This window comes from Pelobates fuscus, chromosome 9, assembly GCF_036172605.1.
Source record: "Pelobates fuscus isolate aPelFus1 chromosome 9, aPelFus1.pri, whole genome shotgun sequence".
Taxonomy (NCBI): Eukaryota; Metazoa; Chordata; class Amphibia; order Anura; family Pelobatidae; genus Pelobates; species Pelobates fuscus.
The window spans coordinates 162,154,830-162,375,950 of NC_086325.1; the positions used below are offsets into that span (position 1 = coordinate 162,154,830).

Sequence of the window (221,121 nt, forward strand, 5' to 3'; positions counted from 1 at the left end):
GAGGACTGCCTCACTTTCCACCACCGCAACCAGAGTATATCTGGATACGTTTCGAACGTTAAGTTGCCTTGATTACCTGATGTTTGCCCGCTAATTATAATTTAGCTTTTACATATATCTGGAGCCATGCAACCCAGCACTAGCAGAGTGAGAGGATAAACCCCCCACTTGTAGCTTCTATGGATTTCATACGGCCCAGTTAGTAGGACATAGTCGTGCAAACTGTGCGAGATGTCCCATCCTAGGCTGGCTCCACTATTCCCCCCCCCCCCCCCCCCACCTCCATACTCACGTTTAACTTCACCCCAAGAGTTTCGCCCTGGAGGGGGTGACATCTCTAGAGGCGCATAAGCCCAGCAGAATAAAGCACCCCTAGATTGGGATTACCAGAAGTGCCCCATAGGGACATTAATGTTGCATCCCACCAACTGTACTATCTTGCTTTTCTCTAAAAATAAAAACCTTAATCTGCTTCTTGCTCCCTAATCCGCCAGGAACGTTACATAAAATGTCTGCTTAACTGACATGGCGGTAGATCATTTGATATGTTTCTTCCAAGCAGAGTGAATATATGCAATGCTTAAATTTTGACAAACCTTAGTCTGACATACAGCTATGAACTCCTCTAATAGCCTACATAGCTAAGGATATATTACTATATTGTGTTCAGTTCACACTGAACAGCGGCGATTGCCACTAAGCTACTCTACTACCTACATACTGTATAACTGTATGTTATTTCCTCTGGTTACACACTACACCTTTAAAAAAAAAAAAAATGTGCAAGTTTTACCTGTCAACCATTTCATATGTCGACTATGTATTAAGCTGTTTGTGTCAACTGCTGTCGTGGCATGACATATGTTTGTTCATCCCTGCGCAACAAAAATAAAGAATTAAAAAAAAACAAAAAAACGAACATCATATACTAATCCATATTCGGTTACATCCTATTCAAAACATACAGGCATTGCACTAAGTTCATTTACACGAATTCTACGATATTAAATGTATATTCCCTGTTCGGTCAGTTAACTAATGATACTTATACTATTTTTCTTAATATACACCAGACACATTTTAAACTCGACATACAGATATTACGCCATTAAATACTACGTGCTACAATATCGGTTACATTAACATCTGTACTATTCCTTGTCCATATAATCACGCGGTCACATATTTTGGCTTTACAGATTGCATCGGTTTCTCGTTTTTCTGAGCTAAAGTTGTCATTTCAAGGTCTTTTATTACAGGAACAGGTATTGTATTTTATCACTTTGAGTCATCAAGGTTTAGGCCTCAAATCTAATTAAAATATTGGGTTTTATTACATACAATCAAATCGGTTGTTAACTATGAAAATTTTCTTTGGTTAAACCCAGTATTTACCTAGGCTTCCACCGGTTCAACACAGTTAAACCTGTTACGCTTAACGTAATTTCTGTACGTCTAACCAAGGTATAGTTCACTACTCTTTTTACTACTTTTCATACCAGACCTCACGCGGTCTCATTTTCATTACTACTTTCTCACAGGCTTACGCCCACGGTACGTTAATTCTGTATCATTTTCTACCCAGACATACGGTCATACGGCTTTCAGGCCCTGAAAAAACACCAAAACCTGACCCGGTACTCATCCATACCTTCAGGTACTTACGTCCTTACCCAAATACGTCCATTCTCTGACCCAAGGCCTCATTCAGCCTTCTCAAAAAATATCTAAACCATCCCATTCATACACCCAAACCTTACAGATCCCTCAATGCAAGATCTCACGTTGCGCCCCTAACAAACCAACTCCCAATACAAATCATACGCCACCACGATACGCATAAATACATCAACATCTGTCTTAATCCCCAGGATTCTTCCTCAAGGACAGCAAAAAGACAAGACTCAATACATTTAATACTACCAGAAGGTTCCAGATACCATTTGCTACCAGTCAAGGTTCGTATCCACACACCACTCCAGTCCTCTCACTCTACCCTTAAGTATACAATCGAACTGGCTACAGGGTCTAGGCTAATGCCTTAGCTCACCCTATCAGGAAATCCGATCCTGCGAGGCCTTCCTCCCTCAACCCACCTCAACACGGAGGTACGGCCCCACGCCCAAATCATAGTTATAAGCCTCGCATGCCCTACTACAGGGCTCTAGTCAGGGCCTCACCTGTCACGGCCACACGTTTTGATCTCTCTTTACTGTCACCGAGAGGCCAACATCCTGCCACCATGTCTGTGGCAACTACGTCATAAGCCAAATCATAGGTAGAGCCTCTCACCGCCACTTGGCATTAGCAGGGCCTCACTTACCCAAACATTCAACAGTTACGTTTTTCGCTTTGGCATCTAGCATTACAGTACAGTTCTTCCATATAAACCACCCTCCATACCCCTCCAACTCACCTTACTCCCCTTCTAATATATCTTCACGTAATCATTCCTTTTTAGAATGTCCCAAGAACCAATTCCAACAGAAGAATTGACAGAAGAGACACCATTCACGCCAACCAGACCCGAGTCTCCAGGCGAATCACTCACTCTTTCAACCCCCACGTCCTTGAGAGCATGGACTATTCCCAAAATTACGGCCGAGCTTAGGCTCAGGGGAATCCCCTTTCCGGCCACAGCTAGGAAGGCAGAACTCTATAAGCTGCTTACCCACCAAGCCCCCGAGCCTAGGCCAGGCTCAAGCTCTCAAGGACAACCACCAGGCAACAGCACGGCCACCCAGGATACCCTGGCAGCTATCTTGGCCAATCTGCAGACCCTCAATAGCAGGCTATCTAAGGTGGAGAGCGCCATCTCCTCCCCAGGTACTACCACGGAAGTCCCGATCTCTACCACGGCTGTACCCGCTATTCCAACATGCCCTCCTATACTCCCCCCTCCAGCACCAGGCACAGCCATTACACCCTTTGAGTCACCAGCACACTCCGTCCCAGACTCTATCAGGAAAGATATCCTAGAAGGGAAGGACGTGTGTCTGGTGTCTCTGCTCATAGCCTCTCAGGATATACTCGAGAACAAGGCATACAACTATGGTGACATCTCAGTTGAGCTCAAGACAAGGCTCAATAAAAAAATTGTCTATTCCCCAGTTTGTGATAGCTTTCGGAATATACCGCGATGTCATTTGCACGGTGTATCCCCACAGGAGAGAAGAGTTAGACCTCTATCTCCACAAGGTGGTGGATCTAGGCATCAAGTACGGGGGCTCTTCTTTCTATGAATATCACAAGTCAGTTTCAGCGAAGGCGGCGACCCATCTGAAGCAGTTCAATATAAGAATGAACTGGGGTCAGATGGACACAGAACTTTTTTGTCGCCACTTCGCTGGACTCAGGCCCCCGGCTTGTGCCATATGCAATTCAACATCCCACATGGCGGACTTATGTCCCGTCGAAGCAGATGCCACCACCTCCACTCCCACCCCTCACGCCACCTTCACACCTCACTCTACTTTCACCCCTCACAACAAACCAGCGGGTGGTCTACGGGATAAGCTGGGTAGGCCCATCTCCTTTTTAGGTAAAGCGCAGGTGTGCAATAATTTCAACACAGGCTCCTGCAGTTTCAGCGCCTGTAGATTATTGCACATCTGCTCCATATGTTTCAGGGCACATACCAAGACCATGTGTCCGGCCAGGTTGTCACCAAACAAATGACTAACCGACATAAACATCGACAACCTAGCAGGCTGCATTCTCCGGGCACTCCTTTCGCATAGGAGCCGCCACAGCAGCCACCGGTCCACATCATCAAGAGACTGGGTCGATGGAAATCCTCCATATATAACGCATATATTCCACAACCGGAGAAAGAACTTCACCAAGCTTTCAGGAACTTGGTCTTGTAAAAATGCAATAAAGTGTGTATTTTCTCGAATTTATCTTTTGCCCTCTTTTATTTACAGGCCCACTCGTACGTTGGTTTCGGCACAACACAACCAACTTTGCTCACAGATACTATCCATTACGTATTAAAATTCCGAGCACAAGTAGAAAGGCCATTAGGCCTGAATTTGTGGGAGGAGTAAGTCCCCTACTTAAACTCCCAGGCCCTACTCACCTCTGCCGTTCAGCTGATTGTCCCCACCCACCTACACCCAGTTATAAATACATTCTCCTTGGTGGGCCCTCTTTTATTTACAGGCCCACTCGTACGTTGGTTTCGGCACACCACAACCAACTTTGCTCACAGATACTATCCATTACGTATCAAAATTCCGAGCACAAATATATATATACCAGCTAGGTATTGTCATCCCCTCCTATTATTAACTAAGGATAACTGTTGAATTTCACAGATAAAAATAATGAGAAAAAGTAAAAATTGAAAAAAACTTGGTAAACATTTTAAGGCTTAGGTTGGTCAAGAGTCCCTTAGGGATCCCGGTGTGACCCATTGGGCTTCAGCTAAACTAGCTCTCCACTGGACGAAAAGATCTATGTTGGGTTCGGCAGTCGCGCCTTCCTTTTCGCTATCTCCGCCTCACAGATTTGTCTTTGTTCAAGGTTGGTGTCATCAGCAGCTCGGACTGTGTCAGCATTCGGTGCAATGCATGTTCACTGCAGCAGGTAAAGTGCCGTAAAAATTTAATGGGATCTTCTTCGTCTTAGGAAGGTGCTTGTCTCTATATGTTTTTTTCCCCTTTGAGGGTCTGGCATATCGAGAGTACCCTTGCTTGCCTCGCAGGATTCTTTTAAAGAGAGACAAGCACCTTTCTAAGACACCCCGCAAGAAAGGGGAGATAAACGCAGATCATCAGTGGCTCTTGTAAGTTCTCTACCTCCGGGATTGAGTCACTTTTTTCTCTGCATACTTCACTATTGTGTGTATTTTTTTTTTTTTTATTCCTCCAAGATCACTCACTGTTATATACAGGTTGTATTTTCTTTATATTTGTATGCTACCCCCATTTTAAGCTATACTCCTACTTCTTTGGCGTATAGATATTTTTTTTTTGTGTGTATATTGTATTGGTGTAAGTGAGGTACACTTTGGGGTGTTAGCATTATTTTCTGGTCTTTTGGGGTTCTATACAGTAATTTATTTTTTATATAGTACCAGACATGTTTTATACATCAGTTATCCTCTATAGTAAGTCAGTTTGTTATTACAGACAGTAGGCGTTATTACATAATTATGGTTTTACAGCTGTGTATAGTAATAGAGTGAAGTACATTTTATTTCTGTTACACTATGTCTCTTTAACTAACTGGCTGTGAGGTTCTGACTATTTAGTTGTTCTTTGATCTGAGCCTTTTTTACTTTTTTTTTATTTTTATCGGTAAAGTTTGAGGACTTGTTTTATTGATTCATGTTCAAGTATTTTTTTGTAAACATAAATAACAGAAAAATTAAAATAGCCACTGAATTCAAACACTCCTTCACTTTGTAGTAGTTTCTGTGTGAGCTAATCATTGCTGCCACTGGTTGTGTGCTGTGTATTTTATGGAATGGATGCTGCGCATGACATTCTATGTACAGAGCTTCTTAAATGACATAATGCCCCTGGCTGCCAGTCTGCTCCTCTGCCCAAACCAACTATAAATATAAGTAGAAGCAGTGAATATATTTATATAGAGGAGAAGCCTTCTAACCCAAATTAAAAGATCAGAGAGCAAACTCCGCCATCAGTCTGGGCTCCAGGAGACCGAGAGCAGCACATCGCACAATAGATATATCTATAGATCACCTGTATCACTGAGACCGAGATCAGCACATTGCACAATAGATATATCTATAGATCAACTGTATCACTGAGACCAGGAGCAGCACATCGCACAATAGATATATCTATAGATCACCTGTATCACTGAGACCAGGAGCAGCACATCGCAGAATAGATATATCTATAAATCAACTGTATCACTGAGACCAGGAGCAGCACATCACACAATAGATATATCTATAGATCACCTGTATCACTGGGACCGAGCGCAGCACATCGCACAATAGATATATCTACAGATCACCTGTATCACTGGTACCGAGAGCAGCACATCGCACAATAGATATATCTATAGATCACCTGTATCACTGGGACTGAGAGCAGCACATCGCATAATAGATATATCTATAGATAACCTGTATCACTGAGACCAGGAGCAGCACATCGCACAATAGATATATCTATAGATAACCTGTATCCATGATGGATAATGCAGAACAACCGTGTAACGGATCGTTTCAGCAGACAAGGGGTAAAAATCTGTTTAGGCGATATGCCCCTTTCTGAGACAGGCACAGCTGCTGCAGAACACCAAACTCCCGAACTGGATACAAAATAGCACTCAAAACTGGAACCTCACGAATAGCTGCTAGCAGACGGACAGGAAAAGCTCCCAAGCGGCTTACACTCCTGGCAATCAGTCTCTAACAGCATACAGTGAATCCCCCCAATAACGAGACAAGGCTCCGTGCTGAGGGTCAAGCAGTGGTCTGTTTATTGAGGGCTACCTGTCCCTGTATTTATGCAGGTCTCCCACCTGGGACCAGATGGAAGACTGTGACAAAAGACAGACATGTATCATTTTAGGACATACAGTCACAATACTTTCCCACAATGCATCCTGGCTTCCTCCCCTCTGCCCTGGAGATAATTGAGAAGTAATTCAATTATCTCCGAGGACAGAGGCACAACTCCATTATGCACGTGGTGAACACAAGATACAATATTACTTTAAAATACATAAAGACACATTTTATACATAAAACACAGACACGTCACATATCCCCAGATAGCTGGGATCTGAGCGCACAAAACTACCGAATAGCGCTCAGATCCGATTCACACAGTTCAATTGCCATGGAGCCAAAGTCTTTAATTACACGAATTGGCTCCATGGCTGTGCTATCTGGGTTAACATTCACATATACAAACTACCGAATTAACATGTATTCGGTTAAATATGCACGAATAAGAACCAGGGGCTGGAGGCTCAGCGGTGCCTGCACATAAAAGTGTCCGCTTTTAGTGCACCTATTCTGGGTGGCCGTCCAGGGAGCTCCATAACACCGCCACCTAGCGGCCGCTAAGTGTAACCGCGGCCACCCAGTAACAATCAATTAAGCTGCGGTTAACCGCAGCTTCAGGGAGGTAAATGGAGGGCACACGCCAGCTTCTGGGTGGCCAATTAACGGTGCCTGCCGGCTCCCCACGGCTCTGGGGAGGCTAAGAAAGGGCTGTTTGTTCGGTAGATAGAATCTACCGAACGGCTGTGCAAAAAGGAATGAATAACTCTTTCTGCACAGTAAAATTAACTGTTTAACTGCCGGTCCATAATCCAAAGGCAGCAGGCGGGCAACCAGGCTCCTTCAAGACAATGTGGCGAGATCGGTCTCCTCACAAACCGCTTCTCAGTAAATCCAATAAACCTCACTATCAGTCTATGGGCAAAACTCTGCGAGAAGCCATGCAGGGCCAGACTGGGAATAAGAGTAAGAAAATTGTGGTGCAGTATTGTGTAAACTGACCGGTTTCAGTTGTGTTGTGTTTGTGGTGTAAGTATGTAGTAAGTGTATAGGGGGGCATAGTGTATATAAAGGATGTAGGGAATATGTGCAGAGGGGCTGTAGTTTATGTGTGTATAGGTGATGTTGTGTGTGTAGAGTAGAGTGTGTTTAAGGCATGTAGTTTGTGTTTGCTTACTGGGGATCTAGTGTGTGCGTAGGTGGTGCAGTGTCCATGGGCCAGTGGGGAAATCAAAGATCTCCCTCACCGGCCCATATGCAGTGTATTACGGCCGCCGGCTGTGGAGGGAGACAGCCAGGAGAGGACCCGGAGGAGCTCTATCTTGCAGCTTTGCCGTGTTCACTCATTTTGAGCTTTAGCACCACCAGGGATGGCAGCACGGTCCTCTCCCAGGATAAAGGTAAGAAGTGAGGGGGGGTACAATGCCTGTTTTTTTTCTTTTTGTTTATTTGCACACCTCACACACAGCACCCTCACACACACACAACACCCTCACACACACACTGCACACCTCACACACACTGCACACCTCACACACAGCACCCTCACTCACACACAGCACCCTCACACACACACACACACACACACATCACCTTCACATACACTGCACACCTTACACACAGCACCCTCACACACGCACTGCAGAACTGACACACAGACTGCACAACTCACACACACACACTGCACTTCTCACACACTATACTCCTCAGAAATACATAGATCTATAGATCACCTGTATCACCTGAGACCGAGAGCAGCACATCGTACAATAGATATATCTATAGATAATCTGTATCATTGAGACCGAGAGCAGCACATCGTACAATAGATATATCTATAGATAATCTGTATCATTGAGACCGAGAGCAGCACATCGCACAATAGATATATCTATAGATCACCTGTATCACTGAGACCAAGTGAAGCACATCACTCACACACACTGGACACCACACACACTCACTGTACACATCACCCTCCCACACACACTGCACACCTCGCAGACAGCACACTCCTCACACACAGCACCCTCACACATACACACTACACCCTTCACACACACACTGCACACATCATACATACACACAGCAGCCCCCAAACACACTACACCACACACACACACACACACACAATACTTCCAAAAATATATTTATATATACTACAGAACCCCTCACACACATACTGCACCCCTAAACACATTACATTACGGACACACACTAGATCCCGTACCCAACTCTGGATCATCTATACACACTAGATCCCTATATACACTGAATCCTCTGCACATACACACTCACTTGATCTCCTATACACACTCTGGGTCCTTCAAACACACACTAGATCCGCTACACACACACTGCACCACCTACACACACACACTACATTTCTGACATACACACTCTGGATCCCCTATGCACACACTAGATTCCTTGTAAGCAAACACATACTACATTCCCTAAACACACACTCTCTACAACCCCTACACACACTACATCACCTACACACACACACACTACAGCCCATATGCACACGCTTACTACATCCCAGATACACACACTCTACAGCACCTAGACACACATACATTGCATTACACCACAAACACAACATGACTGAAACCAACCTTTTAAAACAAAACCACACCACAATCAGCTCACTCTACACACACGCAATCCCATAAACAGGCTCCAAACACATGCACAGTACTCTTTCCTGGCATTTCTGTCTCCTGGTATCCCATTTATGGAGACACCAGAGACAAGTTTCAAGCAAACACAATGCAAGCATGTTATTAAATTTGCTTGCACTGTGCAAGAACAAATACTGGGTCTTTTTCTCATGCTAGAGCTCTTCAGCAGAGCTCTGTGCATGGACTGCCCTAGAAGAGCATGGAACCAACATGCTCACTTTGAGATGGGGCATGCTTGTCATTGGGGATGACAAAACACCTTATATGGCCCCACCCCCTTTTCAGTGGGCCGCTGTGATGAAAAAATGCCTGAATTTCTTTTCCCAGTCTAGCCCTGTTTGCAGGGGATCTATTATGTGTGTAGGGGATCTAGTGTGTGTTTGGAGGACCCAGAGTGTGTATAGAGCAGCGTTTCCCAATTGGTGTTCCACCAAAAGTTTAAAAAATAAAATGGCCGCGGGCGGCGAGGGAGTAGTGAGCAGTTATCTCCCTGCTCACCTCCCTCACGCGCACAGCAGTGATGCTGGAGCCGGAATATGACGTCACTCCGGCTCCAGCATCCCTAAAAGGGCGTGCGAGCTGAGCAGAGAGATCACTGCTCCCTCGCCGCCCGCATGCCAGCTGCTCAGCAGCTTCACTGGACCCCAGAAATTGCACGCCCAGCATGCCAGGTGCTCAGCAGCCCCATTGGACCCCAGGGACTCCATGCCAGCACTCCTAAAGGTAGGGGGGCTGGGTGGAGTAAAATGTGTGTATCTGTGTGTCAAGGTGGGTGTCAGTGTGTATCTGTGTGTCAGATACAAACACGCACACACACACACACACACACACAGATACACACTGACACAGAGATACACACACTGGTGCATACAAACACAGATATACACACCTCGACACACTGGCATGTACAAACACAGATATACACACTTTGAAACATAGATACACACACCTTGACACACAGATACATACACACACATAGATACACACTGTTTGTATCTGTGTCAGTGTGTGTATCTGTGTACCACTATCTGCCAGTGTGTGTGTATCTGTGTGTAAGGTTCATACACACTAAGAAAATAAATAGTTGCGGCGCACTCAGACTACAAAAAATATAACACAAAGAAGGCTACTAAAATGCCTATCTAAGAATAAATATGGGAATTTGGTTCCACCATATGGCCATATGTTGTTAAGCCCACCACTACTTTCAAAGTACCCCAATATTGGTGGGTCCTACGCTAAAATGTGGGGGACAAATTAAATAGTACTAGTGTTAAAAATAAAAGGTGTTAAATTAAATCCTGGTAAGAGCATAGTGAGTATACAAAAATAAGTGATTACAGCAATTAAAAACAGTGTTAAAACTAAACAATTAATGTGTTAGTGCTAAAATGATTATACTCACTATTGCAGATGATATCTGTGCTGACTGGAGAAAATAATAAAAGTGACCTGACTATTGAAAAACTCCTCCGCTCCTATATATACACACCTGTGGCCACCTCTAAAGGAGCCTCTGAAGCTGGGGGGCTTGGGCGGGGTGCTTAACCCCAAAGGAATCCAGTCTGGATTCCAACTATAATGTGTACAGAGAAAGGATCGGGGGCACACCCGAGACCTGCATTTTGCAGTGACCAAACTTCATAATAAGAAAATAAATGGTTGCGGCGCACTCAGACTACAAAAAATATAATACAAAGAAGGCTACTAAAATGCCTATCTAAGAATAAATATGGGGATTTGGGTCCACCATATGGCCATATGTTGTTAAGCCCACCACTACTTTCAAAGTACCACCAATATTGGGGCACTTGGATCCTGTCCACAGATAATGGCAGTTATTGGGGCTCTCGTTCTTTATGCATTTGGTATGTATAATATTTGACCTTTATAAAGTGTGATTTGGCACATAGTTGGGCACACTGGCAGAAAGTGACTATAGTGGATCTAGTAACGTAGGAAATTAGAGACGTATTGAAATTAAGAAAATTAAGTCTGTATTGAATGGGATTTGCAAATACCCACATTATTTACTGCTAGAATTGACACCTTGGCCAAGTTAGCCTTGGCAGTTATAAGTTCTAAATGTAGTTTTAAGGTACATAAGTACTGTGAAGTAGAATGTATCATTCACATATTTCTATAGCACCCGCCACAGTCATGTTTATTGATCTTTATCATGACATTGTTTTGTCACTATAGGGAATATCTTGTCATGGCGGTGGTTGGCAGTGGTTGCAGAGGTTCCTGTATTCACTATGCTTGTCCTTATGTACTTTATGTCTGATTCACATCGCTTCCTGGTCTCTAAAGGAAAAGATCAGTAAGCTCTCAAGGTCCTGCTGTGGTTTCGGGGAGCTGGCAGTGTGTACCGTGGAGAATTTGAGAAAATTAAGAACATGACATACATGGTATTGTATTTTGGAGATAAATGGACATAATGTAACAAAGTAAGAGACCGGAAACTAGAGAAAGATGGACAGTTTTTGTATAGGATGCTCCTCTGTAAAGAAGAATAAATTGGATTGTCATGCTCTATATTCAAAAAGAAGAAAGTAAGACGACTGCTCCTTAGTTGAGATAAAGAGGTTGAAAGACTGGATGGATGCTTTTCTGTTTAGAGAGAGTGGAAAAAGTGTGGATGATGTTTGCAGTTGTGTAGGAGAGCAAGACAGCAGCTATAAGGTAGGGCTCTTGTGCATAGGTAGAGGGTAACGATGTATAGGCATAAAACCATTACCATTGATAATCCGAACCACTTATTCCCGAAATGAACCACAACAGACTTGCTTTGGAGTAAATAGGCCAATATATAAATATTAAAACTTCAACTTTAACATAAACACTATATACATAATTACTCCGTAAATAGACACGTCATTGAGTACCACCTTGACAACCAAACATAACTTAAGGCAGCTGCCCCTCCCCCCTCGTTTCAACCAGTACAAGGCTTTTTCTTGGGCCTTCCATTTCGTAATGCCAACAACTAGCCGCTTATTAGCTCAGTGGGCCCCGTCCGTTACCCATAACTGTACCTGAAGTTAGTGGAGGGACAGCCCTACCCACCCACTTTCCCCAGACCACTGGTCCAACCCCCAGTTGACAAGGGCCATATACCGCCACAAGACCTGCTAGTTTACCCCATAAATCAGTGGGGCCGCCCCAACACCAAAGCCATCACCTCCTCCAGTGCATCCTGCAATGCTAAATTAAACAGATCCAGTCCAATATCCGTCAGGTGGACTCCATCACTCCTAAAATAAATTTCCATTACGCTCAAAGATGCAGTGACGCACCGTGAGCCCCCCATTCCCTTCACAAACCTCAAAACCCACTTATTAAGTTTTATTCTGCTCAATCCAAGAGCCTTGGGGTTACTTGTCCCCTCCCCCCCCCCCCCCTGCTCTAATAGTTCCGAGAGAGCACCTCGGACCACACCAGACACACCCTTGGGAACCTGAGCCAGAGCTCAGCCAATCTTTCTGGATCAACTCCCCCAGATCACTCACCAGAATAGTGCCAAGATCGTTCCCCCCAGCATGAATCAGGATAATATCAGGAACACCGAGCAGGCCGGACTAAAGGACCAGTTCGGGCAACAGGTGCTCCCGCCGCATCCCCCAGGTACCGAACCAACGGACTTCTTGTAGTACCCCGGGACGAACTGCAGCTCGCTGTTGCGCCTAATGTATGTACGATTGGCCAATAACCCATACTAGCTTTCCGGCACCTACAATGACAAAAGGGGGAACTGAATCAGTCCAGTTGGATGCACATATGATCGGAACCTCCCAGATTCCCATCTCCCAATCCTTTGGATAACTTCCTCAACCAACCCCAGGCAAAAGGCCTCAGTGGCAGCCCCTTTCTCGAAAGGAGTGCCCCCCAAACTCTGCACTAGGCAGCCCCAAAACTTCCAAAGCCACAAGGAAAACCCTGATAAATTGGAACTGGGATAAGAAACTGGCATCCCCGTAAACAAACAAAGGACCCACGCCCGCTGGTCGAACCTTCCAGAAAGCATGAAGCCATGCCAAAGGACAGACCATAGAGCCAGGGATGCTACTTAACGTGACCCACATACCTCATCCTAGAACGTCCATCTTGGACTTCTGAATCAAAAACCTCACTGCATCCACTTCGCCAAAGACTTCCCCAAATAACAAACCCCCAGGGACTGATTTGGGTGGGCTCTGTCAGGATCGGGACAGGGATCCAACACGCAGAGTACAAACAGGTACAGGGTACGTATACCGGACCTTAGAATGGCCGGACTAACGTAAGTAGTAAGTAAAGAATGGTCTAGAGACAAGCCGAGGTCGAGGGAACGAGAGAGCAGGTAAGCGAGGGACAAGCCGAGTCCAAGGGTAATAAAGGTAAACGAGGTAGAACAGACAAGCCGGGTCAAAACCAAAGAAACTAACAGAATACAAGAGCACTGAGTGACTAGACAAGCTAGAACCACGACAGGGCAATGAACAAACGTAGAAAGCCCTATTTTATACCCTGATTCTAAACAGGTAATCACGCCCCCGACGAATCCTCATTCGTGCTTGGGACTTGATTGACAGATCGGGTTGGGTTGTCGTCATGACGTCGGCTACTGAACGCCGCGTCATAAAAGGAAGTGGATCCCTCGCGGCCGGCGTGTAAACGACCGGGGGAACCGCGAGGAACGAGTGATTCAACCCTTTTGCGAGGAAGAACGTCCAAGTGTCTCACCTCCACAGAGTTAGAGACAGCAGGTACCCTGACAGGCTCAAGAGCTCGTCTACCCGCATGGCCCTGAAAAAGGCGAAGAACGCCAATCAAAATAACACCACCTCGAATGGAGAGAAACAAAGCTGTGGCAGAACAGTGAACAAGCCCACCATAAGAGCGCCTGAAAGCGGCCTCGAGAAACCGAAAGCTTGGCCCCTTAGGCCATCCCCTCATAACCAATGAAACCAGAACATCCTTTGTGATGTCCGAAACCCTGGTGAGCTTAAACTAAAAGCTCAGCCCAGACAACTTCCCAGACACAGCCGAGGAGTAACATCCCGAGGTTTTCCAGAACCAAATTAGCTGTAACAAACCTTGCACACACTCACCAAACTACCAAACCGCCTCTCGAATTCTACCAACTCGCTCCATTCCGTACCATAATGCTGCCAAGTAGACTCCGAGACCAAACCCCGGATCCAAGACATTATTCGGTCCACCCTGGGCGCCTCCGCCCTGAATTCCTGTTACTGAAAACGAGAGAGCATCTGCTGTAACATTAGTAACTCCCGGGCAGAGGCGCAGCCCTACAATACACATTTAGAAGCAAACAGCGCAGCACCAGGCGCCACAGAAGATGAACCACTGGAGGGGAGGAAGCAGACAAATTGTTGATGGCCTGCACAACCCCCATATTATAAGAGTTGAAGACCACCTATGATCCCTGAGGAGATCACCCCAGATCTCCACTGCCACCATGATAGTAAAAAGCTCCTAGAAAGCAAGGTTCTTAGCCGAATGCCAAGATTCCGACCACACTAGTGGGCCCCACAGATGGCCCCGAAACCGAATGCACCTGCCAATACGACGGACCACACCAAGAGATCCTCGCGCAATGGGCGAGTGATACGCACATAATGATGAGGGTGTTCCACCCCCGCGGTCGCCGCTGCCAAGCGACGATTAAACATCATTCCCATAAGGATAATCCGGCACGCAAATTGCAGCTTACCCAAGAGCGACTGCAGGTGTCGCAATTAAATCATCCTGAGGGAGCCGGCGACAGAGACCAAGCTGTGCAGTTCCAAAACCGTATCCTCTGGCAAATTACATTCCCCAGCAACCTAATCAATTTCAATCCCCAAGAAGCTCAGACAAGTAGAAGGGCCCACCGTCTTGTCCGGGGCAAGCGGGACCCAGAAGAACCAAGCAACCGATTCCAGTGTTCGGAGGAGGTGTGAACAAACATTCAACCAGCAGGAATAACACACAAGAAGTCATCATCAACAGTTACACGATGCCTCTTCCTACAACACCCATTCCTGGAATGTACTAAAGCATTTGAAATAGAAGCAGGAAATCGAACAACCTATGGGCAAGCACAGGTCCATATAATAACAGTCCTGGAAGAAACAACCCAATAGATGATGGCAATCCGGGTGGACTGGAAACAGTCAAAAGGCAACCTCTATATCCGCTTTTGCCATAAGAGCCCCTGGGCCTGCCATCCGAACCACCGCATCAAATGACGAGTATGACACCCTACACAGCTCCTTATCAACATTACTATTCACCGAACCCCCAAAAGGGGTAAGATAAATGGTGAATTAGCTGAAACTTACCCAGCTCCTTCTTAGGTACCACACCCAATGGGGAGACATGTAGGTTAGGGATTGGCGGGGCCGAGAACGGGCCAGCCATCTGTCCAAGAGAACAGCTCCTTACTGATGCTTGTCAGCCACCACCTCGGGGTGATCCCGAACCGCCTGAAGACGAGCCAGCTGAGCCTGCAGGTGCAAACCATCATGTAAGTTCTCAGCCCTGAGAGCAGAGAGGACAGCTTCGATATCCATACGCTGGCCGAAAACAGCACTTGGAAAGCAGGGATAACGAGTGCAACAACCAACAATTACCAAGCTGTTACCAACTGATAATTAAGATGACTGCTATCCTGTAAGATTAAAGACAAAGATAGCCCCGAAAGGTCAGGGCTATAGAGTGTGTCCTGAAAATATTCAGTAAAAGGGGATAACCCTATATATATATACTTGAAAAAAAGAAAGGGAAGGAGATCCTGAGACACAGTGTCCAGGATACACCAATTGGATATATCAGAGTTAATAGTTACTAATAAAAATCATAATTTTATTGAATCATCATAGACATGAAAAAATAATAAAAAAACAATAAACACACACATCCAAATTCCCAAAAAGGGGAAAGAAAATAAAGCTCAATAATTGGAAAAGGAGAGCCAAAATATATAGTTGGAAAAAGGAAGAAGAAGTAAATAACTCTTATGTATAGTATGGAACTAGAGCATAAAAGGCAGATCTAAAGTCTAAACGACCTATAAATAGATCTCCTTAATAAACTAGAACCTTACATAAACCCATTTCTGCATAAGAGTAATATAATAAGAATATTTAGAACCTCTAATTCCTATACAATTATAATAAAGCTCAAGAGTTAACAGAGTAAAAGATGGCAATAGGTACTAATGCACAGCTGACAGGACACAAGTCCCTATTATCCTGTAACATCCATAGATAAAGGACTAACCATAGCTAATCTGATTGATATTTTAAGAGCTCTTGGAGCAAGCTACATCCCTAGCTAAATAGCTTAGAAATAATTTCTAAGATTCCCCATGAAAGAAATAAATAAACACCCCAAAAGAAACAAAGTGCTTAAATCAAATAGTGAAGTGATTAAAAAAAAAAAATCATAATCAGCCTTTTTCATGTCTATGATGATTCAATAAAATTATGATTTTTATTAGTAACTATTAACTCTGATATATCCAATTGGTGTATCCTGGACACTGTGTCTCAGGATCTCCTTCCCTTTCTTTTTTTTTCTTTATCCTGTAAGATGGCAACCTATTTATACTACCCAACCCATCTACCCCTTACTACACGACCCACTGCCCCTGGACCACATTCCTCTGTATACGCTACCCTCACACTCACATGTCCCTGTTCAGCCTAGGCCTTGCCTGGCTCCTCATGGTCTTAATCACTGATGTCTCATGAAGTCCATTTCCATCCTCTAGACTCACTCTTTGTCGTGGGCTGAAATCAAACTCCCATACTACTACAAGCCCATTCTCATTGCCATCCTTATGCGATTCCTGCAACAGCTCTCTGGCATCACACCTATATTAACATATCTGGAGTCCATCTTTGAGAGGACCTCTGTGATGGTGAGTATCTTAAAAGTTGTCCAGTGCTTAACTGCAGTATGTGGACTGTTTAGCAGAATATGTCATATCAGACTGTGTTTGGCTATTTATTAGTGAATCATAAACCTCTGGACAGGGAATTATTTGGAGTGAAAAATCTCAATCTCTGGAGAATTAACTTTAGTAATGCATTACCCCATCCTCTCCCAAGCCCCTTGTGCTTAATTTGGGGAACAGTCACTTCCCAAGATTTTTAATAGTATGTTTGCTTCTTCCTATATTGTGTGAAAAATAAAATTAAATGTAGAAATCTACACCTCATATTCATGTGTTCTCCATGGTCACTCCCTGTCAGTCGCCGTTACAAGCTCTGACCTTTGCAACCCGAGAAGAGGGATTCAAATTAAACATTGGTTCTGTTTCTTCCGTTCGTTTGCAATTGCTTTGCCATGCTAGAACTGGGTTATGATGCATTTGCAAAAGCATTAATATAAATGTTAAAAAAAAACGAGTATCCCATGAAAAACAGGTCATAGCAATTTCACTGTTTTATTCAATGGTGTAAATTCCAGAGGAGTGACCGCTCCCCTTTTGCTATTTTTCTGCCAGCTGCTCTTGTAGCCATCAGATCTTTATTTTATGCCATTGCAGGGCCGTCTTTAACGCAGGGCAAACGGGGCAGCTGCCTGGGCCCAGTAACTCCTGGGGGGGGGCCCAAGAGCAGCTGCCCTGTGAACCTCGCTGCACTCCACTTTTAATTTATTTTCCCCATGGCCCGCCAATGCATTTGTGCCCCCACTAAGGGCCACCCGGTGGGCCTTTGTAAGCAAAGGCCCAGTTGTGTGCTGTGGTGCTTTAACAGCGCGACCGGGCCCCTTGTTTTTCGCCATCCTGGGAGGAAGTAACGGAGAGTGGGTTTAAAAGTGTAAGTTTGTATCAGTGTGTCTGTCTGTTAGTGTGTGTGTGTGTGTGTGTGTGTGTCACTATGTCTGCCAGTGTATGTGTCTGTCTGTGTGAGTATGTCTGTCAGTGTATGTGTATGCCAGTATGTCTATCAGTGTATGTCTGTGTGTGTCATTATGTCTGTCAGTGTATATGTCAGTGTGTGTGTCAATATGTCTGTCAGTGTATGTGTATGCCAGTATGTCTGTCAATGTATGTGTGTGTGTGTGTCACTCTGCTTGCCAGAGTATGTGTCTGTCTGTGTCAGTATGTCTGTCAGTGTACTTGTCTATGTGTGTCACTATGTCTGCAAGTGCATATGTCTGTGTTAGTATTTCTGTCAGTGTATGTGTATGCCAGTATGTCTGTCAGTGTATGTCTGTGTGTGTGCCAGTACATCTGTCAGTGTATATGTCTGTGTGTGGGTCAGTATGTCTGTAATTGTATGTGTCTATGTGAGCGTGTCACTATGTCTGGCAGTGTATGTGTCTGTCTGTGTCAGTATGTATGTCATTATGTCTGCCATTGTATGTGTCTATCTGTGTCCGAATGTCTGTCAGTGTATGTGTGTGTGTGTGTCACTATGCCTGCCAGTGTATGTGTCTTTCTGTGTTAGTATGTCTGTCAGTGTATGTCAGTATTTCTGTCACTGCATGTGTCTGTGTGTAACTATGTCTGACAGTATATGTGTGTGTGTATCTGTGTGTCTGAATAACTGCATGTGTGTCAGTGTTTGTATCTGTGTGTCTGTGTATCTGCATCTGTGTCAGGTTGTGTATCTGTTTGTCAGTATGTGTATGTTTGTCAGTATGTGTATTGGTGTGTCTGTATCTGCATATATGCCACTGTGTATATCCGTGTGCCTGCATGTGTTTCAGTGTGTGTGTATCTGTGTGTGTATGGGTATCACAGTGTGTGTGTGACAGGGTATGTGTAAATGTGCATACATCTCAACATTGAAACACCAACACTACACACAAATACACCCCTGCATTCAAACTTCAATGCTACATATAAACACACTCCTGCATTGAAACATCAACACTACATACAAACACACTTCTTTATTTTACACCAAAATAAAATGTCAATACACCCCTGCATTCGAAAACCAACACTAGACATAAATGCATACTTACATTCAAACACCCCCTACATTCAAACAAACATACTCCATACAAAAACATGCTTACAGTCAAACACTGCTGAACACAACCCTGGGAAAATGGTAAAGCCCAGCTGTCAAAGAATTGTTGCACAACAGATAGTAAACTACCTTTTAGCCACTGTTGCGGTAGGGGAGCCCAAACAATTTCTTGCGTTAGGGCCCTTTTGTCAGGGTTCTCACAGACGGCCAGGCGTGGCCTCTGCATAGGTGTCCAACAGGGGATTTGAACCTGGGTACTTTGCTGTCAGGGACCTGCTATCCGCTTTTGAGCCACAGCAGTTCTGTTTATTTTGTGCTGTTCTAGCCCTATTATTACTGGCTATGTTTGCAGCACTGGGGGCTGGACTTCGTCTGTGGTCATTGCAAGTGTTTCACCTGACTCAGATAAGCCATCAGCATGGTATACAAACACAGCCTCGCCCTGGGAACTTTATCAAGTCTTTGATCCTGCTGTGTGTGTTCAGTTCCTGTGTTCCAGTCTCTTGAACTTTTACTCTATATTGACCCCGGCTTCTGTCTTCATTTATCCTGATCTCTGACATTCCTTGACTTTGGCTATACCTTGACTATCCTGCTGTTTGTGTCCTTGTCGTTACTGCATTGGAATCACCTTACCTGCACAGCCCCCGTGCATAGATTCACAGTCCAGGTGACTTCTTATCTGGTCACCTTGGACTGTGTCTATCTGCAAGGGTGAGCAAACATATCTGCGCTAAAGACTCCCATCTCCGGTAAGAACCCGGACACCTTTCTACTTTAGTTCTTCGCCTGCATTGGGGTGGATGGCGTGATTGCATTGCAGGGAGTGGGAGGGGACAGGGTCCAGGGGGTCCCAAAACAATGGTTGCCCAGGGTCTGGTCAATATTAAAGATGGCCCTGTGCCATTGCATTTGTAAAAATCTCTGACTGTAAAATTCAGGAGGATAATTTGGTGCTAGCCAAATTCATATATACTTTTGTATGGTATTTAAACTAGTTATGTCTAAATTTTAGCTGACACAAAATGACTCTAAAATGCAGTTTTGTGGGATTTTTGCAGTGTGGCTCCATTAGTAGCTTTATAAAGTAATGTAAATATATATTCTATTACTTAGCATATCTCACTCAAAGGTGTAATATCTTATTTTTCCTGCACAGTTTTGCTAATATGCCCCTACTGGTTAAATTGCACTACTCTTAAGAAATGATCACAATTAAACAGGTACATATTTGAAATACAGTAGATTGTACTGATCTCTGTGCAGCTTTTTATAAATGAAAAAATAAGGTGTTGGTAGTGGGGTGAGGTTATTTTCCAAGTTTATTGAACTTTATACAGTTAATCATTTCAAAAAAACGTAAATTGCTCAGAATGCAACATGCCATCAGCCCTCCTCTTGTAATTGTAAATCATGACATATAGAATTGAACGTGTTGCTGTTAAAATTGCTCTCCAGAAGAGTTGGAAGCAGCTTAATATGGAACAGAAGTCAAAGGATGCTATTCTACAACGAAGAAAGAAACTTGAGCTTGAGATGTAGTTGGAGATTGGGCCACTAGGTGGCATATTTTTTTCTTCTGCGCTATCAAAGCTTCTTGCTATGCCCATCTGGTGTCTGTGTTCAGAAAATTTGGATTTGTCCCGTAAACTGTTATACAATTAGGGCAATATAAAAAGATCTGAAGTATATGCACCATTCTCTGACCTTTTTTTCTTATGCTTTGTCTTTCCATCAGAAAAGTAGGCTTGATGCTACCCTAGTGGGATTTGTAAGGTTATTCACGGTGCTCATTTCCGCAATCATTATGGATAAAGCTGGCAGGAGAAAATTACTCTTCATATCCAGTGAGTGGTCATGATGTGGTGTTTGAATGGTTTGCCAAGTTGAGCTAGTTTAATGTGGAGTTTCCTGTGTAATTGTGATCTAAAAAAACAATGCGTTTTATTTTATAAAAAAAAAAAACATAGATCAGAATAGTTCACATCACAATAATTAACATTTTATACACGTTAGGAACCAAAAATGTAAATGGTCTGTTGGTTTATCAAGTCATGATGGGGCGCTCCTTGTAGGAATGGTTAGTTAGTTATTACCAAGTTGAGTAAGTTAATCTGTGACTATAATTGGCTTTGTAAAATAAGATGCATTGTTTTATAGATCAGAAAGCACAAAATAAGTGGATATCAATATACATGTTAATTAGAAGAAAAAAAATAATAGTTCTGTTGGGCTAGAGCCCTTGAAGGATGAAATTAACACTCCGGGTGCATAGGAACACCGCACTGTGATGGAATCAGTCCACTCCTCATGCTCCTGTCATGGGACTCGATAGGAATACATGGCCATATTTGTTTGCATTATGACACAGACTCTGTTTTCTTTCAGGTTCATTAATGTTGGCCTCTTCTCTTGCCATGGGACTATACATCCATTTCACGAAGGACATAGACCTTCATCACAATTCCACCAATCTCACTATCATCACAGCTAACCAAGGCTCATCTACAGATCACATCAACTATCTGTCTTACATCCCACTGGTCTATGTTATGTTATACATTATAGGTGAGCACCAAAGAGGACACTACTGGAAACAACAAACTCCCAATCCTTGCACTGCACAGAGGTTGTATCAGCATTCTTCTCTTTATTAGCAACACATGGTAAACAAATATAACATAATGGCAGGTCTGAAGCACAAAATATTACTCATATTAACTGAACATAGAGTGAAAAGAGTGATGTGCCCTGTAGAGCTAGACACGTTTTGTGTCTTCTGCGGATGCCTTATCACAGCTACGTGATACATTTGTAGCAAAATGTATCAATACCCGATTATCGCTGGTACATCATCCAAAGAAATGCTCATTTTAAATATCAGTGGTATGGATGGGTAATTAGCTAATTTCTGCCCTCATACCCAATTATTATAACTTACAACTTGTCCTACACAGAGAGGTTCAGCTGATCAAACTGTAATTTGGATCATCGTGGTTACAACATTTGGATGTATTGCTGATTCTATGCAATGTAAGCACACACGCTTACACACATTAGAATGTGATAGCTTTCTTTAGAATGCACAGGGTAAACAATCCTCTGGTCTCCATATTCTGCCTTATATCTACTCTATCATGCTTGTTCCACGAGAAGGAAAACTGATCTTCTGTAGACTTTATCTCTCACTCTCTATTTTCCAGGCCTTTGGCTGGGGGCCCATTACTTGGCTGCTCATATCAGAGATCCTACCCTTGAAATCACGAGGACTGGCTACTGGCCTCTGTGTCTTGGTCATTTGGATCACTGGGTTCATCCTCACAGAGGCCTTTTTTCCATTTGCTGTAAGTAATAGCTGCTCATTGATACCCCATGGCTGTGCCGAGAGGTTGTGGTTTAGAGGTTGTTTGGTGTGAGTGTATGGGGTAAGGGATGAAGGAGATGATTGTAGTCAGGCTGCTGTAATAAGGGGTGCCCTGGTGCATGGCTTTTAATGCTGGTAATTGTTCTGCTCCTGGCTTTCACAACCTGTTAAAACATTGTCTAAAAAGAAACGTAGTCATTGTTCTCCCTTTAGAATGCCCTGGGACTAGAGACACTTGTCTTTTTCTTTACGGTTGTCTGCTGTTGTGGTCTGTTCTTTTCCTTTTGCTGTGTTCCGGGACCAAAGGACAGACCTTGGAACAAATAGAATCCTTCTTTAGAACAGGATGTCATTCATTCATGAAATAGGAGAACAACCGTCCATCACTTCCACTGACCATTTTACATAAATACATTATTAATGCACTAAAGGAAGTCATCCATCCAATTCTAAAAACCCAAACATCTAAGTATGTGATCACAGACTTATCCATAGGGGGTAGTTGAGTTTATCTCCCAGTAGCCATACTGAGTGAAGGCTGCATTCTGCTCTTCATTACACTCTGATGAAACACTGGGTGTAAAATCCTGATATATAGTCTTGTATTAGTGTCTCTTTAATGAAATGAAACCTTTGAAATTCTGAATTCCTGGGAAGGAGTTAAATAGTATTAATGGTAACCTTTGAAAGCTCTTTACAAGGAGTAAATTTGAATTCAATGTGGGTTTACATATTAATCAGTTGTTGAATCTAAAAAAAACACCAAAACCAATAAGATATGTTCAACTTGCATAATGGATACACACAATAACCATACCATTTGGAAGAGCTGGTAAGGGGCGCACTGGGGGCAATCACCCTTTGGACACAAGTATACAGGGTTTTTAAACTGCAGCCTCCTAGCACCATTCATCAGCAACTGGAGGTGCGCTGGGATGTATGTTGGCACAATACTGAGAGTGTGAGGCAGTAGACATGAATTATACAGCACAGTGTGAGTTTGTACAATCTCAGTGCTGTCCTTGTCTGTACTGGAACACTGTGATATTTCTAAGTTTATTGTAGAAAATTGAGAAGACCTGTCTGCCAGATGTATGTGTTTGGAAGAGCCAGGTGAGAGGAGACTTTGGTGCCAACTGCATTATGGGAAAGAGTCTGCATCACTTAGGCATATACAGATCTCCGTTAAAGATCCCTTATACATCACAGGTCATAATGATGGCGCTTGATGGAAGAAAGAAATGTTACACTTTATGACTCCAGCAACCTCCATCTGACAAACCCATATAATGTCCGCATAAGTTTTCTGTGGAAAAAAAAACACTTTTATTTGTACTTGCCTCCCAAGCCAAAAGTAGTAAGCCCTTGTCCGTATACCATGAATTTACCGGGTACAGCAGGTAAGAGATTACCTGTGCTTACAAGTGAAACTGTTATTACTTATTTTAATATTTTGTTTATCAAACCACTTTTATTTCAGAAATATGTGATTTGTGAGCTCTGAAAAATTAAATTCTCTCTCCATGGGGTTGGTTGCAGTAATGAGGACGGAGCATATATCTGTATTATAGGATTTGTTCAGAGATTTCTCAGGGCTTTTAAACAAACAGATCGGCTCATTTTGAATTCACTTGGGTGGGCTCAAATTTGATAAATATTTTAGCAGTTCAGAAGGGTATTTGTAACATTTAGGGGATAGTAAATTTAATGAATATTAATATGCCCTGGGTTTTGCATATAAATTGCTGTAACGTTTTTCAATTTTCTTACAAAAAAATATATTATGAATGCAATATTGGAGTTTTACAAATTTCAAAAGTAGTGCTGTCATATCTGTTGCTCTATTCCCACTGAGCATAAACTTCAAGTATACATTTTAAACATATTCAAATATTAAAGTGGAAACGTTGTATCACAAAAAGATTTTTATTTTGCATAGAAAGTGTGCATCTTCATTTTATATATAATATATACAGTTAAAATACATTGCGTATCATCACATCATCGGCTGAAAATGGTCCACAATTAGGCCCAAACATAGCGAGTACTTAAAAAGATGCCCAATGGATTGTTTAACCCCTTAAGGACCAAACTTCTGGAATAAAAGGGAATCATGACATGTCACACATGTCATGTGTCCTTAAGGGGTTAAGCATCAAACCAGTAAGCAGAATTTTATTGTTAAATCCACAAATTATTGCAGTAGAACATACCAGACACTGGCGGGACAGCCATGGTACAGGGCAGCACTTAGGGAAGACAGAAGAGTCAAGGTTTGGAGAATAAACAAGGAACAGTGTAGATAAAAAACAAAAACTAAAGTCACCTGTACACCATACTAAACACCTATGCCCAACAATAGAGGTTTTAAGTACCATTGCATGGCCATTAAAGAGTAACCCCACCTGCCCTTTTAAGGCACATCTCTTAGGCAGTCGTGTGGCTGGGGGCCACAGGAGCTGTTGCCCTTGTTGCAAATTTCTTTGGGGTGCAAAATTTCAAAAGTAAAAATAAAAGAAAGTAGTAATAATAAATAAAAAAAAATGGCACCCCACACAGAACATCTTCCAATGTTTGAACATTCTACACAGTTTTTTAACATGACAGGGCAAATAAACGTTGCCACGTAACATTTTACAATAATTTTCTTGCTAATTACAGCCATATTTTCCTTATATTATCCTATTAATAGCGTGATTTCCATTTGAAGATACCACCATTAAATCATGCTATTAATAGGCATTGCATAAATGCCTATTAAATAGTATCATGCCGGTAACAGTGCTTAGATAGCTTCGCTCCTGATTATTGCGTAATTTTTAAAATCCACTTCACAACTAATGAAAGGTGTATAGACTATGCACATTATTTTAGGCATGAGGTGGATTTGAAAGTTTACGCAACGCAATTATCAGCATCACATAAATCATGGAGACGAGGCGGTGGGGAAGGAGGAGCGAGGCTATCTAGGGGCTCATTAAGGGACTTGGGGAGTCTTAACTGTCCACGAGTTAGGGGGTGCATTACTTGCCTTGCCCTGGGTGCGTGCAATGCTAACAATTCACCTCAGCTTAAAGGAAAAATTTGTCATGAGACAGAAAGGTGTATTTTCATATATTTCTACAAACTAATTAACCCTTAACAGGACATAGACTCATGGGGTGGGGCAGCAGCGATTTAACATGGCTGCATAATACAAAAGCTAATAAAACACAGAAATGATCCCTGAACACAAACTACTACTGCTCTTGTGTAGTAGAATAGAGCAGTGGCTATATCATACCTTGATGTTGGCAAATAAGCTTACATTTTAATGACCATTTTAGTGTTACTAAAAATCTCTTATTTTAGTGTATATTGTGACTTTGTATAGAATGCAGGTAACTTTATTGGATTTTTTTTTTTGGTTTATATATATATTAAAGCATTAGCTATTGCTGCTGCCCAAGAGTAGTTGGCGTTTGAGCGCATGACTAATATATTCATTTTTAACATGTTATTACTTAATTGTAATTGCTTGGACAATGCAGAGTGGGTTTTGGACATTACAGGGTGGACTATGGACCACAGAAGGCACAGCCTTTCATTGTACAACAAAATCTCCCAAAATACAAAAAGAGATCCAGTGCATTCCTCACGTTCTTGCTTAGAGCTCCCCTCTTTCCACTAGTCTTCCTTTTCATGTTTATATCATTCCTTGCACGTTGTATCTGTATTATACATTTTATGTGCGCATCATGTTAGATTCGATTCTGGTATCTAGAGTTCTATTTACACCTCTGGTATAACACCTAGTTTCAAAGCATAGGCAGGGGAGAGTCTTGTGAAAGTCAGTCCAATTGTGTTACGCTTGGGATTTTCATTCTTCAACAAATTACCCAATAACAATACAATTGCAAGCAATTCATTTATATGCTTATCAGTGTTACAAGCTAAAACCATTTGGTCTATGTGTTTAAAATGATTAGACATTAGGCTCATAGTCTGCCCTGGAATGACTGGATAAGTACTTCTTAAGAGATTGGTTCCTCTACGCTGTGGTACCATTGATATTAGTTGACCTTGAAATGTTCTTCTTACTTGGTAGATATTAATTCCAAATAAGACATGTTGTAATCACCATTTATCTTGTGTGTCTTAAAAAAAAAATCATGAAATGAAACACATATTAAGTGCATTTAAGGTTTCACGTAGAAGGGAAGTCTTGAGGTGTAGCAAGTGGTTCCCATTTTATTGATGGGATATCTTGAGGGACACAGATGGTTCTTGCTGTATTGGATGGAACTCTTGAGGCACACAGATAGTTCCTGCCATATTGAGGAAAGTTTTGTCCCACTGCGAGGAAATCTTGAGGTGTAACGGAAGTTCCTGCCTTGTTGGGAGAAAGTCTTGAGGTGTAATGGAGGTTCTCGCCAGGAGATTTAGCAGAAGTTTAGCTTCTGAGCACCAGTAGCTTCACTGTAAACAATATATGGTCTCCCTTCCAGAGAGAGGAGGTTAAAGAGGCAAGATCACAGGACCCATGCGATAATATCCTATATAAATAACACAGGTCTTCCATTTTTACTTTTGTATGCCCTTGGGGACGAAATTTTAAAAGTTGACTTTTGCTCTCAGCTGAAGCACACTTGCCCAATGAAGAAGCCAAATAGGTGGTCTGTGTCGCCATCGTGAAACAAAGCCAAGTCCCGTAGTGGCAACAGAGATGTGTCCAAAGGAGCAAAGTGGAGAAGAGTTTCTGTTCGATTGTATTGTTCTTCATACTGTTGAAAGAATACATAATTTGTTTAGATTTCATCACAGTACCCACTGTAGCCAACATAATTTAGAATAAGTATTGGTTGGGCCTACATGATAATTACATTGTTTAAAAGAACAGTGCAGAGATTTTGGGACGTTGTAAGGAGATCGATGAAGATACAGTCTTACAAATAATAATGAACAATACCTATTTTTTTTTCCCCCTGGACCAGTAAGGAGAAAATCCAGATGTACAAATTTATGAATTATAGTGGATACATTTTACCCAGACATATATTAATATTGCCTCTCAAATGGCTTGCTGTCTGCAATAAGTTCAAGTTGGAACCTTTAATAATATAAAATAAGGCATGTTCGGTATGGAAAAGAGGGAGCAGTGCCTTGCAGTTAGTCTCAAATCCAGGAGATGGATTTTTCAAAAACACTTTGAAAAAGCCTATACTTTGGTGGAACGCGCTAGTGTATTTAATTTTTTTTTTATAAATACAAATATTAAATCTCTTTTAACACTATTCAGGACCCTCCTGGAAGTTTTTTTTAAAGATTTTATCAAGAGGAAAACTCCAGCAATATCCTTAGTGGGGCTGTACTACCTATGTGAGTACCTCTTATTTTATTTATTTTTAAGTTTGATTTTATAGCAGTGTGCACTATTTGCTGTTTTATTTTCTGCACACAAATCTACAACGGTGACCCACTGCTTTCAAGTTTGGAGTTACACACAATTTCTACTATGATCCAGATCCAGATACAACATCTGCCAAGGCCCTACAGGACCACCACATCCATAGGCAGGGATTGTACTGCCCAGGCCAGGGATTGTACTGCCATTTGGAGCTGATCTATAGCTCCTGAAAAATGTGTGGTTTTATACTCCTTTCACCTTTCATGCTGCGCTATATTGGTTTCTCTTGGTTGTTTTCTCTCCACATATCCACTGTCCATCTCCCGGATTCAAGACTATCTACAAGGCGCTGCTCCCTCATTTCCATATCGAACTGTACTTTTTACTAGAAGGAAGAGACTCTGGTTTGGGTTACTGTAGCTGCATACTAATACTCTCATTAGCACTAGAAATCCTTTATTTGTTTTATTGATAATATAAGGCATGCCTACTGTATGGTATATTTATCCCACAGTATCAGGACCCTGTGATTAACAATGGTCTGCTGTAATACAAAGACAAAGACAGGGGCAGCATCTGCTGTATAACCACAAATCAACATCACGCTCTACTATCTGACATAAAAATGTCAGAGCAACAGCGCTTGAATATCAGTGTACACTGTGAATATCAGTGTACAATACTGTATCTAAAGCTAGAGTCTGCTATGAAACTACAACATGTTGTGAAAACATTCTGTCTGTTTCAAAACTATAAGTCAGTGTCAGCACAGGCTGTCTGCTTTTAATACTTAAATATCAGGGCTGGTGGTTTGCTTTAAATGGACCCTCTACTCACCAAATAGAACATAAATAAAAAGCACTGTTTAGTAGATATACCCCAAATGAAAACTTGCACACATTTAATTCTGCATTTTTACATTTGGGGTATATAAAAACAGCTTGCAATAACTGCAGTTCTCCAGTCTGCAGCCTTTACAAGACCATTGCTAACCCCATCAAAACTTTCTGTGGCTGTCTAATCACAGACTCCCCATTACAGTTCAATGAGAAGCCTTTGCAAGGCAGGTGTTCTTGAGTTTAGTTCAACTGAGCTAACCAAACCAGGAAGTAACAGGACCGTGTGTCTGATTGACAGCCAGGAGGGATGTAACCAGGTTAATTTATAAAAGTGTACATTTCTATTGAAATATGCACTTTTTTCAAAATGAAAACAATAGGACACACTCTTCAGAAATAAAGCTTTTCAGCAAGCTAAACTGAGTGATCATTTAATACATAGGCCAGTATCATCACAGGGTGTCTGCTATAAAAGGAATGTAATTTGAAATAAAACTATTCATATGTAAGTTCAAAAATGAATCCCCCATGTCAGTAAAAAAATTTTACAGAATGAATAACTTTTCGTTATATATTTATTGATACGTGATGATAAATCTCACATATGTTAATCCTGCAAACCCCAGCATCTGTACCTCACAGCCCTGCAGAGTAACGAGGAAACTCTGATCCCGGGTATCAGTGAGGAACTTGACATCCTTGTCCCGAGCAGCGATACCTTGGCTAGCCTGGCACAAATACCGCATCTTCTGGTATACCTGGATGCTCTGCAACCTCAGAAAACGCAGCTGGACGACACCTAAACCTCTGTATGTGAACTGAGAAGCAGAAGCAGTGAAAAGAGAGCAGAGGACTGCGTGAACACCTCAATCAAAACAAAATGGCAACAATATGACACAACCACAAATCACCCCGACACCGGCACACAGTGTTACTCTGGCATCGGCAAGTCTGAAATAGTGTTAATAATAATGGTTTGCCTGTGATATAAGATCATTACATTGAGCAATGGAGGCTGAAATAAAACTGTGTTTCTACCCCCTGTCATTCACTAAAGTCAGAATTGTTGGGAATCCAACATGATTCCCAGCAACGTGAATTTAGGCCAAATTAGAGAAATTCTCCTATTAATTCTGTTTTCACTTTGACTATGTTGGCCATAAATGTGAAATTCACTTTGAAGTAAATCTCAATTTCATGAATAACGCTGTGTATTTCACCTCTTGTACATCACTGCGTAATATGTTGGCACATTATAAATAACAGAACATCCTGGTTTAGAGAAGCCACTTTTATCTTACTGTAAAACCCTCGGGTAGAGTGCTGAACCACTGGAATCCATCTTGTTTCTGATAGCTCTGAAGCCACGCTTTAACAGGGATCTAGGGGACAATAATTAAAACATCTGTCACAGAATACTTGTTAGTTTGTCGCAAATTAAAAAACAACAACTTAGGAACATGTAGCTTTCATATGAGTATTGGAATACTTCGCCCACTTACCTGGCCCTCCTCGGGAGGTACACATGTCTCACCTCCTGCTGTGAAATTACAGAAAACGAGTAGAGAATCTCCTGGACTCCCCTGGTTAGGATCAATGTAATAATAACCTGACGGAAACATATTACAGCATATTATACGAGGATGTGCCCACAGAGCAAAATACCATCTAACCTTAAATATTAAAAGAACACTCAACACACATAACACATTTTAGCTTGCTGAGGTGCTTTATGTGTGAAGAGTGTGTCTTTGTTTGGTATTTTATGAAAAGTGCAGATTTCAATAGAAAGTGACACTTTTATAAATGAACCTTGTTACACCCACCTGGCTGTCAGACAAGCGGTCCTGTTACTTCCTGGTTTGGTTAGCTCAGTGAAGCTAAACTCAAAAGGCAGCAATTGCCCAGACCACCTGCCTTGCAAAGACTTCTCATTGAACTGCATTCTGTGATTGGATAGCCACAGGCAGTCTGGGCGGGTTAGAATGGGAGGATTTGCAAAAGGTACAGACAAGAGATCTTGTTTATAGGTATACCCTAATGAAAAAAAAGCATAATTCATGCATATATGTTTTCATTGGGGCACATATACTAAATAGTGATTTAAAAAAAAATGTTTTATTTGGCAGTTAAGTTTGCTTTAATTTTAAAAATTAGGTAAAAGGTAGTACAGGGACAAGGAGGAAAAGGAATCTTGGCATTAGGGTACATCTGGATATAGCTGGCACGTCTCTTGCCCATGCCTATGATTGTCAAAATAATCATAAACCAACCAGTTAGAAATACAGGTGCAGAAAAATCTGTTCATCAGAGAACAGGGGTAAGCTACCTGCAGAACTCCAAATGTTGTGGACTACATCTCCCCTGATGCTTTGTGGGAGTTGTAGTCGACAACTACTAGTTGGAGTGCTGAAGGCTGCCTACCCATGTTTCAGGGTTTGTTGGGGATCTTAGTAGTCTTAGAGAGACATATCACCTAACCTAATGAAAGTATTTTATAGATCAGGGAGCGTTGAAAATGTAACCCCTTAAGGACACAACTTCTGGAATAAAAGGGAATCGTGATGGAATATTTCCGTCATGTGTCATTAAGGGGTTAAGAGATTTATTTATAAAACGTATCATTTGTGTGTAGATTACCCTATTTCCTAATTCATTGTTCAACAAGATTTTTTTTTTCTTCCATTAGTGTTAGATTTGGGGTTGGAATCATTACTTCTATAATGGAGTCATGTTAAAAATTAGGAAGAAACAACCCTTAGCATAACGTTCTGCCTCCTTCAGAAAAAAAAAGAAAGAAGAACAGTAGGCCCCATTAAAAAGTGGCACTGTGAGTCCAACGAAAAAAGTAAGTGATGGAGTGAGTGACTGGGAAGATGCAGACCTACCATCAGTGAGCTGAGGCTGTACTAGCTGTAACTCTTTGCAGGTACTCGCTGGGTTTTCCTTAGTGCCATCTGGTGGAGCAGCCAAGAGCTTCAACTCTTGCTCCAGGCTCTGCAGGAGACTCAATGGCCCTTCTCTACTCCAGGTCTCATTGTGTGGAGGCAAATGCTGGGAGGAAAAGGAAGGGATGTATCCTGTTGAAAGTGGCTTATTGTCATTGTGATAACGTCTTACAATATTATGTTTGTACACTCTTCCTAGCAGTGCTGGTGAATCCTTTACTCTGTTTGGAATCATGCAGTTCTCGCACTCTCAGTAATATAAATATATCCATAATGCAAGATTAAGGCGACACCCAACCATGGGAAATTCCTCATGTTATTCAAAAGACTGTATTATTAGTGTAAGGTTCCCTTTCATGCGCTTCTCTACACTCTGTGTCTAAGACAACGTCAATCCAGCGTTGTACCATCAAACCACCAAAGTCACTTACCTGTAAGCTTAGAGCACTTATGTTTAGATTAGGCCCTGGGGGACCAGGCGGACCGGGAAGGCCCTGCAAAAAGACAGAAACAACAGACGTGTGAGAATAATTTTAAAGTAACTATGCGTTCATGGGATTGTCCAGTTGTTAATTTGACATTTACATTGTATATTAAATGATTGTACTTCTAATTATAAATGTATATGTATATATGCCTAGTTTGGTCTTAGCTGACGAGCTAGCACATGGATACTGCATATGTACAATTATATCCAATCACATGACTTCACACACAGAGCTGCCACCGGCATGTTGTGCAACCAGACATAGCTACATAGCTAAGACTTGGAAGCTCCATTCACATTTCTAGGTTCATATTAATTTTTCTACACTGAGTTCATCAGCTAATTACAGTTGTTATTAATTATGCTGCGATTAATGTTATAAGATCTGTGCGCTTCGTCCTTACAGGTGATCCAGTTGGTCCTTTCTGACCTTCTGGTCCTTCTACTCCTTTCAGTCCCTGAAAATAAAGTAACACATAATAATGAAATAGGGCAGGCAAATAAAATTAGTAAAACACAGTAACGCTTCTGGCAGAGATCTCACCTTCAGTCCTTCTGGTCCCTGGAAAAGAAATATTTACAATGAGCCATAGTCGGTATGTAAAATGCATCGGTAAAAGAACATCTTTAGGTACATGACCTAAAATGTGAATGATCTGGTAATAATTCACAAGTAAATTAGTGGATAATAATTTGTATGTAAAATGCATAGGTATGAGATTCCTTATTGAAGGTTTGTTTCATCTGATCATGTGTCTATCTATCACACTTACTGGTTCTCCCCGTGGACCAGGAAATCCTCGTGGCCCAAGAAGGCCGATGAAACCCTGGTAAAAACAGAGTTACACTGGTCAATATTCTCCAATATCCTAGCTAAACTCAGAATGACATCTGTGGCTTATCAGTGACTCTTGCTTGAAATAAATTAGGATTTCTAAGATTTGCAGTGTAGTACCTGATCCCCTTTCTCTCCTTGAAGACCTTGATGTCCTGGAGGTCCTTGTTTTCCCTAAAAAAAAATAAAAAAGCCGAACGTCTGAAAAGGAAACTGGTTAAAGCAATGGTGTTAATGCTGTGGAGCACAGTTAAGAGCAGATCTTTCAGACCTTCATTCCATCTTCTCCTTTGACTCCAATTGGTCCATCCATGCCAAGTTCACCCTGAAGAAGAGCTAACATGGTCACAGTCCGGAAATCAGCTTGATGCATTAATAATACAGTGTGACAAATACTCCAATTCAACCAATAAAGAGCTAGAAGTTACAAATTGCAGTAGACACCTGTAGGCATAGGGTCTGGATTCACTAAATCTAATGTTACTTCACTGGTCACTGTAACAGGTTATGTCAAGAAAAATAAAAGATCCATTTCTGCATTAGTTAGTGTAGTCAGGATAAAAAGGTGACATAGATTCTGAAGAACTTGCTACAGCTCAGAATCTTGTGCTAAAATATATTGCAGTATTTGATCTTCGATGCCCTCTGTTCCATTGACCTATGATTGAAGTGAAGATCACAAACATTCATTCACTATGACTAAGTGCTTACAGCATGACAATTGTATGGCAGAGATCTTGGACCATTTGTGGTGCATGATCCTCACTAATGCTTTGATTATTGGCCAATAAAGTTGCGTTTTTATACAATTTGTCTATTGATGTTTATACTTCATAATGTATCTCTCAGGAGACTCCTAAATATGCATTCACATTTATGAATAATTTGTGAGCCAGCATGATAATTGTATGTTTGCTCCAATCATTGATTCTTCATATCATGAATCAGTCAAGCCAACTGGACACCTACTTTCATACCGCTGAAGCCTGGATCTCCTTCTTGTCCTCTGAGTCCTGGAATACCCTGAAATAAAAGCAAATACATTGCTATCTGTAGTGTGTGCAAATTCCCACATACCACCACAAGGGTTGTTACTTACATAAGGTCCTCTGGGTCCTGGTGGTCCTTGTGGTCCCTGGTTTCCTTTAGCCCCCTATAACATGAAGTTCATCAGATCATTAAATTAGATCAAATCTTCAGGATGTCCCATATGCATATGACAACACTGGCAATCTTACCTTAGGACCGAGCAGCCCCCTTGGTGGCCTTGGGCCCGCTCTTCCTCTTTTACCCTAAGTAAAGGACAATATTAAAGTTCATAATTTTGAGGGCAGATAGGCCTGTCTTCAGAACACAGTGCATGCATGAATTAAGGAATACTGATTAAAAGTCTTTATAGAGGTATGTTTTACTTTAAAAAAAACACAAAAAAAACATGGCTTTAAACCTTTAGTGGCCAGACCTGTGGTTTTCAATAGTTCTGTACCTTTCTGCCAGGACTTCCTGGAGTGCCAGGGCGGCCATCCTTTCCTTGATAACCCTTCAAATGACACACAAACAATGGTTATTGCAATTTAGAACTTCGCTCTATCAAGATTATGTATAAGAAGCAAGACAAAAAAAAAAGACAGTAACCTACATCGATCGTTGCATATAGCTCACATTCCATTCATAATGTTGCCAAACTATTGCAGGGGGTGGAGTGGAAATGTGAGAGGAAGAAGATAAATTAAATTAGGGTGGGTTTTGGTGTATATAGAAGTATATCAAGCTTGTCTAAAATGTATAAATTTTATTTTAATTAAAAAAGGAAGAAAAACAAATTATATGAGATATGGTATTTAATTAAAATCAGCACCTTCTCTCCTTTCTGTCCCATTCTTCCTTCTTGCCCAGGGTTTCCAGCAGGTCCCTGGAAAGGGGTACAAAGCTATCAGGCAGAGCAATCACAAAGTATAGAAAACTTGACAAAGTAGGAATCGTTTGTCTGCGTCTCAAAATGAGGCTGTCAATAACAAATTTCTCACACGTACCACTTGTCCCGATTCACCTGGTTCTCCTGGCTGACCCTTTTCACCTTGAGGACCCTATCAAAAACAGACATCAGTGGGTGAGTGTTTATTTAAATTTAGTTTACAAGGAAAAGTAGAGAAATTGGCAAAGTATAGACAGACATGGACTTGCCAATGTATAAAATGTGCATATATTATAGAAATGTTAGTCCCATTAAGAGTATGTGCCAGTGTCCTAAATGAGAACGATGTACAGAGGATACACCTTTCATTTAAAGGCCTGTCTACTTTTAGTAAAACTTAACAAGAGGTCCAGTTTAGCAATTCAGCACTGGAACAATTCCTAGGCATAGAGGTACGTTTGGATTAATCACCATGGCAACAACTAGATTACCCCAAATTTAATTGAAAATGAGATGAGAATGCAAATAAAAAAAAAAACATTGAGGAAAGTAAAAAGACATAAACATCAAAATCCTAATGGGTAAATGCCTGACATGTTTCATTGTGGCACATGGTGCAAGACTGTTTAGAATGCGGAGTGGCAATGAACTGGCAGTAAAGCTTCTGTATATTGCATGTCATGCTGTGTATGCTTGAGTAAACATGGCGTGTGCTGTATGGTTTTACACTGGGTATCATGCCTCACCTCTTGTCCAGGTATCCCTGCCGTACCCCATTCCCCCGCAGGACCAGGTGTTCCCTATAAGCATAAAATATATTTTCCATCAGATTGTGAGTCCACTTAACTTCATATTGGTTTTATGAGGACACTTCATAAAGGCTGGCTTTACCTGAACTCCTTTTTCTCCTGATTGTCCTGTGTCCCCTTTGGGCCCCTCAACTCCACTAAGTCCAGGCTGCCCTTGAACACCTTTATTGCCAGGTTGACCCATTACACCCTACAGGATAAATGAAGAAACAATTAGAGTAGCCTCCTAGTATCACATCGTTTTCCCCCACATACTCAACATGTCACTTACCGGCAGTCCCATAGGACCTCTGTCCCCCTTTTCTCCTCGTTTTCCAAAGAATCCCTGTTAAGACAGAAGGAATTATATCTGAGTGTACAGCAAGCCACGTGTATAGTGTTTTCCAGGACATTAGTGTGACCTACTAAAGATGGACTATTGATACCATGCTCCCACATGTTAAAACTATGCATTATCTTTACTTAGCCTAGTCCATAATTACATTTAATATGATATTCAGTAAATATGTCATGGTTTAATATCTACATGTGAGCAGCTCTCATTGAAAGCCAAACCTGCAGAAAACATACCTTTATTCCCTGGGGACCATGGAACCCATGCTCACCCGCAGAACCAGTATCACCCTACAAAAAACAAAAAACAATATGATGATAAAAGAATGAGAATTCACAGCAAGATGCAAGTGGTCTGAGTGAGAGGCCTACTTTTACTCCTTGACGTCCTGAAGCTCCCAGTGAACCTGGGTTCCCAATAGCTCCCTGTATAGAAGAAGAAAGGAAATAATAAATGGAGAGTCCTTAAGATGTCCTACGTCAAAGCAAAACCCCACACCAACTAGACAATAGGAAGTCTATGTTTTGGGTTTTAAGCAGACCCCCATCATATTGTTTCATGCATGTATTAGGCCCATTGCACAGAAAATTACCATTAGTCCTGGAAGTCCTGATGGTCCAGTAACTCCCATAAGCCCTGGTGGACCCTGCAGAAGAACACTGCCATGAATGCAGAGTCAATGATATTTTGTCACAAATTTTAGGTGAATTTTGTTCTCCAACAACCAAATGATTTATCTACGTATATAATACAAAACCAGAATATCACCACAGTGATTATCAGTGAATTGTAAACATAAACAATACTTAGCTTTAGAATCACAACGCAGCCTCCCAAGGTCGTTACCCAAAACCGACCTTTACACAAAATATAAACAACCAGCAACAGATTGTGGGATACGGCTGAAATCTACGTATATATTACATTAAAGTATCAATTAATTATAATACATAATGGAATCTCAAAAGAAAATATTTAACGTGTCAAGCTGGAAGAACAAAATAGTATCCCATAATAAGTCTAGCTTTGATACATCACCAAAAAGACAAGAATTTTCCTTTAATAAGTAAAAATAAAAACCTATAAATATGCTAAAAATAAGTCTTAAGCTAAAGATAGTCACCAAGAAACCTTCCTGTCCTTTCTCTCCTTTTCCGCCTCTGCTGCCATATTCTCCCATCTCACCGCTTGGTCCAGGATTTCCAGGGCTGCCACGTTGACCTACATCTCCCTATAACAAATGGTAAAGGGTTATGTTCTGGATGGAAAATCCAACCTCTGCTTGAAAATGTTTTTTATACCGACCTTTTTTCCTAGTGCACCAGGGTCCCCATTGTCTCCAGGGTCACCTACATCCCCCTACATAAGAAACCAGCCAGTAGGTAAGAAGGAATCTGCCACTACTCATACATCTCCTTACCCATCAGCTTTTGCAACGTACCTCCTTGCCTTGGTCTCCAGGGGCACCTAGTAGACCTTGCTGTCCTCTCTCACCTGGGTCCCCAGCAGGTCCAGTAGGACCAGGGCTTCCAGGTACACCAGGGTCTCCCTAGTATAGAATAAAACCTAGTGTGATTATTGCATTATATCGTAATAATACACATCTTAAAGTGAAATAAATCACTAATATTTGGAAAATCATCAAACCCTAAACATACAGAATAACTGAAAAAATCTTTGCATCTGTATAATACAACATAACATTCTAAACTTTCAAACATCCTTTAAATAAAACAAACACATATTGTATAAACACACTTGTATACATATATAAATCACATATGACACAAGGACTACACCAACCATACCACTACATGGAGAAGACTTATTTAATACCAACTTCTCAGATTTCAAAAATCGCTATAGGCTCAATATGTGGACTTTGGTAAAAGAAAATGCAGCTCTGTCCATATTGTATTGTACAAAGGACAAAGCTTGGTCATTACAAACATATATAAAATGGAAGAGCAAAGAGTAAAAATCAGATTGGTTCTGTCTACGAACCTGGTCTCCCTTTAAGCCAGCCGGTCCTTCATTTCCAATGGAGCCTGGTTTACCCTGGTACAAAGAGAGCAGTAATTAGCGTAGTACATACAACCAGAGCCAAATAAATAGATATACACACATAAACACAAACACAGCACACGGACAAATGGAAACAAACTACAAAAGTGGCAGATAAGGAAAAACACAGTCACATAATGTTTTAATATAACAGAATTCCATCAACTTAGAAGAGATTGCATAAGCGTACATATTGTATGAACATTTTTGATTCGTTTTTGTCATTTTCTTTTCATAATTGTGCATTACATGTTCATATCTGATGGTAGGCAGGTAGGTAGAAGGATAGATTCCTACCCGTATGGAGGAGACGCTCTGATACGAAGCAGAGATATTGGCATTATCTGATCTAGGATTCGATAACGGGCATATCATGTACTATACTAATAAAAGTGGAATGCACATGCCCTGGGCAAAAGAAATACAACTAATCACTGAAATAAATTGTAGGATGAGGAAATTAATTAATTACTGCACACAAATACACCGTACTAATACTAAACACAGTACAGTTATTTCACTTAACAATGAATTGTTCACTATGTAAAAAAGTTAATTAGAATAATTTCTCCAATTCAGTTTCTTTGGCCCAAAATGCTTGACTCAGTTTTTAATTCCACAAAATTGACAGTGAAAAAAGCCTGCACTCTCTTGCCACTGACAACTGTCAACAATTAAGAAAGTTTGTGTCGCCACACAGTAAAACGCGTGATCACACACAGAATCACATGATATACGAAGCATTGTTTTTATAGCTGACTTCTCTGGCACTAAAAAGATTATTAGAAATTCACAAGTATTAATCCACAGAGTGAATGCTGGCTTATACAAACCATACAAACCAAACCACACATCCCCTTCTATAGGTATATGTATATTGTATACATATACACAGATAGATATATGTAAACATCCCTGGCAGGAAAGCGGATATGTATATATACACAGGAAAACTTTCAAAAACTAACCTGCTCTCCATCCAGTCCCCTGACTCCTGGGTCTCCAGTCACTCCAATTGGACCCTGTTAGGATGGTAAACAAAGGCTATAGTCCAAAAATACACATTTTTTTTTTGTCTTCCTATATTTGTAGTATAATTTTGAAGTCATTGAAATATAAAAAAACACCCTTACTTCCTTTTATTCCAGACACAGTTCTTGCAGCAGTGGAGCAGCCCAGTTCCCCGCCTTTGTGGCTACCATGCTTGATGACTTCTCCAGTCAAGCACTACATCCAATGCAGCTTTGCAAGCAGCTTTGGAAGCGACACCATGCCTACTCACGGTGTGCACGCCCACGAGCGGCGAACTTCTATACCTCAGTTTGTCGTTCATGACTGCCGCCTCCCAATACAGCACTGAAGTAGCTCATGCAGGCGTGCTCATGTTGTGGCTTCTAGCATTGTACTGAGAAAATGTCATGCAGTGCTTGAGGACATTGAACGTGAAAAAACAAGTCCTACTCAGTCGTGGACACGGAAGGGATATCTTGTTGGTGTCAGAGTGATATTCACTGAAGGTGTGGCTAGCCCAAAATGTAAACACTGCTGTATCTCTGAAACAGCAATGATTTACATTACGGGAATGAACAGTCAAAGTACCAAGACAACTAAGATGAAGTGGTGCTTGAAGTGTCCCTTTAATATTAGGGGAAATCTGCTCCAAAAATGAGTAATGAGATCTTCTGCAGAGCTCGTTTATGAAACATTGACCATTGTGTTTGTTGTAATCTTTGTGACTGCAAGTAATGTATAGGTTTATAGGCTTTATACAATGAAAAAAACTCCACCCCCACACCCAATCTTGATTAAATCCATAATTTTCAACAACTTTTATCACTCTATTCAAAATATTTACAGGATTACGGTAACTTACCATCTCACCTTTGTCCCCAGATGGTCCCTCAACACCAACCAGACCCTCTCGACCCTAAAACAGAAGGACGCTACAGGGTAACACTAAATACTCACATACAAATGGGTCAATTTTTCTCGAAGCACAAAGATCTGTCGCTTACTTTATTAGGCATGCTACATGTAACTCAATATATAAAGCATAGAGACATGGTCAGGAGGTTTAGTTCCTATCTGAACTCATATTAAATTAAAAAGAAACGTATTTTAGTGGTATTCTTGTTAGTGTATGAACTTGTGATTCCAGCACCTCAGGAACAACTGACCATTGGAGATTTAAACCAATGTAAATTTCATTATACGCTCCATTATATGTATTATTGAATACATCAGACAAAGAATTCAGATGGTTCTGGTTCCACATAGTCTATGTGAGAATATACGTACATCTAATAGGTAATATTCTACATGCTAGACATAGGATGTAAGATAAAGGGATAGTTACTGGGTGTCCTGTGGGTCCTGGGGCCCCTTCATCGCCAGGTAGACCTGGATTACCCGGGGATCCGACCTTCCCAGGCTCTCCATCTGGCCCTGTATTTCCAGGTGGTCCCTGCGTGAGAAGAACCAGCAGTCGATATGCAATGCCACAGACACACAATGGAGCAGACATTGCTGACAGTTATAGAACTACCACATCCGCCGGTATATAAAATGCAATTTAAGTATTTGTAGTGTAGGCCAAGCTTGCTTGTTGGTTGGAACACACTTACCAGTGGTCCTGGTAAACCTTGTTCCCCTGGATCTCCAATCCGACCCTAAAATCAGAATAGACATAGAAACACAAAGAGAAATAAAATTCCCGGACATATTGGGTTGCATGTATTAAAAATGTACAACTGAAAAATATAATCATAAAAATGAACCGAAAGTAAAAACGTCACAGTAATAATCATTTTTGTACTGCCATAAAAATAGAGAATAAAATGAATAGATTAATAAATTGCTACTAAACTGACTTGACCCTTGTAGCTTATTACACATGAGATGTGAGGTGAAGCGAAACGTCGGGAACAAACATCACGACTTACCCTAGGATCACTGCAGACACATTACTGAGTACTGTACCATAGTTTTTGAAAGCCCATCTCCCTTAAGGCTTCCATTTTTTACCTAGAGGTCATTGCCTCATAAGGATAATAATAAGCACTGTACCTGTGAGGCCTCAGCTGGAGAGGTCTGTGGGGGACTCGGCGTGTCTCCATACCTATTTTTGTCTATTTTAGTTGTTATTTCCTCCAGATTGCAACAATTTTCGGATATGCTGTTACCTAATTGCACACCATGATTGGACTTGTAAATTTCACAAGCCTTCTTTACGCAATTACTTTATTAGAGGTTTGTAGCCTTGGACTGGTCCTGCGAGACCAAATGCTCTCTACTACATTGGGAACCTGCGAGTCTCATGATACCATGCTGATTTTTTCTGTTCTATTAAAATTTAAATAAAAATTTGGTATTAATAAAGAATAAAAAAAAAATTGCTACTAATGCTAACAGCGTTAAAAAAATAAGGAACTATGATTTGTTCTTTTTTCAAGGATTTTTTCAATTACGTCTCTCTTTTCCTCTCTTAGTTCCAGGATTTCAAGACTAGCAATTTAAATTAGACACAGTCACTAATGAATAAAGAAATGCATTGAATTTAGAATGGGAGGTGAAGGCGCAGCTCTATGACTGTACCTGAGGTCCAGGAAGTCCTCGATCTCCTGGTGAGCCACGGGGGCCCTATGTGGACAAAACATACTTATTAATGTTGTGAATAATGTTAGATTATGGTGAACTGTGAGAGTCTGAAGGTGTTATGTAAAGATTTAGGAAGGTGTCCTAATCAGAGCACTATATATACATACATATATATAAATATCCAAATGTTAAACAGAACATTGCAGTTGGAATATGTAGAAATGATAAATAGAGTGGTACACATTGGGGTATTTATAAAGCAATTAATTTTAGCAAACTAAAAACCAAATTGCTTTGCCTAAACTGCGTCTCAACTTTCAATTCACTAAATGTTTACGGTTGGTATATTAGCCCCATAAAGGGCTAAACATTAGAGAACAACAATTTAACAAAGGACACTTAATCTGCACGTAGGACAGCCTTATCCATCTGCAAATACCTTTGGTCCTGGTTTCCCCCGTGCTCCAGGAAATCCTAGTACACCCGGCTCCCCCTATTTATTTAGAGAACAGTTGAGATTACAAACATTACCAAAAATAAAGATTTTTTTCCATAACGCATAGGCATGCACAGTGCTGTAGATCACAAATCTCATCAGTCTCTGATATGTCAACAGCAGACTTTCAATTTGCCTATACTTATTTTTATTAAGTTTTAATAGTACAAGAATCGCGATTAATAAGGACAGACAATTTCCAGTTTGTGAATAATTCATAGGAAATTGATATCTGCATACAAGGGGCATGGCAGACGCAGGGATGGGTAGTGTGTTACCTTTTCTCCCGGATGTCCTATGCGTCCTCTTTCTCCAGGCGCGCCTTTGAAACCCTTGGAAACAAAGAGATAGATATTTCACGATTCAGGGACTAAAAGATTAAGCCCCACGAAGTGAGATATTGTGACAATTTACTCTTTATAGCGAACTAGCCTGGGTGCTTAGTAAGGGTGGGCACAGATCTGTTTACAAAACAACACTTTATAGCAATTTTCAATGAAAAAGCATTAAGAAATATTTGCTTTGTCTAAGTTAATGAGAAGTAATTCTGAAAAACAAGATGGCTATCCCCAGTAATCAGAATTTGACAAACAAGATGGCTCCCCCAACCAGTATTTGAGAACCACGATGATCAACCCTAGAACCCAGTATTTTCTGATTCAGGTCACATTTTTGTGCTGTGTGCTCTCCAGCACACACTTTCCACACACATACATGGATCATGCAATAAAATATAAATCATGGATGATCTAAAGGCAAGCTTACAACACTTACATACATGCCTACAAGTCCTTGTGCACCTTCAGGTCCTTGCTTACCGGTAAAGCCCTGCAATGGGAATGAAAAAAAAAACTTACACACCTTAAAAGGACACTCCAGTTCAGAGTTGGTCAATACGGTATAGTACACTGCAACTTAAAAGTAGGTCTTTAATTATATAAACCCACCCAATCTAACTAACTGTAACCTAACCTACACAATGCACCCAACTTGTGTGAGAGCCTGGAGTGTACCTTTAATAATATAAACCCACCCAGTATAACTAACTGTAACCTAACCTACACAGCGCACCTAACGTGTGTGGGAGCATGGAGTGTCCCTTTAATAATATAAACCCACCCAGTATAACTAACTGTAACCTAACCTACACAATGCATCTAACGTGTGTGGGAGCCTGGAGTGTCCCTTTAATAATATAAACCCACCCAGTATAACTAACTGTAACCTAACCTACACAGCGCACCTAACGTGTGTGGGAGCATGGAGTGTCCCTTTAATAATATAAACCCACCCAGTATAACTAACTGTAACCTAACCTACACAGTGCATCTAACGTGTGTGGGAGCCTGGAGTGATCCTTTAATAATATAAACCCACCCAGTATAACTAACTGTAACCTAACCTACACAGCGCACCTAACGTGTGTGGGAGCATGGAGTGTCCCTTTAATAATATAAACCCACCCAGTATAACTAACTAACTGAAACCTAATCTACACAGTGCATCTAACGTGTGTGGGAGCCTGGAGTGTCCCTTTAATAATATAAACTCACCCAGTATAACTAACTGTAACCTAACCTACACAGCGCACCTAACGTGTGTGGGAGCATGCAGTGTCCCTTTAATAATATAAACCCACCCAGTATAACTAACTGTAAACTAACCTACACAGTGCATCTAACATGTGTGGGAGCCTGGAGTGTCCCTTTAATAATATAATCCCACCCAGTATAACTAACTGTAACCTAACCTACACAGCGCACCTAACGTGTGTGGGAGCATGCAGTGTCCCTTTAATAATATAAACCCACCCAGTATAACTAACTGTAAACTAACCTACACAGTGCATCTAACATGTGTGGGAGCCTGGAGTGTCCCTTTAATAATATAATCCCACCCAGTATAACTAACTGTAACCTAACCTACACAGCGCACCTAACGTGTGTGGGAGCATGTAGTGTCCCTTTAATAATATAAACCCACCCAGTATAACTCACTGTAACCTAACCTACACAGTGCATCTAACGTGTGTGGGAGCCTGGAGTGTCCCTTTAATAATATAAACCCACCCAGTATAACTAACTGTAACCTAATCTACACAGTGCACCTAACGTGTGTGGGAGCCTGGAGTGTCCCTTTAATAATATAAACCCACCCAGTATAACTAACTGTAACCTAACCTACACAGTGCACCTAACGTGTGCGGGAGCCTGGAGTGTCCCTTTAATAATATAAACCCACCCAGGATAACTAACTGTAACCTAACCTACACAGTGCATCTAACGTGTGTGGGAGCATGGAGTGTCCCTTTAATAATATAAACCCACCCAGGATAAGTAACTGTAACCTAACCTACACAGTGCATCTAACGTGTGTGGGAGCCTGGAGTATCCCTATAATAATATAAACCCACCCAGTATAACTAACTGTAACCTAACCTACACAGTGCACCTAACGTGTGCGGGAGCCTGGAGTGTCCCTTTAATAATATAAACCCACCCAGTATAACTAACTGTAACCTAACCTACACAGTGCATCTAACGTGTGTGGGAGCCTGGAGTGTTCCTTTAATAATATAAACCCACCCAGTATAACTAACTGTAACCTAACCTACACAGTGCATCTAACGTGTGCGGGAGCCTGGAGTGTCCCTTTAATAATATAAACCCACCCAGTATAACTAACTGTAACCTAACCTACACAGTGCACCTAACGTGTGCGGGAGCCTGGAGTGTCCCTTTAATAATATAAACCCACCTAGTATAACTAACTGTAACCTAATCTACACAGTGCATCTAATGTGTGTGGGAGCCTGGAGTGTCCCTTTAATAATATAAACCCACCCAGTATAACTAACTGTAACCTAACCTACACAGTGCACCTAACGTGTGTGGGAGCCTGGAGTGTCCCTTTAATAATATAAACCGACCCAGTATAACTAACTGTAACCTAACCTACACAGTGCATCTAACGTGTGTGGGAGCCTGGAGTGTTCCTTTAATAATATAAACCCACCCAGTATAACTAACTGTAACCTAACCTACACAGTGCATCTAACGTGTGTGGCAGCCTGGAGTGTCCCTTTAATAATATAATGACTCTCTATTGCCCTGCTGTCTTGGGAGTAAGGTCAGTGTTTTTTTGCTTTATAACAAGGAAAATTGTAGCACATTTTAAGAAACACTCTTGCAGGAGGTGAGATGGAGTAATAAAACTAACTAGACCATCTTAAAGGACAACTAATTAAATTATTCAAATATTTACTTATTATTACTATTCAAACATTACGTTAAAACTTAATTAATATGTATATTTTTCAAATAATATATATTGTTGTTGTTTTTTTTTAGAAAATGTCACTTTTTATCTGGCTTTTTATCTGGGTCAGACTGTAGCATTATCTGACCAAATGCTGCTCAACCTAACATGCCTCCTCCTACAGATTCACACAGAGCAATCACAGCAGTAGTCAAGCTAGTTTGAGCAGCAGTTGAACAGGTAACAGTAGAGTTTGACCCAACATGGCTGCTTAGCCAGGTAAAAAGTGACTTTTTTTCAAAAATAAAAATAAAAAAAATCAATATACAACTTTAAAAAATATATAATCAAGTTTCATTAAATGTCAAAAACTTAAAATACAAAGGGGTGCTTGGGAAAAGAAAAACATGGTTGACTATTGACATAAGACAAAATAGACTAGACAGAAAATAAATGTGTAGCATGCCTACTAATAATAAATATTATAAGCACACACTTAAGAGATATTAACAGTTATTTTTATCTTATTTACCCTTTCACCCAAGGGCCCTGGTGCTCCGTCCATCCCTTGTCTCCCTGGAGGGCCCTGCAAGAATATGGAAGAATTGTGTTATTGTTAGACATGGGTCGGACTGTCCATGTGTTGAATAAAAACAAAAGAAGGAGATACTCACTGGTGGTCCAGACGATCCATCCATTCCAATATTCCCATGAGGTCCGGCCAGACCCTGTAAAGTAAAAAAGGTTGTACTGCAGCTTTAAGATCGGCTCTATATAATTAATATCCCTTTTAGATAATGCGTTTACCAGTTTCCCCTCGTACATGTCCCTCCTTGATATTACAGACTCCCTAACTCATGTTTTAAGCCATAGTGTTTTATACTAATCCAATAAACTGTACACTATTTAAGCAATAAAATATAACACTCCACAGCAAAGACTCCCATAACTAGAGGTGTGAGCCAACTGCTTAGTCATTTTTAAAACCCTTCTATCAAAATCCCCACGCATTTCACATATTCAAAGATTACATGACACAGAGAAAGCTTGGATGAGAGTACGTACGGTTACTCCTCTGATTCCAGGGGCCCCGAGAGAACCTGCAAGTCCCTGGTCCAGAGAGAGGAAAAGAGAGTGTGTCAGAATATGGTTTGTGACTTAATAAGATTTGTTAAACAAGTAAAAACAGTTTGGATAAAGCACCTGTATAATAATTAAAGAGCATAGAGCAAAGATGAAACAGGCATACTGTCAAATAACGCAACTCTACACAACATGGCTGCTGCTACATCGATTTGTGGTAAGCTGTACACCGTACATAACAGCCTTCAGGATTACATAGCAAAACATCATAACCACACAACATGTGCCTTAACTTATACCCTGGTGATCAAAACTCAATCACCTTCCTGTACTATGGTGGCTGGTAAACTTTAAAAGTGGTATTGGGCTAGACTCTGCCCTGGGAAGGTGAATTTGCCCCCTGACTTTTTGGAATCTGCCCTTTTATGTACTCAACCCCTGAACTGAGATATCATGTCCTGTGCAACATCGTAAAGCTACAGAAACAGGTATTTGGGAAACAGACACTTTAAAGCAGTCCGACACCCTCCATTCCCTGTTACTGTTACTCAATGACAGTCCTAGACGACAGGATAAAATGGAGGCCTGTCTTTAAACACCAAGAATAATGGTATCTCTGCGTGATTACGTAGTGTGTCGCTTCTTGTATAATTACACACATTGTTCATAATATGTCACAGATAGGGCTCTCAGATGAGTACATTTTTGCAGAAGGCATGCAAATGCTTCATGCTGTGAGGCTCTGAACGAAAAGTGAGCCGTATGTAGCATTCATATGTTGCGGGAGTAAAATCAACTGATTAATCACTGCTGGGACAGAAAAAAAATACAGTGATTGGCAGATTAGAGGATTTGCCTTTTAGAAAAACATTGCAATATGGTAATCCTAATAACAACAACTAAGTGTAACAACAAATAAGTGTAACTTTAAAAACGGCCATGGTTACGTCTGCGGGTCATGCCGCGCAATCTTTTTAAAACTCACTCCTATCAACTCCCTGATGGCTAGGGCTGTGTATTGCCTCTCACACCTGAGACTGCCAGAACCACCATGTTTTCCTGGACCTCTGCTGATTCTTCAGACTAATAGTCAATACATGAAAAGTGCTGCCCTGAGGTATGTGGTCTTTATATAATGCGGGAGAAAAATCAACTAATCACTCAGTCAAAGAGATCACCGAATTATGATTAATTGATTTCCCTTCTGCGGCCTATGAAGCACACATTCTGCACGGCAGCACTTTTCATACACTACCCCACCAGCACGATAAAGAGATATGTTTCCAGGAAGACACAGTGGATGTTGGTGCACACACCTCTCTCACCACCACACAGAGATAGAAACCTGAAATTCATTCATGTACGCTAAGAATTTAGATGTATTTTAACATACTGAGATGTAATGTATGTGATTTGCAATGCTTCTGTAAAGAAATATTCTCACACACACATTTAGGGGTATTTTTACTAAACAGCGAGTTAAAAATGTACTATATTTATATATGTAGCCAAAATAGCTGAATTAACAAATTAATTCTTCTGAATTAGAAAAGTTTTTAGATATTTGCTATTATGTCCTACGTTAAGCAAGTCAGTATTTAGCTCACTGTTTAACCAGTCCAGGGAGATTTGTGTACTGATGTCTGGATGGAAACACATAGCCAAGCAGGGCTGTAAAGGAACATGTAAAAATGTGTGGATACAGTAACGCAGAGATTCCAGTCACAGCAACAGTGGAGCCAGGCATGACACCGGCCAGGCGAAGCCCCACGCCAGTCAGGGCAAACACCATGCCAGCCATGCCAAGGACCATGGCAGATAATGGGTAATTAGTGCATAGTGGGAACCTGTGTACCAGGCAGTCCTTCTGCTCCCTGCGGCCCCTGGACTCCTCGCTGACCCTGTAAGGAGAGAATCAGAACAATGAACGATCTTAAGGAAAGTACACTCAATCCCCAGCACTGTCTCACCAGCCAGGGATAGAGGTGCCATGCTTTCCTGGGCACTTATCACAACTTCATACTGATGGGCATTGCATGAAAGTTCTGCAGGGGAGAAAACAGCTAACTGTGACCATTCTTTTGGGGTCATTTCTGATGAATCATCTAATTCCCTAAGGAGAGTCAATAATTATTCATTCTAGTTTGCAATGGATACTCAATCTTTCACTGCAGAAGCAGAATATACTTTTAAGATATTTAGGGTGTGGGGCTTGCTGAGCCAATTTAATTTACACCACGTGTCCCACGGGTATAAAGCACATGATTATTATCCATGGACAAATAACTACCACAATATACTCGCTGTCATTGAAGATAAACATTTTTTTTTTTAAATATTGTAAGATTATACCACATATTCAGATGTCTATAATGAATTCACCATCCAGTTACTTATTAATTATTACTCACCGGAGGTCCTGGTATACCAGCAAGGCCTCTTTGTCCCATACGTCCCTGAAATTGACACAAAGGCATCTTATATGATGGCCATTAACTGCACTTGACTTACACTGAGCAATGACAATGACAAAAACATCTCATCATGTAAAAGAGCATGTTTAAGGTCTACACATGAAGCTGAGGTCTGTCGCTGACATGAACATGGTCTACACATGGAGCTGAGGTCTGTCGCTGACATGAACATGGTCTACACATGGAGCTGAGGTCTGTTGCTGACATGAATATGGTCTACACATGGAGCTGAGGTCTGTCGCTGACATGAACATGGTCTACACATGAAGCTGAGGTCTGTCGCTGACATGAACATGGTCTACACATGGAGCTGAGGTTTGTCGCTGACATGAACATGGTCTACACATGGAGCTGAGGTCTGTCGCTGACATGAACATGGTCTACACATGGAGCTGAGGTCTGTCGCTGACATGAACATGGTCTACACATGGAGCTGAGGTCTGTCGCTAACATGAACATGGTCTACACATGGAGCTTGTAGCGTTACTTACCTTATCCAGGGGCCGGTCGCGGTCCTCTCTTCGAGCCGTGCGCGGTCATGCTGCACGAGATGCGCACGGCTCATCCGACGGCTTCACTAGGAAGGCGGGCAGTCACGTGTCCCGCCTGAATCTAAGAGCGCACCGCGGGTCTCGGGCACGCTCTTAAAGAGACAGTGGGAGCCTAAATTGTCAAAAGGCTGCCATTGGCCCCTGTCATGCCACACTCCCCATACACTTACCTTTTGGGGGTGTGGATATGACAGGAGCCAATCACATTAGTTTAGAAGCTATTTAAACTTACCTCTCCCTTTACTCCCTGCCCTATCGTGGTTTCTGTTTCAGTTCCCTTTAGCGCTTGTTGTGTTCAGTTGTGTTCCTTTGTATTGACCTTGGCTTTGTTTCTGACTACGTTATCTCTTTATCCTTATCTGTTTTGTTTGCCGGCTTGCTGTTTACTGTGTACCAGACCCCGGCTAGTCCTAGTTTACGCTGTCTCTCTGTGCCCTTGACCTCGGATCGTTCCTGACTCTGTCTCCTCCCATATACGTCAAGTCGGGCCATTCTAAGGTCCGGTAGACGTATCTCTCCTCTGTGTTGTCTTTTGTAGAGTTGAATCCTGCGAGTTGGGGTATATATTCGTAACAGAGCTGAGGTCTGTCGCTGACATGAACATGATCTACACAGGGAGCTGAGGTCTGTCGCTGTCATGATCATGGTCTACACATGGAGCTGAGGTCTGTCACTGAAATGAACATGGTCTACACATGGAGCTGAGGTCTGTCGCTGAAATGAACATGGTCTACACATGGAGCTGAGGTCTGTCGCTGAAATGAACATGGTCTACACATGGAGCTGACATGAACATGGTCTGCTACAGTTTATTTGCAGTAGTTGCTGTATGTTTCTTTCTTGCTCTGTTACACCTTAACCTCCGACATCTCTGCTCCATTGTATATCTTACCTTGTTCACTTAAATTCTTAGTTCAAGATCAAAACCTTTACCTTTATTTAGCCAGTTGGCTCTTCAACTATGCTATGACTTGAGGATTCTCATATTATGGGCATATTGATTTATTGGATAAATAAGTATTTTCTTTCTAACCTTTCACCAGAGTCTTAACCTAACCATGCTCTTCCCTTATAATTCTCTCAATCCATTTATGGTTACCCTGTTTCCTCTAGGTCCAGCAGCCCCTTTTGGTCCATCAGGTCCTCGATTTCCCTAGGGTTGATAAAAAGTAATGCATATGAGATTACAATTGAAAAACAAGAGAACATAATCCACATAACATCTTAATATGATACACACACTACAGTGTAGTAATGAATAAAGATGTAAGGTTGTCATCTTGAAATCTGCAGCATGCTCTACACCAGGACACTTAGTGAACCAACCTTGGAACCCTCGCTGCCATTTGAACCAGGAGGCCCTATTTGTCCTTCATCACCCTGTAAGAAAATATAGAGATCGTCATAGCTAATAAACCGTTTCAGAGAAAATAAAAGTGTTTTTCATGTTGAAAAATTGAAAATACGACGTGAAGATTGCACTTAAATTTTCACAATAAAATAATTGCTTAGCAATAAAACAAGGCAGTGCTGTGCTCAATTTCCATTTCTGCCATCAAATAACCGAGGGAAATTTTTAAAGGATAATCTGTCCACAATCGTAGCTCGGGGCCGCATGGTCCTCACCCTTCAGAGTTAATAATGTAACTAGGGTTTTTGTTGGGATTTGTATCAGAATACTACATTGTGGTGGCACTGCGATAATATTGTTTAGTTAGTTACTTATTAAAACAATAGACGCACCAAGTTCAAACTTGGAATGTGACAGTGCCAAAAATACAGAATAACAAGGTGTTAATACTCACTACAACTCCACGAAGTCCGATGTGGCCTTTTGGTCCTTGAAAACCGACAAAACCAGTTTGTCCTTGAATGCCAGGTGGCCCATGAGCACCCATTGGTCCAGGAAGACCCTGGGAGAGACACATTAAATGTTGTGTTCAGGTCTATAAGCGGACACAAAATTACAAGAGTCTATTCACTAAATCAGATTGTGGCAAATTGAGAATTTTAGGGCAAAACATCCAAATTGGAACATTTTCCATTTCAGCTTTTTTTTCCAGTTTGGCTGTTTTAGTCTAATATTGCAAGATGTTCTCTGTGAGTAATGGCTAATCATACTAAAATATGTATATATAATGCAAAATGCAATATTTTAATTACCTTTTCACCTTTTTCACCAGCGTTCCCTTTCTCTCCATCTCCGGCACAATGACCCTATAGACAGTAAAGGAAGGTTACTGTGAAGAAGATGGCATCCATCATGCGGGTACATCGGGCACAGATATAGTGGGTATGTCTGTATGGATTTTGTACTATGAACATTACATTTCCCAGGACACAGTTGTCCACCTTCTCTTTTTGATTCACTGTTTGCTATCTTTCTAAAACTAAAATGAACTGTGGGAAGTAGGACTAGATCTCAAAACCATGCTGAACCTTTTTAAAACAGTAAAAAATATATATATATATATAAATACTTTTTCACGTTCGGCTTCTGCAATGCACACTGACAATGGCAGCCCCTAGTGGAAAGACTGTGAATTGCCCTCCATCTACTTTGCGATACAGCAGGAATGCTCTTACACTGGAACAGGCACCGATGACAACAAAGAAGAGACTTTTAGAAGGGCCCTACAAACATGGCATTTGGTACAGATTTGAAACAATACCACATTACTGCATGTTGTAGCGGAGGCCTGATATTCCACAGTTTAACTCCACTATAGATCCCAGTGAGGCTCAGGAACAAGTAGTAAAAACACCATGAAGTAGTAATTCCAGCAAATAAAGTAATCCACGAATATCCCCATACAGATCCCAATGACTGGACGACACACAGTATCAGGAGCAGAACTAACTTTTAATTCACACAGCCTCCTTTTAAGAGATTCTCCCATGCAAGTCAGGGATTTGCAATAATTAGGACAGTAGCCAATAAAGTGACAGTTACCTCCCACACATCTCCTCCCCTTAGTGTGACACATAATCCCATTAAACGTGCTGTACTTTTTTCCCAAAACCTGGATGTACCCTAAAACAGGCAGATAGCCTAATACTTAGGATACCCCCTGGTAGCCCTGATCTGGGTGACTAACATATCCAAAATTCAGCCAGATCGGACCAGGGGTTCGGGAGTTAGGTGGAGGGTGAAGTTTGACCGACCGCACACGAGGTGGTATCCGAAAAAGGCTCCATGTGTTTTGGCCCTGCGGTTGGTCTCCGTTTGACAGTTAAATCACATAGTAATCCTTGCCATCCACAGCTACTATTACATTTGCCTTTATTCCCCGGTTCGGTACATTGTTTTTACCGAACGGGGGGCTGCCTAGTCCCTCTGTTCGGGAGTTATGGAGCTCTGGAGGTCTCAGCGGTGTTCGGTTGTTCGAGTGTCCGATTTGAGTTCCAGACACTCGACGACCAAACACCGCTGAGATTTTTGTGCGTAAGATGACCGCTGCACGTGGTTTGTATGCCGAACGGCGACCACACAGGCACTTAGACTTAACGAGGCGCACACTTCTCACTGGGGTGGTCTGATGGTTCGGTAGTTTCATTCGTATGAAAACTACCGAACCCTCATACGAAAATTATACACACTTTTCCTATAGACATAGATACAATTATACGAATGCATTTTTACACGAATTATACAGGACAGGCTTAATACAATCCGCTACACATGTATCACTGGAAAGTATACCACTGAATAAAATAGAACAAAAAATCACCTAGAACGTTTAACCTTTTTTTCACTAAATACTTTGTTTTCTTTTAAATGTGTGTTAAAGATTAAGCAAATTAAATAATTCTGACAAGGTGAAGTCAGGACAAACATTACAAATGAAAAGAAGAAATCACAACAGGTTTTATTTCTCCTCTTATCTGCATGCTTTTTCTATGCTGACTGTCAGGTGCAAAGGATAGAGCTTATCATTATTATTATTATATTTATATAGCGCCAACAAATTCCGTAGCGCTTTACAATGAGTGGACTAACAAACATGTAATTGTAACCAGACAAGTTTGACGCACAGGAACAGATGGGTTGAGGGCCCTGCTCAATGAGCTTACATGGTAGACGGAATGGGGTAAAGTGACACAAAAGGTAAGGGAAGTATTAGGGAGGTAGATTGGTAGAATAGTATTCAATGAAGACTTAGTGTGGGGTTTTGGAGCCATTAACAGTTTAATTGATACGCTTTTGTGAAAAAGCGAGTTTTTAACGATTTTTTTGAAGGAGTGGAGACTGGGTGAGCGTCTAACGGAAAAGGGAAGTGAGTTCCACAGGAACGCTGCAGCCCTCGAGAAGTCTTGAATGCGAGCGTCAGAGGTGGGAGTACGAACAGAGGATAGACGTAGGTCTTCGGCAGAGCGTAGAGGCCTAGCTTATAAAAATAATTGACAGAGAGCCCAGGTGCAAAATAAAGAGGTGTGGATTTTTACATTTTACTTTCTTTTCACACCTCACGAGTACATATCTGTAATTATAGGCATAAGTAAACACAATATTAAAAATCCAGGGACCTGACTGTTCCCCTTTAAAATACACTCTATGACATTGGACCATTCTTTTTTTTTATCATCATGCAAAAATTATGGCGATCTCACCTTTTCCCCAGAAGGTCCATCAGGACCAGGCCAGCCAATTAACCCCTGGAAGGACAAACAAACATAAGAAAGCTTAGCGTTCCATCATGTTCCTTCATACATTTCTCCCGTTATCTCTTAAATTGTCTATCAATAAGTGTTAAGTAAATCTTTTCAAGCATGCGTGACCATGCCTCCACCTAGAGTAACCTGTATAGTATTTGCAAAATGTCATAACCAGTTAAACTGTTAAACTGACTCTTTACCAGACTGTGACCCTGCTAGACATTTATTATTTAAACCTTAATAAATTAGTTAATACCCTTGTTTTATCTATTAGATCTATTTTTTTTTTATATCAATAAAACTACACTGTGACATTACAACAACCTTCTAATAGTCACAGACATGACATTTTATGCAAACTAAGAAGAACATAGAATAAGATCAACCTATAAATGTCCTATATTTTGTAGGGTGTATTTGACATCTTCAATAAATGACTTACCATGGGCCCCTGCATTCCTCTTTCCCCACGTGATCCTATAAATCCTGGTGCTCCCTGCAAAATGGGATGTTTAGAAGAATTATATCAAGAAGTAAACTATAACTGGGCTTCCGGGAATAAAAAGATGCAAGAGGGAGGTAGATACAATATAACAGAGCTATGTCTTTAACATTATAACAAACAATTCTATGCTTGTTTTGTATTGCAGTTTGAATATTTACAGAATAGCTAAGGAAATCTGCAAATTAATAGGATTTGGAACTGTAGTTTGTGAGGTTTCAGGAGGTCCAGTTGACTTATCTATTGTGTCCATTTTTTAAACTTTATACTTGTAGCATATTTTTTTTAATTGCTATAAGTATCTCTCTGTAAACACTACAACGTATTATACAGTGTATTGTGGTTATGGTGCTATCAGGCTATGGTGCAAACTTTCCAGTTGTTTGATGGGTGATTTTACAGACTTGAGGTGCCGAGAAATAGCTTGAACACAGTCTGGGAAACAACACACTAAAAATAAGGCTCCATAACGGCATTACAACCAACACAATAAGTGGTTATGGTGCTTATAGTGTCCTTTTAAGATGGCTCTTTCATTTATTCATTCCTGGATCCGTTTACTGTCGGACACTGCATCAATGTAAGTGTTGCTTTATAAATATAGACTTTTCCTGAAATCCAAGTTTAAATCCTTTGTTTCTAGGAATTGTTCTGCTTTTATATTTGTAGATTTGTTTTTCAGTCTATGACTAAGCCCTTCTGATATTTAGACTTGCTAGTTTCTGGTTTGTATATTGGGGTAAACTATAAATTCTATAAAATCTGACAATCTGCACTATCTCCTCATTATTTAAATCACACTTTCGACACCCAAACTATTTTATCTTAATGAAGCATGTTTTGTGTATAGATCATGCCTCTGAAGTCGCACTGCTCAATTCACTGCAATTTAGGAGTTAAATCACTTTGCTTCTGTCTATGCAGCCCTAACTACACCTCCCCTGGCTGTGACTCGCACAGCCTGCATGAAAAGAAAAAATGGTTTCATTTTAAAACATATGTCAACTAAGTTTAGAACTTTTTTTTCTCCTGCTTTGTAAATTGAACTTTAAACACACACAGGAGACTCTAGCAAGCCATTAGACGTGCAGGAGATAAATTCTAAATTATACAGAATTTGCAATAAAGGAAGTGTAAACATTAGATCTATCATTACAGGAAGTGTTTAGGAAGGCTGTGCAAGTTACATGCAAGGAGGTGTGACTATGGCTGCATAAAGTGATTTAACTACTAAATAGCATAGAACTGAGCAGTGAGACTGCAGGGGCGGATCTATACACCATAACTGCTTCATTAAACTTAAATTGTTTTGGTGAATATAGTGTCCTGTTATTGTCCACTGTGCTGGAGTACTAAATCAGAGAAAACTAATGTCACATTCAAGGACTTACAGACTATTTATACTACACCTATAAAGCCAGCAACACAGGCAAATACCTCTAAACACCAACACACACATGTACAGGTAGAAAGTGATATTTAATTTATTTTTGGTTTGATTCGCACCATATCTCCTTTCTGACCTGGGGGCCCCTCTGGTCCCATCATTCCCTGTAACAAAATACAAAAAGAAAGACATAAGACAAATGTACGTTATCAGTACTAATAAAGTTAGGTGACACATACACCTACTGCCTAAAGTTTAAGGTGAGAGCAGAGACAGAGACTGCCAACAGTGTTCCAGTACTGTACAATACTCTAGATCCTTAGCAAATCCTTACCGGAGGTCCTCTCTTTCCTGGGGGTCCACATACACCTTCAAGACCTGGTGGTCCCTGTAGATAATGTCAGACAGAGAAAAGGTTATAACTGATTGGAGTTCACATAGGATAGACCATATGCCCTGTGCTTTGTAAAACACCCCAGCTTGCAGGAGAAGGACGATGGTGTGGAAAGTATTCAAGGTTTCCAACTCAACAATCATGATTTTGAATGCCCTACATGACTATCAGACAAAGACCACACATATAACCCTCTTTGTACTCCATGGATCTGCTAAATCACTTTCACCAACTGTAGCATTCAGTGACCAATTACAGCAATCTTTATACAATATTAACCATTCCGACAAGGCTATACTAAATGCTGACAATTGCTACAGTTACACCCAATACATATTGTTCCTACAGGCTTCCCAGGTGTGTAGGCTAGGCTAGGTTCACACACTAATGGCCATTCACACAGTACTGACCATCCCTACCTAGGTTCACACACTACTGACCATCCCTACCTAGGTTAACACACTACTGACCATCCCTACCTAGGTTAACACACTACTGACCATCCCTACGTAGGCTAGATTCACACAATACTGACCATTCCTACCTAGGCTAGGTTAACACACTACCTTTTATACCTAGACTCACACATTCTACGCCTTTCCATCTAGTTTGATTAAACTGACACTATAGTCTCCAGAACAACTACAGCTTATTGGATTAGTTCTGGTGAGTAGAATCATTACCTTCAGGCTTTTTTCAGTAAACACTGTCTTTTCAGAGAAAATGCAGTGTTTACTTTACAGCCTACTGATAACTCCACTGGCCACTCCTCAGATGGCTGGGTGCTTCCTGAGGCAGTGCTGCACAGTGGGACTGAAATTCTGTGTCTCCACCCTCTGCATGGAGACATTGAAATGTCCTCATAAAAATGCATTGATTCAATGTATCTCTATGAGGAGATGCTGATTTGCCAGGGCTGTGTTTGAATTGTGCTGGCTCTGCCCCTGATTTGCCTTCTTGACAGTCTCAACCAATCCTATGGGGAAGTATTGTAATTAGCTCAAGTTAACACTTCTGATGATGTCAGTACACAGCAGGCAGTTCAGAGGCAGAAAGGGGCAGATCCAGATTTGAATACAAGTAAGATTTAACTATATTTAGGGAGGCAAGGGGAGCTGGATGGTGGTTTTATTACTATAGGATCAGGAATACATATTTTTATTGAACACTTACCATCTCACTTCACACAAGCCCATTCCTATTTAGACTGACACAATATTCACACTCCCCATCTAGTTTCATTCAATACTGACCATTCCCATCTCACTTTGAGGACGGAAGTGACTCTCCCATATAATATTGTTCAATGTGGAATGTTCACATGTGGCTTTACACACTACTCAATGTGTGCATTGCAACTTCTCACAATGCTGGATGATTCCATATGGCTTTACTCAATGCTGGACATTTCTGTATAACACATTTCTAAGTTTTGAGATTAGAAATCTTATTATTACCTACCCGTGGACCACGATGACCAGTGATTCCTCGAGGACCAATATCGCCCTATTACATACATAGGGGGGAAAAAAGCCATCTAATAATTTGTCAGATATATTTCATATATGTATATATATTAGCACTAGAATAAAGACAAAGTGAATGTATATTAATAAACATGTTTAACTGTTAATATTAGTCCATTAAGCTCCAGTTCACTTCTAATGGTTCCCATTTGATTGGCCCCCGAAGAATGAACTGGGTAGACTTTGCCAGAAATTAAACCCGTAATTCTGCAGCTGAAGTTTTATCCACTGAGCTATCTCATCAGCTAATTAATCCTTTAGAAAACGGCATTAGAAATATAATATTATTGTCTTCAGGGATACACTGCTTACCTGAGACCCATTAATCCCTTGATTTCCGGGGAGCCCCGGCTCTCCTTGGTCTCCCTAAATACAATGAAGGAAAGTAACACATTATATTTTAGTGACAATGAGCACTTTAAGACTTAAAACTGAATACAGTTTATGGATGGACTCACCTCTAGGCCAGTTGGCCCTCGAGCTCCAGGGATGCCCATTTCCCCCTGCAAAGTAAATTCTTATAGAGTCATGTCCAGGATTAAAAGATGCATGGCTAGTAACTTGTATTATCTTCATGTTTTGCCTTGTATTATCTAGGAATTATTTTTCCTAACCATTTTTTTCCAAACACTTTATTTAATATGATATCATGCTTATTACCTGCATCAAAGTACAATAAAACATATTGCACTCCTGCTCTGCGTTTTAAAATTAACAATATAAAGTGTATTGACTTTCTCAACAGAGGAAGAAGGTGATATAGAGGGGGAAGAAGTCAAGATAAAAAAAAGAGAAGAAATGGCCTTGGAGGAAATGTTCATACATAGTGTCCCATTTAAGGCTACTGGCCTTGGTGCTCCTGATTCCGATGGCTGCCATACTTTTCAGAAGGCTGGTAGTGTGTTACTTACTTGCACTGTTCCAAGCCATTTTTTTTATTTTATTTTCACAATCTTTATTTGCATTTTAAATTTTCTAAAAATGGAGAAGGAGAAGTGCATAGAAAAGACCACAACAGGGCTGGAAGTATAGCAATCAGGGGCATACAAGTACAAGCCAATCTGAGGTGTACAAAAAGCACCATAAAGTATATATTAAAAGCCCTTGAGAACTGTTAAACAGTAATAAACCGAGCAATGTGTACAAGTAATTCTCGGGTCGTAGAAAACTGAAGAAAAAGTGAAAAGACGGAAGAAGGGGAAAAAAAGGTTCCGGATATGAATAAATCAACTATGTTGCCATACATCTAAGTCTATGTCAGCTACCCTTACACATCAGATCTTACAAAACCTCCAGCCACAGAGTGTAAGGTATAGTAAGCTCCGAACCATTTTTGCCCTCTTTAGTTGTATTGATATGGTAGTCAGACTGCATTATATACGACTAATATTTAAATAGTTATAAACTAAATAATTGTGTTTTAGATCACCAGAATATATCTCATATGTATATTTATGTGGATTTATACTATACATCTACAATATAATGAAAATACTAAAGTAATTTGATACATTTCATCCAGACTCCTTTTAAGTCTGTCACCCCTAATTTCTTACTGTTGGTCCTGTAGGTCCTTGGAATCCTGAATCGCCTTTCACACCCTTTGGACCCTAAGAAGAAGACATATTCAGTAAAATAAAAATGATTACAGAGTTGGGGAGATTCAAGGCTCCAAATTAGAACATACCGGTACTCCTACAGACCCGGGAGGACCAGGCTCTCCCTTTAAACCCTGCAAAAAAGAATCATAAGTATATTGGTTGTATGTATACATAGTTTTATATTATATTAGTGAATGGAAATACTTTGTATCCACAGCATATTAGTGGTTATAGACACCTGGAATGAAAATCAAGCCTGTATAAGGTGTCACCATAGGCGTGCTCAAGGCGTGAGACTGCTGTGCACAGAAACACATTACGCTCGGTCACGGTCTTGAGCTGCAGAGAAATTGCTTAAACATGGTTTGGGGAAAAACCACTTTCTTTTTTGTTCACTGTTTACATCCACACCTATACCCTTTGCTTCTATACGAATAGAATAATCTGAATTAGTTTTCTCAAAATGCTTATGAAATGCTTGAAAGATTTACCACGTTAACATCACAAATATTTCACCAGGGCCGTTAAATATGCAATAATTATATATTTGTTTAACTATTCATTTACAGTTCTAAATGAATTCTTGCATTAAACATTTACCTTTACCCCCTTGATTCCATTTTCACCGATCAGTCCTAAAGATCCAATGTACCCCTGTAACAACAAGTTAAAACCAAGTTTTTTCTCCTTACTTACAAATCCCAGCCATTAAATGCCGAAAATATAAGTTTTTATTCACTATATATTGTAACCATGTTACAAATTGCAGAAGAAAAGGTCTGCTAACAAAAGCAAAACTACAAAGAAGAATAAATTGTTATTTTGTCAACTTGAGCACTTTGGGGAGGTATTTGCCCAAAAATAAGAACTGAGTGAGGAGCAAAATGCGCCGGGCTGTTTGCCTCTGACTTGTTGCCTGTTTTTTTTTAAAGCTCAGTAAAGATCTTATTTTTGTTACCAGTGAGTGCTTTGTTTTTAGTGTACCCTTAAGGTCTGGAAATATGGCTGGACATATAATGTAAGTATATCATAAGCACAGAGAACTCCGTATAGCTGTAAATATTTAATTACAATATAGATTACAATTTGGAAGGATATATGGAATGTAGTAACCTGTTAGTAATAAGTGTTCGAATAATAAACATCAGAATGCTATCCACATGCTATATAATGGCATATAGATTCAGTGTAAGGTATAGTTAATTCATTTTCAGGGGAAACACATTGTAAGATAGCAGATACATATAGCTCTCATAAAGCGTGTTAAATGATCTCCAGAAGTAGAGAACTCACAGAATAGATCGCCCCCTGGTGGGAAGGGAGAAGAAAGCCATACAATGGGAAAATAGAGAATGAGAAGAACATTGGATATAGAGCTCATGTTTTATAAAGGATTATAATGTATCCAGATAATGTATCTAGCCCCAACAGTCAGTGAAAAAAGGTATCACTTACTTCATCTCCCTTTTCACCCACAGGTCCTTGATCCCCTCTAAAGCCTTGTTGCCCCTGTAAAAAGACAGACATACTCAGAATGTGTATGATTGCTAGAGGCTGGAGAAGACAAATTAATCTGACTTCCTATCTGCTCTAACAGAGGTGGTAATGCTGGTCTCAGGAAATTTGAGAAACGTATCTAAGAGGAGATGACAATGTGACAGTAATTGCTCCCATATCCAATAAGGGCAGAGCAGCTGTTCTCGTACAAATGTTTCTATCACAAGATGGCCAGGCCATACGATATCACAGGTGGCAGTGGATGGAGTCTCTTGCTTATGGTACGACCTAGGAACAAACTAAACTAGGACTTAGCATTGGGGACAGTTAAGTCTGTTTCAGCCACAGGTCTTTAATATCGAACCTTCATACCAACAAATTGCTGGGTTCATTTAATTGAGTGAGAAAATTTCCTCTGTGGTGTCCAGCTTCTAATCTCAAAAACAATCTCAAAACCAAAGATCTGTATCTAAATGGAAGACTGAGATAGCATCCAAGGAAACTGGTGCATGTAGGAAATACATTTTTCAAAGCTATGAATGCGATAGATATGTCCAAAGTCGACCTATCATGTATGAGGATTACCTTTGTTCCTGTTAATCCAGGATAACCGAGTTTTCCATCTAATCCAAATGATCCATCTTTGCCAGGGATACCAGGTAGCCCCGGTAAACCAGTGGGTCCATGTAGTCCCTGAGGGGTTAATACAAAAAAATCAAAAAACTAGAGAAGCCAAAAAGTATCTGCTGACAAATAATTAGATATTTTTATATTAAGATAACTTGTATGGGAAATTGAGTTAAAAATAAGACAAAACACATAAATGTCTTTACACAAGAATCTTTGAAAGTACAGTTTTTTTATGTCGGGGGGAAACAATTTCCTCTGGTACGTATGTTGCAAAGCAATCCTGGCCATTGAACTGCTGCTCACAGAACATTGAAAGTCTGCTGCCTAAACGATACACAATCAAAGATTTAAAATATCTTGCAGCAACTTAGAGCACACCCCACTCCAGAAATGTAAGGACATACTTTTTAAAGGAAGACTGTATTTTTTTTTTTAAATGTAAATGCAAATGAAAAGATTACATATATTATACCCCATTGTAGAATATATTGATATGTATGTTAATAAGTGCATCTCCTGGCCCACTTATGCTCTACAGGGTTGGTCATCTTTAAAAAGGTCGAAAGCACCACGTATCCCCTCCAAGGTCTCCATGCACAATCTGAATGACTGACCCAGCTCATAGTGTTTTTGAAATTCCCAGGAACTCTGAACTACATATAACATATAAGATAAAGTGTTCAAAAAACTCAAGTGATATGTTGCAATTTGTAATATGTTTATCTATTAACACATGGAAACATTTAAACTGATAGTTACCATAATATTTGCATTAAACAAAATTAAAAGGAGACATATAAAGTTGGATAAATCAATATATAAAGGGGCACTGTAGTCACTGTTACTGTTTTATCCCATTGAAGTGGTTATAGTGTCTGGAGTCCCCTGGTGCTGTCCTTCTATTCAGAGTTAAACCATTTTTAATGTTAAACAAGAGTTCCCTCTGTGCTGCTTGGGTTAATGAGGAAACATTAGCCTGCAAAGTAATGGGCTGCTGTGATTGGCTAAGAGTGTCAGCTGACCGTTTTCCACCAATCAGAGCCATTGCTGGTATGAATTGCTATGGCTAGAAGGAACTGTGTAATCTCTGCCTTCGCCACATCTCTAGTGGGAGCGGAGCTATGGGAAGCCAGGGACCCGCATTCAGTGTTAAACTGTGAATTGAGGAACAGCACCAGGGGGCTCCAGGCACTATAACCACTTCAATGAGAAGAGATAGTTATAGTGCCTACAATATCCCTTTAATTACAAAGATAAACTTGGATTGAGAAGGAATAATTGGAAAGTTTTCATACCATTGGACCCCTCTGTCCCTTTTCTCCAAACGTCCCTGGATGTCCAGGTGGTCCCTACGCATCAGAAAGAGAAATATTTACTATGAATTCCCACGAATACTTGTTTAAAAAAAGGTTAATAGTTAACTTGGGGTGTATAGAAAAATGCACATATAGAGAGAAGTCTACATAGATAATGTGTACGTTGTGGAACTTGCCTCTTTTCACTTTTATATCTCCTGGATAGATTTAATTACTGCAATCATGGAGCTGCCATTACGTCTTTCTCAGTCATACACAATAAAATTGCAATCAGCCAATCAGAACATGTTTGATTTTTAAATGGGTCGTATAGATTTATTTTTCTCATGCAGCTCACATTACTTGCAAGCAGGGGCGTATTAGCCGCGAGGCAAACAAGGCATTTGCCTTGGGCGGCATTTTCCAGGGGGCGGCAAAAAAAGCCGCCCCCCAAATGCCCAGGGCAAATGTCTTGTTAGCCTTGCGGCTAACCGACATGCTGGGCTGCTGGGCGGTCAGGCGGCGCTAGTGGGCGGCCGGCGAGGGAGCACTTTCTCTGAGCTGTCTGCTCAGCTCCCTCGCGCGCCGCAGAGTGAGGCTGGGAGCCGGAATATGACGTCATATTCCGGCTCCGCCTCCCAGCCTCACTGTGCGGCGCGCGAGGGAGCTGAGCAGACAGCTCAGAGAAAGTGCTCCCTCGCCGGCCGCCCACTAGCGCCGCCTGACCGCCCAGCAGCCACTGGACCACCAGGGAAAAAAGATGACCCCCCCAGCATTCCCAAAGGTAAGGAGGCTGGGGGGGGGTTAAAGTAAAAAAAAAAAAGTGTTAATGTGAGTGAGTGTGAGTGTCTGTTAGTGAGTGTGAGTGTGTGTGTCTGTTAGTGAGTGTGAGTGTGTGTGTGTCTGTTAGTGAGTGAGTGTGTGTCTGTTAGTGAGTGTGAGTGTGTGTGTGTCTGTTAGTGAGTGTGTGTCTGTTAGTGAGTGTGAGTGAGTGTGTGTCTGTTAGTGAGTGTGTGTGTGTGTCTGTTAGTGGAGTGTGTGTGTGTCTGTTAGTGAGTGTGTGTGTGTGTCTGTTTGTGAGTGTGTTTCTTTGTGTGTGTCTGTTAGTGTGAGTGTGTGTGTGTGTCTGTTAGTGAGTGTGTGTGTGTGTCTGTTAGTGAGTGTGTGTGTGTGTCTGTTAGTGAGTGTGTGTGTGTGTCTGTTAGTGTGTGTGTGTCTGTTAGTGTGTTTGCCTGTGAGTGTGTGTGTGTGTATGTTAGTGAGTGTGTGTGTCTGCTAGTTTGTGTCTGCTAGTGACTGAGTGTGTGTCTGTTAGTGTGTGTCTGTTACTGAGTATGTTTGTCTGTTACTGAGTGTGTGTGTGTTTCTGTTAGCGAGTGTGTGTTTCTGTTAGCTAGTGTATGCGTATCTGTCAGTGAATGTGTGTATGTGTATTTAGAATGCGGGGCGGGGTAAAGGTTGGGTGGGGGTGGCGCGCGCAGGGGGGCGCCTGAGTTTTGTCCTGCCTAGGGCAGCACAAAACCAGGATACACCACTGCTTGCAAGGCTTCTTGCTTTAGTAAAAACAAGGCCGGGAATCGTATAATGTGTGTATACTGAACCCGTCTCAGTCTGAAGATATTACCAATCCTGTCAAACACTTTACTATTCATCACAAGTCAGAACTTCCACAACCGGCTTGCACAAAGTGATTTATTCAGAAAAGAACAGTGACATGTGATGAACTGATAATCGAATGTCAAAAATAGCTAAATTCAAACAATTGTCTACAGTTTTTTTTTTAAATTTTGTTACTGTTAGCCTAGTTTTTGCAAAACTGCACATAGTTCAGTGTTCTGTGAATAAATCCCAGCATGCTCTGCACATGGCGGCATTGGCAAAGTGTAATGGTGCAAGAAATGGCAGTATAGGTTTGTGTGACTCAATAAAACTGATTGAGGTTTATGCACTAAACTAGGAATTCTGCAACTTTAACCTAAAAAGTTAAAACTCCTTTTTTGTTTTCTGACAATTCTTGGTTTAGTGAAAGACGTTTATTCACTGACCAGTCAATGGTGGTGCAGTGAAAGCCATATTTGCATAATGTAATCCCTGATAACCAAGGATATAACTGCATTAAAGAATCTTTTTGGAGAGCTTCGTTATACTGATCAAAATTTTACAACATTGGCTTTTAAATCACCACAATTCACTGTTTTATGAATACATCACTAATTGTTTTCCATTCTCTCTCTCTCTCTCTCTCTCTCTCTCTATATATATATATATATATATATATATATTAATATATTTTCTCTTTTCACTCATTTGGAAAAAACTGTCTGCTTATTGTTCTACGTCATTCACTTTCCGAGACGATGATCACAATACATTATATCCCCAATAATGGGTGCTACGAATATGGGATAGGGGGTTAGATGTGGCTAGTCGGGCACATGGTATGGTGATGCATGGGTGGGCCAACCAAAAAAAAACACACTCTTTTTTCGCATGATAAGCTTTGCAGTGATAAGCTTTGATTCTCCAACAGTCACCAGATACAGGGGTCAAAGAACAAAGCCAGGACAATATTACAGGTCAAAAATCCTGGGATGTTCAGATGAATCCCGGACTGTGGATAGTATAATATATAGAAATACAATCTCTTTCATTCTACGATGCTGGTGTCATATTAAATTTTCCCTTACCGGCGCTCCTGGTTTGCCAGAGATACCAGGAAGGCCCACAGGTCCCCGACTTCGCTAAAAAAAAAAAATAAAGAAAAATTTGGAAACATAAATGAATGAGAAGCAAATCAAACATAAAGTAAACTCTATGTATATAGAAATCCTGAGACAGTATTCTAAAACAGAGCAATTGCAAAAACATTGGTTTCCATGGTGACTGCTCCACTTTCAAGAACTTTACCCCAGAATCGCTCTATATGCCAAATCACCCGGTGGCCAATTAAAATAAATGAATAATTAAAATAATATGATACGATGTTTAACATTGTTGACAGTGGAATAACCTTGTGATTTAATGTTAAGTCACACATTCCAGAAAAGTGATCTCTCATTCATTTCACATATAATAATATTCATGCAATTTGTGATGATGGCTATTATTTTACCAGATGTCAAGAAATGCTGTGCTTGTGAAAATTGTCTCCATAAAGTGTTGGATGAACTAGAAAATAATCCATCAGGTTGATTTCCTTGTTGATATATCTTTGAAGGAAGGGCATTAAAAATGTAACTTGCAACAGCGACTTGTGTTCTCATTAATGTAGTCTGTTTACGCAGTAAGATGGCTCCCTCCAGTTATCTTGTCTTACTGCTTTGATTTACACAATGTTTATAAAAAAAAAAATGTAACTCGTAACTAAAAACCCAAAGTAAAAAAACAAAACCACATTGCAAATTTGTAAATACCCCAAATAAGCTGATAAAATGTATCTAATGCGAAAATACTAGTGTCAGCGTTATTCACCAAAGTGAATTTGAAATTAATTTTAGATCAAAAAAGCCGAATTGAAAAAACCCAAAACATTTCCAGTCGGCTGTACTCAATTTGGCTACTTTATGCTAAGATTTGAAAATGACTTTTTCCACTTTAGTGGATAACCCTACTATCATTACAGAGAGGTAAGTTAATATTAAAAACAATTGAATGTTGAATTAAAATATCACTTCCACTGATATTGCTGGGGTTTATCTGCTATGCAATGAGTTGGATAGAGACTTGCAAATTTAAGGCCATAATAAGAAATTAGAAAAATTAAAATGCACCTTGTTTTAGTCTACATTTTGCAACTGGGTAGTCATGTCACCACAGCTCAATGTTTGGTTAATAGACACATTTTGGCTTGCTATCATTTTCATTTTAAAATTCTTTAGTATGTAAATATGTACAGAGTCTGAGTAACCCTCCCAGCGAGCCATTATACCACCCAAAATATTATTTATAAAGAATAAGGTGTCTACAGTGATGAAATAATTGTTTGAATTGCAGTCAAGCAAAAAAATTAAGAGAATTATCAATCTGCATCAGAATTAGGTAAAAAAAATCAGACAATAAGAAGCAGTTCTGGAGTTTTAAGTATGTTTGCTATTTTGCTACCCCCTACAAAAATAAATTATCTAGCAAGTCACAAACTACCAGCAGGCAAAATATAAATTTAAAAAACATAAAAATCATATAATGAAATTAGGGGGGGGAGGGGGAGGAATAACTAAAGCGGTCTCTAAGACTGAGAAGCAAGGAATTAAGAAATCCCTAGTGCTCATAATGTCACCCTAAAATGTAAACTAATGCAGGGTATTCCAAGAATCCCTTATTAAAAAGGGGGTGACAATTCAGCGCTCTATCCTAACGAGAAAGTTTCAATCTGCTTTCTGGGGTAATACTTGTGTTTTTGAGTAATCTAGTTGTATAGTATATATTGAAATAGGATGACATGCTTATCCCAGATCTGTACTTTGTTTCCCACAAATCAAAACTAGAGGACAGAGAGGATCCATTGTACCAAGACGGTGGGCCATTTGTGAAAACGAAGGACACACACTCACAGGCCAACCGGAGTGCAGCAGCTGATACAACGATGTTTGCTAAAAGGGACAAAAAGAAACAGATAATGAGAAATGTAACATCAGACGCACACTTCGACAAAGTCAAAAACAGTCATTGTTTGTTTTGTGTTTCAGGCCGTTTCTTCCAATGAGCCAGGCGATGTGTGTCTGTTTGGACAATTTAAACTTACATTGAAAGGAACTCATTTGCATGGAGAGTTCATTGCAGCATCATGGGATACAGCTGAGCTGTTGGTTACCCCCTGCTATTTCAGCTATGCCATGCATTGGTTTAAGGTTGCTTTTTGATAGCTTTTGTCATGTAATAAAGTTTTTAGAAACCTCACATCCTCACAAAAAACAAAAAACGCTTGCGTTGTATTTTATATATTACTAGAAGAAATGTGTGGGATCTATTCACTAAATCAGAAATTGCTGAGATAACAGGAGAATTATAAAATTTTGTGAAATTAGCCGAGCTGGAAACATTAAGGGATAAGTATAAAATCATTGAATTTATTTGTTAGTTAACAGACTTACATAAAAGGCTGCCCAATCATCCTTTGTGTTGCTCCAGATCATTATGGTGGGTAATCCTGGTGGTCCACCCGGCCCAGGGTTCCCTGTCATTCCTACGCGCCCCATTACCCCTCGTTCCCCCTGTAGGAAATACAAGATATGGTCAGAGACAGACATCATAAAGTAAGACTGGAAACTGTTCATAAAGACCAATTCACTATCAGCCACAGTATTCAATGGAGGGAGCAGCAAGTAATGAGCGCGCAGGTAGTAATTGTTGATAGGTGGGTACCAGGGGGAGATGTACAGAGCGGGTAGATAGTAAGTGCAGCTAGGTAGGTACCAGGGGGAGAGGTACAGACCAAATGGGAAGTAAGTGCACTGTGCTACCATATAGAGCACTATAATACTAGACTATGCTATTCTATGTAACACTGTAATACTGCACAATGCTAAATATTTGTGGTACAATCCCTAGAGTATATCCGGGTTGTCCACATAAACAAAGGGTTTAAGCCCTTCAATTTGAACCATCAAAATAATGTGGAAAATGTACACAAATAGTAATATCCAGAAACCTTTATTAAGACGCAAGAAAAGGGCATCAATTGCCAATAACAACAAATTAAGATAATAACCACTCAATATATATTAAGTACTACCACATGAAACCTAATAGGACAAAGAACAATACGTCCCAAAAAATAGTTAGAAACCATCCCCTCTAAGATGTTTGATGTTACTAACAATTGATAAAGAATATATGATAGGTAGCTAGAATCCCAAGTTAATGATTCCCTACATGTAATTTCCCTAAGCTTTCACTAGGGGTCACAGAGTCTCTGAGAATATAAAGTAGTTATCTAAAGTAACCAGAAGGGGGTTGTAACGGATCACCGGGCACCCCGACTAGGCACCTCCCCCGAAGGACCGCTTCCTAGCTGGAACAGGGGACAAACCGCAGCACTTCTTGCCCTCAGTCACCGTAGCTTGACTGGGGCCCTGGAACCTCCCTCCTGGAGCCAAAGGGGAAATTAGCTCTGACACCTCCAGGCACTGGACGGCACTCAGTCCTGGGAACTCTGGAACCAAATGGGGAATTAGCTCTAGTCCTTACAAGGATTTTCCCAGTTGAACCTCCTGCAAGCTGGAACAGCAGACACAGGAGCACATCTTCTTTCCCTCCAATAACTGGACAACACACAGTTTTGGAGTGTAAGCAGGAATCTCTAGGTTAATGGGACACTCTGAACTTTTATACAATTTTACAGGCCAGAGGAACACCCACTGGACCTGATGGGGCACAGGAACACAAAACACATAAACCAATCAGAACAAACATACAGTCTGTGACACAATCCCTCCCCTCTGCTTAGGAGATAATTGAGTAAAGTCCTGTAAGTAACTCCACATTTTCACAAAGTTCAGGAAGTACCCCAAAATTCAACACATCCCCTGATAGCCCCAATCTGGGTGAACAACATATCCAAAAATCACCCAGATCGGTTCAGGAATTTCTTGGAAGTCATAGTTTTGATCGACCGCAAGTATGGTCCCATGCCCAAAACAGTTCCAGGGAAATCAGTGCTAACAGTCGGTCAAGTTTAGTAGTCTTTTACAGGTTACCCTGCAGGGCCCATAGTCTGTGGGCAGGAGGCTGGCAAGCAGGCTCCTCCAGGAGCTCGTGGCAAACTCACTTGAAAAGGAGAGTTTGTCACAGGGGTTAAGAACCTTGAATATAAACAAATGAGACACTTAATAACTAACTTTTAGGCAGAGAATTGTGTCCAGGGTTGGCTGTTCCCTATCCTAGCATCCTCCATGGTCAAAGGGCCACAAAAGAGACATGTTCATATTTATTTGCCAACTGGCCTGGACACAAAAAGAGTAAACATTATGGATATAGAAAATGGGGGGGAAAACAAAGAAAAAGTAGTATAAGGTTGCAAGCACTCGACACGCGTTTCACACGCTATGCCGGGATCATCAGGCCTGCCGATATAGCTTGATAATCCCGGTGTCGTGTGTGAAACACATGGTATGTGTGTGCAACTTTATACTACTTTTTTTTGGTTTTTTATATATCCATAATGTTTACTCTTTTTGTTTCCAGCGCGGCTGGCACTTATTGGGACTTTTTTTTCTTTGTCCTATTGGATTTAATGTGTTAGGACCTCTCAATATATATTTAGTTGTTATTATCTGTGTTGTTACTGGCAATTGATGCCTTTTTATAGAGTCTTAATAAAGTTTTTTGGCATTTTGCTATTTATGTCGATTTCCACATTCTTTTTTTTTGTAACTGCACTGTGCTATGCTCACCTTGTCTCCTTTTGGTCCAGGAAATCCAGGACGGCCACGGCAGCCCTGAAACAAATATCAATAATGCAATTATCTTCTACCATGCCACCAGCCAGCGCCAGTTCGCAGTAATATTTTACTAACATCTAAAGTAAACCAAAGTATACATGCTTCTCTCGGAGGACAGGAATTAGTGAAACAGAGGAAATTTTCTAACTGAACTTCACTCAGAAGTAATAGATGTGGAATTTGGGCCAATCAGGCGATCATTCGAATTCACGAACTCCGAGTCACAAAACGAAATGCGCGGTGTACGAACATGTTTGTTTTGTTAAGGGATTCGGGAATTGCTCTAAAAAAAGAGAGATGATTAATAGGAAACAAGATGGTTGATGGCTATGGGACATTCACTAAATTATTTAATTTACTAATGAAGTGAGAAGTGAGCAATAGAGGGAAAAAGGAGGCGTTGCAAAAAAAAAATCTATATTTATATATTTTTAAGGAACATATACATATTGATTATTTAATGATTCTCTTTTTTTCCCATTCATTGGTTACTTTATATCACTTGATCTGATCCAAATAGTAGGAAATTGTGTCTATCAGTGTACTTAATATTTATACTATGTATGTATTCTGCAGTTCACTGATTTGCCCATTTTTTTGCCACTTTGGTTTGTCTGATTCTCTTTTCCAAATCGTTTTCAAAGTAATTTGACTGAAGTAAATTATGGGAAACCCAAAACATTGCTGCCATGCTGTGCCAGGAAAAGGGTAAGGGTAACAAGCTCTGAGCATCCTTCAGTTTGTGGGATCCCTGTGCCAGGTGAGCCTCAATGACCACTGATACCGATACCCTTTCTAGCCACAGTAAAGCTGAACTGAAATACTGTTTGTTTTGTACGTTACTCATTAATGCCTCCATCTGGCAACTATCCTAGGGGTGAGGGTTCACTAAATTTAAAAAGGAACATTACTTCTCTGCAAATTAACCATCAATGGAAATCACGCGGAACTTGTGCTGAGCTTTGTTTTCACACGTCAAACACATTCGTTAAATACGTGGGATGTACAAATATAATATTACAATTCCTGAGAAGTGACAGCTGCTCTCTAACCCCTATGGATCAAGGAGTATATTGTTTGTTACAGTGTGAGAAATAACTAATCCAACAATGAAGCATTATGGCTTTTTCTCAGTGTTTTATTGCGAGCGATTGAATAGTAGAACTGACGATAATTTCATCTGATCTAATTTCTGTCCACCGATGCAATTAAATTATAAAGCAGATTTTGCACTATACTTTCACACTAAAACATTACTAAAGACCATGAGAAAAAGTTAGCATTACTAGATAGGCCATTCTTTCAATAAAGCAACACCAAGCACCATAACAACTACAGCATGCTCCAGGTCTCCGTTTGTGTTGACTTCGAGCTATATAGACACCCATCATGTATTCTCATATTTTTCCTCTAGGTGGCACTGTGGCACTTCACCCACAATCGCTGCTCAGATTGCTTCAAATAAGCTAAAATCACATCTCTTACATTTCGTGTCTAACAGCTGCCAACAGACAGATTCATGGGATTTCCCCTGAACATCAAACCTTATTCACTAAATGTTAGGGAACTGGCAAAGGAACTGCAAATTTCAGGCTGACTAAGCTGAATTAAAAAACAAAAAAAATCCCATTCAACTATTTTGTCAATTTGGTTATTTTTGCCTAAAAATTTTAATAATCTTGTAAATTCCCCCCAAAATGTAGTAAGTAACCTGTGTATGAATTATCCCCAAACGTGATCTATATTGTAAAATATAAAGGAATTACAGTCACACCCCTTAAATTAATAGCATAGGACCCCTTAAACATAGTTGCCAGCATTTGGAAAAAAAATTGGGTAGTTTTTCATTTCCGTCACCAAAACCACTTCAGCAAGTAGTTTTGGTGTAGAGATCATGGCCCTGCAGTCTCACTGCTCAATTCTCTACCATTTGCAAATTAAATCACTTTATTTATACAGCTCTAGTCACACCTCATTGCATATAACTTACACAGCCTTCTTAAACACTTCCTGCAAAGAGACATCTAATGTTTAAACTTCCTTTATTGCACACTCTGCTAATTTAGGATGTATTATCTCCTGCAACGTTAATATACTGCTAGACCCTGCAGGAGCTTCCTGTGAGAGATTACATTTTAATTTACAGAGCAGGAGATAAAATCTTCTAAAGTTAAAATCTGATTGAAATTATACAATTTTTTTCAAGCAGGCTGTGTCAATCACAGCCAGGGGAGGTGTGGCTAGGGATGCATGGACAAAAAGACAATTGAGTTAACTTTCAAATGGTAGAGATAGAGAATTGAGCAGTGAGACTGCATGGGCATGATCTATACACTAACACTGCTTCATTAAGCTTAAGTTGTTTTGATGCCTATAGTATCCCTTTAAATAAATGTAAAAAAAATATATTATAATAATGAAACCATTTATTGTGTCGAGAGATTTATTTAAACAAATGTTAATATATTAAATACGGTGTATATTACTACAAATTTGGTGTCAATACTACACAGTGGTATGTATACCCTGAAAACTTTACTTTTAGGTTGCATTGTCCCAGTGTGAACACTGAAGATGGAATTGATGGGAGTAACAGACGTTCTCATACTTACAGGAGGGCCACGTGGCCCTGGAAAGCCACGAATAGGGGTATTTAGTGGCTTATCACTTGTTGTAGTCTTTTTATCCAGTACCCCCTCAACGCTGCCTGAACTCCTCTGTGTGGAAGTATCATTGTAAGCGTGTGAAGTAATTACGATAGTGGTCCAATTCTCTTGGTCGGGTGGTGCTGTAGGAAAGCGGTCAATGGTTGAGTTGAAGTAGGCGTTGGAAACTGGTGTAGGTAGGGGGCTTGCCTTGGTGTGAACCGGGTCTTCTGTCAAGTCTATTATGTCATTGGTGGATTGGTCTGTTGGAATGCGTCCCTCTGAGATGGGTCTCTTCTTCTTGTCGGATGTGATATTTTCTTCAGTAGAGTCTGTTTTTTTGTAGCGTTCCTCTTTCTTAGAGCTTTTGTCGCCATGTCCAAGAGTTGAGCCCTGATGAATAGCAGGTATCAGATCTTCTTCTTTCAGCTGTGAGAGATCTAGCTCATTGATGAATTTGTGAGATCCTTGCTTGACGGCTTCCTCTGTACGATCTCCCCAATCTCCTAACCGATCCCATGATGCGTTTGATGGCAAATTCTAGGAGAATCAAGAAAAATTATAAAAATATTGCACAGTCCACGTGTGGTCACGGTTTTACTCTTGTCCTAAATTAAAAACCATTTTATAAGACAGGACACTGCTAAAAAAAGAAGCCTTGAGAAACATAGTTGTGATAAATTGAATTCTGTCTGTAGCTGTATATTTTGTAGGATGTAATAGACTTGCGTATCTCAGAATGTATAAAGTCCAACACAGTTTGGGTATACGCATGTTTCATATTTTTAATCTGGCTGGTTCCTCTCAACATTACACTGGAGCGCCAATCTGATGTTTTGTTCTGTGCATCATATCTCAAATTATAATTCCACTAAATGAACTAAACAGCATATTATTACTATTTGATAAATTATCTTGTAATCTCAATTACCCATCATCCCGTAAATGATTATTTCCTGAAAACATGTTTGTTTGTTTTTGTTTTTTATAAAAAATATCAACAGGGCCTGCTATATGTGAATTATAAAATACAATCAATGCATTAGTTAAATTGCCACAATATGTATAGATTAAACCATACAGTTTTCTAATGATTGGATGCAGATATATATCTAGACATCTGGAAATTTGAATAATACAACATATAGTACTTGCTTTTAATAATACAATAAAAACATTTATTCCACCATTCTATACTAAACAGTAAAACACGTCAGTAAGGTAACTCACTAGTTAGTATCCCAACTGCACTGCCTCTAGCGCATACAGAACCTGATAGCTGGATTATAAACTAGTATTACTCAGTTCCAAATCTTTCCTAGCTTAATAAAATGATTGTCGTTCAGCTGGATCTTAATACTTTATAACATGCTATGATGGCTGAAGTTACCAGCAGCAAAATTGGGATAATGGTTCCATTATGTTAGAGGGACAGTACATTTGTCTCTATAATTCAGGTTAATTTAGACCTACACTGGGAGTGATCAAAAGGCTGGAAAGGCATCATGGGAGTTGAAGTTGATGGGTTACTTTTTGGCAATGGATGACCTATACCTTTGAAAAGGTCAAATATCCCCTTAAATGACACCCCGTCCCAGGATTAGAAAGTAGCAGAACATCAAAATGTGGATTTAAAATACATGTAAACACATACACCCCCTGTCTGTGCTGTCTTTCAAGCCATATGGGAAACATTTAAATGCTCATCCTGTTATCCGCACTGCGCAAGAAAATAGAAGATAGTTTTGATCCTCTGTAGAAGGTTCTTTGGTGTGGCTGGGTTTTAATGCCTGCTGCCCTTTTTAACAGCACATAGGTTTGATGAATATCAGATTCACTTCAAAAAGAAACAGAAATTAGATTAATGTCCCCTCAGGTCAAAACTCCTTTAAGGCATCGATGGATCTCGTACAGATCTCCTAATTGTGGGATTCTGCCTTCTTCAAAATCACTTTTCTTTTACTTAATTCAAAGCCCAAATCAACTATACATTAAAAATGTATTCAGGAAACAGTGAACTCTAGTGACATTAATACCAAATTGCAAAGATTGGGCCAAAAAACAAGACGGAAACATTTCCAACTTGACTATGTGAACTCTGTTTTCAAGCCATTGTTTATTTTAGTAAACGCAAAGATATTTATTCAGAGAAGTGGGAATCATGTAAAATTGGCAATGTCATTTGCTAATTTAAAGGAACACTCTGAGCACGATACCTACAGCCTGCTTTTGTGATTCTGATGCCCGAACAGGCTTGGAGCCCTCCCAGGGTAAGAAGTCAAACTGCGGGGTGAGATAGGATTAGCAACTTACCTGGAGGCGGCTGATCACCTCCTCTAGCAAAGGGCTTCCTTTAGCTCTACTAAGCCAAGACCTACAGTGCAGGCCCGGCTTGTTGGCTGGGAGGTGATCTCAGTCAATGAGCTAAGCTCTGCATGGCTTTTGATCAACGAGCTAAGCTCTTCTCGGCTCTTAGTCAACGAGCTAAGCTCTGCGCGGCTCTCGGTCAACAAGCTAAGCTCTGCAGGCTCTCGATCAATGAGCTAGTCTCTGTAGGGCTCTCTGTCAACGAGCTAAGCTCAGCACGGCTTTTGATCAACGAGCTAAGCTCTTCTCGGCTCTTAGTCAACGAGCTAAGCTCTGCTCAGCTCTCGATCAATGAGCTAGTCTCTGTAGGGTTATCTGTCAACGAGCTAAGTTCTGCACAGCTCTTGGTCAACGAGCTAAGCTAAGCACAGCTCTCCGCCAATGGGCTAAGTTCTGCTCGGCTCTCGGTCAATGGCTAAGCTCTGCACGGCTCTCCGTCAACTAGCTAAGCTCTGCTCGGCTCTTAGTTAATGGGTTAAGCTCTGCATGCCTCTTAGTTAATGGGTTAAGCTGTTCATGGCTCAGTCATTGACCTAAGTTCTGATACATATTTCGGGGACACAGGAGGAGGTGAAGAGCACCCAGCTCACCCCATGTAAGTTGTTGAACTGGTTTCATTACTTACCTTAAGAAGGCATCAGGCACCTCAACAGCCATAACCATTAAAGTGGGTAATAGTGGTTATGGTATTTGGAGTGTTGCTTTATCACAAAAAAAATTTAATTGAAAAATGGTTAATTAAATAAACATTGAGTTACGAAAAATGTGTAACATAAGAGATGCATTAAAAAAAAAATCTTCCATGCAGAAACGATGCAATTTCGTCACAATACACGTTTCAATGAGTAAATGCCAAATATTGTCATGGTGTCTCTTCAGAATGCTCCAAAACACATTATTAGCTAAATGAATGCGCTAATAGTGTGACAACATTTTCAATTTATAGTAAGGGAAACATGATCATATTTCAAAGACTAGACAGTCTACGAGAGAATTTAACTTAAATTAAACCATATTGATTTTATTCCACGAGAGAATCATTAATATACACTACAATAAATAAGTCATATTAAAGTATAATAATAGAGCACAATCATATACTGGGGCAATGTACGAGTGGAGAAACCAAAGGAACCTGTAATGTGCAGCATATTGTTCATAGATGCTAGACAAACACGGCTCCAAAGAAAGTTTGAGAAAAGTTTGGAAGAAATTTGGTTCAGTGTAGAGGTTTTCATATAAATGCCACAATTATCATCAACAAAAATTCAAACCTGGCCAAATATCCGAATGGTTCATTTTTTTTCAAATATGTTTTGGAGTTGGCTATTTGCTTAATGTACTTGTCTGCTGGGACGCTATTCCAGGTAAGCACTACTCTTTCTACATATTGTAACTCAATGCCATTCATCTCCTCTCTGATGTTTCCAGTTAAATATTTGTATTTTGATGTGTATACCATCTTTCAGTCAATTTTGAGTTTAAAAGCGATTAAGGCCATCTGATCCAGTGAGTTTACACTCCAATTCTGACATCACCAGTGGTTTTATGGCATGTTCAGTTGCCACATTAATTATAAAATTATCAGCTTTATAATTTCATGTTCAAAGAATTTCTTGGGTTTTGCACAGTCACCTCCATCATGTCATCGAACATTTGGTCTATGATGGCGTGTGGATGGGGAGCTAAACACAAGGTAACATGTAATTACCTATTCCTTAAAGAATAAGCCGCAAGGTTCTTTCCATCCCAAACATACATTAAACTGAGTTAAAAGGTTGTCTCCACACCGCCCCTACCAATTTACTAGACGGGGGGGAATATATAGCACGCCTTCTGCAAACTTCAAAGGTTGTTTGTTTTTTTAATTGTGTTATGTACTAACAGAAGCATGTGTTGAATCAGTAGGGGCTCTCTCTGAAGACACACCGGGAAAAGGACTTTGAAATGTCTAAATCTACATACTGGAATAACTTTTTAATCTATGCATGTGCTAGCAATTTGGCTCCAAAATGTACAGGTAAAGTTTATTCTTATAAAGTGGTAGCAGGTCAATATGTCATACCTGAAAGTGTTAATGTCACCCTCAAATTGGGTTAATGGCAAAAGTGTTGAAAAAGCTAAAGTGGAAATATTCTCCAAGTGTTTTGAACTTAAATTTTAAATTTACGTTACATTTCCTACAATTCTCACTTTGTTAAATAACCCTGGCACATGCCCCCCAACCGTCCCGGTTTCGGGGTTCTGTTCCATCTCGCTTTGGTTCCCTGGTGTCTTGCCTCCAGGGACACTAGGGAACTGGGCCTGAGCGGCAGAGCACATGTGCATCATTAGATGACTTTCCAGGTAGGTCTGCCCATTTCATTATTGGTTATGCCCCCTCGGAAGGCCTGCTCTGCTTCCCATGTCCTACCAGCCAATGATTGGCAGGTTTGTAGTTTTCACTGCAATCGTGTTTGTATACAGGGAGTGCAGAATTATTAGGCAAGTTGTATTTTTGAGGATTAATTTTATTATTGAACAACAACCATGTTCTCAATAAACCCAAAAAACTCATTAATATCAAAGCTGAATATTTTTGGAAGTAGTTTTTAGTTTGTTTTTAGTTATAGCTATTTTAGGGGGATATCTGTGTGTGCAGGTGACTATTACTGTGCATAATTATTAGGCAACTTAACAAAAAACAAATATATACCCATTTCAATTATTTATTTTTACCAGTGAAACCAATATAACATCTCAACATTCACAAATATACATTTCTGACATTCAAAAACATAACAAAAACAAATCAGTGACCAATATAGCCACCTTTCTTTGCAAGGACACTCAAAAGCCTACCATCCATGTATTCTGTCAGTGTTTTGATCTGTTCACCACCAACATTGCGTGCAGCAGCAACCACAGCCTCCCAGACACTGTTCAGAGAGGTGTACTGTTTTCCCTCCTTGTAAATCTCACATTTGATGATGGACCACAGGTTCTCAATGGGGTTCAGATCAGGTGAACAAGGAGGCCATGTCATTAGATTTTCTTCTTTTATACCCTTTCTTGCCAGCCACGCTGTGGAGTACTGGGACGCGTGTGATGGAGCATTGTCCTGCATGAAAATCATGTTTTTCTTGAAGGATGCAGACTTCTTCCTGTACCACTGCTTGAAGAAGGTGTCTTCCAGAAACTGGGAGTTGAGCTTGACTCCATCCTCGACCCGAAAAGGCCCCACAAGTTCATCTTTGATGATACCAGCCCAAACCAGTACTCCACCTCCACCTTGCTGGCGTCTGAGTCGGACTGGAGCTCTCTGCCCTTTACCAATCCATCCATCTGGCCCATCAAGACTCACTCTCATTTCATCAGTCCATAAAACCTTAGAAAAATCAGTCTTGAGATATTTCTTGGCCCAGTCTTGACGTTTCAGCTTGTGTGTCTTGTTCAGTGGTGGTCGTCTTTCAGCCTTTCTTACCTTGGCCATGTCTCTGAGTATTGCACACCTTGTGCTTTCAGGCACTCCAGTGATGTTGCAGCTCTGAAATATGGCCAAACTGGTGGCAAGTGGCATCTAGGCAGCTGCACGCTTGACTTTTCTCAGTTCATGGGCAGTTATTTTGCGCCTTGGTTTCTCCACACGCTTCTTGCGACCCTGTTGACTATTTTGAATGAAACGCTTGATTGTTCGATGATCACGCTTCAGAAGCTTTGCAATTTTAAGAGTGCTGCATCCCTCTGCAAGATATCTCACTATTTTTGACTTTTCTGAGCCTGTCAAGTCCTTCTTTTGACCCATTTTGCCAAAGGAAAGGAAGTTGCCTAATAATTATGCACACCTGATATAGGGTGTTGATGTCATTAGACCACACCCCTTCTCATTACAGAGATGCACATCACCTAATATGCTTAATTGGTAGTAGGCTTTCGAGCCTATACAGCTTGGAGTAAGACAACATGCATAAAGAGGATGATGTGGTCAAAATACTCATTTGCCTAATAATTCTGCACACAGTGTAGTGGTTTATAATAAAGAACTAATAGATGTATAATAAAATGAATGTTGTGTTTTATACATTTGCTAGCAATCTGGGCATCACAAATCCAAGATGGAATTTTATCCTATATACAAACTGGCACACGTTTTGTCTGGCATGAGAAGTGTATAAGAAGAATAAGAATAACACACTCATTTAAACATGTTAAAAAGATTAAAAAGAAAATGATCAATTAAACAGCCAATCATTAAGAGGAGGTCAAGTGCATCCTGGGAGATACTATGCTCTAAGACATGGGTCCTCAAACTCCGGCCCCCCAGATGTTGCTGAACTACAACTCCCATGATTCTCTGGCTATCTATGTAATTCAAAGAATCATGGGAGTTGTAGTTCAGCAACATCTGGAGGGCCATAGTTTGAAGACCCCTGTTCTAAGATACAGGGGATGTAACTGTCGACATGTTAGTGAAAATCTGATCTGTTTGTTTATTAACTATCAGTGGGTTTATGTTAGATGACTTATACGATTATTATTTGCATTTATATAGTGCCAGTATATTGCGCAGCGCTTTACAAAGGGGATATTTAGAGGCACAGAAGCCCCAGCTCAGACTCTTACAATCTATGAGAATTTGAGGTAGGTGGATAGATATCGTTAGGTGTCTTACCTAAAAACTCTTTTTGGTGAGGGGGTCTGACCGGGCTTTGAAACTGGGTTTCCCTGGTCTACGGCAGTGATGTTATCAGTGATGCTGTCCTAACCAGCTGAAAATATGTCTATTGTTCCAAGCACCATCATTAGTCTCCAGATCTGATATGCTTTCTCTTTCTATAGCTTGACGGAGGCTGCAGCGTTCACCTTTAGCAATGCATCTATATTGGCAGCGGCATGTTACCAGCCATCATACGACCAATGCCACAAAGTCCAGTTTGCAAGTGGTGGGTTGCGGACTGCAGCTAGTCCCTTATTTCAGTTAGGGGTCACTTACTGCCATATTTCTTGATTCTTTTAATGCCATTTTTAATTGATCTCTATATATATAATCACTAATCTGCGCAAACCCACAGATAAAGGTGATATATTCGAAAAAGTAAAACATATAAATAAACTAAATGAGCATTTACAGCCCCCATCAAGCTGTACTAGAAACATCCTTCACTCAGAGGTGTCAAAACCCCCATCAGGTTCCCATGCAGTGCCAAATGTATTCCGGAACCATTGCTTAATTATCTGTAGCGACAAATGGAAAGAACTTTTACTGTCACACTTACAGAATGAGAACAAAGGCCTCTTCCTACCCAAACATGAAACAAACACGTATTAGATCTGTCTCTACATACATGCACATAATGGACACTTAACATAGAGTTTGGTCTAAACACTCCAAAATATTCAGATACCATTATTTAATATGTTAGGAGGATATTTCATTTGGAGTGGGTGGAATTTTAGATTTCAGATATAAAACTGGTGAAATGTAGCTATTATTCCAGCACGGCTATTTTAAACCTAAACAATTTCTTAGTCGCGTCTCTGCAATTCTTGTTTTCTAGAAAAAGCCCCATTTCTATTTTTTTAAGCAGTGTTATTATATAAGGATAGATCATTTATCTATACATAGAGATATAACATTAGCAAACACTCCATCACTACATATTTAGCTAGCTATATATATATATATATATAAAACAACCTTGAACTTTTAATTTACTATAATTATCGGCTACACCTATTCTGACTAAAACCCCAAATTGCCGGCAATAACAGTAATTACAGTGGGTAATGCGTGCTAATAGTGCAGTTGATGCAGGAAGTGGTCGCCCTTACCTGTACACTGTGGAATGTAGCGTTGTCCGATGTAGTTAGTGACATTTCAACGTTTGAGAAAATTATCACCAGCCCTAGAATACTCTGTAGCATCGCACAAGTGGCCATTTCTCCAGGCAGACTGGATGTAACAGCTACAGACATCACAGAGGGTCAGAGCTAATCCCACCCAAGGCACCACTTTACTAAACCATACCAAATGCCTTGCACCACCTACAGGCTGTATAAAGAGAATCAGGTGGGGCCAGACCACCTAATTGCTGTTTATTCCCTTCTAAAGGAAAAAAAAGGAACATTTAGCATTTTATTTTACTGTCCCTGTGCATTGAGGTGTAATTATTAAATACTAAATTGTAAAACATTTATAAAATATAAAATATTTTACCAGGAAGGATACATTGAGATTTCTCCTTTTTCAATTCATTGCAATTTTCTCTTCAGGGAATTAATTTCAATGTACCAGTTACCTGATGGATCAATATGTAACGTTACAAGGTAACATTACCCTGATCCACCGCAGCGTAAGGAGTTAATACACATTACGTTTCTTCTTAGCCTGAGGCTGTTTTATCTGCCTTCAGTCTTGTTGCTATCTTTCATCATATCTGACATCAAAGAGATCCACACTGTTTAACTCCAAACTTACAAGCATAGCTCTGCTCAGCCCCTTTCCCGTCAGCCCAGAGGAGCAAATTATTGGACAGTAATAATCTTCTTGGAGACCTTTTGCCTCAAGCAAACAGATTTACAGTATAATTGTGTTGGTCTTCAAGTGTCTTTGGTTGTAGACTGTCAGCTCTTTGGGTGAAAGACTTTAAAAAGGGTGACTGATGGAATAACTGCTATCGATATTTAATCCCAGCCCTATAAGTATATAAGATTCACCAGTGACAATCCTGATGTGGCCCTCCCTAGGGCTGACAGGACTATAATGCTGGACTATAGTCACTGCTGGGAAATAAATTCATGCTGGCTGCACGTAGCGAGATTTGAAGTCGACCACAGCTGACGTGGCCTATTCTATTACTCATCTTCATTGGTTTCCGGAAAAAGGAGAAATGTTTGAACCAATTGATTTTACATTTAACTGCTGATTTTACTGCAACCAGACTTCTCTCAAATGAATCCAGGCAGAAAAAAATTAAAACCATGTACAACCCCCAACCCCAGGCAGCTTTAAAGGTCATTCCATATTGTTTCCATGTATTCATAGGGCACAAATTTCCTTCAAAATGAGTTACAGGCGACCAAACTAAATACATTGCGGCCAACTCCATGTGCAAACTTGAGTCATACCAAGCTCTATTTCCACGTGTAGATTACATTGGCAATGCCAGTCTACCTTGCACTTTCTAAACGACCAATGATTTTATGCGACAACTTGACAGTCGTGAACTACTTTGGATCATTGTGGAGACTTAGTGTCATTTCTTTTTCCATAGGCATTAATATCTGCCCATTCACAGCGAAACTTTGAGAATTTGCCAAATGACCACGACACCTTATGAATTTGCCCATTCCATGCATGGAATGCAGCCTATTCAAATATCTGCCCACTCACCACAAGAATCTGTGCATTTACAGTGAGAACCCAAATATGTGTCCATTCAGGCAGTGAATCTGCCCAATAACCCTAAAACGGAAACCTAAGCGCGCCTCCCATTCATCCCGATTTCAGTGTCCCGCCATGCCGTGTTTACTCTCTGGTGTGCAGATTAAGATAAAAAAGGATAAAAAAATAATTATTGGGATATAAATGGAACAATGATAATAGACACGAAAATGTAGACAAATGGTAATGCATGGAAAGGTAAATAATGTGTACACTAGGAATGATTCGTGTAGTGATTCGGAGGAGACAGTGCTTAAGGAAAATCCTTATGAGAGTCTTGTAAACAACATTAGTTAAATAACAAGATTGCCAAAAGCCCAGTGAGGTCCACCCTCCTAACTGCACTATAGACTAAAGAAGGGGAGAGACAAAGGAGGGGAACAGAAAAAAAATAAGTAAAGTTATAGGCAGCTAATACAAAAAATGGGAACTATATCAATACAAATACACATAGGTAGGGGAAAATATCTCACTTGTTTTGGAGTTAAACGGAACTAACAACTTCCTTAGAATAGTCCCTGTGACTACTTCGGTGGACCATAAAACACAGGGTGCACCTGCATACCATATAGGGGCAGATAGAGAAAATCCCTAGAGGCCAAGTGAGGACAGGGACAAGATACCTAATGCCAAATACCTAAAAGTGGGAAAAGAATCTCACTTGTCTTGAGGGTAAACGGAACTAACAACTTCCTTATAATAATCCCTGTGACTACCTCGGTACACGATAAAACAGAGGGTGCACCATACCATATAGGGGCAGATGGAGAAAATCCCTAGAGGCCAAGGAGGACAAAAAAAAGAAAATCAGAGATTACCAAAAAAATATAACTCTAAAAGTTCCCAAACATTAGCTCACTCACTATTCATAGTGGTAAATGAATACTAAAGAAATACTCTGAATAAATCTCCTTTACTGAGGTGAAAACTGTGATTAAATTAAAGTAAATCATACGAAAAACTCAAAAATAAGTAAACCACAAAAAAACTCTAAAACAGCACCTTGATGCTCTACATTCTGGTGACTATTGTCCATTATTTTTATTTTTCTCCCGCTTTTGGGGAATTGTTACCAGAAAGTGAAGCTCGAATGCATCATAGACGTGCGAGCGCTACGCTAGGGCTACTAGGATCCTGCAGAGAGCATTGAAACGTCCCTCCCTGTTTGGTCCGTCCCCAGTGGGTTGGCCTATGTGATTGGCAGGCAGCATGGTGTGCATTGACCTATGGATGAACTGCCAGTTCTTTGGGCAGACCCGCTCCTATTATGGGTGAGTCCACCCCTTTGGGCGGTATGAGTGACACAATTCACATCCCTGGCCTGCCTCTTTTACCATGCCCACCAGCATCCCAGTTCACAGGACGCTGCTGTTCGGGGGAAGGATTTAAACACTACCCCAGAGCAGGACTAGAGCAGGATTATATCAGAGGGATTCCCTGCTCAGTAATTATTTTGTGCCCCTCTCCCCCCCCCCCCCCCCTAATAATAGAGGAAATTGCTATAATGTGACAAAAGACGAACCGGTCAATTACATAATTAAATTACATCAATTAAACTGACAAAAAGTTATTTAAAACAAACCTGTTCGTTAGTGTTTGAAATTGATCCGCTAATGAAAGTTTTACAATATGGCTACAGGTTTTCAGATCATCGTCCCTTTACTGCCTCTGAATGACCATCTTCGGAGATTGGTGGAATTTGTTAAATGGACAGTCTAATAACCAAAATCACTGAAGTGCAGCATTGCAAGTGAAATCGGTGACATTTCAGAGACAGCACTGTTTGCATGTTGGAATTTTAAAGCTGTCAGTCAATTAACTGAATTAATTGAAAAAGATTATTGGAATAGAACTGAATCGATCTGGTGGCAGCATTAAATGTCTGCTGACACCATACACCGTGGGTGTCCAAGAGTTAATGCTCCTCATAGATTCTTCGACTGCGGCAATCTCTGCTTAGCCTCAATGTTTCTCTATGAGAAGTATCTGATTGGACACAGATCAGTAAGTCTAATGGAGGACCGGCTGCAGTGAGAAGATGTCTCGGTGGTAAGAAGTAAGTTTAATGGAGATTTGCAAGGTTTGTTCTTTATTCTATTTAGAAATGCAAGTACAGATATTAATGTAACTAAAACCTTGTAGCTACCGGATTATCTAAAGCAGGCGTGTCCAACCCGCGGGCCGCATTAAAGGAACACTATAGTCACCTAAATTACTTTAGCTAAATAAAGCAGTTTTAGTGTATAGATCATTCCCCTGCAATTTCACTGCTCAATTCACTGTCATTTAGGAGTGAAATCACTTTGTTTCTGTTTATGCAGCCCTAGCCACACCTCCCCTGGCTATGATTGACAGAGACTGCATGAAAAAAACAAAACTGGTTTCACTTTCAAACAGATGTAATTTACCTTAAATAATTGTATCTCAATCTCTAAATTGAACTTTAATCACATACAGGAGGCTCTTGCAGGGTCTAGCAAGCTATTAACAATGCAGGGGATAAGAAAATCTTAATTAAACAGAACTTGCAATAAAGAAAGCCTAAATAGGGCTCTCTTTACAGGAAGTGTTTATGGAAGGCTGTGCAAGTCACATGCAGGGAGGTGTGACTAGGGTTCATAAACAAAGGGATTTAACTCCTAAATGGCATAGGATTGAGCAGTGAGGTTGCAGGGGCATGTTCTATACACCAAAACGGCTTCATTAAGCTAAAGTTGTTCAGGTGACTATAGTGTCCCTTTAAGGACAAATATAGTGGGTTAGACAATGAATGGCAAGTTACGGGTGAACTCGCTAAAATATGACTCGGATGAACTAAACGATTTATGTGAACCATTTGCACAAATAACCATGCAGGCAGTATAGATGGCTGTGTCCACTATTCTGGCCATATCTCATTTATATATTTTTTATCTCATTACAGTTTACCATTTTCTGTTTAGCAGAACAAAGGTAGTTATTAATTAAACATCTAAATAATCTATAAAAGAAATGAGATGCAAGATCTTGATTGCAGAACCTGTTAAAAGTATCCAAGTCTATGTGGTAGTTAAATCTAACACGTGGCACGCATGTGGCAATGTGAGACTCATGTGGCTGAGAAATCTATAGTTGGCATTTTATTTTTTTATTCACTAAAATGTTACATATCAGATATTCAAAACTAATTTCAAATTTGAGGACAAAACTGACAAACTGTAATTTGTAAATGTGTAATTCGGGCTGGATTCCTGGCAATTCACACTTTATTGAATAACTCTGTCTAGGAGCATGTGAATTGAGTATTCACTACATTTAAAAACAGTGGTTTTAAATTGCTGTCGCACTGTTTGGTGAATAAACACATCAGCACTGATTAAATAAACAACCTTTATTACGTAAGACCGGTCAGCAGAAGATCAGATGGCGCCTACAGTGGTGACAATCAGCTCTTACTAAAAAAATGTATAGGAAAACTACAAAAGGTTAATATCTGGCCGATCACGGGAAAAGTGATTTGTAAAAACCCTTTCCTTGTGTATGTTTTACGAATGTGGTCGTATCTAACAAACCGCCCATTTATAACATAGACGTGCATCATGAGAAGAGCCCTGCTAAAAACCATTTCTGCTCCCCAGGGGAGTCTCAGATGTCTGGGACGTGGGAAAAATCAAATTGTGGGCTTTGAGTAATGTGATGGCAAATGGAGGCCTCCTGCTGAGTTTAACAGAGCTATGGATGTCTCGCTAAAAACACTTAAAAAAAGCTGGAGGAGTCCAAGCAGAGGACAAGGGGTTAATATAATCCCTGCAGGCCAAGGCATGCACTTAACACAAAGATAATGGAGACCAATTAAATCATTTGGCTTTATCAGATACCTCATGGGCTTTTGCAGACAGGGATATTAACCACCCAGGTGTAACTCTCTAAAAATGACATACCTTCTCAGTTAGACAGTAATAATCATGCCCACGGGTTCATTCAGACCTACAGGCAGATAGGTCTAGATATGTAGCTAAGAACACTTTCTTAATGCATTGATCTCATGGGATTGGGGGGCGGGAGGGGTAGCAGCACAGTTATTTTAATTTATAGGCTCTGTCCCTTTAAATGTGTCTGTGTGTATGTATGGGGTGGTTTATAATGAAGTCAATATGCTGAACTGGAATTGTTCAGGAATAGTGATGTCCCGAACAGTTCGCTGGGAACCGTTCGCTGGCGAACATAGCGTGTTCGCAGTCGCGAACACGCGCGATGTTCGGTCCACCCCTATTCGTCATCATTGAGTAAACTTTGACCCTGTACCTCACAGTCAGCAGACACATTCCAGCCAATCAGCAGCAGACCCTCCCTCCTAGACCCTACCACCTCCATGACAAATAGGGGGCGGACCAAACATTGCACGTGTTCGCGACCGAACTGTTCGGGACATCACTATTCAGGAACACTTATCGCATGCCAGATTATTGGTGTTTTATATCACCAAAATATTCCACAGCACTGTACAATGTCAACATACAAAATATACATAGGGATAATGTATTTTGCATGTGAAACTAGCTATTATATGTGTTGATTTCTACCAATCTGGTGCAGTATCTCTGTGCAAGGTGAGTGAGTACTCGCTATGATAGGCCGCATTAAACAGAGCATGGCAGACTGCTTTATATATAAACAAAAAAGTGGAACCAAAGATGGCTACAATCTGTGAGAATTGAAATGGCCGAATTTTGTATGTTATATATATATATATATATATATATAAAATTGTGGTCAGGGACAATAAGCCAAGTTGAAATATTAGTGGTGGTGTAAGTCGGTTGTGGTGTACCAAAACCGACATTTGGATAGGTCTGTATAAAGAGGGCAAAAAGTTTAACACTTTAATACGTGTTGGCATTAAGTAAGCAATACTTTAAATGCCTGCCTCAATTCACTTTCCAGTTCAGGGATGCATCTGGTGTATGTACGTTATCTTCCCCATCCCAGCCGTCAATGACGTATACTGGGATACTCCACTAGAGACTGCAGAAGCCCCGACCTATTCTAAATGAATGATCTGAAAACGTTGAAGGATGTATTTAAGACGTTTCATGGTGTTGTGAGCTAATTTAATGTTGAGGTGGCAAAAGGATGTGAATGCCACCATGGTATTGATTGAGTATGGATTAACAAAGTGAATTTATTGAAAATGGTCAGAGCTGTAGTATATGAACGGTTGGTATTGTTTAAGAGTGTTGCGTGTGCCAGTAATCTACCATGGTCGTACGATGAGCTAATGCAGTATGAGTTCCTGAAATGTTTGGCTAATGGTAGGTCGTTTGGCAGCCGTGGGGTGTGCTTGGAAGTATTCCCAGGGGTTTTGGCTGCTATATTTTGATGGCCTGTTATGTGTATGTGTATACGGACAAGGTAGGATTGCTGTGTTGCTACCCGCCAAGTCAACTTCCTAACTAACTTTGTTATTGTTAGTGAGGAGGGCCAACCTATATATATATAATTTCACACGCCACTGTTTTGTCTGAGTAGCATTTGACAGATATCCCCCTCAGTAGAGACCCACAGGCACGTGTGGCAGCCACGATGGAGTATACTTCGAAGAGACCTAAAGTTTAACAAAAAGAGGGGAGGCTCCGCATCTTGTTGGCCATATGTCATGGAGACAGTAGGGATAATAGAAACCTAGATAATAATGAAACTTATAATTATGAGCATAAACCTAGGGCAATCAATATGGATATGAAAGAGAGATACCTAGTAGCACTGCTTCTAATTATGAGCTCCCACTGTGCGTCCTTCCCAGGGCCGGTGCAAGGATTTCTGCCGCCCTAGGCAAAGATCCATTTTGCCTCCACCTCATGTCACTAACTCACTGGCAGACACACACTGGCAGAAACACACACTCACTGACAGATACACAGACAGACACTCACTGACAGACATACACTCACTCATTGACAGACACCAACACACACAGACACTCACTGACAGACACACACTCACTCATTGACAGACACCAACACACACAGACACTCACTGACAGACACACACTGGTAGACACACACACTCACTGACGGATACACAGACACTCACTGACAGACATACACACACACTCACTGACATACATACACTCACTCATTGACAGACAGACACACAGACACTCACTGACATATATACACTCACTCACTGACAGACACACACACACACACTCACTGACAGACACACACACACACACTCACTGACAGATACACAGACAGACACTCACTGACAGACACACACACACTCACTGACAGATACACAGACAGACACTCACTGACAGACACACACACACTCACTGACATACATACACTCACTCATTGACAGAGACATACACATACACTCACTGGCATACATACACTAACTCATTGACAGACACACACACACACACACACACACACAGACACTTACTGACAGACAGGCATACACTCACTTATTGACAAACACACACACACTCACTGACAGACATACATAGACTCACTCACGGACAGACACACACACTCACTGACAGACATACACTCACTGACACAGACACACACACACACTCACTGACAAACGCACACACAGGCAGACATCACTGACACACTCAAACATTCACCTCCCTGCTGGGGTCCAGTGTTGGGCAGCTCCTCACTCCTCCAGCGCGCCGTTTAGTATCCCGGGGCCGAAATTACGTCATATTTTTGGGCAGAGCAGGCACCTGCCATCAAGGAAAGCAGGTGCCTGCTCTGCCTTACCTAATACAGTTTCGGGGGCGCCCTGAGGTGGCCAGATGGCCACCTCCTGGGCCTCCTGTGACAGGGCTCCTCTCGGCGCCTCCATATTCGGGGGCCTTGAGGATCGGCCCGGCGCTGGGGGCAGCTCAAGAGCCACTCTCCCAGCGCTGCGGCCCCAGGCAGGGGGAGGCCACCAGGAAACATCCCGGTGGGCGCCCCCAGCAGACCGGCGCCCTAGGCGAATGGCGCCGGCCCTGGTCCTTCCCTGGAAACGGTGCCGCTGGCTCTGGTCCTTCCACCGTGACAGACCGAGGAAGCCTGAATATGGTTAAATGTGTTATATGGGGTTCTAGGTTCTCGGGAGTGCAGATAGAGGGTCATATAGGAAGGAATTGTGTGGGCCTAACAAGAACGAGAGGACTAGTCAACAGTAGTATGATAGGGTTGTAGTGGACCCTTGTAAAGCTTGAAATGTTGTATGTAATTTCTCACATGAGGGGCTGAAATGGTGTAGTAAATTGCCTGCAGAGGGCCGTATGTAACGTATGGAGTGTAGGCCTAGTAAGTGCGGTGTGTAGAGATTTTGCAGCTGAAGGCTGAGAGCGCTAAATGTATGTCTTATGTAATTTCCCAAATGAGGGGCTGAAATTGTGTTGTAGTGGATTGCCCACAGAGGGCCATATGTAACATATGGAGTGGAGGCCTAGTAAGGGCCACGTGTAGAGGTATTGCAGAGGAAGAGGGATAGTACCAAATGTTAGGCTGAAAGAGCTGCAATTCATGAGTATAGGGGTGGCCATGGAAGGGCAGTATGAGAATTAGTGTATGACATGATAGGACGTGGGTTGTTTCATGGTTGAGCTGTGGAGCAGGTATAATTTACACATGTTGAAGCAAAATAGCGGACCTGCTCCATATCATAACGTGTATATAACCAACTTGATCTGTGAGAGGCCCGTAATGGCAGGAATGTTAATTAGAGATGATAGTGATGAGACATTTGAGTAACACTGATCCACTGATGGAAGGATGGGTGGGTTGAAGTATATGAGCACTGTTCAGGTTTGCTAGAAGTGGTCTTTTAAACCTCTAACTGTGGAAGACAGGGATGATAGGGTCAAAACAGGACTGCAATAAAAGCTATGGAATGGAAATGCACAGAAGAGGTGAGGATTGGTCAAGCAAGACATTCGGGTGGGTATCAATAAAATAAGGGGGGGGGGAGCAGAAATAACAGAGAAAGTCTTTAGAGATAAGCAGAATGTTGAATAACATTTAAGTTAACAAACCAGTGATGAGCAGGACAGGGAGCAACTAGCCTTAGCATGCAGGACAAGACAAACTGCAGAATATATGCATGTATGTAAGAGCAAACACACACACACACACACACACACATATATATTAAAGAACAAGCATACCCAGTTAAGATACAATGACAAAGAAATGGTGGTTAGAGATACATAGTTTAAAATCACAGCAATTCCACCCAATGCTAAATTGGGGGAATCCTATTGCCCTGGGAAACTGCAGCTTCCCATTACCTGAATCCAGGTCACCCTCACCTGAACCCAATCGTAACTATTTTACTCTCCCATGGAAGGTGATGGGTTCCTGCAGTGAATTAATTCATCCATCAAAGGCCCATGGCAATCCCCTTTAATTCCGGAGTACACTGCATCTGTTCCTCATCACCCATCTCCCCAGGGAAGGATTTTATGGGCGCACGACATGATGAATTAGATAGATGATGTATAAGTGTGCAAATCTGGGATTTATCTAGCAGACTTGTTGACAATATATATATACCGCTCCTTTAAAGAGCTGCATGTTAGAACGTTTACCTAACTCCAGCAATCCCAGGTTTAACAGGACAGTCCCAATTTTAGACACCTATCCAGCCATATCCCAGTTTATTATGTGGGGTTTATTCACTAGATGTAGTAAACGTATAACCATGTTTAAAAAAAAAAAAAAAAAAAAAAAGACAAGTTGGAAAATATCATTTGTTCCCAAACTGACCTTTTTTTACGTATATATTGTAAGTTGGCCATAAGCTCCATATAAGTCCCTATTTAATTATAAAAACTGTAAACTAAATTTGGGTGCCGCTGAACCTTTCTTTCATACAAACAAATGTGTTTAGGAACAAAATTTGATCTGTTTTTTTCATTCGTTTTCGGACAAAAATCGGCCATTATTTTCATTTCGGAATATTATTCAGACAAATGAATGCCATTTAGTAGATAACTCCCTAAATTGGTACCCTTGTGGGATTGCCATATATAAGGCTACCATATTAGGGAGCTGTTTAGTAGATAGCTCCTTTTTGGTATTCTAATGGCAATCCCACAGGGATTAGGGAACTAACCACGAGAAGCTGTAAGACCAAAGCCGTTTCTTTTCCTAATTTTAGTCTTTCAGACAACTTTACTAATACGAAGTAAAAAATACTAAGTATTAGTAAATAAGGGAGGTTACATCCTTCTGTCCCTACCCATCATGCCATGAGTAGGAGCATGTCTACTAAACTGTTATTATCAAAACAGCTATTTCTGCCCAGTCGCCAATACAATAAAGGTGAACCTGGCACAGCTCCCCCATGCCCTCCATGGTGGGGCATGTATTGAAATCATTAACTGGGGGACATAGTGTCACCATCCATATCCTGCGAGTGGTGGCTATTAAATAAATTAAATAGCGGTACATAGTGGCAGGTATGGGCTCTAAAAATAATAACGGGATAACACAGTGTCCCGCCAGCCCCCACCCATTGGCGGCAGCTGGGGGCCCCCATCTGCCGCCAATGGTTGGATGCTAGAGGGATAATAGGTGCATCCCTCTTTATTATTTAGAGCCCTCAACCGCCATCAATGGGTGGGGGCGAAGGTACAATAGGTCCACTACTCTTTGTTATTTGAAACCCCCAACTGCCATCAATGGGTGGGAGCTGGGAAAGACATGCTGCCAACAGGTTAGGGCTGGGGGGTGGTAGGTACACCCCGTTATGATTAAGGGCCCTCCACCCATCATCAATGTGTGGCAGGTAGGGTGGACAATAGGTCCAACCCCTTCACTTTATTACATAAGGCCCCCACCTGCCAACAAAATGAAAAAGGGGAGGACAATAGCTACACCCCCTTTTTATTTAGTGTCCCCAGCTGCCACCAGTGGATGAGAGCTGGTGGGGGGACAATAGGCTTACCCGTTCATTTTAATAGCCCTCACTTATGGGGCATGGGTAGGGGGGACATTATGATCCCCTCCATTTATTTTATTAGCCTCCATTTACTGAGCATTGGGGTAATCAATGTCTCCCCATTAATTATTTTAGTAGTTGGGTTAATGACTAGTTGTTAGTTTTTTGTTTTGTTTTTTAACAGCAAGCTGTTTAGTAGACATGCCCCTACTCACAGCAGGGGCAGGAGGGAGGATATAACCTCCTTGATACTAATATTGGGGTCATATTGACCCCCGTAGGCCAAGGATGAGAGCGGCAAGGTGGATATAGGAAGCGGCAGGGAGCAGAGCTTCTGTTTTTAAATATTAAAAGGAGAGAGTCGTGAGCCGCTAACTCCCTCCTTGTAATTGTAATGAATGAAAGAACGAATTGCATAGAGGAAATTTTGTCCAACAAGCAATTCGTGCATTATGTCATTTGTTGTAATTGCCGTAAATTCTGACGAAAACATATTTGTTGGAAAACAAATGCCCAAGTGATGTGTAAATCACGTATTAAGTGCTCAGTCAGTGAGAGTCCACGCCATTTAAAATGTGCAGAGATTAGGCCGTGATTTTCTTCATGGAGTGTTTTCAGTAACGAGGGGTCCTAACATCAATACAGGATATTCTTGAACACTAGCAAAGCTATATCTCTCTCTCCTTGTTAAAGTGGCTCTGTAACTAAACAAGAACCAGGTCCCCACTAAATAGATCCCTTCCCCTAGCCCCCTGACCATCAACTGAGATTTTGGCACTGGGACTGGTGCAACTTATCATTTTCAGAGTTCTTTCACAATGCATGCATCTCAAAGTTTGCAAGATGGTTATGGCCGGAAATCAGAGTGTCTGCCATTCCTAGGGAGTGTGCATGAGATCACGTGCATGGCCAAGCATCCAGTGGACCAGTGTGTTGGCTCTCGCCTGAAATCCAAGTGTCTGCCATTCCTAGGGAGTGTGCATGAGATCACGTGCATGGCCAAGCATCCAGTGGACCGGTGTGTTAGTTCTCACAATCACGCAAGGGTCAACACAGATGATCCTGCTGTTCCTGGAAGTGGCGCAGTGTTGAAAGTAGACTTTTTCTTGTTATTTTAAGGGTTCCTAAAAACCCTTTATGACCAAATACAAAATTTCAGCTCACCTAGAATATGCCGTAAGCAACTATCATGACCCTGTGTCCCTGACCAAATACCACAAGAAATATGAGGGATAATAACAGGGTTTTTTTTTAAATCTGTGATTTGTGCATTGCCAATAGATTCTCATAATTTATACTAAAGTAACTGCATTAAAAAAAAATTACATTTCCTCATAGTTATTTAGTGAATAAGCCCCGAGAATACTGGCAAGGCGTGTGAACCACAGCCTGACAGCAGTCATCAAAACTGCTGTACTGTGAAGAGGTGTTGTTGCATGAGACAGCCATACGGTGAGCAGGTGTGCAGCGCTGTACTGGAATTCGGGAGGTAAGGAATTTAAGATGAGTGAGTGTCTCAGGTCATTGAGCCGCAATCATTCTTGCTAATGTAGAAAGCTAACATTCCTTGAGAAGTGCTGCACACAAAATATTTCTAGCTTGTTTTGTGAGAAGGTGCGGTAAACAAAGTGTATAATGTGTACAAGCAGAACTATGGAGGCACACGGTCTTAACATACCTCCCAACTGTCCTGAATCTTTAGGGACAGTCCTGATTTTATGTCTTCCTTGTCTGACCGAATCTGAAGGGAAACTTAACTCATGTGTTCTAAAACATCCCTGCAATGTCCCACTGCTACCACACATGCAATAGAGAATACTTAAATGCGGTAAAGTATTGTAGAGTGCCCCATGTATGTGCAGAGCTGGTTAGTTATTATGTAGAGGTCCCATTAATATTTTCCCTGTTAATTCCATGCACCCCCATACCTCGTTATGGGCACCGTGAAATTTAGGCTGCACAATCTATTCAAATAATGTATAATTATCTATATATCTGTTTATATCAGTTTTAAGGTAATTTTAATAAGAATAATTAGTATTTTTGCGTTTCCTGTTTATTGGTCTTGGATAACGCACCAAGCCTCCTCTTCCTCGATCTGTCACATAGATAATATAGCATCTTGGATCCCATGGCTTTTTTTCCATTAATGTTTTATTGATTTTCACAAGAAAAATAACATTGCATAATGTCTCGGCAATACAATCCATAGTTTACATTTGTACATAAGGTCTTTTCGTACATAAGTCATCACTCATATGGACATACATTGTTCTCAGTACAATTCGAGACATTCCACTTGCTTGTTTCCAATCATAATTAATCAACCAGTCATATGGTTAAAGGAAATAGGTAGAAACAATAATAACAAAACATGTCAACATAAAAATAAGAACCAACTATCTGTAAAGGGCATCCTGCCTAAAGTTTGGACCAGCTGTTTAGAGAAGTGTAATTTCGTCCGGAAAATATTGGCTATCCCACCTCCAGAAAGAAATCATAGGTTGCGCACCTGTATATATATATATGTTGGCTAGATCTGTGTTAAGTGGTACCTGGCTGCATATATGTTTCCGTCCACTTACTCCGAGCTTCGTCAAAATTTTGTTTTTTTATAGGGTCTATCTATAGACATTCGTTCGTATAAATAATATTGCTGGACCTTGTCCCTCAACTGAGAGACGGAAAGGCAAACTGTGGATTTCCATCCAGTCGATTTCAAACTGCGAGCAGCAAGGAAGACCAAACCTGCAATTTGTGACAACGACTGCGTGGTATTTCTTGGAAAGAGAAAAAAGAGGCAAGTGGACAAATTTATAGGAAATCCCTCCAAGCCCAATAGGGCTAATACATTACTAACATCTTGCCAAAGATCTTTAAATCTGGACCAGGTACATGACCAGAAAACATGTAACATTGTTCTGTGTTCTACCCCACATCTCCAACATAGGGGGGAGACAGCGGGGTATATTTTGTGAAGTTTGGTAGGTGTCAAATACCACCGGTAGATCAACTCTTTATGGTCTTATATGTGGGTGAAGCAAGATGTTAATGTAGATAAATTAGTCAGGATCTTAGTCCACCCAGAATCAGTATTGTCTTTTAAATGGTGGAGAATAGGTCATGGAGAGGTCCAGCCATGCTTTATAGCATAGTGACAGTGCTTTATTTTTGTGGGTGCCTTCCAACACCTATCTAAAATTAATTTTGGCATAATTGACGTCTCTTCAGACGGCTGAGAATGTGTTGCAACATGAGAGAATACTTTTCAACTGAAGGAAGGAAAACATATTACGAATAGGGATATCATATTGTTGTTTTAGAACCTGGAAGGATTTCAGTTTACCTGTCTCGTAAAATTAGTAGTTAAATGCGCTTCTATCCAATCAGTTGTCACCCAGGGAAATGCTACTTTTAGTGCAGAGAGTGGGGTGCATTGGGGGAAATTTTCTTTCCAGCCCAATGCCACCATAAATCCATCCCAGATTTTCAATGTTGTTGTGGTGGTTGGAAAAAGATTGGTAACCTTTTGACAAAATTGTCTGGGAGTCCAGAGATGGTCTATTGGCTTCCCTACACTTACCTGTGTATTCTCCATATCCGCTCATGGGAGCGTACCAGTGGGGGTATGCAATGTTATCCCTGACGCCAATATGCAGGCTTTATAATAAAGCCATATATTAGGTAGGCCAACACCTCCGAATTTAGTAGGTTCATGTAAGAATCGCAACGGTAGTCGTGGTTTATGGCCATTCCAAACAAATGAACTACATATTGATTGTATCGATTATATAGGGATTGTGGAATACTTAAAGGAAGCATCCAAAAGATTTACAACAGGTGGGGAAGAATCATCATTTTGAACGTGTTAATTTTGCCTAGCCATGATAAATATAAGTTTTTCCACTTATTCAATCCGGTCTGATACATATGCCGTAGGGGTATATAGTTATACTTTATTACATTCGCTATAGATGTGGTAATCTTAACTCCCAGATACATAAGGGTATGATACTTGCAACAACGTAATCCCCGTCCTTTGTAATTTTACTAGGAGAGCCTGGGTTTTATCCTGGTTTACCTTGTAAAATTAAATCATACCATAAGTATCCAGTAGTTTCATAATCAGCTAAAGGGATTTCTCAGGATCGGACAGAGCAATAAAGACATTGTCCGCAAACAGGGCCAAGCAATATTCCTAGTCTTGTACCCGGATGCCTTCATGGGATCTAATTTTCGCTGCTAATGTTTCCAAGGAAAGTATATATAAAAGGGGTGCCAGGGGACGCCCCTGGCTAGTACCATTGGTTAGGTCAAGTTTTTTAGACAAAAACCCAGCGTGAGATACTTTGGTGGAGGGATTAGAGTAAAGGGCCATCAATCCTCGTATCATCTCCATGGGAAATTCTAAATTTTTTCTCAGCATCCAGCGCAAAAAAAAGGCCCCCGACAGAATCCCTATCTATTGAGTGCAACATATTCAAAATTTTCATCGAATTATCAGAACCTTGGCTTCCCTTTATAAATCCGGACTGATCATTATTTATCAGCCGAGGGAGCAACGGGGTCAATCTATTACTGATTAATTTGGCATAAATCTTGGCATCGCAGTTCAATAATAAAATGGGTCGAAAGTTTTTACATACGACAGCTGGCTTTCCTGGTTTAGGGAGAGTAGAGATGTGCTGGGAGGGAGCCCCTCAAGAAACAATTGCTATAAAAGACATGCAGATGTGGAGACAATATGTCACCAAACGTTTGGAAATATTGGATCCCGTGGCTTTTAAGGTCAAATCTGGTGTAACATATTTTATTCATTAGTTAATCATAAAGTGAATATATAATTAATTAAACAAGCAAAGTAAAACCTTACATACTTTTTAAAATTGTACTTAAACACACCAATAATCAATCAAAATAATTTGAGGACTAAATTAGTGTTAGGACGGTAAGCTTGTTTGAGCAGGGCCCTCTATACCCTCTGTTCCTGTGCGTTCAGCTCATCTTGTTGCAATTACTTGTCTGTTAGTCTACCTATTGTACAGCGCCATGGAATTTGTTATAAATAATAATAACAATATAGTGTCCCTCTGTCCTCCTCTGACGTCAACCGATTAGGAGACCTAATGTGCATTTGCGGCGAGTGCCACATGGGCATTAGACCTTCCCCGTAAGAAAGCACAACCCCGTTATGATTAAGGGCCTTCCACCCGTCGTCAATGTGTGGCACGTAGGGTGGACAATGCAATGTGTGAGTACGTCCAGCATCGTTTCAGAAGCGATAAAAACATTTGAGTTTCTCTAAAACTGCAATGATTTACATCATGCAGGACTAAGGGGAACAGGGACACTGCACCCACACCACTTCAATGAGATGAAATGGCCTGGGTGCCTATAGTATCTCTTTAACAATTGTCTAGTGGTAACCAGGTGTTTACAAATATAAAATCTAATTTTTTTTTTCTTTAAGGCTTTTTATCTTCAAATATTTCTCAAAGCAATAAACATTAACCTAACAGTGGAGGAAGGGACGTAAAGGGTTACTTCAAACACCATGACCACTTCAGTCAGAAACACTGCACATACAGAGGTAATTACTTATTCAGCCAGAGGTGTAACTCAGCGTCATTGGTGGACAAGAATGAGAGCTTAAGGCAGATAATGTGAACTCTGTGCCATTATGGAGACAAACGTCCAATGGAGGCACAGTCCGCCCCTTCATGTCATTCTAAGTAATCCCTCAGTCCTCCTTACATAATTCTCTCCTCAAACAATGTCCTCGATGCAGAATCTAACGCAAGTTTATTTATTTATTTTTATGAAAGTGCACCGTGTCAGCAAGGTTATGCCAACCAAAACATATCATTCTAATAGTTTGAGAACCCTTTGACTTGGTCACAAGAATGATCAATAAGCTCCTCATTAGGTTGTGTCTAGGATCAACTGGCAAACAACTGGCGTATACCTATAGCGTTAATATTGAATGATGGCAGCAGTGCGGATGTGGACCGAGCACATTTCAGCAATGCTTTAAAACGGTTTTGAAACATTTTACTTTAACACATTTTTAGAGAAAGTCAAAGAGCAGGAAATAAAAGTATTAGGTTCAAGGGATGTTATATATTAAATTGAAAACATTCGGTACATCTGTGTCCACTCTGCCGCGATTTCTGCAGTTTATCCTTAGAAGAACTGCAACGCAGGATTCCAGCCGAGGGCAGGTGTGATGGAAAAGAAATTCACCTCGACAAATGGAATACATGTGGGTAGAGAGGGCCATGTGTTCAGTCCATGCTGTTTGATTTAGCAGCTAAAAAGAAGTTCTAACCTAAAACGGTACTTTCCTTTATTAACGTATTTTAGCAATCTGTCATCCAAACTACTTAGGTATCTACAAAAGACAAGTGATGTGAAGTGGAAAAGACACATTAGATGAGGTTTATTGAGATGAAAAAGTGCTTCAGTGAAGAATGAATTAATAGGAGCTATTCAGGGGCAACATTCTAAAATGGAACAAGCTGAATCTTACTGCTGGCGTCTTCCACTTAGAACGTTCCCCAGAATTCAGCTTGCAACTGCCAACCTGACTTACCCCCCCACCATACTTACTCCCCCTCCCATCTTAAAGCAGGACAGATATCTCCCTAAAGATATTATGACAATGAGCGCTGAAATGCGTTGGATCACACGGAACCTATATTCTCCCCAATAGAGATACCATATTGGATTGCATGGCAATTATATTCACACCATTCTACAGATACAGGACAGGGGTTCTCCTGCACAACAGCACTAAGTGTCTGTAAAATGCTTTCAAATAAAATCATAAAATAATCTGTTGAAAAGTCAAAACTTTGGTGCAAAGACATTTACATTTCTACTTATTATTTAAACTACGGGGTATGTTCACGAAACAGTTAAATGTATATAATGATACCTTAATGGCAAAACGCGGGTAAAAATTCCAGCTCAGTTTTTGTTGTTTTAGCCTGAATTTTACAATTCAGTTTTCAATTTACTACAATTCACAGTTCAGTTGATAAACCTATAGTTTAACGTAAGATTCAGTTAAATAAAATGTAAATTTTGTCCTCTAGGAAAGGTAAGATTAAATGAAGACGTAATATATATAATATTTGCTAGAAACATCTGTTTTGTCCTGATGAAAGCTCCATGTGGGAGCTGAAACGTTGACTTTTTAAATGGATTGAATAAAAGTTAAATTTTTTGAAAATCTCTGCAAATTCCTTGGAGTGCGGTCATTTCTGCTATGTCTATATATAGATATATGTTTAGCCCACCCCCCACTGTGACTTCCCCAACCTGACCCTATATGCAAATTAACTGCACTGTTCGAGATTGATTTACCCGCATACAAGGTTAGTTCATTGATGTTCTGATGGGAAGCTATGGTATCCGCTACTCAGTGGTGTATTCTGGTTTTGTGCTGCCCTAGGCAGGACAAAATCAGGCGCCCCCCTCCCCCCCCCCCTCCCCCCCCCCCCCCCCCCCCCGCGCCACCCCACCCAACCCTTCCCCCCGCCCCGCATTCTAAATACACACACACACACATTCACTGACAGATACACACACACTAACAGACACACACACAGTCACACACACACACAGTCAGACACACTCTCACAGTCACAGACACTCTCACAGTCACTCAGTCACAGTCACAGACACTCTCACAGTCACAGACACTCTCACAGTCACTCTCAGTCACAGTCACACTCTCAGACACAGACACTCTCACAGTCACTCTCAGTCACAGTCACACTCTCACAGACACAGACACTCTCACAGACACTCACAGACTCACACTCACAGACTCACTCTCACACTCACAGACTCACTCTCACACTCACAGACTCACTCTCACACTCACACACTCACCCACATTAAAATTTTTTTTTAATTTATTTAAACACCCCCCCCCCCCAGCCTCCTTACCTTTGGGAATGCTGGGGGGGGGGGTGTCTCTGCAGAGGTGTGTTTCCCTGGTGGTCCAGTGGCTGCTGGGCGGCGCGGCCGGCGAGGGAACACTTCCTCTGAGCTCTCTGCTCAGCTCCCTCGCGCGCCGCCCGCAGAGTGAGACTGGGAGCCGGAATATGACGTCATATTCCGGCTCCGCCTTCCAGCCTCACTCTGCGGGCGGCGCGCGAGGGAGCTGAGCAGAGAGCTCAGAGGAAGTGTTCCCTCGCCGGCCGCCCAGCATGTCAGTTAGCCGCGAGGCTAACAAGACATTTGCCCTGGGCATTTGGGGGCGGCGTTTTTTGCCGCCCCCTGGAAAATGCCGCCCAAGGCAAATGCCTTGTTTGCCTCGCGGCTAATACGCCCCTGCCGCTACTGTAGTAAATTACAGGTAGAAAAATAATCACTTTTATCATGCCCTTAATTACCTTAAAAGCTGGATCCAGACGTCTCCCCCGTTCACTGCGAGACAGGTTTAAGAGAGGTTCTGCGGGGAAGTTACTCAAGCAGGTTTGGTTATAATCTTTGCAGAACCGTTTAGCAGCTCCCGGATCTCCCATTACAAAGACCAATTTCTGCAAAGACCCCTGTGGGGAGATTAGAAGACCATTCAATGACATGCGCTGTTCGAAATATATACCCATAAACGGAAGTCTCTTCCATGCCCTCTCGATCTGTAACCCCCTAATGGGTAGAGCACCTTGGGCGATATTTATCAAAGTTTTCCATTTTAAAAAGTTGTCTGAACTACTAGAAGTGGTGCAATCACCATGGAAACCAGCAGGCACATTTTAATCATGAATTCTCCCCTTTTACATTTTTGCACCGATTTTTAGAACAGACACTTAATAAATATCTCTATTGTGTGAAGGCGTAATCTAAACAAAATGGTCTCACTAGTTGAGGACTGTACAAATTCAGAATCAGATACAAATGAAGAGTTCAAGAGGGAAGAGTTCAAGAGGGCTTAACTCAGTGACCAAATAAATGGATGGTTTAACTATCACTGTGCTAGCTTGGACTCTCTGAAACACAACTGGGAATTGATTTAATGGAACACACTAAGATTAGGAATACAAAAAGTACCCTGCAGGGACAGTCTAAGGTTAGGAATACAAACAAGTACCCTGCAGGGACAGTCCAAGGTTAGGAATACAAACAAGTACCCTGCAGGGACAGTCTAAGGTTAGGAATACAAACAAGTACCCTGCAGGGACAGACTAAGTTTAGGAATACAAACAAGTACCCTACAGGGGTAGTGTAAGGTTAGGAATAGAAACAAGTACCCTGCAGGGACAGTCTAAGGTTAGGAATACAAAAAGTACCCTGCAGGGACAGTCTAAGGTTAGGAATACAATCAAGTACCCTACAGGGACAGTCCAAGGTTAGGAGTATAAACAAGTACCCTGCAGGGACAGTATAAAGTTAGGAATACAAACAAGTACCCTGCAGGGACAGTCTAAGGTTAGGAATACAAACAAGTACCCTGCAGGGACAGTCTAAGGTTAGGAATACAAACAAGTACCCTACAGGGACAGTCTAAGGTTAGGAATACAAACAAGTACCCTGCAGGGACAGACTAAGTTTAGGAATACAAACAAGTACCCTACAGGGGTAGTGTAAGGTTAGGAATAGAAACAAGTACCCTGCAGGGACAGTCTAAGGTTAGGAATACAAAAAGTACCCTGCAGGGACAGTCTAAGGTTAGGAATACAAACAAGTACCCTGCAGGAGCAGTGTAAGGTTAGGAATACAAACAAGTACCCTGCAGGGACAGTCTAAGGTTAGGAATACAAACAAGTACCCTGCAGGAGCAGTGTAAGGTTAGGAATACAAACAAGTACCCTGCAGGGACAGTCTAAGGTTAGGAATACAAACAAGTACCCTGCAGGGACAGACTAAGTTTAGGAATACAAACAAGTACCCTACAGGGGTAGTGTAAGGTTAGGAATACAAAAAGTACCCTGCAGGGACAGTCTAAGGTTAGGAATACAAAAAGTACCCTGCAGGGACAGTCTAAGGTTAGGAATACAATCAAGTACCCTACAGGGACAGTCCAAGGTTAGGAGTATAAACAAGTACCCTGCAGGGACAGTATAAAGTTAGGAATACAAACAAGTACCCTGCAGGGACAGTCTAAGGTTAGGAATACAAACAAGTACCCTGCAGGGACAGTCTAAGGTTAGGAATACAAACAAGTACCCTGCAGGGACAGACTAAGTTTAGGAATACAAACAAGTACCCTACAGGGGTAGTGTAAGGTTAGGAATAGAAACAAGTACCCTGCAGGGACAGTCTAAGGTTAGGAATACAAAAAGTACCCTGCAGGGACAGTCTAAGGTTAGGAATACAAACAAGTACCCTGCAGGAGCAGTGTAAGGTTAGGAATACAAACAAGTACCCTGCAGGGACAGTCTAAGGTTAGGAATACAAACAAGTACCCTGCAGGAGCAGTGTAAGGTTAGGAATACAAACAAGTACCCTGCAGGGACAGTCTAAGGTTAGGAATACAAACAAGTACCCTATAGGGACAGTCCAAGGTTAGGAATACAAACAAGTACCCTGCAGGGACAGTCTAAGGTTAGGAATACAAACAAGTACCCTGCAGGGACAGTCTAAGGTTAGGAATACAATCAAGTACCCTACAGGGACAGTCCAAGGTTAGGAATACAAACAAGTACCCTACAGGGACAGTCCAAGGTTAGGAGTATAAACAAGTACCCTGCAAGGACAGTATAAAGTTAGGAATACAAACAAGTACCCTGCAGGGACAGTCTAAGGTTAGGAATACAAACAAGTACCCTGCAGGGACTGTCTAAGGTCAGGAATACAAACAAGTACCCTACAGGGACAGTCTAAGGTTAGGAATACAAACAAGTACCCTGCAGGGACAGACTAAGTTTAGGAATACAAACAAGTACCCTACAGGGGTAGTGTAAGGTTAGGAATAGAAACAAGTACCCTGCAGGGACAGTCTAAGGTTAGGAATACAAACAAGTACCCTGCAGGGGCAGTCTAAGGTTAGGAATACAATCAAGAACCCTGCAGGGACAGTCTAAGGTTAGGAATACAAACAAGTACCCTATAGGGACAGTCCAAGGTTAGGAATACAAACAAGTACCCTATAGGGGCAGTCCAAGGTTAGGAATACAAACAAGTACCCTGCAGGGACAGTCCAAGGTTAGGAATACAAACAAGTACCCTGCAGGGACAGTTTAAGGTTAGGAATACAAACAAGTACCCTGCACGGACAGTCTAAGGTTAGGAATACAAACAAGTACCCTATAGGGACAGTCCAAGGTTAGGAATACAAACAAGTACCCTGCAGGGACAGTTTAAGGTTAGGAATACAAACAAGTACCCTGCAGGGACAGTCTAAGGTTAGGAATACAAACAAGTACCCTATAGGGACAGTCCAAGGTTAGGAATACAAACAAGTACCCTGCAGGGACAGTCTAAGGTTAGGAATACAATCAAGTACCCTACAGGGACAGTCCAAGGTTAGGAATACAAACAAGTACCCTACAGGGACAGTCCAAGGTTAGGAGTATAAACAAGTACCCTGCAAGGACAGTATAAAGTTAGGAATACAAACAAGTACCCTGCAGGGACAGTCTAAGGTCAGGAATACAAACAAGTACCCTACAGGGACAGTCTAAGGCTAGGAATACAATCAAGAACCCTGCAGGGACAGTCTAAGGTTAGGAATACAAACAAGTACCCTATAGGGACAGTCCAAGGTTAGGAATACAAACAAGTACCCTATAGGGGCAGTCCAAGGTTAGGAATACAAACAAGTACCCTGCAGGGACAGTCCAAGGTTAGGAATACAAACAAGTACCCTGCAGGGACAGTTTAAGGTTAGGAATACAAACAAGTACCCTGCAGGGACTGTCTAAGGTCAGGAATACAAACAAGTACCCTACAGGGACAGTCTAAGGCTAGGAATACAATCAAGAACCCTGCAGGGACAGTCTAAGGTTAGGAATACAAACAAGTACCCTATAGGGACAGTCCAAGGTTAGGAATACAAACAAGTACCCTATAGGGGCAGTCCAAGGTTAGGAATACAAACAAGTACCCTGCAGGGACAGTCCAAGGTTAGGAATACAAACAAGTACCCTGCAGGGACAGTTTAAGGTTAGGAATACAAACAAGTACCCTGCACGGACAGTCTAAGGTTAGGAATACAAACAAGTACCCTGCAGGGACAGTCTAAGGTTAGGAATACAAACAAGTACCCTGCAGGGACAGTCTGTATGTCCCAGTGTTTTTTCTTGGGCTTAGAGTCCCTTTTAAGGTGAGCAGCAGGAAAGTGTGAAATATTCAACCTGACAGACATGTGTTCTCCTACAACCTATTCACCGTGTACCTATCTCACAAAATTTACGTTTAGGATTTCAAGGAATGTAAGCAGTAAGTTATTAAGACATTTACATCTTTAAACATAAAGTATCTTGATAACTGACAACAAGATAGCACTTAATGCACGAACAAACCACATAGCAGAATGGATTGCAGGAATCTTTGGCACACATTGCAAGCTGATAATGTCTTTTAAACAGCGCGTAACAGTAGATATAAAGTAGCTTGTATATCAAACTATGACTTTTTGAAATGCAGAATATAAAAGATGAGTTGTATTAGATAAGAGGCAATCCCACAACAACTCACTAACAATTATTCACTAATGTGTGGATTGCTGGACAATCACTACACTCATACTCAAATCAAAGGGAGAGAGAGTTGTCCTTATGATGTTCCTAATATAGGGATGTTAATTACAGAAAAGATCTTCCTAGTTTGTTTAGGAACCAAGGTATTCTTAGGGTAAAGCGCCCAAAAGAGTTAGGTGTACTGAAAAAACGTTAAAAACTTGATACTTTAATGGGGGGATAGACGATCCTAACATAAACATTCACCGATTTAAAAGTCTCAGTAGGATGCTGGCTAGCTCTTGACTAGTGTCCAGACTTACTTTCACAAGACAAATCGGGGTGTATAGGTAGGGGGGTAAACATAGAGGGAAAAGACACAACATAAAATGTGGACACAAGTTGTATGATAGTCCAACTTTGTGCGTACAGATATCGTTATTTCTATAGTGTAGGTCTACTCGTGAAGTAACTTATTTTACTGTACTTCAAGTTGTGTGATAGTCCAACTTTGTGCGTGCAGATATCGTTATTCCTATAGTATAAGTCTACTCGTGGAATAACTTGTTTTACTGTACTTCAAATGGGTACAAGTGTCAACATAATATCGTTATTCCTGTAGTGTGGGTCTACTCGTGGAGTAACTTATTTGCTGTACTTCAAATGGATACAAGTGTTTAGCATAATGCACTTGTAACCAATTATATGTATCAATACAAGTTCCGGATGAGGTCGTGTCAATAAACCTTGCCCGAGAACATGTATATCACTACTTCCTTGTACTTCAGTTTCAGTGGATACACAGGTACAAGTCACCATGTGTGGTATAATACGTTTCTAACCAGGTAACTCTGTCACCATGTGTTAGGGTTAAATGATTACCGATGTCAAATCACCCTATATAACACAATGCAATCTTAGCCACAATTATTTTTGTCAACATGTGTGCTGGATGAGGCAGTTTCAGAACACAGTTATGTGGTTGCTTTCTTTTCCCATTAACCTCTAAGGATTAGCTCGTTCTAGGCCGTAAGTGGCTATTGGAGGAGAATGCTTAGTTACTGTTCTCTCCGGAGAAAGGGTCGTCTCAACTGGGGAGTAAAAGAGAGATTTGGCTACATGTCCGGTTTCCCGAGACTAAGCGGTGTTTGGGAGATGTTGATGACACTCAATTGGCCAACGCACGAGGTATCGTCGTCTCCCAGTTCAGAGAGATCTGTGGATTAGATAACCACTTAAGTGCTGACGGGTGTTTCTCTCGTGATGGGCAAGTAGCGGGGAGTGGGCGCTGGAAAGTGATCAGATGTTTAGTCTGGTCGGTGTGCCGTATCTCTTGCTAGGTTGCCTCTTAAGTTAGTGCCTGCCGTTACGGATACCAATAGCAATCATATACCGTTTAGCGGCTAGGCGGGCTGCCCAATTATTCCCGTCAAATTTTCTCCTACAGCTAATCGTGGAGGTTTTAAAGAGGAGAAAGAAAGATGCCTTCAAGGGCACCTGGTTATAGTAAAGCAAGAGTGAAGGTGATTTGCTAGTGAGTCAAGTAACTTCGTGGTAGAAGTAGCGGTAGTGAAGTAATTAAATAGTATTAAAGACCAACAGTCGGTCAATCTATTATTCTGCACTGTTTTTCGCTGGCCCAAGTACCCTGATGCCTTGGTCGGTATCGCAAACAAATAAAGAGTTTGTTTGGAGTTAGTCTCAGGAGTAGTTGGGTATATAGCATAGTTTAGAATAATGTCGGAGGAACCCGACGCGCGTTTCGCCCTGTTTAGGGGCTTGACACACGTGATTGACGAGCACCAGCTAGTGTTCTTGGACCTCAAGATCATCTTGGAACAAGACGGAACAATTCAGACCGAACTGTTCAGAAAAGAAACATCCACAAATAGCCTATTACATTGGACCAGCCACCATCCTTATAGACTCAAAGCATCTATTCCATATGGTCAGTACTTAAGGGCGAGACGGAACTGCTCAAAAGATGAGACCTTCTATAAGGAATGCCAACTCCTCAAATCCCGCTTTAAGGAACTCCAATACCCTAATCGGGTTCTTAAGCGGGCTTTTCAACGAGCCAGTGGTACCGATCGTCACACGAGTCTCCACTTCACTAGACCTACACAGGACTCAAGGACCCCCCGCTGCATTGCCACCTTTGACCAAGGTTGGGACTGTATGACAAATATTTTCAAAAGGAATTGGCCCATTCTACGACATGATCCGGCCCTTCAAAAAATACTACCCAGCCACCCATCCCTGACAGCACGGAGACCACCCAACTTACAGGACCAGTTGGTTCACAGTCACCTCTCCTCCCCTTCAGCACCATCAAACTGGCTCTCTGAGTTAAAAGGCACCTACAAGTGCGGCCACTGCAAGGCCTGCCAGTACATCTTACCCACTAAAGCAGTAATCTCCACTCAAACACAAGTCAAGGTAGTTACCAACGCCTTGATAAACTGTGGCACCACCCGCCTGATATACCTCATCACATGTAGTTGTGGTATTCAGTACATAGGCAAGACCTTCCAACAGTTCAGAAGAAGGGTCTTGCAGCATATCAACTCGATCAAAAACACTGTTACCCCAACCACAGTAGCGCGACACATTGTCAACTTTCACAATGGAAATAGCGATAATCTACGATTTCAGGCAATCGAGAAATTGATGCCCAATCCGAGGAAAGGTGACTTCAATAAAATCCTCCTACAAAAAGAATCTCTCTGGATCTTCACCTTTAAAACTCTAGCCCCTCATGGCCTAAACGAAGACTTTAATTACACACCTTTTATTCACCAGTGACCTTAGACAACGGTGTATAACCAATAATTGCTCTCTACCCACTGGGTCTTTCACCAGTAATTGGGAACACTCCAAATGGTGCCCTTACACATTTGTATGCTCCCACACATTAGATTGTGATAACAAAATTACCCTGTGGACTGACATTATTCTCAGAAATACCGGAATAATACCACCATTTGATCCCCATATTGAACCAATCCGAAAAGATCATCCCCTGTAATCCTATTGTATCATCTCATAGATGGACAATATCTAAACCAGCACTCTATTAAGAGACAATGACGAATTGAGCACATATCAGTACACATAAATAATATATTCTCAAGGAAGAGACAAACTAATCATCCCTTATTTGCTATAGAGCACAACTTCCCTTTCTTGACACTATACTGACATGCTCCTAATCGCAGTGACGAATTTGAAAACCAATTGTACACAAGAAATTTCGGCAATTTTGTGTCTTTAAATTAAACTAACAATTTTGACTCTACTGAGCCACCGTAGTCTCTCATTCCCTGACAGCCGAAATTCGACCAATCAGCTGCCTGGGCGGGATTTATAAACTCCACCAGTGGAGGGAGTCATTTCCCCCTGACGAGCCCCTAAACAGGGCGAAACGCGCGTCGGGTTCCTCCGACATTATTCTAAACTATGCTATATACCCAACTACTCCTGAGACTAACTCCAAACAAACTCTTTATTTGTTTGCGATACCGACCAAGGCATCAGGGTACTTGGGCCAGCGAAAAACAGTGCAGAATAATAGATTGACCGACTGTTGGTCTTTAATACTATTTAATTACTTCACTACCGCTACTTCTACCACGAAGTTACTTGACTCACTAGCAAATCACCTTCACTCTTGCTTTACTATAACCAGGTGCCCTTGAAGGCATCTTTCTTTCTCCTCTTTAAAACCTCCACGATTAGCTGTAGGAGAAAATTTGACGGGAATAATTGGGCAGCCCGCCTAGCCGCTAAACGGTATATGATTGCTATTGGTATCCGTAACGGCAGGCACTAACTTAAGAGGCAACCTAGCAAGAGATACGGCACACCGACCAGACTAAACATCTGATCACTTTCCAGCGCCCACTCCCCGCTACTTGCCCATCACGAGAGAAACACCCGTCAGCACTTAAGTGGTTATCTAATCCACAGATCTCTCTGAACTGGGAGACGACGATACCTCGTGCGTTGGCCAATTGAGTGTCATCAACATCTCCCAAACACCGCTTAGTCTCGGGAAACCGGACATGTAGCCAAATCTCTCTTTTACTCCCCAGTTGAGACGACCCTTTCTCCGGAGAGAACAGTAACTAAGCATTCTCCTCCAATAGCCACTTACGGCCTAGAACGAGCTAATCCTTAGAGGTTAATGGGAAAAGAAAGCAACCACATAACTGTGTTCTGAAACTGCCTCATCCAGCACACATGTTGACAAAAATAATTGTGGCTAAGATTGCATTGTGTTATATAGGGTGATTTGACATCGGTAATCATTTAACCATAACACATGGTGACAGAGTTACCTGGTTAGAAACGTATTATACCACACATGGTGACTTGTACCTGTGTATCCACTGAAACTGAAGTACAAGGAAGTAGTGATATACATGTTCTCGGGCAAGGTTTATTGACACGACCTCATCCGGAACTTGTATTGATACATATAATTGGTTACAAGTGCATTATGCTAAACACTTGTATCCATTTGAAGTACAGCAAATAAGTTACTCCACGAGTAGACCCACACTACAGGAATAACGATATTATGTTGACACTTGTACCCATTTGAAGTACAGTAAAACAAGTTATTCCACGAGTAGACTTATACTATAGGAATAACGATATCTGCACGCACAAAGTTGGACTATCACACAACTTGAAGTACAGTAAAATAAGTTACTTCACGAGTAGACCTACACTATAGAAATAACGATATCTGTACGCACAAAGTTGGACTATCATACAACTTGTGTCCACATTTTATGTTGTGTCTTTTCCCTCTATGTTTACCCCCCTACCTATACACCCCGATTTGTCTTGTGAAAGTAAGTCTGGACACTAGTCAAGAGCTAGCCAGCATCCTACTGAGACTTTTAAATCGGTGAATGTTTATGTTAGGATCGTCTATCCCCCCATTAAAGTATCAAGTTTTTAACGTTTTTTCAGTACACCTAACTCTTTTGGGCGCTTTACCCTAAGAATACCTTGGTTCCTAAACAAACTAGGAAGATCTTTTCTGTAATTAACATCCCTATATTAGGAACATCATAAGGACAACTCTCTCTCCCTTTGCATTCTATACCTTGAGGGTTACCCCCTCCTTGTCCGGCCACACTGGATAATCTCATGGGCCAACCCACTTCTTTATTACGTTAACCTTAGGTTTTAATACCAATTTTGGCCATGCTAACAAGCCTTTCCACATAGAGATCAATGGTGGTAGTGTGTCTCTCCAATCATTTGTCTTCGTGTCCTACTATCCCTAACCTTATCCTCACTAATGACTGACCTCCTTGACAAACTAGGCGACCCTAATCTAGGCCAAGAGGAAATCATTAACGTGTTTTCGACCAACCCTTTATCCTCGCATGGCATCAGCAAGGATAACATTAACTCGGCATTTTTCGAAATTCAAAAAACATACCAGGAACAAATAAAAAGTTTCTGGGAACTAACTAGCCTCAAACAGTACTTAGAACAAAAGCTAGTACCGAGAGGCTTACGCCCTGAAATCCTATTGCCAGATAAAGTCCAAACCGAGGAACAGCTTGGCGAATGGAACTCAATCCTACTAAGCTGCTCGTTTAAATTGATGGACTTCTTGGTTAAATTAGAAACTGGCAACTTCGAAGCCTGCAACCTAAAACTGAAGAGCGAGATTACTCAAATCAAAAACCATAAGACTGATGACCTATATCCGTCCATGGAAATCAAACTACAGCAAAACATTGTCAATTACAAACAACATCTGAAAACGAAAAAACATAACAAATTTCAAAGAGATTATAAAGATTTCAAAAACGGTAATATCTTTAGGCAAACCAACATCAAACGCAGAAATAACTCTAGGGGATCATCATCTGGGGAAACAGATTGGTCAGATCAGGACCAACAACCAGTAAACAGACGAAGACCCCCGAATCCAAGGAACAGGTCACGTCCAAGAGATACAAGTTCACAACCAAACTCAAATAAGAGTATCCTTAGGAATTTTGACAAAACTGTCTCATTCCTCGACATCCCTATCACAGGCGACAATCCGGAACCAACTGTTCCCACCTCCAATCCTTTTTTAGACCAGGTACAGCCACACCAACTGCGGGGACGCCTGAGAGACAGAGATCGTTGGTCATACAAGCCCCAAAATCGGACTCAGAGACAGCAACAAATATGAAAATAATTAATCTCTCCGATTTTCAACTCTCTGTACACCACAAGAGCCTGCTGAACAAAGGACTATCTTTTGTACCGACACCCATATGCAATAAATTCAATTGGGCCAAAGATCTCAACCTCTTCGGAAGAAAACTGGCCCTCAATATTATGCACACCAAAAAAGACCAAGCAGCAGCAAATGAACTGGGCCTATCTCTTCAGGATTATGAACTATCTAAAACATTGGACAGCCTCCTGCAGGAAAATAACCCTATGAGACCTTTGACAGACTTCAAACCACCAAGTCACTTCACCCCCAACTTCTCCGACACCCCCCATGTTGACTTATTTCTCCAGATGTCACTTAATGAATTCGATACTAACAGCAATGAGAACCGCAGGGAAAGCAACCTGAGCTTTTCAGAACGCAGAGCTCTTAAAGATTTACAAAAACAACCTGACCTGATAATCAAACCAGCCGACAAAGGCGGTAACATCGTGCTCCTGAACCGCTCTGAATATATCCTCATGTGTCTGTCTCATCTCAATGATACTACCTACTACAGAACACTTCCCTCAGACCCTACTAGCATCTATATCATTGAACTAGAAACACTTCTAAATGACGCTCTAAGTCAACAAACCATCAACCCAGATGAATTCAAATTTCTACACCCAAATAGAACTCCAACCATTGCGACCTTTTATTGTTTACCCAAAGTGCATAAGGGTACTCGACCCCCCCCCGGGTAGACCCATCGTCTCGGGGAACAAGTGCTTGACCGAATGTTTGAGTAAATACATTGAAAAAATTCTACATCCCTTAGTGCTAAAGTTACCTTCCTACCTCCAGGACACAAAATCGACTTTACTCATGTTGCAGGACAGGATTGTCCCTCCATACACACAACTGGCTAGCCTTGATGTGGTCTCCCTCTACACGAACATACCTCACCACATGGGATTAAGGGCCTGTAGGTTCTTCTTAAATACCACCTCATACAATGACGCTCAAAAGGATTTCATCTTGGCCTCACTCGAGTTCGTTCTGACACACAACTACTTTGTGTTCAACGGCTCCTACTACCTCCAGACCTCCGGTACTGCTATGGGGACAGCGTGTGCACCCACATACGCTAATCTGTTTCTGGGATGGTGGGAACAGAATATCGTTACCACCACCAAGTTTAGCAAATTTCATGAATTCATTCTAACCTGGCATCGGTATATAGATGATATGCTGCTCCTATGGACAGGCTCCGTCACCATGTTCGAGGACTTCGTCAAGATGCTAAATAACAATGACATTAACCTTAGCTTGACACACGTGATTGACGAGCACCAGCTAGTGTTCTTGGACCTCAAGATCATCTTGGAACAAGACGGAACAATTCAGACCGAACTGTTCAGAAAAGAAACATCCACAAATAGCCTATTACATTGGACCAGCCACCATCCTTATAGACTCAAAGCATCTATTCCATATGGTCAGTACTTAAGGGCGAGACGGAACTGCTCAAAAGATGAGACCTTCTATAAGGAATGCCAACTCCTCAAATCCCGCTTTAAGGAACTCCAATACCCTAATCGGGTTCTTAAGCGGGCTTTTCAACGAGCCAGTGGTACCGATCGTCACACGAGTCTCCACTTCACTAGACCTACACAGGACTCAAGGACCCCCCGCTGCATTGCCACCTTTGACCAAGGTTGGGACTGTATGACAAATATTTTCAAAAGGAATTGGCCCATTCTACGACATGATCCGGCCCTTCAAAAAATACTACCCAGCCACCCATCCCTGACAGCACGGAGACCACCCAACTTACAGGACCAGTTGGTTCACAGTCACCTCTCCTCCCCTTCAGCACCATCAAACTGGCTCTCTGAGTTAAAAGGCACCTACAAGTGCGGCCACTGCAAGGCCTGCCAGTACATCTTACCCACTAAAGCAGTAATCTCCACTCAAACACAAGTCAAGGTAGTTACCAACGCCTTGATAAACTGTGGCACCACCCGCCTGATATACCTCATCACATGTAGTTGTGGTATTCAGTACATAGGCAAGACCTTCCAACAGTTCAGAAGAAGGGTCTTGCAGCATATCAACTCGATCAAAAACACTGTTACCCCAACCACAGTAGCGCGACACATTGTCAACTTTCACAATGGAAATAGCGATAATCTACGATTTCAGGCAATCGAGAAATTGATGCCCAATCCGAGGAAAGGTGACTTCAATAAAATCCTCCTACAAAAAGAATCTCTCTGGATCTTCACCTTTAAAACTCTAGCCCCTCATGGCCTAAACGAAGACTTTAATTACACACCTTTTATTCACCAGTGACCTTAGACAACGGTGTATAACCAATAATTGCTCTCTACCCACTGGGTCTTTCACCAGTAATTGGGAACACTCCAAATGGTGCCCTTACACATTTGTATGCTCCCACACATTAGATTGTGATAACAAAATTACCCTGTGGACTGACATTATTCTCAGAAATACCGGAATAATACCACCATTTGATCCCCATATTGAACCAATCCGAAAAGATCATCCCCTGTAATCCTATTGTATCATCTCATAGATGGACAATATCTAAACCAGCACTCTATTAAGAGACAATGACGAATTGAGCACATATCAGTACACATAAATAATATATTCTCAAGGAAGAGACAAACTAATCATCCCTTATTTGCTATAGAGCACAACTTCCCTTTCTTGACACTATACTGACATGCTCCTAATCGCAGTGACGAATTTGAAAACCAATTGTACACAAGAAATTTCGGCAATTTTGTGTCTTTAAATTAAACTAACAATTTTGACTCTACTGAGCCACCGTAGTCTCTCATTCCCTGACAGCCGAAATTCGACCAATCAGCTGCCTGGGCGGGATTTATAAACTCCACCAGTGGAGGGAGTCATTTCCCCCTGACGAGCCCCTAAACAGGGCGAAACGCGCGTCGGGTTCCTCCGACATTATTCTAAACTATGCTATATACCCAACTACTCCTGAGACTAACTCCAAACAAACTCTTTATTTGTTTGCGATACCGACCAAGGCATCAGGGTACTTGGGCCAGCGAAAAACAGTGCAGAATAATAGATTGACCGACTGTTGGTCTTTAATACTATTTAATTACTTCACTACCGCTACTTCTACCACGAAGTTACTTGACTCACTAGCAAATCACCTTCACTCTTGCTTTACTATAACCAGGTGCCCTTGAAGGCATCTTTCTTTCTCCTCTTTAAAACCTCCACGATTAGCTGTAGGAGAAAATTTGACGGGAATAATTGGGCAGCCCGCCTAGCCGCTAAACGGTATATGATTGCTATTGGTATCCGTAACGGCAGGCACTAACTTAAGAGGCAACCTAGCAAGAGATACGGCACACCGACCAGACTAAACATCTGATCACTTTCCAGCGCCCACTCCCCGCTACTTGCCCATCACGAGAGAAACACCCGTCAGCACTTAAGTGGTTATCTAATCCACAGATCTCTCTGAACTGGGAGACGACGATACCTCGTGCGTTGGCCAATTGAGTGTCATCAACATCTCCCAAACACCGCTTAGTCTCGGGAAACCGGACATGTAGCCAAATCTCTCTTTTACTCCCCAGTTGAGACGACCCTTTCTCCGGAGAGAACAGTAACTAAGCATTCTCCTCCAATAGCCACTTACGGCCTAGAACGAGCTAATCCTTAGAGGTTAATGGGAAAAGAAAGCAACCACATAACTGTGTTCTGAAACTGCCTCATCCAGCACACATGTTGACAAAAATAATTGTGGCTAAGATTGCATTGTGTTATATAGGGTGATTTGACATCGGTAATCATTTAACCATAACACATGGTGACAGAGTTACCTGGTTAGAAACGTATTATACCACACATGGTGACTTGTACCTGTGTATCCACTGAAACTGAAGTACAAGGAAGTAGTGATATACATGTTCTCGGGCAAGGTTTATTGACACGACCTCATCCGGAACTTGTATTGATACATATAATTGGTTACAAGTGCATTATGCTAAACACTTGTATCCATTTGAAGTACAGCAAATAAGTTACTCCACGAGTAGACCCACACTACAGGAATAACGATATTATGTTGACACTTGTACCCATTTGAAGTACAGTAAAACAAGTTATTCCACGAGTAGACTTATACTATAGGAATAACGATATCTGCACGCACAAAGTTGGACTATCACACAACTTGAAGTACAGTAAAATAAGTTACTTCACGAGTAGACCTACACTATAGAAATAACGATATCTGTACGCACAAAGTTGGACTATCATACAACTTGTGTCCACATTTTATGTTGTGTCTTTTCCCTCTATGTTTACCCCCCTACCTATACTCCCCGATTTGTCTTGTGAAAGTAAGTCTGGACACTAGTCAAGAGCTAGCCAGCATCCTACTGAGACTTTTAAATCGGTGAATGTTTATGTTAGGATCGTCTATCCCCCCATTAAAGTATCAAGTTTTTAACGTTTTTTCAGTACACCTAACTCTTTTGGGCGCTTTACCCTAAGAATACCTTGGTTCCTAAACAAACTAGGAAGATCTTTTCTGTAATTAACATCCCTATATTAGGAACATCATAAGGACAACTCTCTCTCCCTTTGCATTCTATACCTTGAGGGTTACCCCCTCCTTGTCCGGCCACACTGGATAATCTCATGGGCCAACCCACTTCTTTATTACGTTAACCTTAGGTTTTAATACCAATTTTGGCCATGCTAACAAGCCTTTCCACATAGAGATCAATGGTGGTAGTGTGTCTCTCCAATCATTTGTCTTCGTGTCCTACTATCCCTAACCTTATCCTCACTAATGACTGACCTCCTTGACAAACTAGGCGACCCTAATCTAGGCCAAGAGGAAATCATTAACGTGTTTTCGACCAACCCTTTATCCTCGCATGGCATCAGCAAGGATAACATTAACTCGGCATTTTTCGAAATTCAAAAAACATACCAGGAACAAATAAAAAGTTTCTGGGAACTAACTAGCCTCAAACAGTACTTAGAACAAAAGCTAGTACCGAGAGGCTTACGCCCTGAAATCCTATTGCCAGATAAAGTCCAAACCGAGGAACAGCTTGGCGAATGGAACTCAATCCTACTAAGCTGCTCGTTTAAATTGATGGACTTCTTGGTTAAATTAGAAACTGGCAACTTCGAAGCCTGCAACCTAAAACTGAAGAGCGAGATTACTCAAATCAAAAACCATAAGACTGATGACCTATATCCGTCCATGGAAATCAAACTACAGCAAAACATTGTCAATTACAAACAACATCTGAAAACGAAAAAACATAACAAATTTCAAAGAGATTATAAAGATTTCAAAAACGGTAATATCTTTAGGCAAACCAACATCAAACGCAGAAATAACTCTAGGGGATCATCATCTGGGGAAACAGATTGGTCAGATCAGGACCAACAACCAGTAAACAGACGAAGACCCCCGAATCCAAGGAACAGGTCACGTCCAAGAGATACAAGTTCACAACCAAACTCAAATAAGAGTATCCTTAGGAATTTTGACAAAACTGTCTCATTCCTCGACATCCCTATCACAGGCGACAATCCGGAACCAACTGTTCCCACCTCCAATCCTTTTTTAGACCAGGTACAGCCACACCAACTGCGGGGACGCCTGAGAGACAGAGATCGTTGGTCATACAAGCCCCAAAATCGGACTCAGAGACAGCAACAAATATGAAAATAATTAATCTCTCCGATTTTCAACTCTCTGTACACCACAAGAGCCTGCTGAACAAAGGACTATCTTTTGTACCGACACCCATATGCAATAAATTCAATTGGGCCAAAGATCTCAACCTCTTCGGAAGAAAACTGGCCCTCAATATTATGCACACCAAAAAAGACCAAGCAGCAGCAAATGAACTGGGCCTATCTCTTCAGGATTATGAACTATCTAAAACATTGGACAGCCTCCTGCAGGAAAATAACCCTATGAGACCTTTGACAGACTTCAAACCACCAAGTCACTTCACCCCCAACTTCTCCGACACCCCCCATGATGACTTATTTCTCCAGATGTCACTTAATGAATTCGATACTAACAGCAATGAGAACCGCAGGGAAAGCAACCTGAGCTTTTCAGAACGCAGAGCTCTTAAAGATTTACAAAAACAACCTGACCTGATAATCAAACCAGCCGACAAAGGCGGTAACATCGTGCTCCTGAACCGCTCTGAATATATCCTCATGTGTCTGTCTCATCTCAATGATACTACCTACTACAGAACACTTCCCTCAGACCCTACTAGCATCTATATCATTGAACTAGAAACACTTCTAAATGACGCTCTAAGTCAACAAACCATCAACCCAGATGAATTCAAATTTCTACACCCAAATAGAACTCCAACCATTGCGACCTTTTATTGTTTACCCAAAGTGCATAAGGGTACTCGACCCCCCCCGGGTAGACCCATCGTCTCGGGGAACAAGTGCTTGACCGAATGTTTGAGTAAATACATTGAAAAAATTCTACATCCCTTAGTGCTAAAGTTACCTTCCTACCTCCAGGACACAAAATCGACTTTACTCATGTTGCAGGACAGGATTGTCCCTCCATACACACAACTGGCTAGCCTTGATGTGGTCTCCCTCTACACGAACATACCTCACCACATGGGATTAAGGGCCTGTAGGTTCTTCTTAAATACCACCTCATACAATGACGCTCAAAAGGATTTCATCTTGGCCTCACTCGAGTTCGTTCTGACACACAACTACTTTGTGTTCAACGGCTCCTACTACCTCCAGACCTCCGGTACTGCTATGGGGACAGCGTGTGCACCCACATACGCTAATCTGTTTCTGGGATGGTGGGAACAGAATATCGTTACCACCACCAAGTTTAGCAAATTTCATGAATTCATTCTAACCTGGCATCGGTATATAGATGATATGCTGCTCCTATGGACAGGCTCCGTCACCATGTTCGAGGACTTCGTCAAGATGCTAAATAACAATGACATTAACCTTAGCTTGACACACGTGATTGACGAGCACCAGCTAGTGTTCTTGGACCTCAAGATCATCTTGGAACAAGACGGAACAATTCAGACCGAACTGTTCAGAAAAGAAACATCCACAAATAGCCTATTACATTGGACCAGCCACCATCCTTATAGACTCAAAGCATCTATTCCATATGGTCAGTACTTAAGGGCGAGACGGAACTGCTCAAAAGATGAGACCTTCTATAAGGAATGCCAACTCCTCAAATCCCGCTTTAAGGAACTCCAATACCCTAATCGGGTTCTTAAGCGGGCTTTTCAACGAGCCAGTGGTACCGATCGTCACACGAGTCTCCACTTCACTAGACCTACACAGGACTCAAGGACCCCCCGCTGCATTGCCACCTTTGACCAAGGTTGGGACTGTATGACAAATATTTTCAAAAGGAATTGGCCCATTCTACGACATGATCCGGCCCTTCAAAAAATACTACCCAGCCACCCATCCCTGACAGCACGGAGACCACCCAACTTACAGGACCAGTTGGTTCACAGTCACCTCTCCTCCCCTTCAGCACCATCAAACTGGCTCTCTGAGTTAAAAGGCACCTACAAGTGCGGCCACTGCAAGGCCTGCCAGTACATCTTACCCACTAAAGCAGTAATCTCCACTCAAACACAAGTCAAGGTAGTTACCAACGCCTTGATAAACTGTGGCACCACCCGCCTGATATACCTCATCACATGTAGTTGTGGTATTCAGTACATAGGCAAGACCTTCCAACAGTTCAGAAGAAGGGTCTTGCAGCATATCAACTCGATCAAAAACACTGTTACCCCAACCACAGTAGCGCGACACATTGTCAACTTTCACAATGGAAATAGCGATAATCTACGATTTCAGGCAATCGAGAAATTGATGCCCAATCCGAGGAAAGGTGACTTCAATAAAATCCTCCTACAAAAAGAATCTCTCTGGATCTTCACCTTTAAAACTCTAGCCCCTCATGGCCTAAACGAAGACTTTAATTACACACCTTTTATTCACCAGTGACCTTAGACAACGGTGTATAACCAATAATTGCTCTCTACCCACTGGGTCTTTCACCAGTAATTGGGAACACTCCAAATGGTGCCCTTACACATTTGTATGCTCCCACACATTAGATTGTGATAACAAAATTACCCTGTGGACTGACATTATTCTCAGAAATACCGGAATAATACCACCATTTGATCCCCATATTGAACCAATCCGAAAAGATCATCCCCTGTAATCCTATTGTATCATCTCATAGATGGACAATATCTAAACCAGCACTCTATTAAGAGACAATGACGAATTGAGCACATATCAGTACACATAAATAATATATTCTCAAGGAAGAGACAAACTAATCATCCCTTATTTGCTATAGAGCACAACTTCCCTTTCTTGACACTATACTGACATGCTCCTAATCGCAGTGACGAATTTGAAAACCAATTGTACACAAGAAATTTCGGCAATTTTGTGTCTTTAAATTAAACTAACAATTTTGACTCTACTGAGCCACCGTAGTCTCTCATTCCCTGACAGCCGAAATTCGACCAATCAGCTGCCTGGGCGGGATTTATAAACTCCACCAGTGGAGGGAGTCATTTCCCCCTGACGAGCCCCTAAACAGGGCGAAACGCGCGTCGGGTTCCTCCGACATTATTCTAAACTATGCTATATACCCAACTACTCCTGAGACTAACTCCAAACAAACTCTTTATTTGTTTGCGATACCGACCAAGGCATCAGGGTACTTGGGCCAGCGAAAAACAGTGCAGAATAATAGATTGACCGACTGTTGGTCTTTAATACTATTTAATTACTTCACTACCGCTACTTCTACCACGAAGTTACTTGACTCACTAGCAAATCACCTTCACTCTTGCTTTACTATAACCAGGTGCCCTTGAAGGCATCTTTCTTTCTCCTCTTTAAAACCTCCACGATTAGCTGTAGGAGAAAATTTGACGGGAATAATTGGGCAGCCCGCCTAGCCGCTAAACGGTATATGATTGCTATTGGTATCCGTAACGGCAGGCACTAACTTAAGAGGCAACCTAGCAAGAGATACGGCACACCGACCAGACTAAACATCTGATCACTTTCCAGCGCCCACTCCCCGCTACTTGCCCATCACGAGAGAAACACCCGTCAGCACTTAAGTGGTTATCTAATCCACAGATCTCTCTGAACTGGGAGACGACGATACCTCGTGCGTTGGCCAATTGAGTGTCATCAACATCTCCCAAACACCGCTTAGTCTCGGGAAACCGGACATGTAGCCAAATCTCTCTTTTACTCCCCAGTTGAGACGACCCTTTCTCCGGAGAGAACAGTAACTAAGCATTCTCCTCCAATAGCCACTTACGGCCTAGAACGAGCTAATCCTTAGAGGTTAATGGGAAAAGAAAGCAACCACATAACTGTGTTCTGAAACTGCCTCATCCAGCACACATGTTGACAAAAATAATTGTGGCTAAGATTGCATTGTGTTATATAGGGTGATTTGACATCGGTAATCATTTAACCATAACACATGGTGACAGAGTTACCTGGTTAGAAACGTATTATACCACACATGGTGACTTGTACCTGTGTATCCACTGAAACTGAAGTACAAGGAAGTAGTGATATACATGTTCTCGGGCAAGGTTTATTGACACGACCTCATCCGGAACTTGTATTGATACATATAATTGGTTACAAGTGCATTATGCTAAACACTTGTATCCATTTGAAGTACAGCAAATAAGTTACTCCACGAGTAGACCCACACTACAGGAATAACGATATTATGTTGACACTTGTACCCATTTGAAGTACAGTAAAACAAGTTATTCCACGAGTAGACTTATACTATAGGAATAACGATATCTGCACGCACAAAGTTGGACTATCACACAACTTGAAGTACAGTAAAATAAGTTACTTCACGAGTAGACCTACACTATAGAAATAACGATATCTGTACGCACAAAGTTGGACTATCATACAACTTGTGTCCACATTTTATGTTGTGTCTTTTCCCTCTATGTTTACCCCCCTACCTATACACCCCGATTTGTCTTGTGAAAGTAAGTCTGGACACTAGTCAAGAGCTAGCCAGCATCCTACTGAGACTTTTAAATCGGTGAATGTTTATGTTAGGATCGTCTATCCCCCCATTAAAGTATCAAGTTTTTAACGTTTTTTCAGTACACCTAACTCTTTTGGGCGCTTTACCCTAAGAATACCTTGGTTCCTAAACAAACTAGGAAGATCTTTTCTGTAATTAACATCCCTATATTAGGAACATCATAAGGACAACTCTCTCTCCCTTTGCATTCTATACCTTGAGGGTTACCCCCTCCTTGTCCGGCCACACTGGATAATCTCATGGGCCAACCCACTTCTTTATTACATACTCAAATCATGCCCAATCAGTCACTCATGGCCTAAATTCTGTAATTTGGTTGTAATTCACCAAAATCTGTGAATAATTTGTGTTTTTAATGAGTTATCCTGAATTTGTAATCAAAGTGAATTTCAAAGTATTGGCCAAAATAGACAAAATTAAATAACCAGCAGAATTTTACAATGTGTCTATTTTGGTGTAAAATGTTTAATTCACTGTGAATACATTTAGAATTCCTGACAGATTACACTTTATTAAATTTTTAACCATAGTCTTCAGTTAACAGACGGTAAGTGATATTAGATTTCACATCTGACACCTGTCTTGTTGATCCATTCATTCCGGGTTGTGTGTGCTAAAACCTGTGTTTGGCGTGCTATATAAGCCGTCTGGGAAGAAGAACGGGTTGTGATGAATATTTACTGACTTTAAGTTTCAATGTGTCAATAAAAAACAAACCTTATATGTAATAAACTACTTTTCCCTTCAATTTGCAGTTCCCTTGTAAATTCTCCACAATTCCTGATTTTTTTTTCTAATTCTATTGAAATCTAAATGTCAATTGACTAACTTCTTGTATGCACTTTTCCTACTGCCTACATTTTTGTGTGTTTTTGAGTGTTTAGTAAACTGGCTTATAGCCAGCCAACTCTTTCAACTGTCAAACTCATTTTTGTTCTTTCACCACATGTTCCAACTCTCACCTTCGCAACTTGGCAAAGAAAAAGTTTCTGCGGTAATTGTCAAGACAATTACCAGGTGTATCCAGAGCTGACTTTATTTCCCGTGGATCATAACCTTGATTATCTGAAAACGTGCCGTGTGAAGTTTGACAGCACTTTCCAAGTCACCTGATTATTGCAAATTTCGTATTTTGTGCAGCATTTTAAACCTTTTTATATTAATGTAAAATGTAGTTGTAAATAGAGTAAACATAATAAGAATTTCACTTATGTTTTAGTGTGTTTCTGTTTGGCTATTCCGGCCTTAAATTTGAAATTTACTTTGAATTCTCATATTTGTGAATAACCATGTATTGTTTTGACACCTGAATAAAAAAAGAGGGGGCAGGGAGGGGTATAGACTGGCAGACACACATTCCCAAAGTTATAAAATATACAGAAAGGATATTCTGAACTTACATTAAAGGGGACATCAAAAGGATCAATGACTCCTCCAAGCATTACGATCCCATCTGTGCTGACCCCCAACCCAAAAAAGTTGGACCACGGAAGGGTCTCCACCAGTTTACAGTCCACGTGGAGAGACACACCTTTGGCAGAAATAGAGAGGGCTACGCGATGCCATCTACCATCCGTGAGGGATGGTACCGGGAATCTACATATGGATATAATCAAATCAAATAAAAATAACATGGACATTAACCACATATTTATAAACTGCCAATTCCCCCCTTTTGCTACTTGTATCACAATCTTAAAAATCGGAGAAATAAATTGTTAATAGATATTTAATTCTATTCTAATGCTCTGCGTAGGCATATACTCCACTCAAACACCCCAACCCACTGGTTTTATTTTACAATTTATAAAACGAGAAATTTTCCACCCATTTCTATGTGACTTCGGAGGTCTAAGTGATCACGTTGAGTGAATTTTAGGATTAAAAATAATAAACACAACATTTAAAAAAAACAAACAGCTGGAAAGAAAACCATGTTTCAATCCAGATTTCGAACAGGTAATGTCGGCATACTCACTCATAGAGGCCTCTGCGGCTGGAGATGAATATGAGAGCGCTTGGGTTAATCCGGATCTGAAAGGAGACCTCTCCGAGTAGGTTCAGGATAGTTAGAAGAGCTGTTTCGTCCTTCAAAGATGAGCGTAACATGACTAACAGCGACAACCCGTCTGCAAAACTGCAAAAGGACAGGACCAAGCTGTTAACACAATACATGCTACATAGTAGGTGACCATGGCAGGAAACACAAACCGATACTGACCCAACAAATAAAAAAGGCATGAAATCCTGTCCTATTGTTATTCCTAAAAGAAAGTACTGATACATTTCACCCAATTTACCACGGAATTGATTCTTAGGGGCATTCAATCGAGGAAGACTTGCGCATTTACTAGGCAACCCAAATGTTGTAAAAAGATTTTTGCCCTAATTTTTGCTACAATGTTTGAATGTTTGACGGGCGTGCTTTGACAAACTCTGACACAGCACTTAAAGAGTTATTTTTGTCTGGACGAGACGCGCATGCATACATAATGAGGATTTAGAGCTTATGAAATAGTTTTTTTAGCATCCACTGCTGGAGCAGAGTCACACTGGGCTGAAAATTACTGACATTACTGTTTACTAATTTCAAGTTGTGCTGATGGGATTAACGCTTTGGCCAATCGACAGGTAGTTATGCCAGGCATTCTGTAATATACATAGTCCTGAACTCAGGGGAATTAAATTATTTCTTTCTATAATAAGTAGCTATAAGCATGTACAACGTTTGGAAGGTGGACACGTGCATTTGGAACTCTTTGTCTCTGTTCTATACTTTGCTTACTGTTACTCATTGTCTTCTAATTTCTCCACATTCAATGCAGGTAGAGAATTGCTTCTATCTTCATCATACTCTATGTGTACGGTATAAACTACTCCTGATATGGTCACACTTGTGGATACATTTCTGTTACTTCAAAATTCAATGTTCTCCCCTCAAACTTTTGTTTCAACGTAAAATTCCCTTTCTAGATTGTAAGTTTTAGTTCCAGTGTCTATATGTTTAGCCCCTGTTTGTATATTAGTCAATGTTATTTTTGCATAAATGTTAAAGTGCTCTGGATACGAATATAAGAACTGTTAAGTTAAGTAAATATGTAATGGTAACAGCCTGTTCCTGCTTTCGTCAAGCTCTGGTTAAACCAACGTGTAACCCGAGTACACCTACCTGTCTCCGAACGTTGTCCGAGTAGCAACGCTTAGTGTGGAGTATTGGCCCATTTCTAAGGACAGGCAGGAGTTTTCGGCCCCAAAAGAGACGTTCGCAAGGTTCACAGAATGGAGAAAGAGTGATTCTAGCACATCCACTTCTTCTGTAATGAGATGGGAGAAATCAATCATCTTTTTTACCATAGTTACATAGTCTGAAAAGAAACATGCATCCATCAAATTCAATCTTTCTCACAACTGTTTTTGCTTTTAAATGCGTGCATGTTTTCATTGGGGTATTTTTACTAAACTGTGTTTATTATTATTATTTTTATATTTGGGCAGTGGGATGTCCCTTTATTGAATTATTATAATTTCATGGTGAGAATATCCTTAAAATGATATAAAATAATTTTTGTTTTAATTGATATAATTTTGACATTAGATATTTTTTCTGAACAGCAAGCTACACACTATTTTTCATTTTTTTATTAAACACCTACATTGGAAAGCTATGCTCTGGATCCACTACCCTTTCGAGAAAAACATAATATACAATAAATAAAAGAAATACATCATACACTCCTTTTGGCCAATTTTTTCTTAGAGCCACCAAACAAACTTAATAGTGGTTCACAGGTGCCCTCCTCCTGTTGCCAGCTTCAAGGTTATCGTTGATTCTTCCCTTTCATTTAACCCTGACATTCAGTCCTTTACCAAAGTTAGCTTCTTATCCATTATTATCATTTAAAGCAGCACTATCACCCGTCCGCCTGCAAAATGAGTATTTCACCAGTGACGGCTGCAAAAATATTAGCTGTATGTGCGAGAGTACAGCAGTGACGTCGGTGAAACGCCAAAAGCAGAAGAGGACCGACCAGAGGAAGATTTCACCACCTGCGAGGGGTAGATTCAGGTAAGTAAATCTCACCTTTCCCTGCCCCCCTGCCACCTGTGGCGATGTGGCAAATTATGCAAAGTCCCCAGACGGTGACAGTGAGACTTATACGTGGCAAACATTGGGTTCTCAATAAACAGGCTGGAATCGGTAAATCATATTAATATGGCACAGGCAACTGGTTACTCTAACAAAACGTGGTACCTCAGTCCAATGCAAATACTTAGAATACTTTAAATAAAGAACTGATTTAAAATGGTCACTGTATTGGTCTACCGTCACCATGGACATAAATTTGGTACCTTATTAAAAATGTGAAGTACCAAAGCATTGCAGTTTGATGTCTGCTCACACCAAGATGGACTATGAAGTCACAAGTCTAGCCCTTTTAGATTGCAAACTCCTGTGAGCAAGTTCAAATTAAATGGTCTTACAAATGTGGCTAAAAAAAATCCTGCCCTATTTCTTTCATGTTATTCCCTTTAGAACATATGTGTTCCCGTATGGTACTTTGGAATTCACTGTCTGACTATGGGCACTTTCATGCGTCCACCACAACTATTTAAAATATAAAATTATAGCGGAGCCACGGACTGCCTGAGAGCATATCTGCAAATCCACCATTACTGTTAGAAAATTGCAGTAGTCATTGTTCTGAAATTAGGGGCTTATTCACTAAACAGAAAAACTGCAGTAAATAAATGTTATTCTAAAGTTGACCCATAATAGATGATTTAGTAAAATTCTCCACTTATGTTATTTTTTTTATACTCGCAGAACATGGTTTAGATTTTGTAATTTAGTTGTCAGTAGTCCACATATCACTGCTTAGTAAATAAACTCCTTCAGACTGTTAAAGGCACGGTGGCTAAGTGGCCATAAAAGCAGTTAGTAGGAATATATAGTATGCTGCAGTTTCTGCCCATAAACACCCTGGGGGGATTCACCCGAGTCGAGGGGTCATATATGGATGTAATTAGAAGTGAGGGCTTTTATAGCAGAAGGAAACCATCATTTATGTCCCACCAGGGGAAATACTCCTGTCTTAATCCACATCATCCAGAGATTGAGGAGTCATGCAAGGGATTAAGGAGTATCTCTCTCTTCAGCCATACACCATGTCAGCGGTCCTTAATTTATGGTGTACGCTTGGCATTCCTATGGCCTACAGTGAGCGCAGTGTAACACAACTAGCTCAATTGTTAGACACAGACACTTCTATGTGTATATATACAGTCTCACAGAGGAAAGAGATCCAGCAGGGGGAATGTTTATTACAACAGTCAATCAATGTCATCACAGCTGGCAGCCAGGCACCTGTATAGTCTGTATACAGGAATATTGACAGACACATCGACGCGGTGTTAAATAAGGTTTCGTAGAACATATTCACTAAATATCTACCCCAACTACTCAACAGAGATAACGGATTCATTATTGCCCAGTGCATCGTGGACCAGCTTCTGTGCAATCGAATCAGAAAAGATACCCTGTAGCCTGTACATTTTGTACCCTGTAGAATTTAATGATTATACATGGATTCTACAGGGATCTTAGTGAATGACCTACTAGTTAAATGTATAAAGCCTTGTGATCAACGGATTTAGAATCAACACTAACTCATCATGCCACAAGTGAACACAAGGTGGCAACACAAGTCCCATAGTAACTGTAGAACCATCGAAGGCTCTATTTCCTTGGACATTATTACAACTGTAAATATTAACTAACAATATATATAGTTATTACTAATATGACTGTTCAAAGGTGGTATCAGCTTGCTCGGGTTTCCTAACAGCCAGCCAGGTATGATGATGTGCAAGATAGAATCTCCTCCCATCGTATTTCTATAGGTCTGGGTGGCTACCAACTGCTGTATTTCCTAAACTGTGAATTGTAAATCAGAATAGTTAAATGACGGCCATTCTACTGGTTTGGAATCCAGCAGTTTACTCCCAATTGGCCGTTTCGGAATTCTTTTAGGAAATGTTTCCTTTCACGGTTTAGTCAGTAAAACCCCAGGTGGCATGACAGTATTATGGGATGTCGAATGCTGAATCCTTAGAGGTTTATTTAGTTAACAATGAATTAGGCTGCGCCAGAATACATTTTGCAAGTTGTCATCTAGCCAAAATGCTAAGAAATCCCTAAATTGGTCCAAATAGTACGAATTAAATAATATAATATTATATATTATATTATATATTATATTCGAGGCCAATACAAACCATTGTGTGGAAATCTATTCACAAACCGGACTTTACATAGGACACGAGGTCATGCGTTTAGACTAGAAGAAAGAAGATTTCGTCTAAGGCAAAGGAAAGGTTTTTTTACTGTAAGAACAATCAGGATGTGGTATTCTCTGCCTGAAGAAGTGGTTTTATCAGAGTCCATACAGATGTTCAAACAGCTACTAGATGCATACTTGCAAAAACAGAATATTCAAGGATATAATCTTTCAATGTAGGGTAATAACTGCTTGATCCAAGGATAAATCTGACTGCCATTCTGGGGTCAAGAAAATTTTTTTTGCCTAGCTTGATGCAATATTGGAAGTGCTTCAAACTGGGTTTTTTGCCTTCTTTTGGATCAACAGCAAAAAACATATGTGAGGAAGGCTGAACTTGATGGACGCAAGTCTCTTTTCAGCTATGTAACTATGTAACTATGTAACTATGAAATATAAAACCTGTGGGCCAGCTTGGAAATTTGAGATGAATACAGGGGGTATAAATCTAACTATGGGCAAATGACCAGTGTGCTTACTCTGAGTAAGTCGCCATCTTTCTTTGCCGTAGACCCCCAGACAAAAAAAATACTGTTACCTTACAATCTAAGTAGTTAGGATTTCTGTTCTTTCTCCGTTTTATTTTCGGTTGTTGTTGGTGTAAATAATTTTTTGTCACCTGTGGTTTTATTTGCACTGTAACTACTGTTTTGCTCATAATAAATATTTCTGTTCTGACTTTGTCCGGTAAGGACTCATGTCATCTGATAAGACCAAATTAGTGGAAATCTTAAATTAGTAATAGCAACGTATTTAACCAAGAAAGGTACATTCAGATTACTCTGTTCAAGTGTGTCGCATAGATACTGCGCTAAATCGTATTTTGTGGCTTGTTTATACATTGTCTTGGTGGTGGCAGCGTTAGGATATTATTTATATTATTAGAATTAAGTGTGGGTGGTGCTGAGGGGGATCTTTATCATTAATTTTGGTTTTCTAGTGCAGACAAATAGTGAAATTTGGACAGTGCACAGAAAACCGTTTTGACTTGCCGAGCGTGTACATGTGGCTGTATGGGAATAATGGGAGTTGGTGTGCAGGATGAACAGATGTTTTTACTAGAAGTGTGTAAAGCACATGCCCCTCTCTGGGACAATTGATCATGTCAGGTCATCAGACTGGATAGAGAGAGCGTCCCAGTGTGAGCACTTCTCTTGACATTGACTGTATGAGACCCCTTTTCCGTGGCCTTGGAATTCCAGACACGTGGCTACAGCACAGCTGGATGGGGTCACAGCAAGATGACCTCAACTGTCAGAGACACAGAAAGAATGAGAGATGGTTCAGCCAGGCAAAGTCTCATATCTGGAGAAAGAACTTTAACTCAAAGTATCCAGCTCCCCATTCTTTCATTAATCTGCTATTAATCTGCCAGGATAGCAATTAAAGGGACGATGATCTCTGGGTCACCTGGTTAACTTGGCTTCTATTAAGGCCTTTTTATTAATATGGTTTCAGCACCACTGCGGAGCGATAGGAGGACATGTGATCTGCCTCCCAGCAGAGGGGTTTAGTGATAACTGATAGAGGGCATTACACACAGTATGTTATTGTTAGGATAAATTGGAAAAAGTTAAAGTCTACATAAGCCAGATCATTTAACCTTACAGGATAATAACGCTTCCATGATAGAAGGTTAGATAGATTCCATTATATTGTGGCCCTCACTACATATGTGAAATCGGACTGAAACACCATAAGCTGACTGCTGCATTGTGACCTCCGACTGGTGCAGTGTGACCTCCGACTGGTGCAGTGTGACCTCCGACTGTTACAGTGTGACCTCCAATTGTTAAAGTGTGACCTCCGACTGGTGCAGTGTGACCTCCGACTGGTGCAGTGTGACCTCCGACTGTTACAGTGTGACCTCCGATTGTTGCAGTGTGACCTCCGACTGGTGCAGTGTGACCTCCGAATGGTGCATTGTGACCTCCGACTGGTGCAGTGTGACCTCCGACAGGTGCAGTGTGACCTCCGACAGGTGCAGTGTGACCTCCGACAGGTGCAGTGTGACCTCTGACTAGTGTTGTGAGTGACCACAACTGATGTATGGTGATCCCAGGGATCACTAGGTTTCTCGACTTGTACTGTGACTCCTGATTGTTGCAGTGTGACCCTTGAGTGATGCATCGTGACCCCTGCATGAAGCACCATGATTCCTACATGTTATGGCATGACCCACTGTTAGCCAATAACTGCTGAGACAATATCCCCCCAGGAACACAGTGTTTGGAGAAATAGCCCTTTTTTTTTTTGCTTCCCTCTAATCCACAATATGTAGTACATTTATTGATACTTTCAAGTTAGAAGTTTACTTACAAATAAAATAAATATCTGTCCTAAAATTTTCAAGTTAGCAACTCTCGCTTTGCTAAAAAGAAAATGCTCCAAAAACCAGTGAAATCTTCTGAAACTAGCGTGATCTTATAATCACGTGTCTGTTACACGTCAGAGCATGTATGCAGAATGCACAGAAGTCTAGTTTCACAGGATTTGGCGTTGTTGAGCAGTCAATGAGTTATATTTCCACTATAACATCAACTAAAAAAAAACAACGAACAAGGTAGTTAGTTAGTATGTGGATCTGCGGCAAGATGGCGGCTATCGCTAAGAAAAATGGATTTAACATCAGATGAAAATTACGTCCACTTTTCATTTCATCCATTTCTTTAACCCCTTAAGGACACATGACGTGTGTGACACGTCATTATTCCATTTTATTCCAGAAGTTTGGTCCTTAAGGGGTTAAAGACAAATCAAAAAAGAAAAAAAATTCCATCACAATTAAAATGCTGTCATCCTGTCCTGCGCCGAGGCATCCAAGCCTCTCTGGTGCAAAGAAAGAGAAAATAAAACTAAATAAAAGTCTGTTACTACTGATTTGTTTTACCCTGAAGAAGTAAATGCCTGTTCTTTGGACAGCATGACATTTTCTGTGAAATATGGCTCAGGGCTGACAGCCTTTACACACATTATTCTGGGGTCGCGTTCTGCTTGTTACCAAGGTGATAAAAATGGCTGCCAGTTTTGGATTACAAAGGTCTTTCTCTTCTTTTGATGCCGGGGGTTAGTGAGGGTGCACCCACATATCTGAATTTATGAAGTAGTTAGAAGAGAAACAGTCATTCATGAACGGCAAAAAAGGCGAAAACAACAACGAGAAAAAGCGGAGCGTATTACATTAAACCGATCTTACCGAGTTAATTAGAAATTACAGGTTTGTTTGAAGGATTTTGTAACTCAACACCAGACTCAATAAAAATTCAAACTCTTGCACAGCGGATTATGGCTATAGTGTAACAAGTTAATAATCTGTTTGAGAGGCTTAATTTCTGTCAATCAACTGAGTAAGCCATAAACGGTATGTAAACAATATAACCCGGAACGCTGACACGCGAGTAAGAGTTTTATTTTAAAACAGAAAAGAGGGCGGTGGTTGCGCACACAGTGAATGATATCCTTGGTCTTAAGTGTAGACCCTTAGGTTCTGTGAATATAAAAAACCATCATAGGGCAATACATCTTAGCCACAGTAAAGAGTGTAAAAAACTTGGAAAACTCACAATATTTAGAGCCTTTCTGAGTTGGCTCTAAACTTTAAAAGCAGTATGCTGAATCTGGTGCTGGTAATGCAGTCAGGGTCCCTTGGGAAAAACGCCAACCGCCTCCTTTGTGTATAAATCAGGAACCAGGGTCACCAAATAGATAATAAGTAAATACTTTAATTTAATACATAAAAATATATAAATAAAGCACAACGCGTTTCGACCTAGTCCAATAGGTCTTCCTCAGGTGCATAACACAAATGGACTGACAGTTTGCTTATATATCATGCCTAACACATACAATTACTAATCCAATTACTGAAAAATATCGGCAGCTGTGAAGTCCATCCTTAAAATCCATATAAGGAGTGTTTCCGGCGAGAGTTCTAATGCTTATGCCTCCTCCAAGATGGCCGCCGTCTGTTAATGTCCATAGGAGTGTGTGCGACCTTCCCAAGATGGCCGCGCGTCATTACCAAGGCGATGTGTGTGTGCCTTTCCGGTTTCTCTTTCCTCCGGTCACGTGATGCAGCTGCAGCCTCATGGTGCTTCATGGTGCTTCATGCAGGGGCCGGGCCGGACTGGGGATACAAAGCAGCCCTGGAAAAAACCTATGCCAGCCCCATAAGTCAGTGCGCCATGTATTGTCACATGTAATACGTACGGCTATGTGTTGCCACCCTAGATGATTGAGTAATATATAAACACATTATATATATATATATATATATATATATATATATATATATATATATATATATATGTGTGTGTGTGTGTGTTATAGATTACTCAGTCATCTGGGGTGGCAAGACATGCATACATATACGCCTTACATATTATTGATATATATTTCTTTTTCTAATATGGTGGGTAGGGGGACTGTGAGGTGTTTAGGAGTTCTGTATAGTGGATAGGGTAGCTGTAGGGGGGCTGTGAGTGGGTAGGGGTTCTGTATGTGGGTAGGGGGACTGTGAGTGGGTAGGGGGGCTGTAAGGTGGGTAGGGGGACTGTGAGTAGGTAGGAGTTCTGTATGATGGGTAGGGGTTCTGTAAGGTTGGTAGGGGGACTGTAAGGTAGGCTGTGAGGTTGTTAGGAGGCTGTGAGGTGGGTAGGGGGCCTGTGAGGTGGGTAAGGGGCCTGTGGGGTTGGTTAGGTGGCCTGTGAGGTGGTAGGGGGCTGTGAGGTGGGTAGGGGGCCTGTGAGGTGGGTAAGGGGGCTGTAAGGTGGGTAGGGGGGCTGTAAGGGGGCCTGTGAGGTGGGTAAGGGGGCTGTAAGGTGGGTAGGGGGCCTGTGAGGTGGGTAGGGGGCCTTTGGCTTGTGGGGTGGGTAAGGTGGCCTTTGAGGTGGGTAGGGGGGCTGTAAGGGGGCCTGTGAGGTGGGTAAGGGGGCTGTAAGGTGGGTAGGGGGCCTGTGAGGTGGGTAGGGGGCCTGTGGCTTGTGGGGTGGGTAAGGTGGCCTTTGAGGTGGGTAAGGGGGCTGTAAGGGGTCCTGTGAGGTGGGTAAGGGGGCTTAAAGGGGGCTGTGAGGTAGGTAGGGGGCCTGTGAGGTGGGTAGGGTGCCTGTGGGGTTAGTAAGGTGGCCTATGAGGTGGGTAAGGGGGCCTGTGAGGTGGGTAAGGGGGCTTAAAGGGGGCTGTGAGGTGGGTAGGGGGCCTGTGAGGTTGGTAAGGGGGCTTAAAGGGGGCTGTGAGGTGGGTAGGGGCCTGTGAGGTGGGTAGGGGGCCTGTGGGTGGGTAAGGGGGCTGTAAGGGGGCCTGTGAGGTAGGTATGGGGGCTTAAAGAGGGTTGTGAGGTGGGTAGGGGGCCTGTGAGGTGGGTAAGGGGGCTTAAAGGGGGCTGTGAGGTGGGTAGGGGGCCTGTGAGATGGGTAGGGGGCCTGTGGGTGGGTAAGGGGGCCCGTGGGGTGGGTAAGGGGGCTTAAAGGGGGCTGCGAGGTGGGTAGGGGGCCTGTGAGGTGGGTAAGGGGGCTTAAAGGGGGCTGTGAGGTGGGTAGGGGGCCAGTGGGGTGGGTAAGGGGGCCTGTGGGGTGGGTAAGGGGGCTTAAAGGGGGCTGTGAGGTGGGTAGGGGGCCTGTGAGGTGGGTAGGGGGCCTTTGGGGTTGGTAAGGTGGCCTGTGAGGTGGGTAAGGGGGCCTGTGAGGTGGCTAAGGGGGCTTAAAGGGGGCTGTGAGGTGGGTAGGGGGCCTGTGAGGTGGGTAGGGGGGCTTAAAGGGGGCTGTGAGGTGGGTAGGGGGCCTGTGGGGTGGGTAAGAGGGCCTGTGAGGAGGGTAAGGGGGCTTAAAGAGGGCTGTGAGGTGGGTAGGGGGCCTGTGAGGTGTGTAGGGGGCCTGCAAGGTGGGTAAGGGGGCTGTAAGGTGGGTAGAGGGCTGTAAGGGGGCCTGTGAGGTGGGTAGGGGCCTGTGAGGTGGGTAGGGGGGCAGTAAGGGGGCCTGTGAGGTGGGTAGGGGCCTGTGAGGTGGGTAGGGGGGCTGTAAGGGGGCCAGTGAGGTGGGTAAGGGGCCTGTGAGGTGGGTAGGGGGGCTGTAAGGGGGCCTGTGAGGTGGGTAAGGGGGCTGTGAGGTGGGTAAGGGGCCTGTGAGGTGGGTAGGGGGCCTGTGAGGTGGTAGGGGTCCTGTGAGGGGGCCTGTGAGGTGGGTAGGGGGCCTGTGAGGTGGGTAGTGGCCTGTGAGGTGGGTAGGGGGCCTGTGAGGGGGCCTGTGAGGTGGGTAAGGGGCCTGTGAGGTGGGTAGGGGGCCTGTGAGGTGGGTAGGGGCCTGTGAGGTGGGTAGGGGGCCTGTGAGGGGGCCTGTGAGGTGGGTAAGGGGCCTGTGAGGTGGGTAAGGGGGCCTGTGAGGTGGGTAAGGGGGCCTGTGAGGTGGGTAAGGGGGCAGTAAGGGGGCAGTAAGGGGGCTGTAAGGTGGCTAGGGAAAGCTGTTAAAAGGTAAATATAAATACCTTTGCTGCTGGTCCAGTGAGCAGCTTTCCAGCATCATCAATGTGCGTGGGGGCGGGGCTTGCGTGCGGGGGCGGAGCTTCCAGACAGGAGGCGGGGCTTGAGGGCGGGGCATGCCTGCGAAATTGATTTTCCCTGTGCAGGGAGACTGACAGGTCTCTCTGCAGTCTGCCCGGCCCCAGCTTGCTGCGGCCCACCGGGAAATTTCCCGGTATCCCGGTGGGCCAGCCCGGCCCTGGCTCCCAGCCAGTGTCCCCTAGTCTCCCAGTGTCCCCTAGTCTCCCAGTGTATGTGTTCTCATGTCTCTGTGTCCCTAGTGTCTTAGTGTCCCCAAATGTTTCAGTGTCCCCATGTCTCTCAGTGTCTGTGTTCCTAGTGTCTCAGTGTCCCCATTTCTCCCAGTTTCCCTAAATGTCTCAGTGTTCCTATGTCTCCCAGTGTCCCCATGTCTGTGTGTTCCCGGGTCTCTCAGTGTCCCCATGTCTCTCAGTGTCCCCGGGTATCACTGTGTCCCCAGTATCCTAGTGACATGGGGACACACAGACATTGGGACACTGGGCAACATGGGGACACCGAGTCACTTGGAGACTAGGGGACTGGGCGACATGGGGACACTGACACTGTGATACATAGGGACACTGAGACACTGGGTGACTTGCGAGACTGAGACACTGGGAGACATTGGGAGCAATCCATCTATACAGCAGAATCAAACTGTGAGTAGTTTGTTGGTGATTTTACAGAATTTTCTCTGATGTCACTCCTTGTGATTATACAAATGATTAAGGCTGGTATTTTTTCCCAAGAAAGGTGGCAACCCTAACTACTCTTCACATACTCTTGCTTAAAGGAGCACTATAGGGTCAGGAACACAATCATGTATTTCTGACCCTATTATGTTAAAACCACCACCCTGGCCCCTTCTTGCCTCCCTAAGTATGGTAAAATATAACTTGTATTCAAGTCTGCAGGTGCTGGCTCTGCCTCTGAACTGACTGTCTGCTGACATCATCAGAAGTGGTGGTCTGAGCAAATTACAATACTTGCCCATAGGATTGGCTGAGACTGTCAACTAGGCAGATCAGGGGCAGAGCCATCACAAGTCCAACATAGCCCTGGCCAATCAGCATCTCCTCATAAAGATAAATTGAATCAATGCATCTCTATGAGGAAAGTTCAGTGTCTGCATGCAGAGGGTGGAGACACTGAATAGCAGTGCTGCACAATAGGCAGTACTGCCCCAGGAAGCACCTCTAGCAGCCATCTAAGGAGCGGCCAGTGGAGTTATTTTCTCTGAAAAGACAGTGTTTACTGCAAAAGGCCTGAATGGAATGATTCTACATACCAGAACAAATACAATAAGCTGTAGTTGTTCTGGTGAATATAGTGTCGCTTTAAGTTTGGAAGCTTAAGAGGGATGTATGGGAACAAAACTTGAGTGGACTGGCTGACAATAAAATTAGTTTAGGTAATCCAGACATTGGTCTCTCTAACACTGTGGCATGCCCCCTTTCTTCTACACTCACTAAATACACCTTTTCTCTGTCTCAGACTATATACCAGGAATTTCTGCCTGCTAGTAAGAAAGTAAGGAGACAAGTGGACCAGTGAGTGCTAGGGGACAGTCCTTAGAAAGCATGGAGTGGGCGCATCTTTAGACGCATTTATGTCAAGCTCAGGGTGCTGCCTGCGTAGTATGCCTGCATGATTGGCGGGCAGCCTGACATGCATTCATGCCAGGCTGTCCTTCAAATTCTTTGGACAGACATGCCCCCTTTTTGGGCATGTTCTCCCCTTTTGGCAGGTCTGGTCACGTGATTCGCACCAGTGTCCCACCCTTTTACCCTGCCCATTGACTTCCTGCTTCACTGGACACTGACATTACATAGTCTGACACGCACTGACATAGAACATTACATAGTCTGATACCGAGTGACATAGAACATGACATAGTCTGATATCGACTGACATAGAACATTACATAGTCTGATACCGACTGGCATAGAACATTACATAGTCTGATACCGACTGTCATAGAACATTACATAGTCTGATACCGACTGTCATAGAACCTTACATAGTCTGATACCGACTGACATAGAACATTACATAGTCTGACACGCACTGACATAGAACATTACATAGTCTGATACCGACTGACATAGAACATTACATAGTCTGACACGCACTGACATAGACCATTACATAGTCTGATACCGACTGTCATAGAACATTACATAGTCTGATACCGACTGTCATAGAACATTACATAGTCTGACATGCACTGACATAGAACATTACATAGTTTGATACCGAGTGTCATAGAACCTTACATAGTCTGACACTGACTGATATAGAACATTACATAGTCTGATATCGACTGACGTAGAGCATTACATAGTCTGACACCGACTGACATAGAACATTACATAGTCAGATACCGACTGATATAGAACCTTACATAGTCTGACACCGACTGATATAGAACATTACATAGTCTGATATCGACTGGCGTAGAGCATTACATAGTCTGACACCGACTGACGTAGAGCATTACATAGTCAGATACCGACTGACATAGAACACTACATAGTCTGATACCGACTGGCATAGAACATTACATAGTCTGACACCGACTGATAGAGAACATTACATAGTCTGATACTAACATAGAACATTACATAGTCTGATACCGACTGTCATAGAACCTTACATAGTCTGATACCGAATGACAAAGAACATTACATAGTCTGATACCGACTGATAGAGAACATTACATAGTCTGATACTGACATAGAACATTACATAGTCTGACACGCACTGACATAGAACATTACATAGTCTGATAACAGGAAATAGTATAGAGGTGGCGCTAAAGGGTCAAAACGGTGGGTGGTGCAGCCAAAACCAAGTATATCACCACTATATATACTTAAAGAAACATGTACAACCAAAAAAAGTTAAAGCGCTCACACACACCAGATAGGAGTGATTACCTGAAATATAGCAAATAGGTATCTCCTCCTTACCTAATCATTGTGTATTAAGGAGGAGATACCTATTTGCTATATTTCAGGTAATCACTCCTATCTGGTGTGTGTGAGCGCTTTAACTTTTTTTGGTATTACATAGTCTGAAACCGACTGACATAGAACATTACATAGTCTGACACCGACTGACATAGAACATTACATAGTCTGACATGCACTGACATAGAACATTACATAGTCTGACACCGACTGTATAGAACATTACATAGTCTGACACCGACTGACATAGAACATTACATAGTCTGATACTGACTGACATAGAACATTACATAGTCTGACATGCACTGACATAGAACATTACATAGTCTGACACGGTACAGTTTGACATTCACGGCCACAGAACACAGTACAGTTTGAGACTAGCTGCCACAATGTATCACGCAGGTTGTGACTCATTGTTGTAGAACTTTGCACTATACTTAATCCCACGCTTCACATGGATTTTGGCATCAAAATGTAACCTCTCAGTGACTTAAAATCCACCGGGAAATAAAATTTACAGCAGCAGTCAGACACATGCCTTGAATTCTTGTATTGTTTCCCTTATCCTGCTGATCACAGGGAGCTCTATGCAGACACTACAGAAAGCCCTTCCATAGGCCATGCAAGAGGCCATAATTCTTGCAGATATCTTGAAACGCATCGTTATTTTACTTGAAATCCTGCTTGAGGTCCTCCATCATCTTGATCCTTCCAGGTGTAGAACATTTTCATCAAGTGGACATACTTATCTTATTACCTTGTGCTCGCCAAGCTGATTTAAACCAGGTGCACAGATTTATCTTGAAGTCCTTACATGACATGAAAAAAAACAAGCTGTCCTAGAGACGCCATCTTTATATCTGCTCCGGTTTCTTTGAACCTTGGGCTAACTATATGAGACTTTGTCAACACAAGTGATATTACCTCTGGAACACAACTAAATGCCCATGTAGACCTTGCACAGATTTCTAACGAACTAGATCAGTGGTTCCCAAACCTTTTAGGCTCAAGGCGCCCTTAATATTCCAATACTCTTCCAAGGCGCTCCAAGTCAAAACAATTTTCTAGGTTGTATATATGTACAGCACAGCGACATATACTGGGCCACAGTTCAACAGAAATGCTTGCCGTTCAAGTGCAGATCCAGATCCAGATCCAAAATATATTGCCGCACCCCTGTTCCCCCAAACCCCCCCCCCCTCCCCCGTGCTGCGGGACACAGTTTGGGAACCGCTGAGCTACATTTTAGTGACAAATTCTCAAAAGTGCTGCAACAAGCAAGTAACTGAACCTCAGTTAGTAATCTGTGGCCAGAATAGAAAAATATCCTCCTGTTAAGAACATCTACAATGCTCAGACTCTGGACTTTAATGTAATTGAAAATGGTCCATGTCTGGGAAATCTTAGAGATGAAAAAGAACCTTATTATCCACTCATAGTATCTAGATGGAGTCTAGTATAGTCAAAAAGATTGCCCCTTCAATATACATAAGTTGCCTTCACAAAGTGATTAGAGGTTGCAAAATAGAGTGGAGACCAGAAAAATACCTCTGGTCATTTAAATCTGACTGATGTCTGCTACAAATGATCTGAAGAGATTCAAATGTATTTACAGTAGGAGTGATACTGTAGCGAGTTTAAATGTACAGGACTTGCTCAGTCAGTAGCTATTGTTGTAGCCACAATTGTATCTGATGACGTCTGAAAACTTGCTAATTATAACATCTAGCCCAGTAGGTAAATTTTAAATGCAAAAATGCCAACTCCTAACGTCGTCAAAAAAAGCTCCATTTAGACTAAATATATATGAGTGACAGGAGGAAAAAAGTATAGTGTTAGAATAAAAATGTGCTAATGTGCAGAGCCATACTTACCTGCACATAGTGATACAGTGCCCTATAAGTGAGAAAAGTGAAGTGTGAAGGAAAAAACCTTCAACCCGACGCGCGTTTCGGTGCCAGAGTGATGCACCTTCGTCAGGGGCTGGGGCCAGTTTAGGGCGAGTAATCTGCGAGAAACTGGACAAATATCATATACAAACAGACTTCTGATCTAAAACAACCAAGGAAGCATCAAATTCACCATTTGTTGGTATATAGGATTCTCACACGCCAAAACCCCAAAAACAACAAAACACGTATCCCCTTCCATCCTGTGACCTTTAACATAAATATTGTAAGATGATTAGAACGTCCAAACCTTTACAATGCTTTATTTTTAAACACACAACACATCAACAGAGCATTGTACACTTTAAGCAGAGAGACCTCTTTAACTAAGTAAAATAAAATGTGCCCCCTTGATAAATATATTAATTAACTGCATATAAATACTCTGATAAACCGCCTTAATGTAAAAAGCGTAGCGGGCTCCCAATTCGGCACTCTCCCTCCTGCTTTCATACAATGTGGAAAAAAACAAATTATCCATCAATTCTTTAATACGTAGGTTGATATATGGAGGAGTCAGACCAGATATTCTGATGACCTTTACTCTTCCAATAATATTTAGCCACAATCCACAAAGTCAATTATCCGACTATACTCTGGGATTTAAATCACTTTCTTGTCAGTTATTTTTCTAGTATCTCGAAGTGAGTCTGTTAGGTGCCTCTTAATACCCTATTTGTCTCTCCTGCTACTCCTCTCGGGGATAAAAAGGAAGACTAGATCACCCTGATGTCTTTGATTGGGCTACAGTATGTCCCAAAGCATCCATTGAGGAAGCCCATCTTGGCCCATTACAGATATTGGGATGTTTACGCATCACTGAGGCCAAATGAATTCAGCAAATTACATGGACAATTGCCTGACCTTTGGGCAGGTTCTCATGTACTATTACAGGATATCTGAGCTCCCTGTTAACATTTGGTTAAGTACTTAACTCATCAAAGCTTTGTCAATCCGTAATAGCTACTGGCAAAGACAAGGGACAACCTGATCGCCTGACAACCTTTTGAAGTGAACACTTCTAAGATACAATTAGCCTCTAGTATTCTAAGTGCTCAATTAAGAAACCTCACTTTTATTTCCAAGACTGCTCAAAAGTTTGCAAATTCAGCTTTTTGGCCTAAAATTTCATTCTGAATTCTCCAACAATTCATACTTTAGGGAATAATTTGGCAATAAGCGCTTTATTAATCGAGAAATCTATTTTCAGCTTGTATTTTCTAGAATATATAAAAATTATCAATGTATCTATTTATTTTGCTCAGTGCTTGGATTTATTTCTAAATTTAATTATAAAGGGGAAATGGTAAATATGAGATTTATTTTAACGAGCCTAAAATTTGCTAAATGTTATATAGTGTTTGTGCAATTATATTTTCCGATATATTCCATTTTTTAAATGCCGTTTTCTGTTCTACGTAAGGCTTCCATGGCGCGATCTAAATGAAACTTATCCGGAGACGTGGTGTGTGTACGAGAACAAGCACGGACTTAGTTTAGGGTTAGGGTTAGGTAAGGATACAGAAAGTGAATCTGTATTCACTGAATTATGGGAAACAAACCTTGCATATGATGGTAAAATCTTTGCAAGATTTTTACACCAGCACCTGGGGCTATTTAACCCCTTAAGGACCAAACTTCTGGAATAAATGGGCATCATGACATGTCACACATGTCATGTGTCCTTAACCCCTTAAGGACACATGACGTGTGTGACACGTCATGATTCCCTTTTATTCCAGAAGTTTGGTCCTTAAGGGGTTAAGGGGTTAAAAAAAAAAATAGGTGAATAGGTAATATGGTCACTCTAGTTGGTTATAGTCACTTATTCAACATGTTTTGCTTAAACTCAGTCATAATGGTCTTAAACGATCAGATTGGTCGTGTTTCCTTATTCGGGCTACAAATTGGATATACAGAGAGTAGGGTCTACTTCAATCTGAAGGCAATTAAAGGCCTGCAGTGCATAAGCCCCCACACAATAGATATTTTGACTATTTGATGATCTTTATGGCATCGTCAACCTTCCAACAAGGCAGGATCATCCAGTAAAATTTTAACGCTGCTGATGAAGTGTAGCCCATGGCTGACTGTCTGTCGCTGTGGTCAGACCCTGTCCCAGGGGTACATAGGCGGTCTGAAGCTCTGTGCCCATGGACTGGATGCCCAAAAGGCTCTGTGTCTGATGGTGTGCTCATGCTGTGCTTGCCGAAGACAATACCCTGCTGCGCCACATCTGGGGAGGACAAGCAAAGGGACAGTGGGAGAGGACCCTGAATTCTGGAAGGTGTGATACCAGTTAAGCAGTTAAATCACAGTAAAAAAAACAACAACAACAACACAGTTTATCTGCTTTAACTCTCCATCACGCCATACACTTTGCACTGGGTCCTTTAATGGCAAACTGCCAACGTTTTGGCAGAAATTAATTACTGACTGTTTTATAAAGAAAAACATTAAAGGGACACTATAGTCACCTGAACAACTTTAGCTTAATGAAGCAGTTTTGGTGTATAGAACATGCCCCTGCAGCCTCACTGCTCAATCCTCTGCCATTCAGGAGTTAAATCCCTTTGTTTATGAACCCTAGTCACACCTCCCTGCATGTGACTTGCACAGCCTTCCATAAACACTTCCTGTAAAGAGAGCCCTATTTAGGCTTTCTTTATTGCAAGTTCTGTTTAATTAAGATTTTCTTATCCCCTGCTATGTTAATAGCTTGCTAGACCCTGCAAGAGCCCCCTGTATGTGATTAAAGTTCAATTTAGAGATTGAGATACAATTATTTAAGGTAAATTACATCTGTTTGAAAGTGAAACTATTTTTTTTTCATGCAGGCTCTGTCAATCATAGCCAGGGGAGGTGTGGCTAGGGCTGCATAAACAGAAACAAAGTGATTTAACTCCTAAATGACAGTGAATTGAGCAGTGAAATTGCAGGGGAATGATCTATACACTAAAACGGCTTTATTTAGCTAAAGTAATTTAGGTGACTATAGTGTTCCTTTAACCCCTTAAGGACCAAACTTCTGGAATAAAAGGAAATCATGACATGTCACACATGTCATGTGTCCTTAAGGGGTTAAATCTCTTAACTCAGTGGAGAAAATGCAAAGCCTTCCTCTATACATTATAAACAGCTAAAATGCAGAAATTGCTTTCTCCGTAATCCCATCTGTGCTGACTCCGCAAGAAACGCTCCGGAGACACTTTATACCAAAACTGCTTCTAAAACAGCAACCCCCCCCACACACACACCAATAACTCCAACAAAATAAAGACAAATATTATATCATGCTCATATCCTGGGTTTCTGGGCAGCGTTTTCTTTACATTTTTTTTAAACACGTTATACACGTTATTAATAACTTGGGATTTTATAACAAGACACGGAGGCTCATATTGCATATCCCTTTCTTTACTGTTGACAAATAGCAGCAAAGGAAACATACAGAATGAAAAAAGAATGAACATGTGATAACCTAGGCCCCTCCCCCTCAGGTCCCAGTATAACAGGCAGCACTTCCCTTCCATTTCCCTCTTTCTTTGCTGCTCTGACACAAAGATAAGTACATGCCATATTTTCTCTTATATACTATTCATTGATAATTTAATGGATTTTTATTTAATTTGTATTTATTTAGTCTTTTATTTCTGAGGTTAGTAATTGTGTCGTTATACACTAGCCTCAGGGCCCAGACCTCCACTGTTTATGTAACCTTGTCTGTTTCTTCTGCTCGAGCGCCTCTCTGCGCACTTCTTCTTGTTTCATTATTCCTCCGCGTAGCTTGCGGGTGCCGCGAATCCCACGAGATTCCCGGCGGCCATTTTCTGTCATTCTGTCCCTACCTCTTAGTGTGTCGCTGGTCTGGGCCCTGGTGAGAGCGTTTTTTCCTTTGCTTAGTTTGTTTGGGTGACTAACCCATACGTCCTTGATCATGCCTAAACCCAGACTATCTACTGGGTCCGCTCACTCTGGGGAGTCGGATTCCCCAGTAATCAGAACTGAGGTCCCTGTCACCTCAGATATTTCGCCTTCTATGGCGGATGGGACTACCCAACCCGGTGGACCACAGTTTCTGGCGCTACAGCGCTCAGTGACAGACGCCATTATGGCTGCTATGGGGTCTATGTCCTCCACCCTCTCCCACACCATTTCACAAGCCCTCTTGCCCCGTCCTTCAGACGAGCAACTCTCGGGCACCTCGACACCCCAGGGAGAGGTATCTAAAGGGGACTTCAAAAAGGCTGCCCGTAAATCTAAACACTCCTCTGCCTCCAGAAACACCATGACTGGCGTACCTTCGGTCGCCCCAGAAAGCGTGTCCCATCCACGCAAAAGAGCCTTTCCGCGCCAGGCAGAACGGGCGCGGCTTTGGAAATGTGCTAGAGCACAGATTGAGAGCGGCACCGACTCAGAAATCGGGTCAAATGAGGAGGCTATGAACGAGTCAGATTCCGACTCTGATGCGGATTCCGCCGATGGCGCTCTCGACCTCCTTTCCTCTGCTCAGGCAGAGATGCCCGGAGGCGAGACGGGGACCAGGAACCCTGCGGCTGCGGGGCCATCCCTCGTGGATCCTTCGGGGGTCCCACTCTTCGACCCGGATGACCTTCATCATCCGAGGTCGGCGGAGTGGCTCCCAGCCGACCACGTTGCCACATATCTGGAAAATTGGGTCAGAAAACCCTTAAGCAAGGCGGCCCGCAACAAATTGAGGGCGGAGTGTCCTAGGCCTCTGGTGCCCAACAAGGTGTGTTACACCCCAGAGGTTGATCCAAAAATGACCCAGTTCCTCACTAAACTGGGCTGGAACCCCCGTAAAGGACTAGAGTCCGCTTTGAAGTCCTGCCAGGACAAACACCTGGACATATTCGGGCCTTTGGCCAAATTATTTGACTTGGCGGAAGACGCCAGAGCGGAGAACCGCATGGTCGACCCTGAAGACCTTAGAGGTTGGGTCCAGAGAGCAATTTGTATTGCTGGGAGCGTAAATACCTCCCTGTCTATTGAAAGGCGTAAAGCCATATTGTTCAAAATTGAGCCAAAACTAGCCAACCTCGCCCTTACGGAGGCGGGCAAAGACGCCCAAGGACTCCTCTTCGGAGACTCCTTCATCAAAGACTTGGGGCGTTTTGTGGGGGCATTCACGGCTCTAGACAAGGCCCAGGCCTCCATGAGGCGAGTATTCCAGGGGCGGGTCTCTACCAGGGCCGGCAGAAGCAGGAGCCGTCTGTCCGGCCGCAACTATCCCCAATCCCGTGGCACGGGAAGAGGCTCCTTTCAACAGTATCACCAATACCAGGAGACCTCCCGCCCCATGTTTTTTCCATCCCGTGGACGTCAATGGCGATCCAGAGGCCTTCGGAGTAGCCCAAACTCCAGACGACCATACGGTGAGTTGCCTTCTACCACACATTTCTTCTCCGGGTTACATAGGGGGCAGACTCCAACATTTTTTCCCAGCCTGGTCACAAATCACTTCAGATCCCTGGGTACTGGCCACTATTCAGGGCTTCCATATAGAACTCACCTGCCGCCCTACACACATTCCCCCTCCTCGACCGATCCGCTTTTCCATCCAGGATCGCGGTCGGATCGACGAAGAACTTTCATCCCTCCAGTTCAAAGGGGCTATCGAACTAGCACCCCCCAGCCCTGCGGGCGTAATAAGCAATATCTTCCTAGTGGAAAAGAAAGGCGGCCAATCGAGGCCAGTCATAAATTTGCGCCCCCTCAATGCCGTAGTCAGGTACCGCCATTTCAAGATGGAGGGTATTCACCTGCTAAGGGATCTCCTCCTCCACGGAGACTGGCTAGCGAAACTAGACCTAAAAGACGCGTACCTGACAGTGCCAATAGCGGAGGCCTCTCGGGACCTCCTACGCTTTTACTGGCGACACGAAATATGGCGATTCACCTGTCTGCCCTTTGGCCTATCCTCAGCCCCGTGGTGTTTCACAAAACTTCTACGGCCCGTTATGGCCTGGCTACGCAGTCGAGGAGTTCGGCTAATCGTCTACCTAGACGATATTCTACTCATGGCTCAGGAGCGCTCCACCCTCCTCTCACACCTACGACTAGCCATAAACCTCCTGTCACGCTTAGGTTTCATAATCAACTGGGAGAAGTCATGCCTGACCCCCGCCACCCGCTTGGAATTCCTAGGTTTCCAAGTGGATTCGGGGGCAGCGACGCTGAGTCTCCCGATATCCAAGATTCGTTCCATCCGCAAAGAATTGCGCAGGGCCCTTATCCGACCCCAGCTCACCTTACGCCAATTGGCACGCCTCATAGGCCTACTGGCCTCTTCAATCCAGGCCGTGTTCCCAGGCCCACTCCACTACCGAGCGCTACAGCGCCTAAAAATCGCTCACCTAAGAGCCGGGGCATCCTACGCAGACCTAGTCTCCCTGGACAACGAGACGAAAGACGAGTTGCGATGGTGGATTCTCAACCTGTCTGCGTGGAATGGCAAAGCCATCTTCGGCTTAACGCCGGAATTCACGATCGACTCGGATGCGAGTCTACACGGTTGGGGAGCCCACTGCGAGGGCATCTCAACTGGGGGCCGGTGGTCGGAGTCCGAAGCCCGACTACATATCAATGCCCTGGAGCTCCTGGCAGGCTCCTTCGCCATCCGCAGCTTCGCCAAGGACCGTGCCCTATCATGTATTCGGCTCCGCATGGACAATGTTTCGGCGGTGAGATATGTCAACCACCTGGGTGGTACACAGTCGGCGGTCCTGGCCAGGTTGGCGAAAGATTTTTGGGAATTCTGCCTGGAACGGAACCTGATGGTCTACGCAGAGTACTTACCTGGCCTGCACAACGTCCAAGCGGACTGGGGTTCACGTTATCTTTCAGACACCAGCGACTGGAGATTAGCCAGGAAGGTGTTCTCCAACATATCATCTCTTTGGGGACCATTTACCATAGACCTTTTCGCCTCCCGGCTCAATACTCAACTCCCACGCTTCTTCAGCTGGAGGCCGGACCCAATGGCGGAGGCAGTGGATGCCTTCCTACAAGAGTGGAAGGGAGGCCTCCTCTATGCCTTTCCCCCATTTTCCATGATCCCTCGCTCACTCCTGCAGACCCGCAAACACCGGGCGGAGCTAGTCATGGTCACCCCATTCTGGGAGACGCAGTCTTGGTTTCCCCAAATGCTCGAGATGACGTTGGACTATCCTCGACTCCTGCCGGGTCGCCACGACCTGCTACAAGACCCGACGGGTCGCTATCATCCCCTCCGGCTGGAGGGCTCTCTCCCACTTCTGGCGTGGCGAATCTCCGGGGACCCTGGGAAATCCAAGGAGTTTCGGACGCAACTAGACTCTTATTGGCTGCAGCATGGGCTCCCGGCACTAGACGGGCATATGGGTCAGCTTGGCGAGCTTGGGCTAGCTGGTGCATGGCTCGGAACGAGGATCCCGTTTCGGCCCCTGTAACAACGATCCTGCAGTTCCTGACGTCTCTCTTCGAAGCCGGTAAGGCTTACAGGACCATTAACCTTTACCGCTCCGCTATCTCGGCGATTCACCAGGGCTTCGAGGGCCGCCCCGCGGGACAACACCCTCTAGTGTGCCGACTCGTCAAGGGCTCTAGATTTTCAAGGCCACCCAGGCCCCGCTACTCCACGACCTGGGATGTTTCAGTTGTATTGGCTTTCCTCTCATCCTGGCCCGCTAACGCAGGACTCTCCCTCAAACAGCTGTCGGCCAAATTGGTGTGCCTGCTCTGTCTCATCTCATGCAAGAGAGTCTCGGAGGTCAGTGCACTGGATGTCGATGCCAAGTCATACACCCCGGACGGGGTAACTTTTAACATCAGCAGACGCACTAAGACTTCCATCAAGGCGGTATCCTACCCTAGTTTCCCTGCCTCTCCTTCGCTATGCCCAGTGACCTGCCTTCGTGAATACGAATCTCGCACCGAACCACACCGATCTACTGCCTCCCGTCAGTTGTTCTTATCTTTCCGCCCCCCTTTTCACCCAGTTTCCAGCACTACCTTATCACGCTGGGTGAAATGGCTGCTGGCCCAAGCGGGCATTGACACTACAGTGTTCGGCGCCCACTCAGTACGAGGGGCTTCGGCCTCTTCTATGATGTCTGCGGGCGCCCGCCTAGAAGACATTATGAGAACAGCTGATTGGTCTAGGGAATCTACCTTCCGAGAATTCTACTTTCGGCCGGCCCCACACACATTCGCTGTAATAATGGATCAGCTTTAAACTTGCAATATGAGCCTCCGTGTCTTGTTATAAAATTGCATGATTTTGCTATTACATGACGAAAAGTCATGATTTTATTAAAGACACGGAGGCGAGTATTGCCCCACCCTTTTTTGTTACTCTCACGCTGGTAAGTATATATCTCCCCACCCATATTACTCATACCACGATACACCACATGTTATAGTTTGGGACGGTAAGTGGGGCCGTCCTTATACTTGTTGTTTTCAATATTACTGGATATGTTAACATTGATTGTTTTGTGGGATTGTATATACAAGGGTCTTTGTTCCCACTGGTGTAACCTTGTACTAGTTACAAGTATCGACTTTAACCTGTTGGCTCCTGTCCTTTATGTCTCCACAGCTTAATCTGGCAAGACGTCTAGCAAGGGTCCGGTTTATTGGTCTCCTCCCGCTGTCCTCCATCGGTCCTATGGATTCTACGGCCACACTTCCCAGTTTGTGATGTTATACCTCCTCGGTTTTTTCTGTTATTACCTTGGGACTTTATTCTCGCATTACTCTAGTTATGGACATTGTTCTTTGGTCGCATCTGCAGAAAGAGGGAAATGGAAGGGAAGTGCTGCCTGTTATACTGGGACCTGAGGGGGAGGGGCCTAGGTTATCACATGTTCATTCTTTTTTCATTCTGTATGTTTCCTTTGCTGCTATTTGTCAACAGTAAAGAAAGGGATATGCAATACTCGCCTCCGTGTCTTTAATAAAATCATGACTTTTCGTCATGTAATAGCAAAATCATGCAATTTCTCTCCCTCCCCCAAAAAGTTGAAAGGTGGATTCCCACAAAGTCAGCCAGGAAACACACTTTACCTAAGACATTTAACAGTCTGCTAATCTCCCAGCCCCTCCTAATAAGTGGGATAGTATAGCGTGTTTTATAGCGATTCCCTAGCTGAGGCGCGTCTAACAATCAGACGGGCAGTTTAATTGCACCATATTATACAGGTAACAGAATATTACAGGGCAGGCAGCCGTCTATATATGACAGGAGTGCTTTAAATCAAAGACACATGACTTGTTCTGTTAGATAGATAGATAGATAGATAGATAGACAGATAGATAGATAAATAGGGGATAGATAGATAGATAGATAGATAGATAGATAGATAGATAGATAGATAGATAGATAGACCAGCCAACTAACGGCAGGCAGATTCATAGATAGACAGGCAAAGAGACCAGCCAACATAGGACAGACAGACAGGTACATAAACAGACAGATACAGAGACCAATCAACAAAGGACAGATAGACAGGACCTGTCTGTCCTTTGTTGGCTGGTCTCTTTGTCTGTCTATGTATCTGTCTGTCTGTCTATGTACCTGTCTGACACGTACATAGACAGACAGATACATAGTTAGACATGTAGATAGATATGGATAGACAGACAGACAGCATTAATTCTATTGGACTTAATCCACCAAGGTAACTGCTGTGTTTTCTTGCCAGTAACACTGAAGCTTTTATCTTGTTTTATTAAAATTAGCGGAAAACCTGAGGCAAAAATAATGGGCTCAATATCTCATACAGAGACCTTTAAGTAAAGCACACATTTCTAATAGGAAATTAAAAACCTGGATTCCATCTTTGTTTAATTTCAGTCTTTGAAATAATGCCATACGCATTTAATAGCTAGTTAACGAAAATCTTTTTCGGAGCATAAATCTTAAAACACAAATGTGTATACATGTGCACTTCAAATGTTTGCTGATCTGTCCTCAGATACAGTGAGGGGAATAAAGTATTTGATCCCCTGCTGATTTTAAATGTTTGCCCACTGATAAAGAAATGATCAGTCTATAATTTTAATGGTAGGTTTATTTTAACAGTGAGAGACAGAATAACAAAAATAAATCCAGAAAAACGCATGGCAAAATAGTTATAAATTGATTTAGATGTCAATGAGTGAAATAAGTATTTGATCTCCTATCTTAAAGGCAGTGCTCCTAATTTCAGCTTGTTACCTGTATAAAAGACACCTGTCCACAGAAGCAATTAATTAAATTCTAAACTCTCCACCATGGCCAAGACCAAAGAACTGTCCAAGGATGTCAGGGACAAGATTTTAGCCCTACACAAGGCTGGAATGGGCTACAAGACCATCGCCAAGCAGGTTGGTGACAAGGTGACAACAGTTGGTGCGATTATTCGCAAATGGAAGAAACACAAAATAACTCTCCCTCGGTCTAGTGCTCAATGCAAGATCTCACCTTGTGGAGTTTCAATGATCATGAGAACGGTGAGGATTCAGCCCAGAACCACACGGGAGGATCTTGTTAATGATATAAAGGCAGCTGGGTCCATAGTCACCAATAAAACAATTGGTAACATACTACGCCGTGAAGGACTGAAATCCTGCAGTGCCCCAAGGTAGCCCTGCTCAAGAAAGCACATGTACAGACCTGTCTGAAGATTGACAATGAATATCTGAATGATTCAGAGGAGAACTGGGTGAAAGTGGTCAGATGAGACCAAAATCGAGCTCGTTGGCATCAGCTCAACTCGCCATGTTTGGAGGAATGCTGCCTATGACCCCAAGAACACCATCCCTACTGTCAAACATAGAGGTGGAAACATTATGCTTTGGGGGTGTTTTTCTGCTAAATGGACAGGACAACTGCACCACATCAAAGGGACGATGGACAGGGTCATGTACTGTCAAATCTTGGGTGAAAACCTCTTCCCTCAGCCAGGGCATTGAAATAGGATGTGGATGGGTATTCGAGCATGACAATGACCCAAAACACACAGCTAAGGCAACAAAGGAGTGGCTCAAGAAGAAGCACACTAAAGTCCTGGAGTGGCCTAGCCAATCTCCAGACCTTAATCCCATAGTAAATCCGTGGAGGGAGCTGAAGGTTCGAGTTGCCAAACGTCAGCTTCCAAACTTGAATGACTTGGAGAGGATCTAAAAAGAGGAGTGGGACAAAATCCCTCCTGAGATGTGTGCAAACCTGGTGGCCAACTACAAGAAACCTCTGAACTCTGTGATTGCCAACAAAGGTTTTGCCACCAAGTACTAAGTCGAAGGGGTCAAATACTTATTTCACTCATTGACATGCAAATCAATTTATAACTTTTTGCCATGCATTTTTCTGGATTTGTTTTTGTTATTCTGTGTCTCACTGTTAAAATACACCTACCATTAAAATATAGACTGATCATATCTTTGTCAGTGAGCAAACGTTCAAAACCAGCAGGGGATCAAATACTTGTTTCCCTCACTGTATGCCCAATTATACTCAGTATTTCAGAAACACAATAATCAGTCTCTTTTCTAAATCCAGTATTCACCAAATATCGCCTTCCTGTGATTTGACAGCTGACGTGGTTTATTCACTATAGGCAAGCTTGTCAGAAATTCAAGGCGATTTCAGTTTGGAAATTCAGATTTAGAATTTCCCTTCGAATTTCTAACGATTCTTGAATAACCCTGAGAGAGTTGTAAAAATTAGACTAAATAAGCTGAGATTTCAAAATTCCAAAGTCAGCAAATATTGCCTAAAAATTACCATTAGATTCTAAATTCAACGCTAAGTCACTGGTTAGCGAATAATCCCCATTAAAGATGAATTAATCCTCCTTTAGAGATTTTTGTGTCCTGACTTTTTCAGTGCCTGATAGCAAGGCAGTGCCTGGCGTGTTGTCCAATCAGTACATCTGAAACTGTTGCCTAGATTGATGAGAGTGGCAGCTGCAAGTTGGCTTCTCCCAGCATAGCCAGAGAAACCGCATTCTGCGATTGGTTCTCTTTAACATTCCTCCAACCAATTGGACAATCCCAGCTCTAAGTATCCAAAACAGCTGACTATTCACTCTGCACATAAGACAATTGTAGGCTTAAAGAGCTAAATGCACAAACGTCCTTTAAAACTACGGGCAATTAGCTCGCTTCCTCATTAATCAACTATGTCTTGTTCTAGATTTCAAGGCTCATCTGAACTAGACCACACACAGGTCTTCTGGTTGTTGAAAACTGTGGGTTTGATCCTCAGATGAGAGATGGGATTTTCTTTCTTTTTTTTCTTTATTATTTTTTTTATATATTTCTGTAAATAAATCATAAAATCTTAAATGTTAAGTGCTCCCCCTACGCCTTTACAAAACACTGTCCTGTATAATTTTCACACGCCCCTTAGCGCTCTCAGTAGAGTAAAACAGACAGATTATCCATCAATATCAGAGCAATTAGCTCTCGCAAAACACAGCTATCCCGTTACGAAATTTCAGAAAGGTTACTTGCGATCTCCAATTACATGGCGACTTCTAGAAATGGAATTGCTACTAAATATTAGGGGTCTCGTCACCAAACAGTGAGGTTTATGAATTTAAAAATATATAGCATGCTCCTCCAGCTGTTTAAGATTCTCACTCAATTACGGTACCTCTTCATTCCCTCTATATTCTACCAATAGCTGCAACTCTCTGTTTATTTGTTTAGCCATCACTTCCAAACTTCCCCTGCTACCTCTTATCTCAAATCCTCATGGTACCCTTTAGATTGTAAGCTCCCGGGCTATCTAGCCAAGCACTTTGTATAAAAATATGTAAAAGTGTGGGTCTTCCTCAAAGAAGTGATATAAAGTCAAATTTTAACACAATAATATTTAATATGTATAAATTGAAAACATATATATATATATATAAAATACTTACTTAGCTCTAAAGGGCTCATTCGTCTAAATGTGGGCTCAGAAAGAAAAATTCTAACTCATAAAAATGTTTGGAGATCACTGGTAACACTGCCACCAAGGATAAATGCAGATACAGTTGCAAGAAAAAGTATGTGAACCCTTTGGAATGATATGGATTTCTGCACAAATTGGTCATAAAATGTGATCTGATCATCATCTAAGTTACAACAATAGACAATCACAGTCTGCTTAAACTAATAACACACAGAATGAAATGTTGCCATGTTTTTATTGAACACACCATGTAAACATTCACAGTGCAGGTGGAAAAAGTATGTGAACCCCTAGACTAATGACATCTCCAAGAGCTAATTGGAGTGAGATGTCAGCCAACTGGAGTCCAATCAATGAGATGAGATTGGAGGTGTTGGTTACAGCTGCCCTGCCCTATAAAAGCACACACCAATTCTGGGTTTGCTTTTCACAAGAAGCATTGCCTGATGTGAATGATGCCTCGCACAAAAGAGCTCTCAGAAGACCTACGATTAAGAATTGTTGACTTGCATAAAGCTGGAAAGGGTTATAAAAGTATCTCCAAAAGCCTTGCTGTTCATCAGTCCACGGTAAGACAAATTGTCTATAAATGGAGAAAGTTCAGCACTGCTGCTACTCGCCCTAGGAGTGGCCGCCCTGTAAAGATGACTGCAAGAGCACAGCACAGACTGCTCAATGAGGTGAAGAATAATCCTAGAGTGTCAGCTAAAGACTTACAAAAGTCACTGGCAAATGCTAACATCCCTGTTAGCGAATCTACAATACGTAAAACACTAAACAAGAATGGATTTCATGGGAGGATACCACAGAGGAAGCCACTGCTGTCCAAACAAAACATTGCTGCACGTTTGCACAAGAGCACCTGGATGTTCCACAGCAGTACTGGCAAAATATTCTGTGGACAGATGAAACCAAAGTTGAGTTGTTTGGAAGAAACACACAACACTATGTGTGGTGAAAAAGAGGCACAGCACACCAACATCAAAACCTCATCCCAACTGTGAAGTATGGTGGTGGAGGGCATCATGGTTTGGGGCTGCTTTGCTGCATCAGGGCCTGGACGGATTGCTATCATCGAAGGAAAAATTAATTCCCAAGTTTATCAAGACATTTTGCAGGAGACCATAAGGCCATCTGTCTACCAGCTGAAGCTCAACAGCAGATGGGTGTTGCAACAGGACAATGACCCAAAGCATAGAAGTAAATCAACAACAGAATGGCTTAAACAGAAGAAAATATGCCTTCTGAAGTGGCCCAGTCAGAGTCCAGACCTCAACCCGATTGAGATGCTGTGGCATGACCTCAAGAAAGCGATTCACACCAGACATTCCAAGAATATTGCTGAACTGAAACAGTTCTGTAAAGAGGAATGGTCAAGAATTACTCCTGATCTGCAACTACAGGAAACGTTTAGTTGAAGTTATTGCTGCAAAAGGAGGTTCAACCAGTTATTAAATCCAAGGGTTCACATACTTTTTCCACCTGCACTGTGAATGTTTACATGGTGTGTTCAATAAAAACATAGCAACATTTCATTCTTTGTGTGTTATTAGTTTAAGCAGACTGCGATTGTCTATTGTTGTGACTTAGATGATGATCAGATCACATTTTATGACCAATTTGTGCAGAAATTCATATGATTCCAAAGGGTTCACATACTTTTTCTTGCAACTGTATGTGCCGTCAAAAGATGCCGTAGAAACAGTGAGCTCAACCCCTCTGTCCTATCCTACGGTATTGCACCCGATGTTCAGAAGGTGATTTCAAGACCTCTCTCGGACGCAATTACCGTGGTTCTTCTTAGGACCAGGATGGGGAGCACTAACAACTGTTATCTCGTGGTAAGCCGCGGCCGGTAGCTTCTAAAAAGGCCGCTGCTGCCTTGAAGGTGCAGTAGTCTAAATGTGGAAATAAGCTGGTGGGGACTCAAAAGTCTATGCGTTTCGTCTGTTGAAGGGTTTATCAAGACTGATGTTCCCACTCAATGCTACATGTCTAAAAAAAAACATCAAAAAGGGGGGGGGGGGGGGAATTATAAGTAATGACAAAACAAGTCAAATAAAACCAGGAGTGGAGTAAAGCCTCTTCAGTTTAAAACGAAACAATCGTAGTCCATCTAAATCGATTAATTTTCCCAAATAGTTAGGCTTTTTACTGTGAAGGAGACCTTTTGTTACAGTGTTTAGATACTATTTGTCTCATATTGAGATCGTACCTGGTAACAGTTGTGCTTGTACGGCAGTGTTACCAGAGTGATCTCTAAACATTTTTATTAGTTAGATTTTTTCTTTCTGAGCCCACATTTAGACGAATGAGCTCTTTAGAGTTAAGTAAGTCTTTTATATATATATATATATATATGTTTTCAATTTATACATATTAAACATTATTGTGTTAAAATGTGACTTTATATCACTTCTTTGAGGAGCGCTCACACTTTTACATATTTAACCGGGAATGTTATCAGTGTAGTGAAGTACTGAGCTTTACTAAGATGCCCCAGGTGACACGTACAGACGTTAACAAATGCCTGTTAAATTTAAGTGCCAAACCGATGAGATTAGGAGCCAAAAAACAAAATGCTAAATGCCCAAGTTCCTTCTGCCTAAAATTTGAAATTTACTTGAATTTCAAAAAACTTAAGGATTGATTTAGTCAATACTACAATAAATGAGTATCTGGACTAGTCTATAAAGACCAGGTTAATGTATTTTAGATAATTTGGGTCCCTGTCAATAAAAAGGTCAAGAACCACTGACCTAAAGACTTCCTACTGGAAAATAAAAATGTTGACACCTCCTGGTAAACCTGCCAGTAAATTTTACGAGGGCAAAGTGACAAAACATGAGTTGTGTGGCTGTGTACCAAATGGACATTGATGGAATATCACGAGTCTTGTAAACGGGGTATCGATATACTAAATCTCACAACATTCCACAGAAACATCATGAATAAATATTGTGTTACAAGAGTGAGGTTGACATCAAGACATTATAGACCGCAAGAAAATAAACCACAGAGACAGGCGAGTTCTTTTATCTTTGTCCTTCGGAGGGACGTTTCATGCCTGTGTTTCCAGAATAGCCCTAGGCTCGGCTGTGTGAAGGATTTATTGGATTTATTACATTGTATGTACACGCAGAAACGTGTTCTGCTACACGTGTGAATTACACATAACGATATGGCGAAAGCCAGAGTTACTTCACATTTAAATAGAATGCTGGTGCACAGAATGATCTGGGTTATATTACAATACTGCGTTGATAACCGACCGTAACATTTGCCCAGAATTGCGATACGGTTATCAAAAAGATCACAATCCAAATTTCACAGGCCATTCTACTGCTATTAACATCACAAAAGCCAGAAAATGTTACCGACTTAAAACATGATTGGTTGTAGTCTTGCGAAGTCAAAATACGGTAGGCTGAGAACGTGATGATAGTGATGAAAAAAATACTTAACTTTTACAGGTTTTTCGCCAACATTACCAGCTGCAGGTTACAGACAGCCCAGCGCACAGGTGATGCACAGGCGACAGGTGTGTAATTAACCCACTATGGTCCCATATGGACATTGCAATGTGTGGGTCTTTATTTAAGGTAGTCAATAATGGCAATTTTATGTATTGAGCACATGTCTGTTATTTGTAGTATCAATTTTGCTACATTATATTGTATATACAATGTTTTAATCGGTCTAAATAATTAACTAGAAATCCTTCATTCAAATCAGGGCAGTAGTAGACATTACTTAACATGCTGGTTAAAATCAAGGATGAGAGTGTAAGGGACCCCATATCAGAAGAGATAAAAGCCAGCTGCCACAACCACAGGGCTGACATACCCATGAACCAAGGCTTAACTTTTCGATGAGGAATATGGAGATCGATGGGTCACCACTTACACTATAGGGCTGCACATAATGTTTACACAAATCGTTGCAAGAAAGTTTTGTCAAACTTTAACGTGTGCCAGGACCTGAGGTTTCCCAAAGCATAGCACTGCCTTCGTCGGCCTGCCTTCTTCCCATAGTGCATCCTGCTGTCATCTCTTTTCCAGGTAAGTGATGCACAGGAACCAGGCCATCCCCCTGATCTAAATGAAAACGTGATTCATTAGACCAGACAGCCCTCTTCTATTGTTCTATTGTTCTATTATTCTGACACCCATTGAAGGTGCTTTCGGTGGTGGACAGTGGTCATCAAGGGCACTCTTACCGGTCTGCGGCTATGCAGCCCTATATGCAGCAAATTGTGATGCACTATGTGTTCTGACGCCTTGCTATCATGGTCAGCATTACGTTTTCCATCAATTAGAACTACAGTAGCTCTTCTGTGTGATCAGAACAGGTGAGCTAGACTTCACTTCCCACATGCATCATTGGGCACCCATCATCCTGATGCCGGTTCACCAGTTTTCCTTCCTTGTCCCACATACTGGGAACTCCCCACAAGACTTGCTGTTTTGGAGATGTTCTGACCCAGTCGTCAAAGTCACTCAGATCTTTTTTCTTGCCCATTTTTCCAGGAAATTCCAGAACGGACTGTTCACTTGCTGCCTAATATATCCCACCCCTTGACAGGTGAAATTGTAACGATATAATCAATGTTACTCACTACACCTGTCAGTGGGTTTAATGTTGTGGCTGATTAGTGTATGTTATGCCATTGGAATAACATGCCGGAGCCAAATAACTCTTTTTTTTTTTTGTGTTGGCACGGGTTCAGAATTTGCTCTCACAGGGGCAGTTTTTTTGTGTGACAAGGGCAAAAATAAAGGTATATATAAGGGTATAAAGTGCGGAGACTCTTTTATACACAACAAAATTCTACAAAAAAGTGATATCACCATTGCGCTATGTACAACTTCCAACACTTTTATGAAGCGTCCCATTGTTTTAAAGCATATTATAAAAAAAAACGCCGCGTATCCTCAAGGTTAGACGCTAACAAATCCAGCTCTGAATTCCTGAAGATGTTACAATAGTAAATCATAAGTAGCTGTGATTTACAGTAACATGGATCTACAGTATGGACACTTCAGTGAAAGCATAAACATATCACACTCTAAACTTATAATTATTTATTCCTAGTCTGATCCTTGTGTATTCCTGTTTATACATCTCCTTAAAGCTATACCCTGTACTGGCCGCGTCCCAATATCTGTTTATGTCTAGATATTCCTTGTATATACTGTATACGTGTTACAGATGCGGCCCAGAATTCACATAAACTTCACAAATAGCCAGATGACGATGATAACAGTAACCAGACCTCATCGACTGTAGGTGGAAGGGTGAAGAGTCTTAGGAATATATTTCATCCTTAGATGCTCTTGATTGTAAAAGAACAGGGATGATAATTGTAAACAGGTTAATGTATGTATGCCGTGCAGCTTTTCTAATGTCAAATATCATTTTGTTGTTGTAGGAATCCATAATCACGTTCAGCCCATCGTATTTATTTTATTTCATGTAATCGCTGAAGTGCCCTTTACATCGACTCTGTGAGTCTGACACTGGTCATTTCATGGAACATGAGGGACATATCTCTCTACTTTCTGTAAGCTTGTAGCAGATAACCAGGAAGGAATTCTAAGCTACCTATAATTTAAGATTTTTGTTTTTTTTTACTAACATTTGTTAAACAATTAAAATGCGTTTCTCCAGCTTCAGATTTCCAAATGAAGATCCTGAACACTTGGCATTCCTGCACCTTGACACATTATCAACAAGGACTTCTGAGAAATGAGGGACATCACCACTAAGCTTGATAATGAAGGATATCAATGCCTTGTTTCTCAATGGATTTGGATACATTCCATGATTCCATTTTTTATTTATTTTTTTCAAATTAATACTTAGTACCTTACTCCCAACACCGACTGAATCTGACAGATTCCTTATATTGCCTGAAATCTCGGCAGCATGGAGCTGATTTATTCCATTGTATTGGGGGATGTTTTGGGGGAGTTTTGGGGAGAAGAACAAACTTGAGATACTATGCGTTTCTCTGTGTCTCTGTCCTTACAGCGGTCCACCTTTGGCATTCTCCCTGGCATTGCCCCAAGATAATCTAAGCTATTTCATATGGTATTGCCAGCCGACCATTCTCCAAACTTTTCATCTGACACGCAAACACTGGCGCTACGCCAAACTAAATCAGCATTTTAAATCTGTGTTTAATTTGGACTGGGTAGAAGATCCCAATTCAAGGAAAGCAAAGTTCCAAAATTCTTTCAACATCGGGAGCCCTACATACAATTCTTAGATCCACATAATAAAACGTTTGTGCTCCACACATTTCAATTTACTAGTTGGTACTCGGTAAGAATTCTCCATGAGCAAATTCCAGTTTGTTTTAAAAAATGGGGAGGGTTGGGGAGATGTTTCTAACACTTTGACTTGGCTATTGTTTTCCTTTCTATTTCTCCATACTTTCACGTAGGACAGAGTCTGACTTATATTTCAACAAATTAACATTTAGTTTGATTAATATTAATCTTCTTGTTTATATTTTTATTTCTCTTTAACGTGGTAATGTTTATTTGGGGTGTTGCGTTACGTAACCCCAGCACCAAATTTATTCTCCAATAAAATGTTTGAGAAATTATAAAAAAAAAAAAGAAAGCTTTCTGGAGCAAAGTTTGTGATGTCTTAGAGACGAAGTTCAGGAAAGCGAAAGTTCCTTTAATATCCGATAATAAAAGGGGGTCCTTTATTGCTGACGTAGTAATAAAAGCATTTCCTATAATAGGCCCATAATAAAACATGTTACAGGAGAGAATTGTTTCTGCAGTGACTGTAAAGAGGTTTTGTATTTTTTCTTTTTTTGTGTGTGTTTTTTGGGAGATTTACACAAGCTGACACCTGCCTTCAGATAGCAGAAAGGGTTTCCCTACAACATTAGCCATAGAGGCGGCTGGGAGCACCTCCGGGACAAGACAAAGGATTTATGACTGTCAGTTACTACCTCGCTCCCTAAATCACAGCTGATGGCTGGAAGCTGCAGGCGTCCACTTTCCCGAATATAACCCCCTCTGCTTTTAGTGCCCCTATCATTAATCAAAATGCAGCTGTAGGGCATCAACCCAGCTCTGGACTAGTCTTATGAAAAAAACAAAATGTCCACCAAAAAAATGCGATGACCCCCCCTCTCCACCCCCCTTTCTGAAATGTATGCCATGTGTAAACATATCCATGTTCTAAAGCCAATCGTGCAAATCATGGCTGACTGCGTACATGTTAAGAGAAATCGAGAGGCACGCAATCAACCCTTCAAAGCCCAATGGGCCACACATTACAGGTACTCCTCACTTACCAACCGGGTTCAATTCCTATGACCCGGTCGTAGAACAAATTGGTTGGTAAGTGAGGAGTTAAAATAATGCCTGCTCTGGTGGGCTGGTCTACATTCAGGGAAATTTCCCCAAACACAGACGAACGCAGCAGAGCAGGGAATCCCTCTGATCTATGTTCGGGCAAATTTCCCTGAGCATAGATTTAAGGGATTGCCTGTTCTGGTGCGCATGTCTGTGTTCAGGGACATTTTCCCGAACATAAAAGAACGCACAAGAACAGGGAATCCCTTAAATCTATGCTCAGGGAAATTTGCCCGAACATAGATTAGAGGGATTTCCTGCTCTGTTGCGTTCGTCTATGTTCGGGGAAATGTCCCCGAAAAAAAAGGAGAACGCAGCAGATCAGGGAATCCCTCTAATTCTCACAACGGCTCCAATAACCAGCCCGCGAGATAGCTGGTCGTAAAACAGGTAGGTCGCCAAACGAGGACCACCTGTATACGTTAGAGCAAGAACCATTTAAAACTCGTGAATATAGTCCAATCAGAATATTTGCAAAACAGGATTGAGAATCGGCCCATCGGCTTACAATAAAGTATTTCATATAGTCACAAGGCGAAGAGGGGCCTGCCCAAACAAGTTTACAATGTAAACATCACTTCCTCATATCCCCTGCATGTTGGATCATACCTCCCAACTGTCCTATTTAGGAGGGACAGTCCCTATTTTAATCAAAATGTCTCTGTCCCTCTTTTCTCTACTAAAGTCCCTCTTTTCTAGGAGTTTCATATTGTTGATGTGTCTGAGTGTATAACAGAGCTCCACAGCAATAATACTCCCAGTAATGTGTCTGAGTGTATAACAGAGCTCCACAGCAATAATACTCCCAGTAATGTGTCTGAGTGTATAACAGAGCTCCACAGCAATAATACGCCCAGTAATGTGTCTGAGGGTATAACAGAGCTCCACAGTAATAACACTCCCAGTAATGTGTCTAAATGTATAACAGAGCTCCACAGCAATAATACTCCCAGTAATGTGCCTGAGTGTATAACAGAGTTCCACACCAATAATACTCCCAGTAATGTGTCTGAGTGTATAACAGAGCTCCACAGCAATAATACTCCCAGTAATGTATCTGAGTGTATAACAGAGCTCCACCGCAATAATACTCCAAGTAATGTGTCTGAGTGTATAACAGAGCTCCACAGCAATAATACTTCCAGTAATGTGTCTGAGTGTATAACAGAGCTCCACAGCAAAAATACTCCCAGTAACGTGTCTGAGTGTATAACAGAGACCCACAGCAATAATACTCCCAGTAATGTGTCTGAGTGTATAATAGACACATTACTGCTAGTATTATTGCTGTGGGGCTCTGTTATACACTCAGACACATTACTGCTAGTATTATTGCTGTGGGGCTCTGAGTGTATAACAGAGCTCCACAGCAATAATACTCCCAGTAATGTGTCTGAGTGTATAACAGAGCCCCACAGCAATAATACTCCCAGTAATGTGTCTGAGTGTGTAACAGAGCTCCACAGTAATAATACTCCCAGTAATGTGTCTGAGTGTATAACAGAGCTCCACAGCAATAATACTCCCAGTAATGTGACTGAGTGTATAACAGAGTTCCACAGCAATAATACTACCAGTAATGTGTCTGAGCATATAACAGAGCTCCACAGCAATAATACTCCCGTTAATGTGTCTGAGTGTATAACAGAGCCCCACCGCAATAATACTCCCAGTAATGTGTCTGAGGGTATTACAGAGCTCCACAGCAATAATACTCCCAGTAATGTGTCTGAGTGTATAACAGAGCCCCACATCAATAATACGCCCAGTAATGTGTCTGAGTGTATAACAGAGCTCCACAGCAATAATACTCACAGTAATGTGTCTGAGTGTATAACAGAGCCCCACATCAATAATACTCCCAGTAATGTGTCTGAGTGTATAACAGAGCTCCACAGCAATAATACTCCCAGTAATGTGTCTGAGTGTGTAACAGAGCTCCACAGCAATAATACTCCCAGTAATGTGTCTGAGTGTATAACAGAGCCCCACAGCAATAATACTCCCAGTAATGTGTCTGAGTGTATAACAGAGCTCCACAGCAATAATACTCCCAGTAATGTGTCTGAGTGTATAACAGAGCTCCACAGTAATAATACTCCCAGTAATGTGTCTGAGTGTATAACAGAGCCCCACAGCAATAATACTCCCAGTAATGTGTCTGAGTGTATAACAGAGCCCCACAGCAATAATACTCCCAGTAATGTGTCTGAGTGTATAACAGAGCTCCACAGTAATAATACTCCCAGTAATGTGTCTGAGTGTATAACAGAGCCCCACAGCAATAATACTCCCAGTAATGTGTCTGAGTGTATAACAGAGCCCCACAGCAATAATACTCCCAGTAATGTGTCTGAGTGTATAACAGAGCCCCACAGCAATAATACTGCCAGTAATGTGTCTGATTGTATAACAGAGCTCCACAGCAATAATACTCCCAGTAATGTGTCTGAGTGTATAACAGAGCCCCACAGCAATAATACTCCCAGTAATGTGTCTGAGTGCATAACAGAGCCCCACAGCAATAATACTCCCAGTAATGTGTCTGAGTGTATAACAGAGCTCCACAGCAATAATACTCCCAGTAATGTGTCTGAGTGTATAACAGAGCTCCACAGCAATAATACTCCCAGTAATGTGTCTGAGAGTATAACAGAGCCCCACAGCAATAATACTCCCAGTAATGTGTCTGAGTGCATAACAGAGCCCCACAGTAATAATACTCCCAGTAATGTGTCTGTGTGTATAACAGAGCCCCACAGCAATAATACTCCCAGTAATGTGACTGAGTGTATAACAGAGCTCCACAGCAACAATACTCCCAGTAATGTGTCTGAGTGTATAACAGAGCCCCACAGTAATAATACTCCCAGTAATGTGTCTGAGTGTATAACAGAGCTCCACAGCAATAATACTCCCAGTAATGTGTCTGAGTGTATAACAGAGCCCCACAGCAATAATACTCCCAGTAATGTGTCTGAGGGTATAACCGAGCTCCACAGCAATAATACTCCCAGTAATGTGTCTGAGGGTATAACAAAGCCCCACAGCAATAATACTCCCAGTAATGTGTCTGAGTGTATAACAGAGCCCCACAGTAATAATACTCCCAGTAATGTGTCTGAGAGTATAACAGAGCCCCACAGCAATAATACTCCCAGTAATGTGTCTGAGTGCATAACAGAGCCCCACAGTAATAATACTCCCAGTAATGTGTCTGTGTGTATAACAGAGCCCCACAGCAATAATACTCCCAGTAATGTGACTGAGTGTATAACAGAGCTCCACAGCAACAATACTCCCAGTAATGTGTCTGAGTGTATAACAGAGCCCCACAGTAATAATACTCCCAGTAATGTGTCTGAGTGTATAACAGAGCTCCACAGCAATAATACTCCCAGTAATGTGTCTGAGTGTATAACAGAGCCCCACAGCAATAATACTCCCAGTAATGTGTCTGAGGGTATAACCGAGCTCCACAGCAATAATACTCCCAGTAATGTGTCTGAGGGTATAACAAAGCCCCACAGCAATAATACTCCCAGTAATGTGTCTGAGTGTATAACAGAGCCCCACAGCAATAATACTCCCAGTAATGTGTCTGAGTGTATAACAGAGCCCCACAGCAATAATACTCCCAGTAATGTGTCTGTGTGTATAACAGAGCCCCACAGCAATAATACTCCCAGTAATGTGTCTGTGTGTATAACAGAGCCCCACAGCAATAATACTCCCAGTAATGTGTCTGTGTGTATAACAGAGCTCCACAGCAATAATACTCCCAGTAATGTGTCTGAGTGTATAACAGAGCCCCACAGCAATAATACTCCCAGTAATGTGTCTGTGTGTATAACAGAGCCCCACAGCAATAATACTCCCAGTAATGTGTCTGTGTGTATAACAGAGCCCCACAGCAATAATACTCCCAGTAATGTGTCTGTGTGTATAACAGAGCCCCACAGCAATAATACTCCCAGTAATGTGTCTGAGTGTATAACAGAGCTCCACAGCAATAATACTCCCAGTAATGTGTCTGAGTGTATAACAGAGCTCCACAGCAATAATACTCCCAGTAATGTGTCTGAGTGTATAACAGAGCTCCACAGCAATAATACTCCCAGTAATGTGTCTGAGTGTATAACAGAGCCCCACCGCAATAATACTCCCAGTAATGTGTCTGAGGGTATTACAGAGCTCCACAGCAATAATACTCCCAGTAATGTGTCTGAGTGTATAACAGAGCCCCACATCAATAATACTCCCAGTAATGTGTCTGAGTGTATAACAGAGCTCCACAGTAATAATACTCCCAGTAATGTGTCTGAGTGTATAACAGAGCTCCACAGTAATAATACTCCCAGTAATGTGTCTGAGTGTATAACAGAGCTCCACATCAATAATACTCTCAGTAATGTGTCTGAGTGTATAACAGAGCCCCACAGCAATAATACTCCCAGTAATGTGTCTGAGTGTATAACAGAGCTCCACAGCAATAATACTCCCAGTAATGTGTCTAAATGTATAACAGAGCTCCACAGCAATAATACTCCCAGTAATGTGTCTGAGTGTATAACAGAGCCCCACAGCAATAATACTCCCAGTAATGTGTCTGAGTGTATAACAAAGCTCCACAGCAATAATACTCCCAGTAATGTGTCTGAGTGTATAACAGAGCTCCACAGCAATAAAACTCCCAGTAATGTGTCTGAGTGTATAACAGAGCCCCACAGTAATAATACTCCCAGTAATGTGTCTGAGTGTATCACAGAGCTCCACAGCAATAATACTCCCAGTAATGTGTCTGGGTGTATAACAGAGCTACACAGCAATAATACTCCCAGTAATGTGTCTGAGTGTATAACAGAGCTCCACAGCAATAATACTCCCAGTAATGTGACTGAGTGTATAACAGAGCTCCACAGCAATAATACTCCCAGTAATGTGTCTGAGTGTATAACAGAACTCCACAGTAATAATACTCCTAGTAATGTGTCTGAGTGTATAACAGAGCTCCACAGCAATAATACTCCCAGTAATGTGTCTGGGTGTATAACAGAGCTCCACAGCAATAATACTCCCAGTAATGTGTCTGAGTGTATAACAAAGCTCCACAGCAATAATACTCCCAGTAATGTGTCTGAGTGTATAACAGAGCCCCACAGCAATAATACTCCCAGTAATGTGTCTGAGTGTATCACAGAGCTCCACAGCAATAATACTCCCAGTAATGTGTCTGGGTGTATAACAGAGCTACACAGCAATAATACTCCCAGTAATGTGTCTGAGTGTATAACAGAGCTCCACAGCAATAATACTCCCAGTAATGTGACTGAGTGTATAACAGAGCTCCACAGCAATAATACTCCCAGTAATGTGTCTGAGTGTATAACAGAACTCCACAGTAATAATACTCCTAGTAATGTGTCTGAGTGTATAACAGAGCTCCACAGCAATAATACTCCCAGTAATGTGTCTGGGTGTATAACAGAGCTCCACAGCAATAATACTCCCAGTAATGTGTCTGAGTGTATAACAAAGCTCCACAGCAATAATACTCCCAGTAATGTGTCTGAGTGTATAACAGAGCTCCACAGCAATAATGCTCCCAGTAATGTGTCTGAGTGTATAACAGAGCTCCACAGCAATAATACTCCCAGTAATGTGTCTGGGTGTATAACAGAGCTCCACAGCAATAATACTCCCAGTAATGTGTCTGAGTGTATAACAAAGCTCCACAGCAATAATACTCCCAGTAATGTGTCTGAGTGTATAACAGAGCTCCACAGCAATAATGCTCCCAGTAATGTGTCTGAGTGTATAACAGAGCTCCACAGCAATAATGCTCCCAGTAATGTGTCTGAGTGTATCACAGAGCTCCACAGCAATAATACTCCCAGTAATGTGTCTGGGTGTATAACAGAGCTACACAGCAATAATACTCCCAGTAATGTGTCTGAGTGTATAACAGAGCTCCACAGCAATAATACTCCCAGTAATGTGACTGAGTGTATAACAGAGCTCCACAGCAATAATACTCCCAGTAATGTGTCTGAGTGTATAACAGAACTCCACAGTAATAATACTCCTAGTAATGTGTCTGAGTGTATAACAGAGCTCCACAGCAATAATACTCCCAGTAATGTGTCTGGGTGTATAACAGAGCTCCACAGCAATAATACTCCCAGTAATGTGTCTGAGTGTATAACAAAGCTCCACAGCAATAATACTCCCAGTAATATGTCTGAGTGTATAACAGAGCCCCACAGCAATAATACTCCCAGTAATGTGTCTGAGTGTATAACCGAGCTCCACAGCAATAATACTCCCAGTAATGTGTCTGTGTGTATAACAGAGCTCCACAGTAATAATACTCCCAGTAATGTGTCTGAGTGTATAACAGAGCCCCACAGCAATAATACTCCCAGTAATGTGTCTGTGTGTATAACAGAGCTCCACAGCAATAATGCTCCCAGTAATGTGTCTGAGTGTATAACAGAGCCCCACAGCAATAATACTCCCAGTAATGTGTCTGAGTGTATAACAGAGCTCCACAGCAATAATACCCAAAGTAATGTGTCTGAGTGTATAACAGAGCTCGACAGCAATAATACTCCCAGTAATGTGTCTGAGTGTATAACAGAGCTCCACAGCAATAATACTCCCAGTAATGTGTCTGAGTGTATAACAAAGCTCCACAGCAATAATACTCCCAGTAATGTGTCTGAGTGTATAACAGAGCTCCACAGCAATAATGCTCCCAGTAATGTGTCTGAGTGTATAACAGAGCTCCACAGCAATAATGCTCCCAGTAATGTGTCTGAGTGTATCACAGAGCTCCACAGCAATAATACTCCCAGTAATGTGTCTGGGTGTATAACAGAGCTACACAGCAATAATACTCCCAGTAATGTGTCTGAGTGTATAACAGAGCTCCACAGCAATAATACTCCCAGTAATGTGACTGAGTGTATAACAGAGCTCCACAGCAATAATACTCCCAGTAATGTGTCTGAGTGTATAACAGAACTCCACAGTAATAATACTCCTAGTAATGTGTCTGAGTGTATAACAGAGCTCCACAGCAATAATACTCCCAGTAATGTGTCTGGGTGTATAACAGAGCTCCACAGCAATAATACTCCCAGTAATGTGTCTGAGTGTATAACAAAGCTCCACAGCAATAATACTCCCAGTAATATGTCTGAGTGTATAACAGAGCCCCACAGCAATAATACTCCCAGTAATGTGTCTGAGTGTATAACCGAGCTCCACAGCAATAATACTCCCAGTAATGTGTCTGTGTGTATAACAGAGCTCCACAGTAATAATACTCCCAGTAATGTGTCTGAGTGTATAACAGAGCCCCACAGCAATAATACTCCCAGTAATGTGTCTGTGTGTATAACAGAGCTCCACAGCAATAATGCTCCCAGTAATGTGTCTGAGTGTATAACAGAGCCCCACAGCAATAATACTCCCAGTAATGTGTCTGAGTGTATAACAGAGCTCCACAGCAATAATACCCAAAGTAATGTGTCTGAGTGTATAACAGAGCTCCACAGCAATAATACTCCCAGTAATGTGTCTGAGTGTATAACAGAGCTCCACAACAATAATACTCCCAGTAATGTGTCTGTGTGTATAACAGAGCCCCACAGCAATAATACTCCCAGTAATGTGTCTGTGTGTATAACAGAGCCCCACAGCAATAATACTCCCAGTAATGTGTCTGTGTGTATAACAGAGCCCCACAGCAATAATACTCCCAGTAATGTGTCTGAGTGTATAACAGAGCTCCACAGCAATAATACTCCCAGTAATGTGTCTGAGTGTATAACAGAGCTCCACAGCAATAATACTCCCAGTAATGTGTCTGAGTGTATAACAGAGCTCCACAGCAATAATACTCCCAGTAATGTGTCTGAGTGTATAACAGAGCTCCACAGCAATAATACTCCCAGTAATGTGTCTGAGTGTATAACAGAGCTCCACAGTAATAATACTCCCAGTAATGTGTCTGAGTGTATAACAGAGCTCCACAGCAATAATACTCCCAGTAATGTGTCTGAGTGTATAACAGCAATAATACTCCCAGTAATGTGTCTGAGTGTATAACAGAGCTCCACAGCAATAATACTCCCAGTAATGTGTCTGAGTGTATAACAGAGCTCCACAGCAATATTACTCCCAGTAATGTGTCTGAGTGTATAACAGAGCTCCACAGCAATAATACTCCCAGTAATGTGTCTGAGTGTATAACAGAGCCCCACCGCAATAATACTCCCAGTAATGTGTCTGAGGGTATTACAGAGCCCCACAGCAATAATACTCCCAGTAATGTGTCTGAGTGTGTAACAGAGCTCCACAGCAATAATACTCCCAGTAATGTGTCTGAGTGTATAACAGAGCCCCACCGCAATAATACTCCCAGTAATGTGTCTGAGGGTATTACAGAGCCCCACAGCAATAATACTCCCAGTAATGTGTCTGAGTGTATAACATAGCTCCACAGCAATAATACTCCCAGTAATGTGTCTGAGTGTATAACAGAGCCCCACAGCAATAATACTCCCAGTAATGTGTCTGAGTGTATAACAGAGCTCCACAGCAATAATACTCCCAGTAATGTGTCTGAGTGTATAACAGAGCTCCACAGCAATAATACTCCCAGTAATGTGTCTGAGTGTATAACAGAGCTCCACAGCAATAATACTCCCAGTAATGTGTCTGAGTGTATAACAGAGCTCCACAGCAATAATACTCCCAGTAATGTGTCTGAGTGTATAACAGAGCTCCACAGTAATAATACTCCCAGTAATGTGTCTGAGTGTATAACAGAGCTCCACAGCAATAATACTCCCAGTAATGTGTCTGAGTGTATAACAGCAATAATACTCCCAGTAATGTGTCTGAGTGTATAACAGAGCTCCACAGCAATAATACTCCCAGTAATGTGTCTGAGTGTATAACAGAGCTCCACAGCAATATTACTCCCAGTAATGTGTCTGAGTGTATAACAGAGCTCCACAGCAATAATACTCCCAGTAATGTGTCTGAGTGTATAACAGAGCCCCACCGCAATAATACTCCCAGTAATGTGTCTGAGGGTATTACAGAGCCCCACAGCAATAATACTCCCAGTAATGTGTCTGAGTGTATAACAGAGCCCCACCGCAATAATACTCCCAGTAATGTGTCTGAGGGTATTACAGAGCCCCACAGTAATAATACTCCCAGTAATGTGTCTGAGTGTATAACAGAGCCCCACAACAATAATACTCCCAGTAATGTGTCTGAGTGTATAACAGAGCCCCACAGCAATAATACTCCCAGTAATGTGTCTGAGTGTATAACAGAGCTCCACAGCAATAATACTCCCAGTAATGTGTCTGAGTGTATAACAGAGCTCCACAGCAATAATACTCCCAGTAATGTGTCTGAGTGTATAACAGAGCTCCACAGCAATAATACTCCCAGTAATGTGTCTGAGTGTATAACAGAGCTCCACAGCAATAACACTCCCAGTAATGTGTCTGAGTGTATAACAGAGCTCCACAGCAATAATACTCCCAGTAATGTGTATGAGTGTATAACAGAGCTCCACAGCAATAATACTCCCAGTAATGTGTCTGAGTATATAACAGAGCTCCACAGCAATAATACTCCCAGTAATGTGTCTGAGTGTATAACAGAGCTCCACAGTAATAATACTCCCAGTAATGTGTCTGAGTGAATAACAGAGCTCCACAGCAATAATACTCCCAGTAATGTGTCTCAGTGTATAACAGAGCTCCACAGCAATAATACTCCCAGTAATGTGTATGAGTGTATAACAGAGCTCCACAGCAATAATACTCCCAGTAATGTGTCTGAGTATATAACAGAGCTCCACAGCAATAATACTCCCAGTAATGTGTCTGAGTGTATAACAGAGCTCCACAGCAATAATACTCCCAGTAATGTGTCTGAGTGTATAACAGAGCTCCACAGCAATAATACTCCCAGTAATGTGTCTGAGTGTATAACAGAGCTCCACAGCAATAATACTCCCAGTAATGTGTCTGAGTGTATAACAGAGCTCCACAGCAATAACACTCCCAGTAATGTGTCTGAGTGTATAACAGAGCTCCACAGCAATAATACTCCCAGTAATGTGTATGAGTGTATAACAGAGCTCCACAGCAATAATACTCCCAGTAATGTGTCTGAGTATATAACAGAGCTCCACAGCAATAATACTCCCAGTAATGTGTCTGAGTGTATAACAGAGCTCCACAGTAATAATACTCCCAGTAATGTGTCTGTGTGTATAACAGAGCTCCACAGCAATAATACTCCCAGTAATGTGTATGAGTGTATAACAGAGCTCCACAGCAATAATACTCCCAGTAATGTGTCTGAGTGTATAAGAGAGCTCCACAGCAATAATACTCCCAGTAATGTGTCTGCGTGTATAACAGAGCTCCACAGCGATAATACTCCCAGTAATGTGTCTGAGTGTATAACAGAGCTCAACAGCAATAATACTCCCAGTAATGTGTCTGAGTGTATAACAGAGCTCAACAGCAATAATACTCCCAGTAATGTGTCTGCGTGTATAACAGAGCTCCACAGTAATAATACTCCCAGTAATGTGTCTGAGTGTATAACAGAGCTCAACAGCAATAATACTCCCAGTAATGTGTCTGAGTGTATAACAGAGCTCCACAGCAATAATACTCCCAGTAATGTGTCTGCGTGTATAACAGAGCTCCACAGCGATAATACTCCCAGTAATGTGTCTGAGTGTATAACAGAGCCCCACAGCAATAATACTCACAGTAATGTGTCTGAGTGTATAACAGAGCTCAACAGCAATAATACTCCCAGTAATGTGTCTGAGTATATAACAGAGCCCCACAGCAATAACACTCCCAGTAATGTGTCTGAGTGTATAACAGAGCCCCACAGCAATAATACTCCCAGTAATGTGTCTGAGTGTATAACAGAGCCCCACAGCAATAATACTCCCAGTAATGTGTCTGAGTGTATAACAGAGCCCCACAGCAATAATACTCCCAGTAATGTGTCTGAGTGTATAACAGAGCTCCACAGCAATATTACTCCCAGTAATGTGTCTGAGTGTATAACAGAGCCCCACAGCAATAATACTCCCAGTAATGTGTCTGAGTGTATAACAGAGCTCCACAGTAATAATACTCCCAGTAATGTGTCTGAGTGTATAACAGAGCTCCACAGCAATACTACTCCCAGTAATGTGTCTGAGTGTATACAGAGCTCCACAGTAATAATACTCCCAGTAATGTGTCTGAGTGTATAACAGAGCTCCACAGTAATAATACTCCCAGTAATGTGTCTGAGTGTATAACAGAGCTCCACAGCAATAATACTCCCAGTAATGTGTCTTACAATAAATGTGTTAAGATATCAGTCTGTGTAAATAAGATACATTGTTCTAAATTACATTTTCGTAGCATAAGTTGTTATTAGTAAGTCACCTAAAATTTCTCAGAACAGCCCAGCCCCTGGCCACCACCCCCGAAAACTAAAGTGTGGGTTTTTTAAGGCTACAAGAAAAGCTCTTTATTCTTCTTTCTTTCCTCACCTCCTGTAATCTCTACCTATACCATCACCATATATACCAGCTGTATTATTACATATTAATGGAAAGTTTTTCAGATCAGCTTTTTAAAAACAAATAATAAATGATTGGAGATACCAATTTGGCGCGTGACTCATTACTATAGAGCAGCTGCCGCTTCTACGATTTTAGACATCCGAAACTCTTCTAATATCACATTAGACTCACAGGGAGTTATTACGATAATAAACGATATAATCAGATTCATTTATCAGTTTTACTGTCATAATTATCTTTTCAATTAATGCAAATGAAGATTAATCTTTGGATTTTGGGGTAGTATCAACATACAAGATCTAGTACTTGACTCGCTACCAAACAATGCTGATTGTGAAATATTGTCGTCGTCCCCCCGCCCGCCTAAACTTCCCACCCTCTTTACCCCCCCCCCCCCCCCTCCCCCAGTTTGAAACAAATTATGGTTAACATGCTGCTATGTATTCGGTAAAACATGAATCGTGTTCATTGACACTTTCTATTTGATCTGAACGCAATAAATAGTTTGAAGCAAAAAGCAATGGTCCTAAATTTGAAATAACATGTATAGAACAATGATAACCGTAATTAACAGTTCCTAAATTGAGGAGCAACATAATTACTAATGACTAAACTTCTAACGTCTCGTTTGCTAGGTCTCTTGTCAACTTTTCTTCCTGTCTGTATAAATGCCCTCATTCGTATGTTGTGTTTACCCAGTATACAACACTACAGTATATGTTGCTGCCATTTGAATGAAATAAAAACACGAAAGTCATTTGTTAAGGACAAGACAAAGAGCTGGAACGTGCAGATCTATTAGCGTTATGCATTATGGCGTAACCGTGATACAGCAATAACAAACCAATCTGGAATTCTTTCTTTTACAAAAAATAATAAACAATGTGACACTATAAATAACTAATCTGTGAAAATATAGTACTGTATTTAACGTGCGCTTTGAAGAAGGATTTGTAGTTGAAACGTTGGCACTTGGCACTTTATATTGTAGGACTATAATTAGTTGCATTTATTGTTTCTAAATATATATTTTTAATTAATATTGCCATCCATCTTAGAGGAGGTGAGTCTTCGTATTACATTTGTTAGGCTATGTGTATATTTTCTTTTTTCTTTGCAGATTTTTTTTACCTAACTTGTTCTATTGTGGATATTGTGTGGTGCTGAATACCTCAAGTTATGGTGTGTACGTCTGTTTGGATTTTTTTTTTTTTTTACCTGTTTAGTATATATTTTTTAAAAGTATGTATTTTTTTTTTAATGCTCACATAACTGTCTTAATTATTTCCGACCTACAGTACTTTGTAATCAGCCACGGTTCAAAGTCCAGTGACTTGCCATTGGGCTACCTTACAGCGAATCAATCAGTATTCTTTAATCTGATGACAGCCCAGGTTAATGTGTATTCGGTGTGCTTCCTAAACAAAGAAATGATTGCAATCACAACCCCCCTCCAACTCTTTACCCGGACGTTCATGGCCCTCGTCCTTTAAAATAAAGGGAAAGGGAGAGCACATTGTTAGTCTGTGATTTAAACATCGTAGTGTAAAACTTTATTGTCTGATAAAAATTCAATTAAAGCAATTTACAGTATTGCAGCCCTGACTGTTTCAGGTAAGAGGTTTAAAGCAGGAGCAAGGTACATGGTTTGGGGTGTCGGAATAATGTGGATAATCTGGGAGTGTAGGAATAATATGGATAGGAATATGGCAGCTGGTCTAGGAGTGTAGGAATATGGAAAATGGTCTACGGGTGAAGGAATATGGCAGCTGGTCTAGGAGTGTAGCAATATGGAAGATGGTCTAGGGGTGTAGGAATATGGCAGCTGGTCTAGGAGTGTAGGAATATGGAAGATGGTCTAGGGGTGTAGGAATATGGCAGCTGGTCTAGGAGTGTAGGAATATGGAAGATGGTCTAGGGGTTTAGGAATATGGCAGATGGTCTACGGGTGAAGGAATATGGCAGCTGGTCTATGGATGTAGGAATATGGAAGATGGTCTAGGGGTGTAGGGATATGGCAGATGGTCTATGGGTGTAGGAATAATGTGGTTAGTTTATGGGTGTTGGAATATGGCAGATGGTCTGCGGGTGTAGAAATAATGTGGTTAGTTTATGGGTGTAGGAATATGGCAGATAGTCTACAGGTGTAGGAATATGGCACATGGTCTAGGGGTGTAGGAATATGGCAGATGATCTACGGGTGTAGGAATATGGCAAATGGTCTACGAGTGTAGGAATATAGCAGATGGTCTACAGGTGTAGGAATATGGCAGATGGCCTAGGGGTGTAGGAATATGGCAGATGGTCTACAGGTGTAGGAATATAGCAGATTGTCTATGGGTGTAGTGATAATCCCATTACAATGAAGCGATTGGTGCCATATTTTGAAGGCAGAAATTAGATCTGTGGCCACATTCTATGTTTGGAAGAATTGCCATCGTAACCGGTAGAATGTTTCGGTCAGAAGAGTTTCCATTTATTTTAAGCATTAAATACTCATTTGATTTGTTAAACACCAACTATAAAATACAGCAAAATGTGGGAGTAGCCTCCTTGTTCAGACTTTAATGGATTAATTCGATTATTAACATTATTAAAAAACCCGGAATTATCGGGAATTGAAAGTTCAGATTACGAGCCAGGAATACAGACATGACCCCAGATCCCACAATTCCGTAGCCCCAATAACACATGAAGACATCATTAACGTCACAGCAATGACAGCATTAACATTTACAAATAATCTGACAGCCCTTGGGGTATTTACCTAACAGGCAATTCTTCCACAATGCTTCCATGAATCCAAACTCCGTATGTCTACTGCCATCAGCCTTTAGCTGACTGTGGCTCCCTAAGACAATTGGCATATCAGATCTCTGTTTTACTGCGCTTGTAAGGAACACCGCCATCGTGATGTCGACAACACCAGCATTACGTTCCCCCAGAACAGCCAGCGCAACTTCCACACCCCCCCCTTTGCAGACCCAAATGAAAGATGCCCATGCCGATAGGACACAGATGGACTGTATCTAAATTACGTAAACTACAAAATCAACAACTATCAGAACAAATTCAAATAACACACTGACAGCAGTCTGTTCTTTTAAATATCTAGGTATGTTGCCTGACCTCAATCTATCCTCTGGCCTTCACATTGAAAAAAATCTCTTCAAAACTTTACCCAAAACTAGGTGCCCTGTACAGAAACAAATCGGTCTAAGCCCTACAGTAAGGAACACACGCTAATGCCGGTCGTTGATTGTGGGGATGTAGTGTGTGCACCCGCACCGCAAACCCACCTTAATAAACTTAATACGTTATATAATTTGTTCTGCCACTTTGTACTAGAATGTAATTACTTTACCCACCACTGTGACATGTTAAAAGAGCAAAACTGGCTGTCGCTGGAATCCCAACGCACTCTTTATCTGTCTAGCCTTGTGCATAAGAGCAATAAGCATTTCTGGGAAGCTCCCACCCTACCTGAGTAGAATGCTCTCCCCGGCTGTTCCCACCTCCTATAACCTCCGATCCAGTACTAGCACGATATTTAGCATACCGTAATACAAAAATAAAGTGGCTCGATCCTCCTTTTCCTACAGAGCACCACAAATAACCTCAGGGACACAGTCAAATCTTCATTCAATCTAAAATCTCTTAAGAAATCTATGACAATATACCTCAGCACAGAATGCACCTGTCATGGTTGAATATAATTATTACCGGTTATGTATTAAATTAATATATGTGTGTATGTGTATATATATATATATATAGTTTGCATATTGTATTTTTGTAATATTGTATCCTCTTGTCACAATGCAATGTTTTGTGGACCCAGGACATACTTGAATACAAGAGAAATCTCAATGTATCCATCCTGGTAAAATATTTGATACATAAATAAATAAATCTGTCTGCATTAAATCAACTTGTCACTTTCCAGTTCAACATGTCAAACCGCTGTGACACCAATCTGGCAAGTGCCATGTACCAGGGGTGATAGATTTCCAAATAGGTCGAGGGGTAACTTTAGACCACATTAAAGCTGGGCGATTGAACCAGCATCTAGGTGTGCGCATGCACGGGGGAAACCCTTCTGAGGTGTCGCAATAAGAACTGCAGCTTTTGCAAACTGTTTTAAGATATACCCAGAATAAATACAGGCATTAAATGCCTGTTTGTATTAATTGTGGTGTATATACTATACAAGGATTTCATCCTCTCCCCCCACCCCCCCAACCCTCCCAATATGGGCAGTGGAATGTTCCTTCAACTGAAAGCATAGCCCAGTTAGATAATCTTTCCAGTTTGGTCATTTTGTCCTTAAAGGGACACTGTAGGCACACAGACCATTTTAGCTCATTGAAATTGTATGGGTGTAATGTCCCATGTCCCTTAACCCTGCAATGGTAATTATTGCAGTTATTGAGAAACTGCAACAATTACTATCCAGGGTTAACTCCACCTCTAGTGGCGGTCTACCAGACAGCCACTAGAGGGCTTCCTGGTTTGAAACGGACGTCCTCACGTTCGGCATTAGGACCTCCAGCGTCAGATTTTTCCCCATATGAAAGCATTGAATAATTATTTTCTATGGGGAAATCCTAATGTGAGTGCGGCCATTGTCGCGCAAGCGCATTCGGTCTCCCCTTGCTGGCTGATGTCAGTGGGGGAGGAGCGTGGGTGGAGCCTGACCCAGTCCCGAGGGACATCTGCGCTCGATTCAGGTAAGTGACAGAAGGAGTTTTAACTCCTACAGCATCATGGGGGGGGGGGGGGGGGGGAGAGGGGGCAAGAGGGAAGGGGGCACTGCAGGAGCCTATAGTGCCATGAAAACAGATTTGTTTTCCTGGCACTATAGAATCCCTTTAAATTTGAAATTCACTTTCAATTCTCACTTACGTAAATAACCCTGATAATTTCTTTCTTGAAAAATGTACCATTAGTCTGAAGAGTTCATGAGAAACAGCCGCTCGGCATATGGCAGAGGTGGCCTGAAATACCCTACCCTTCACTTAAAGATCTCTCCTAAAGTTCACGTCCCTGCAGGGATCAGTCTGTGCACAGGAAACATTATTTAGGCCTGTAAGCTGTTGCGCTCCAGTGAACAGGCGGATCGAGAGTCACTCATCTGTACTGAGCAATTTTACAAACGTCAATGGACAAACACTGCATCCATACAGACTTTTCTTTTATATATAAAATACTCTGTTTGTAATAATTCTTTTTTATTCCCATCAATATTTCTTACATTCTATTTTCTTATTTTGGTTTTTATTCTTGTAGCCAAAATTGTCTTTTTAATTACAGAGAGAACAAGTCTCTGATTTGGATAAACAAAAGAAAATGTAAAAAGAAAACACAACATAAAGATATTAATGTGTAATCTCACAAGTTACCATAATAATACATGTGTAACGTGCATGGTAAAATTGTTTACAATGGTGGTATACATAGTGAATATGGAAACTGGCTCAGGCACCCTCTGTGCCCACACGGTGGGGCTAAACTAAAAAATAAATTGTGGGGGACATTACTATCATTTAACCCCTTAAGGACACATGACATGTCTGACACGTCATAATTCCCTTTTATTCCAGAAGTTTGGTCCTTAAGGGGTTAAATAGCGCCAATACATTCCTCAGCGCTTTACAATATTATAACGGGAGAAATGTAACAATCGATGAGGCAATTACAAAAAGTTACAAAAACAATAGGTGCTCGAAAGAGGTGGGGTAAGTACATAGTGTCCCCCTTCATGACCCCTTCATGGCCAGTGGGTGGGAGCTATTAAATAAAATAAATGGGGGGACCTATCCATAAGAAGCAGGTGGGGGCTCTAATTATTGTTTATATATAAATCAGTATTACTGCAGATTTCTGTGCCTTTCTACCTCTGCTCTGCTGACTACCCTATCTCCAATTCACTAAGCACACCTATGCTGAATTACTCTATTTAACCTGACGTTCTCCTGGACTTTACAGGTCAACATATCTGCTCATCATCACCTGCAAAATATCATAAAACTAACCCAGCACTACTCTAATCCCACTCTTATCGTTAGACCCCCAGATCGTCTTCCACCTCTCTTCGTCCATCATTTCTCCTATTCCCGTCTCTCTAACTTCTCCCATATTGAAGCTATCAATTTAATTCAATGCTCCCTCTATGTTGTACGTTGGTTTGAGCAGGGCTTAATTAATCTTCTTTTCCTGGTAAAACTTGCCGTTCAGCTGCGATGCTCCCACTGTATATCTGAAAAGTGCTGCGGACAGTGTTACATGGCGCTATATCGATTCTAATAAAAATTGTAATGATAATAATATTAATAACGTGTTAGGTTCCGCTCCCACTGTGCAGTTTCCCATGTCTTCTTCAGCACATCCATCTTTAAAAGACAACAACCTCCATAAAAATCTGTGCAGCATATGTTGCTTAATATTTTTGGTGCCTTTAAGACCATAACGGCTACCGGTATATACACAAAAATTAATTCTAAGACTGACGGATGGGTACACCAAAAGTCCTGAGAATACTCCCACCGCCAGCGGAAGAGGACTTTCTGGAGAAGCAAACAGGATGAGAAGCTTAGATTGTCCAAACAAACATACAGGAGATTATACAGAACTCTACATAGATCACATAAATAATGCCCAGTGTTAACATTATGTTCAGTAAAAAAGTGAAATTTGTTATCGCTACACGTGCACAACATGAGACTTCACTGTGGCTCCACCAACATTGTGAGCGGTGGAGCGCCCATTGAGGACGGCTCTGCCCAGGGCTCGCAGTACCTTAAAGGAGCCCTGACTGGCATTCTGGGCTGTGATGGAAGGTATGGAATAATGATGGTCTTTGAGGCTATTTGAGGATCGCATGTTGAGAGTGCTGTAAGTATCACACCTGTTAATACTCTGCAGTTTCTGCTGACTGCAAACTGCCATTTATAAAACAAATATGGTTCCAATTATTAAACAGAAAATCTATAAAAAGGAACTCTTCTATTCTGGCGCCCCCTCCCTTCTGATCGGTAACAGCGCTAGGTTACATCTGTTCCAATTTATAGCAAACGTGTCTTACATTTCCCAGAATCCTCAGCAACAATACTGCAACAGCTGGGAGGATACAGTTAGGATTCCATGATGGATCATTTACCTCAACAATGACTCACACTGAATACAGAGTATCAGCTGTCAAGGACAACGAATAGTTTTAAAAGAAAAAAATACTGCTTGGAGGTGTGTTGGTTATTCCCACGTATCCAGGGATAGGATTTCAGGGGGAAGATTCTTAAGGTATTGGATAGAATGGGTATATTATGGTGATTTTACTGTGAATAGGACAGATTCTATATGTGAATGAGGCAGCTTCTTAGTGTTAATGGGGCAGATTATAAGAGTAAATGGGGCAGATTTGCAGGGTCAGTAAAAGCAATATTATTACATAGCACATAGAGGGGATCTTGGATCACTTCATTTTAGCACTTGTGAATGGGAATCCACACTGTAGTAGAGCAGCCTTCGGCAGGTATTGCAGCTCCTGTCCTTGACCTGTACCTGGCCAGCCTGGTCCCCACTGGATCCCAGGGAAGCCACCCACACTGCTAGATATACACAGAGCTGCAGAATAACCCTCCCCTCATACAAATTATATCAGCCCACACACAAACGCAATACACAATCTGCACAAACTCAACACCACTGACAAAACACATACATGCACACAACCCCACATGCCGTCTCTCGCATGCAATACCCCAAACAGCCCCCACACATACACACACTACGAAACACACAATGTGATATATCCATTCACACACACAATTCCACAAGTAGCCCCCACACACAGCCAACATTCAAAGGTATCATACACGATACCACAAACTACTCATGAACATATACAATATAACAGCTCATATACGCACAAATGCAATGATACAAAGCAACTGCAGTAGAAATAGCACAAGCAGAATACAGCAACATGCACACCTCAATTTTAAAAAAATAGGACCGGCACGCTACGGGACATCACAATCCTATTTCGGCACAGTGCTGCTAATAGGTTGCCTACCACTGGTCTAGGGGATCTGTGTCCCCCCCACCTTCTCACTTCCGAGACCCACGTTTGATCCAGGTCAGTTGATAGACTGGATCCATACAGTATATGACTTTTATTTACTGCAGTAAATCGGTGTCTTGTAACGTCACAATTACAGCATCTCAGGGGAATTCAGTGACCTACACTCTGCGGAATGAATAACCTCATTTTTAAACATTTATTTTTTTCTTTTTTTACTATATTTTCATGTACGGATTTGCGCGATACTTTGGAGTGGTGTTAGAATGACTGGTTTATGGTTTAATGTCGCAATTAACTTGTCTAACCAGTCATTTCATCGGACGAGGCCCAAGGCATAAAATGTTCAACCCCTCCAATCGCCAATTACCCTGAGCTATGAAAGACTCCCTGATATACAGCCATTAAATACAGAGATTTACCTAACCCTGTCCTCACCCAGCCATAAAACTGATCATATGGTAGAGATCATAATAGCTGTACAAGCGGTAATTAGCCGACAAATTACAAGGCGATTCCCTTATCATTGTGATAAACTATCGTTATTTAGAAGGGAGCAGGGATAGTGTGAGGCCTACCAGAGATGGGATGGAGGGGTCACAAGCCTTGTGTTAGGGCTTAAAAGGTTGGCCCTAGTGGGTCGACAGACTGATCCAAGAGTGATATTAGAAGCTCAGAGATATTATAATAAACACCAATTCATAAACCTGCCACCTTTTTGAACTACATTATCCATGATGCTTAGTCAGCCACGGGATTGCATTTGGCCGTTATAAGCTGCAGGCTCACAACAGTAGGGATTTTGGAAAATTAGACATGTATTACTCGTGGAACAAACAAAGTTATGGCATGAAAGTCTGCGAGGACAACAAGGCTTCCATAACTTGTCTAAGGAATGCATGGAAAAAAGCAGGTCCAAGGTCATAAAATCTGAAAGTTCTGTTGTGATTGATAGAACCACTAAAGAATAAATACATTATATTTACTGTTCCTTTAAGAGTTAGTGTTGCAGGATGCATCCACCATTATTTAAAGGTTCGGAGCCTGAAACCCCTAGAAAATAAGCTTCATCGACCTTTAGGACAGCTGGGAGTGGAGGGGGATTAATTTTTCCATCTCATCGTTCACAGATCTGCTCTGTTCAGCATATGGTGAGTTTATGGGTTTCACATGTCCAGGAATTGACTCGGTAAATGGGGGCACACACGGGAGAAGAGAAAGGTTCAGGTCAGCGAAAGGGAGGACACGTCTCTACTCTATTTACTGGGTTCACTCAATGCCAGGTAACTGTGTACGATGTGCCTGATTACCGTATATCAGTTCAGGATATCTGTTGGCAGAGCATTGACCCAACTGCGACATACCTCCCGACATCTCACATGGACACACGGACACTTTAATTTTAAGGGTGTGAGTGGGGTTTGGGCCAGAAGCGGGGCTGTGACTTACTAATAACAATTTATAGAACTAAAATGGAATTTATAACAAGAACAATGTATCTTATTCACACAGACTGATTTCTAAACCCATTTATTTGCAGTTTACAGAAACATTACTGAGAGTATTATTGCTATGGAGCTCTGTTATACACTCAGACACATTACTGGGAGTATTATTACTATGGAGCTCTGTTATACACTCAGACACATTACTGGGAGTATTATTGCTGTGGAGCTCTGTTATACACTCAGACACATTACTGGGAGTATTATTGCTGTGGGGCTCTGTTATACACGCAGACACATTACTGGGAGTATTATTGCTGTGGAGCTCTGTTATACACTCAGACATTACTGGGAGTATTATTGCTGTGGAGCTCTGTTATACACTCAGACACATTACTGGGAGTATTATTGCTGTGGGGCTCTGTTATACACGCAGACACATTACTGGGAGTATTATTGCTGTGGATCTCTATTATACACTCAGACACATTACTGGGAGTATTATTGCTGTGGAGCTCTGTTATACACACAGACACATTACTGGGAGTATTATTGCTGTGGAGCTCTGTTATACACGCAGACACATTACTGGGAGTATTATTGCTGTGGAGCTCTGTTATACACTCAGACACATTACTGGGAGTATTATTGCTGTGGAGCTCTGTTATACACGCAGACACATTACTGGGAGTATTATTGCTGTGGAGCTCTGTTATACACTCAGACACATTACTGGGAGTATTATTGCTCTGGAGCTCTGTTATACACGCAGACACATTACTGGGAGTATTATTGCTGTGGAGCTCTGTTATACACTTAGACACATTACTGGGAGTATTATTGCTGTGGAGCTCTGTTATACACTCAGACACATTACTGGGAGTATTATTGCTGTGGAGCTCTGTTATACACTTAGACACATTACTGGGAGTATTATTGCTGTGGAGCTCTGTTATACACTCAGACACATTACTGGGAGTCTTATTTGCGTGGAGCTCTGTTATACACTCAGACACACCAACAATAGAAATTGGAGGAATTTAGAATTTAGAAATTGGAGGAATTTGGACCCAAGATGGGACTGTCCATCCTAAACAGGGGCACTTAGAAGGTATGTCACTGTCCTGGATTCTGTTTTTGGACCTGCACATAGGCCTGTCCACCTCCGTCCTCTTACATCTCAATGTTAAGAGGTTTAACTGAGTATTAACACCGCAGAAATTGTGGAGTCTTTGCTCCCCCCCCCAGCACAGTTTAGGCCTGTGCTCAATTACAATATCAAGATATTCCATGGCGCTGTACAATAGGTATACAAGACAAACAATGTACCGGCAACAGTAGGTGAGCAGGGCCCTTACCAAATAAGCTAACAATCTAAAAGCTCAATGCTCTCTCTTTGTCTGGACTGGTGGCTGTCTAGGTATTTCCTTGGAGACTGTAGTATCAGGGGGGGGGGGTGATGAATATATTAAGCAGGTCTTCAAATAGGAAAGAGAGGTTTGGGGGGAGGGTGGAGCCCAATGGCTGGGCATGCGATTTGGATCACTGACAACATGAAGGCACGTAAAGTGCCATCAATACAGCGCTACAGATCATGTTGGCATCTTATAGAGAAATGTTATGCAAATGTCACATTTAGTTGAAGGAAAATAAAAAGAAAGGGTTCTCTTTTTTAAGGAACACCTGGCTGGAGTACAAATCCAGTAATGCTGAAATAATTAAATAGAAATAAAATTTTCTCCTCTATCTCATAAAAACATATGGATTTTCACTTCAATATTCCTCACATCACGTGCCGTTGGCACATTTAAGGGTTAGAAGCAATGTGGCCTCTCGACCTGCTGTTTGCCGATTGTGGTTTCTAAAGATCACTCAGAAAAGACAGATTGGATCTGTTTGTACTAAAAAAATAAAATAAAATGCTTTGAAAGAGTTTTATTATACCTATGAGCCACACTTTCGAAGGCTTCCCAAATTTGCCAGATGCGCTACGTGTTATATCCAAGTGCAGTGTGCGAACCAGACGGAAAGGAATCAATCACGGCAGGTCCCATGCCAAAAAACGGCAGCCAACCTAGCACAGGAAGGGTTAACGTATCCCAGGTTCCAATACGGTTCCAGCTCAGTGATCGCCTGCTATGTCGTATGATACAATCACTGGTTCTCGGCTTGGAATTCTCCGTAAAATGATAGTCTGCGATATGACAGAGAGGACAGGAAGCGCCAAGTGAATTTCACTCGCAAGCGCCCTTTGTCCTGGTCTTAGCGCCTCATGAATCCTGCCGTTTGGCAGCCCCAAAATTTCATCATGACCATTCCTTGCTTACATTACTTGGAGCTGGTGCTCAGTGGGCTCGGATGTATGAGTGTATGATGTATGTACGAGAGTGTATCTTCTAGATTGTAAGCTCTTTCGAGCAGGGCCATCATACACCTATTGTTCTTGAAACATTTTGTAATTGTCTCATTTATTGTTAAATCTTACAATATTGTAAAGCGCTGCGGAATACGCTGGCGCCAATGTTGGACGCCCGGTGGTATAAAAGTGATACAGATGGTTCTCACATCCCCCTGAAAAATGACTAAAGATATTTTTACTGAAATTCCAACCGATTTAAGAAACTTTGTCTCTGTATATTTCCTCCCCCTGACTTTCTTAGACACTGGGCGGAGCTACAGTGTCAATCCCAAAGGTATCCCCAGTGAAGGCTGCAGGGAATTGGCTCTGTCGATGCAGGATGCCGCGGTCTCCTCCATAGACACCTATTCTGTATTCTCGCGAATGAGAGAGTACAGCAGTGATGTCAGCTCCTGGCACTTCAAGAGAACCTGACGGAGGAAGATGGCCTGCGAGGGACAGGGTCGGGTAAATAAATCCCACCGTTACCTGCCCCCCTGCCACCGGACCCCCAACAGAGATGTCATTGTCACATTATTCACATTAGTTATTATTCACATTATTTTTAAGGTTTTTAGTCTTTTCTCTTGTTGCTTCTTTTGATTTGCTCTGATAAGACAAGCGTTAACTGACGCGCTGCCGTGGCCTATGACCAAGCTCCTACTCTGGATAATAGCTGCTGGTGGATGGATATATGTGTTTCTGTATCCGTCTGCTCCCCAGGCAGCGTGCAACGCTGTGTTGTAATGTTTGGTCTCACGGGGATCCTTCCCTGAGGATATCGGAATGGATAAGAGATTTAACAAATGGTGATGGTACATATTATTACAGATTCCTCTTCTCCAGCACAGAAGGAATAATGGGGAAAAGCAGCAGAACTGTAATAATCTTTATTACATGAATTCACGAGGGGCACCTCTGGAGCCGTACAGAGGATCTGCAGCCAGAGAGCTTTGCTATTTTCCAGGCATTTAATAGCAGTGACATACTACAGTCATTAAACTCAGAGCCCTGCGAAGAACCAAACTCGCATAATGAAAGGGATCTGTTTATCCCATTCTCCATTGTGTACGGAAAACAGTGTGTCGGTGACCTGTATACATAGGGTAACCTGATCCAAGCTTTTTATGGAGGACGCTTTTAACAAATGCAGAGTGCAGGGCTATAGAAAAATCCTCTGTAGCGAGCTGAGCCACAGAACGTACCGTCAGCCTGCAGAATTCATAAACAGAAATGTATAGAGATTGCATTAACGGAACCCCCAAATTAACTTTTTTTATTTTTATTTTAATTCTTTATTTTCGTTGAGCATATGATACAGTAATAGCATGATGTGACACATGTGCATCAATGAAACACGTAACAATAAGCAATAGGTGTCATGGTTAGATTGCACATTTTTTAAACACAGAGCAAGATTATGACCCCAGGTGACCCTGATGAGATAGACATTAATTACTTTAATGTAAAGGAGATTGTGAGGTGTCTTCCTAGGGAGATCTTAGTGGCATATGTGTGGTTAGAGGCAGGGCGTAGAGGCAATATATGCAAGATTGCTAACTTGTAGGTAGCACATTACAAGATGGTGTCTTGAGGTGATTGGGTTGTATGCTTCTGTCGACAGATTGACTAGGAGTTTGCCTTGCAGGGTTCTCGCCTTTGTTAGAAGGCGTGGTAGTTAGGGTCTATTGGGGGCTTGCTCGTGAGGGGTGGTCATCCCTGACCAGGGGGGGGGTGTGCGTGTTGGCTTAGATTGGCATGGGTTGCGAGACTGGTATGGGTCTGTGTGTCATGTTATTCAGGGGGGTCTCCATTGGTAGACGTCTCCCCGTAGTTACGGAGTGCATTTTGGTGCTCTAGAACAATAAATGAGGAAGAGGTGTAAAAGAACAATGTAAACATTGTAAACCTAAACAAACAGCTTGGGTTGTGGCTTGTGCTGCCGATTTTTGGGGTTGTGGTCTGCCTCCTCAGTCGGGGGCCGCGGGGTGTCCGGTTCCATTTCTAGGCACAAACGGCACCACTCGGGTTGGGTCCCAGGTCTGGGTAGGCGTCTGGGCAGGGGTAGTGGGTGTTGAGTCCATGAGGCCCAGAGCGGAGAGGAGTGCAGGAGCCTCAGTTTCGGAGGAAAGTTTGTGCGTGGTCCCATCGTGGGTGATGATTAGTGATCTTGGTGCCCTCCATCTATATGTCACTCCTGCGGAGCGCAGTTGCCCTGTTGGCTCAGCGATTTGCGCCACTGAAGTGTGGCTCTGGTTAGGTCCTGGTAAAAGGATAAGTTAGAGTCCTCAGGGCAGCCATGATTTGGGCCTTCTCCTGTGGTAAGGAGCAGCGCAGGATTACATCCCCATCCAGGGGTGTTGTTGGTGATGCCCTTGTAGGGAGGCGGTATAACCCTGCCAGGGTGATCTTTTTGGCTACCGACGGACGCAGTACGGAAGCCAAGAGCCTCCTGATGTAGTGCGGCATTTCTTCAACAGTTACTGTTGCGGGTATGCCCCGGATTTTAATGTGGTTCCGTCTATATCTATCTTCTTGGGCTGACCGCTGCAGTGAAAATGCCTGCTGGGTAGATTGTAGTTGTAGGATTGTCTTGTTCATTGTAGCCATTCCATTCTGCATATCCTTGATGGCACCCTCAGCTGTATGCACCCTGTCTGTGACCTGCTGTATACCTGTATGGAGAAGTGCTAGCTCTGCTGCCAGGATTCTCTGGAACTCATGCAGAATATTCTGCAGGTCTTGTTTTGTAGCAGGAGCAGAGCCATCTGATGTGGCAGTAGCTGGGAGTTGGGAGCTCCGAGGTGCAGGCTGTTCCGGTGGCTTGTTCGGGACTGGCTGTGGAGAGGGAACAGAGGGGACTGGGCCTTCTGCGGCAGCCATCTTGGGGCGCACTTGGCGTTGTAGTAGTGTCCCTATATCCCCCTGTTCGGCCGGAGTACTTGACTGAGGTTTTTGGGATCATCTCCCCATTGCTGCTTCAGTGCTGTGGGGGGCTTTTGCGGTCTTCCCCATAGTAGCGGGAAGGTCGGTCAGACGGGACCCGAGGAGGAAAGTCTCCAGGCAGGGGAAGGCCGAGGGCACGCAGGCTCCCGGCTTGCGTTTCACTTTGGTCTGCTTCGGTGCGTACTTAAAAGGCATCGATCGATGCGGCAAGAGTTCCTGAGATTGATGAGGGTGGTTTGGAGGGTGAAAGGCTCCCGTGAGAGGTCTCAGTTTGTGGATTAGTATCGGCAGATCGGGAGCCGTTGGAAATGGCGTCTGTCTCGTCTCGCTCCCAAGCTCCGCCCCCCCCAAATTAACTTTTAATTGAAAATTGTAGCTGTGAAAAGCTTAAAATATGTTGCAAGCGTACAGATCTCCTACTTCGCACTACTAAGAAATGGATCCATGGGGTCGCCCAGCAGTGTGGCCCCTACAAATCACTAGGCAGAGAACATACCGTCACATTGTGACATCCCTGAGCGGTTCTGCTGGATTCGATATTTAAGCACCATAACAACTAAAGCTCAGTGCGTAGGTTATGGTACAGAGAGTACCATGCTTTCCGCTCATAGTATGGCTTATAACTCCAGTGATTTGTTAAAAGTACACAGATAGAGGCTATAATAATCAAGCTGTGACTATAATCATGAATTTTTCCAAATCAGATATTTGAGCCTAAATGTTGCAATTTGGTTTTCATTTGCTCCAATTAGTGAATGAGCCCCTGAAGTCGATCAGACAGTGAGAGCAGCCCGAGGCGTGCAGTGAAGTCCAATTACAATCCCAGCAGGATGCGTCAGGCATCGCAAGGGTTAAGGCCTAATCTGCTCCCGTCGCATGTTCGCCATACCTGCTGCAACTGGCCAGGGATCCAGACAGGAAATGAGAAACGAGGAGGAGGGGGGGGGGGATATGGGGTGCAAGAAATTATTAAACAGTTCTCCCTTTTCCATCTGTGGAGAAATATTATCTTCCCGTGTGTCAAATAAACCGCCAGTCCTGATGGTTCCCACCTGAAGCCACGGCTGAGCGTTGAGTCACTCCATACCCTGCAGGGTTTAATTAACGGTGCGTCAGCAGGTTATATTCTACCAATCCCATCATTCTCATCCAGAGAGTGAAAACTGTTATTTTGTGAATAAATAACCTAAATTATTAGAGGATTGTGGGGTGCTATAACTAGTAGCAGGCATCAGCTGGATGCAAAACTACAACTCATATCATCCTCAGCCAGATCATGACAGCTGATGTTTTGTTACTCAATAACATGTGATGCCGTTTTAGTTGGTTGGTGGAAACTAAAATTATATCATTGTTAACCTGTGAGGCATTTGTTGCATTACAACTACAATCCCATCATCCTCAGCCAGACTATGGAAGCCGATATTCTGACAAGCAATAACCCTGCTTAAATGTCTCCATACCATCTGTAGTCACCCCGTGTCTGGGCAGCAAGACCCATCTCTTATTAAAAGAAAAGGTTTCGTAATCCTTCTTCACCCTGCCAGCGGCTTTCGGTGAATGATGGGTGTAGCAGTCCAATAACAGATGGGGAACCATTGACAAAAACAGAGACTTGATCTAAGGCATTTCAAGATTGAACGTGAGGTTGTCAAAAACAGTTTAATTACGGAGGGACACCCCAATCACGGAGGATCAACTGCACCCAAATTAGCCTCCAGCAATTCTGTTTAATCTTGTTTTCAATGTACATTCCAGCAATCAGATGATAATTATATCATTTTGCCAGTCTGTAATTTAAAGGTACAGTGAACCTGGAGAGGGAATGTCACTTAACCCGTTCAGTGCCAGATACAACTGGTAACACTATCCAGCAAGGCAGAGCTAGGAAGGGGATGAGTTTGGCTTTATGTAGAGCGAGTATGGCTTGTGGATCTGAACGCTAGCCTGTGATATAACTGCTTATCTACACATTGTATAAAATTGTGGTGAATTCTGGCACACTCCAACTCCCAGAATGGTTAGAACAGACACAGTTGCCCTTTAATTAAGAGTACATATAAAAAGTGTTTAATATTCACACCCTCAGCACTGTGCTTAATAAAATAATAATAATCTCATTAAGGAGAATATTTGCAGTTGAGGATCTTTTATAAAATGCAAACTGTCAATTAAAGATCCGAGGTAACGTTTACGGTTGGAGCTAGAGGGGTAAAAACTCTTAGTTCTTGTTTAACCCATTTAAGAGGAGAGTACGGATTATATTCCCATCTCTCTGAGTCACTGTGTGCACCACCTGTGCATGGCGTGGTCTCCCCAGGTCAATGTGTACACCCCCTCTCATCTGTGCATGGTGTGGTCTCCCCAGGTCCAAGGCCGACTTTAACGCGGGGCAAACGGGGCACCTGCCCCGGGCCCAGTTTCTCTTGGGGGGCCGGAGGCACCTGCCCCGTGGGCCCCGCTGCCCTCATCAATTTATTTTTCTCCCGTCCTCTGAGTCCCACCGGGTGGCCCATGCACTTGGGGCCACCCGGAGGGCTTGTATCAGCAGGGGCCCGGTCGGGCGCTGTTTCCCTTTAACACCACGACCGGGCCCCTTGCTTTCCGGCAGCCGGCTGGGAGGAAGTGACAGCCGCAAGTCACTTCCTCCCATAAAGAGAGGAGCTGCATGGAAGGTGGCAGGAGTCGTCGCGAGGGAGAGAGGACGAGGCTGCAGTGAGGATGGGGGATCCTTACTCCCATCATCCTCAGGCACCACACTGGACCCCAGGGAATCCACCCTCCAGGAAAAAGTAGGAAACTGGAGGGTGGGTTTAAAAATGTACATTTTACATGTGTGTCAGTATGTCTGTGTGTGTGTCAGTATGTCTGTATGTCTGTGTGTCAATATATCTGTGTGTGTGTCAGTATGTCTGTTTGTCTGTGTGTCAATATATCTGTTTGTCTGTGTGTCAATATATCTGTGTGTGTGTCTGTATATGTCTGTTTGTCTGTGTGTCAGTATGTCAGTATGTCTGTTTGTCTGTGTGTCTGTGTGTCAATATATCTGTGTGTGTCAGTAGGTCTGTCTGTGTGTCAATATATCTGTGTGTGTGTCAGTATGTCTGTCAGTGCATGTGCATGCATGTGTCAGTCTCTGTATGTGTCTGTGTGTCTGTCATTATATCAGTCTGTGTGTGTGTGTTAGTATATGTGCCTGTATGTGTGTCAGTATTTCTCAGTGTATATGGGTGTCAGTGTGTCTGTCAGTGTGTGTGTGTGTGTGTGTGTATGTATGTGTGTCAGTATCTCAGTCAGTGTATGTGCCTGTGTGTGGGTGTCAGTATTTCTGTCAGTGTATGTGTGTCAGTATGTTGATCAGTGTGTGTGTCAGTATGTCTGTATATGTGCCTGTGTGTCAGTATGTCTGTATATGAGCTTGTGTGTGTCTGTCAGTACGTCTACCAGTGTATGTGTCTGTGTGTGTCAATATATGTACCTGTGTGTCAGTATGTTTGTCAGTGTATGTGCCTGCTTATCTGTATGTAGTCAGTGTATGTATCTGTGTATCTGCTTGTGTGTCAGAGTATGTACTTGTGCATCTGAGCCGCAACTTTATATACAAATACACCCCTCCATTCAAACTTCAACACTACATACAAGCACACTCCTACATTCAAAAACAAACACTACACATAAATGCACACTTGCATTCAAACTCCAGTACCACATGCAAACACATTCACACAAACATACTTCATACAAACACATGCTTACATTCAAACACACAAAACAGTGCTAAATACAACCCTGCAAGCATGGGAAATTGGTAGAGCCCCAGCTGTCAAAGCATTGTTGGAGTTGCACGACAGATGGGGTTCTACCTTTAGTCCAATCTTGCAATTGGGTGTCCCAATAAAATTCATTCTATTTTAGTGCCGCCACTGCATTGGGATGGATGCCGTGATTGCATACCAGGGAGTGAGGGGCGACGGCGGCAGGGCCCAGGGGGCCCAAGCAAACGCTTGCCCAGGGTCCAGTCGTTATTAAAGATGGCCCTGCCCAGGTCAATGTATACCCCCCCTCCTCTGTGCATGGCGTGGTCTCCCCAGGTCAATGTGTACACCCGGCCATCCTCTGTGCATGGCGTGGTCTCCCCAGGTCAATGTGTATTAAATAAACTGCAATCTTTAAGTTTGGATTCCAATATTGTAGAATGGGCAAGGCAGTAGCTGAGTGACAGGCAACAGAGGGCTGTAGTCAATGGAGTATATTGCAGAAGGACTTGATGGTAAGGTATGTCTTTTTGCTGATGATACTAAGATATGTAAAAGGGTTGATGTTCCAGGAGGGATAAGCCAAATGGCAAATGATTTAGGTAAACCAGAAAAATGGTCAGAGTTGTGGCAACTGACATTTAATGTGGATAAGTGCAAGATAATGCATCTTGGACGTAAAAACCCAAGGGCAGAGTACAGAATATTTGATAGAGTGCTAACCTCAACATCTGAGGAAAGGGATTTAGGGGTGATTATTTCTGATGACTTAAAGGTAGGCAGACAATAATAATAGAGTAATAATAAAGTATAGTAATAGAGCACCAGGAAATGACAGCAGAATGCTTGGTTGTATAGGGAGAGGTATTAGCAGTAGAAAGAGGGAAGTGCTCATGCCATTGTACAGAACACTGGTGAGACTTCACTTGGAGTATTGTACGCAGTACTGGAGACCGTATCTTCAGAAGGATATTAATACTTTAGAGAGAGTTCAGAGAAGGGCTACTAAACTGGTTCATGGATTGCAGGATAAAACTTACCAGGAAAGGTTAAAGGACATGTATAGCTCGGAGGAAAGACGAGACAGGGGGGATATGATAGAAACATTTAAATACATATAGGGAATCAACACAATAAAGGAGGAGACCATATTTAAAAGAAGAAAAACTACCACAACAAGAGGACATAATCTTAAATTAGAGGGACAAAGGTTTAAAAATAATATCCGGAAGTATTACTTTACTGAGAGGGTAGTTGATGCATGGAATAGCCTTCCAGCTGAAGTGGTAGAGGTTAACACAGTAAAGGAGTTTAAACATGCGTGGGATAGGCATAAGGCTATCCTAACTTTAAGATAAGGCCAGGGACTAATGAAAGTATTTAGAAAATTGGGCAGACTAGATGGGCCGAATGTTTCTTATCTGCCGTCACATTCTATGTTTCTATGTTTACACCCCCCCCTCCTCTGTGCATGGCGTGGTCTCCCCAGGTCAATGTGTACACCCCCCCCCCTCGTCTGTGCATGGCGTGGTCTCCCCAGGTCATTGTGTACACCCCCCCCCTCCTCTGTGCATGGCGTGGTCTCCCCAGGTCAATGTGTACACCCCCCTCCCCTCCTCTGTGCATGGTGTGGTCTCCCCAGGTCAATGTGTACACCCCCCCCCCCTCCTCTGTGCATGGCGTGGTCTCCCCAGGTCAATGTATACCCCCCTCCTCTGTGCATGGTGTGGTCTCCCCAGGTCAATGTATACCCCCCCTCCTCTGTGCATGGCGTGGTCTCCCCAGGTCAATGTGTACACCCCCCCCCCCTCCTCTGTGCATGGCGTGGTCTCCCCAGGTCAATGTGTACACCCCCCCCCCTCCTCTGTGCATGGTGTGGTCTCCCCAGGTCAATGTGTACACCCCCCTCCCCTCCTCTGTGCATGGCGTGGTCTCCCCAGGTCAATGTGTATCCCCTCTCCTCTGTGCATAGCGTGGTCTCCCCAGGTCAATGTATACCCCCCCTCCTCTGTGCATGGTGTGGTCTCCCCAGGTCAATGTATACCCCCCCTCCTCTGTGCATGGCGTGGTCGCCCCAGGTCAATGTGTACACCCCCCCCCCCCTCCTCTGTGCATGGTGTGGTCTCCCCAGGTCAATGTATACCCCCCCTCCTCTGTGCATGGCATGGTCTCCCAGAGTCACTGTCTGCCTCTCTCTGTGCATTGCATTGTCTCCAAGAGTCACAGTCTCCCTCTCTCTGTGCATGGCGTGGTCTCCCAGAGTCACTATGTGTCCCCCCTCTGTGCATGGCGTGGTCTCCCAGAGTCACTGTGTGCCCCCTCTGTGCATGGCATGGTCTCCCAGAGTCACTGTGTGCCCCCTCTGTGCATGGCGTGGTCTCCCAGAGTCACTGTGTGCTGCCCTCTGTGCATGGCGTGGTCTCCCCAGGTCAATGTGTATCCCCCCTCCTCTGTGCATGGCGTGGTCTCCCCAGGTCAATGTGTATCCCCCCTCCTCTGTGCATGGCGTGGTCTCCCCAGGTCAATGTGTATCCCCCCTCCTCTGTGCATGGCGTGGTCTCCCCAGGTCAATGTGTATCCCCCCTCCTCTGTGCATGGGGTGGTCTCCCAAAGTCATTGTGTGCCCCCTCTGTGCATGATGGGGTCTCCCCTAGTTACTGTGTGTGTCCCCCAGTGCATGATGGGGTCTCCCCTAGTTACTGTGTGTGTCCCCCCTCTGTGCATGGCGTGGTCTCCCAGGGTCACTGTGTGCCCCCTCTGTGCATGGCGTGGTCTCCCAGAGTCACTGTGTGCTGCCCTCTGTGCATGGCGTGGTCTCCCCAGGTCAATGTGTATCCCCCCTCCTCTGTGCATGGCGTGGTCTCCCCAGGTCAATGTGTATCCCCCCTCCTCTGTGCATGGGGTGGTCTCCCAAAGTCATTGTGTGCCCCCTCTGTGCATGATGGGGTCTCCCCTAGTTACTGTGTGTGTCCCCCAGTGCATGGTGTGGTCTCCTAGAGTCACTGTGTAGCCCCCCTGTGCATGGTGTGACCTAGCTCTAGGCGTGGTCATGAAGGGGATGTTTTAACCAGAGTGGCGATGGTTGACGTAAGAGAGTTAGACTGTATTTCATCCTGGCATTATGGGCAATTCGGCAGCAGAGTGGAACAAGCTGGGTATACAGAAGATTAAGGGCCTGGCCTGGGAGCTGGATACTGGCAGTGGGTGGTGGATGCGTCACAATAATTTAGAGCAATGAAGAAGGTCTGAATCCAATTTTACGTGCTGCGGCTAATGATTGGAGGGGCAAGTCACGATTCATGAGCCGTGCAACATTTTCCTAAAACTTCAAAGGAGATTTGCAGACAGGAGGCTTGAATTCCATGACTTCATGATGTATCCATGTAACGTGTCCGCTCAGGGCTTTGTTTACTTCGTATAAATGGAGGATAACGAGCAGCTGTTACCGAAGGTGCTTCCCAAAAAACTTCAGCCATCCACACAGCTGGCTGAGCCTTATAGGAGTTGTAATGCAAAAGTTACAGTGACAAATATTTTCTATATTAGCATAAAGACCTGCATACAGATTGCTGCTCCAAGGGACATAGAATTATAAAAATATTGGGGGTACACTATGCCCACTTGAAATATTGAGTGTATACTGTATTAATTTAAAAGGTTGGGGGTACACGGTGTCCATATAAAATGTTGGGGGTACACAGTGTCCATATAAAATGCTGGGGTACACGGTGTCCATAAAAAATGTTGGGGTACACTGTATCTATATAAAATGTCGGGGTACAATGCGTCCATATAAAATGTTGGGGTACACTATGTCCATATAAAATGTTGGGGTACATGGTGTCCATATAAAATGTTGGGGGTACACTGTGTCCATATAAAAATGTGGGGGTACACTGTGGCCATTTGAAATGTTGGGGTACACTGTGTCCATTTGAAATGTTGGGGATACACTGTGTCCATTTGAAATGTTGGGGATACACTGTGTCCATTTGAAATGTTGGGGATACACTGTGTCCATTTGAAATGTTGGGGATACACTGTGTCCAATGTTGTTGTTTTTTTTAAATGTCCTGCAAACAGTATCATTTAAAAACCACCTGCAGTAAGCTCTGACCCAGCCCCTCCTCCTCCTGTCTGATCTCTGCCCTTCTTCCTCGTCCAGCGCTGTGGTCAGCTGTCTGATTCCTGAACCCCTGGGAGGCTGAAAGCTCAAATCACGGCTGAGACACAGTCACTCGCCAGACAGCAGAAATCTCATTCCTGGCAGCGATACGCCTCCAGCACCAGCTGTGTGCAGGGCCAGGGCTGACAGGGTGGGCACAGTGACTGCATTTGGCACATGCCCCGTTGAAGCATGCAAACAAACATTCTCTGCACATTCTCAAGTCCGCTTTTTGCCAAATGGTTCAAAGCGGATCAGACGAACTATACAGCGATCTGCGTAAACGCAGTGGTACCTTAGTAAGCGCTGCATGCAGAGAATGGAGAGTAGAGAATGCAGCTGCAGCTATCGCACAAAGATAGAATGCAAGACCTGCGACCAATGTGCATGCTATGGCTTTATCTATAAGCTCTGAATATTGTGTCGCATTTATTCTGGAAAATCTGCATTAAAAGCCATTAATGGACAAAACTCTGATTACAGTCTGATCCCCATGGGCCAACTGGGGAGTCCTTGACAGACGCCATACACTTTGAGATCAGTCTGCGAAGCATTTAGTGTTTGGACGCAGGCGAGAAAGTCTGAGAATTCCCTGGACCTGTCGAGCTGCGCTGGCACTTCAAATTCTGGGACGCGCCAACATTCAGATCCGAGCCGGGAGTTCAGCATGCATTGGCAGCTGAGCCTATTCACTCTCACCGGAGTGGCAGTCACTCATTATCCTACTGAATGTATGCTGGATATGATTTATTGCGGGAAGGCTGAGCTGGGTCACCTAACGAGCCTTAGGCCTCAATTTAATATTGTTGTGTAAGCTTTCTAAACGATTCAAAGGAACAATTTACTGTTAGAAATACAACATTCTATTCCTTACGCTAAAGTGTCCCTCTGCCCACCATCCATGAAAAAGTTAAAAAAACATTTCAATCATTCACCTGTTTCCAGCGCCAATGGACCCTAGCACAGGGTCACGATCCACCTATAACAACATCAGCCGATGGGGGCCCCTAATATACATGCTTTCTTTGGGTTTTTGCTTAACGCTGGCTGTCCTCATAAAAATAGATTTAAAGTAATTTTAACTTACCTGGTGATGCTCCCAGCGCGACTTTTCATGCTCCCACATGACCTCACAACAGCCGCACAATGTTTAATCTCTATGAGAAGCCTTCGATTAGACAGGCTAAGAGCGCATGCACACAATACTAGGCTCAATACTTTCGTGCTGTGTGCGCTAAAAATGGATGCAGTTTATGCACAAAATTGGCATTTGGCAGTCCGGGACTGAGTTCTGGGGGTGCAACTAGCCCCTGGCACACGATTGCCAATATCTCAGTATGTGCAGCGTTTTAAGCTAAAACACTGCACATATGTTCTTTAAATCACTTTAAATCACAGAAGTGGTCATGGTGGCTAAAGTAAGCCTTTAACTGCTGTCTGTAGAATATTAAGGGAACCCAACCGCTCACACTGGAAGGAGGCAGTAAAACCAAAAGCACAATATCTTTTACACTAGAGGGATAAGGACATTACAACTTATATTTTGATGTATAGTGCAATATAGTGTAAGTCAATTTTGAATAAAGGATTCCCTTCAATCAACAGGCAGTGGGCTTTTGAGTATAGTATATAAAACTGCATTTTTTCCTCGTTACCGACATCGAAAAATAAAAATCGCTACACTCCTAAATAAATTAATTTTATTCTTCGAAGTTTTATAAAGCCAGAGAGTCCGATTCCGAGCCTTTGAAGTGCAGCCTAGTTACTGTAGAGTATTAATCTTTGTTGTCGTTACCTGGCTCTCCTGATTTAACGCTCCCGTGGCATTCAACCACTATAAATAAATAAATCACTGGCGATGTTAGCATTGCACTGTTTAGCCCAGAATAAAAAATATATACAAATGAAAAATGCCGCTTTGATGGAGATCCCTTATGGGAAGGATAAATAGATGTGAAAATAAATAATGTGTAGTTGCTATTCTTGCAGAACAGAGAGCGGGGACGCACACTCCTGCGAGCTGGGAAGGAACATTTTTTAGAGAGCAGGTAATGTGGCTGCGGTGTTTGCATCTGTCTCGTTATGGGCTGCGCCGGGTCCCATAGAGACACGTTCAATCAAACCCATTACCGAGAGCCAATACTGAATTACAGAGCGGCTTAACCCCTCCGCTTCAGGACACGGCTGCACAATGCGAAGTCAGACACGGCTTGAGCCCCGTACACCAAGAATAGAGTTAACCCAAGCCAGTAAAGTGTGCCTGCTGGGTTTTTATTAGCGTTGTACTAAGGAGGTGCTTTTCCAAATTAAAAGGTACTCAAGGCTCCGAATCCAAGGAAAATATTGAAAATCCTTTGAAAACCTCTTAAAAGCAATTTGGAGGCCCCCCAAAAAATCTAGCTTTTACCCACTTGTAAAAAAAGAATAAAAAATTAATTTCAGGCAGCGTTAACCAGCTCGACCGCAGTAAATCTTTCATTACCTGATAAGCTGCACTGACCCTGCACAAGGAGATAGGCAGCAGAAACAGCTGTAACTTTCTCACTGGACACCTGGAGAGCCGGCCCCGGGGTTTGAGATTTGGACAAGTGATTTGAGCGGGTCCCGTCCACGGATCTGCATCGTGGTGATATAAGAACTGTGAGAAGTGTAACTATCTCAGCACCAACAGGGTTATTTACTAAAGAGAGAATTTCAAGTGATTTTGAAACTTACTGCAGACAAGCTGAACTCAAAGTAATGATATTTTTTTGATTAAAATTTGCTTTCCTCTATAATACACTATTTGGTGGGTAAACCCCAAAATTCTCTGCATACATGAGGCATAGCATAGCTGACCTGTGGAGAGTATAATAAGTCTCAGCACATACCTCTCAACGGTCACGGATGTGGCAGAGTAGTCCCAATTTTAGAGTTCCATATAAAGCGTAAAAACACGCCCATACAAAAACGCTTCAACAATGCTTGCACCCCAGCATCTCTGGTTGGCTTCTGTGTAGGGCTACTCTTAATTCAATGCATTCACTGGCTAGGATGTCTGTCTCAAATAATTCCAGACTGTCCCAGGACACTCCACTATCCCAATAAAAATAATAAAAATTACAATGTAGTATATATATCCCCAAGTAAAACATTTGTATGTAATTATGCAAGATTTCTTGTCTGCAGCCTTTGCAAGCCCTCCCCTTCTAACCCCGCCCAGACTTTCTGTGGCTGTCCAATCACAGACTTTCCAATGCAGCTCAATGAGAAGTCTTTGCAAGGCAGGTGCTCTGAGCAATTGCTGCCTCTTGGGTTTAGTTCCACCAGGAAGTAACAGGATCGGCTGTCTGATTGTAACAGGATCGGCTGTCTGATTGCCAGCTGGGGGTTGTAACAATATAAATTTATAAAAGTGACAATTTTTATTGAAATCTGCACTTTTTGTTAAATAAAAAAGTGGACACTCTGCACACAAAGTGCTCTAGGGGCCTGGGGTGCCCCTTTTATAAACTCCTATATTTTGCCAACTTGTCAAAATTTGCTGAATAGCTGAGAAAAAAGTGCAAACAGCAAACAGAGAAATAAATAAACCAACAATAACATCAATAGAAAATTAGCTATTGGTTCTAATAGGTTTGAATATTTCTGCCAGGGGAATGTGAGTGAGATTGGGGGTACAGTTCCAGCCTCTCTCTGGAGCGCGATACCAGTTATAACATGTATAATGCGAAAATGTACAGAGATACAAAGTAAACAGTCAGTCAGTAAAGGATCTGGTCCTGGGTGGAACAAATCTAAACACTGCTGTATGACTTTTTAGTAAATCGAGCGCACAGTTTTATTTTTTGATATTTTTTTCAGATCCACGTTAGTATACTGTCAGTTAGCAGGATCTGGTGGAGGTCAGGGGGGCGATTTCATGGCGCTGCATATCAGACTCTGACAGGCCGTTTTGGTCTCAACGTGCCATGTCCTGCATGCCTTCAGGTGAGTCTATTTACTGAGATCGAGTACCCCCCCCCCCCAAGGCTGCTGTCAGCGCAGCGTCCGACGCATTATAAACTTAGTTCACAAGCAAGGCCTTCTCTGACCCCCTTTTTAAGGCTAAATTATAATTATTTTGTTAAATAATTATTATTTTGTATAATTATTATTATTTTTTTTCCAGTTAATTCTTTAAGTGTGCTGCTCTGATTGGTGCATGGCAAAGCTGGTGCCATTAAAATATACAACCCCTGTGCTTTGACTGCGCCTCCCGGCAATGCATCGGGTGTTATACATAAATGATGGTCTATTTGCACATTAATGGTAATTAGGGAAATATCTTCATGGGTTTTACACACTAGGAAAAAAAAGCCAAAGGTGAACATTTCTATGTTGTTGGTGCACTGGTTCCTATCTTTATAGAGATATTTATAAAAAAGAAAAAAAGAAACAACAGTATAACCCATAGCATCACTGCCTGCAATTACTGGGGTTATCACTTTTATCTACTAGGGCAGGCTGAGCATCATGGGAAGTGTAGTTCAGAAAAAAATAATGTTGTGCAAAGTCAACGCATCGCTGTCGGTGCTTCGGCAAGCAGACGGCTTGGGGGCAGCAGACCAGCTAGCTCATTCTCCTGCTGTGTGGCTGAGGTTGACAGGGGAGATTTCCCTGGCCAGCCACCACAGGGCTGGTGCTTGAATAGATGGAGGTTCTCCAAAGCCTGTACTATATCTCTGTGTTACCATGGCAACGCTCTGATAGATTCCCTAGCTCCAGCCAGAAGGAGCATCTCCAACCAGACCACCAGGGATCAGGATGTCTTAAGGTAAGCTCCAGGGAGGGGGAAATAAACTTTTATACAGCCCCTGTCATCCCACCTCAACCACTATCACCCCACTACAGTCCCTGCCACCCCACCACAGCCCCTGTCATCCCACCTCAACCACTATCACCCCACTACAGCCCCTGTCATCCCACCTCAACCACTATCACCCCACCACAGCCCCTGTCATCCCACCTCAACCACTATCACCCCACCACAGCCCCTGTCATCCCACCTCAACCACTATCACCCCACTACAGCCCCTGTCATCCCACTACTGCCCCTATCACCACACCACAGCCACTGTCACCCCACCACAGCCACTGTCACCCCACCTCAACCACTATCACCCCACTACAGCCCCTGTCATCCCACTACAGCCCCTGTCATCCCACTACCGCCCCTATCACCCCACTACAGTCCCTGCCACCCCACCACAGCCCCTGCCACACCCACCACAGCCCCTGCCACCCCACCACAGCCCCTGCCACCCCACCACAGCCCCTGCCACCCCACCACAGCCCCTGTCATCCCACCTCAACCACTATCACCCCACTACAGTCCCTTCCACCCCACCACAGCCCCTGTCATCCCACCTCAACCACTATCACCCCACTACAGCCACTGTCATCCCACTACTGCCCCTATCACCCTACCACAGCCACTGTCACCCCACCACAGCCACTGTCACCCCACCACAGCCACTGTCACCCCACCTCAACCACTATCACCCCACTACAGCCCCTGTCATCCCACTACCGCCCCTATGACCCCACTACAGCCCCTGTCATCCCAACACAGCCCCTGTCACGCCACCACAACCACTGTCATCCCATCTCAATCCCTGTCACCCCAACATTGTCCCTGTTACCCACTACAGCCAGTGTCACCCCATTATAGCCACTACCCCACCCACTAAAGCTCCAATTCCGCCACTACAGTCCAAAATGCAACACAACAAGCAGCCACCCATGAACATGCAACACCACACCAACAAGCAGCATTCCCAATCCAACCACCCACGCATGCAATCGAATACTACAAACTTTGTGCATACATATACACACATTGGGGGTATACGGAGAATACCTGCCTTGGGTCAATCCAGCCCTGATCACTTAGTTACTATTTGTAATGAAAGCACAGAGCACGGGGCAGCAGTTCTGTATCATAATCTGCTTTGTTCCTTTCCTGCAGCAGAGAGAGAAATATTCAGGCTCTGTGTCCGCACAGACATGTCTGGATTACACTAGGGGTTTCCCCTCTGTGCTTTCTCTATTTCTCTTGGCTAAAAAGTGCTGTTTTGAATGCACAACATGAGCCGGCGTTCCCATGCCACATTCCGCAGCGAGAACCGCACTTCCCCCATTAATAAACAGACCCTGAGAGGGATGCATTGTGGGAAACTAACCTCTTGCCACAAGCCGCAGTTGGCACTAGAGCTTGTAATCTCTCATGGCCCGTCATCAAATAAACAGGTTGTATAATTTTTGATACATGTGACCCATGACTAAACACACAGGTGCACAAAACCCATAATGTGGGATTTCCTGATGTACAGGATGTGTGAACTTGGTGGGGCTGGCGTACACACGGCAGCATGTGGCTACTTCACATCCACGTCCAGGGCGCAGTGATTGCCCCATGATGTTCTGGGTGCACTCCTGCGGCCTCAGGCATTTGCAGAGAAATGGCACGCATGCACTCACACGCTCAGGAATGTAATGTCTTGTAAAGTGTTCTATGCACGCATACGCTCTCATGGCATCAATGTGCATGGCCCTGAGCGGGTTAAATTTATCGGTACCGTATGCACTGCGGTAGGAAACCTTTTAGATTTATTTTGATGAATTGCATTTTTGTATAATTATCAATTTCTTCAAAATGTCCCTCTCTACTTATCGCATGGAGGGATCTCTTGCATTGCATACTAACAAGTCACCTCTTATCAGGGCTCAAAATTCCACTAGTCCATCAGCCCTGGCAAGTAGAAATTCCACCCAGGCTTGCAGTGGATAGTAGCTTCTCATGCTGGCTACTAGTATCAGACCTTCAATTTAGAGCCCTGCCCTCTTGATACTCTGATAGCTCGGTGGTTATAGCTCCAATTGTAGCACAGATCGGACTCATAGAACAGTAAATAAAGACATTTAGCCTTCCACGTTCAATAAACTAAATGCCATTAAGTCTGTAGCCCATGGATCAGCGCAGCCTGACAGAGCCAGGAGGTAGGCATAACCAGGGCCGGTGCAAGGATTTTTGCCGCCCTAGGCAAAAGTAAAGTTTGCCACCCCCCCCCCCCCCCCCATTGTGACATCACAATGCCCTATATGATCTGCCATGTTAACTAACACAGTGCTGCAGTGCCGCTATGTTTACATTAAAAGGCCTGCAGGGACAGGCCATAGACACCAGAACCACTACATTAAGCTGCAGTGGTTCTGGGGACTATAGTGTTTCTTTAATGTGAGGTAAATTAGAGATTACTGCCACGAATAATATACTAGATTGCCTACTTACAACCAGATGAGGATGATGATGGGCTCTAGCTGCAGTCTGGCTCCACTGGTCTGGTGTAGAACAGGCTCTCTGGAGGCTGTTTGTAACTGTGGTCACAAAGATCAATGTTCTGGGAGAAGCTCCATTTTTTGGGGGCCCTTTACACAGCTCAAGGTCTGGGTCCCAGGGTCCACCTTCATGTTCCACCACTGAGTTTGTTCACAGGGGGTGGAGTGTGTAGGGGATGTCCTGATATGAGTGAAAGGAATGCATTGTGTGAATCTGTGTTTGTATGTGTAAGGGCTGCAAGGTGTGTTTCTGTGCATGTACGGGATGCAGTGTGTGCGTCTGTAAGGGGTGCATTGTGTGTTTCTGTGTGTGTAATGCATTGTGTGTTTTTCTGTGTGTAAGGGGTGCATTGTGTGTGTGATGGATGTCAATCTCTCTCATTCCCCCTCCCTCCCCTGTCAATTTCTTCCTCTCCCCAACCTGTCAATTTCTTCCTCTCCCCAACCTGTCAATTTCTTCCTCTCCCCAACCTGTCAATTTCTTCCTCTCCCCAACCTGTCAATTTCTTTCTCCCCCCTCCCCTACCTCTGTTGTAGCGTGGCCGAGCCCTGTATGGTCCGCGGGTACAGGGAGCTTTTGTTTCCTGTACCCGGCCGGACTAAAAGGAAGTGCACACTCAGTGTTAGTCCGGCCGGGTACAGGAGACAGATGCTCCCTGTACCCGCGGAATATACAAGGCTCGGCCACGCTACAGTGAGGGAGTGACAGGAAGGAGCGCTGAGCGCTTCCCTCTTCTCAGCCCCTCTCCTCATGCTGCGCCCTCATGGACGCACCAGCCCGGGCAAAGCTGCAGCCGCCTGAGGGTCTCTACAGAGCACTCGGGCGGCTGCAGCATGAGGGGGGCCGGCGCTCCTGGCGGCGCCCCTTCCCAAGGGGCACCTTAGGCGCCTGCCTAGTCCACCTAACAGGTAGCGCCGACCCTGGGCATAACAGTAATAGGAAGTTGAGTGACAGCTAGCAAGCTGGGTGGGGCAGAGCTACGATGGGAGTATTTATACCGGCCATTTTGGGAAGTCGCCATCTTAACTAAACCTAAACTCACCTGTCAGTTGTCTCACGGGTTTGGGTAGGTTTTTTTCTTTAGGAGAGGTAAAAAAAAAAAAAAAAAAAAAAAAAATCGGTGGATATTAGAAGACCGGTATCTATTGAAGTCCTGCAGTGCTTAGTGGGTGTGCTGCTGGCGGTGTGTTCATCTCCTTTCGAGGTGGGGTTATTCTCGGTTGCCTTCTCGTTGGCGTTCTTCAGGGCCTTTCGGATTGGTGAACTGGTGAGTACCTCTCGGGCAGGTGTTGGGGGGGTTCAACACTCGGACATCGAATTACGGTGGTGATTCGGTTTGGCTGTAAAAAGACGGATGTATTTGGTAAAGGTTGTTTGGTAATACTATTTTCCTTGCCTGGGTCAGGTATCTACCCGGTTTCATGTGCATCGCACTACGTGGAGTTTCGCCCGGACGTCCTGGGTTGATTTTTCGTACATGGGGATGGATCCGCTTTGTCACGGTTCTAATTCTTTTGGGTTTTTCGGTTGGGTTTGATGGAGCTGGGTTTGGATCTCATGCAGTTTGTGACCCATTCCTTCCGAATAGGGGCGGCGATGGAGGCGCCCCGCTTGGGTTTAGGCGAGGAACTAGTGAAACGTATAGGTAGGTGGAAGTCGGTACGTTTTAAGTCCTCCTTATGGCCCGAACACTAATGGGCTTGGATTTGTGGGGTGGTGTTTGGTGTTATGACTTGTCACTGATTCTGTTTTCCTTTTAGGTTGGGTGGCCTGGTTGGTGGGCCAGTCTGACACTGGAGTGGTTTGGTTTTTGGGGTTTTGGTTGGCAAGGTATTAGTGGGGAAATTCTGAGGGGGTCTCTTGGGACACCGTTTCAGATGTACTGGTAATCCATGCTGGAGGTAATGATCTGGGCACGGTCCCAAAAAAAGGAATTGCTCAGATGGATGAAGATGGATGTGGACCGGCTACGGGAGCTGGCTTCAGATGTAGTGGTGGTGTGGTCCGAGATGGTTCCGCTGTTTCACTGTCGATATGCCAAGGTCCCGGACACGACGGCTCAGTGTCTGGGACAAATCAATAAAATGATGGTGGTCTTTATTAGGCTGTTAGGTGGAGTGGCAGTGAGGCACGGGTAATTGGAAGGCATGCTTCCTGGATGGCGAATATCTGTCGGATGTGGGGTGTGACCTATTTAAACAGGCCCTATTTAGTTGTGGTGGGGGGTGCTCATGAGCTTTAGGTGTCAAGTCCTGAGCTGTGGCAGGGAATGGCCAGGATACAATCGGGGGGGGGAGCAAGTGGGCATACGGAGGTTTATTGTGGATTAGGCAGTGTTACACTTGATTGGTAGGTTCAAGCCAGTCGGTGGCTCCAAACCTGGGGGTGTAGCGGTGTCTTGGTACACCTCTACAACTGAACCTGTGGGTGTAGCAGTGTCTTGCTACACCCCTACAATTTAATCTGGTGGAAATGTGGTCCTATTGGATGGCCAGTTTCTGTGTTAATATGTTAGATTGTTATTTATTGTTATTATTGTGGGGTCATTGCCAGGGGTATGTTATGTATATGGAGGGGGGGGGGGGGTGTTGGCTTTAATAATATTTGTTGGCAATGACCCTATTTGTTATTCCTTAATTAATTAATAATGAATAAAGCTGTGGACTAATATTTCCAACAGTATAACCTGTGTCCGTGTCTTAATGGGTTCAGGATAAGGTTAGCGCATATGCCGGTAAATCCGACTGTGTCCCTGTCAGGATGATTATAACATCAAGACCCTCGGATTCACGTGCAAACTAGTGAAAAGCCAAGTGTACCTTTCCTAGGTTAAATGTTTGATATTATTATTATTAGAAGCATAAACCCAGTTTAGGATTTAAATCCCACTTTCCTTCCTATCCAGATGTTTTTCCCCAGGTAACCTGTTACACAGTTGTCCTGTATTCTGCTTTAAACGCGAGGACATTTTTAATTAAATTTCATGTTTTTCACAGCTAAATCCTCGCTTTCAGGAAAGAAAAACAAAATAAGGAAACAAAAGCGTGTATCTTTCCTCGTTCTGCTAGATAAAACTAACAAGACTTTATCAAACTGCTTTGTGATAAAATAACCGGAATTAAATCCACTCTGCAAATTAATTAAGGGATGTGGAGGGGGAATCGGTTAATAAAAGATTTAATACACTCTGCCAAAAAATCACTAAACAAAGTCTGGAAATTGTCACCTGTGGCACGTGATCAACTTAAAATGGTGCGTTTCAGGCTTAAAAAAATATTATGTTTTATGCAATAACGCAATACACATTTATTCCAGACTTTTACGTTACTTTTAATGTTCAAAGAAATGTTTTCCATGATATTTTCCCGTTTGTTTTAAAGCACAAAGCAAGATTTCTAGAAGTCATAGAAAGAGATAAATCTATCAGAAAAACCCGGCATGTTGTGAAAAATGTATTACGACCTTTGCGGCAAATGTATTTTGAAGCAAAAAAATATTCCTTTAGGGGAAAAGTAAATTTAGCCCAGATCCAACACTTACGCAGAGTTTCCAAATCTGTCATGTTCGCTCTGGCCTCCCCTGCTGATATACACCACGCAGCAATAATAAATAATATATATTTACCTTGCTGCTGGTAGTTCGGGGAGTATTTGTGGGTGTGGGGAGCTGGATACTTAGTGATTAGTTAATAAAGGCAAAGATGTGCATCACCTGCAATTCTCAAATTGATCTTTGGAAAATCTCGAGAAATCATATACCAAAACTATCCCAGAGTTCCCAGCGTGATATGCAAATGCTTAAATTATTTTTTTAGACTAATTAAATAAATATCCCTTCTACATAGACATGTGCAGCTCCCAGCGGACACGGCACGAGGAGCTGTAAAAACACGAGATCTGAACATTTAGACCGGGGTTCACTAGCCTGGCTGTGAAATGCGGCAAATTATATTTATTCTGATGGCAATACAGGGCTAATGCCTCCACTCGTAACTGCCTCCGCAGAGGATCGCAGCCAGATTCTGGATAATTTTACAAAATACACATTGCACCAACGCACACTGATCCGTAATGTACACATTTTAATTGGTTCCCTCCTTATAAAATATTTAACTTGTATGTTTAGCTGTCAGACTATAATCTCCCGTCGTTTTAATATTCACAGAGCCGGCAGCGAGATAGACTGCAGAGCCAGCAGTCTCTCACAGTGGCCCAAATGCTGACACTTTAGATGAGTTAATGTACTCTGTGGTCATTCACGCGTCTCACCATCTGACACGAGGTTTTAATAAGCTGTGATTATTTTATTTATTAGAAGACGACCGACCATACACAAACAGCAATATTTACACTTGGTAACTGTGTACATCAATGGAACATTGAGATCTTTCAATGTGTATTTATAGCCCATCTCACTGATACAACCCAACACTTACAGCATCTTAACTGTGGTCGTCATGGAAACCCTTCCTTTGGATGTAGGGATAATATTAATAGAGTTACGTTGTATGCAAGCTATGATTTAGGCTGTATCATATGTGATAAATAGCCCGATTTCCAAATACCGTTATATTACTGGTGATTATGAAGGCATCAGCACCAGACTGATGGTTTCTGTGAACCTGCCCATTCATCCTAGAATCTACCCATTAACCGTAAAATTTTGTCCATTCACCTAGAGTATCTGCCCATTCAATTTGAGACTGAAAATCTGCTTAGTCACCTCCTGAGTCTGTCCATTCTACCCGAGAAACTGCCCATTTACCCTGAGAATCTGCCCATTCATACAGAGAATCTGCCCATCTACCCTGAGAATCTAACCATTCACACAGAGAATCTGCCCATTTACCGTGAGAATCTGTTAATTCACCTAAAGAATCTGCCCACCTACCCTGAAAATGTGACCATTCACCCAGAGAATTAGATCATATACTCCGATAGTCTGTCTGTTCATAAAGTCAATCTGCCCATTTGCCCTGAGAATCTGTTAATTCACCCACAGAATCTGCCAATTTACCCTGAGGATCTGTCCATTTAACCTGCAAATCAAACCATTCGCCCAGAGAATCTGCCCATTCGCTCAGAGAATCTGTCCATTTAAAATAATACTACCAGATTGAAGTTAATGCTTATAGATCATATTTGCAGTTTGCAGTACAGTGATATTTCAGAATTCTGTGATTATTTAAGTCACACATTGTAACCGGAGATCTGTGAAACCCTTCTAGAAAGGTCCAATATTACTCCGTATTCACATTAATCAAACTGTAATCTGGCCCTGAGGCTTTCGCCTTTTTCCACCTTCTGAGTAAATCCCTATTTATTCTGGAAAATTAAATTCTCTGCTCAAGATGTGTGACTCTCAATGCTTCCTGGGAATCGCGTCTATTTTTAATGTGTTAGCTATACTGTACCCCGCATCCCGTCTCCTCGCACCCCGGTCCTGTCAGAGAAGTCGTTCTGACGCTCTTCCCTCGCTACACACGTTTGCTAATAGATGATGATGAACGGTGAGGTCATCTAATGTCAATCCCATCCCCTCCAGCTGGATTTACTATATCCCTATATTATTAGTATATCACAGTTGGACAGATTGCCCTTCAGCTGTCATAACACCTACCCCTCCCTGCTGTGCATTAGGGCAGTCATCGACAAAATACCCCCTTCCGAATGTAGCCCCATCACTCCTTCAGACCTCATTAAATAGGGTGGGGGATCCGGTGTTTATTGAAGGCAGCTGGCGGCAGACATCCCTCTTCTTCTGACGATACCAGGGGTACATATTCCAACACCTCAACACCCTCTATATTAATCAGCTAAGCTAAATATTGGTCTTGGTTTGGCCTGCACAACGTCCCCGAACGGCCATAAAATACAAACATTTATTAACCATATTATAGCTTGCATGGAATCGTCAACATGTTGGATGTAATGAGACGGCAAGCTCCACCGATATTCAAACATTCAGATTAAACATTGTCAACAGATAATTTGCAATCTGTTGTGGGACAAACTTAACATAATGCTTGTCCGGCAGTAACGTGCCAAAGAATAGAAATGTATGCCATAATGGCCGCAAAGTTGTTTTGTAGCCGAAAATAGAGCGAGACGAGGATTGGGAGTTGGGTTTGGTTCCAGAACAGGTGTACTTGGCGTATACAAATGCACTAAACCAACCTACAGCTTTCATTTGAAATAGACCAGTCATGGATGAAGGGAAAGTCAAAACAGACAGATTGATCTACAATCTATAGAAGCGGCCATTTTAGACTGTGATGAGATATCGGTTCTCCTTGACCTGCAGGAGAAACTTATAGCACACGGAAAATGGGGAAACTGAGAACCAAGTGGGACTTTTCAAATAAATATTACCATTTCAGGTAAAAAAAAAAAAAAAAAATAGGTACTAGACAGATAGATCCAACATTATATATTAAATATATATAAATAATATATATAAAATATTATACAAACACTGAATCATCCAAATGTTGGATCACCGTACATGTTAGTAGCCAAAAATCACACAAAATGAAAATATATAGTCACTACGGACCTTGAATCAGTGGGATGGCCGTTATCACCATCTCACTTGGCAGTAATACCATATTTTGCCCTGCGCTAATTGTCTTAAAACGTATCACATTTAATTCAAAAAGGGAAATGTGGTCTTAAAAAAAAATCTGGCGATTACGCCCATTCGCCACGGCCATATGTTTCAAATGTCCAATTAACCTCCCATCTAACATTACCCTTCGCTCAATAAAACCATTTCCTACGCAGCTTGTTGACATAACGAAGGAAACACTGCGAAAACGAGCTCGAAGCTGGCGTATTAAGAGATGGATTCCCCATTATGTATTTAAAGTCAATTTACTCAAAAAGCCATCATAGATTTATTTTTTTTACCCCGCAGAAAATCTAAAAAAACTCATCAAATCTGCCAGAAAGGAGTGTACACTGCATTTCTAGAAGAGGTACTCCCCAGACGGGGATTTAAACGATTTATCTAAATCTCACTAATGGAGTTTGATGCTTGGGTCTGACCGAATTAATTTATGATGAAAAGATGCATGTTTTCTCAAGTAGTGAGAGCCTGTTTCTAAATCTACCTTTTTTTCCCCTTGAATGAAGTGTTGTTTAGTGTTTTCGAAGGGTGGGTATCATACACCATGGGGTTCGAGAGATTTTAAATAAATTACATCATACTGCAAACGTTAACAAAGTGTCTGAATTTTGGTATTCATTTAAAGGAACAGCCAACTAAATCACTCTCTTTTTCCCACTTTGTCAAAATCTCTGTAAAATTTGAACTATTCAAATGAATTTGATCTATTCTTAACCCTGAAACAGGACTCAGCCAATCACACGAAGTGTATCGAGTTCCGTGTTACAGTAGCCATTCTTTCTGACTGTCTGGAACCATGAATTAAACAGGACGTTAGATCGTCTCTAAAATACTACAAGAGTTATTCTTGGGATATGGTAAAAAAAAGAAAGGGGACGAAGCAGTCGCACATGTCAGGAGCTCCCGAGAGAGATTTGAATTTTTGCAGCCTAATTGCTACTAAAACGCCTTTGACCCCCTTGCAAACTATAATATCACTATGGGGAAGAAATCCAAAATTCGCAGGATTGAAACGACTCCCACCTCCCAAGATATCGGGACCGTGCTCCGTGTTACAACTTCGCAGAGGCCTGCTAAGATGGCGCCCGTGCGGGCAGACTCGGACCTCGCCTCGGAAGACAGTGATCACGACGACTCCAGCTACTATGCTGATCGAGGGGAGCCCAGTAAAAGTCCACCCCTCCGTGAATACGATCCGAAGCCTGTGAGGGTGAGCAAAGCTGCCCAACCAGACCACGCTCCCGCCAGTAAAGCAGATATTCAAAACATGATGGCAGAGTTGAAGGCCTACTTCTCAGCCGATATAGCTCTGGTGCAAGAAGATATGGGAGGCATAACAGCGCGCTTGCGTGCGCTAGAGGAGGCTGACGCTGCCACGACAAACAAACAAGGGGCTCTGCAAGCTGAGATGGAAAACCTGAAGCAAACCAACCATGCAATGGAAGGACGGCTTGCTGTGCTGGAGGATGCTAGGAGGCAACGTAACATGCGGGTCCGTGGCATCCCCGAGAACATAGGGGAGGACGAAATACCTCATTACCTCCGCAGAATGTGGAGCTCTATGCTTCCACCGGCTAAAGCCAAGACCATACATCTGGACTACCAGTACCGAGTCCCGAAATCACCTAAAGCTCCAGCTGGGGTTCCAAGGGATTTACTGCTGTGTTTTCAATCGCTCCACTGCAAGCAACTTATCTCAGCCACGACAAGAACTGCATCCACTTACCATTTTGAAGCCTCGGACCTGGCCTTCTTCACAGACCTTTCAAGGTCCACAATGACCTGGAGGCACTCGCTACAACCAGTGACTAAGCTGTTAAGGGAGAAGGATGTCAGGTATCACTGGGGACCGGGTTGCAAACTGACCATATTGCACGCGGAGAAGAGAATGCAGTTAACACACATATCGGAAGCTGGCTGCATCTTCAGAGAACTGGACCTACCAGCACCAGACCTCACCCAGAGATCGGTGGCAACAGCCTTAAGGGCGTCCTCCGCTCCAGCATGGGACGTTAATAATATCCAGCCCTTCTACCCCAAGCCGAATCGGGTGGCGCGGACGCAGATGTCGTCAGGCACCTGAACATTGCAAGGCGCGACAAAGAATGGTCGCTGTACACCTGGGACTTTTTCCTGTTGCTTAGTCTATAACAGCAGTTTAAAATTTAGCTACTACACTTTATGTCAGGTTTGATTTCTGCTTTATTAATACTCATTTATTTTTTTTATGTTCCTGGCTGAACTAAGATAGTTGACGTGGCCTTACCCCTATTGAAAGCTGTGACACACACCCGCACAGCTACCCATTAAGCCATAGCATTATTGTTAAAGTTTCGTCTTCTAAATGTGTTTCTTAACTTACGTTCCTGCAGCTGAGCATTGACGGGAAATGTTAAATGCTAGGCTGTTTATTACTGCAAAAATCGGCACTCTCTCGAGAATCCAAGACCCCCCAGCAAGCAATGATTGTAGATCACCAGTTAACGCTGATATATATTAATAAGTGCAAGTAGCCTTCACCAAGCTTAGCCAGACGAGATCTTCCTTGTATAGTATAAGCACAAACGTTCTAAATGTGTCTGCCATTATTCCTGCATGCACTTCAAAAATGTAGCTCAATATGCTGTATATCTCTGTATAACTATACTTACGCTACAATAAAAAATATAAATAAAAAAAAAAAGAAAGGGGAAATTATTACTTTTTTATTTTTTACTTTTAGTTCACAGATAACAAGTTTCTATTCCAAAAAGTGTACGTCAAGTCATTATCGAGTAAAACACGTTACTGTGAAACCAGCATTTTATTCTATGTCTGATAAGCCTTAGGTCACGTTAGTTGCCATTTCAATCTACGGCCATGTTGAGTTGTATTTCTATATTACACAGGCTCGCTGTGTCTGTGGAGTGACAGCTTCTCAATGGCTATTGTGAGACACATTGATGGTATCTCGCTGTAAGGTGTTCTATTTTTTTACAGGACCACTCCTGGTGACCAGATGCTGCTTTGTAAGAACAGTGAAGTTTTGTGCCAGTCTCTATTCGCACACTGTATTCTGACGGCCAGAGACCTAGAGCGACGTGTCTGCCAAACATGGGCCTGTGTGGACTTTCCTCCGGAGCTGATGATTTAGTTTAAAGTAATATTTGAATCCAAAGAAATTAACTTGAATACAATTCTCCTGCACTTGGCAATAGCTTACATATTGCTGCAGGGTTTTCCAAGGATGAGACCCCAACATTTCACCTGGACAAAGAGGGGCATTTTAAGTTTAGGGGTGTTAGTTGGGGTGTAGCCAGAGGTGTGGATGTGACTTACTAATAATGTATACAACTAAAATGTATTAACAACAAGAACAATGTATCTTATTATTACTGATTTCTAATAACATTTATTGTAGTTAGAGACACATTACTGGGAGTATTATTTCTGTGGAGCTCTGTTATCCACTCAGACACATTACTGGGAATATTATTGCTGTGGAGCTCTGTTATCCACTCAGACACATTACTGGGAGTATTATTGCTGCGGAGCTCTGTTATCCACTCAGACACATTACTGGGAGTATTATTGCTGCGGAGCTCTGTTATACACTCAGACACATTACTGGGAGTATTATTGCTGTGGGGCTCTGTTATACACTCAGACACATTACTGGGAGTATTATTGCTGTGGAGCTCTGTTATACATTTAGACACATTACTGGGAGTATTATTGCTGTGGAGCTCTGTTATACATTTAGACACATTACTGGGAGTATTATTGCTGTGGGGCTCTGTTATACACTCAGACATTACTGGGAGTATTATTGCTGTGGAGCTCTGTTATACACTCAGACACATTACTGGGAGTATTATTGCTGTGGAGCTCTGTTATACACTCAGACACATTACTGGGAGTATTATTGCTGTGTAGCTCTGTTATACACTCAGACACATTACTGGGAGTATTATTGCTGTGGAGCTCTGTTATACATTTAGACACATTACTGGGAGTATTATTGCTGTGGAGCTCTGTTATACATTTAGACACATTACTGGGAGTATTATTGCTGTGGAGCTCTGTTATATATTCAGACACATTACTGGGAGTATTATTGCTGTGGAGCTCTGTTATACATTTAGACACATTACTGGGAGTATTATTGCTGTGGAGCTCTGTTATACACTCAGACACATTACTGGGAGTATTATTGCTGTGGAGCTCTGTTATACACTTAGATACACCAACAATATGGAGCTCCTAGAAAAGAGGGACATTAGAATAGAAAATAATCTGAAATCTAAAAAGTGGCACTGTCAACCTCCCATCCTGTCTGAGAGTACAGCACCGGACCCCCAGCGGTGATGTCAGTGACATGTAAAACTCTGTAGGACCTTACCTCTGCCATACGTGATGTAAAACAAGTAACCGTGCTTTCCAGACAACAGCAGCTCTAAGTGCAATGCAGCAGTGACTGCGATGAGTTGACCGTTTAGAACGGACAATTATTTTTGGACCCAAGCAGCTCTAGACTTCTGCAAGAACGGACGTTTCATGAACACACCCTAAATATGTGATAATGTTCTAATCGTAAAGGAACACAAGAGAGAGAGAGGGAGAGATTGAAGGCCAAGAACCGATGCAAATTGAACATGTGTTCTAGATAAATAAATCCACTCATAATTAAAAAAATATTAACTATTATTGTGACATATGTAATTATTAGATTTTTAGGCAGATTTGGCAAGAAAACTTTAAACAAAAAAATAAACACGTTTCATATTGGACGCGTTCCGGGTATCCCGTTACAGACATATTCTAGCTGCATGTTTAGATTTAGTTTGGATCTGTCTGGTCACCTTCCAACCAGAGAGGAGGAGTATAGTAAATCCGAGAGGGTGTCCACTGTGACTCAGACGTGTTTTGTTCGTGTACACATGGATGGAAAATACTAGTCCCATCTGTTTATGTCATGATCATCCAGGGAAAGACACAAAATAACTATCAATTTACATCTTTTTACATTGGGGGCAGGAGAATTTTCTTTTTTTGTTTGTTTTTTTAGAATTCTGGACTGTTAGTTTGTCAGTTATCAGTAAGACAGTAACACAGATCTGAGCAGACAATGATGGGCTAGTGCATGGGTAGTGAACCTGGTCCCTACCGCCCACTAGTGGGAAGTTTGGGATTTCAGGTGGGCAGTGGTGGGTTCTGCAGAAAACCCCTTGTGGGCCTCGATGGCCATGGACCACGGCCAGCAGGGGAGATCCTTTCATCTCCCCTGCTGGCCCATGCAGAGCCAGCCTTGCTGTAAACCCTCTAGGGCTAGTGAGGACATCAAAGATCTCCCTCACCGGCCCGCTGCCACTTAGTTCCAGCAGAGGGAGGGAAGGACCTGGGAGGCTCTGTGTTTCTCCCGCGAGCAGGCTTGTTAGTGTTGTTGCGTGTTACCATGGCAATGCTCCGATTCAATGCTGTGCTCACAGGAGGAGAGGAGAGTCAGCTGAAGGAGCTGCAGGCTAAAGTGAGCATGCCACCAGTGGACCACCAAGGCTTGCAGTATTATGTCCACCGTCCCTGGTAAAATTTAAGACGAATGGAGAGGGAGACATTAAGATAGATTTTAACATCTCACCCACCTACATACAGTATAGCCCCTATGCACCCTTCACACACACACTGCCCCCACACACACTACCCTGCTCACACACACTGTACCCCACACTGCCCCCTCACACACACACACACACACACACACTGCATCCTTCACACATACACACACACACTGTAACCCACACTGCCCCCTCACACACACACTGCATCCTTCACACTCACACACACACACACACACACACACACACACACTGGCCCCTCACACAGCACCCTTCACACACACACTGCCCCCCCCTCACACATAAACACACTATCTCTTCATACAGCACCCTTCACGCACACACTGCACCCCACACACTCTCCACACACACACACACACACACACACACACACACACACAGCACACCCTCCTTAAAAATATTTTTTTTTAAAGTGCATCACAGAGCTCCACAGCTATAAAACTCACAGTAATATGCAAGGAGTATGGGGGCAAAGCAGAGCTCCACAGCTATAACGCTCACAGTAATGTGCAGTGTGAATGAGTACATCACAGAGCTCCACAGCAGTAGAACTCACAGTAATGAGCAGTGTGGATGTTTATGTCTACATCATAGAACTCTTCTCCAAGCAAGGGGTAACTACAGTCAAATGTGGTTCTACCAAGGTTTGACTCTTAACAGTGGGATGGAGCCAGCACCATAACCACTACAGAATACTCAAATGGTTATGGTGTTCCATAAAAAAATAACTATACATCACAAGGTAAAAATAACTATACATCACATTTGGCATTCTCAAAGTGGAAGAATACTTCTGCAAAGTAAAGTAATAATAATGAAAGTCTGATTCAAAACTGCCACCAGGCGCCTTACACGTGGAAAGTCCATTTCTTCCTCCCCACAGGCACTGAAAGGGTTACTGCACCAGGATCCATTATCCCGAGTTCTGCAGATCTCTCATTCCTATCCCCTGATTAAATCAATTATGCATTCCGTACAGACACAACACTGGAAATTCTGAAACTCTGTGTGTCTGTAACTACACAAGAGCTGGCAACCGCAAACTGCCCGGTGTGTCTGGACTACAACTCCCATCATGCTCTGCCAGCCAGCCAACTTTCACAATTCTGGATAAAGAACTCTTCTGGGACAAAGTGCTAAAAAGTAGAGCAGTAACAATGGAAACCAATGGAATGATCCTTTCAATTGATCCACTGTTAGCGCTTTTTAATGAATACTCATATTAACTCTAGCCTGCAGTCATCTATTTTTTTTTCTCTCGAAGGGGTTAATGCTACTCTGCTCCAGACATATATTTTTAGTAACAAGTTGCAGGATTTTGGGTGGGTGCCCAGTGCTGCTTGCTTAGGTAGGCATGACATTTTCTGCTTTCCAGTCAAATGAAAACAAATGACATGCAAAGACATATGCCCAGGGGATCTCTACCTTGCTCTCAAAAGGTTGGATTTACAGGCAGTGCCAAGGTAATGGTGCAATATTCACTGAAACGTCCATTACAGGTATAGAATTGGCGTTCCCTAACTGGGCGCATCAACTGTCCCTCGAAGTCACTGCGCGGGTCACATTTTGGGGTTCAATGTCTAAGAAGTCATTATGAACATGGTCTGTTTATATTGCATTGCTCTCCCAATTGTACAGCGCTGTGGAATGTGTCGGCGCTTTATAAATGCCAGGAATTGAAGAAAAAAAAAAATGAACAGTCAACCTTCCCATTTCCAAACACACTCCGGGTTATTCTCTAAACCGTGAAAGGTCAGAAATTCACTCTCAAATGGTACGTTTTAGCCCAAAATAAAAAGAACTGGAAAAATTCTCCAACCACGCTTACAGTCACAGCTCAGATCTTTTAGGCAAAATGTTGTCATTTAGTTTTCGGTTCACTACAGGTATATTTTTAGCGGATAAACATGAAAATCCCAATGTTTTGATTGTCATGATTTGGGCGGTTTGTAGAAACGTTCCGTTATGTTACATAGATATCTCAGTACGGCTTTTTTTTTTTTTAGCATTTCCCACAGTTAAGACGTGACTCATTCTAAAGTTATTGGAATAGAAAAAAAAAAAAATGTATTTCCCAGAGATCCTGGATACTTTGTCAGTCATTGCCTGTTTTCTAATCGTGTTGGTAGTGCAATCCAGCTGTGCTCGAACTACGATACTCCTAACTGGCTGGTGGACAAATATGGGATTCAAAGTGGCAAAAAACAGGAGGGCCGAGTTTAGACAGCCTGGATACGGCCAGGACAAGAATGTCTCCCACCTGATTGGACAAGTGGGAAGAGCGCCACCACGAAATGGACTGGCTGTAAGTGGTACGGCACCCTTTCCGCCTATGATTGGCATACACCATAGCACCCTGCGCATTAGCGCCCCTGACAAGTAGAACTGCTGGACTCTCCCATCATCAGTGGCATTTAATGCAACACTGGCATGTCAGCTCTCTGGCTTAGCGCAGTCTCCTCCCCCTTCTCCTCCTGGTTTCTTGGGGTTTGTAGCATTTCAGCCTAAAATAGCTAAATTGGAAAGATTCTTTGACTATTTCTCCAGTTCTGATAATGTGGCCCAAATCGTACAGTTCCCCTGCCATTTCTCTAGAATTCCCAGTTTCGTGAATAACGAGAAATTACTCACTAAAGAGATTTCCGTCGATGCACATGGGATTTCAAATTAAAGGTCACGGTATAAAAAAAGAAATTCTCCAAATAATACATTTATTTATTTAGGCTTCTTTAGCCAAATATTTGCATCCTTTCCTTGTCCGTTAACCACAATTCCTTAGTTAAAGGGGAAAAAAAACACAATTTGAAAAACATTTTTTCATCCTTGTATGACCGAATGTTAACTTAAAGTTTTCAAAAGAACAAGACTTTTCTTGAGATGCTCTTTATGAAATCTTTATGGCTTTGAGCATCCACCTAATCTCTTAGAAAATCTATTATTAAGGAAATTATTCTATTCTTGTGGCGTCGAGCCATGGGATATGTAATGTTATAATTTGTCTTAGGTACAGTAAGAATAAACATTTTGCAGACAGGTCCAAAAAATATATATATATATAAATCAAACCCGAAAACAACCCAGTGAGAACATTTTCATTAGAAAGGCTGAAATTCTATCCTCTAGGGATTCTGGGTAAATTGAAAGAAAATAAGTGTGGTCATTCGTTTTGTCCTGCTAGTAAGACTGTCTCATGCTTTGAGATCTCATCAGTCTTGAAGCGATTTCTGGACTTGAGTTAGTTCATACGATGACAACAAAACGAATGAAAGACTGTACTCAGCCAGCGTTCACTGTGACTCTGCTTCTTGGCAGCGTAGCTACGAACAGTGTCTTAATGTGCGAATTATTGATTTGTTTATGGGATTTATTTTTGGAATCTGAATCCATAGACCAGGAAGTGAACAAGGTGTTTCAGCCAATCCGTGACCTGCCATTATTATATTGAATATTTATAGAATATGTAGCTTAGTGGTAAGATTGCAAATAGAAGCGGCAAAGATAATGGCCATGAGTACTTTCATTCATGAAAAAAAAAAACAACTCTACTTATACCAGGCTACTTCATAACTCGCCGAGTAGCAATATGGAGTACAAATAATGTAGGATCGAGTAGGGTTAGTGGTTGTTGTGCAATAAATGGATATAAAAAATGAACACTTTTGTAACTGGTTTTATACATTCCTGTGACATTTTAAATACTAGAATTAAATAATTTTTAACACTTTATTTTGATGTTTGAAAATGACCATTTATGTAGCGAAGAACATACGTGAGTGACGCAGTGTGTGTTTCAATCTCTGAGACATTGAGCGAGATGTCAGGACTAATAAAAATAAAGCGTTAGTGGAGATCACGGTGCGTCAAGCGAAACATTTCCAAGGAATCTAATGTGTGGATTTGGGTAATTGCAAACATGACGAAAACCCACCTCACTGCTCAGGCATTTCAAAAGGTACAATACAGGTTTTGTGGAAAAAAGGAAAATAGTGAATTGTACTAACCATTTAAACAACAAATCAAAGACCAGCAAAGTAAGGAACGTACTTACCTCTCCAGTGCAAGAGTGCTGAGCACTTACGTGGGAAAGTGAGTTTTGTGGGCAAGAATTATACCAACAAATTCCTAAACATACATTACTGTGAGCTTATCAGCTGTGGAGCTCTGTGATACACTCATACACTTGGCATATTACTGTGAGCTTAATAGCTGTGGAGCTCTGTGATACACTCGTACACAACATATTACGGTGGACTTTATAGCTGTGGAGCTCTGTGATACACTCGTACACATGGCATAGTACTATGGGTTTTATTGCCGTGGAGCTCTGTGATGCACTCGTACACACTGCACATTACTGGGAGTTTTATTGCCATGGAGCTCTGTGATACACACTGCACATTACTGGGAGTTTTATTGCCGTGGAGCTCTGTGATACACTCAGACACACTGCACATTACTGGGAGTTTTATTTCTATGCTAATACACTCACACACGGTCACATTATTGTGAGTTTACTGCTCTGGAGCTCTGTGATACAGTGATAAATAGAAAGTAATGTTAAGAGTTAATCTTTGTGGAAAACTCCCTCTCACCTGCAGTGCTGAAAATGTAAGTTTTATGGGGTGAGGGGGAGCAGACAGGTTGTACCTGTGTGGAGAGGGTCTACAGCCTATCCAATAGTTTATTGTACAGCAGGTGGCACACTGGAGGCAGGCAATCATTCTGTATAGTATGTAATACAGTTTAATCATGTGCAGTCTAGTACTTATTGTCATTTCTCCTCAGTCCTCTCTTGGGGAGTCATTTTCACCGGCAGCAAAGCATCCTAACCGCTAGCATTCACCACCAAGACACCAACAAACCTCATTGTTGGCCATTCCTGACTGCAAGACTTGATATATTGCTGGGCTTTAACCCCAGCAGTGTCTGCAAAGTGAGACCAACAACCCCAGGCACTCACAGTGTCAAGAATTCCTGCTGTTATGTATGTAATAAATCATTCATTCCACAATGTATTTCTCTATCTAGGACTTTTTTTTGTGCTTTTTTGGCGGATTTTTAACCCTTTCCATCAACTAATACACGGTCGCTACTTGATATGCATTCTCGCAGACGCCAATAATAAGAAAAAGTGTTTTTTGCCAAATATTTGGTTCACACAGACTTGGTTCCCCGTACCCCCTCTACCACCATGAGGCTGCTGTATAAAGTTCTGAAAATGGAACAATCTGAATTAATATTCCATTGGTTTCTATGGCGACTGCTCCACTGTTTTGAATTCTGCTCAAAAGTATCCCCGAGAGGTATATTTCCTCTGCATATACTCTGTCTTTCTGGCTTGGCTGCTTAAATGAACTCCTATTTATCACTATCAGCACTATACTGCAAAACACTGATTTATTTTGTAGAACCAGAACATTAAATTTTTTTGCATTGCGACCGTTAGTTTAATAATATTCGTGATTTCAGAGTGCGAAGCCCTGGATAGAGTAAAAAACACATCGGCGCTGCCTGCGAAAACACAGCAAACTAAATATTATTGCATGAGCAAACAGCGTTAATGCGCTCGATGAGATATTTCTTCCAAATAAACACACATTCTCATGGTTTTCACAGCTGTCAGACCATTTTTTTCCCCTACCAGGTGGATGAGCGAAGGTCTGGCTACACAATAGTTGGAGATTAACCGCAAAAATGTAAACATTAATCCCTCTTTAGGGAGAGAAAGAAAAAAGACTTAACAGATTTAAAGTGGCGCTGTTACTTGTAGGGTCTTTGCCTTTTTTTTTGTAAAGGTGATATAGGGTGACATACCTGGATGTGACGCAGATAGGGAGATATGTTTAGCTGTACATCCTCTGTGCCACCATTCGGCTTTGGGCAACGCCATCTGCCATTAATTGTCATCATAACCGTATTCTCATGCATGTCCAAGACGACAAAACTGGGTCTATGGAGTATCCAACGAGACTGTAGGATCTTCCGCAGATAATTTTGTGAATGCGCAGTAGGACATCGCGCAAAATGACACCTGTTCCCATCAGCCATCACAACCGACAGCTGATTAGAAATGGTGGCGGACACAACCTTGCCAAAAGATTGCCAATTGCAAAATATATTTCCAAAAACATTTCTAAAAAGTCCAAAACATTAAATTAACAAAATAATTTGAATAAATACAAACTTTAATGAGATAAAACATCTAGAAGATTTCACGAGAAAAATAATTAAACCCGAAAAAGGTGAAGTGAAATAAAATCATCGCATCCATGTGACTTCTGGAAATCTAACGTTAAATATATACATTCTACAAGACTGACACATGTATACAATTTCTACCTATCTGGTTACTTGCAGGTAAGTTGTGAAGCCACCTACAGGCAAGGATCACATATTTGAAACATTCCATCGAATATGTAATTGATATAACTAATAATACTCATTACACTCAGAGCCCACCCTGAACCCCAGCCCTTACCTGTCATCTGACCAGAGCCCATCTCCCAGGTCTCTTCAGCATCCAGAGCTCCATCAGAGGTTAGAATTGCCCCCATGAGCAGGGACCACAGCTGACACAGAGCCCAGGCAGTAACACAAAGTCTGTTCGCTGTCCTCATGTCTGCTGAGCAGATACATCCAGTGTGTAACAATGTGTGTTACAGAGTGCTGTTACATGCAGTCACCCCAACAAAGAGGCAGCACCCCTCATACATCACAGGCTCTCCTATGCAATGCTGGCAAAGTAACAGCTCTCCTCCCAGCCCCTTAATCCAAATCCTTAGACTTCAGCCACACCTCTCTGTTTAGCAGGACCCCAGCTCCTGTCACATTGAGAACTCATGCCCCCTCCATCAGCAGCCCCTCCTGGAACCCAAAATTCCAAACAATGCAACACTTCTCTCAGATGAATGATTTGAGAATACTTTGTTACACTGCCCCCTCTCTCACTGCAGCCAGGGTGTGCTGTCTGAGCATCAGAAAAACAGTGAGTTCATACACTCACTACCATGTATCATCCACACCCCCCTTCCATCATAAATCCCCAAATCAGTATTATTACTAAACAT

General features: G+C 42.2%; 1 protein-coding gene and 1 pseudogene across 1 annotated transcript; one reads left to right on the top strand and one right to left on the bottom strand.

Moving 5' to 3' along the window:
- Nucleotides 1-7,341: 7,341 nt before the first annotated feature.
- Nucleotides 7,342-22,886, top strand: LOC134573708 (solute carrier family 2, facilitated glucose transporter member 6-like; annotated as a pseudogene).
- Nucleotides 22,887-24,425: 1,539 nt separating this feature from the next.
- Nucleotides 24,426-220,866, bottom strand: LOC134573271 (collagen alpha-1(I) chain-like). The gene is made up of 67 exons (XM_063432922.1): nucleotides 220,533-220,866; nucleotides 125,073-125,217; nucleotides 123,882-124,040; nucleotides 123,304-123,499; nucleotides 101,292-101,450; nucleotides 73,134-73,706; nucleotides 70,474-70,518; nucleotides 68,173-68,292; nucleotides 67,633-67,671; nucleotides 65,770-65,823; nucleotides 63,083-63,136; nucleotides 61,743-61,850; nucleotides 61,116-61,169; nucleotides 60,261-60,314; nucleotides 59,747-59,791; nucleotides 59,616-59,669; nucleotides 58,518-58,562; nucleotides 58,372-58,425; nucleotides 57,995-58,039; nucleotides 56,474-56,527; nucleotides 56,259-56,303; nucleotides 54,693-54,746; nucleotides 54,206-54,250; nucleotides 51,758-51,811; nucleotides 51,400-51,507; nucleotides 50,921-50,974; nucleotides 50,694-50,747; nucleotides 48,981-49,025; nucleotides 48,417-48,470; nucleotides 46,552-46,596; nucleotides 46,161-46,214; nucleotides 46,019-46,072; nucleotides 43,003-43,056; nucleotides 42,507-42,560; nucleotides 42,172-42,225; nucleotides 41,730-41,774; nucleotides 40,760-40,804; nucleotides 40,492-40,599; nucleotides 40,009-40,062; nucleotides 39,104-39,157; nucleotides 38,076-38,129; nucleotides 37,513-37,620; nucleotides 37,377-37,430; nucleotides 37,195-37,302; nucleotides 36,664-36,717; nucleotides 36,443-36,496; nucleotides 36,308-36,361; nucleotides 36,009-36,062; nucleotides 35,820-35,927; nucleotides 35,675-35,728; nucleotides 35,047-35,100; nucleotides 34,872-34,925; nucleotides 34,500-34,553; nucleotides 34,252-34,305; nucleotides 34,113-34,166; nucleotides 33,983-34,036; nucleotides 33,285-33,338; nucleotides 33,134-33,187; nucleotides 32,952-33,005; nucleotides 32,723-32,740; nucleotides 32,583-32,636; nucleotides 32,123-32,185; nucleotides 31,632-31,797; nucleotides 30,246-30,352; nucleotides 30,045-30,125; nucleotides 29,379-29,561; nucleotides 24,426-27,281 (listed from the first exon to the last, which is right to left on the bottom strand). Exons 1-67 carry the CDS (start codon nucleotides 220,669-220,671, stop codon nucleotides 27,132-27,134), a joined length of 5,340 nt encoding a protein of 1,779 aa, XP_063288992.1. The 5' UTR covers nucleotides 220,672-220,866; the 3' UTR covers nucleotides 24,426-27,131.
- Between the last annotated feature and the right edge of the window lie 255 nt (nucleotides 220,867-221,121).

Excerpts from the sequence above, each read along its gene's own strand:
- LOC134573271 (XM_063432922.1), bottom strand. The coding sequence starts at position 220,671 with ATGAGGACAGCGAACAGACTTTGTGTTACTGCCTGGGCTCTGTGTCAG. Across the intron at positions 34,037-34,112 it reads CAGGACCCAGAGGACCTTAT|GGTATTCCAGGACTCAGAGG; the intron begins GTAAGTAACAAC and ends CTTTTATTTCAG. Across the intron at positions 32,186-32,582 it reads AAGGACCAACTGGATCACCT|GGCCTTCCCGGTCCGCCTGG; the intron begins GTAAGGACGAAG and ends GTCTTTTTGCAG.